The sequence below is a fragment of the Lampris incognitus genome, chromosome 6, assembly GCF_029633865.1.
Source record: "Lampris incognitus isolate fLamInc1 chromosome 6, fLamInc1.hap2, whole genome shotgun sequence".
NCBI lineage: Eukaryota > Metazoa > Chordata > Actinopteri > Lampriformes > Lampridae > Lampris > Lampris incognitus.
In genome coordinates this window covers 21,700,482-21,954,534 of record NC_079216.1, presented here as the reverse complement: position 1 = coordinate 21,954,534, position 254,053 = coordinate 21,700,482, and the positions used below count along the sequence as shown (strand labels likewise).

Sequence of the window (254,053 nt, the reverse complement as noted above, 5' to 3'; positions counted from 1 at the left end):
TCCTCTAGGTGGCCAGGGCGTAAACGTGTGCGAACAGGTCGCGGGCTGGGCAGGCCGAGGTGGGGAGGGAGAAGGCAGGGGAAGCTGAGGCCCAGGAATGTCTGGGGCCCGTGTAGGAGCTGCATGAAGCCCCGGGGCGTCTCGCCATGCCGAGGGAATGGCTAAGGTTGTGTCACCAGCTGTGTGTGGCGGAGCTGACACCTTCCGTAGACGACTGGAGTGCCACCGAGTGCCATCGCTGAGGAGGTAAGTGGCTGGGCCCAGCTGACGGGTGACTTGGAGAGGAGAGGACCAGTATGAAGCCATTTTATTGTCCCTGTGGGGCCTGCGGACCCTGACCCAGTCTGATACATTGATGTCTGGCACCCTGGTTCGTTTTGACTGGTCAAACCATTGCTTCATCCGCGTCTGCTGACGAGTGACTGAGGCTCTGACCCCAGAGGGAGGTGCCTGGGGTGTGGAGGGGCGGAGCCTGTCAAGGGGCATGCACAGTTCCCGGCCTAGCATGAGAGAGGCTGGGGAGACGCCTGTGGTCGAGTGCTGTGTGGCCCGATAGTGCAGCAGAGTGTGATGGATGGCCTGCGTGAAAGAACACCCTTGGGCCATGTGTGCTCTGAGGCCGTTCTTCAGTGACTGGTGAAAACGTTCAACGCCGCCATTGGCCTGGGGGTGGTAGTACGCAGTGCATATATGACGGATGCCCTTGCTTTCGAGATAAGCAGTGAACTCAGCAGAGACCAGCTGAGGGCCGTTGTCAGTGGTGATGGTCTTTGGGAGGCCCCAGCGAGAGAAAAGAGAGTCCAGGAAGTCGATGATGATCTGTGAGGTCACAGTGCTGGAAGTGGTGAGTTCAGGCCATTTTGAGTGTAGATCGTAGGCGACCACCATGAAGCGTTGGTGGTGGGGAACTCCATGGATCTCACCACAAATGTCCAACTGCAGGTGTTCCCAGGGCTGAGAGGGCCAGGCGAGAGGTTGCAGGGGTGGGGGAGCCTGGTGGCCAGTCTTGCCACTCACAAGGCAGGTAGAACAGTCCTTCACCAGAGCCTCAATATCTCTGTCTATCCCCGGCCACCACACCAGGTCTCGGCAGCGCTGTTTCAGTTTCACAATGCCCAGGTGGCCTTCATGCGCCATATTCAAAACACGTGCACGGAGAGCAGCTGGGACCACTGTGCAAAACCCACGTGCCACGCAGGTGTCGTTCCAGCAGGAGAGCTCCTGTCTGACTCGGGCGAACGCAGCCAGCTCCTCTGTGACCTTGTGAAGCCAGCCATTCTGGATGTAGGTGCGGAGCTGGGAGAGGACAGGGTCCTGTTCGGAGGCTGCCCTCAGCTTCTGCAGAGAGACAGTGGCCTGAAGGGGTGTGTGTAGCATTTGGACAATGTCCTTTTCCACACAGTCAGTGTCCGTCTGTGGAGCTGGGGTGGAGACAGAGCGAGAGAGCAGGTCGGCAACAACATTGTCTCTGCCTGGGGTCAACTGCAGGCTGAAGTTGTACTGGCGGAGGCGGTCAGACCAGCGGTGCAACCTCAGGGGTTTGTGGCCTGTCCCAGATGAGGACAGCAGCGCTGTCAGGGCCTGGTGATCTGTCCTGAGGGTGAAGGAGCGGCCATAGAGGTAGAGGTGCCACCTTTCACAAGCCCAGATACAGGCTAACGCCTCACGCTCACCCACGGAGTACCGCTGCTCGGTCAGGTTGAGGGCACGGGAGGCGAAGGCGATGGGCTTCTCCACACCTTTCTGGGTTTGAGACAGCACAGCCCCTATCGCTGTGGCTGATGCGTCACAGGTCACAAAGGTGGAGCTGGAGATGTCGAAGTGAGCCAACACTGGTGGTGAAGTCAGTTGAGTCTTGAGATCATGCACAGCGTAACTGCATGCCTTTGACCACACCCATGGCTCGTCCTTACGCAGCAGCTGGCGCAGGGGGGCTGTGGTCGCAGAGTACTGGGGAAGAAACCTCAGGTAGTAACTTGTCATACCCAGGAAGGAGGCAACCTGGGCGGCCGAGCTGGACTCAGGGATGGCCTGAATGGTGTCCACGTTGGATTGTAGTGGAGTTACACCGCTCGCTGACAGCCGGAACCCCACGAACTCGATGGCTGGCACAGAGAGGACACATTTCTCAGCATTGAGAGTTAGCTTGTGCTTGGACAGGGCTGCGAAGACCATGTTGAGGCGCTTGTCGTGGATTTCACTGGTGGGCCCGTGTACCACTATATCGTCCAGATAAATGGCCACGCCCAGTATGCCAGACAGCACAGAGACCATGATTTTCTGGAAGCAGCTAGGGGCGGAGCTGAGACCGAAAGGCATCCTGGTGTAGCGAAACACTCCTGCATGTGTCACAAAGGCTGTGAGGTTTCGGCTGCTGGGGTGGAGGGGCACCTGTAAGTACCCCTGTCTGAGGTCGAGCTTTGAGAACACCTCAGAGCCATAGAACTGAGCAGTGAGTTCTTCTGAGGTGGGCAGTGGATACTTATCAGGAACCACTGCCTTATTTACTGCACGTAGATCGACACAGACATGCAGGCCCCCCGACTTCTTCTTCGCCACCACGAGGTTTGAGACCCAAGGTGACGCGTCCACCGGTTCAATGATGCCAGCTTCCAGCAGTTGTTGCAGCTCGGCGGAGACCCCATCACGGAGAGCCAACGGGATGCGGCGCAGTGGTTGATGACAGATTTCACAGCAGGGTTGAGGAGAGGTTGATGGGCGAAGGCGGAGAGACAGCCCAGCCCCATAAACAGCGATGGCCACTTCTGCTGCCAAGGTGTGGCAACAGTCAGGATTGCTGCCCCCCTTGTGTCTAAGAGGGAGAACCCCAGAGTGGAGAACAGGTCCAGGCCCATCAGGTTGGCCCCACGGCGTGCCACATGAAAAACTGCATTGGGCACCAGCTTGGTTCCATAGCGGACAGTCACTTGGAGAGAGCCAACCAGATCGATTTTGGAGTCACCATACCCACAGAGGACAGCTGAGGGTGCGGACAGTGGCAGTGAACCGAAAAATTGACTGTAGGTATCAACATTCAGGAGAGACACACCTGCACCGGTGTCCAACAGCAGGGGGATGCACACATCATTAATGTTGACTGTGCATGATTTGAATGACACTGGCCCAGAGCTCACCTTGTGAATGACGGCGGTTGAAGACTGGGGGGTGTGGCCCTCTGACCCAGCCGGGTAAGATCGACAGACATTGGCAAAGTGATTTTGCTTACCGCAGCTACGGCATGTCTGGCCATGGGCAGGGCAGTTCTGAGCCCTTGAAACATGAGACCGAGACCCACAGTTACCACAGAACTGTTGAGGGCGGGGCCGAGAACGCCGTCGTTGCAGTTGCAAGACGTCCCCAGTGGAGTCGGCACCCGCCTCGCTCTGGCTGGGTTGCGTCCCGAGGGGCAGCCGTGAGTAGAGGGAGGAGTCGTTGGCAGCTTGACTGGAGGTGGCCACTTGCTGTGTATTTAGCACAGCAGCACACTCAGCTGCTCCCTCAACCTGTAGTGCGATGGTAATTGCTCTGGACAGCAGCAGATCGTCTTTTTCCAGCAGGAGAGTCTCACGCACCTTTGCGTTGTTGGTGTGTTCGATTAGTTGGTCGCGAACCATCTCGTCCCGAAGCGCGCCAAACTTGCATGAGCTAGCTAGCCCTCGCAAATTAGCTACATACTGCTGCACAGACTCACCAGGCAGTTGGTGTCGCTGACGGAATATAAATCGCCGAAGGAGGGCACTCTGTGGAGCAGCGAAATGGGTGCTCATAAGTCCCACAGCTTCGTCAAAGCTTGTGACGTTCCCCAGAGTCCCGAGCACACGATGACCCTCTGCTCCCAAGCAGTGTAGCAACAGAGCCGTCTTCCTAGTCTGGCTCACGTCGTCGAGCCCTGAGGCGATGATGTAATTTTCAAAACTATGTAGCCAGCGAGTCCATGGTACTGGAGGCTCGCCAGGTAATGCCAGGAAGGGGGCAGGTGGTGGGAGAGAGATATCAGCCATCCTCGTCGCCAATATTGTATTTAGAAATCACGTCAGGACACAGCGCTGTCGCTCGACACAACCGCTACGTTGCATTCTTTATTTAGACTGACACAGCATCACAGGCAGACCCGATCAAACAACCCAGAGTCCGCAGGCATCACCAATCGATCCCAGCACAATAGAACAGCACCAAATCAAATGCAGCACTGTCGATGTGTGCAGACATAACAGTCACGTCCTCTAACGGCAGCCCTGCGACAGCCGTCCTGAAAGCCTGTGCGTCTGGGTCGGCGGCCTGGTCAGCTGACATGCGGGCAAGACCCAAGTAGATGGCCCCCACAATGGCCCAGGAGAGGCAGTCAGCGACGAGGTTGGTTTTGCCAGCAACATGCTGTATGTCCGTGGTGAACTCCGAACTGTAGGAGTTATCGTTGCTGGCAGGTGGACCACGGCTCAACTACATTGGCCATGGCAAACGTCAGTGGTTTGTTGTCCACAAACACCATGAACTGGCGGGCCTCCAGCAGGGAACAGAAGTGTTGAACGGCGAGGTAGAGAGTGAGGAGCTCCCGATCAAAGGTGCTATACTTCCACTCGCTGGGGCATAACTGTTGGCTGAAGAAAGTGCGAGGCTGCCAAGCGCCGCTCACCCACTGCTCATGCACTGCCCTGACTGCGTAGTCTGAAGCGTCTGTAGTAATGGTGATCGGAGCCTTGGGTGACAGGTGCACCAGCATTGTTGCGTCAGCCAGGGCAGCCTTAGTGTCCACAAACACCTTGTCCCTCTCCACAGACCAGTCCACAGTGTGTTTGGTGGCCTTGCCTTTCAGGGACTCATACAAGGGTTGCATGAGTTGAGCAGCCCGAGGGATAAAGTGGTGGTAAAAGTTCACCATGCCGAGGAACACCTGTAAGGACTTGACTGTGAGCGGTCGCGGGAAGTTCACGACGGCGTCCACCTTTGACAGAAGGGGTACCGCCCCGTCTTTGGTGACTCGGTGTTCATGGAGGTCGATGGTGGTCAGCCCGAACTGGCACTTGGCTAGATTGACAATCAGCCCGTGCTGGCTGAGCCGCTCGAAAAGAGTCCGGAGGTGGGACAGGTGTTTTGGAGGTGCTGGCAAAAGATAGACGAAAACATAAGGCAGGTCCCGTAGCACTGAATCCACGAGGCGCTGGAATGTCTGCGCGGCGTTCTTGAGGCCGAACGGCATGCGCAGGAACTCAAACAGTCCAAATGGGGTGATCACCGCCGTTTTGGGGACATCCAGTGGGTGGACGGGCACCTGATGGTATCCACGGACAAGATCCACTTTGGAAAAGATGACTTTTCCAGCCAGATGGGTGGAAAAATCCTGGATGTGTGGGAATGGGTAGCGGTCCGGTTTCATTGTATTGTTGAGTCGGTGGTAATCACCGCACGGGCGCCACCCGCCGCCAGGCTTCGGGACGATGTGGAGGGGTGAAGCCACGGGCTGTTGGAGCGGTGAATGATGCCGAGACGCTTCACATTCTCGAATTCCTCCCTGGCGGCGGCGACCTTGGCCGGGTCGAGGCGCCGAGCCCGAGCATAGACTGGTGGGCCAGTGGTGGCGATGTGGTGCTCCACTCCGTGCTTGGTGTTGGAAGACGAGAAAGTGGGCTGCGTGAGGACTGGAAACTCAGCAAGAAGCCGAAGAAAATCGTGTGCGGCGGAGAGCATGCTAGACAGTCTGATGGAGTCCGCTTCGCTGAGAGTACACACATACGAGAAAAAAGTACAGCGTCGATCAAGCGGCGGTTTTTGACATCCACCAGCAGCCCATCGGCGCATAGGAAATCCGCGCCGATGAGGGCGAAGGCCACTTTCACCGCGACAAAGTCCCCACCGAACCGCTGTCCTCCAAAACACGTACCTAGTGCCCTAAGTGCGGATTGGGGACTGCCGTTAGCGGCTTCCATGGGCGGGGGCATATCCGCAGGACAAGATGTCTACTGTCGAGGGCAGGACGCTCCTCTGCGCGCCCGTGTCGCACAGGAACCGCCGTCCAGAAATGGAGTCTTTGATGAAAGGCAGCCTGCCAGTTCGGCCGACGCACATTGCCACTACTGAGTGCCGGCCCCGGTGTTTCCCGCCGCGCTTGGCCTTGAGTCCAAACTTTGCGTGGTAAAAACACCGGCTGTACTCCTGCCGCCGTTGAGGAGCTGCTGCTGCGGCGGCGGCGACTGTTGGTATTGTATTTAGAAATCACGTCAGGACACAGCGCTGTCGCTCGACACAACCTCTCCGTGGCATTCTTTATTTAGACTGACACAGCATCAAAGGCAGACCCGATCAAACAACCCAGAGCCCGCAGGCATCACCAATCGATCCCAGCACAATAGAACAGCACCAAATCAAATGCAGCACTGTCGATGTGTGCATACATAACATTTCCCCCCCCCCCCCCCGGGCAGGATTTCAAACATGAAAGGTTGACACAAAGTCCTCTAGGTGGCCAGGGCGTAAATGTGTGCGAACAGGTCGCGGGGCGGCCTGAGGCTGGGCAGGCCGAGGTGGGGAGGGAGATGGCAGGGGGAGCTGAGGCCCAGAAATGTCTGGGGCCCGTGTAGGAGCTGCATGAAGCCCCGGGGCGTCTCGCCATGCTGAGGGAATGGCTATGGTTGTGTCACCAGCTGTGTGTGGCGGAGCTGACACCTTCCGTAGACGACTGGAGTGCCACCGAGTGCCATCGCTGAGGAGGTAAGTGGCTGGGCCCAGCTGACGGGTGACTTGGAGAGGAGATGACCAGTATGAAGCCATTTTATTGTCCCTGTGGGGCCTGCGGACCCTGACCCAGTCTGACACATTGATGTCTGGCACCCTGGTTCGTTTTGACTGGTCAAACCGTTGCTTCATCCGCGTCTGCTGACGAGTGACTGAGGCTCTGACCCCAGAGGGAGGTGCCTGAGGTGTGGAGGGGCGGAGCCTGTCAAGGGGCATGCACAGTTCCCGGCCTAGCATGAGAGAGGCTGGGGAGACGCCTGTGGTCGAGTGCTGTGTGGCCCGATAGTGTAGCAGAGTGTGACGGATGGCCTGCGTGAAAGAGCACCCTTGGGCCATGTGTGCTCTGAGGCCGTTCTTCAGTGACTGGTGAAAACGTTCAACGCCGCCATTGGCCTGGGGGTGGTAGTACGCAGTGCGTATATGACGGATGCCCTTGCTTTCGAGATAAGCAGTGAACTCAGCAGAGACCATCTGAGGGCCGTTGTCAGTGGTGATGGCCTTTGGGAGGCCCCAGCGAGAGAAAAGAGAGTCCAGGAAGTCGATGATGATCTGTGAGGTCACAGTGCCGGAAGTGGTGAGTTCAGGCCATTTTGAGTGTAGATCGTAGGCGACCACCATGAAGCGTTGGTGGTGGGGAACTCCATGGATCTCACCACAAATGTCCAACTGCAGGTGTTCCCAGGGCTGAGAGGGCCAGGCAAGAGGTTGCAGGGGTGGGGGAGCCTGGTGGCCAGTCTTGCCACTCACAAGGCAGGCAGAACAGTCCTTCACCAGAGCCTCAATATCTCTGTCTATCCCCGGCCACCACACCAGGTCTCGGCAGCGCTGTTTCAGTTTCACAATGCCCAGGTGGCCTTCATGCGCCGTATTCAAAACACGTGCACGGAGAGCAGCTGGGACCACTGTGCAAAACCCACGTGCCACGCAGGTGTCGTTCCAGCAGGAGAGCTCCTGTCTGACTCGGGCGAACGCAGCCAGCTCCTCTGGGACCTTGTGAGGCCAGCCGTTCTGGATGTAGGTGCGGAGCTGGGAGAGGACAGGGTCCTGTTCGGAGGCTGCCCTCAGCTCCTGCAGAGAGACAGTGGCCTGGAGGGGTGTGTGTAGCATTTGGACAATGTCCTTTTCCACACAGTCAGTGTCCGTCTGTGGAGCTGGGGTGGAGACAGAGCGAGAGAGCAGGTCGGCGACAACATTGTCTCTGCCTGGGGTGAACTGCAGGCTGAAGTTGTACTGGCGGAGGCGGTCAGACCAGCGGTGCAGCCTCAGGGGTTTGTGGCCTGTCCCAGATGTGGACAGCAGCGCTGTCAGGGCCTGGTGATCTGTCCTGAGGGTGAAGGAGCGGCCATAGAGGTAGAGGTGCCACCTTTCACAAGCCCAGATACAGGCTAACGCCTCACGCTCACCCACGGAGTACCGCTGCTCGGTCAGGTTGAGGGCACGGGAGGCGAAGGCAATGGGCTTCTCCACACCGTTCTGGGTTTGAGACAGCACGGCCCCTATCGCTGTGGCTGATGCGTCACAGGTCACAAAGGTGGAGCTGGAGATGTTGAAGTGAGCCAACACTGGTGGTGAAGTCAGTTGAGTCTTGAGATCACGCACAGCGTCACTGCATGCCTTTGACCACACCCATGGCTCGTCCTTACGCAGCAGCTGGCGCAGGGGGGCTGTGGTCGCAGAGTACTGGGGAAGAAACCTCAGGTAGTAACTTGTCATACCCAGGAAGGAGGCGACCTGGGCGGCCAAGCTGGGCTCAGGGATGGCCTGAATGGCGTCCACGTTGGATTGTAGTGGAGTTGCACCGCTCGCTGACAGCCGGAACCCCACGAAGTCGATGGCTGGCACAGAGAGGACACATTTCTCAGCATTGAGAGTTAGCTTGTGCTTGGACAGGGCTGCGAAGACCATGTTAAGGCGCTTGTCGTGGATTTCACTGGTGGGCCCGTGTACCACTATATCGTCCAGATGAATGGCCACGCCCAGTATGCCAGCCAGCACGGAGACCATGATTTTCTGGAAGCAGCTAGGGGCGGAGCTGAGACCGAAAGGCATCCTGGTGTAGCGAAACACTCCTGCATGTGTCACAAAGGCTGTGAGGTTTCGGCTGCTGGGGTGGAGGGGCACCTGTAAGTACCCCTGTCTGAGGTCGAGCTTGGAGAACACCTCAGAGCCATAGAACTGAGCAGTGAGTTCTTCTGAGGTGGGCAGTGGATACTTATCAGGGACCACTGCCTTATTTACTGCACGTAGATCGACGCAGACATGCAGGCCCCCCGACTTCTTCTTAGCCACCACGAGGTTTGAGACCCAAGGTGACGCGTCCACCGGTTCAATGATGCCAGCTTCCAGCAGTTGTTGCAGCTCGGCGGAGACCCCATCACGGAGAGCCAACGGGATGCGGCGCAGTGGTTGGATGACAGATTTCACAGCAGGGTTGAGGAGAGGTTGATGGGTGAAGGCGGAGAGGCAGCCAAGCCCCATAAACAGCGATGGCCACTTCTGCTGCCAAGGTGTGGCGACAGTCAGGATTGCTGCCCCCCTTGTGTCTAAGAGGGAGAACCCCAGAGCGGAGAACAGGTCCAGGCCCATCAGGTTGGCCCCACGGCGTGCCACATGAAAAACTGCATTAGGCACCAGCTTGGTTCCATAGCGGACAGTCAGTTGGAGAGAGCCAACCAGATCGATTTTGGAGTCACCATACCCACAGAGGACAGCTGAGGGTGCGGACAGTGGCAGTGAACCGAAAAATTGACTGTAGGTATCAACATTCAGGAGAGACACACTTGCACCGGTGTCCAACAGCAGGGGAATGCACACATCATTAATGTTGACTGTGCATGATTTGAATGACACTGGCGCAGAGCTCACCTTGTGAATGACGGCGGTTGAAGACTGGGGGGTGTGGCCCTCTGACCCAGCCGGGGAAGATCGACAGACGTTGGCAAAGTGATTGTGCTTACCGCAGCTACGGCATGTCTGGCCACGGGCAGGGCAGTTCTGAGCCCTTGAAACATGAGACCGAGACCCACAGTTACCACAGGACTGTTGAGGGCGGGGCCGAGAACGCCGTCGTTGCAGTTGCAAGACGTCCCCAGTGGAGTCGGCGCCCGCCTCGCTCTGGCTGGGTTGCGTCCCGAGGGGCAGCCGTGAGTAGAGGGAGGAGTCGTTGGCAGCTTGACTGGAGGTGGCCACTTGCTGTGTATTTAGCATAGCAGCACACTCAGCTGCTCCCTCAACCTGTAGTGCGATGGTAATTGCTCTGGACAGCAGCAGATCATCTTTTTCCAGCAGGAGAGTCTCACGCACCTTTGCGTTGTTGGTGTGTTCGATTAGCTGGTCGCGAACCATCTCGTCCTGAAGCGGGCCAAACTTGCATGAGCTAGCTAGCCCTCGCAAATTAGCTACGTACTGCCGCACAGACTCACCAGGCAGTTGGTGTCGCTGACGGAATATAAATCGCCGAAGGAGGGCACTCTGTGGAGCAGTGAAATGGGTGCTCATAAGTCCCACAGCTTCGGCAAAGCTTGTGACGTTCCCCAGAGTCCCGAGCACACGATGACCCTCTGCTCCCAAGCAGTGAAGCAACAGAGCCGTCTTCCTAGCCTGGCTCACGTCGTCGAGCCCTGAGGCGATGATGTAATTTTCAAAACTATGTAGCCAGCGAGTCCATGGTACCGGAGGCTCGCCAGGTAATGCCAGGAAGGGGGCAGGTGGTGGGAGAGAGATATCAGCCATCCTCGTCGCCAATATTGTATTTAGAAATCACGTCAGGACACAGCGCTGTCGCTCGACACAACCTCTCCGTGGCATTCTTTATTTAGACTGACACAGCATCAAAGGCAGACCCGATCAAACAACCCAGAGCCCGCAGGCATCACCAATCGATCCCAGCACAATAGAACAGCACCAAATCAAATGCAGCACTGTCGATGTGTGCATACATAACAGTTGGGTCTCCAGGCAGTGGGGAAAATGTTTGGGCAGGAAAAAAAAACGCGGCCGCGCAGTGCTGTTGACCAGCCGGGAGACATTTATCAGCCTCTTCGGCCAGAGCACGACAGTCAATGATGGCGGTGTTGCCTAAAGCAGCCCGTACCTAAAAAGGCAGCTGTCGTAGAAACAGTTGGATGAAGAGGAAGTCGGGCTTGTGCTCTCCCAGGAGATCCAGCATCCTGTCCATAAGTTCAGACGGCTTACTGTCACCAAGGCCTTGCAGAGAGAAAAGCCGGCTGGCCCGCTCAGTGTCAGAAAGTTCAAAAGTTTTCAACAGGTGAGACTTGAGTGTCTCGTATTTATCCTGCTGCGGAGGATTTTTGAGGAGGCTCACCACTCTGGTTGCTGTTGAACTGCCGAGAGCCGACACCACATAACAGTATTTTGTGGCGTCCGCGGTGATTTCCCGCAACGCGAACTGCTATTCTGTCTGGGCGAACCAAGCCGAGGTTGATGACTCCCCGAACTCCGGCAGCTTGAGAGAAACCGCATTAGTCGTCATGTTCATAAAGATTTGTCTCTGGAAACGCCCCGCAGACAAACGTCGGGGTCACCGGTGTGGAAATTGCAGGAAAGTAGAGACCGACAATTTCTCTGACTACACGCGTGTATCAATTATTCATCCGTACGAAGTCACCATCCTCAGCAACATGGCGCTACCCCAACCCCCACTCCTCGCTCCGCCCTCTATAAATGAAGAAACTTGGGTTCAACAATTACGACTATTTATTAAAGTACTGTGAGCACTCAGCTAACATGTACATCAAGTATCGTGTGGCGTCTTCTTCTGCCGGAATCCTACAGACTACTAAGTTTGTGGCTACTGCCCTCAGGTGGTAAGTATTGGTATAAATATTAGTATTAACTCCTATCGCCATATCCCCTTTCCTTTAGATGTAGCTATACACAAACTATTCATCTAGCCCTAGTAGCAACTTCAAACTGTAATAAAAACATTGTCACCCACAAGCATGAACAACCTTTTTTTTCAACAGCATAAACAAACATATATCTATTTTTTTTCAACAGCTTAAACATATATATCTATTTTTCCCCCCAGCATAACCAGGTTCCTTTTACTAAGTGTTCATGTTTGATTTCAGTCTTTCTTTCAAGACAACGCACAAGGATAAAGCTCAGTTTTTTTTTTACATTACAGATTCAACCGGTCAGGTGCTTTGACCGTGCGTGTGGATCTTCTCAACACAGGTGAGTGTTCAGGTGAGTGCGCAGGTGATGTGTGTCTCTGCTCAGCTGGTGGTTCAGCGGATGCAGAGCAGGTTGGATCTTCTTCATTTGTTTGTTCTTGCAGTGTCTCTTGTGTTTTCAGCAAGCTCCGTCGATTCCTCCTCAGGATTTGACCATCCTCTGTTCTGACTGTGTAGGATCTTGGACTTACTTCCTCGAGAATAATGGCTTTCTTATTCCAGCTGTTGGAATCTTCGAGTCTCACTGTGTCACGTTTTGCCAGTGGCACTAAGCTTCTTGATGACTTGTCATAGTTTGCTTTTTGTCTCTTTTGCAGATGCTTTTGTTTCTGTTTCACGTTTGTGCATTAGCACCAGGGTGCTAGCCTACAGGGCAGTGAAAGGAACAGCTCCTTCCTATCTCCAGGCCATGGTCAAGCCCTACACCCCTGCCCGACCACTTCGCTCTGCTGCCTTGGGACGCCTGGTTGCGCCGTTGCTCAGAGGCCCTTGCTGCCAATCGACCCGGTCACGGCTCTTTTCTGTCCTGGCCCCACAGTGGTGGAATGAACTCCCCACTGATGTCAGGACAGCGGAGTCGCTGCCCATCTTTTAGCGCAGGTTGAAAACTCACCTTTTTAAGAACTACTACCCTGTTACTTGTTCTTAGCACTTATTGGATTCACTAATTTAAAAAAAAATCTCTTTCTTGCACTTTTAGTGTAGCATTGGTTTGCTCTTAGATGCTTGTTTAGAGAGAAGATGCACTTATGACCTCTGATGACTAGTAGTTCTCCTGATTTCCTACATTAAATGATGCACTTATTGTAAGTCGCTTTGGATAAAAGTGTCGGCTAAATGACTGTAATGTAATGTGCTTCTTTTGCTCTTCAGTGCAGGGAAGCATGGTACGTAGCCTACGTCCCATCACAATCTCAGCAGGAGACGTGCCATGTTCAAGCGGCGAAGCTCGGTAACTCAACAGAGCTAGATATGGATCTGAGCGGCTGTCTTGTGCTTTCTTGAGCAGCTGTTTGACTATGTGAACTCCTTTTTCTGCTTTACCATTTGACTGGGCATACAGGGGGCTTGAGGTCACATGTCGAAAGTCATACTCTTTGGCAAAGTCCTGTAACTCGCTGCTGCTATAGCATGGTCCATTGTCACTGTAGACGATCTGTGGGATTCCATGTCTTGCAAATATTGACTTCATGTGTCTAACCACACAAGTAGCAGATATGCAGGGAAGCAACACCATCTCTGGATAATTTGACAGGTAGTCAATCACCAGCAGGTAATTCTTTCCATCCAGGTGAAACAGGTCAGTCCCAACTTTCTGCCACGGCTCATCTGGTAGGTCTGTGATTGCCATTGGCTCTTTTGGCTGTTTTGGGTGATACTTCAGACAGGTCTCACAGTTTGAGACCAGCCTATTGATGTCTGCATTGATTCCTGGCCAACAAACGGCTGTTCTGGCTCTTCGCTTGCATGTTGCTTGGTGCCCCTCGTGCAGCCTTTTCAGCATCTCTGGTCTCAGTGACTGAGGAATGACAATTCAGTTTTTTCTGAGTAGAAGCCCATTGACGATGCTCAGCTCAGCTCTGATGTTGTAATACCGTTGACATTCACCTCTAGGCCAACCCTCATTCAGATTCTTGATGACTTTCTGTAGGCCTGTGTCCTTTTATGTTTCAGCTGCAATCTGCTCGGATTTCATGTCAGACATGGGTAGTGATTCAGTAATCAGGTTCACGTGGAGAGTCACATCCATCTCTGTGGAGCTCCCACTGTGTGCTTCATGCTGTGTCGTCGCCCTGGACAGAGCATCAATGAGCACAATTTGCTTACCCGGTGTGTAGCTCAGGTCGAAATCATAGTGTTGTAGCTTCATCATCAGTCTTGGAATTCATGGTGACACCTCGCTGAGGTTTTTCTTGATGATGGCTATTAACGGCTTGTGGTCTGTCTCTGCCACTAACGTTGGTAAGCTATAGACATAACTGTGGAATTTTCAAAGCCATATACCAGTCCCAAACACTCCTTTTCAATTTGTGCATAGCGACATTCAGCCATGGACATTGTTCTTGACGTGTAGGCGACTGGCCTCCATTGTTCTCCATCAGCCTGTAGTAACACCGCTCCAATCCCATTTTTCGATGCATCAGTGGATATCTTTATCTTTTGGGACAGGTCGAAGAACGTCAGCACTGGTTCTGTTGCTAGAGTGGTTTTCAGTCATGTCCATTCCTTTTCATGATCCTCAGTCTGCTTGAACTCAGTTCTGTCGTGCAACAACTCTCTCAGGTGCACAGTTTCTCAGGACAGATTTGGTATGACTTTGCTGATGAAATTGAACATTCCCAGCACCCCCAACACATCTTTTTATCATCGGGCCTGGACATCTCCTGTATTGCTGTCACCTTGCTCTTGCCTGGCTCCACACCTGTATCTGACAGCTTGTCTCCCAGAAAGGTTATTTCGTTCACACCAAACTGACATTTTGCTCTGTTCAGCTTTAATCCATACTTCTGGATGCCTTGGAGCACTTTGATGAGCCTCTCATTGTGCTGCTCCAGTGTGGATCCCCATAGCACGATGTCATCCACATCCACACGTACCCCGTCAATACATTCTATGATGTGCTCCATGGTCCTGTGGGACTCTTCGGGAGCAGAGGAAATTCCAAAAGGCAGCCTTTGGAAAGAGTAGCAGCCAAACGGTATATTGAATGTACAGTACTTTGTGCCAAAAGCCCTGGGATGCATCCAGCTTGCTGAAGAACTTTGCACCAGCCATCTCACTTGTTATTTCCTCTCTGGTTGGAATTTGGTAATGTTCCCTCTTTATGTTGGCATTCAGGTCTTTCGGATCCATGCACACACGTAGGTCGCCGTTCTGTTTCTTGACACACATCATTGAATTCACCCACTCTGTGGGCTCCTCCACTTTTTTATGACTCCCAGTGATGCCATTTGGTCGAGTTCTTGTTTCAGCTTGTCTCGTAGAGGCGCTGGAACCCACCTGGGAGCATGGACGACTGGCTGTGCATCATCTTTTACCTGTATCTTGTAGGTGAATGGTAAGACACCAAACCCTTTGAAGTTGTCTGGATACTGATCCACTATTGACTCTACGCTGTTCTGTGCAGACATTGATGCGGTACACCCTCTTGTCTAAGCCTAGATTTTCACATGCCTGGTCACCTAGCAGTGAGTCATGTCCCTCTGGAACTACTACGAACATGAGGTTGTATTTTTTTACCTTTAACGCTCACCTTGAGTCTGCATGTGCCTTTGGTGTTGATGAGCTGTCCATTGTAGGCTTTGAGTGGAATAGAATTTGGACGAATGTATGGCTTTACCTTCATGGCTTTGATGTCGAGCTCATTCATCAAGTTAGCCTTTGGTCCTGTGTCCAGCTTGAGAGGAATGACAGCTCCGTTTATATACCATGGAACAGTCCACTTGCCCTGCTCAACTCTGTTCACACTTGACTGTTCAGTCCCTTTAGGCGTGACATCGTCCTGCGCTCCCATTCCTACGAAGAATGAATCACAGAGACAAGTTTATTCCACTGCATGCACATGTTCACCTCGGCTTTGTTTCCTCTTAGAAAAGCATTGTTTCGCACAGTGATTCTGTCCTTTACATTCATTACAGACTTTGCAATAAGCTGGGCATTGTGTTGGTCCATGTCGAGTGCCACATCTTTTACAATTAAAAGTCTCTAAACCCTTTTGCTGTTTCGACTGCCACAATGTTCTCTGTTTCTGTGCCCGTGCAGGCACAGTGGCTATCGCTGCGACGTCTTTTTCACTTTCCTTCGCGCCACCACCGAACGTTCTAGCATGTTGCAGGGCTACCTCACTAGCATGGCATATCCTCACAGCTCCAGCTAAGGTAAGGTCCGTTTCTCATAGTAATCTCTCGCTCACTTTCTTGTCATTAATGCCAAACACTAATTGATCCCGGATCACTGAATCATGAGGCTCTCCAAAATTGCAGTCTTAGCTTTCAATTTCAAGTCCGTCAAAAAAAAAAAGTCAACGCTCTCACCATTTTGTTGCGTGCGCATGCGAAACACGCACCGTTCGAATGTCTCGTTTTTCTTTGGCGAACAATGTTCATCAATCTTCTTGACAACTTCGGCGAACGTGTCCTTATCAGCTGCGTCGCTGTAAACAAACGTATTGTATACCTCCTATGCTTGAGGTCCCGCGACAGTAAGTAGCAGTGCAATCTTCCGTGCGTCCGGTTTGTCCTCCAGTCCGAGGGCTTGCAGGTACAGCATGGATCGCTGTTTGAACGTCCGCCACTCGTAGTCCACATTTCCAGTTCAATTCACAGCGTCAGGCAGCTTCAAACTTTCCATGACTGCTGTCTCCTGGTACCATGTAATATTTCTTATTATAAATGAAGAAGCTTGGGTTCAACAATTACAACTATTTATTAAAGTACTGTGACAACTCAGCTAACATGTGCATCAAGCAGCGTGTGGCGTCTTCTTCTGCCGGAATCCTACAGACTACTAAATTTGTGGCTACTGCCCTCAGGTGGTAAGTATTGGTTTAAATATTAGTATTAACTCCTATCACCACACTCTCAACCCGGAAACCCCTTCTTATAGGGTCCATGTCTACCAGTTATGGTGAATTGTGCCCATATAGTCCGCTACAATACTCAAAATACATTATTTAATATCTAATTTTATTCTCAAACAAGATAATTTTATCCATAGGTTTAAACTCTGTAAAAAATATAACAATGGACTATATGCACACACTCTTCCGCATTCCGACTCGGCCAGCTGGATCATTTCTGGTTAGCGCCGGAAGTGATACGGACAACCGACAACAACAGCGAAGCAATGGCGTTTTTCACACGGTGTCTTCAGGATCTACCCAAACTCACGGTTAACGACGTTAGTCGCGTTATCCAAGAAGTATGTCATACGTCAGTTGCCAAAAAGGAGAAGGCGCTTCCAACTTTACGTTTCAAGCTACATCCACAATTACGAAGATCCGGACGTGTAATGTTAGCACCTAGCATGTTTTTTTTTTACTAGCCAGTGCTACCGTAGTTATAAGTTACCGCTAACGTTATGTTTCTGCAATAATATTGTCGCGTTTACATCAATGCCGATCGGAGGTGGAGCCGCTAAATACCCGTGACTACTGCAGGAGTCATTTGACCCGGGAGTGAATGCCGATTGTACAAGTTTACATTGATCACCAAAGGCGGATGTTAGCGGGTTACAATTTTCCTAACGTCATTGTCAATCTCAGCTTCAAACAAAGATTCAACAGAAGTATTAATTAGGACTGAGTGCTATAGCTCTATGAGGAAATGCCAAAAGCCTCATAGTTTGAGCGTAAGATAAAGTTTTCTTTAAGACTGACTCACATAATTTTTCAGAAAGAAAGTGTGAGTGCCGGTATCTTAATTTTTAATCATCGGTTGGCTCTTATGTCTCGTGTTGGACTTCAGCTCACTCTACCAACTCATCATCTATGTGAGAGCGTAGTCCTGCGTGTTTGTTGATAAAGCAATAGGAGAAGATGTTCGGTCTCAAAACCATCCGTTTTATTTAGCAGTAAATGGATAAAGCATACAGAGCTCTGGGTCTAGATCTTCCTATCCCTGACAAACAACAGATTGTGTCAGTTCACGAAGTCTGACTCCCTCTCCTTTCCCTGACCCAGTCTTTATACTATACAAAGTGTTGACTGAATATGGATGTGTGGTCTTCTTTCTGATTGGTCCGTTCATCTGACTCCGTTTCCGCCTCACTGATATCTGGACTCCAGGTAATCTTCTTCTCCATCTGTGTTGCAGCTGCCGTCGTAAAATCCTGTTCCTATCTCTGAAAGCACAAATCACAGCACATCTCGTCTCCACTCCCCCCTGACCACAACACTTCCAGTGTCCCCCTTCCCATTCAGAGTCGCCAACCCTATGCAAGGTCAGGGACCCTCACACCTTCCATGGAAACAGACATCTTGTCTCTACACCCCCTTTACCACAACATCCTTATTGCTCCCTTTGTTATTCAAAGTCGCTAACCTTATTTAGGGTCAGTGACCCTCACACCTAATTTACTCTGCGACCCTCTGTCTGCTAACATACTCAGTACTTTTCCACTGCCACTATAGACCCTCCTGTCCTTGTAACAAGCCCTGTTCCTCATGCATGTTTTCCCAATGATTAATATATCCTTATATCCCTTATTCCAATTAATACGTTGTAATCATCATTATTAAACATCACACCATTACATTTATCTACACTCGCACTGTGCGGCAGATGAATAATCTCTCCAGGGTTGTTGCCACTGCCACGGGTCATGTCATGGCTCAAGCCACTGTTGGAGTCTGGCATATTTCACTTAACATGACCACCCCACAGACGTGAGAGAGAGGTCCTCTAAGGATTCCCCCTTTCTTTTGACGCCCTCTACGATGCCTCCCTCGCAGATGCCACCCAGAGGTTCCTGAGAATGGAGGAAGAGTGGGCACAGCACATGTCTCCATCACCCCCTCGTGATGAAGCCCCTGCCATGCCGGCGGCCTCCAGTTCCCAGACGGCGCAGGCCTGGACCCAAGCCATCTCCTGTGTGGAGGAGTCCAAAATTATTTTGTTCAAAACAAGTTTTTTTTGGTGGCGCAGTGGTTAGCGTGGTCATCTCACAGCAAGAAGGTCCTGGGTTCGAGCCCTGGGGTAGTCCAACCTTGGGGATTGTCGCAGGTTGTCCTCTGTGTGGCGTTTGCATGTTCCCCCCGTGTCTGCGTGGATTTCCTCCGGATGCTCCGGTTTCCTCCCACAGTCCGGACATGTAGGCCTTCTTCGTCACTCCCAATGAAAATCTGACCATCTTCAACTCTGCCACCTCCAGCTCCACCTCGTCTTTTCATCAGTGCCACTGTCTCCAAACCATATAACATAGCTGGTCTCACTACCATCTTGTAAACCTTCCCTTTAACTCTTGCTGGTACCCTTTTGTCACAAATCACTCCTGACACTCTTCTCCACCCACTCCACCCAGCCTGCACTCTCTTCTTCACCTCTCTTCTGCACTCCCCGTTACTTTGGACAGTTGACATGTGATAATGTTTGAGTGTAAGCTGTAAATTCTTACTGCATCATTATTTTCCAATGTATCGTTTTATTAAGGAAAACTCATTTACACTATAAACACTTTACAGCATAAAAAAAACAAAACACACACACACTTGACAGTTAACAGTTTAACATCAACCCATAACTTTAACTTTAATATTAGTCCATTCATAAAGGAAATAAATACTCCAGTGATTGTTGAATTTTTACTGCTGGCAATCAGAATTATAGCTATGATTTTGTTTCCTTGGTATTCAAGTTTAGGTATATTCACATCAGGACCCATGTGAGGTAAGCTAGTATCTCCATTTCACTCTACGGCCATCATTTAAGAAAAGTAGTTAAAAGTAAATCACAGTTTAGCCACACAAAAAAAAAGTCACATTTGATTTCCACGACAGCAGGTTATGTTCTGCAGAATGACCAAAGCGGTGTATCACAGTTACAGACTGGCAGCAGTGCGCCACTTCACTGAGACTGTGTGTATGTGGAAGTGTGAGGACAGCAGCTAAAGCTCCTCCACGAAGTGAACAAGTCAGTAGTACATTATGTACAAGCCGTCATGCACACGTACACATTTACAAGGTGACGACCAGTACAGCTCTCAAGTCTGTTAACTGGTCTTGGTGAAACAAATCCAGATCCATTATTTACTGTACAAACAGCAAACCATTTGGCGACGTGTTCAGTGTCATCTGAGTGGGACTAACAAAGTGTTACGAGGATTATTGACTCGACTTTCACTGGAAAGCCAAAAGAGCTGTTGGTCATGAAATCTGCTTTATTTATGTGCAAATATTTACAAAGAACTGATAGTCCGTCATATTATTATGCATTATTCAGTGTGTTAACATCAAACTCCACATCGACTCTCATTTTGGTCTGCTGGGGGGGTTACAACAAAAAGGATCACAGCAGCCAAAAATATATTATGATCAGAACTGTCACTGAGGTGTCCTGTAACCCGCGGGACCATAAAGGAAGTCATTACCTATAAATCAAGGCCGAGCTCCCCTCCGATCCCAGATCCACTTCTGCACCTAATCCTTCAGCCAAGCAAAACCAGCTGTAATCCTATAATGGTTTTTTTCTACACTCTTGATGACCACAAAAAAAACATTTTCATCTGTGCCATATTTTCAAGTTTAAGAAGTTGGGAGTGCTCTTGAAATCAAAATTTGCCCAAACTCCTCTTTTTGAATGGTACAACTGAGCGAAAACACACCCAAAAACAACTTTCCCCAATCCTGCCTACCACTCTTGCTGTTCCTCATTAGTGTGCCAATAATCCCCCCAACCACCCCCCCACACACACACACACACACACACACGCAATCCCATTCTAGCTTTCGGAGCCCCAGTCATGCCCGCGGGTCCAGTGGAACTCGTAGCCCCTGGACAGCACCAGGCTCTCCAGGTCCTTGTCCTCCGCTCGCTCCTGCAGCCGCTGCTCCTCTAGCAAGGAGACCAGCATGTCTCGTCTCTCCACCGTCCTCATGATCTCCGCCAGAACCTCCTGCTCTTCCTGAAGCTCTGACGCACTCTTCTTTGAGTCTGTCAATGTTAAAATGGGGGGAAAAAAGTGACGGGAAAGAAAATGGCAGAAAGTGATTTTCTGTGCTTGCCTTACCTGGATTATTGATCATGGGTAAAGTAAAGACACATGACGAAAGAAACAGAATTAGAATGGGGGGGGATGGACGGGTGCAGAGAGTGCCGTGTTTTACAGGACAGAAGAGAAGAAGGCACAAAATAACAATGAGATGGCATGATAAACTGGCAAAAAGCATAAGAAGAAGCATCAGTTGTAAAAGATAAAGGTTACGCCACATATTGTGTAACAGTGTATGTGAAAAGGCATGCCGATATTACAGTAAAATCTGCACACGACAAGTCTGGGATGTGTTGATCACATGCTGAGATGACTACGGAGTGTATGGATGAACAGTCTTGAGGTAACTAAAGGTAATCACCAAATATGTGCCAGGTAGAGACTACGCCAACAATCTGGGGTAAAATTACAGAATATATATAAATAAAAACAGCTGTAGTGTAGTAAACTACCCTCCTCAAAGTACTGTAACACACAAAGTTCAATGCAAAGCACATGTTTCTTGTAGAAATGTACCCGGTAGGACCACCTTTGGCCTGAATAACTGAGCTATCACAAAGCCTTCACACCCATTTTTTTTTTTTTGCCCCCCCCCCCCTTTCTCTCCCCAATTGTACTTGGCCAATTACCCCACTCTTCAGAGCCGTCCTGGTCTCTGCTCCACCCCCTCTGCCGATCCGGGGAGGGCTGCAGACTACCACATGCCTCCTCCAATACATGTGGAGTTGCCAGCCGCTTCTTTTCACCTGACAGTGAGGAGTTTCACCAGGGGGACGTAGCACGTGGGAGGATCACGCTACCCCCCCAGCTTCCCGTCCTCCCCAAACAGGTTCCCAAACTGACCAGAGGAGGCGCTAGTGCAGCGACCAGGACACATACCCACATCCAGCTTCCCACCCGCAGACACGGCCAATTGTGTCTGTAGGGACGCTCAACCAAGCCGGAGGTAACACGGGGATTTGAACCAGCGAGCCCCCTGTTAGTGGGTCAACTCCCATTTCTAATAAAATGCAAGTGGTACAGCCATCCATTTCTCCTTTACAATAGCCATGTTGATTGACGATAACAGTTTTGTTGCTCCCAATAATCTCCTGGATGTGGAGCTGGGTTCAGACCTGACATTTACAGCGGCCAACCAATTGTCCTGACGATGTGGACAACAACCTGTCCAGATGTTGTTGCCCACAAACCATGTACAGTGTGTCATTTGTGACACGGGACATAATGGCGTTACAACATGAAGGTGTTTGTTCCACACTGGACTATCTGCTGGTGTATGTTTGGGTGTATCCTGAGTTGTGTACATGAGCTTTGTCTTCGGCCAACATCTCCCAGATGTCCCTGAGATAACATCTGCATAATCCAACTGGCAGTGACACAATATCTACACCTCATTATAAAAAGACCCGTTTCATCTACGTCCAGAAAAAAACACTTTCATTGAACTGAAATTCTAATTCTCAGTGAGAATCACGTCAGCACTTTAAAACACTAAACAGTTTTGTGATTAATTTAGTCAGTATTAATCATTCTGCATCTCCTTATTAGTGCGCTAACCTTGATGTGAAATCACATAAATCAGTATGTTGTGTGTATGTCTCTGTGTGTGTGTTACCGTCTATAGCCATTCTGGGTCGTAGGTCGTGCTGCAGCTGACTCTGTGTGTCCTCCAGTTGGAGCTCCTGGGTACTAAAAAGACGAAACAGGACTCCTCTAAGGTGCTATAGCTGAATACATTCTTAAGCTTGTTTCAAGGTTTTCTGTTGTTTTTAGTAGCAATTGTGTGTTATAATACTATATTTCCATCCATCCATTATCCAAGCCGCTTATGCGAATTTGGGTCGCAGGATGCTGGAGCCTATCCAGGCAGTCACTGGGCAGCAGGCGGGGAGACACCCTGGACAGGCTGCCAGGCCATCACAGGGCCGACACACATTCACAACTAGGGACAGTTAAGTACGGCCGATTCACCTGACCTACATGTCTTTGGACTGTGGGAAACCGGAGCACCCGGAGGAAACACACGCAGACACGAGGAGAACATGCAAACTCCACACAGAGGATGACCCAGGAAGACCCCGAACGTTGGCAAACCCCAGGGCTCGAACCCAGGACTTTCTTGCTGTGAGGTGACGGCACTAACCACTGCGCCACCGTGCCGCAACAATTATTATTATTGTTGTTGTTATTGTTATGATGAATTCCCACCCAGTGGCTGATATCTGTGTGGAATCAGACAGAGTAACTTACAAGATCATGAGTTCAGACTCATAGCGAGCCAGTCTGTTTTTCTCCAGGACCAGTTTAAACCAAGACTGATAGAGCTGAGCCTCCTCACCGCCATCTGACTGGGACTCATCTGGGAGATGGAAGGCAGGGAGGAAGTGGGAGAGTGAAGGAAGAGAAGGGGGGGTGGTCGGGTGAGTTGGGGGTGAGAGGAGAGATGGATAGAAGGAAAGAGCTCTGTTAGAAGCGGAAGCAAACAAGGTCGAAGTAAAAAAAATCCATATTTGTATACTGCATAGGCTTTGCTTCAAGCCTTTTAAACAACACTATTCATCATGCCACAACCAAGGCTATAGATTGTACAATACAAGACAATGTTCAAGTCTCGCTCTCCCAACTGTAAGGACAAACATTAAGGAGGGGCTAGTTTAAGGCCTCTGCAAAGACTGAACACACAGCGTTGCATTTGCTCAAACAGACTGGCGAGAAAGTCTCTGCAGTCACCCAAAGGAGTTGAATCAAGTGCAACTGGACTTGGTATATATTTCACGGATATACGTATACCAAGTCCAGTTGCACTTGATTCAACTCCTTTGGATAACCATGACCTGGATGAATAAGAACATTCACAGACAAAGTCTCTGCAGCTGACAACAAAAGAGTAAGGCTTTTATAAGCTGTAATGGACAATGTACTGGTGCGACCCAAAGGTTCAGGGTTCATGGAGACCTGCCCCTGCTGCCCCTGCCACCTTCTGTCCATGTTCAGTCTGGTTCTGTTCATTTTTAACTAACTTTCTGGAGACACTGTATGCACAGGGGTGTGTGTGTGTATGTGAGGTAGAGAGTGTGTGTGTGTGTGTGCGCGCGCGCATTTGTTCCAGTACCAGTTTCTCCTCTGAGCATCCTCTCTATAGCAACTCCTCTCTCCTCCACGTCTCTCTGTTTCTCTCCTACCTCCTCCAGCTGTCTCTGGATTGCCTGGAAATCAGGGACACGTTCAACAAAATGAACTCAAATATGAAGCACACATACTCATGAACCACACAATGACGGTGGTTTGTGGGAACGCATTGCCAAGGTTAATAGATCATCAAGTTGAAGGAACAACAAACAAATACACACACACACACACACACACACACACACACACACACACACACACACACACACACACACACACACACACACACACACACAAAATAACATTCAAGTTCTCAAGGCAACAGCACGGAGGATTTTTCTGCCCCACCACCAGGGTGCTCTGGCCAAAAACGCTGCTCCCAAACATCCTTTACTTGTGCAATTTGTGACTGAACCCTGACTTAACACTTTTAGACTCTGTCCATATACCAACACAAAATATTTCAGGAGGAAAACGGTCCAAACGCCACCCCCTCTGGTGAATGTGAATAAGTTGCACATTGGTAATACCACGTAAAACATTCACTGCAGCTAAACCCAGTGTAAAGTGGACTGCACCAAGCCAAACATACAGACCTTATCTTTCTAGTCTCTGAAAAAACCCCGTGAATTACACCACTAAGATGATCGATGAGGGCACAGAAAAGGTTACATGTATGAAACGGTATGCAGCTAGATGCATTATAACGTTTTACAGAGTCTATCTGATCAAACCAAACTGTATGGCACCAGCCTGGAATACCATGCACAGATGGTGATGAAGATGTGGAGCAGAAGCCTGGGACTCCACAGCTGGGACTCCACAGCTGGGACTCAACTCAACAGCTGGGACGCCACAGCTGGGACTCAACTCAACAGCTGGGACTCCACGGCTGGGACTCAACTCAACAGCTGGGACTCCACGGCTGGGACTCAACTCAACAGCTGGGATGCCACAGCTGGGACTCAACTCAACCGCTGGGTTTAACAGCTAGGACTCCCAGGGACTCCACGGCTGGGACTCAACTCCACAGCTGGGACTCAACAGCTGGTTTTAACAGCTGGGACTCAACTCAACCGCTGGGTTTAACAGCTGGGACTCCACAGCTGGGACTCCACAGCTGGGACTCAACTCAACAGCTGGGTTTAACAGCTGGGTTTAACAGCTGGGACTCAACTCAACCGCTGGGTTTAACAGCTGGGACTCCACAGCTGGGACTCCACAGCTGGGACTCAACTCAACAGCTGGGACTCAACAGCTGGGTTTAACAAATGGGACCCAACAGCTGGGTTTAACAGGACAGTCCTGCACGACATTTTCCATAATTTAATGATGGCCTTTAAAAATAATAATAATAAAAAAGTACCTGAGCTCTATGGAGCCTCTTCATCTGCTCTCTTTTGGCCTGCTGGGCAACCATATTCTCCTGCTTTCTCCTCTGTCTCTCCAAACACACCTGGGTCAGCATATTATACACATACACACACACACTGTGATTAACTTTACATAAAGTTCATTATATTGATTTTAGTATGTGTTGAATATTGTATCTGGAGTTATTTTCCATCCTGACCTTCTGATTTGCTGATACATTTTCATTCTCCTCTTCACTGGATAGGGGATCTTCTAGCTTCTGCTGACTGGAGGCTGGAAAGCATGGTTAACAACAAATAATACAAATATACAGTGAGCCTTTGGCATCTAAAAGCAATCACACGAGACATTGTATCACAGCTCTTTAAAGGATCATTCCGTTTTTTATAACCTGGGTCTAATTTTTGCTTTTTTTGGGGGGCCAGTGTGCATATCAGTTATGATATAATTTTACTCAAAGGCTTCATTTTGGAGATATTGGACACTGGATGATAACTACACACAGCTTTAGAACAGCATCATCAGACACGTTTCAAGTCCAATTCAACTCAATTCAAAACAAGTACTTGGAAGGGAAAATGACAGTGAACTTTAAAAGCTATTAACCCAATGTCCAATACTGTCAATGGTCCATTGCTTTGCTGATCTACATCCTGGTTCAACTTGTAGGAATAAGCAACCTACACTTACTGTAGGTAGTAGTAACCATCAATAAACTACTTGTCATGCACAATAGAGAAGTCATAGATAATGCCAAATCATGTATATTGTCTAACCAGTTTTAGGTTGGTTTTTTTGTTGTTGTTTTGTTTAAAGGACAGGCTTAATGTTTATGTTGCGTTGTCCCATAAGACACCACTGTAAAACTATATGTCCTCTGGTGGTCCTGTGACCAAAATCTTCCAAATGAAGCAGATGATTGAAAAAAAACCCAACCAGAATTACCCTTTAAGTGGGCTCTTTTCATGGCAACCTTCTGCCAGTCCCCTGATTTGAGTGAATATCAGGTCATTCTACAAGATCCACCGTCCTGACTCACACTCCTAACCTTTGTTTCTGAATTTGGTGAGAATAGTCCTGATGTACTCCTGACCCTCCTTGTCGCCACAGTCGCTCTCCGACACCTTGCTCCGCCTCAGTCGCAGGGAGGAGAAGAAGTTAACCCTCTTGCAGGGCAGTGAGGCCATGTCGTCAGAGAACACCCCTCCAGAGCCTCTGCGGCTGCCCAGGGACACCTGCTGCAGCAGAGAGGGCAGGTCCTGCCCAGACCTCCACGAGTCTGTGCCCACAGAGGACCACAGAGGGTGGAGATGAGGCTTCCTGGGCTTTTCCTCCTTTTCCCATGACTCTGGAGGCACGCTGCCAAACATGGAGTTAAAGCTGAATTCCCCCTCTGACTTGGGCCTCAGCTTGCATGGGCCATCAGGTTTGGTTCTCCTAGCCAAGAGCGAAAGCAAGAACTTCAACAGCCATATATTACATGACAGAGATGGGATTTGTATCTACTACGTATTGATTTGAAGTGGATTTGTAATTATGGAACTGAAGAGTTGATTGGCTGCACACTTTTTAAAAGCATTTTATCTTTGGGCATGGAGAAGGTATCAAGTTTCAAGTCAAAAGGCTAAAAACCAAGTGAAGTCATAAGTCATTGGTGTTTAAGTCAAAACTGAGTCAAAAGTCTTTTTCAATTTTCATCAAGTCTGAAGTCATCAAATTTGTGAACTGAGTCTGACTCGAATCCAATTAATGTGACCCCGAGTCCAAACCTCTATTACACGATGCACAAAACCTAGAAATGTATGGCTTGATATTCAAGTTTTGCTTTACTTGTATATGCCCTCAACGCCAGAAAGTTGAATTAGTCATCCGGACACAACGTTTAGAGGGAGAAACGTGTCATCACTCATCTAAGTGACTTTGTCAGGCTCAGCTGACTGCAGGCATCCCAACAACTTTACTGTATAAACAGCACAGTTGCATAATGACCGAAACCAGCGATTGGTTTGATACTGGCCCTGAAGATGCCCAAACAGTGCACCGGCTGATTGAAGAGAGGAGAAGGACAACAGCTGTCTAAGTGTAAACCAGTGGTGATTCCCTATGTGGCAGGAGTGTCTGAACAGTTGAGATGTATACTTTCCAAACACTGTGTCTCAGTTGCTTTCAACCCCCAAAACACACTGTACCAGAAGTTGGTCCACCCCAAGGATCGGGTCCCCCAGCACAAACAGAGCAATATAGTGTACGTTGCTAAGTGCCAGGAGGATTGCCCTGACTTGTACATTGGGGAAACCAAACAGGTGCTGGCCAAGAGGATGGCACAACACAGGAGAGCTAACACGTCAGACCAGGACTCCACAGTCTACACCATCTACAGGCCAGTGGCCACTCTTTCAAGGATGAGGATGTGTACATCCTTGGTAGGGAGGAACGCTGGTTTGAACAGGGAGTCAAAGAGGCCATCTATGATAACAGGGAACGACCATCCCTGAACTACGGGGGGGGGGGGGTAAGAGTACATCTGTTGCCATCTTACAATACTGTGATTACAACTATTCCCCAATCCTCTGTGAATAGTTCACATGGTCATTGTAACTCTAGTTAATGGTCACAGCAATTTTTATATGAAACCGATCGCTGGTTTCGATTGTGATGCAACTGTTTCAGTCGTTATGCAACTGTATTGTTTATACGGGTGGGGATACCTGCAGTCACCTAGATGAGTGATGAAACGTTTCTCTCAATAAACGTGTCCAGATGAACTGATTAAACTATCTGGGATTTCCTTACCTGGATTAGTGAGCATGCATCAAGACAATATATGCCCTCAATGTTGGAGTGTTCTAAAACACAGCACCGAGTGGTACAGTGTGACTAATATGTTACAGAAAAATTACTGATATGCATCTTCAACACACATGGTGACTGCTGTAGTGGAGTTAGAGGAAGGGCTGGCTCCACCAAAGGACCTCCTGAAGGCGTTGGCTATAAGTTGGAAGGCTGAGGGGGATGAGGTGGAGGTTTGGCTCTGGGTCGGCTCTGCATTCTTGCCAGAGCCTGTTTGGGTTTTATCTGCTTGTGTCTCTGCTTGCCCCTGATAAAACAGCATAAGATGGAAAAACAAAATATTAACAGTCCAATTTCTGTTTTTATCTTCATCCCAAGTTCTCCTAAAATTATGATGAAACAACAATAAATAAAAAGGGAGGGTAGAGAGCCAAACTGGCTCTTGGGCTGCAGAACAGTATATCTGTTCTCTCCCGTCATGCTCATAATATTGTGTGTCTGATATAGTATACATGGACGCTACAGGAAAAGCACATTTTTAATTTGTTGCATTGACTGTTAAGGTCCTGACCTGGTCTTTGGGTTGTTGTGTAGACTTGGTTTCAACATTATTCTGTCCTGGTATTTCCTCTGATGAGGCAGAAAGGTCCCAATCCAGAAGCCTGTCTTTCTCAGACTGGGACAACAGCAGGCGTTTCTTGGGGCTGGATGAGTCACACCTCGCCTCTATGTTGGCTGACTGCACCTTGTGCTTTTCACTTTTTGAAGGATTCTTGATCTCTCCAGATGATTTGGCATTGTCATGGGAGACCTGAAAGAAATAATATCATTAGTCCAAAAAAAAAAAAATCTGTGATTTATTCATTTATGCAAAATGTAAAACCTCAGAAAGACCAGATGCATAAAAGCCCACTAAACAGCCACTTGGTTCTATCCGGCATTAAGATCTAACAGCTCATGATGTAAAACTTTAATTCTGGAGAGAACTAATTTTCCTTAATACAACTCTATCATTACATTTTTATTTCAAAATTACATCTGCATAATTTACATGCAAGTCTTTGAATGGTAAACTGTAATGAAATGTGATCAATAAAATGTTACCTATTTAAAAAGAGTTAATGCTTCTTAATCATCATAAATGTGGACGTAATGAACTCTTGGAATGTGCTTTCACACACAAACTCAATTCTTCCTTCTTCTATTATGCACGTAGGACCGTCGGCTCACAAACATCGCATTTTTGAACAAGTGATTATCAGCTGCACTTTGCAGAGCTGTGCTTTGCCTTAATGCCGTCGCGGCCGTGCATCTGAGAGCATATGTCCTCTCCAGAGTGCATAAAGAGGAGAGCATACTGATACTATGACAGTTTCTTCTGCTCTCACCTTCATGCAGTTATCTCATTTTGGTACTGAATAAAGATATGCCAGTTATGCAATTACTACACCCGCAACATTTATCCAGCCGTCGAAGTGATCCTCATCACATCACTGCACCTTCAGTATGCAAATAATGATATGTACGGCACGACTTGTAGTCAAAGCTGTGCTGAGCTGATGTGTGGAATGCAGTGACCATTAAGGTCTGGAATAGCATGCCATGCTGCGGACCAGAGCTAAATGCTACATTGTGAGGTATGTTTTGAGAACACTGCAAAAATGGCCTGTATTTGCATGCTAATTTTTTTTTTCCTCATCTAAAAACACAAGCCTTTAAAGCTCAAATATTATTAAAAAAAAGGTCATGGAAGGAGGAGTCAGTGGAAAAGTCCCATTTGAAAATGCCTAAAGCTAATTACAAACGTTTAGCATCACAAGGAAGAAGAGCTGGGATAAAGCCTCGCTAGCTTGGATTTTCTGCTGGCCACTGAGTTTGTATTAGTTTCTTCATGACACAGACAGCTGCTTCAATATCACATGTAAACTCTGGGCTTTAACTGCCCCCATACTGGTTTATCCTTTGCTGAAAACCCCTCAGAGTCAGAGTCCACTTCGTGGACGGTCTCTGGTTTCTCTCGGTCCTCCGGCCGCCTTCTCTGGAAGTGCTTCACAAAGATCAGAGGGAAGGCTGGATGAAGAGAAGATGGCACACCAAGCAGAGAGAGGTTAAAATGTGACATATCCACTTTGATGGCAATTGATAGTGCCGGAGTTTATCAACCAGGGAAGAGTTCAATCAATCAAGTTGCATTTTATTGATTATGAAAATGTCCATATTTGTAAAATTCCCAAGGAATTTGGATGATTATTAAAATCGACATTTCTATTGAACTTTGCTTCCATTTGCTCGGCCATTTCCCAGGAGAGTTGACTTTTTTAAGGGAATTTCTCTTTTGGAAATAAAAACTCGTGCTAGCGTAAGAATGAATGATAATAACACTATTGTAGCCGTGTATCATAGTTTTGTACAAAGCATCAGATTCCTGCTACAATACATTTAACATCTTCAAGACTTGAAGGTGGTCTCTAAGCTGTTCTGCTCCTTCATGGAATTCCACGAGAGCTGAGCGGGCTCTCATCTTTACCGAGGACACCACTGACTTCTAGTGTTGCACATGCTGCACTGCAGCAGTGCTGCACATGAACCTCAGTTACTTCACCATTCTACTTTCACTTGCCTGTGTGCATTTTGTAACACCATTAGCTTAAGACACTTTTGACATCATGTGACTGGGCACTAGATCAATATGGTCACCACCACCACCGTCTACTTTAAGGCCATTGTCCTTGATAATGCCATTATCTGTTCCATGTGGCTCACCAACACACAAGGGCTTTAGAATCCAACTGGCACTCATCAGACCGCTGCTGAGGAAGTTGATGGATGTGCAAGAACATGGATACATGAACACACAAGTTCAAGGTCTGCATCGCGATATCTGAATAAAATGCCTCCAACACTCCACGACTTCAACATTGGGCATAAAGTAGTACAATTATCAGAGCTACAACATGACAACTGACAAAGTGCAGCATACAGGAAATCCTCTTCCCGCCCACCGCTACATAGCAGATTGCACCCTCCGTCATTTTGACAAGAGCCTTTACAGTAGCACTGACGTTAATTAACGACATTATTAACAGTGACATTTCTGTTGTCAGTGGAAACAGACTAGCCATTGTTTTCAGCTCTGGACGTAACATCTGGAAGAAACATCTGGATGTAACATCTGGGCATAACAGGCATGAGGACGTAGCTGAGCCAGGTTAGTCAGATCTGAAGCAAAATCAGAGTTGCTGTACTCACTTGAGCGGATCTTCCTCTTCCATCGGCTGTTCTTATCCGGAAGCGAAGGCTTCACGTCCTCTACAGGTGGCAACAGCGGAAAGAAAGAAATATGTAATAACATCCAAAGCCAGACAGCAGGAGGCTCTGTGCAATAACTGAATAAATGAGCACAGCAATATGTATGTGTGTGTATGCATGTGTGTAGACAGCTTTTCATGCTGATCAACTTTGGAGCCGAGATGTCAACACAAATATTTAGCTGCATTTGGGAGAAGCACCACATCGGCCCTACCCTGACCTCTCTGACATTACAATTTCAGGAGGAGGAGGGTAGTTGTTTTGAATTCAATAATTTCAATAATTAGTGTGAAACTTATTTGCACATCAAATTTTCTGCTTAGATGGTTTTGATGAGTACGGAGTCAGGAGTCAGGAATATTTATTTGTCATTTCATTCCATGCACCTGCACACATGAAATAAAACGAAATATAATTTCCTCCAGCCCACAGCAGAGCAACACAAAGACAACAACACATATCCAGGCTACAAGAACACACATATCCAAACTACAAAAGAAAACTACAAAACACATATATCCAACATATAAAAAAAAAATAAAAAATTCACTGTCCTCCAAGAGAGTGAACGCCAGGATGACTGTCGGAACTGCCGGCCTGCATGGGCTAGCAATTAGCTTAGCCTGCCCCGCTTCTGCGTCCTGTCAGACCTTCTTCAGTGTTTCCTCCTCAGGCACAGCTTCAGGCAGGGCCACTATCCCTGGGCCCACAGGACGTAGCAGACCAAGCTCTCCCAGCCAATCCAACACCAGCTCTCCCACCCAAACACCCCCGACACACCTCCCCGCACTCCACACCAAAAACACAGTCAATGCTAGGTGAGGCCACTGCCAGACTGCCCTTGGTGTTTTCGGAACTGCTGGTCTGCATGGGCTAGCAGTTGGCTTAGCCTGCCCCACTCCTGCGTCCTGTCAGACTGCCCTCGGTGTTTCCTCTTTGGGCACAACTCCAGGCAGAGCTGTGGTCCCTGGGTCCATAGGACAGCAGACCAAGCTCCCCCAGCCAATCCAGCGTCAGCTATCCCAGCCATCAAACGAAGAGACAAACTTCGATGCAGACATGGACAAAGACACTGCATGGACGGTACTGGGTGAGGCCGCCGCAAACGTTAAGTTTGTGCCGTCATCTTCCCACACCGGTACTGGGAGAGGCCGCTGCAAACGTGAATTCACGCCGCCATCTTCCCACACCGGAAACCAGTGTTTCCGGTGTGGGAGATGGTGATCTTGGAAGATGACTTGGAAGATCGCTACCAATGTAGCGAACTCAAGGGGCAGCTGGGAACCACCACAGCTGGGACGCGAACCCGGATCTCCCGCAGCACAGGCGACTATGTTAACCAGTCAACTAAAGGGTCCGACCCATTAGCCAACCGGCTGTCAAGTCTACTCATTCATGATCGTTGCACTACCCCCTTCTTTGGGAAGCGTGTCCCCGCGCTTCACCATATCTGCTCCCTCACAACTCTGGACGCACGTGCTTTCAATGGCCTCGCGGTCTCACCGTCTCACTTCTGACACCAATGTAGCGAATTCAGGGGGCAGCCAGGATGCGAACCTGGGTCGCCCGCGCCACAGGCGACTGTGCTAACCAGTCAATTAAAGGGTCCGACCCTTTAGTATGATCACCAACAGAGCGTGAGTTTAAAGCTCATCTGAGGGTATGGAGGTGCATATCTGTAAACCTGGCTGATCTGTACATGCAGGGCACTCACCACAGGAAGCAGCAGTACATGAGGACTTCAGAGCCACACATCGTAGGACTGACACTCACCTGTCGTACCATCATCCTCTTGGTCTTGGGTCATTGTCATGTCCACTGCTGCAGTCTTTGATTTACAAGATGGTTCAAGAGGTTTATCAGCAATCTGTTTTTTCTTGCTTAATCTGACGTGCCCTGTCACACCTGAGAACAGAATCGTTATTTACATTTGATGATAAAGATGGAATGAGAAATGCCTTTAAGCTCATTTAGTGTTCACAATCTACCATTCTCACCAGACTTATAATCACAGTTCACATGCTTACTCCTCTATTCAAAATACAGCATCAGTATTAGACACTGCAGCACAGTTGCAAGGTGCCTAATCACATATACTGTAAATACAACTGCATGCCATTCCTACTATATTGCTATCACAATCAAGATATGTAGATTCAACATGGTAATAAAACACTCTCTTTCTTGGTCTATATTGAACTACTTCAAATACTACAGTGAATAAAAAAGTGGAAGTGAGACTCCACTTCACTTTTCTGAGCAGAAAGCAGAATACTGATCTCTCTATATCATCATGTGACAGGCAGCAGTGGGATGAATGAGAGCTGTGCCACTGGGATCACTGCTATGTGTGAACACAGAGCGAATGACTGCCACATGAACATCATAAACTATAGAAATCATATATTCATAACATGGTACTCACATATTGAAGTCAACATTGTAAGGAATATTTCGAAAGAGGATCCCACTCGGTCAAGTACACGTGATCATGGCAAAGAAATGAAAGAAAGGACAATATGTCTGTATATGGACTTTGTGTACACGCGTGGGGCTATGTGCACCCATCAGCCTTTGGATGAATAAAGCTTTGGTAAAGCCATCCTGCACTCGTGCCTCTGTGTGTCCACTTTTTTGTTTTACCCCCCTTTTTCTCCCCAACTGTATCTGGCCAATTACCCCACTTTTCTGAGCCATCCCAGTCACTGCTCCACCCCCTCTGCTGATCCGGGGAGGGCTGCAGACTACCACATGCCTCCTCCGATACATGTGGAGTTGCCAGCCGCTTCTTTTCACCTGACAGTGAGGAGTTTCGCCAGGGGGACATAGCACGTGGGAGAATCACGCTATTCCCCCCAGTTCCCCTTCCCCCCCCGAACAGTCGCCCCACCCCGACCGACCAGAGGAGGCGCTAGTGCAGCGATCAGGACACATACTCGCATCCGGCTTCCTACCTGCAGACACGGCCAACCGTGTCTGTAGGGACGCCCGACCAAGCCGGAGGTAACACGGGGATTTGAACCAGCAATCCCTGTGTTGATAGGCAACAGAATAGACCACCATGCTACCTGGATGCCCTGTGTGTCCAGTTTAACTGAATGCTTGCTAGGAGAGACACTACTAGGCTGCTGCTAAATAGCTGCAGTCGCATTACAGCATCTCTTCGGTGTTTACTACATTTACTACGTGTGCAAAAGAAAGATGATCCTCAGTAGGAAGGAAAGAGAGACCCACAGCCACGGCCATCAGATTGTCGGCAGAAGAAACGTGTGATTCACTTCAAATTTGTTCAATTTCAGTGAGGTCTGTTCATTTTCATTCGATCAATTTAAATCCAATTCATTTCATTTATCAGACAACGTCATTCTATATGAGCTTTTGCATTGGGCGTGATGTCTAGTGTGAGCGTTTTGGCTTTTAGTCAAGTGAGGACAACTGGTTTCACAGTAACATCTGAGACTGACAGGGTAAGCGATGAGCCTTGTAGTGACTATAAAGGCCTGGAGGATGTTCAGCTGTGTGCCGTGTGAATCAGTAGGAAACTCGGTACTGGAAACTGCCATCGTGAACGTTAATGGCATGGGAAATGTTAGGGCACGCAGGTGGAGAAGGGATTTTGCTTTGGGGAAGCCTTTTTGTGAAGAGCTGTTAGACGTGTAGTTTACAGTTATTCAAATGTGTTTTATGGCAGCAAACAAACAGTTTTCAAACTGCCATGAGCAGCTAAAAGGACTCAAAAATTCAGCTAAGGTGTAACAAATGAGGACGCAAGCAAATTATGTAATCAAAATCGGTTTATTTTTGTCGACTTACATCTTTTTAAATGTCTAACATTAAGCAATTTGACAGTTTATTTCACTGTGGAAAAAAACAATGTAAGCAGGTGACTTAGAGACTTCCTTTTTATAATAAACACAACTAAAAAAATGTACAGTACAGCCAAATAGAAATGCTCTTGGCGGTGTGCAAAAAAAGCAACAGCGAAAAGGAGGAGTGACGATGTCCTGAGCAAAGTCTAAGAAGAAGTGCATGACAGGGATGTGCAGAGGGGCTCTGGGGGGGGCAGGCCTCCTTCTGAAACACATGGAACCACAGACGGACCACAGACAGACCACAGACATGTGGACACATATGGAATGGTCAGATGGGCCTGAGAACAACAGGGGGACGACTATGGTTGATGATTTTGTCTGAGCGCTCTACGGTTGCTCTATGTTGTTAGGTAGGTTAGGGATGGCACACCCGGCATAGCTGTTAATGGGAGGGGGTGGGGGGCATAGAAGATACTGAGACATCACCAGACCACTCCACTTTGGGAGACAAGTCAAGTAAAGTTGACTGTTTAAGAAAACAAAAACGTGCCAGATGCGGGACACATGCCAGATGTGTGGCCGGCTAGTCCGGAGTTAGACGGAGGCTCGTGGATCTGTGAGGCAGCCAATGCAAAAGCAACATGACCAGCTCCTACTGAGCAAAGCCCACTGTCACCTTCCTGCAGGCCTGGCCAGCCAGTCAGACGGTGCAGCGCTGGAAACTTGAAAACAGACTGAACGTAAATGAAGTGAATGGATAAAAGGAACAAATGGAAAAGAGAGAGAATGAAGGAAAAAATGAAGGGAAAACACAAAACATGTACATTGCTTAGAATGACAAGGGAAAAGGAGTTGTAGGCTACACTAAGAGTACATCACAAGGAATCAACAAATATCAAAAATGTGTTTTGCTTTTGTACTCCGACCTTTGCCTCTACCTCTTTTGTGCGTGATGGTCTTTTTAAGGCCACCACCCCCCTTCTTTTTTTCCTGTTTATCTCTGCCCTGGGGACAGGAGGGAGGGGATGCATATGTGTGATTGTTTGTTTGTGGCATGTTAAAAAAAATTTGCAAAACCCAATAAACAAATTAAAAAAAAATATGTGGTGAAACTCAAAGTTTCAAAATAAAGGAAAGTAAGTGACACTGGCAGTGAACGTAAGATGTTATCGTCCCCTAATATCGTAATAGCTCCTAATATGTCCTAATTAGACCAAAGTCATCGGCCGTGACTTCACACCTGACTTACGCATTATCACTACAGAAGGCAAGAATATTGGCACATCTTCAAGTTTTGATAAAGACTGAAATTAATCGTAATATTTGGACAAAAATAATATAGGCATATGTTTTCACTTTCATTTTGGACTTATTTTGAGCATTTCAGCCAAAATGCCAATGACGAAGAAGCAAAAAATAAAATAATTTGGCCATAGCAGCAGTGATTTATGTCTATCCATTAACATTCAAACACTGAAACACACTGGCAAATAAACCCTACCATTTACTGTACAAAAAAACAAAGCAAAAAATAACAAAAGACCCATTCTGATAACAGAAAAATATTGCTTGATTTAAATCAGGAGAGAAATACCGTTTTGGCATTTCCACCGCACAGGTGTCTGGTGCATCACATACAGGCCGTTGGGAAAGTAAAGGTGCAGTTTGAGCATCCCACTTTGACTCAGCAAGCATTGTGGACTTTGCAAGATCCTTTTTCAGGTCTCGAAAAAGGTAATGGACAAAATCCAGAGGGCTTTTAAGGTTAGAGACAGTGGGCATTCTCCGGTCTGCTTGTGTTGCAATCAAGCACCTTAGCAGATTACTAAAACAAACTTTACCTTACTTAATTCAAAGCCTGTTAGGTTTTCAAATGGGGGAAGGGTTTGCACTGGATCACAAAGTAAATTGGCCTTTATAGATTTTAGAATTGTAGCCATAGTTATTTCGACCCCATCTGCACTTCTCGAAAACCTGAATGCATTCATATGACGAAGGTATTATCAATACCACATGACAGTATTGTGAGATGTGAGTCTTATATGCTGCTGCATCTAGATAGCAAGACTTATATGCTGCTACATCTAGATGGCAAGTCTTATTTGCTACTACATCTAGATGGCAAGTCTTATATGCTGCTGCATCTAGATGACAAGTCTTATATGCTGCTGCATCTAGATGACAAGTCTGATATGCGGCTGCATCTAGATGGTAAGTTTTATATGCTGCTGCATCTAGATGGCAAGTCTGATATGCTGCTGCATCTAGATGACAAGTCTTATATGCTGCTGCATCTAGATGACAAGTCTTATATGCTGCTGCATCTAGATGGCAAGTCTTATTTGCTGCTGCATCTAGATGACAAGTCTGATATGCTGCTGCATCTAGATGACAAGTCTTATATGCTGCTGCATCTAGATGGCAAGTCTGATATGCTGTAGATGACAAGTCTTACATGCTGCTGCATGTAGATGGCAAGACTTAAACACTGCTGCATCTAGATGACAAGTCTTATATGCTGCTGCATCTAGATGACAAGTCTTATATGCTGCTGCATCTAGATGGCAAGTCTTATATGCTGCTGCATCTAGATGACAAGTCTTATATGCTGCTGCATCTAGATGGCAAGTCTTATATGTGGCTGCATGTGGATGGCTGCAATGGAAGCAGTCCGGAGGAGGCCCAATTAGGTTATTCATCAGGGTACAATGCGATGAGAACCAGCAAACAGTAAGTAGGTTGCTTGTTGAAATTAATAGTTCCTTGTATGCCAGAAAATTGCTTTCATACTTTTTTTTAAAGATTTAATCTAAATACTGTACTATTTAAGGGCTATTATTTTTAATATCCACACTGGTTCTCAAACCCTACAACCCAAAGTCCCATTTTGTGTGCCTATCAGCAAGAAGAAACAGCTCTCCTGTGTTGTCAGGCTATGCACTGTGTTGTCCGTTTCTTGGACTACGTCAGGCAGTACTTTCACTCCAGGCACTGACCAAAAATGAATCCAGTGCAGTAATACAGCTTTATGGTTACTTTCATCATAATTTAAATGTAATACTAAAGTAGCCATGGGCACTTCCTTTGTTTACAACCAACAGGTCTGCTTCAAATAAAAACAAATAAGAGAAGTCATATATCAAGCCATAGATTCTAAGCTTGCATGTAATAAAGTGATAAGCCGATATGATCCCATATATGAGGAATTAACAAAAATTAAAAAAGAAAAAAAAAGCACATGCTTGTTTTAAGCTCACTAAATAAGGTAGCAGGGATTTAAGACATATAAGCTTTGATTTGGTCAACCCACTACATATTATGCAAAATTATGGCTAACAGTTTGGTGCAATCTGAAATTTGTTTAAATTTCTGCTTAGCCAACTGACCCAGACAGCCCCAAAGGCCCAGATTTACTTTTCCATTCCTAACCTACTTATTCATCAGCAGGTATGTTAGCTGTTCCATGGGGTTCCCTGTCTATGTGAGCCTGAGGCTGAGGGGCTGCTGCTGCTGGGCCACCTGGGCCTCGTGGTACATCTGTCCCAGCAGGTCATGCATCGTGCAGAGCAGAGGAAGCCCCAGGCTCAGAAGCTCATACAGGAACATATAGTCATCTGAGCGGCTCCTCAGGTGTGCGCCTACACCTGCGACAGACTCACACACACAACCCAACAGCTGGCGCGGCCACATACACACAGCCCGGCCGGCACGCCTTGGCCAGCTCAAGCCTTGCCTAAGCAAGGAAACCAGGGTACCTGCGGGTTGGATCTGGAGGCTGCCCGGTACCGTGTAACCACCGTTATCCAGTGGCAATGATGTAATTCGCCTTTGGTCACCCTAAATGAGTCAAAAGGAATTTAGTTTTAAAATGAGAAAACTCATAACCCCCCCTCCCCCCATCTCTGAACAACAGAAGTGATCTTTGCCGTTTTACCTACCGTTCTCCTGCCAAACTTGCCCAGATGAGTGCTGGATTGGAGCTGAGCATAATGCGCTTTACAGTAAAACTTCCCTGTAATGAAAGCAAAGGTAAATATGAAAGAAAAAAAAAAACTCAGGGTAGAGTTCAATGCACAATACAACATCTGTCAACTTGACTAAGCAAAAAAGGCACAATCCCCACCAAATTTTCAAGGATCGCATACTTCAACAAAACCTGTGAAAAATTATGTCAGATATTCTTCAACATTACATACATTTGTGTTAAACAGCACAGTCCTGATTAGGCTAGACCAGGTTTAATATCTCAAGGGATAGGACTGGCATTAATCAAACCATCTCAAGTACATAAAGGAGTCACAGAAACTAGAGTTGGAGTATATATATACAACTTAACGGGCACAACAAGGTCGGTGAGTATAAATTACCACAGGACAGTTAAAAATGGAGCTAGAGCAAGTTAAAGGTACCCTGGTGTGAGTCAAAGGTGTGTCCTCCCAAACGCAGCGTGCAGCCACAAACGTTGCAGCGGAAACACTCTCGGTGGAAGAAGAAGCCCTCGGCGCTGAGTCTCTCCATCACATAGACACGCTTGGAGCAGAAGTGACAAGTGTCACTACCGCCCAGTCCAGCAGGAAAGTCCTTACGCACCACACACTGAAAGTAAGGGACCAGAGGACGTTAACTTGAATAGGAGGATAAGAGATAGAACGCTGTACTTGGCTAAGACGAATACAGACTAGAATATGGTAGAACATTTCCCAAATCTAGGCAACGTCATCACTTGAGCTACTTTTGCAATGAAAACACAACAAAACAAAATGGTTTATTGGTCTAGAATGAAAAACTGCATTATCCACATGATTCACAATGTTTCTTGGGTCAAAATTGATAAACTGCCATTGTGTTCGATATATCATTACCACCAGAAAACCAGTTACAAATGTTATGAACAAGTCCCATATGATGAAATAAACGTTTTTGTTTTTTTTCTTTTCCGATTTCCCCCCCTTTTTCTCCCCAATTGCACTTGTCCAATTACCCCACTCTTCTGCGCCGTCCTGGTCGCTGCTCCACCCCCTCTGCCGATCCGGGAAGGGCTGCAGACTACCACATGCGTCCTCCGATACATGTGGAGTTGCCAGCTGCTTCTTTTCACCCGACAGTGAGGAGTTTCACCAGGGGAACACAGCACGTGGGAGGATCACGCTATTCGCCCCTTTTCCCCCTCCCCCCTGAACAGGGACCCCGACCGACCAGAGGAGGCGCTCGTGCAGTGACCAGGACACATACTGGCTTCCCACCCGCAGACACGGCCAATTGTGTCTGTAGGGATGCCCGATCAAGCCGGAGGTAACATGGAGACTCAAACCAGCGATCCCTGTGTTGGTAGACAACGGAATAAACCGCTACACTACCCGGACACCCCCAAAATAAACTTTGTTAACTGGTTATTACACTTTAAGATGGGCTCATCTAAATTTGACCTGTGTTAATGAAAAATAAGTTCCAGTTTTATGGGACGTTACATCAGAACAATCCATGCAAGTCTGTGTTTGGCGGATAACAAATGGCAGCACTTTGCATACGGTGTTTCAGTCACTTGCTAAGTGATCACACTCTCATAACGCTGTCACAAGATCAATCACAGTAGCATGTATGAGCATTTTAGGCCAAGCATTAATGTCACATTTTTGGTCAAGCATCATGAGCCAACAAAAGCTACAAATAAAAATGAATAAACTAAAAAGAGAACATCAACCTCAGAATGAGCAACAAACAATAGATAAAATCTGAAATACACAACTCAGTGCTTAGGCCTGTTGACCTCAATCATGGAGACAGGAAAAGTAGAGTACATTTACACTTTTTTTTTGTGTGTGGATACCCCCCCCCCTTTTTCTCCCCAATCATACTTGGCCAATTACCCCACTCTTCTGAGCCATCCCGGTCGCTGCTTCACCCCCTCTGCCAATCTGGGGAGGGCTGCAGACTACCACATGCCTCCTTCGATACGTGTGGCATTGCCAGCCGCTTCTTTTCACCTGACAGTGAGGAGTTTCGCCAGGGGGCCATAGTACGTGAGAGGATCATGCTATTCCCCCCAGTTCCCCTTCAGCTCCATACAGGTGCCCCAACCGACCAGAGGAGGTGGTAGTGCAGTTATCAGGACACATACCCATATCCGGCTTTCCACCTGCAGACACAGCCAATTGTGTCTGTAGGGACACCTGACCAAGCCGGAGGTAATACGGGGATTCGAGCCAAGATCCCCGTGTTAACAGGCAATGGAACAGACTGCTACGCAACCCGGATGCCCTACATCTACACTTTTAGCCCTTGGACCCCTTACTAGTCCAGTCAAAAAAGTGGTTGATTCTCATTTCGCCTAAAATATTTATACTCAATCCCAACCTTCTCACTTGAACCTCCATCCCAACACTGATAGCCCAGCAAGCACCCAGTCTTCCTTTGCTACAGTCTTGTTCTTCTATGACTGTTCCCTACCTCCCTTTTCTTCTGATCCCATCTGTCCTCTGCTAACAAAGCCCTGACATAAGATTCAGGGCTTGTTATACATATCAAGATGCCAAAGTCCATGTGGTATATGTGCAGCATATTCATGCAATACATACTAAAGGTACCAAAGTTCCTGTGGCACTCTTGCCAGCCAGTTTGTGATGTTTACATGCTCATAAAACAAGACATATGCAGAACTTGTTTTAGGCACACATAGATGATGTTCAACCGCTCCTTCAAGGGTTTCTGAATAGCAGAGGTGGAAAGTAACGAAATACATTTACTCAAGTTACTGTATTGAATACTTTTTTTGTGTATTTTGTATTTTTTAAGTACAATTTAAAATCGGTATTTTGTATTTTACTTGAGTACGTTTTGACTCAAGTATTGTACTTAGTTACTTTATAAATCCTATCCGTTACTGAGTAAAAATAACAATTCAACCTACAGGGGAAAAATACGCGCCAGCACCATAGACAGTAAACCAATGGCCAGAACCAACAGTGACAAATGATGATGTGATTAGCACTGGCGCGTGAACATAGAGGGCACGTGTGGACAAGCTAGGTTAGTGGGCACGAAGTTTTTAGTGCTAGAATGGAGGTCGACAAAGCAGGCACGGCCAGCGGCCAGCGGTCCAGAAGACCCGGACCTAGAAATAATAGATGAAGCTCAAGCTGAAACATCGAAGTCTGTAGAACTAGATGCAGAAAAAAATCCTTGGCCACATTTGGAAGATTTCTTTTTGTTCAAGCGTAGGAAAGGTAACAGCATCATCATGCAGTGCAAGATGTGCCTCCCAGCAGTGAAGTACCTGTCTGCTTTCAACAACTCCACTTCAAATCTGCAGAAGCATGTTTTGGTAAGTATTTCTGCTGTCTCATTAGTAGTTTTATTTAATATAGCCAACCCAGGCTCACCCCATTTCGTGGGCATTTTTATGCTAGCACCTGCAACCATTGACAGTAGAAGAAACCCACAGCTAGCCAGCACATTCTAATTAGCTGCTATGCTAACATAATCAAACGTGACACATCATTAAGTACCAAATGAACTCGCTCCAGCCGACAATCCGCATGTTTATCGTACTTCAAACAGATACAAAACGCGTAATGTATATTTGCAGTCTGTTTAAGTCTTTAGAACATTGGCTAAATTTGCATAACAGCTAGCCCCTGGTACTTGAGTGTGTAAAGGCTAGCTGTTAGTTGCTAGTAGTCTTGAGTGGACTCGGGGAAATTAGCCTTGGTTAAGAGGGTCCCACACCTTTGATGTCCTTGCAGGGGCACTTGACGACATACACTGTCAGTATAGAATTAGGGGCAAAGTGGTGAGAACCACAACAGATAGTGGCTCAAACTTCGTTAAAGCTTTTAGTGTCTTCGGAGAACATAGCCAGTCTGAGGATGCAGAATCAGATGCTGAGTCGGACAGAGATTCAATTGATGATGAGCCCACAGCCAACTACCTGGACACATTCAGCATCCTGGAGCAAGATAATGGCCTGGAGTACCAACTTCCTACACACCAAAGGTGTGCATGCCATCTTCTCAACTTAGTTGCCATAACAGATGCTGAGATAGCAGAAAAGAAGATGGACACATACAAGAGACTATCACGTGCAGCCTTTGGGAAATGTCAAGCCATGTGGAACAATACAGGTCGTTCATACATGGCAGCAGAAGTTGTGGAAGATCATTGCCGACTCCAGCTCATCCGACCAAATCAAACGCGGTGGAATTCAACATTCATGGCTGTGGAGAGAATCATACGGATCATACAAGAGAAAGGGGAGGAGGCAATCAGGAATATTTGTGAAGAATTCAAATTGAAAACGTAAGTTTTAATTTGCACTTCAACAGTATGAAAGTGTGAATGTGTGTTTACATACTTGAAACTTAACTTTTCCTGCTTGATTTCCTAACAATTGTTTGTATTCTATTTATGCCAGGCTGACTCAAGCAGAAATTGCTTTCCTGACTGATAACTGCTCGGTGATGAAACCTCTGGTAAAGGCCTTGAACATACTTCAGTCAGAGACCAACACACACTTAGGGTGGCTTCTTCCAGTGATATGTCAGCTACAAGCAAAACTCAAAAGGCAGGAGACCTCATCCAAGATGTGTCTACCACTCATCAAAGCCATTCAGGATGGTGTCCAAAAGCGTTTTGGTGAGATGATGATGGACCCAGAACTGATTGCGGCAGCAATACTTCTACCGAAGTTCAAGACCACCTGGACAGAGAGGCCTGATGTCATAGAAACAGGTATGATTGCATCTTATAATAAACTGCTTTTCAACAGTTTATTGGAGATCTACTTTGTTTTATACTCAATACAATGCGGTCAGTGCTATAAGGCATTATGCATTATGGTGCACTCTTGGTAAATTAATCAAGTCTTAATTGTCAGAAATGTGTTGTTTGTCACTCGACAGGTCTGGCTTATGTCAGACAACACCTTGACCAGATGGCAGAGGTAGAAGTGGAGCAAGTTGGACAACATTCCTCAGATGAAGATGATTTCTTCTCCTCAATAAAGTCCAGAAGGTCAGAAGGTACAGGGGAGTTGGAAGGGTACCTAGCCTGTATCCCAAACGATATGGATCTGCTAAACTCCTTTCCAAATTTAAAAAAACTCTCTCTGAAACTCAACACCGGCCTGCCTGCTTCAGCTGCCTGCGAGCGGCTTTTCAGTTGTGCTGGATTACTGTTCACTGCAAAGCGAGCAAGGATGAGCTCAACTAACTTTGAAAATCAGCTGCTGCTTAAACTGAACAAGAAGTTTGTAGACTAGGTTATAGGTGATTTAGGGTGTCACAAAACTAGTGGCCTTGATTTGCAATATTCCTCTCTGGAATATTGCTGCTCTTTTATGTTAGTTCCTTTAATTTTGTAACACTTGTGAGCGTCATCATGTGGACATTACTTTGTAGTTTGTACCTCTCTGAGAGAGAGAGACAGAGAGAGAAAGTAGGCGTGCACAAGCCTGTTTAATGTTTTTACCACTAAATGGATGAGCTCAATTAACTTTGAAAATCAGCAGCTGCTTAAACTGAACAAGAAGTTTGTAGACTAGGTTACAGGTGATTCAGGGTGTCACAAAACTAGCGGCCTTGATTTGCAGTATAACAGCTGTTGCTGTTGGTGTTGACATGTATGTTGTTGTAATTACACTTACATTTGTGTAGGTATTCTTTGTTGTTATCGCACTTACACACACATGCCCTCTATAGCGCTCTTGCAGCTGTGGAGATGGCATTAACACATTCTCATTCTTTGACGGTTAACAAACACACACACACACACACACACACACACACACACACACACACACACACACACACACACACACACACAAGCATGTCTCCTCTGGAATATTGCTGCTCCTTTACGTCAGTTTGACTTTGTAGCAACACTTATGAGCGTCATCATGTGGGCATTACTTTGTACTTTTTACCTGTGTGTGAGAGAGAGAGAGAGGGTGAGAGGGAGAGAGAGGGAGAGTGTGTGCATGTGAGAGAGAGCGTGAGAGAGAGAAAACGTGAGAGTAAGCATGTTTAATGTTGTACCACTAAATGGATGAGCTCAACTAACTTGAAGATGCTACTTAAACTGAACAAGAAGTTCAGTTGTTGTGAAGTTATTGTTATTGCGCTTACATTTGTTACACTTGTTCTTTAATTTAAAACAAAATAGTTATGGATTTCTGACCCCTTGTCCTATTTTTACTACCCTCACACCCCACACAAAGAAAGTAACTAAGTAACTTTTACTTAAAGTACATTTCAAATGAACTACTTTTTACTTTTACTTGAGTACATTTTCAGATGAGTACTTTTACTTCTACTTGAGTAATATTTCATCAAAGTATTGGTACTTTTACTTGAGTACAATATTTTTGTACTTTTTCCACCTCTGCTGAATAGTCAATTGCTCAGTGAGGGTGCGTGGTAGAAATATTTGCTGTACTTAAAGAACTTTACAAACTGAACAGGGAAACATAGGAGCCATGGATATTATTCAGTTCCAAATATGGTTTTCCTTCTTAGGCAAGGCAACAAAAAAGAAGAGAAAGCAAAAAGTCAGTGCCCAGCATTAGTTACATCTTTGCACCATCCACATGCAGCTTACCAGTGTTGCATTGGGCCTATGGTCTGTTTCGTAGAGGATAGCCAGGGTTTGAGCTTTAGCATCTATGGCTGATGATACTTTCCCAACTGTACGCTAACGTTGCCACCAGTAAAAAAGGAGTGATACATGGAGGCAAAGGCACAAAGGGATGGAGGGTAAAACAGAGAAAGATGAAAATCACAGAGTAAAGAAAAGGGAATATGAAACATACTGTGTGAATTGGCATTCAGACGGAGGCATTGACTACTACCTCTTTACTGTACTTAGCGGCTCCAGATGGACAACTCTTTGATTGAACAGCTGGCTTTCCAGTGATTCTCCTCAAGTTCTCTACAGCACTGCTCCCACTGCACTACAAATGAACAGCACAATGAACGTCCCTTGATGAAGATCACCCGTGACATCCAGAGGATTTATGGCTACTGGACGCAATCACTTCTAGAACATTTTCAGTCAAGTATGGTTAACTCATTGACAAGATGTTCAAGTGCTTTAACATACAGGAAGGCATAGCTAGTATATTAACTGGCTGGTAGGTTAGTTTCCAAGTGCCTGAAATTGTGCTCATATGGTTTGTTCATATCCTTTTGTTTTTTTTTAATCTTCTCATGACCATGTTCAGTAATCTGCAGCCAGTAACTTTGTAGTGTCATGGAACTTCTCCTGTATACTCGAGACTGACCTGAATGTTCTCTTGTGCACTGCCATCTGTCATTTGACAACTGTCTTTGTGCAGTTGAGAGGCTGGAGGGGAAGAGGAGCTTTCGTCTCCATTTTCACAGTTCACAGCCGAGAGGGGCAAAGAGATTTTGCAAGAGGAAGTTTGGTTGTTGCACAGAGGAGAAGCGAGGTGAAGGGAGGAGATTTTCTCTGTCTTTTCACTGTCAGAGTCAGAGATGGAGGGAGACGGGACTCTCTGACTCTTGTCTGTATTTGCAAGAGTGTGAGAGGAGAAACAGGCCTGGGCGGCAGGCTCGGGGAGAGGGTGGATCACCGGGTGCACGGCAGAGCTCTTAGATAAAGGAGGAGGGGGAGAGAGGGAGGGAGAGAGACGTGAAGACAGTTCTGCCTATGAAAGAAAAGAAACGCAAGATTGCATAAAATACAGAGCAGGACGCCTCTTCTTAATCTTATTCATGCAGTTGATATGAGGCAGAGGGGTTGGTGAGTTGAGAGCAAGCTATGAGTCAGCGGGTACTGCTTCAATGGCAAACGAAAAGTCAAAACACATGAGAATCAGTTCTATTCAGAAGCAGGCTCTTGTACGCAACATGCAAACGAAAGGACACTATCATGTCTAGTGGTTGCAGCAACAACACAATGCAACAACGTGACAAGCAGCCAAGGATGAACACTCCTATTAGCAAATAAAAAGTAACAGGATAACAAACAGTTAATAAATGGTTGACACACATTTCATAATGTAGAATCAAAAGTTGTGTAGATTTTGGATGACAATTCTTCTGCCATCTGCATGACCACTGTAATACAAAACACCATTCCTCAAGGCCAACTGAACTGCCACTTTATAAAGCCAACAGTGGTCAGAATAGCCATAGTGCTCTAAACAGAGTTAATATGGGATGAACAGCAACGCACCAGAAGCCTGTAGATGTGCAGCTGCTTATGAGCACACATACAATTCAAGACGTCCAAGACAATAACTACATAGGGAAATGTTAATGCCAACATGCTGTGGTCCGAAATAAGAGAAGAACATTCTGACAGATGTCAAGAGGCAGGCGGACAGACAGATGAGCAGATGGACAGCATGGGGACAGATGTGGCAGTGGTTGGGGTGGTAAACCACCTGGGACTGGAGAGGAGTGACAGCAGCAGGGACAGACACTTTGTTGGAGCTGGAAAACATGGAGGCGATGGTGACGGCTCTGTCCTTTATAGTCATCCTTTTAAATTCCTCGGTGGGCACTTTTTGGCTTTCATCCCGAAAAGACAGCAAGCCACCATGAGAATGAGTCTGAGCAGGGGTTAAAAAAAAATCTTAAAATTAAGTTTCCTTTATTAATCCCCTTGGGAGAATTCAGTTACTGCAAATGAACCCATCCTAGCTGTGATCTGTGTAGCTAGGAGCAGTGGGCTGCTGCTTTCATGCTGCGCCCGGGGACCAACTCCAGCTCTTTTCCCATTGCCTCGGTCAGGGGCACAGACAGGAGTATAATGCCTAACATGCGCGTTTCTTTTGATGGTGGGGGAAACCGGAGCACCCGGAGAAAACCCACCGCAGACACAGGGGAGAACATGCAAACTCCACACAGAGAACGACCTGGGATGACCCCCAAGGTTAGACAACCCCAGGGGTTCGAACCCAGGACTTTCTTACTGTGAGGTGACAGTGCTAACCACTGCGCCACTGTGGCACCCACAATGAATAGAGATGAGAGATTTATTATATTAGAGATGAAGCTAGGCTACCTTTCAGAATAAAATCCAATTAGCATAGTAGGCTATGATATTCAGAAATATGAACGAGAGCATTGCCTACTTGCCTAACAATCATTTCAGGATGAACTGTATGAATTTATAAGAAATATAGTATGTAAGTAAAGTTCAAAATGGATAGAGTAAAACACATGCACTGATCAGCCAAAACATTAAAACCATTGACAGGTAATCGAATAACATTGATTATCTTGTCACCATGGCACCTGTCGAGGAGTGGATATATTAGACAGCAAGTGAACAGTCAGTTCTTGAAGTTGATGTGTTGGAAGCAGGAAAACTTGGCAAGCGTAAGGATCTTTTTTTTTAATTTTTCACAAGTGTAAGGCTCTGAGTCACATCTGAGTGACTTTAACGAAGGCCAAATTGTGATGGCTAGATGATTGGGTCAGAGCATCTCTAAAACGGCAGGTCTTATGGGATGTTCCCGGTATGCAGTGGTCAGTACCTACCAAAAGTGGTCCAAGAAAGGACAACCAGTGAACTGGCAAAAGGGTCATGGCCTGCCCAAGGCTCATTTATGGGCGTTGGGAGTGAAGACTAGCCTGTCTGGTCCGATCCCACAGAAGAGCTACTGTAACTCAAATTGCTGAAAAAGTTAATGCTGGCTATGATAAACAGGTGTCAGAACACACAGTGCATCACAGCTTGCTGTGTATGGGGATGCGTGGCCACAAACCAGTGAGAGTGTCCATGATGACCCCAGTCCATCACCGAAAGCATCTATACTGGGTTATGTGAGCATCAGAACTGGACCATGGAGCAATAGAAGAAGGTGGCCTGGTCTGATGAATCACGTTTTCTTTTACATCATGTGGATGGTCAGGTGTGTGTATGTCATTTACGTGGGGAAGACATGGCACCAGGCTGCACTATGGTAAGAAGGCAAGCCGGCGGAGGCAGTGTGATGCTCTGGGCAATGTTCTGCTGGGAAGCCTTGGGTCCTGGTATTCATGTGGTTGTTACTTTGACATGTACCACCTACCTAAACATTGTTGCAGACCAGGATCCTTCATGGTAACGGTATTCCCTGATGGCAGTGGCCTCAGGTGATTTCATTGTTTTGGCTGATTGGTGTAGTTTTTCAATCATCTCTAATGGAGTAGAAGACCAGGAATATATTTGACCATTAGTCTGCTTTCATGATGTTGTGCCTTGTGATGATTGTGCTGTGGGGTAATTAGATACCTTTATTTCCTGTATAAAGACAACATAAAACTAACTTGACAGAATGACTTTTAAATAACTGAGGAATGACCTATATGTCCTTTACTTTGTCTATGTCACACCATGAAATGTAGTCAAACAGAGGCTACATTTCTATTTCAGCTCATCATTTGAATTTAATAGCTTCTAGTATTTGGTGATTTAAACTACAGTTCCTTTAATTCTTACCTTCTTTTTTTTTTTTAGGGAGTTGTTCCTTATCCGATGTGAGGGCCCAAGGACAGGATGTCGTGTTGCTGTAATGCCACTTGAGGCAAATTTGTGATATTGGGCTAAACAAATAAAACTGACTTGACTTCTGGCAAATTAACTGCATTTGAACAGGCAACATAAGGGGTTTGGTGTATGTTGTGACAAGCATAGGCACCAGATAGATTTGTGGGTGTTGAGGAATTTGAGGACCCTGATATTTTTGTATCCATCTCCCCAAATAATAAAATCCAAGCTGCTTATATATGTACATATCTGTTAAGAACTGGAATGAGATTGGTTGTGTTACCAACCATCAAATGAAATAAAACAAACACACGACGTGTGATTCATCCCAGTTTCACCTTCAAGTCCGATACCTGGTAGACTCCAGCTTTCAACAGTAACGTGTTCAGTGAAAATCAAAAACTTTCAAAACAACAATACTTTTTTTTTTCTTCATAAGGAGGTATTAACAAAAACAGCGGACAAGTTGGTCCAGAGTTTTTGGTGTGTGTAGGGTCATCTATAACAGTAGTTCAGCTTTTTTCTTTCTTTTTTTTTTCAGGGAGAAATGTGGAGAAACCCCAGACAGACAGCAGCAGCAGATGAACAGACAAATAGACAAACACAGAGTCCACCAGTTTACCTGGTTTATGGTTTCTGCCTGTTTCTCAGAGAAAGGACTGGTGGGGGGTTGAGGCGAGGGGCATCCTGAGCCATGATCAGCCACATTAGGACTTGGAGAGCGGCTCGGGCTCCTCAGGCTCATGGAGCGTGATGGGGAGGGAGGATGGGACTGACTGAAACTGTTTAGAGGGGAGGGGCTCTGAGAAGAATACAGGGGGCTTATAGGCTGAGCCACAGAAGCAGGATTCTCTAGCAGGCGAAGGTAGACTGACGGCTGAGAATACGGAGAGAGAAGAAAAACAGGGATGGATGGAGGAGTGACCAAGGAGGAAAAGACAAGACAAGAAGAATAGGGTAGAAGAAGACAGAAAAGGAAAAGACAGAAAAACAGTGCAGGTCAGTCAGGAAAAAGGAGAAAATAAGGAAAACATAGACACATTACAGTATTTCATCTATCTGGCCAATGACACCTTGATAAAAATGAGGACTGGAACAACAGTAGTTGTATAACTGATCCAACAGGATTTAAAGCTGAGGTAGGCAACTTTCTTTCAGTGTTATTTGTGTAAAATATCATATCTTACAGTTATGAATAATTCACATGGTGTGTCAGAAAATTGAGCCTGCAGATCTCACCGGAGCACCCCTGATTGGTTGAAGTGTCACCCCTCCCGGTAGCCCTCAACCAACCAGGGCAGCTCTCACAGGGTGGTCCTACAATCTGTCAATCATTTGTGTACACAGCCTCTGTTGGTTTCCTTGTAATCACTATGGACCTTGTAGAAGTGGATAGACTGAATAGCATTCATCTCAATAAATAGTTCACCTTTAACTAAGTACAAAAGTGCTTCACAACAGTGGCGAAAATGCCAAATATGCAGGTAATGCTGCTAAATTGGGGCCCACAACAGTGTAGGGCCTGCGCGCACAGACCCCTCTTTATCTCGCCACTATCATTATCAAAGTTCTAAAGCACAGAGTCTATGGTATACTGTATGCTCAAAAATGTGCAAAGTTTGCCCGTGCGTAATTATGGACATGCGTACTATGCAGTAGAATCACAGAAAGTTTAATCAGTTCATCTGGACATATTGTTTATTGAGAGACGTTTATTCATCTCTCAATAGTTCTCCTGGATCACCACCTTGTCGCGGTAGAGAAGCTTGCATGCACCAATGATCCCAAGAACTACCCCGTCTGGAGCTTGGCTCCTGGTAGGGTCACCCAAGGCAGATAGGTCAAGGGGGAGGTTCCAGACACAGCGCGATCCAACAAAGTCCTCAATAGTGGAACTGGTGGAAGGTGTCTCCAGGTCACAACAGCAGTGAAGGCAGATGAAGGCTGCAACAGAGGGTGGTCCCCAATCGTCTTGGTTCTCCGTGCCATTGGACTCTGGCCACCCCCTGCCAAGGACGGTGTGGTGGCTGCAGGCACATCAGCCTCTCCACGTAAAAAGCTGTCACGTGCAGGTGTCCTCCCATTATGCGGTTCCAGGATCAGTCTCTACACCCGCCTGAGGACCCAGAGGGAGGACGGTCATACTTGACCCCGAGTGACCACTGATGATCTCTCAATAAACGTTGTCCCCAGATGAACTCATTCAACTTTCTGTAATTTCCTTACCTGGATTATTGAGCATGCATAAAGACATACGCAGTACAATAGACGACTTCACACAGCAAAAAGACCGAAGAGTGTGCCTATGATGTAAGTACAACTTATTTATTTGACTAATAATCAACTACACGCTTGAGTTTTGTGTTTATAAGGCTTACGTGCAGACATGAATAATAATGTCAATGTGCAGGTGCGCCGTCACCAATTGTGTTTTCATCTGTTACGGTGCTCCGACACCAGATGTTGTTAAGTAGGCTATGACTATCTTGGCCTTGCTGTCATGACTCCTCTTCTGCAGCATGTTGGTCTCCTAGGAATCATTTCATTCAGGAGTCAACTGCACAGTGCATTCTGCTGTTGTTGGTCATTTTAAAGCTGTATGCTTTCACTTCTTTCATTTGCTACTGACATGATGTGTTGTGTCTGATTGTGATGGGCAGGCCGGGGCCCGCTTTTGACTATTTTGAATTGGGGCCCAGTGCTGACTTGTTACGCTGCTGCTTTATGACATCAATCTTGCAGTAACTAAGAGATTCACTGAAAAAAAAGTTTTACATGCAAAGATTAACACCTGATACACATTTTACAATTTATTGCATATGGATAGAGGTTGTCACACACACCACGCTGGTGCTTTGGAAATAGTGACCTTTATAAATACTTCACCTTTAAGTAAAACAGTGTTTCAACAAGACGTATAAAGTGTAACTATGAAATTCAATGAAAATATTTTTTTACATGCATTGATTATCAGCAACAATATGAATTTTGCCAGTCACAATGGGCAAACTCATGCACACACATGACCCTGGTTTGGGGGGAGGGGTTACAAGAGGGAAGAAGGAAGCAGAGGGAGGGTGTAGTGGATTTGTTTGGGGTGCTGTTCTGTCAAATTTGCTCACCTCTGCAAAGTTGCCTACCGCAGCTTCAACATGAACAACATGGCCATTTGTCCCGTTTACTTTGACTATATCCTCTGATAATGCAGATGAATGGTATGAAGCTTAGCGTCACATGGGAGGAGCATACCTGCCACTTGGGGCGAGGCGGAGGTGGAGGAGGTGGGAGCACTTTAGGCTTAGCAAAGCGTGGGTTCTCTCTCTCCTCCTCTTCTTCCTCCTCCTCCTCCCCCTCTGGGAAGGGGGAAGGAGGAGGGGTGAGGTCAGGAGATGGTGGAGAAAAACGGGATGGATCTGAAGGGTCCCCATAAGACTGATACAAGGAGGAAAGGAGAGGAATGGAATTGTTGAAAATGACAGAAAAATGTAGACAGAGCAAACTGGAGCCAGAATAGTAAGAATAGCCTGCTGTTAAAGCTTCAATTGTACCAGCAGCAGTAAAGAAGGGAAAAACAGTAAAAGCAAAAACAGCCAGTAGTAGGATACAGAAGGTCAGCAGTAAGTTCAGCAGTCACAGAAGTAGCAGTAAAGGACAACCAACCGACTGGCAAAGAGAAAGACGACGAACAGGGTTGGGACAGTGGGTGGAGAGTCTGCTCATTTGTGCGTGTCATCCATGCCTATCATTTCTATGTTCACGATTACAGACATCTGATTTACTAAGAACATCTACACGCTCCGAGAAACTAGAACCAAGTCCAATATTACCAGCAACCACAACTGTTATGAAAGAATTTCAGAGGAAACAACCTAATCTAATTTCTGCCGTAATGTGATTGAACACCATGCCTTGAATGCACACGTGTAGCCTAGTCACTACAGGACTGTTTTATCCAATTACCATCTGTAACAGGATGTAATCAACGGACAGCAGTCCATGTGCTCATCAATAACCCATCATTCAGTCCTGGCTGATGTGAAAACAAACACTATTTGAACGATTCTTTGCTTCGACTGAGCAGGATATGCATCACTTGTTGTGGATAAAAAATACCAGATATTTATTTAGATATCTAAGTTGAATTCTGAGTAGTGAATAAAAATTTAAATTCTTTCCTAAACACCAGAATGACGAAGGAGGTCATTTTGACTCTTGGATTTTCAAAGTTTAACAACTTTGCTAAAATATAAGATACCGCCCTACCGCTCCCTGAATGCTTCTAAAATACCACATATTTGCAATTAGTTTTAGATCAATTGCACAAAAAAATGTTATGATAAGATCTACTTAAAACCACCATGAGTGGTCAAAATGACCGCTCGTTATTTGCACGTCACGTCACTATTTATGATGTGTGTTGTACGGGTCATTTCCTTCACAACATTCAGTTCTTTTTTACATTTCACGTTTTATAGGCCTTGTTACGTTTGTTAGATTAGCAATATGTGTTTTCCGTTTTGGTTTTCAGGTATTGTTGCCAACATGTCTGGGTACAGCCGCCGTTACAGACGCACCATGACTATCACCGAGGCGTTGCAGTATTTACAGGTGTTGGACAGCAGCCATTTCAAATTGTTTGAAAAATAGAATTAAAGTTGTTAAAATGTTAATTTTGGTGTCAGTCGTTTCTTAACAGACATACTAACATATGCAATGCATTAATATCTCAATTGCGCATTTATCTTGACAGAATATAGAGTTTAACAACCGGCCGTAATTTTGACCGCCCATGGTCGTTTTAGGTAGGAGTGAAATCTCGGTCATTCTGGTGTAAAGGATGTTTAGATTCATTTATGTAGATGTAAAGTGAAGGGAACATAGCCTCCGACATGAGTACTCTAACACACGCACACACACAACTGATGCATAATTAAAAGATTAAACCGGCCGCTGGGTAGACTCTTAAATACACAGAGGATATGAAAGGAGACAGCTGGCTGTTCTTCGCATTAAAATGAATTGCAGCATAAATTTAAACTCATCCACTAGTCAGGTAAAATTTCCTGACCTACGTACATACACTACCGTTCAAAAGTTTGGGGTCACCCAAACAATTTTGTGTTTTCCATGAAAAGTCACACTTATTCACCACCATATGTTGTGAAATGAATAGAAAATAGAGTCAAGACATTGACAAGGTTAGAAATAATTATTTGTATTTGAAATAAGATTTTTTTTACATCAAACTTTGCTTTCATCAAAGAATCCTCCATTTGCAGCAATTACAGCATTGCAGACCTTTGGCATTCTAGCTGTTAATTTGTTGAGGTAATCTGGAGAAATTGCACCCCACGCTTCCAGAAGCAGCTCCCACAAGTTGGATTGGTTGGATGGGCACTTCTTGCGTACCATACGGTCAAGCTGCTCCCACAACAGCTCAATGGGGTTCAGATCTGGTGACTGCGCTGGCCACTCCATTACCGATAGAATACCAGCTGCCTGCTTCTGCTCTAAATAGTTCTTGCACAATTTGGAGGTGTGTTTAGGGTCATTGTCCTGTTGTAGGATGAAATTGGCTCCAATCAAGCGCTGTCCACTGGGTATGGCATGGCGTTGCAAAATGGAGTGATAGCCTTCCTTATTCAGAATCCCTTTTACCCTGTACAAATCTCCCACCTTACCAGCACCAAAGCAACCCCAGACCATCACATTACCTCCACCATGCTTAACAGATGGCGTCAGGCATTCTTCCAGCATCTTTTCATTTGTTCTGCGTCTCACAAACGTTCTTCTTTGTGAGCCAAACACCTCAAACTTGGATTCATCCGTCCACAACACTTTTTTCCAGTCTTCCTCTGTCCAATGTCTGTGTTCTTTTGCCCATCTTAATCTTTTTCTTTTATTGGTCAGTCTCAGATATGGCTTTTTCTTTGCCACTCTGCCCTGAAGCCCAGAATCCCGCAGCCGCCTCTTCACTGTAGATGTTGACACTGGTGTTTTGCGGGTACTATTTAATGAAGATGCCAGTTGGGGACCTGTGAGGCGTCTGTTTCTCAAACTAGAGACTCTAATGTACTTATCTTCTTGCTCAGTTGTGCAACGCGGCCTCCCACTTCTTTTTCTACTCTAGTTAGAGCCTGTTTGTGCTGTCCTCTGAAGGGAGTAGTACACACCGGTGTAGGAAATCTTCAATTTCTTAGCAATTTCTCGCATGGAATAGCCTTCATTTCTAAGAACAAGAATAGACTGTCGAGTTTCAGATGAAAGTTCTCTTTTTCTGGCCATTTTGAGCGTTTAATTGACCCCACAAATGTGATGCTCCAGAAACTCAATCTGCTCAAAGGAAGGTCAGTTTTGTAGCTTCTGTAACGAGCTAAACTGTTTTCAGATGTGTGAACATGATTGCACAAGGGTTTTCTAATCATCAATTAGCCTTCTGAGCCAATGAGCAAACACATTGTACCATTAGAACACTGGAGTGATAGTTGCTTGAAATGGGCCTCTATACACCTATGTAGATATTGCACCAAAAACCAGACATTTGCAGCTAGAATAGTCATTTACCACATTAGCAATGTATAGAGTGTATTTCTTTAAAGTTAAGACTAGTTTAAAGTTATCTTCATTGAAAAGTACAGTGCTTTTCCTTCAAAAATATGGACATTTCAATGTGACCCCAAACTTTTGAACGGTAGTGTACATATTTCACAGCATGTGAAATCTCAACATAGCACATGCTCAAACATATCCACGCTGTTTTGGTGTATCCCCCAATTTGTCAACTTGATCACTTTTTATTCTGACAGGATACCACCTGCCTATCTCTCACCTTGTTGTGCATCACTGCTGTTGAGGAATTTTCCTCAAATTTGGCCAACAGCTGAGTTGCCATAGAGCGGACCTTGTTCTCCCGTAGCTCTCCTGCCTCGCCTGTAGGGGGCACACTCCGACAGGACAACTGCTGCCATGGCCGGTACATAGAGGGAGGAAGAGGAGCAGACAGGGTCAAGCATAAGAGTGTGTGTGCGTGCATCTAAAATTGTAACAGATCTGGTCCCTTTGGTTCTTTGAGACATTTGGAGAATTGGTTTGGATTGAAATCAACATAAGAACTGGGAAGCAACTTCTTCTGCAGCTTCCAGCTCTACACCATGATTCATGACAGCTTCTACATCACAGTCCAACCTCTGCGAGGTAGTGAGCGCTCTTCCGCCGTCTCTTGTTGGCTGAATCGATGTCTTCCAGCTTTTTGTCATCCTGTGCCAAAGATGACAATAGGACTTGTATAAATATGTGTATTTACATCTAACCTCACAGGGCTGATCTGAACCAGATAATTTACTCAGACCTTTGAAAAGCCAAAAAGATCCACCCAGAAGACTAACTTGGTGGAGATACAGAGATAGTCATACAATACAGTGTTCAAATGGCCAGAAACTTAATAACTAATTTAATTCACCTCCTTAACTGTTGGATATGGTTAATGATTAGATAACATGTTTAGCACAAAGAGGCGTCTTCATCACTCCATTAGCTTTGGCTTATCTAATCAAGACTTCTGAGTCTGTAGATAATGTGCCAGCGTCAGTGTCAGGCCTTGGACAGCTAAGCAAATATCTTTTTTTTTTCTCTTGGGAAAACAGCCAGGATAACAGGCCGAAGAGGAAAAATACTAAGAGAATAAGCAAATGTAAGTGATTAAAGATGTGTTTGGTTTTATTTGGGTATACCTTGGGTATCCTCTTTCTGGGCTGGGTCAGCAGGTTGGGGTTTGATTTAGATGAATATACCTCACTGTTCTCATCCGGTTCTCTTGAACCTGCAACACAACACAGCAGTAGTTAACAAGAAGCCTAACTATTCATTAACTAATCTACTCTTTCCTCAAAAGATATAATCTAGAACAGTCAAGATCCACATCCATTTGTTCCTGGACTTGTGCTCTTTGTCAGCAATTCACCTGAGACTTGTGAGGAACAAAAAGAGAACAAACCTCACTGTTTACTGGCTGGTTGGCGTCATTGACATAGAGCCTTACATACATTTCACAGAGATTAAAGCAATATTCTTAACTATAGTTTTCCCACGTTAAAAATACAATTACTTATATGCTATGAGCACCTAGAGCAAAATGTCAACAACATTTGAACCTACGACAGAATAATTTCACAGCACAGTCACTAACTGAGATAACGATACACCAATCAGCCAAAACATTAAAACCACTGACAGGTAAGTGAATGACGTTGACTATCTCATTACAATGGCACCTGTCAAGGGGTGGGGTATATTAGGCAGCAAGTGAACAGTCAGTTATTGAAGTTGATGTGTTGGAAGCAGAAAAAATGGGCAAGCGTAAGGATCTGAGAGACTTTGACAAGGGCCAAATTGTGATGGCTAGACGACTGGGTCAGAGCATCCCCAAAATGGCAGGTCTTGTGGGGTGTTCCCGGTATGCAGTGGTCAGTACCTACCAAAAGTGGTCCAAGGAAGGACAATCAGTGAACCAGCGACAGGGTAATGGGCACCCAAGGATCATTGATGGGTGTGGGGAGTGAAGGCCCATCTGGTCCAATCCCACATTAGAGCTACTGCAGCTCAAATTGCTGAAAAAGTTAATGCTGGCTATGATAGACAGGTGTCAGAACACACAGTGCATCACAGCTTGCTGTGTATGGGGCTTTGTGGCCACAGACCAGTCAGAGTGTCAATGATGTCCACCTGTCCACCACCGAAAGTGTCTATAATGGGTATGTGAGCATCAGAACTGCACCATGGAGCAATGGAAGAAGGTGACTTGGTCTGATGAATCACATTTTTTCCTACATCATGTGGACAGCCAAGTGTGTGTGCATCATTTACGTGGGGAAGAGATGGCACCAGGATGCACTATGGTAAGAGGGTAAGCCGGCGGAGGCAGTGTGATGCTCTGGGCAATGTTCTGCTGGGAAACCTTGGGTCCTGGCATTCATGTGTATGTTACTTTGACACATACCACCTGCCTAAACATCGTTGCAGACCAAGTACACCCCTTCGTGGCAACAGTATTCCCTGATGGCAGTGGCCTTTTTCAGTAGGATAATGCGCCCTGCCACACTGCAAAAATTGTTCAGGAATGGTTTGAGGATCATGACAAAGAGTTCAAGTTCTTGGTCTCCAAACTCCCCAGATCTCAATCCAATCAAGCATCTGTGGGATGTTCTGGAAAAACCAGTCTGATCCATGGAGGCCCCACCTCGCAACTTACGGGACTTAAAGGATCTGTTGCTAACGTCTTGGTGCCAGATACCAGAGGACACCTTCAGAGGTCTTGTGGAGTCCAAGCCTTGACAGGTCCGAGCTGTTTTGGTGGCACGAGCGGGACCTACAGGCAGGTGGTTTTAATGTTTTGGCTGACTGGTGCTATTTTAGCTATTATAAATATCCATGATGAACTGTACTCACACTATCCAGCTATATGCAGGATAGTGTGAGTACAGTTCATCACTGGAGACAAAATAGGAAATTAAATATTACCCAGTATAAACAATACCTAATGTGCATTGATAAGAATTCCAAACACATAATCCAAGATTGTTACAATGAATTGGCAGGAACATGTAAGCATCATTTAACACTAAGATGCAGCAGCACTTTGCAATTATAAGGAAAAAGCAAAGACTTACCAAACAATGAACCTAAAAAGCAGGTAAAACCTGTATGGCATTTGTGAGTCTGCAACCATGTAAAGGTGAAAAAGTGTAATATATAATATATTAAGCCTATAATAAGTGCTGGACTGATTTGGGACCAAGTGATGTAAGCACAGGATGAACAGAGCTGCAGATAACATTAGTGATGGATCCATTTGATTTAGCAAGCATTGATAAAACCTATCGTTGTCAAACGCTTGCTCAATGGCACAGCTAAATCTAACGGACCCATCATTAATGTCATTAGCTGTGTTTATCCTGTTCTTTAAGCACTAAAACCCCATATACTTCAATGATCCATCTTAGCAAAAAGGTACATTTAGAGTAACTGCAAATATAGATTACTGTAATTACATCATAATCCAGTCTATTTAAATATACACATTGGCCTCTAGCAACAACCATATGGTTAAGATATATGACACATTATCAAGTTCTGTAACTGTACTTGGGGCTTACAGTGGTGATGTGGCAGGAGCTGGGGGCCTCTGGAGTCATCTGGTGTGACTGGATATGGGCTCCTCACACATAGCACACATACCACTCATGACTCTGGCAGGGACTAACCTCACCACTGGGAAGGCTTGACTAACGTGCAATTCTACCCCGCAGAATAGTTGCTGTGCTTCCGTAATCTAAAATACACCTGGCCTTACATTTTAGGCACTTGCAAAATCAGCACATCAATAATAATTTCTCCAGAGCTATAAAAGTAAACTGCTGTTCTTTTCTTGTTTTCATATTTTATAATCCAGTAGGTATTTACGACCTTGGCGTTAGAGCTGCATACCTAAATGAACTTCTGCTTGGAATGAGGTTTTTAAATCAGATTAAAGTTTAAATCAGGAACACACTACAGACTTGTGAGGTTCTAACTGACTGGGAACAGACTCTGCATTGCACCATTTAACAGCTGACTTTTGCAGATTACGGTCATAGATGAGCACAGCGGTTATCACTGCAGTCAATGGCACACACACTTGCTGACAAGCCCAGACGGAAATGTACATTGAGCCCCTGCCAACTGGACGACTGTCCACTCTCTGTACAGTGTGCAGATACAAAGAGTGGCTATGGGCCTGTCTCAAGGCTCCTGTCATATCAGTGCATACTGTGGATGATTGGTGCATATTACCAAAACAATTTGTATTTAATCAAATTATCACAAACCAATTGACACATGGCAAACCTGGAGCCTCTGGGGCCCCTGGAGGTCCGGGGCAGTTGCCCATTTTGCCCAGTCAGTAATCCAGCCTTGTAATTAATCAATTAAGTAATTAAGTACTTGTAATTAAGTAATCCAGACTCTCCGCCATCTTGAAAATCAGTCCTCATGGCCTAATCAGGATTATAATCAACTTTAAATCATATGGTGTGTTCCCGAGTGCAGTACTTTAAGATAATCACTGAAATATGCTAAAACTGAATTGGAAAACATAACATCAAAGATGGCCGAAAATGAAGAGCCGTAGCAAATGTCTCTAGCGCTGCAGTTAGTCAATCATGCATCGCTGTTATTATTCTAATGAGTCTATCGAGAGCTGTTGGAGCTCAGAAAGGACCAACAGCCTGTTCAGAGCTTATCATGTCCAAGGTTTATGTTCAGGCTCTGCCTTACTAAGGCCGGGTTAACCTTTTTAAAGTTGAGGAAGTAATCCTATGCTTGAATCAAGGAAGTGAGAGGGGCAACAGGGAACCTGCCTTTAGTTTTGACACCTGGTGAGTTCCTGAAGGCCTCGTAGAATTTGGAGAGGTACAGGACCATCAGCAGCTTGTCCGGCTCAGGCTGCATGGCCACCTCCTTTCCCGTGGTCACTGGCTGGATGCCAAACTCCCGCTCGGCCACGTCAAATGCCAGCTGATTATTCCCCGCCACATCCCCCTCATTCAGGGAGTCATAGTCACTTAGAGAGGGCGGAAGAGAGATAGAATGAGGAGGATGAATGAAGAGGAGGAAGAGGACACAACATGGAAACAGCATGGGTTTGGTGACTTTTAGAAACAGCTTCCACATTCTGAGAATCAGTAGGACCAAGGAGAGGTGGGGATGAAGGAGAGACCACATGGTGAAGCGAGCAGGAAGAGCAGAAAGAAAACTCACTAAATCCACTTCATATCATCTACTTTCTCCTTCCCTGTCTTTCATTTACAGATGGTGCATGCTGTGATAATCATCATCGTCACGATCGCCATAACTCATCATCAACTTTCAATGTTTATCTTTGGCTAAACATCGATAATTCTCCTTCATTGAGAAGGTAATCTGGATAAATACAGTTTATAGTCATCTACTTCCTATCATCTTCTAGTGTTGGCACTGCATCAATGTTTCTCCAGACACTAAGAAGTGATAAACTGCCCTATCTGACAGCTGAGATCAGGAACTTTGGAAACTCACCATAGAAACCAAGTAAACACACGACCGTATCTGTATGAAGATGTGAACCATGTGTGTTGAATCACGTCTACCTGCCATGGAGAGGCCTGGCTCTCCGACAACATTCACATTTATTTTCCCAGATGGCTGTAAAGAGACGCCACCGTCAGAGTGACGAATTAAACAAATAAAGCATTATTAGATCACTGGTGTCAGTGTGGAAAGACATCAACACTGTGGCCAACGAGGTTAAACTGCGACTCAAACACTGCTGTGTCTTATTAAGAGCCTGATGGTGAAGACCTTCAACCAGTGGCTCAATTCTTTCAGTGATAAGACTTCTGAGTTTGAGACAAGGAGAGAATTAACCCAAAAGAAAGCCTTTAGTACAGAATAAAGGACACAATCTACACCTACAAACAGCTAAATAGAAACAAATATAAATTCACTTCTTCCAAGGATGTGGAGAACATTAAATATGACTGACAGGCGGGGAGCTATGGCCAAAATAACCCAACATCCAACAAGGTCTGCAGACTAATATCCAGATGCTAGATCCAGTAGTGTGTGTGTGTGTGTGTGTGTGTGTGTGAGTGTGTGTGTGCATGTATGTGTGTGGTCAAAGTCAAGCAGGTCTCTCCTCCACTGTGGTGGAATGTTTCTCCACTTCCTTTTTTTTTAATATAGCAAACCACAAAGAGCACAAAGGACAAATGCGTTCATTTAAACCCGACATTATCTCAAACAACTTCCTAGTATAGTGTTACAGTCAACGCTGCGGTTTACCATTACTTTGAGCTGACAGAATATGGACCTAAAAGAAAAGTGTGAGAAAAACAATGGTACTGCGCTTCGCCATCGTGTTTTAGGTGCCATAATAAAGAGTAGGGGTCTAGAGAAGAAGTAATGCCTGATCTGTTGGAAAAGAAGAAACCATTTGATATGGAGTCTGTGAATGTTCTCATTCATCCAGGTCATAGTTATCCAAAGAAATTGAATAATATATATATATATATATATATATATATATATATATATATATATATATATACACTACCGTTCAAAAGTTTGGGATCACCCAAACAATTTCGTGTTTTCCATGAAAAGTCACACTTATTCACCACCATATGTTGTGAAATGAATAGAAAATAGAGTCAAGACATTGACAAGGTTAGAAATAATGAATTGTATTTGAAATAAGATTTTTTTTACATCAAACTTTGCTTTCGTCAAAGAATCCTCCATTTGCAGCAATTACAGCATTGCAGACCTTTGGCATTCTAGCTGTTAATTTGTTGAGGTAATCTGGAGAAATTGCACCCCACGCTTCCAGAAGCAGCTCCCACAAGTTGGATTGGTTGGATGGGCACTTCTTTGAGCAGATTGAGTTTCTGGAGCATCACATTTGTGGGGTCAATTAAACGCTCAAAATGGCCAGAAAAAGAGAACTTTCATCTGAAACTCGACAGTCTATTCTTGTTCTTAGAAATGAAGGCTATTCCATGCGAGAAATTGCTAAGAAATTGAAGATTTCCTACACCGGTGTGTACTACTCCCTTCTGAGGACAGCACAAACAGGCTCTAACAGGTACTATTTAATGAAGATGCCAGTTGGGGACCTGTGAGGCGTCTGTTTCTCAAACTAGAGACTCTAATGTACTTATCTTCTTGCTCAGTTGTGCAACGCGGCCTCCCACTTCTTTTTCTACTCTGGTTAGAGCCTGTTTGTGCTGTCCTCTGAAGGGAGTAGTACACACCGGTGTAGGAAATTTTCAATTTCTTAGCAATTTCTCGCATGGAATAGCCTTCATTTCTAAGAACAAGAATAGACTGTCGAGTTTCAGATGAAAGTTCTCTTTTTCTGGCCATTTTGAGCGTTTAATTGACCCCACAAATGTGATGCTCCAGAAACTCAATCTGCTCAAAGAAGTGCCCATCCAACCAATCCAACTTGTGGGAGCTGCTTCTGGAAGTGTGGGGTGCAATTTCTCCAGATTACCTCAACAAATTAACAGCTAGAATGCCAAAGGTCTGCAATGCTGTAATTGCTGCAAATGGAGGATTCTTTGACGAAAGCAAAGTTTGATGTAAAAAAAATCTTATTTCAAATACAAATCATTATTTCTAACCTTGTCAATGTCTTGACTCTATTTTCTATTCATTTCACAACATATGGTGGTGAATAAGTGTGACTTTTCATGGAAAACACAAAATTGTTTGGGTGATCCCAAACTTTTGAACGGTAGTGTATATATATATATATATATATATATATATATATATATATATATATATATATATATATATATATATAACCATGTCTAGTTGCACTTGATTCAATTCCTTTGGATACATTTGATATGAAGCATGCAAAGCCTCATTTGAGGAAGAAGGGGGGAAAAAAAAGACAAAAAAAAAACAGCAAAAACTTTCAGGTCTCCCATTTTGAATTCACTTGTTCGCATGCATCATGTGTGTGTGGTAATTCTGTTACTTTGGGGAGACACAAAGAACAACAAAGGGCACCGTGCCTTAAGGATTCACAGCAACCTAATGGTCAGGGCATCAGCATCTATTTGCAGGTTAATGTAATGTACTTACATCAGCTCAGGCCTCTGGCGGTGTATGAGAGCGCAGAGGGCCAGTCCGTTCCTCCAGGACGAGGTGAGGTCGATGACCTCCACCCCCCGGTAGCCCTGCGTCTGCTTCTGACACCAGGTGAGCAGTCGACTTGGACGTACGTCGGACTCTGCAGGCGACAAATGGCAGAAGATGACTGCAACGTACAGCTGCTGTAAGGTTAACTTCTTTCTTCTTTTTTTTTAATTTCCCCCCTTTTCTCCGCAGTTGTACTTGGCTAATCAGCCTACTCTTCCGAGCCGTCCTGGTCACTGCTCCACCCCCTCTGCCGATCCGAGGAGGGCTGCAGACTACCACATATATCTCCAATACATGTGGAGTCGCCAGCCGCTTCTTTTCACCTGACAGTGCAGAGTTTCACCAGGGGCACAGCGCGTGGGAGGCTCACGCTATTCCCCCCAGTTCCCCCTCCCCCCCCCGAACAGGCTCCCCAACTGACCAGAGGAGGCATTAGTGCAGCGACCAGGACACACACCCACACCCAGCTTCCCACCCGCAGACATGGCCAATTGTGTCTGTAGGGATGCCCAACCAAGCTGGAGGTAACATGGGGATTCGAACCAGCGGTCCCCATGTTGGTAAGCAACGAAACAGACCGCCACGCCACCCGGACGCCCGTAAGGTTAACTTGTGACAATGACCCCCGAGTCCCATTTACAATTGTCCCATAATTGATTCAGGAGTTTAAATGCGTATGTGGCATATATTCAAGAGGTAAGATGAAACATCACAGCATAGGCGCCGATCCCGTGGGTGCTGCAGTGCTCAAGCACCCATGGGGAAGGCCAATCAAAAAATAAATGAATAAATAAACAAAAACTGCATCTATTTATTCTATTATTACGCCTACTAGCATTGGTGAATGTTTTAACTATGAATCACATCATCTAACGACCAAGACGGTCATTATGGTCGTTTTGGAATTTCCAAGTTTAATAACTTTGTGAAAAGAAAGACACAGACCTGCCGCTCCCTAAATTCTCCTAAAATTGCACATATTTGCATTAAAATGAGTTTTAGATCAATCGCACAAAAAAAGTTACGATGAGACCTAGCTAAAACGACCACGGACGGTCAACATGAACGTCTCGTAATTTGCGCATGATCGTGCGCGTCATGTCACTATTAATGACGTGTTGGTCACATCGTTTCCTTCGTGAAGTTCATTGCTCTGTCCTATAAAAAAATAAAACTGGTGTCCTCCAGTGCAGAGAAATAGTCTAAACTTGATTTTTGATTATTTCCAACATGTCTGGTTACAGACGCCGTGACAGACGCACCATGACTACCACCGAGGCATTGCAATATTTACAGGGGTTGACAGCGGCCATTTTAAATTGTTTTAAAAATAGTATTAAAGTTGTTAAAATGTTAATTTTGGTGTCAGTTAGTTTCATTACAGACATACTAACATATGTAATGCATTAATATCTCACCTGGGTATTTATCTTGACAGATATAGAGTTTAAAAACCGCGGCAGTCAAAATGACCGCCCACGATCGTTCTAGTACTTTTTTAAGTTCCAGTCGTTTGGAATTGTTTTAATATCTATTTTAGTTTCTTTATATATATATACATATATATACATACACACACACACACACACACACACACATATATATATATATATATATATATATATATATATATCACGTTTTATAGGTCTTGTTATGTTTGTTAGATTAGCAATATGTGTTTTCCGTAACATTTTCACTTTTTCAGTTTTTCTATTTAAGGTCGACCATGTCTCTGAAGTAGTATATAGTTGTCAAAATTACTATTTTGGTGTCAGTTTCTTTCCATACATACTAACATATGTAATGCATTAATATCTCACTGGGTATTTATCTTGACAGAATATAGAGTTTAAAAAAAAAACCTGGTGGTCATTTTGACCGCCCATGGCCATTTTAGGTAGGAGTGAAGTCCCAGTCGTTCTAGTGTTAAGTGTTACAGCTCTGTGCATGTGTACGTTGAGAGGTGTAGTCATGTAACTAACTGCCGGTGTACCGCCACAGTCGGCTAAACAACCGACTTCCCAGCAGGGTCGCATTTCGTTGCGGTTTGTGTCTACATCTGACAGACGACTGCAGCCTAGTAAGCCTACATCACCTTAACTGCTAAAGCAAGTGCAATAAAAGTGATTTTGTGACAGTCATCACCTTGGTGGTATTCACTTAACTTGGGCACCCACAGGCACAAACATAAATCGGCGCCTATGATTCACAGTAAGATCTTTTTAACACAAGGGTTAAAATGGAACAAAAGTAATGGAGGACAAGATCGATGAAAGCCTAGTTGGTGTGATTCATAACCCATCCACAAACACGGGCTTACAGAGATAGGAAGAGCAAAACACAACCATTCTTCTGACAAACTTGACTGTACAGTTCACAGGGCAGGTCCCACCGTGTGTGTGTGTGTGTGTGTGATGTGACCTTGATGTGCTGCAATGTAATCCTGCTCTGTTGTGTGTGGCGAGGCGTGGCAGCCTGCTGGCAGCAGTAGGGCTCATGTTTCCCTCAGGTGGGGTTGGTGGTGAATTCCCTGTTAGAGATGCTAACATCCCCCCCTAAAATACAACACGTTCAAAGGAGTGTTTACTTAAGGAGTGTGTGGATATGTGAAATGCATGTGAATGTAGAAAATAACAGCTCTGAACTCTCAGCTCTGAAGTTATAAATGCACGAACTAATAAGCCCTAATTCAACGTTAATGAGAATGTGGGGACACCGATCACAATGGTGAGTCATGGGCTGATCAGATAACCATCACAACATGGCGTGGCAACCGGACTACTGTGCCACCTGAGTGGGTGACAGCAATTCTTAACATCACTACTGTGTCTGAACCTATTTTATGTAGATGAAACTGTACTTTTTTATAATAAAACTAAATATTCCATGGTAATGTAGATAAAAACAACAACAACAAGGAAACCCTTACGGCAGCATAGACTCCGGCAGATTTTTTTTATTAGAGTTTGGACTTGACCATAGTGAACACCTGTTCAGTAAAATAATAATTCTTTACTTGGACATGGATGGATGATGGATGGATCTACAGACCACAAATGAAGGACTATGGTTTCAGAAATATGGGACCAAAGGTTAGAGAGATGATTTCTAATTTGGGTTCCCAGGGCTGAAAATGCATAGAGTCGCTGCCTTTGAAATGATTGGTTCATAGGTTGGGTACGTTGTCGCAGACTGGTAGTTTATTGTGTGATTGTTTAAGAGCAGCTGGTAATCTTGGCTGGCACCTTTCCAGTGGGACCTGCTCTGTGTTATTGCGTTTACATGGCTTTCAATAGATGAATGAATGCTATTGTTTTTTTGAGCAGACATGAATGATAAAAGATGACAATTATGAAATCTGTATGGATGAGTAGTTTCGGTTAATCCTCAATGAAAGGACCCTGTGTGAGCCAGGGTCTCATAATTTGGTGTCTCATAACTGTAAGATCTTATAGTCTCATAAATTATGAGACTGTACAACACAACTGTTGCAACACACCGAAAGTTTACAAGCATGAGAAAATCCCAGACACTATGAAGTTACAGTGTAAGTTGGGCTAAAAACCCTTGGCTATTATCCATGCAATAAGAATTTCATGCACGGGAGGGGGCACTACTAATACTGTAAAGCCTGCACGGCAGCATTGTTTAAGCCTTTTGTTTTTTGGATTCCCCCTCTTTTTCTCTCCAATTGTATCCGGCCAATTACCCCACTTTTCTGAACTGTCCCAGTCGCTGCCTCACCCCCTCTGCCGATCCAGGGAGGGCTGCAGACTACCACATGACTCCTCCAAAACATGTGAAGTAGTCAGCTGCTTCTTTTCACCTGACAGTGAGGCGTTTCGCCAGGGGGAAGTAGCCCATGGGAGGATCACGCTATTCCTCCCCGTTCCTCCTCCCCCCCGAACAGGCGCCCCGACTGACTATAGGAGGCGCTAGTGCAGCGACCAGGACACATACCCACAATTGTGTCTGTTGGGACACCCGACCAAGCAGGAGGTAACACGGGGATTTGAACCAGCGATCCCCATGTTGGTAGGCAACAGAATAGACCGCTACGCTACCCGGATGCCCCCACCTTTTGTTTTTTATGTCTTTTTCAGTCCCGGTCATCATAGCACCCAGATTCAACTAATACTTGCACCATTAGTGCCTTGCACGCAGGTACAACAACACACAACCAGTGGCTATCCAGCTGATTTTGTGGTAAGATAAGGATTGATAGGCCTCATTAGATTCTGCATTTCTGTTAGATTGGAGTTCGGAGACGACTATATCCCTTCATTCATTTCAGCCCCAAAGAGATATTGGTAGAAACATTCTACTCACCACTGTGAGAAAGGGGCAGATCATTGTCATGAAGGCTTTATATTCCTTCTCAACTATCGAGTCTTATTTGTTTATACAGAAAAAAGACCACTGATGCAGTTATTTGCAGATTATTTATTTGTTTCTAGTATATACCATAATTCATATTAAATCAAAAGAGTAAATATAGTTGACTTTGTAAATTTGGAATATGAATTCTCAAGAATGCTAATATCTAGACAAAGTGATTTGGGTTTAATATTGCGGGTGATGCAAGGCCCAAAACCTTAAATATTATATAAACAACAGCTTTTGCAACATTTTGGAGCTTTCCTAAAAGATGGTGATAAGAATCCGAATTGCCAATTAAGAAGCACCAGATTCGATAAGATCAAAATAGCACCAAATCCATTTCTATTGGTACATTTGAACAAATCACTCAGAGAAAATGCTAGTTTGTCCAAGTATGCGAGAGTAGGAGCACAATTGTAAGTGGGTAAAGGGTAATTTAAGATTTAGTCAGCCATCTCACCTCTCCTGGAAAGATTGACTGATCTACGTGTGGGTCCTCCTCTTTCTAAGGAACTTGAGTCCTGCTGGCCATCGATGAACAGGTGACGCACCTGTGAGAGAAAGTGAGAAATGAGGGGAGGGGTGAGCGACAGAGCAAAGGCAAAATGACCAAATGTGGAGGTAATGCAGCTGCATTTGGGCCCACAACAGTTTAGGGTCTGCATGAACGGACCCCTCTTTATCTCGCCACTATTGAATCAAAAGTCTTGAGCACTGTGTCTACAGTACATGGTATGTTCAAAAATGTGCAAACGTTTTCATCTGTGTCATACCAGCCATACCAACATGTACCCTGGCTCTGCCGATTGACAGAAGCTAAGCAGGTGTGAGTTTGGCTAGTACTTGGATGGGAGACCTCTCGGGGAAAACCTGAGTTGCTGCTGGAAGTGGTGATGGTGGGCCAGTAGGGGACAGTCTTCCCTCCGGTCTTAATAAAAAAACAACAAATAATCCCAATGCCCCGGCGCAGTGACGGGAACACTGTGCTGTAGGAGATGCCGTCCTTCAGATGAGACGTTAACCCAAGGTACTGACTCACTGTGGTCATTAAATATCCCAGTGGCACTTATCGCAAAGAAGTAGGGGGTTCCACGGTGCCCTGACAAAATTCCAAACCTGGCTCTCTCCATCTGGACACCTAATCATCCTCCCTGTAATTGGCTCAATGATTCCTCCCTCTCCACCTCAAGCTGATGTGTGGCGAGTGTTCCGGCACAATATGGCTGTTGTGCATCGCCAAGGTGGTGCTACACATTGGTGGTGTTTAAGATCAGTTTCCCCCTGTCACTGTGAAGTGATTTGGGTGTCTAGATAAAGGGCTATATAAATGTAATCCATATTATTATTAAGGTGCGCTGTCACTGATTATCTTTCATCTATTATGGTGCTCCGACACCAGATTTGGTAAGTAGGCTAATCTATCACTATCTTGGCCTTACTATCATGACATCTTCTGCAGCACAGCAGTTGGTTTTCCTAGCCCTTGTGTTATCCACACATTCTGTATACTGCCCTTGTCTTAAGGGCCATTTATGACCCCCCCTTCATTAAACCTCTAAATTAAAGCAACTTAATTTAATTTTAAACCCTAAATCTATTTTGCAGGAAGAAACAACCTGTCATTCATCACAAACCTTGTGACTATCTGGGTTTTTCCTCTTCACAGTGCAGAAAGACTGCATTTAATCAGTGGACACCACTCATTTATATAGGTTCAAACGTCACCCTAAGACAATCTTAGTACCCTAGTGGTGTACAGCTTTCATGGAAATATGAAGAAAAACAATGTTTCACTTTTTCTAATGTTGGGGTGACTCTAGGAAAAGTCATAAAATTTCAGGTTGAAAAAAGATCATTTAGAGTCTTTTCTCTGCTGTTAAACACTATTATGGGCCTTTTGACCCATAAGACAACAGACAGGCTAGTAATCATTTCATTTGGGCGTCAACTGTGCAGTGCATTTTGCTGTTGCTCGTCATTTAAAGCTGCATGCTTTCACTTCTTTCATTTGCTACTGACTTAAAAAAAAGAAAACAAAGGGAAAACAAAGAGAGAGAAAGATGAGGCTAACAAATGAGATCAGCCAAGAGACTAATACACTACTACTACTACTACTACTAATACTACTACTACTATTTTTGGCTGCTCCCGTTAGGGGTCAGCACAGCAGATCATCCGTTTCCATCTCTTCCTGTCCTCTGCATCTTCCTCTGTCACACCAGCCACCTGCATGTCCTCCCTCACCACATCCATAAACCTCCTCTTTGGCCTTCCTCTTTTCCTCTTCCCTAGCAGCTCCAGATTCAGCATCCTTCCCCCAATATACCCAGTATCTCTCTTCTACACATGTCCAAGCCATCTCAATCTTGCCTCTCTTGCTTTGTCTCCAAACTGTCCAACCTGAGCTGTCCCTCTAATATAATCATTCCTAATCATGTCCAGCTTCATCACTCCCAATGAAAATCTTAACATCTTCAACCTGTCTTTTCATCTGTGCCTGGTCAGACCTCATCTTAGCACAGAAGCAAGTATTGTGTGGTACTTTCCAACCTTTAGATGAAGGTGCACTAAGCATAGACTTATCCAAAATCATACATGGCACTTTTATGTATGTTATGTTGGCCCATTTCATGAATAATTTAGCTAATGACTACTGTCCTGAACATTTTTAATCACAATAAAAAATAAAAAATCTACACGTATCATCTTCCAACATAAATCAGTCAGTGTGAGTCATTACACATGGAAAACATGGTGACGGGGATTTCAATATTTCAATTAACCTCAGTCAACCTAAAAGAACGAACTGATTGCCCAGGCTAATTGATCCATGATCACAACTATTTAAGCTCTCCTGTTGCGTTCATAGAATGAGCAGGAAAGAGACCAAGATACTGGTGAGAATCTGGGCCAGATTATCCAAAGGGAACTCTGGGCATGGGCCCAGAGGTCCACATGCTATATGTGTGTGTGTGTGTGTGTGTGTGTGTGTGTGTGTGTGTGTGTGTGTGTGTGTGTGTGTGTGTGTGTGTGTGTATGTATGTATGTATGTATGTATATATATGTATATATATATATAAAGAAACTAAAATAGATATTAAAACAATTCCAAATGACTGGAACTTAAAAAAGTGCTAGAACGATCGTGGGCGGTCATTTTGACTGCCGCGGTTTTTAAACTCTATATCTGTCAAGATAAATACCCAGGTGAGATATTAATGCATTACATATGTTAGTATGTCTGTAATGAAACTAAACTACAATTTTTTTACAATTTCAGATCATGATACCATATATAACCAGTCAAAAACACACGCATATTTTTTTTACCTAATCAGAATGTTATAATTGGTCAACAGTTTGTGTTACATTACATTTGACCCCAGTCCCCATCTGAAGAAGCACGAAGCATTTTCAGACGAATCTAAAGAGCACGAAGTAAAGCTGAAAGTCCGGGAGTGATACCAGGTAGAAACTCTTAAGTCATTATTGACAAGTTAGTCAGCTGTTTAGACCATAGAATGAATGCATACCGGATCATTAATGATAAAATTGGGATTCAGAATCTGAGGATTTGTCCACTGTTCAGGAACAGGCTGATGCCCTCTGCATTTAGATCAGAACGTCACACATGAAATTATCCAGCGCTGATGCTTCGTACAGAGTGAGCAGGATTATAAGTCTTCTCAAAAACTGCTGTAAATGCTCTTGACACACGGTCTGCAGTCAACCATCCCCAACATGTTTGTAGCACTACGTATTTTTTGACTTCTGATGATAAACCTGCAAAGGACAAAGGTAATTTTCCCAGATGGCAAGAATTAAAAATTAACTCAGAACAATGCAAACGCAACAGCGCCTCAGTGCGTGGTCACTGATGACCAATGAATCTGAATTTGTCAGGACTGTGACGTCGTGTCTATGACCAAGAATAGTACTAGTCTGACTTCAAAAACTGCATTGTGGTTATGAGGCAGATGGCCAGATGGTGATGATGTTTCCACGTCCAATAACAGTCCAGTCAGACCCCTTCTTACAAACCAGGGAATAGTGATCATATCATTACCATGAAAAAAAGCAAATGCATGTGTCCGTTTTTTGTTTTTTTGAATACAATGACATTTGGAGAGAGAAGCGGAGAGGAGGATATTGTCAGACACAGACAGACAAGACACAGAGACAGCCCCTGAAAAGCAGAGAACAGCGGAGAGACAGTCAGCCAGGAGCAAAGAGACAGCAACAGGTGTGTGTGTGTGTGTGTGTGTGTGTGTGTGTGTGTGTGTGTGTGTGTGTGTGTGTGTGTGTGTGTGTGTGAGGACAACCTATGAAGCCCTGATATCCCCTTAGGCTACTATAGTCACATGGTAATTATTTACAATGTCTTTAATATTTAGCTATAGTAGTCCAGATGGTAACCTACCCTAAAGCAATATTTGAACACAATGCATGAACGTCATGCAGTTGGGTAATCATACAGTAAAAGTAGGAACCTTCTAAAAATATAAGTGAAAGGCTCTGATATGACCCTAGGGTGTGCATGGGCACTTTTGTGTGTATATATATATATATACAGTGCATCCGGAAAGTATTCACACCCCTTCACTTTCCCCACATTTTGTTATGTTACAGCCTTATTCCAAAGTGGATTAAATTCCTTTTTTTCTCATCAATCTACACACAATACCTCATAATGACAAAGTGAAAAAGGTTTTGTAGAAATTTTTGCAAATTTATTAAAAATAAAAAACTGAAATATTGCATGTACATAAGTATTCACACCCTTTGCTATGACACTCAAAATTGAGCTCAGGTTCATCTTGTTTCCACTGATCATCGTTGAGATGTTTCTACATCTTGATTGGAGTCCACCTGTAGTAAATCCAATTGATTGGACATGATTTGGAAAGGCACACACCTGTCTATATAAGGTCACACTGTTGACAGTGCATGTCAGAGCAGAAACCAAGCCATGAAGTCAAAGGAATTGTCTGTGGACCTCCGAGACAGGATTGTATCGAGGCACAGATCTGGGGAAGGGTACAAAAAAATTTCTACAGCTTTGAAGGTCCCGAAGAACACAGTGGTCTCCATCATTCGTAAATGGAAGTTTGGATCCACCAGGACTCTTCCTAGAGCTGGCCGCCCAGCCAAACTGAGCAATCGGGGGAGAAGGGCCTTGGTCAGGGAGGTGACCAAGAACCTGATGGTCACTCTGACAGAGTTCCAGCGTTCCTCTGTGGAGATGGGAGAACCTTCCAGAAGGACAACCATCTCTGCAGCACTCCACCAATCAGGTCTTTATGGTAGAGTGGCCAGACGGAAGCCTCTGCTCAGTAAAAGGCACATGACAGCCCACTTGGAGTTTGCCAGAAAGCACCTAAAGGACTCTCAGACCATGAGAAACAAGATTCTCTGGTCTGATGAAACCAAGATTGAACTCTTTGGCCTGAATGCCAAACGTCATGTCTGGAGGAAACCAGGCACCTCTCATCACCTTGCTAATACCATCCCTACAGTGAAGCATGGTGGTGGCAGCATCATGCTGTGGGGAAGTTATTCAGCGGCAGGAACTGGGAGACTAGTCAGGATCGAGGGAAAGATGAATGGAGCAAAGTACAGAGAGATCCTTGATGAAAACCTGTTCCAGAGCGCTCAGGACCTCAGACTGGGGCGAAGGTTTACCTTTCAACACGACAACGACCCTAAGCACACAGCCGAGACAACGAAGGAGTGGCTTCGGGACAAGTCTGTGAATGTCCTTGAGTGGCCCAGCCAGAGCCCAGACTTGAACCCTATTGAACATCTCTGGAAAGACCTGAAAATAGCTGTGCAGCGACACTCCCCATCTAACCTTACAGAGCTCGAGAAGATCTGCAGAGAAGAATGGGAGAAATACCCCAAATATAGGTGTGCCAAGCTTATAGCTTCATACCAAAGAAGACTTGAGGCTGTAATCGCTGCCAAGGGTGCCTCAACCAAGTACTGAGTAAAGGGTGTGAATACTTATGTACATGCATTATTTCAGTTTTTTATTTTTGATAAATTTGCAAAAATTTCTACAAAACCTTTTTCGCTTTGTCATTATGGGGTATTGTATGTAGATTGATGAGGAAAAAAAGGAATTTAATCCATTTTGGAATAAGGCTGTAACATAACAAAATGTGGGGAAAGTGAAGGGGTGTGAATACTTTCCGGATGGACTGTATATACACTACCGTTCAAAAGTTTGGGATCACATTGAAATGTCCATATTTTTGAAGGAAAAGCACTGTACTTTTCAATGAAGATAACTTTAAACTAGTCTTAACTTTCAAGAAATACACTCTATACATTGCTAATGTGGTAAATGACTATTCTAGCTGCAAATGTCTGGTTTTTGGTGCAATATCTACATAGGTGTATAGAGGCCCATTTCAAGCAACTATCACTCCAGTGTTCTAATGGTACAATGTGTTTGCTCATTGGCTCAGAAGGCTAATTGATGATTAGAAAACCCTTGTGCAATCATGTTCACACATCTGAAAACAGTTTAGCTTGTTACAGAAGCTACAAAACTGACCTTCCTTTGAGCAGATTGAGTTTCTGGAGCATCACATTTGTGGGGTCAATTAAACGCTCAAAATGGCCAGAAAAAGAGAACTTTCATCTGAAACTCGACAGTCTATTCTTGTTCTTAGAAATGAAGGCTATTCCATGCGAGAAATTGCTAAGAAATTGAAGATTTCCTACACCGGTGTGTACTACTCCCTTCAGAGGACAGCACAAACAGGCTCTAACCAGAGTAGAAAAAGAAGTGGGAGGCCGCGTTGCACAACTGAGCAAGAAGATAAGTACATTAGAGTCTCTAGTTTGAGAAACAGACGCCTCACAGGTCCCCAACTGGCATCTTCATTAAATAGTACCCGCAAAACACCAGTGTCAACATCTACAGTGAAGAGGCGGCTGCGGGATTCTGGGCTTCAGGGCAGAGTGGCAAAGAAAAAGCCATATCTGAGACTGACCAATAAAAGAAAAAGATTAAGATGGGCAAAAGAACACAGACATTGGACAGAGGAAGACTGGAAAAAAGTGTTGTGGATGGATGAATCACAGTTTGAGGTGTTTGGATCACAAAGAAGAATGTTTGTGAGACGCAGAACAAATGAAAAGATGCTGGAAGAATGCCTGACGCCATCTGTTAAGCATGGTGGAGGTAATGTGATGGTCTGGGGTTGCTTTGGTGCTGGTAAGGTGGGAGATTTGTACAGGGTAAAAGGGATTCTGAATAAGGAAGGCTATCACTCCATTTTGCAACGCCATGCCATACCCAGTGGACAGCGCTTGATTGGAGCCAATTTCATCCTACAACAGGACAATGACCCTAAACACACCTCCAAATTGTGCAAGAACTATTTAGAGCAGCAGCAGGCAGCTGGTATTCTATCGGTAATGGAGTGGCCAGCGCAGTCACCAGATCTGAACCCCATTGAGCTGTTGTGGGAGCAGCTTGACCGTATGGTACGCAAGAAGTGCCCATCCAACCAATCCAACTTGTGGGAGCTGCTTCTGGAAGCGTGGGGTGCAATTTCTCCAGATTACCTCAACAAATTAACAGCTAGAATGCCAAAGGTCTGCAATGCTGTAATTGCTGCAAATGGAGGATTCTTTGACGAAAGCAAAGTTTGATGTAAAAAAAATCTTATTTCAAATACAAATCATTATTTCTAACCTTGTCAATGTCTTGACTCTATTTTCTATTCATTTCACAACATATGGTGGTGAATAAGTGTGACTTTTCATGGAAAACACAAAATTGTTTGGGTGATCCCAAACTTTTGAACGGTAGTGTATATATATATATATATATATATATATATATATATATATATATATATATATATATATATATATATATATAAATTTACTTGAGTCACTGGATTATTTTGCTCCTTATTTGTTGAGCACTTTCCCGACCATTGAGTGTTTCTTTTAACAAAGTTTGATTTATATATATATATTTTTTTCTTTTTTTGGGGGATTTTGATTCATCTATTCAAGTATTACAATTGTGCTGTAATTATAATATCAGTGTTACCTGTGGTGAGTCAACCAAATGCTTGTGTAATGTGCAGTGGGTCTCTGATTAGTGGTATCAGCAATCATTCAATATCAGTGAATTGCCGGTCCGCGGTGGTGTAGCGGTCTGAGCATCGGCTTTGTGTCAATGCAGTTGCCCACTGGGGACCGGGGTTCGCGCCCCGGTCTCGTCAGATCCGACTATGGCCGGCCGGACTCGATGAAGCAGCAATAATTGGCAAGACTGTCTTCGGGAAGGGGGCGGAGTCGGCTTGTGTTCGTCACGTGAATGCGTCTCTGTGTGTGTCGGAAAAAACAGTGGTTCGGCCTGGAGTCGCCTTGTCACGAAAGTGGGGAGGCATCTCCTTCGAGACTGCCGGCCGGAGAGATGCAGTTGGCGAAGGTATGCAGTACGAGGGGGGCTGTTTGAATTAAAATAGAGATCGATTGGCCTCTAAATTGGGAGAAAAAAGGGAAAAATCAGAAATACATTTATTTATTAATATCAGTGAATTGCCATTGGTTTGGGGAAGGGGCTGATTAAAAAAGAAGAGGAAAGGGCAGGGGAGAGAAGGAGGACACCCAAGTACAATATAAGCTGAGGAAAAGGTTATTTCAAAGTTTCAAGATTTAGTTTATTATCATTTCCATTATGTACCCGAGTACAGAAAAATGAAATGCCGTTTCTCCCAGCCCACAGCAGTGGAACAGAAAAGATAATAATATCTTATCTCATCTCATCAACAGCCACTTCTCCGGGGTCGGGTCGCGGTGGCAGCAAGCCAAGTAGGGCACTTCAGATGTCCCTCTCCTCCAGCAACGCCCTCCATCTCCTCTTAGGGGATCCCAATGCGTTCCCAGACCAGATTTGACATGTAATCCCTCCAGCAAGTTCTGGGTCTACCCCGGGGTCTCCTCCCAGTTGGTCATGCCCGGAAAACCTCCAAAGGAAAGCGCCCAAGAGGCATTCTTATCAGATGCCCGAACCACCTCAAATGGCTCCTTTCGACATGATGGAACAGCGGCTCTCCTCCGGATGTCTAAGCTCCTCACCCTATCTCTAAGGCTGAGCCCAGACACCCTATGGAGGAAACTCATTTCAGCCGCTTGTAGCTGCAATCTCACCCTTTCGGTCACTACCCAAAGCTCAGGATGATAGGTGAGGGTTGGAACGAAGACTGACTAGTAAATTGAGAGCTTTGCCTTCACCACACCTCTTCATCACAACAGTGCAGTGCCACATTCGCATTATTGCAGATGCTGCACTAATCCGCTTGTCAATCTCCCGCGCCATCCTACCCTCACTTGTGAACTAGACCCCGAGATACTTGAACTCCTTCACTTGAGGGAACAACTCATCCCCAACCTGGAGGGAGTAATCCACTATTTTCCGGTAGAGAATCATGGCCTCAGACTTGGAAGTGTTGACTCTCATCCCGGCCATTTCACACTCAGCTGCAAACCATCCCAGTGCACGCTGGGGTTCGCGTTCTGATGAGGCCAACAAAACCACATCATCAGCGAAGAGCAGAGATGCAATTCTGAGGTACCCAAAATGGACACACTACTCACCTTGGCTGCGCCTTGAGATCCTGTCCATGAATATCACAAACAGAATCGGAGATAAGGGACAACCTTGGCGGAGTCCGACACCTACCGAAAACGTGTTTGACTTTATGCTGAGAATGTGGACACAGCTCTCCCTTTGGTTATACAAGGACTTGCAGCAACTGCCCTGGTACCCCATACTCCTGCAGTACCCCCCACAGAGAGCCCCAGAGTACACGATCATAAGCCTTCCTTAAGTCCACAAAACACACGTCAACTGGCCAGTCAAACTCCCATGCCTCTCTCAGCACTTCCGCAACAGTAAAGAGTTGGTCCGTTGTTCCACGGCCAGGACGGAATCCGCATTGTTCCTCTTGGAGCTGAGGTTCGACAATCGGTCGGAGCCTCCTTTCCAGCACGCTAGAGTAGACTTTCCCAGGGAGGCTGAGCAGTGCGATGCCCAGATAATTGGAGCAACAATTATATATATATATATCCAATTATATAAAAAAAAAATATATATATATAGCTTTTTTCCTGAAACTGTCAATGGTGTTGAGTGCTCAACTAATGAGAAGCGGAATATCAACATCTATATATATATACACACATTTCCTAAAAGAGATAGCACTAAAAATATATAAAGACAAAGAACAAAACAAAAAAAAGCACAAACAGTTAACAACACAGTCCATTCAAGTGTAATTTCAGTTCAATGTTGACAGCTGGTGTCTGTCAACGAGTGACCAGCACACTGATGGGGGGGCACAGTTTGTTAATGATCCTGAATGCTCGTAAGCAAAGTTTCATTTGTATAGCACTTTTGAAAACACAGTTACAAAGTGCTTTACACTCAATCCAGAAAAATACAGGCAAATACATAAAATAAATTGACTGAATATAAAACATGACATAGGGAGTAAGACCAAGCTAAAAACAAACCAAAACAGAAGGCAAGGATGGGCATATATAAAAAGGCTTGTCTGAAAAGATGGGTTTTTAGAAGCTGAAACATCACATCTGATCCTCTTCCCATCATTTCATGGCTTGCCAGCCACATTTGTGCCTCACAAGCACCATATGCCTCTATTAGATCCTTCATAGTATAGTTAGAGCTAACTATAGTGAAATAAAAGGACAATAGGGGAATACTGGCAAAGATAAGTGGGTACCTTTAACTTAAGTTGTTTTCTTATAGAAATTTGTTTGGCTTGATGGACTTATCTATCTGGTAATATCAAGCACACAATTTTGGAAGCCTTTCTGGGACATTCTAAGTGGTCTGTGGACCAAGCCAGTCAGTAAAATTACAGCACATACAAAACCTTTAGTAGACATTTAAATCTGCAAAGATAAACCAAGATTCACCCCTATAAAATCAAGGTTTCGCAGGTTTATGGCTCTTTGGGTGTTGGTAAACATCGGGACACAAAGAGCCATGGACATCTATAGCTCCGATAACGACTTCAAAGAGGATAAATCCTGAGTCTCATCACCAGCCAGTCAGACTAGCTTGGTCTAGTCAGGAAGGCACGAACTGAGGAAGCCTCTTGGATGAGAGGCGAAACGTTTTCACGGATATATACCAAGTCCAGTTGCACTTGATTCAACTCCTTTGGATAACACTTTTGATGTTTAAACTTGTGGACACACGAATAAGGCTTCTGAGTAAGCTCAACACATTTTGACCGTTTTACTGGAGGCAAACAGAGCAATCATTCAACTCAATGCGCGTCACAGTATGCATAAACGTATACATGCGCCAGTAACACAAAGTAGTGCCATACAATCATTCAGTACGTAACAGCGTGACCTTGTGTCTTTTGTGTTAAAGCAGAAAGCATAAAGAATTTAATTGTATTCCAATACACACGATAATAAAATTGAACTTGAACAGTTTTGCATCTCTGCTGACACGAGTTTCCACTTGTACGTATTTTAGATTGTGTATTCATAGAAAAGTTTTGAACCAAGTTTGTTTTGAAATAAAAATATGCAAGACTTCAACATCCTTTTTTTTTTTATGGGGATTTGCCTTTCCATTTACACAATTACAAATCTAATTTTCCGTGTTTCAACACTGAGTTTCGACACTAGAAAACTTTTTTTCCCCACATGCAGATTGTGGTGTGGGATTAGCTCCATAGATATGATGTTCTGTTCATTTAAATGTAGACCTGTATGACTGACCTGGTGTGGGCGCACACAGCTGGAGTTGAGGTTGGGGTACCGGGTCGTAGGATCAATGGAGTACTGTTCAAAGTTTTTACTGATGTTCTCTGTGGTGGTTTGAGGCAGGAGCCGGTAGATACTCTCCCTATGGAAAGACAGCCCGCATGGAGAGAATCAAAATATATATACTTTATAATGACCCCAAGAACTACGCACTTTGCACCCATGGGTTCTATGTGAAGAAACATCAACTGAAGCGAGTTCAAGAAATATTTACTTTTAAAGCTACATTTAATCTTAAAGCTCAACAGAACAGTCCAGTTTGGATAGACCACGGCCTCATGTGAGACTTAAGATGCCAGAATCTGGGGAGCATGTTGGGATAGGCTGCGGGTATCAAACCACGGCCTGCAGTTTGTTTTTACTTTTGGGAAAAGCTCAGTCTGCTCTGGAAAACGCTCCAAACAGAAACCATGGAGGGAAAAGACACCGCTAATACTATAAATTATAAAACTATTCAGAAAACTCTAGAAAATCAACTAAAAACTATGTAAAATACTATCAAATTAGAATTACTTACTATTACTGAAGAATACAAAAACATGTAACATTGGTCTGTCTCTCGATAGCTGTATCCCCTCTCTCTCTCTCTCTCTCTCTCTCTCTCTCTCTCTCTCTCTCATTCCATCTGTCGCTCAAATACCCCTCAGCAGAAGAATATGAATGGTTTCAATTGATAGTAGAAGGTGGAAGGGTGTCGCGGGGGGGGGTGGGGTGACTCATATCACATCACATAGCCAAGCCGATGACAATCCATGGTTGTAATAATGCAGTTATAACCCCAGAAGCACTAATTGGCTGAAATTCCCAGCTTTGCATATAGATTATATACACTCACTGGCCACTTTATTAGGTACACCTTGCTAGTACCGGGTTGGACCCCCTTTTGCCTTCAGAACTGCCTTAATCCTTCGTGGCATAGATTCAACAAGGTACTCGAAACATTCCTCAGAGAGTTTGGTCCATATTGACATGATAGCATCACGAAGTTGCTGCAGATTTGTCGGCTGCACATCCATGATGCAAATCTCCCGGTCCACCACATCCCAAAGGTGCTCTATTGGATTGAGATCTGGTGACTGTGGAGGCCATTTGAGTACAGTGAACTCATTGTCATGTTCAAGAAACCAGTCTGAGATGATTCGAGCTTTATGACATGGCGCGTTATCCTGCTGGAAGTAGCCATCAGAAGATGGGAACACTGTGGTCATAAAGGGATGGACATGGTCAGCAACAATACTCAGGTAGGCTGTGGCGTTGACACGATGCTCAATTGGTACTAAGGGGCCCAAAGTGTGCCAAGAAAATATCCACCACACCATTACACCATCACCACCAGCCTGAACCGTTGACACAAGGCAGGATGGATCCATGCTTTCATGTTGTTGACGCCAAATTCTGACCCTACCATCCGAATGTCGCAGCAGAAATCGAGACTCATCAGACCAGGCAACGTTTTTCCAATCTTCTATTGTCCAATTTTGGTGAGCCTGTGCGAATTGTAGCCTCAGTTTCCTGTTCTTAGCTGACAGGAGTGGCACCCGGTGTGGTCTTCTGCTGCTGTAGCCCATCTGCCTCAAGATTCGACGTGTTGTGCGTTCAGAGATGCTCTTCTGCATACCTCGGTTGTAATGAGTGGTTATTTGAGTTACTGTTGCCTTTCTATCAGCTCGAACCAGTCTGGCCATTCTCCTCTGACCTCTGGCATCAACAAGGCATTTTCGCCCACAGAACTGCCGCTCACTGGATATTTTCTCTTTTTCGGACCATTCTCTGTAAACCCTAGAGATGGTTGTGCGTGAAAATCCCAGTAGATCAGCAGTTTCTGAAATACTCAGACCAGCCTGTCTTGCACCAATAACCATGCCACATTCAAAGTCACTTAAATCACCTTTCTTCCCCATTCTGATGCTCGGTTTTAACTGCAGCAGATGGTCTTGACCATGTCTACATGCCTAAATGCATTGAGTTGCTGCCATGTGATTGGCTGATTAGAAATTTGCGTTAACGAGCAGTTGGACAGGTGTGCCTAATAAAGTGGCCGGTGAGTGTAGATTGTGCTAAAATGTCAAGATAAGCTGCAGGGTTGATGTCTCTGACTTTGATGTGTCCCAGTACATCAGTATTCAGTGGAAATAAGTTGTAGTGTTGTGTAGATCTTTAAAATCAAAAACTATCAAACCCTGTTTCACAATTATTCCTGAGAAATGGCCAGAATGTGTTCCAGTGCTTGCCATACTACATACAGATGTGTCCCAACTTCATCAGTTCAACTTTTATCTCCAGTGGATTTTTGCACTCAGAGTTCAGCCCTTTAATATACCTCCTCACGCCTTCTCTTTTTCCCTCTCTTACATCTCTCTATTCCACCACCTATCTTCTTTCCCTCCCCTTATTCCTCGCCTATTACCATGTGAAGTACTGAGCCTCAGTCCAGTGGTCCTTCACCGTCCCTCATATCATATTTCAACACAGAACACGCAACACTTTCACTTTCCGGCTTGCACATCTTCATTTGTGTTAATGTAGCGGGTGGGAAAATAGCCTCTATTGAAAGTTAAATAAAAACTGACATCCCCCTTATTTTTTTTTGTAAATCTAAAACATGTAAATCGCCAGCTCCTTTATAAATAGTCTTCTTTCTATACGTCAATTCATTTAAATGTTGTTATCTTCTGGTGACAGCAGGTGTCACTGTAATACCAGGTACAGTAGGGAAACACCCAACTCAAGCCATGTTGGTTACATCAGGGGTGGAATAAATATGGCGCTTGAGTTGATAGCATACTAAACCCGTGTCTGTTCCTTACTGCTCCATAGCCATTTCAGGACTGTGCAGCAACTTTAGCTACTGGCTCAGGCACCCCTAGACCTGAGGCCGGTAACATTTGGGGCTCGTCCGGGATACGACCAGCTGTTTGAGGGTGCCAGAACTGCAACTGTGACCTGTTTCCAGAGCTTCAGGGAAGACTGCCCTCCAAAGTGTCATCCATAGAGCTACGGCTTCAGGGATCCCAGTCACAATGTCTCGTCCTCAGCTGCTGATCTGGAAACTGCAGAAGAAACTACCAGAGTTGAGTTGCAGTCAACTACAGACCGTGGCACGTGAAATTGGTAATGTAGTAAAAGAAGCAACTGTATATCCATCCAAATTGACGGAACCCGAACTGTATGATGCGATTGTCAACTTCATAAGGAGTGAGAAGCTCAAGAACATGGAAAATAGAGGCGTGTCTTGCCTGGCGTTTCTTCTTGATATGGTCGAGGAACTGGTGATCCCTACTGATCCCCCCGTGTCGGAAGGCAAAGATGCTGATGACCAGGATGAGTTATTCTCACCCGCATCTATCAAGACAAAGATCAACAGCGGAGAGGTTGACGAGGCACAGTCAACTCCAGAAGCAGTCATCCCAGCTAAGTCTATTGTTACAGTTAGAGACTCTGTGAAGGGTTTGAGAGTCCGCACATCTTCATGTGCTTCTGATCAGGTAGTAAGGCTGATTGACATCGCAAGTTTGTTACCTCATAGAGAGTTTAAGATCCATGGTGGTCAACTATCTGATTCTGGGTCTGAAATTCCTTACAACAGTATATGCAAACAATTAGATGAGGGTCTTACAGAGGGGTTCAGTGAGTCTGAGATTATCAGAACTGTGATAAAGGTAACCAAACCAGGTAACTTAAGAGAAATGCTAACCAATAAAGATGACCTCACAGTAGATGAGTTAAAGCGGTTTCTCAGGTCTCACATCAGAGATAAAAGTAGCACAGAACTCTTTCACGAGTTGAGTAATACTAAACAGCAGGATAAAGAGACACCACAGCAATTTTTATGTAGGATAATGGGTCTCAAACAGCATGTTCTATCAGCCTCACAACAAATTGATACTGAATTCAGCTATGACAAAAGACTGGTACAGGGTGCATTCCTCCAAACGCTTTACCAAGGTTTAACTGAGAGAAATAGTCACATAAGGAGTGATCTTAAACCTTACCTCAGAAACTTATGGGTGACTGATGATTTATTGTTGGTGCAAATCACTAAGTCAGCTAGTGAGGAGGCAGACAGACTTAAACGCCTTGGTGCTGTGACTAAATCCAAATCAGCGACTGTTAGCTCAGCTCAGCTCAGCAGGGTGACAACCGACCAGTTGACCAGGTAAAGCTGACTGATGTTAACCATGACATACAAGCAAATCAGACTGCTATCATGGAACTGGCTGCGCAGGTGTCCACCTTGACAAAACACTTGACTAAACTGATCACAAAAGTAGACAGTGAGACTGCCTGAGATGCTCGGCAGCCACAGATAAGCACCCAGACAGGAAGGACTGACACCAGAGGCCGTTGTTCTCAGTGTGCAACAGGGAAATGGATAATGCTCTCACTGCTTCCACTGTGGCCAGGCTGGACATCGTGCTGTGGGCTGTCTAAAAGAGACAATGGTCTGGAAACGGAGTGCAGTCACTGGAGAGGGGAAGCCAGTGACTGAGGTAAAGGCAATGTCCCTGGTGACAGTCAACTCAATTCAAGGCAAGAAGCCTGTGTCAGTGACGGCTTAGTCTAAAACAAGAAAAAACGTATTGCACAACTCATTGGCAAAAGATGCATCATTATCTGTGCCATCAACAGGGTTCCAGTACAGATGCTCTTAGACTCAGGAGCTAAGTTAACCATAGTTGGGAGAGAGTGGATACAAAATTAGTTACCTAATGTCAAGATCCAACCCCTTGAGATTTTGCTTGCTGACCAACCCCTAGAGGTCGCTGCAGCTAACGGAACTGACGTGTCATGGGCTGCCGCATTGGTCCTCACCTCAACAGCTGAGGACTCACCACCTAGTACTGTACCTGTATTTACCCCAGAGGACATCCGAACTGCACAAAGAAATGACTCTTCAATCAGTGAAGTCATAACCCTGAAAAAGAGAGGATGGATCCCAAATGACAAGGAAAAAAAACAAATGTCACGTGAGACAAGGAGACTAGTACATGAATGGACCAAACTAAAATTAGACAAGAGAATTCTGTATAGACATGCTAGTCAGAGGAAACAGTTGGTTCTCCCTACTGAACTTAAACAAATGGTGCTTAAAAGCTTGCACAATGATATGGGGCATGTTGGTGCTGACAAAATAATTTGCCTGGCAAGAGGTTTTTTGGCCGTTTATGCAGAAGGAGATTGAGGATTACGTGATCAGAAGGTGTACTTGCATTAAACAGAAGCGGCCTTGTGGTCCAAACAAAGCACCCATGGGCTCCATAACGTCCAGTGCCCCGTTCGAGTTTGTCTCAGTCAATTACCTCCACCTTGAGCAAAGCAAGGGAGGCTATGAATACATACTCATTCTAGTTGATCACTTTACCCGCTTCGCCCAAACATAGCCCACTAAAAATAAGTCAGGGAAGATGGCGGCAGAGAAAATATTCCAGGATTTCGTCCCTAGGTTTGGGTACCCTGAAAAATTGCACTACAATCAGGGGCGGGAATTTGAGAATGCACTGTTTCAGAGACTCCAACAGTTGGCCGGCAAATCTCATTCTCGAACCACTCCCTACCATCTGCAGGAGAACCCTGTTGAGAGACTGAACAGAACACTGCTCCAGATGCTTCAAACCCTGCAGGAGGAGAAAAAGTCTGATTGGAAAGAGCATCTGCCTCATATTGTGCACGCATACAATTGCACTACCCACGAACCCACGAAGCTACGGGATACTCACCATTCTTTCTCTTATATGGAAGAGCCCCACGCTTGCCAATCGACTTACTCTTTGACCTGAAACCCAAGCAAGAGACCCCAGACAGACAAATGTTTGCATAAAAATGGGCAAACAGGATGCGGGAGGCATACAAAATTGCTTCAGAAAATAGTAAAAAATCCTCAGCAAAAGGAAAAAGGCAATCTGACAAGGGTGTGAAAGTTGCCACCCTCCAACCAGGTGACAGAGTGCTTGTGTGGAACCTCTCTGAAAGAGGCGGCCCAAGCAAACTCTGTGCATACTGGGAGGAGAGGGTCCACCGTGTGATCGAGAGAGTGGGTGAAGGGCCTGTGTACAAAGTACAAGCTGAGAGTGGAGGCAAAGTCCTCCGGGGGCTCCATTGAAATCACTTGCTGCCAGTGAATGCCTTACCTTTAGAAGAGACTGGAACTGGATCTGTAAAAAGGGAACAAATGAAACGGAGAACTAACAACAATGGGATGTCAGAGCAGGACTCTTATGAGACGGACAAAGAAGAGGATTCATATAGCCCCCGTCTCATACCGGTGTATAGGATGACTCCTATTAGACCTCGTGCTACTCACTCAGAGCCACAGAGGCCGCTAGATACCTCCGTTCATGAGTTCCAACCAGTGAGAAATGTATCAGCTGACAAAGAACCAGTTACAGGACCAAAACCAGCTCACAGGCCAGAGCAGCAACAAGTACCAACAATCTCACAAAGTGCAGATGATGGAGAAACATATGAGAAAGTAAATGGTGTCCAAGAGGAACACGGTGAAGTAGAAGAGGAGCCTGAACCAGAGTCACCAGGTGAACAAACTGTAACGAGATCCTCACGTGCACCACGACCCAGGGGAATGTTCACTTATAACAGTTTAGGCCAACCTTCATATCAAATTTTGATGCCTGGAGTCAACTCTGTGTTCCAATGTGTACCCTACCTCATGTCAAGTACTGAAATGCCAAGCCTAGTCTTCCCGGACACTAACAACGTGCCAAGGCCAGTAGTCTGGTTTTACTAGACTGAAGACTAGAACTTGATCCATGATGGACAAGACACTTAACTTCTTTAGGCAGCAATGACTTCTTCTGAGGTGAACTCTTGACTGTGTGATGACTTATTATTGTAGCTGTAGATGTCAGGAGACATCTTTAAAAAGTAGGGGAGAGTGTAGCGGGTGGGAAAATAGCCTCTATTGAAAGTTAAATAAAAACTGACACCCCCCTTATTTTTTTTGTAAATCTAAAACATGTAAATCACCAGCTCCTTTATAAATAGTCTTCTTTTTATACGTCAATTTATTTAAATGTTATCTTCTGGTGACAGCAGGTGTCACTGTAATACCAGGCACAGTAGGGAAACACCCAATTCAAGACGTGTTGGTTACGTCAGGGGCGGAATAAATATGGCGCTTGTGTTGATAGCATACTAAACCCGTGTCTGTTCCTTACTGCTCCACAGCCATTTCAGGACTGTGCAGCAACTTTAGCTACTGGCTCAGGCACCCCTAGACCTGAGGCCAGTAACATTAAGGAGATCCACTTTTCTTCATTTCAAATACAAACAGATCCAATTTGCTTTGTCTTAGGTCCAGAAATGTAAAAATCAAAGAAATAAGGTACAGATCATGGGACTTCTGGACCAGCCAGTTCTGGTAACTGTATATATGTGAACTCCTTTATGAGCTATATGAAAAGTGAAAAAGCTGCATCAAAGTAACATAGCACTCGACATTTGAGTTTTTGACACCATGCTCAGCTCCTAAATGTATGTCTTGATGCATGCTCAATTATCCAGATGAGGAAATCCCAGAAATTTGAATCAGTTCATCTGGATACATTTATTGAGAGAAATGTTTCATCACTCTTCTAAGTGACCTCTTTAGTCTCAACTGACAGCTGGTGTCCCCACCCTTCATAAACAATACAGTGGCATAACGACCCAAAGCAACAACCAGTTTCATATGCAAATTGCCATGACCATTAACTAGAGTTACAATGGCCATGTGTAATATTCACAGAGGATTGCGAATGGTTGCAATCACGGCATTTTAAGATGGTGACAGATGTACTCTTAGGTGCCCCTTGGTTCAGGGATGGTCGTTCCCTCTTCACATAGATGGCCTCTTTGATTCCCCATGCAAACCTGTGTTCCTCCCTATCAGGATGTGTACATCCTCATCCTTGAAAGAGTGGTCACTGGCCTGTAGATGAGTGTAGACTGTGGAGTCCTGGCCTGACGGGTTAGCTCTTCTGTGTTGTGCTATCCTCTTCGTGTCATCTTCTTTGTCTCCAGTCTCACCTGTAGTGGCCAACTTGTACATGGAGGAAGTGGAAAAGAGGGCTCTGATGTCCAATAAAGGGACATCACTTAGCCATTGGTTCAGATTTGTGGACGACACCTGGATTAAAATTAAATCTCAGGATGTACCACATTTCACCGACCACATTAACTTAGTGGACAACTACATCAAGTTCACCAGGGAGGATATGAAAAATTATGGTTTATCCTTCCTTGACAGTGAAATTACAGTTGGTGATGGCGGACACTTGATTGTTGATGTTTACTGTAAACCAACACATACTGATCAGTACTTAAGGTTTGACTCTCATCATCCACTGGAGCACAAACTAGGAGTCATCAGAACACTGTAACACCAAGCTGACAATGTCCTCACTGACACAGCGGCTGGGAAAGGGGAGAAATCCAACATTAAACAGGCCCTGGTTAAGTGTGGTTATCCTAACTGGCTGTTTGTCAAAGCCAGGAAGATGCCCAAATAGTGCACCAGCCGATCGAAGAGGGAACGACAACAGCTGCTTAAGAGTAAACAAGTGGTGATTCTGTATGTGGCGGGAGTGTCGGAACAGTTGAGATGAGTATTTTCCAAACACCACATCTCAGTTGCTTTCAAACTCCGAAACACGCTGTGCCAGAAGTTGGTCCACCCCAAGGATTGGGTCCCCCAGCACAAACAGAGCAATATAGTGTACGCTGTTAAGTGCCAAGAGGATTGCCGTGACTTGTACATTGGGGAAACCAAACAGACACTGGCCAAGAGGATGACACAACACAGTAGAGCTAACATGTCAGGCCAGGACTCCACAGTCTACACCATCTACAGGCCAGTGGCCAGTCTTGCAAGGATGAGGATGTGCATGTGACACACACAAATGTATGGTCACATTTTGTGTTTAAAATTAGTGATGTGTTTTTGTTTGTGTGCACCGGATTCACTGTACAACTGTGAAACTATTGTTCCTACGTCCGTCACAAGGGGAAGCTCTGAGTAAACGGGAGCGGTAGTTCGTAAAGTTGGGCCAGCTAGGCTTGTTCTTCAGACAGAAACAGCCTGATTGATGCATGCACTAATGTCTAAAGTCTCTCTACTTTTATCTGTTTAAAACAGGTTAGTAGTGTATATTACTCTCATCCAGTGCACTAAATGTAGATTTAACATGTTTAACTGTATTAATCTCGAATTTGATGTCATATTGAGTTGAAAAAAATACATGTTTACTGATGTAGCAAACATATCGATGTTTCCCTCCGTCCAATATGGATGTAAGCTAGCCTGAAAGACAGTAGGCCAGCGAGAAAATGGCGTTCGCGCCGTCTGTACTTCCTTTTGTTATTTTTATGGCTCCTTGACAACTTTTATTTTGAGAAAACAGTGGAAAATAAGTTATGTTACATACACCTGGAAAACGTAATGTATAAATGTTAAAAAAAGGAGGTGTTTGAATGTTAATTAGCTTAGACGTCATCAGATTAAGTTCAGTAACCTTTATTTACACTTGACTGATTCACAATAGCCACGTTCAGAAGGGTGATTTGTGGTGGTACTATGTCTGAACTGAGATGTGAATTTAAAGTATTTGCCTGTGGTTACGTAACAGCAATTCTTCTATTATTGTGTGTTGATGTTGTTTTAAAACAGCAAACTGGTTCCATTATAACTATAAATGGTTGTTTATATTTATTAAACACATTTTTTTAATTAAGACAGAGAACAGCCTGATTGATGCAAACACTAATGTCTCCTGTCTCTCTACTTTTATCTGTTTAAAACAAGAGATTATATTCTGTCTTCACGGGTACAAGCCGGTACCTTTCACACACATACTTGATAGGGAGGAACACTGGTTTGAATGGGGACTCAAAGAGGCCATCTATGTGAAGAGGGAACGACCATCCCTGAACTGGGGGGGGGGGGGGGGGGGGGCTAAGACTACATCTGTCACCATTTTACAATGTTGTGATTGCAACTATTCCCCAATCCTCTGTGAATAGTACACATGGCCATTGTAACTCTAGTTAATGGTCATGTCAATTTGCATATGAAACTGATCATTGTTTTCGGTCATTATGCAACTGTGTTGTTTATAAGGGTGGGATACCTGCAGTCAGTTGAGACTGACAAAGTCAGATGAGTGATGAAACATTTCTCCAACTAAACCTTGTGTCCAGATGAACTGATTCAACTTTCTGGGACTCCTAAATTAACCCTTTCCCCCTCCACTCGTCCTTCATTTCTCCTCTCTTCTTTCCATCGTGCCCTCTCTCATCTTTCACATACTATCCTCACCTAGTATTGAAACCTAAAAAGAACAAACTAGCACGCATGCAAGAACATCATACACACCCACACACAAACAATACAAATAAACAAACCTCTCAGCCAGTATCTCCTGAGGGCTCTTGCCTTGTGCCCAGCCCCTCACCATCCAGGCGGTGTCAAAGGCTGCCAGGAACCCGCGGGCACACCCTGTGCCCATAGGCCAGAAAGGCTGCAAGTAGAAATTATATGTCAGTGTTAAGCCACACACACACACACACACACACACACACACACACACACACACACACACACACACACACACACATGTACACGCCACACACTATAAACCAAAAATGCTGTGGAGAGAATATACACAAACATGCAGCCTATAACCATGAGTTAAAGAGACTCTTCTTCTTCTTCCGGCTTGTTCCCCATTTCTCAGGGGTCACCACAGCAGATTTTATAGTTTCCATCGGTACCCTGTGAGGGCACAGCACCAACGGCTGCCATTGTTAACCCGGACCTCAACCAATCCTGTATGGTCTTGTCAATCCGCATACTGATTTAGCAAAATTTTACGTCAGATGCCCTTACTGACACAACCACTAACCTTATGGACAGGGGCACAGGTAAAGCGCTGGATGCCATCCCAGTATTCATGGACTTGTGCTCATGCCTGTCGCCATACCATGGGTTAAAGAGACTATGGTTGAAAAACACAATCAACTCACACTTCCTACCTCTAGTAAACTGTCTCCCACCAATGTAACCAGCAGCTGATGTCCATGTTTCTGTCTGATCAAGGCAGCGTTCTCAGAGGCATACATGCTGGTGAAGTCAAACATCGCCACGTCAGGCTGGCCATAGTGGTTGATGGCATAGTCTAGCGACGGGAGCTGGTAGTTGGTGCCAAAGTCGGCCGCTTCACGTGCATAGGAGAGCAACGCTTCCTGATTTACATTGTCACTGCTTAGCAGACGCTCCGTTTCAATAAAGTCCTGCAATGGAGCCAGAAATGGAAGGGGGTTTAACAATGGTGAGGTGCCTAATTGGTTAATTGATAAGCTCAACGACTGACCAATTAACATGTCCCAGTATTAAATAGAAAACCAGACAATGTGACAGAAAAATATCAGTTCAGCCAAGGTACAGACTGAGCTGAGTTAGTCATTTTGTGGAATCAGGGAGCTATTATCAGAGAAGCCTAGCACTCTAATAATATAATCTATGCACAGTCACATGCACACAGAGTTCAGGCATATCACTTCACTAAAGAGAAATGTGAGATGAGAATGAGTCTGCTGAGGGCATCCCAACGCATGGCTCCGACACGTGTGCATCAGTGAAAGAGGAGGGGGCCTGTGTGTATGTATGCATGGGTTTGTGGACCCATTTGCAAGTCTGTTTGACTGCATTTCATAAGAAAATTACCATGCAAATGTCACAGCCCCTCACCCTTGACACCTGCTACGCCAGCTGACACCTGCTACGCCAGCTGACACCTGCTGACCCCCCCTTCACCCCGGCAATCGCCCTCACCCTTAAAAGGCCTCCACTATGGACCAGTCTTCGCTGGAACGTCGCCATTCACGGACTTCTGCCTGCCTGCCTACCTGCCAGAGAGCCACCTCCTGCTCTGCCCCTGAGATCGGTCACTTCAATAAAGACTGGATTCTTCCCTTACCTGGTTGTCCCGTCTGCTTTTGGGTTCCTTCCCGATACGTGACAGTACGTTCCAGCCACTATGGACCCAGCAGACCATTCCACCACAGACCTGGCCACGGTCAGCCAGGCTGTAGCCAACCAGGAATCGGTCCTCGGCCAGCACAGCAAGGTGCTACAGGGGATGGCTGACGCCCTCCGTGGGCTCAGCTCAAAGATCTCCGGAATCCAGACCCAACTTAGTGCCTCCGCTAGCCCGGGATCCGCCCCTCCAGCTCCGCCACCCCCAGCACCATCAACTTCGGCTAAGGAACCATGGGTTGCCCCGCCCGATAAGTATGATGGAGATTTTGGACTTTGTCGCCCTTTTTTGATGCAGTGTGAGATTGTGTTTAACCAGCAGCCCCAGTCATATTCCACGGATGGAGCCAAAGTCACTTACATCATGGGTCTTCTCCGGGGAAGCGCCCTGGATTGGGCTACAGCAGTGTGGGAGATGCGGGCCTCAGCTTCCTCATCCTACGCTGAGTTCACCACTGCTTTACGCCAGGTTTTTGATCATCCCGTGCGGGGAAAGGATGCGTCAAAAAGACTGATCTCTCTCCGCCAGGATTACCGCAGCGTCGCTGACTACTCAGTTGAGTTCCGTACACTATCAGCGGAGAGCGGATGGAACAACGAGTCCCTCCAGGCCGGCTTTTCCAACAGGCTAAGCGAATCCATAAAGGACGAATTGGTTTCCTACCCCGAGCCTGGAGGGTTGGAGGAATTGGTTACCCTGGCCATTCGTGTGGACAACCGTCTCCGGGTGAGGAGGCGAGAGAGGACGCGCCGCTTTCCTGGTCACAACAACTTACCACGGGCCACACCTCCAAACTCTGGGGGCCAAGCTCGTTCGACTGAGGTTGCCGTCCTCCGAGAAAGCCCGAGGCGTGACTCTTCCCCAGCTTCGGAGCCGATGCAACTCGGCCGCTTCTGGCTCAACCCGGAGGAGCGTCAACGCCGCATCACCGAGAACAGCTGCTTGTATTGTGGTCAGCCTGGTCACTTTCTCGCCTCCTGCCCTCAACGTTCCGTCAAACTAGCAGGCTCACGAGGGAGGAGGAGGATCCTCGTGAGCCCAACTGTCTGCCCTCTGTCTCCTCGTCCACGTACCCACTTGCAAGCTACCATCGGTTTTAAAGGTCAATCCACTAAACTTTTGGCTTTAATTGACTCTGGAGCCGATGAAAGCTTTTTGGATGCAAGTGTTGTGAAGCAGCTAGGTCTTGCCACTGTGAGTCTGGACCAGCCTCTTGAAGCTAATGCCCTGGATGGACGTCTCCTGGCCCGGATAACCTCTAAGACCGAGACTGTGCGCCTCCTGTTGTCGGGAAACCATCAAGAGGAGTTAAGTTTTTTCGTTATCAATTCTCCCTTTGTTCCCATTATACTTGGTCATCCCTGGCTGGTTAAGCATAGTCCCCATATTGATTGGTCATCGGCCAGAATTTCAAGTTGGAGTCCCGTCTGTCATGCCATATGCCTCCAGTCTGCTCTGCCTCAATCTGTCCCCTGTCAGGTGTCAAGCTCTGAGACCTCTGACCTGTCACTGGTGCCTCCAGAGTACCATGACCTCCAAGCCGTGTTCAACAAGCAGCAAGCTCTCTCCCTGCCTCCTCATCGCCCCTATGATTGCGCTATTGACCTGCTGCTGGGCGCTCCCCTCCCCAGCAGCCACCTATATAGCCTCTCCAAGCCTGAGCGGGAGTCCATGGAGAGGTACATCAAGGACTCTTTGGCTGCTGGTCTTATTCGCCCGTCATCATCACCCCTTGGTGCGGGGTTCTTTTTTGTGGCCAAGAAGGACAAGACCCTCCGGCCATGTATTGACTATAGAGGCCTCAATAACATCACAGTCAAGAATAAGTACCCTCTGCCCCTCATGACTTCCGCTTTTGATTCTCTCCAGGGAGCCACAGTGTTCACTAAACTAGACCTCCGCAATGCTTACCACCTGGTCCGGGTTCGAGATGGAGATGAATGGAAGATTGCCTTCAACACCCCCCTTGGGCATTTTGAATATCTGGTGATGCCGTTTGGTCTCACTAATGCCCCAGCTGTCTTCCAGAGTCTGGTCAATGACGTCCTACGTGACATGTTGGATTGTTTCGTTTTCGTTTACGTGGATGATATCCTGATTTTTTCCAGAGACCTGTCAGAGCATGTCATGCACGTCCGCCAAGTCCTTCAACGGCTTCTGGAGAACGGCCTTTTCGTAAAAGCAGAGAAGTGCGAATTCCATGCCCCTTCAGTCACCTTCCTGGGCTACATCGTGGCCGATGGGCAGGTGAGAATGGACCCCGCCAAGGTCAGACCGGTTCTTGAGTGGCCAAGCCCGACCAGCCGTAAGCAGCTTCAGAGATTCCTCGGGTTTGCCAACTTCTACAGACGGTTCATCCGCAACTACAGCCACGTTGCGGCCCCACTAGCTGCTCTTACCTCCACCTCCAGACCGTTCCTGTGGACCCCTGTAGCAGAGGCAGCTTTCCAAGCCCTCAAGCACCGCTTCACCACAGCTCCTATCCTCATCCAGCCAGACCCAACCAAGCAGTTCGTTGTAGAAGTGGATGCCTCTGAGATTGGGGTGGGGGCGGTCCTTTCTCAGCGCTCCAGTGAGGATGGCAAGACACACCCCTGTGCCTTCCTGTCTCGCCATCTCTCCCCAGCTGAAAGGAACTATGATGTGGGGAATCGTGAGCTCCTGGCGGTAAAATTGGCACTGGAGGAATGGCGACATTTTCTGGAGGGGTCTGAGCTTCCTTTTATAGTGTGGACTGACCATAAGAACCTGGAATACATCCAGTCAGCAAAGCGACTCACCGCGCGCCAAGCTAGGTGGGCGCTCTTTTTTGGTTGTTTTAATTTTTCTTTGACATACAGACCTGGCTCCAGGAATGCCAAGCCCGATGCTCTGTCTTGTGTGCATGGGGAGGAGTCTGAGCCCAAGCTCCAACCTGACACCATCGTTCCCTCTACCTGTGTGGTTGCGGCTGTGGCTGTCACCTGGAACATTGAAACGGAGGTCATGGCAGCGCAACAGACTCAGCCTGACCCAGGTAGAGGTCCCCCCGGGCGCTAGTTTGTTCCAGACGCTGTTAGATCTAGCGTGTTGCAGTGGGCTCACTCTTCCAAACTTACCTGCCATCCTGGAGTAACCCGTACCCTAGCCTTCCTCCGCAGGCGGTTCTGGTGGCCTTCCATGACAGAGGATACTGGGTCTTTTGTTTCTGCCTGTCCTGTTTGTGCCCAGAATAAGCCCTCCACTCAGGCCAGTGCCAGTCTGCTGTGCCCTCTGCCTGTTCCACACCGTCCCTGGTCGCATCTGTCCTTGGATTTCATCCCTGGTCTGCCCGCCTCCGACGGTAACACCATTGTACTGACTGTCGTTGATCGCTTCAGTAAATTTGCTCACTTTTTGCCCCTGTCTAAACTGCCTTCGGCCCGAGAGACTGCGGATCTGCTGGTCAGGGAGGTTTTCCGGGTCCACAGTCTTCCCCGTGATATAGTGTCTGACCGTGGCCCCCAGTTCACTTCTGCTGTCTGGAAGGCTTTCTGCTCTGCCATCGGTGCCACCGTCAGCCTGTCATCGGGGTTCCATCCTCAGACCAACGGCCAGGCCGAGAGGGCCAACCAGGCATTGGAGACTTTCCTCCACTGTCTGGTGTCTGCCAACCCATCCCTCTTGGTCCTCACAACTTCCCTGGGTAGAATATGCCCATAACACCTTGCCATCGTTTGCTACTGGGTTGTCCCCTTTTCAATGCCTTTACGGCTATCAGCCCCCCCCCTTTTTCCTTCTCAAGAGGTAGACATTCCGGTTCCGTCTGTCCAGGCCCATGTCCGCCGGTGCCGTCGGACCTGGCGGCGAGCCCGTGCTGCACTGCTCAGGGCCTCCGGCCGTTACCAGCGCTTGGCGGATCGTCATCGCACCCCTGCTCCGGACTACTCCCCCGGTGACCAGGTATGGCTCTCTACCAAGGATCTACCCTTGAGATTGGACGCTAAAAAACTGTCCCCCAGGTATAGTGGTCCCTTTCCCATTGTCAAAGTCATTAACCCCTCTGTGGTCCGTCTGAAGCTGCCCTGCACTCTCCGGGTTCACCCTTCCTTCCATGTGTCCTGCCTCAAACCTGTCTCTACCAGCCCTCTAGTTCCTCCGGCCCCCCCGCCCCCACCTCCTCGTATGATCAACGATCATCCGGCTTACACCGTTCGTCGTCTCCTGGACTCTTATCGCCGCGGTCGCGGCCTGCAGTATCTCGTGGACTGGGAGGGATATGGCCCGGAGGAGAGGTGTTGGGTCCCTCGTCGCCTTGTCCTGGACGCGAACCTCATCCGGGACTTCCACAGGACGCACCCTGACGGGCCTGGTAGGTCGCCCGGTGGCGCCCCTCGGAGGGGGGGTACTGTCACAGCCTCTCGTCCTTGACATCAAAGCGATCGCCCTTGACACCTGCTACACCAGCTGACACCTGCTATGCCAGCTGACACCTGCTACGCCAGCTGTCACCTGCTACACCAGCTGACACCTGCTGACCCCTCCTTCACCCCGGCAATCGCCCTCACCCTTAAAAGGCCTCCACTATGGACCAGTCTTCGCTGGAACGTCGCCATTCATGGACTTCTGCCTGCCTGCCTACCTGCCACAGAGCCACCTCCTGCTCTACCCCCGAGATCGGTCACTTCAATAAAGACTGGATTCTTCCCTTACCTGGTTGTCCCGTCTGCTTTTGGGTTCCTTCCCGATACGTGACAGCAAAGGTCTGGGTGTGAGGGTTAACAGCATTCTTCTTAATATGATCCAATAAGTGTCTTGATAGCATAATAATAACAACACCATTTATCCCATCTAATCTCTTTAGAGGACATGGACCACTAGTGAGAGGCAACATTACAATTTAAAATTTCATTTAGCAGATGCTTTTATCCAAAGCAACGTACCTCAGAGTTAATACAACACAAGCAAGGATCTAGTCAGGAGACAAAAACACAAATAAGTGCCAAAAAACTAGGTTCAAGTCCGATAGGACATAGGTTTCAACAGGCAGTGCACAAAGGCAATGCACAGGGTGCATAGAAGTGAATTTTATATTTTTTTAATATTAATACCATCAGGTGCGGAGGTGTTTGAGAAAGAGCTGTGTCTTTAACTTCTTCTTAAAGATGGAGAGGGACTCAGTGGATGGGGTTTGGTAACTCGTTCCACCAACGGGGAACTACAGAAGAGAAGAATCTGGCTAGTGACTTAGGGCCCCGTTGTGGCAGAAGTGTCAGGCGCCTTTCACTGGCAGAGCGTAGTGAGCGGAACTGAGTGTAGATCTGAATGAGGAAGTTCAGGTAGGTGGGAGCTGTTTTAGTTGCTGTTTTGTAAGCGAGCATCAAGGTTTTGAATTTGATGTGGGCAGCAACTGGGAGCCAGTGGAGGAATATGAACAGTGAAGTGACATGTGCTGTTCTGGGTTGGTTGAAGACCAGATGCACTGCCGCATTCTGGATCATTTGCAGAGGTGTGAAAGTGCATGCAGGGAGACCTGCCAATAAGGAGTTGCAGTAGTCAATGCGTGATATTACAAGAGCCTGTACCAGGAGTTGTGCTGCATGCTCAGACAGATAGGGTCTAATTTTCCTTATTTGTACAGGTCAAATCAGCACAACTGAGCAATCGAGGCCATGTGAACCTTAAAGGTTAGTTGGTCATCAATCACAAAACCTAGGTTTCGGGCAGACTTTGTGGGTATGAGTTTGGTTGATACGAGCTAGATATTGATCTGTTGTTGTATGGATGGACTGGCTGGGATGACAAGGAGCTCAGTCTTAGATAGGTTAAGCTGAAGGTGGCATTCTTTAATCCATGTAGAGCTATCAGCGAGGCATGACAATATCCGTGCCGAGACTGTGAGGTCATCTGGTGGGAATGATAGGGAGAGCTGAGTACTGTCAGCATAGCAATGGCATAAGAAACCATGGGAGAGGATGACTGCACCAACTGAGGTGGTGTATATTGAGAAGAGAAGGGGACCGAGCACTGACCCTTGAGGTACCCCTGTGGATAAGCCATGCAGTTTGGACACTTCTCCCCCCCTCCAAGATGCTCTAAAAGCTCTCCTCGAGAGGTAGGACATGAACCAGCGGAGGGCAGATCCTGAGATACCAAGCTCACTGAGTGTGGAGAGGAAGATTTGGTGGTTAACCGTATCAAAGGCAGCTGACAGATCTAGCAGCAATAAAGCAGAGGACTGACCAGCAGCTCTAGCCAAACACAGTGATTCCATTACCGGCAGGAGTGCAGTCTCATTTAAGTGCATCTGACTCATGATGGAAGTGCGTGCATGTGTGTGTGTGTGTGTGTGTGTGTGTGTGTGTGTGTGTGTGTGTGTGTGTGTGTGTGTGTGTGTGTGTGTGTGTGTACTCTGAATAATGTTGTGGGTGAGTGTATTGTAGGCACAGTAAGAATGAATCCAGTGAACATCAACAGGGATGGAAGAAACAAAACCTACGTTAATGATGACGCCTTTTTCCAGAAGACTCTGCTTCTTAGCCGTCATGACAAAGTAATGGGTGTTGTCTTTGTAGTAAACAATGTTCTCCAAGTCAATCCCTGAAAACAGGAGTGGTGAACATCAAACTTGCATTTAGTGTATCAGGAATAGTAGGGTGGGGAAGCAACCAGAACATTGTCTGTTGTACAACTCTAACAGAGCAGATCCATGAAAAAAAGACAAACTCCAGAACATCACGTTGACTGCAGCCTTAAAACGGTTGGTAAGATCTAAGATAGGCTGAAAGAATATGAACAGAATATGGTTTTACCTGCCACCTCCATCAGATGGAATTCAAACTCGTCTTCTTAAACTCAACTCTAATCCACACCCATGTTGTGTTTCAACTCACCCGTTTCCTCTTTCAGTTCGAGGAAGAACTTCTGGTTGAAGATGAAGGCCACGCCGCTTATCTCCTCCACTTTAGCTTCTGCTGTTGTGTTCCTGTTGACAAAGTTGGCTGTAATGGCGATGGCCAACTTCCCTCGAAACTCTTTCCGAGAGAAGCCTGCACAGAAGGGATGAGGCAAAACATTACCTCGACATGCAAATCCAGAGAAGGAAATTAACCTTTAACAGTACCGTATATTAATATGTACAAAATTTGACTGTCAGTTAAACCTAGAAGGAAAGAAAATCACATCTTGTGTCATATCAACATTTAAGGAGGTAACTGAATTTAATTGAAATCTGAAGAATGGCGACCAAGACAACACTGTCCAAAAGACTTACTTCCTCTCCTTAACACAAAAAATACATGTACGCCAATACAGATGTGGTCAAAGACTGATGTTTCATTTTGAACTTTTGTACAACAGAAAGACGTCAAGAAAACTATGAAGGGCAGCTACTAGGTAGATAAGAGACAGCAGTAGGTGTTGACATGAAGCTTATTGACTCTGCAGGGCTGTCTGTAGTGCAGTCACTTCTTTCACAAGTCAGCAAACACACACACACACACACACACACACACACACACACACACACACACACACACACACACATCATCTGAAATAGCATAATGTTTCCGTTTTCTCCCATAGTTTAAGGCTAGTATGCATCATCCCAATAAAAACCAAGAACAAGCGTCCGGGTAGCATAGCGGTCTATTCCGTTGCCTACCAACACGGGGATAACCGGTTCAAATCCCTGTGCTACCTCCAGCTTGGTCGGGTGTCCCTACAGACACAATTGGCTGTGTCTGCAGGTGGGAAGCTTGATGTGGGTATGTGTCCTGGTCGCTGCACTAGCGCCTCCTCTGGTTGGTCGGGGTGCCTGTTCAGGAGGAAGGGGGAACTGGAGGGAATAGTGTGATCCTCCTATATGCTACGTCCTCCTGGCGAAACTCCTCACTGTCAGGTGAAAAGAAGCGGCTGGCGACTCCACATGTATCGGAGGAGGCATGTGGTAGTCTGCAGCCCTTCCTGGAATGGCAGAGGGGGTGGAGCAGCGACCGGGATGGCTCGGAGAGTGGGTTAATTGACCAAATGCAATTGGGGAGAAAAAGGGGGGGGGGGCAAAAAACCAAAAACAAAACTTGAACAACACTTTACTGAGAACTGACTTGACTTTCAGTCTCAGAATATGGGCCGTTCAAAAGCCATACACTGATGCTGATGTGTACATTCTGGAAACAGCGATTCACACGTTGCTATAAGCATTAAATCAGAAAATATTGTGGATTCATTAACAACCTCGCCACGACATTCAAAAAGTGTTTGAACATAGCCACATCATCCTTCACCACTACATCATCCTTCAACTCTACATCATTCTTCACCACTATATCATCCTTCACCACTACATCATCCTTAACCACTACGTCATTCTTCACCACTATGTCATCCTTCACCACTACGTCATTCTTCACCACTACTTCATTCTTCACCACTACGTCATTCTTCAACATTACATCATCCTTCACCACTACATCGTCCTTCACCACTATGTCATCCTTCACCACTATGTCATCCTTCACCACTACATCATTCTTCACCACTACGACATCCTTCACCACTACGTCATCCTTCACATTACATAATCTTTCACCACTACATCATCCTTCACCACTACGTCCTTCACCATTACATCATCCTTCACCACTACGTCATCCTTCACCATTACATCATCCTTCACCACTATATCACCCTTCACCACTATGTCATCCTTCACCACTGTCATCCTTCACCACTACTTCTACCTTCACCATTACATCATCCTTCACCACTACGTCATCCTTCACCACTATGTCACCCCTCACCATTACATCATCCTTCACCACTACGTCATCCTTCACCATTACGTCATCCTTCACCACTACGTCATCCTTCACCACTACGTTGTCCTTCACCATTACATCATCCTTCACTAACTCATCCTTCACCACTACATCATCCTTGACCACTACGTCATCCTTCACATTACATCATCCTTCACCATTACATCATCCTTCACCAATACATCATCCTTCACCACTACATCATCCTTCACATTACATAATCTTTCACCACTACATCATCCTTCACCACTACGTCCTTCACCACTACATCATTCTTCACCACCACGTCATCCTTCACCACTACGTCATCCTTCACATTACATAATCTTTCACCACTACATCATTCTTCACCACTACGTCATCCTTCACATTACATCATCCTTCACCATTATATCATCCTTCACATTACATAATCTTTCACCACTACATCATCCTTCACCACTACGTCCTTCACCACTACATCATTCTTCACCACCACGTCATCCTTCACCACTACGTCATCCTTCACATTACATAATCTTTCACCACTACATCATTCTTCACCACTACGTCATCCTTCACCACTACGTCATCCTTCACCACTACGTCATCCTTCACCATTACGTCATCCTTCACCACTACATCATCCTTCACCACTACGTCATCCTTCACATTACATCATCCTTCACCATTATATCATCCTTCACCAATACATCATCCTTCACCACTACATCATCCTTCAAATTACATAATCTTTCACCACTACATCATCCTTCACCACTACGTCCTTCACCACTACATCATTCTTCACCACTACATCATTCTTCACCACTACGTCATCCTTCACCATTACGTCATCCTTCACCACTACGTCATCCTTCACCATTACATCATCCTTCACCACTACGTCATCCTTCACCATTACGTCATCCTTCACCACTACATCATCCTTCACCACTACGTCATCCTTCACATTACATCATCCTTCACCATTATATCATCCTTCACCAATACATCATCCTTCACCACTACATCATCCTTCACATTACATAATCTTTCACCACTACATCATCCTTCACCACTACGTCCTTCACCACTACATCATTCTTCACCACTACATCATTCTTCACCACTACGTCATCCTTCACCATTACGTCATCCTTCACCACTACGTCATCCTTCACCATTACATCATCCTTCACCACTATGTCATCCTTCACCACTATGTCACCCCTCACCATTACATCATCCTTCACCACTACGTCATCCTTCACCACTACGTCATCCTACACCATTACGTCATCCTTCACCACTACGTCACCCTTCACCACTACGTCATCCTTCACCACTATGTCATCCTTCACCACTACGTCATCCTTCACCATTACATCATCCTTCACCACTATGTCATCCTTTACCACTATGTCACCCCTCACCATTACATCATCCTTCACCACTACGTCATCCTTCACCACTACATTCAGAAAGCGTCATGTCATGTTTGCATGTTGCAGTGCGTCGGTTCTCCCACCATCTAACGTGCTCCTGCGTCCATCGGCTCCAATGATCACGTCAAAGTCAAAGTCAGAAACAGGATGTTTGGAGGGTCGCACGGCGGCTCGCCACCCTGGGCCTAAAGGGAACAACACAAAACGTACTGTTTACATTGCTGGACACCAAACAGCTAAACAATTAGTTAATTCATAAAAACCTTTCTGGGAGAGACGAGCTCATGTTTGTAGTGTTACAAATACCTAGCTGCATTGGACGGCAAATAATGTGCATCGGTATGAAAACATGGAGGAAATCAACACTGATGCTATTTGCACACACCTTTAACATGTTGTTTAACTCTATTGTATATTAGCTGTGTGTATGTCTGCTTTTTATATATATTATTTTCTATAGTATCTTTATTAAATCTTTCTACATTATCTTTATATTCTGTATATATTTTCTATTTGTTTGCTCTTGTTTTTGTATTGTATATTAACTATTTTCTATGTTTATTTATTTTTGTACTACATTATCCAAGGATGCCTAAGAACATCAGGCAAAGGGACTGCCGATGGAAGCTAGCCTATTCGCTAACTCGGGTACATTTACATTTGTTTCCAATGTTGATTGATGTACATTGTCCCTTCCCAGAATAAATGTTTAAACTAAACTAAACGAAGTGGGAGGCCATGTGACAGGGTTCAAAATGCTGAACATAATGTGTATGTGTGGTCCTGCAGAAGCTGTGAGCTCCACAAAGCTAATGCTGCATGGACCTCTGCCCTGCAAGTAGTAACAACGATAACAACATCATTAACTATAATATCCCACCCACCCGCGTGCTATTACATCCTTAAATATTCTTCATCACCATCATCATCATCATCATTATTTTATCCACTAGAAGTCTACTTGATACCCACTTCATCTTGTATGGTCTTACCCTTATTTTGTGTTAGGATCACTGTGTTTCATCTATTTTCATATTCACTTTGTGTTGTATTTTTTCTACTGAACTTGTGGACAGAAGTTTATCAGAAGCTACTTCTACTGCGCTGTACTCTTACTGCACATGTTACAAAAGAAAAGAAAAATCTTTGATCTGAAGTGTAAGTGACATGACTAGCTCAATGATCGGACAAGAACATGGACCCCGGATTACTGCATATATTGCTACAAATGTCTATGCGGATTAAGGAAGTTATTCCTGAGTGGATCGTTCTGTCTTCAGTCGGTGACTGTACAGGAGCAGACCGCCAGGAGCGATAAAGTGGGAAAGTTCCCACATGGCACATTTAGGACCCGGGGCCCATCACAGTTTACTGGTAGTTGTATTCTAGTTTTATTGTGTTTGCTGCTCTATCAATAGCTATGCATGGTATACCACCAAGACGCTTTCTAAATAACATTACCACGATGCTATGCTACTTTGTGGGGAACTGAAGCATATTTTGTGCACAGCCCCACTCCAGCTGCATCCTGCACATGTATGGTTCTGAATGCTAGCCTGTCTGTGCATGCTAATGACCCAACTGCTTGATGAGCCAATTTCTGTCAGTCGGTATGTATACACACACACACATGCAAAAGTACAGACAGACGTACCGACTGACTGATGACTCATTCAGTCACACACACACACACACACACACACACACACACACACACACACACACACACACACACACACACACACACACACACACACATACTTACCGTCATCACTCCGCTCCTCCGGTGGCTCCAGAAGACCGAGAAACTCTACATTGACGTGAACTGTCACTCCAACAATCAGACAAACCTTCAGTAGCATCAACTGGAGCTGACGGATACCTACAGCAGACACACACACACACAGGTTGAATTTGTTATTATATATATAACAAACTGTTTAAAGAAACACTCAATGGTAGGGAAAGTGCTCAACTAATAGGGAGCAAAATAATCCAGTTAGTCCAGTAAATTCTCTATGAGACAGTACAAATCTGTTTCATGCTATAGGAAATTATACAGGCTTGTACTGAAACGCACTTGTACTGTCTGTCTCATAGAGAATTTACTTAACTAACTGGATCATATATATAGTATATATATATATATACATTAACTGCCTGTCCTTCCAACTGTGCCCCAACACCACCACACTATATGATTTACATAAATTACCTTGTTATATTGTAAATGTAGGCTATTTCAACAGTGCCCTGGTCCTTTAAATGCTTTTTCAAAACAAGCCCCAGTCCCTTACCCTATTGGTTGTAATGTTTTCTACCCCACCATTGGTTGCTGTGAATCATAACTATCTACCCCATTGGTTGTTATAGTTTAAATGTTTTCTCCTCTGATGAGTTGCTGTCCAACCGAAATTAGGGAGGTGACGCTGGGCAACGTAAACTGTATGTCTTTCTTTGTTGAATCACATTAACAGCTGATGAGTGTGCAACACACAAAACAGGCCTGTACTGCTATGTATTAAAACTTTTTTTTCCCTGTTTCTGCATTGATATTCCGCTCCTCATTAGTTGAGCACTTCTATCAACACCATTGACAGTTTTGGGGGGGGAAATGCTATGTGTGTGTGTGTGTATATATATATATATATATATATATATATATATATATATATATATAGTAGCGACCGGAGGAGACAGTTGCTGGACTGATGATGGTTATGCACTGGGGAAGCACAAGGGATTATGGGACCGTTAGGATCATGTTCAGATCATTGTTTTGTTAATATTGTGTTGTTTTGATTATTGTTTGTTTGGGGGTTGACTCAGACTGGGTAGAAGACTGTTACTGACCGACTGACTGACTGACTGACTGACTGACTATATGACCATGACCAAGATTAATGTGTTCAAGAGTGACCTTGTTAGGGGAAGCCATTCTTCGGCAACAATTAAGGGGGAGCAGAATAAAGGAGCACTCCTGGGGTCATGCGGTGTATTGGACAGAGGAGCTGCCAGTCTAACTGAAACCTTGTCTCTTGCCTCTCCTTTCCAGTCAGTTCCATTCGGTTCTGGTTGTGTGTTCAAATTACACAGCACTCTTACAGTCATGTGGTGTATGGGACACGAGAATTGCAGTAAAGAGATCTCTATTGTCTCTCATACTTTGACTCCGGTTCATCACATTGGTGTCAGATGTGGGCTTTAGCGAAAGAGTGGAGAGGGAGATCCAGAGACTGAGTGGGACAACGAGCAACAAACCCTTTGGCACTTCGGAAACCTGGTGTGGCAAATTTTGGAGCCCAACAGAGATGTAAGTTTTCCAGCCCAACCTGATGGCTCCAGTGCACCATGGCTTCACCGTCCCTTGGAGGACCAGAGTACCAGCACCTAGGTGTGAATGCTTCCTGCTACCATTTATCATCCCCTAGAGGCCAGTGCCAGGGAGTGAACATTTCCCGCCTCTGTCGCTCGCCCCCTGGAGGCCAGGAGGAACAGCACCAGAGAGCAGCTTCCTGCCACTATCGATCGCCCCCTGGAGGACCAGCGCCAGAGTGCAAATGCCACCTGATGTTGGTTGGTGGCTATTATCGCTAATTCGGTCACGCCGGCTCGCCACAACAATAAATTAATTAATTAATTAATTGTGTGTGTGTGTGTGTGTGTGTGGTGTGGGTTCTGCTGAATATCTAAGTTGTATACCAAGTGCACCATGAACATTTTTAAGCAGTACACTTCCTCATAGCCAGACTAGATCATATCAGACAGATTCCAAACTCTTAACTGGTTGGATGCCTTTTCATCCCTAAATATATATCGTTTCATATGGACTGTTACATTATACGTGGTATGATAAAGTATTAAAACACACAAGGGCAGACAAATAAAACACTCACTCACTTTCATTTCTTTTTGTGTATGCAAGTACATGAAAGACAGGACAATAAATTGTTCCTGATCCTGATTAAAACGTCAATAGATACAAAGTGCAGTCAATATATGGTGAAATATATTATATATTATATCCATAGGTCCCCAGCTGGAGTATGTTTGGTTGATTTCCACCATTAGCTGTGGGCCGTGGCTGGACTGGTAGCTGAGGTACAGTCAGCAGTATTTGTCATTGACAGGGGATATTAATACATGACACAGTTGCTAAAGCTGGAGAGGAGAGGGGCCAGTGGAAATATCCCAGTAAGGAGTCATATGCACAAGAAACAAACAAAGCAAATCAGGCCGCTGGAAAAAAAACACTCGGGTTGCAGAGACACACAGCCATAAAATGCTATGTGAAACGCTATCCCTGTTGTGCCATGGTCATTTACATAGACAGGAAAAGAGGGAGATGCTTATTATGAGAGCAGCTCTGGGTTTTTGTCCTCAGTCACATTTACGCCAACAGCAGTGGCTGGGATGCATGGCAGGAGGATTTACATACATCTACACTGGTCCAGAGTAGTTTGCATGTTATCTGCTCCACAGTCACACAAAGATTCAGCACTACTTGACCTTTTTTACTCAACAGGTGTTATTGCACAAATCTGCAGGAACGACCTCCCACACATGGCTGCTACAGAGGAGAATAGGAAGAGGGAGAAGTTCAGTTTCAGTCAGTTTCCCCTTCCTGTTCTCACACCGGCCGAGGCTGAAATGTCACTCCTCATGCGCGGTGAAAATAATACCTCACTTCTTTATGTCAGAACACACTATTCTGATGTACTGCCATCCTAGGAGAGGATTTACCTTTCAGGTTTGCAAATGTCAATTCTACCATTATTGCTTTCCATGGGGCTCAAAGATGATATGGGCTGGTCATGAGCTGCTTAGCTGACCATCCACATGAACTTTATACTCATTTTACAAAAGATATCCAGTGCGAGTGTGAGAGTACACTGCATAAAAAGCAGGTAAAAAAAGGTTTAGCTTTTGTCAAACTATGCTGTTTTCTTCATTAAAATACAGCAGGGTCCATTTGAAGAAACCATTAGATGATGAATGTCCTTAATGTTCACATACTTCTTCTGTTCCTCAGAGCATGCCCTTCTCAATGTTAATGCATCCATATTTCAGATTAGTGTGGGTTTTCTTATACTTCAGTGTTCTGTCTCTGACCACCAATGCATCCTGGTAACAGGTAAGGGATAAGCCAATCGGAGGAGGTCTTCTATTCAAAATTAATGACTGATGTGAGGCGAGGAACCTTGCAGCAGCGAAGGTCATTATGTTTCCCCCTTTTTCTCCCCAATTGTACCCGTCCAATTACCCCACTCTACAGAGCCGTCCCAGTCACTGCTCCACCCCCTATGACAATCTGAGGAGGACTCCAGATCCCACGTCTCCTCCGATACATGTGGAGTCGCCAGTCGCTTCTTTTCACCTGACAGTGAGGAGTTTCGCCAGGGGGATGTAGCGCATGGGAGGAGCACGCTATTCCCCCCAGTACCCCCTCCCCCCTGAACAAGTGCCCCGACTGACCAGAGGAGGCGCTAGTGCAGCGACCAGGACACATACCCACATCCAGCTTCCCACCTGCAGACACGGCCAATTGTGTCTGTAGGGACACCCGACCAAGCCAGTGGTAACATGGGGATTCGAACCGCCGATCCTCGTGTTGGTAGGAAACGGAATAGACTGCTATGCTACCTGGACACCCAGAAAATGATAATTTAAAATTATTTTATTGGCCAACGATCTTCCAGACTTCTTTATGAATATTTAACTTGCTATCATTAGCTTACAAAAGCTTCATGCGTCACATTAATTTAAGATGGAATCAGTGATGACCGCAGAATGCTTTAACTGACCAGTCAGAATTCAGTATTCAACGTAGCCTTGTAATGATGGAGGTTAATACTCACTGATGTGGTCGATGGAGCCAGCGCAGAATTTACCATAGAACTTCTTGGCCCCGAGCCCTTTGAGGTCATGGATGGTGTAGGGCCAGAGGTGGAGCACGTTATTCCTAGAGAAGGTATCTCTCTTCTCTATCACCAGCACCTGACAGCCCAGCAGGGCCAGCTCAATGGCTGTCCGCAGACCACACGGACCCCCGCCAATTATAAGACACTGCACAAGGTTTTGAGAGAGAGAAAGAGGAGGACAAGCTAAGAAATCGGAGTGGAGATGGACAACAGGGTGGAGAGAGATATTAGACATCATTACCTTTATTACCTTTCCTGAATGATAATAGATTATTAATATTACCTTTATTAATGGAAAAGAATCGCACATGATATAAAAATTCTATAATTTTCACGAGAGCGACTGGGTCAAAGAAACACTTTAGTTGGTACAACACAAACAGTGCTCCCCCTCTCTCCCCATTTTTCTCCCCAATTTTACCCGGCTTATTACCCCACTCTTCCAAGCTGTCCCAGTCACTGCTCCACCCCCTCTGCTGTTCCAGGGAGGGTTGCAGACTACCACATGTCTCCTCCAATACATGTGGAGACACCAGCCGCTTCTTTTCACCTGACAGTGAGGAGTTTCACCAGGGGGATGTAGCGCGTGGGAGGATCATGCTACCCCCCCCCCCCCGAGCAAGGTTCCCCCGAACGACCAGAGGAGGAGCTAGTGCAGCGACCAGGACACATACCCACATCCGGCTTCCCACCCGCATACATGGCCAACTGTGTTTGTAGGGATATCCGACCAAGCCGGAGGTAACACGGGGATTCGAACCGATGATCCCCGTGTTGGTACACAATGGAATAGACTGCCACGCTACCCGGACACCCAAAGCAGTGCTTTTTAAGAGGGGGAGAGACTTTTAATATCCTTAATGTTTGGTGTCCAACATCCAAGAATATATTTCATGTCTCCTATTCATTATGACACCAGAGAAAATGTGCCTGCAGTGATGCTGAACAGTCATGTACCATCACCACAATGACGCCAAACACATCCCACTGAGAATGATATACTTATCTCACTACCATTATACCCCAACAGGACACTTGCCCCGTGTATCACGCTTCACAACTTAACATGTATCACACTTCACAACTTAACATGTACCACACTTCACAAGCATGTATTAATACATGTTACAGCAACCATGTTAATTAGAAATAAGGGAAATGCGATACTCTTACTCTCATTACTATGATATGTACTTTCCTTTATTCCCATGCCATTATGTTGCAGTTCCTGTCAGAGTTTACATTTCATTTACAGAAATAATACTGGCCCCTCCACCGAGCCGCGAATGCAGCTCGAAATTTTTAGGTTACTGTGTCAGTCCATACAGAAAGGTTTGTTTTTGTGTTTGTGTTACTGCATGTGTAACAGTACACCATGGGAATCACTATCTCTCTCACTCACTGTGTGTGTGTGTGTGTGTGTGTGTGTGTGTGTGTGTGTGTGTGTGTGTGTGTGTGTGTGTGTGTGTGTGTGTGTGTGTGTGTGTGTATGTAGGTCTGTATCATTCGATGAATGTGCTGGCACAGATTTTGTTGGTCTGCGTTGTCCAGCTGCATCCATGACCTCCATCAAGCATGAATTCTGAGGATTTCTCTCAAGAACAGAAACTGACCTGGGCTCCACTAATGAAAGAGTCACAGGAACAGGCCAATCACAGTGAAAAGAGAAAAGTCAGAAGTATAGGAGACTAGATGTTGTGTTGATGCTGTGTCCCGACAATTGTCCTGAGAACGGAGACCCACACTGTGTTGTCCAGTCTGCGCAGCTCGACCATCACACTGGTCACCCACCAGAACATAACTTCCACCACACCACTGACCCTTATTATAAAATTATATAATTATAGTTGTAAAATTAATATTTGCTTTTTTTCCCTTCTCTTTGGATTTTCCCCCCTTTTTCTCCCCAATTGTACCCGTCCAATTACCCCACTCTTCAGAGCCGTCCCAGTCACTGCTCCACCCCCTCTGACAACCTGAGGAGGACTCCAGACTACCACATGCCTCCTCCAATACATGTGGAGTCGCCCGCTGCTTCTTTTCACCTGACAGTGATGAGTTTCACCAGGGGGGCGTAGCACATGGGAGGATCACGCTATTCCCCCCAGTTCCCCTTCCCCCCCGAACACGCACCCCAGCTGACCAGAGGAGGCACTAGCACAGCGACCAAGACACATACCCACATCCGGCTTCTCCCCCGCAGACACGGCCAATTGTGTCTGTAGGGACGCCCGACCAAGCCAGAGGTAACACGAATATTTGCTTTTTTGTCTCCACAAGTGTTTTTCAATTTACGTAAGGGGCTCCAGGTCATTTCCTGATGCATTTTCGAGCAGGACAGCCAGGAAGAGGAACAACTGCAGATCTCTGAGGGAAGTTGTAGGGTAAAGAGGCCCAGTGACACGTTACATTATTGTTATGGCAAATCTGCTACATGCTTGTGTAACCCACATGATTACATGTACCCTGTGACATATGTAAGTTCCACGAGTAGCCTCTAGGAGGCACACGAGCTACAGAGTTTAAACCATACAAACAACCGTCAACAATAGAGAAGAGAAATACGGATATTTAGAAATACGGACAACTTTGACTATGGATACTTGAATTATTGATATTTGAGCTACAGGACATTTGAACTACGACAAAAAAGATCCCTCCCACGAAGCTTCCTTGGTGAGCCGCTAGCCAAAGCTAAAAAGTAAACAGCTTTCTGTGTTCCATGTAATCATAGCCATTTACGTAGGATATCTTGATTTTATCGAAAGACAGATGATCTCCTGTTGAAGGAAGAAGGAAGACTCTTTTCTCTTGTGTTTTGTACGCTGCTGGAATCCTGGTGAGATAAGAGTTTAAAATCTTGAAATCTAAAGACTGACAATTTTCCATTGGTTGCTAAGCTAAGCTAACTCAGCTAAAACGTATATCTATGATCCTTAGCAGTTCCCATATGATTCAGAGCTTTAAAACCAGTCAGGACACCCGGTCCATGGGGTTTATTTGATGTAGGAATGTTAGACATTTTAATATAATAATATGCTTGTTGTTAAAAAAAACTGTAAGCTCCAGTTGCCACTAGCCACCGAGCCAACTCGGGCTACATGGCATCCATGGAACCCATAGCAGCCAGCTAGACGTGAATTCACATTGATAGTGCCGCAGCCTGGCTGCGATGACATTGTTTTTAACTGTTCTTACAGCAATAGGCTGTTGTCATTCAGCCGCATATTAGTTATATGTAGGAAATGATTTAATTCTGAGAATTGACTCTAGATTTGGGTATTTTTATTTTGTTTGTAATTGTTTGATAGAGATTGCAATTAATAAGGAATCTGTACAATTTTGTGCAGACTGTTTTTTTTAGTACCCCGAACAACCCCCCTTGCTACACCTTTTGGAACCCTTGGATACCCCCTTTGGATTGCCCCCATCATCGCCCTGGATTTGGATTCATCATCATTGCCTCTACATTAACTTGCCCCTGTGATTGTGGTAGGATCTGGACATTGCACCTTGCACAGATTGGAAGACTGAATCATTCCCCCTTTTCTTTTCTTTATTATTTTCTTTGAGTGCACTCATACTTTATTTTGGATTATTTTCTTTAATCTGTTAGTGTAGAATATGGCTGCATAAGTAATATATTAGAAGGGTATAAAATAGAATATAGAATATAGATAGATATAGACAATAAATAGAATATTAGGAAGAACTTTTAAAAAGTATAATAGAGTAAAATATATATACATATATAACACATCTAATTTAGTATTGATATTGAAGTAACTTTACTTTGAACTGTTGAAATAAATTGGTTTTTTTATTGTAAACTATACCCACGAGTGTGTGTGTTGTCTTTGGGGTCAGTACTAGAATCTGGTCTAGAAAAAAACCTACACCAATCTCCACTGAACTTAGACATTAGACTGTAAACTGTCCCTGCGCAAGCATAGGCCCATTCCCCTGTCGTGCAGGTTACACTTGCAAAATTATATATGCTACCAAATGTTTCATAAGTCTGCTGTGCCCTAAAGTGTGGACACCCCTTCATCTTACCAACAAGAAAATCAAAACAACAGAAAGGGATGATAGGTAGTAAGACCTCAGAAAGGGGTCTGGGGGAGATCAGTAGTGAAAACTGACTCATAGGATACATTTATAATAACAAGCAATAGAATCTGAAAAGGTCACACCGTTACATGTGACTTAAAGCAAATTTGGGTTGTGTGACTGACTGTACCTTTCCGATCATTGTGTAACAAATTCAACTAAACATGTTACATATATAACCAAACAGTACAATATTAAGAACACGCATTAATAAATAAGCCCAGTCTAAGTTCCTGTGACATGTGAAACTATCCCTCAGGCTACAATGAGCTGGCAAGTTGTATTAACCACCTCTGAGTTGCAGGACACATGAGACACACACGAAGACGGAACAAAACACAAAACAGAAAGAGGATACAATAAATAGGTAAAGGAAACAAACGCCATCAGTATATGGAAATGGGAAGAGAGAGCAGTCAGCTTTATCGCATCATATCTTCAAATCGCCACTTGGTGTGCCATTTGTCTAAATCTAAAAGGGAAACCTATTCAGACACACTATTGCAATGAGCATTTTGATTAGACTCACATCAATGTTATAAAAATACATATTTTTTTAAAATGTATTTATTAATGAAATGAGATAATCAGTAGTGACATTTTGGCCAAAGCTTTTCTCGGTCTTTCTTTGCAGGCATCTAGTGTGTTTTGGCTTTCAACTTTACACAAATAGGGATGCACTGATATCACATTTTCACTGCTGATACCGATTCCAAGTTCCGAGCGCCAATCTGATCCATTACTTTTGTTGAATAGTACAGTTGTAGACCATAAATTTGACAAAATAATTGTGATAGAATCTTTTTTGTCTGCACCATTAAAGAAATACCAGTAAATGCAGTAAATCAAGCCATTTTGCTTTCATTTATGACACGTTACTCATGGCTTTTGGCGGATTTGAAAAGTCTCCAATACAGATGTTCCATTTTATCCTGTATCGACCCCATACCCAATACCTGTATATGTGTGTGTGTGTGTGTGTGTGTGTGTGTGTGTGTGTGTGTGTGTGTGTGTGTGTGTGTGTGTGTGTGTGTGTGTGTGTGTGTGTGTGTGTGTGTGTGTGTGTGTGTAAAGAGGACTCCCTTACCCGGGTACCCTGGCAGGCTTCACCATGGTTGTACACCTTATTCCCTGCTCTCTTGTCCAGTTTGGTCCACAGGGCCTTGACCTTCCAAGAACTAATGGCACTCTTCAAGGAACTGTAGAAGTTTCTGTAATCCAGAGGATCCAGGTCCATCTGCCTGCAGAGGATACTGAATGCTTGGAGGGTTCCTTTACAGGTGGACGCCTGGACAAAGTTCTCAAACAGCTGACTAGCCTGTGCCGTCGACTCATCCTCCGTCTCACCCATAGTCTCCAATATTACAGTCTTGAACTACTTTGTTCTTCTCCTTCCTTTTCCGATGTCTGGGTCCTCCCTCTCTACCTCTAGTGGTCCAATGTTAATGGTCAGTCTATGATATGGCTTGAGTTGCCATGCTCAGTTGGCTCTGAAAGAGAGAAGAGGCAAAACTTTAAGACAATGATAAAAAAAAAACAGAACTTCAAGTGATCATGCATTTGGTCATTCTGTTACACATGTGAGTCACTCTACATCAAATAACTGTCCAAGTGAAAAAAAAAAACAATCCATTGTCTCAGCTGAGTAGATGGGCAGTGGTATGTTGTCTTTCACTAAGCTGGACCAATTTAGCACGTGTGCACTATCAAATGAAGGACACGTTCCCAAATGAAAGGAATGTCTGTAGCTTGCACTGAAAATAAACTGCAGAGGACAACTTGTCACCCCACACAGCATAAGGGTCACATGTCTTACATTCTATATGTAGTCCCCAGGGAGACAAATAATGGTTTCCCTATTGGTTGCACTGCACATATTGTTTGGCCATCCATCTTGACATAACAAATAACTTTGCTGAGCTCAAAGGGACCTCAGTTAAGAGTACACAATTTATTTTTCCACTGGAAAAAGTATTTTCTCCTTCCAGCTAGCGGAATGCCAGATAGTATTATGATGATGTGTGAACATGCATAGGTTCAACTGAGAGGTCACAGGGAAAACAAGACTCACATACTGTAGTTGCAGAAACACAGAAAGAAAGAAAGTGCTAACAGATGCATTCATACAATAATAAGTTTATACATGCATTAAAAAGACATGCATAAGCAGCTGTCTGGTGAGCCATGGGGATGCAGAAACACTGCTCTTGAGACCAGCCGATTTACAGTGTTACTGAAGAAACAGCTTAATCTCTGACCTCATTGATCAGTGCACATGAGAAAGGTCTCATGAGAAAGGGATAACCAGTAACAATAGAAGACAGCTTCCCTGTTGTTTCTATCACCTACAATCCCAATCTCTGCCAGGTTTCCTTATTCCTTCTGCCATCTAACTGATTTAGCACAAGAGCAAAAACAAGCAAAGATATGAAAGATTCAAATTCATCATTCTTTCATCCTGAACATTGACTGCATAATATGAGCTACACCTCAAAGTAGACCATCAGAACATTGTCAGATTTTGTGGCCTGCTGCCATCAGTCGGAGTGGTGCCAGTTCAATGAAGGTGTGGATGCCGCCTTTGAAACAACAGACAAGGGTGATGCAGACCAGAGGCTCCAGATAATGAGAACTGTAATAATGAGCATCGTTTCGGAAAGGTTTGGGATCAAGGAACAGCGGGCCGCCAAGACTACTGTAATGCCAAACCAACAGGAAGTTAAGACTGCCCAACTTAGACAAGAGCGGAGGACACTCAAGAGCCAGTACAGGTAGGCAAGTGAGGAAAAGGAGGCAGCCTTGTCAGAACTTCGAGGCATGGTAAGGGAAAGGCTAATCCCCCTTCGATGCGCTGATTGGCACAGGAAGAGGAGCAAGGAAAAGGCCCACAAGTGCACTGCCTTAATTGCAAATAAATCTGGATTTACGAAAAAGCTGCTGGGGCAGAAATGCAATGATCACCTGTCATGCCCTAAGGAAGAGATCAACTGCCACATTAGCAACACGTACAGTGACAGCATGAGAGAGTAAGACCTTTGCCACTGCGCATCCCTTATATCCCCACCCGAACCCAGCACCCTGTTCAATATCAATGAACCCACACTGAAAGAGATCAAGGAGGTCATCAAGTCGGCCAGAACTTCTTCAGCCCTAGGCTCGAGTGATGTGCTGTACAAGGTCTTCAAAAGGTGCCCCAGGTTTCTGGAATACCTTTGGAAGATCTACAGGGTGATCTGGGGGGGGGGGGTGCCGCAGCAATGGCGATATGCAGAAGGCGTGTGGATTCCTAAGGAGGAGAACGCAAGCAACATCAAGCAATTTAGGGATGATTTCACCCCTCAGTGTGGAATGTAAGATCTTCTTCAAGACTGTTGCAAATTGCCTCAAGGGATTTCTCCAGAAGAACTCCTATATAGACACCTTGGTGCAGAAGGAAGGAGTCCCTGGTGTTCCAGGATGCTGCAAAGGCTAAGCAGCATTGCCCTTTACAGGCATAACACCAAGCTCCAGCTTCCTCTCAGCAGTCTGGCTGAGAAGTTAAAGGTCACCCAAGCCAGAGAAGTCCTGCTCTACTGAGATTTCCCTGACACCAAGGTTTCCTCTGTGGGTATTGAGGTCAGAACAGGAGGGAAGTAGCACGTGCAGGAGGCAGTTGAGCAGGCTGAGGCAAGGTTGTGGCACATTATCCTGATGGACAACGTGGCGACTGGTTGGGCTGGGCTCGGGAGCAACCTAAGACCTTGCTACAATAATTGCGAACATCTTGAAAGCTGCTGAAAAGGCTTCCCATTGGCTCTGGGTGAAGAGGAGTGATGTAAGGCAAAATGTGCTATCTGGACACAAGTCGGGGCTTGATCATCCCCGGCTGGGTCACTTGGGCGAGGGCGTCTGATGTTACGACCCAAAACACCTGATGACTCAGGGTTCATTACTGACGTGTTCAGGTTGCACCACTGGTGAGTCAAAGAACTGTGAACAATTAACAACTTAAGGTAAAATACTAGAGAACAAAGGCTCATCTGTCATGTTATTCTGAGAGACTGTCTTTGTGGGCTAATGAAATTTCGTTTGTGCTTTAGCATCCAAGTCAACTTTGTTTCTGGTAGTGCCAACAGTCACAATAAAACAGGAAATTAATTTGGATGTGTGTCCACAAACCCACTCACCGTCAGTAGAGAAGATTGAGATTTTTTTTCCCCTCTGCTTGGTATTACCAACAGAGTATTATTTTAGGGGAGAATTCGTCATACTTTAAAATCTATACGGATTAGTCCACAATCTGAGAAATGACCATTTTTGATGTCAAATGGATTTACAGGCTGAGTGTCATACAGTGCTTACTCTGCCTTTGCAGTACTTGGCCAAATCATGACCAGGATATCAGAAGATTCCATGAGTATTTCATGTATATCAAGCCTGTTGATACTGTGTTACACTGGGTGGACTGTGTTGTTGGCTGTGTTTTTTTTCTTCTTTTTTTTTTTTTGCTTTATGCTCCATTTTTGGAGGTTTTTGGTGGTGTTGTTTTTGGAGGTTTTTGGATATGTGTTTTTTTCCTTTGTGTTGCACTGCTGTGGGCTGGGGGAAACAATATTTTGTATCTTTTGTGTACGTAGTACATAAGACGAAATGACAAACAAATTGTTCCTGGTTCCTGGTGGCAAGCTTAGCATATCATAAATATGCTAAGCTTGAAATGCTTAAGATAACATATCTCTATGTTACATTTTGCAGACTATGTTACATTTTGCAGTATCAAGCCCACCCCTCTTTAAGCCCTTCAGTGTTATTCTCACTGCCACAAGCATATCCTCAAAGACCTGAGTAGGTATACCTTCTCTCACACAAACAATAAGGTACTGCATGCACATGCACACACACAAATATATATAACACACATCCGGTTTCCACTAGGCTTGAAACAGAGTCTTGATCAATGAACCACCAGAACAGCTGGATATGTGTGTATTTGTCTTCATAATAGATGACCAAGGCCCTCTGTGAACACAACGCACACCCATACATACATGTTTCCTAGGTGTGTGGAAATGCACTTTTACATTCAGCCTAAACAAGAGTGAGATCTGACTGGTCCTGCTCCAGCCAGGGGACTCATCCCCACTCCCAAGGTCAGTTTTTCCCCGTCGGCATTTGAGTGGCCCAGAGGGGGTCTCAGATCTCAGATACCTGCTACATAAGAGTTTGGCAGCAAACAGTTACCTCTCTCAATTACTACTCTCAATACACACACACACACACACACACACACACACACACACACACACACACACACACACACACACACACACACACACACACACACACACACACAGTCTTGATACAAAGTTTCCAAACCCTTGTTTGTTGTCTCCTAGGTATACGGAATAGTGTTCTAAAATGGTACTTGACCTCTCCCGGTCAAATTCCATGTAGACCATTTGATTGCTATGTATACATGTGTGGTTAATATTTTGTATATTTTGTGATGTGTTCAAGAAAGCTTTACTCTGACATGCCCCAAAAATCTTCTTTTTTTCCCCTCAGCATAAAGGCTTGAGAATATTTGTCCTAGATTATTCCTTCATTTGATCCATGTCCTTATTTTAAAAACATTTGGAACTAGGGGCTAGGGAGCTAAAATGAGCAAGGAACAAGGAGCTTAGCCTTTGGAGTCATTTGATTCTAGAGAAGATCCACATACCAGCTCAGATACTAGTGTGATACATCTGTCCTGATAACCCATGTCTCTGACCACCAATTTGACCTTAAACACTAACCCACAAAGTGGAGAGAGAAGGAACATGACTGGTGAATCCCACACATACACAATGCAATCATGCCAAGGAAAAGCCTTTATGCATGCTCAATAATCCAGGTAAGAAAATCACAGAAAGTTGAATCATTTCATCTGGATACACCGTTTATCGGGAGAAACGTTCCATTAGTGACTTCTTCAGTCTCAACTGACTGCAGATATCCCCACCCTTATAAACAATACAGGGGCATAATGACCCAAACCGACAATCAGTTTCATATGCAATTTACCATGACCATAGGCCATGTGTACTATTATTCACATAGGACTGGGGAATTGTTGCAATCACAACATTGTAAAATGGCAACAGATGTACTCTGAGATTAATTATCTTGTTTTAAAAGTTATTTACTAGTTTCTATCTTTGAATTCATGGTATATTCTTAAATGGATCATGAATATGTCTTTTATGCCTCAATTAGTCAGGGAATCTTACAATTGAGTAATTTATTGTTAAAACAAGCTACATTAGCTAGAGTAGAAATTTGTACCATTCTTTTTCACAAAAATAACTTGTTTCAAGATTCAGTGACACTGTGGCAGGATGAGGAAAAAACACAGGAGACGAAGGCGAGTTTGCTGTTTGTTCCTCAGCTCCAAAACCAAACTACAGCAGGAACAACCCTGCACCAGCAAGCCCGGGAATGTAAACCATGCCCCCAGCTCACAGTCCTGCTGGGTGAGAGGCATAGCCCCTAGTGTCCGCCACACAGCGCCCCCCCCCCGAACACCCAGAAGGGACTCCTGGAAAGAAAATTAGTGTCTCACTGGAGGCTTAAGCAGCCTGCCATAACGGCTGTGCCGTCCCTCAGCCGAAACAGTAGGTTGAAACACTGTCCAAAGTCGGCTGAGAAGCAGAACGCTGAACCCGTGAAGACGCTGCTGGGGTCCTGGAAGGAGGACGACCCCGACGGGGAACCTGGGCCGGAAACACAACTTCGCCTGCCACCCTGTGCGCCGGTTTAAGCCTATCAAGCGTGACACGCTCCCTACGCCCACCCATAACCAGCACAAAACCCTTAGGAACCGTCTCAAGAACCCGAAATGGGCCATCGTATGGGGGTTGGAGGGGCGAGCGGTGAGCATCATGCCGTACAAAAACAAAACGAGTCGACATGAGCTCCGCAGGCACGAACGACCGCAGAAAACAATGGTTAACGGGGCCTGGAACTCGAGTGCTGTCGGACAAAAAAGGATAAACGGCCGGACGGGGTCGAGGAGCGGAACTCCCAGGCAAAAATTCCCCTGGGACGCGGAGCGGCTGACCGAGCACCAGCTCAGCGGGCGAAGCGTCGAGGTCCTCCTTAGGAGCCGAACGCAACCCGAGCATAACCCAAGGTAAACGATCCACCCAGTTACCATCTGAGAGCGCAGCGCACAGCGCTGCCTTGAGCAACCGGTGAAAACGTTCACACAAGCCATTAGCCTGAGGGTGGTACACGGTAGTGCGGTGTACCTGCACGCCCAAGGATCACGCAAGTGCCGACCAGAGCTCTGACACGAACTGGGGGCCCCTGTCTGAGGTGATATCTGACGGAGCGCCGAAACGGGCAACCCAGGAGGAAAGAAAAGCGCGTGCAACATCCGAGGATGTTGTGGAGGACAGAGGGACAGCCTCTGGCCACCTGGTGGTCCGATCCACCATTGTGAGCAGGTGCGTAAAACCCTGTGAAGAAGGTAGAGGGTCCACCAGGTCCACATGCACGTGGTCGAAACGTCTGGCCGGGATCGGAAACGGTTCAAGGGGCGACTTAGTGTGCTGGTGGACCTTAGCGCGCTGGCACGCTACACATGCAGCGGCCCACCGCTTTATGTCCTTGCGGAGGCCAGGCCAAACGAACTTGGAACCGACCAACTTCACTGACGCCCGAACTCCAGGGTGTGAGAGGGAGTGAATCGAATCGAAAACTCGACGGCGCCAGGCCACTGGAACAACGGGGCGGGGACGGTCGGTGGAGACATCGCAGAGGAGGGCAGGACTGCCTTCCTGCATCACAGCGTCCTCCAGCTTGAGGCCGGTACGCGTTGACCTAAGGGCAAGGACGTCCGGGTCGCTGGGCTGGTCGGCAGCCATAGCGGAGAAATCCACACCGAGGTGCACAGGACACACAAGCACACGCGACAGACAATCAGCAACAGGGTTGGACTTCCTGGCCACATGCTGAATGTCCGTTGTGAACTCGGAGATTGCCGCTAGGTGGCGCCGCTGACGAGCAGACCACGGCTCAGTCACCTTGGACATGGCAAAAGTCAGCGGTTTATGATCCACATAAGCCGTGAATGGGCGACCCTCCAGCAGGAAGCGGAAATGCCGGGTTGCAAGGTGCAGTGCCAGCAACTCCCGGTCAAAAATGCTGTACTTGCGCTCACTATCTCGCAGTTTGCAGCTAAAAAATGCGAGTGGCTGCCACACATTCGCCACACGCTGTTCAACCGCAGCCCCCACGGCTATGTCAGACGCATCGGTTGTTAAAGCTATGGACGCCGTGGGTGTGGGATGGGCGAGGAGGGCAGCATTAGCCAGGGTGCACTTAGCTCCGTCAAAGGCCTGGACCCGTTCGGGAGTCCAGTTGACAGGGTCGTTAGCCTTCTTAAGCTGCAGGGCTTTGTAAAGTGGCTGAAGGAGGTGGGCAGCGTGAGGGAGGAAACGGTTATAGAAATTCACCATGCCCAAGAATTCCTGCAATGCCTTAACAGAGACCGGGCGGGGAAATTCCGCCACCGCTTGCACCTTAGAAGGCAACGGGACCGCGCCTTGCGGCGAAATGCAGTGACCCAAGAAGTCAATCACCGGCAGTCCAAACTGACACTTGGCCGGGTTGACTATCAGGCCGTGTTCGTCCAAACGACGGAAACCCTGTTTCAGGTGCGCCAGGTGCTCTTCAGCTGAGGGACTGGCCACTAATATGTCGTCGAGATAAACGAACACGAAATCAAGGTCACGCAACACCGAGTCCATCAGCCTCTGAAAGGTTTGCGCAGCCCCCTTCAAGCCAAAAGGCATGCGCATGAACTCAAAAAGCCCAAATGGGGTGATCACTGCTGTCTTGGGCACGTCCTCTGCGCGCACGGGAACCTGATGATAGCCGCGCACCAGGTCCACCTTAGAGAAAATAGTGGTACCCGCCAGGCGTATGGAAAAGTCCTGTATGTGTGGGATGGGATAGCGGTCATTGGCGGTGACGTTGTTCAGGCGGCGAAAGTCGCCGCAAGGCCGCCACGACTCATCCGCCTTGGGCACCATGTGAAGCGGCGAGGCCCACGGGCTGTTGGAACGCCTCACTATACCCAGACGCTCCATGATGGCGATCTCCTCCTTGGCTGTAGCCAGTTTTACCGCGTCGAGGCGCCGCGCGCACGCAAAAACTGGCGGTCCCAGAGTGGGAATGAAATGTTCTATCCCGTGTTTAGTAACCGCTGTGGAAAAGGCAGGTGTAGTCACTGATGGAAAATCCGCCAGCAAATGCTAAAAAACATCCCCTGATGCTAAAAAGTTAGCGTGTGTTAACGGCCCGGCTCCCCCTGTCTGGCACGGAACAGTGGCGAAAGACACAGCATCAATTAAACGGCGGTTTGCAACATCAATCAGCAGACCATTAGCACACAGAAAATCCGCGCCGACAATAGGAACAGTAATGGCGGCCACTACAAAGTTCCACTCATAATGGCGCCCGTGGAAACAAACAGTCACCAACTTTGTGCCACACGTCGCAATGGACGAACCGTTAGCTGCACTTAACCGTGGGCCGCCGCCTTCGGTCGACCTGTCTGTCTTAGCAGGAGGGAGTAGGCTCTTTTGCGAGCCTGAGTCCACCAGAAACCGTCTTCCTGACATCGTGTCCTTAATGAAGAGCAGCTCACTACGTCCACCAGCGCCCACAGCTGCTACTGAGCGCTGGCCCGGGAGTTTCCCGGCGCCTCAAATGTGCACGGAGGGACGCAGCGCCTCGCCTTGCCGCCGAACCGCTGGTGGAAGAAACAGAGGCCTCTCCCGCGCCGTCTCCGGACAGCCACCACTGCCGGGTCCGCGTCCTCCGACGCTGGCTGCAGAGGCTCAGATGCCACACTCCGCACAGAGAACCGTCTGGTAGCCAGCAGCACCCGATCGGCCTCTCAGCCAAACCTCGGCAGTCACCAGCGGCCAGACACGGGGAGTTAGCCAAAGCCGCGCGCACAGGAGACGGAAGCTGGCGCAGGAAAACGTGCGGGAAAAGGAATCCACCTTCGTCCGAGCCTAGCAGCGACAGCATATTGTCTATGAGCTCCACAGCCGTCCCGTCGCCCAAACCGGATAGGGAAAGGATTCTATCTGCCCTCTCTGCGGCAGATAGGCTGTACCTCCGGAGCAGAAGATGTTGAGGGCGACGTATTTATCGTGTTGCGGAGGGGCGCGCAACAGCTGCATGGCCCGGTGTGTGGACTGCTGGTCCAGCACAGCGATGACCAAATAATATCTGGAGTCGTCCGCGGAGATTCCACGCAGGTGGAACAGCGCCTCGACATGCTGGAACCACGAAGCCGGGTCGCTCTGCCAGAACTCTGGGAGTTTCACAGCCGCGGCGAGAACGGCCGCGGCCAATGTGGCAGGATGAGGAAAAAACACAGGAGACGAAGGCGAGTTTGCAGTTTATTCCTCAGCTCCAAAACCAAACTACAGCAGGAACAACCCTGCACCAGCGAGCCCGGGAACATAAACCATGCCCCCAGCTCACAGTCCTGCTGGGTGAGAGGCATAGCCCCTAGTGTCCGCCACAACACAAACTAAAGTTCAATTGCTTGATTTAAGAATGACGCAAGGCTCTTTTTTTGACATTGCATGGGGGTAAGAGTAGACTGTAGGTTGCCCACAGTCTAATGCAGGCCTTTTAATAGCCTGGGTTTTTTCCCCCCGGCAGTTTTCACAAAGACCGTTCAAAACAGATTTGTCAATAAATGTTGACAGAAATTTTACTTGTCCTGGTTGTGATTTCAGTAAAATCAAGTTTCCTGTTCTAAGATGTATGCTCTGGGATTAAGGACTAGTTTTAAGTTTGGGCCTACATATTTGAAGTTGAGCCAACTTGTTTCAAGTAACGGAATAATCATACTCCATTAGTATTAAGTAGTTTCCACTTAAATTAGTGATTTGATTTCTTGTTCCTTTTTCAGTGTGCTAAAATTAAGAATAAAAAAAATTGAGTTAAGAATTATTTGCTAATATTCAGTGTATTTCACTTATTACTGTGCTGCAGCAAGTCTGGTCTTAAGTAATTTGATCTAAAAACCAGCATTTTCTTCTTATTTCAAGCCTTTGAACACTCATCCAAGCCTACTTATTTCTAGACTGGAACCAACTTATTTTAAGATTTCTTGTCAAGTTAAATTATCTTGCTGCACGGACAGATAATTTCCCTAGTATTAAGTACTTTCTCCCTCAAATTCAGTGTTTATTTCTTGTATTTAAGCTCACGTTTTTTGCAGTGTGGGAAAAGAGGACTCTGATGTCCTATCTGTGGTGTCCAACTTGTACATGGAGGAAGTGGAAAAGAGGGCTCTGATGTCCTATCCAGGGGCACCACCTAGCCATTGGTTCAGATTTGTGAATGACACCTGAGTTAAAATTAAATCTTAGGCTGTACCACATTTCACCGACCACATTAACTCTGTGGACAACTACATCAAGTTCACCAGGGAGGATGTGAAAAATGACAGGTTAGTTTTCTTAGACTGTGAATTTGCAGTTGGTGATGGGGGACATTTGATTGTTGATGTTTACAGTAAACCAACACATACTGATCAGTACTTAAGGTTTGACTCTCATCATCCACTGGAGCACAAACGAGGCGTCATCAGGACGCTGTACCACCAAGCTGACAACGTCCCCACCGACACAGCAGCCTGGGAAGGGGAGAAATCCCACATCAAACACACCCTGGTTAAGTGTAGTTATCCTAACTGGGCGTTTGTCAAAGCCAGCAAGATGCCCAAACAGTGCACCAGCCAATTGAAGAGAGGAGAAGGACAACGGCTGTCTAAGCATAAACCAGTAGTCATTCCGTATGTGGCGGGAGTGTCGGAACAGTTGAGACGTGTATTTTCCAAACATCAGTACCTTTACATGATAGAAAAAGTCGATTTATTGTGTTAGTCCTGCTAAAACTAGGCTTTTAAAATACATGTAAATGTTTTAGTCCGACTGAAATCGTACTAAATCGAATTTCTCAAAGTCGGACTAACACACCTAGATAATGCAGTTGGGGATCAATTTACTCTGGCATGTATACGCTTCAATCAGCCCAGAACTGGCCTAGGTGTTCTGCACATGATCCTTAGTTCCCGCGGCTGTCTTTCACACAGAAGTCGAACAGCGTAGTATCAACAGTATCAACATGGCGAGTGCTAGAGCGAGAACCCCGCATCTCTGGACAGACGAGGAGACAAACGTTATGTTGTGTCAGCTAAAGGAGTTGAATATCCTAAAGTAAGTGGATGGAAGGAGAACATGGAATGGCAAACTATTTAAGAAAGTAACGGTCAACCGGAAGAAGGTCCAATAGCCACCAGCTGAAAAGGGGCATATCGCCACCTACCGTACTGGGGTCAGACATACTTCCGTCAATAAATTGATTATCCCTCAGTTCTTGTATACTGGGACAACGACAGTAGTCCAATTACATGGCCTAATCGAGCTATAACCGTAGCTCGATTTAACTGTGCATGTAAACGCATTGTGTGTCTCAGTTGCTTTCAAATCCCAAAACACACTGCACCAGAAGATGGGCCACCCCAAGGATCGGGTCCCCTGACACACAGAGCAATATAGTGTACACTATTAAGTGCCAGGAGGATTGCCATGACTTGTACATCGGGGAAACCAAACAGACGCTGGCAAAGGAGATGGCACAACACCGAAGAGCTAACACGTCAGGCCAGGACTCTACAGTCTACACCCATCTACAGGCCAGTGGCCACTCTTTCAGGGATGAGGATATGCACATCCTTGATAGGGAGGAACGCTGGTTTGAATGGGGAGAGAGGCTTCTATTCTTCCTATGTGAAGAGGGAACGACCATCCCTAAACCAAGGGGAGCCCAGACACACCAAACCGTCTAGCATTGCCTCACGTTGCCTGCCATCTGGGCCAAAAAGTAGCACTTGAACACACCTTAAACACTACTAAATGGCCCTGATTCGCTAGTTTATAGCACTGATTCGCTAAGCTGAACAGCCAATCAGAGTGATCTCTCTCACTGACGGGCTCTGCCGAATTGGCCAAAAAGCTGCCGTCAAGGGTCCGACTAGTTTGCGGACATACCGCAAAAACTAGGGTCACAGACGCTCACCGATGGCCCAACATTGGCAGATAGCCGACCTTGTATGTCAGGTCCGTTAGAGTACATCTGTCACCATCTTATAATGCTGTGATTACAACTTTTCCGCGTTTTCAAAGTGGTGTATCCTGAGGCGTTCATGCAAACAGCCGCCATTGACTAACTCCAGGGGATGCACCAGTATCTCACAGTGACATCCTCTTATAAACGCTACTTAACCACACCTCTAATAATTTCTCAATGAAAACCAGTCCAAGTATGTAAGAAAAGGAAGAGGGTAAAAAGCAAATATAACCCCTATCACTTCTAACACTCTGTCACACCAGCCACCTGCATGTCATCCCTCACCGAACACTATGACGGTGTGACTCCGGTTAGAGAATCACGGAGGCGGAGCTTCAGTTTGAGGATATTTATTCGAAGAAGAATGTGGTTGTCTGCAGGGAAATACAATACAACATCTATATTAATGAACAATAATAACACATGAGCGATCGTAATCTATATGCACACACATAAATATAACACAACACTTGTGTCGGCGTAAGGCAAGACGGCGGACGGAATATAGCTAACACTCTACTAAGCTAACCAGCAGGGCATAGCTAACAGTGTCTCACTAGCAGAGAGAAACAACAGCGACAGTAAACGGATTTACATAAACATGTTTCCAAAGTACGTTGCAGTGAATGAAACAGGCACAAATGAAGACATATAATTAATCTACTTACATCTGTCATTGACACACAATTTCCTCGAAATGGGAAAGGCAAACTGTCCCTCACAAACGGACTGAGAAAACTGGTTAAAACCAGTTGGAAACCCCCGGTCACAACCAGAAAGTCGCAACAGCTCTTAAAGGGCCAGTAACCTTACCACTAAACTCAAGTGAGTGTACAATATTAGCAATACTAGCGGGAGCCAAATTAAACTCCTCTTAACAAGGGCTTTCCTAAACAGCCGCCCCCAAAAGTCTACTTAGACCTTTTGAACGAAACAGGAAAGGCCCTCAGGGGTGCTCTGTATCCAGCAGACTCGGGAGCTGCACCAACCGGGACACAGGGCGCAGGTGAGTTATGTCCTTCAACTGCACTGCCGTGGTGCGGACGCGCCCGTCAGCTCCAGGGTACATCTGCGTAACCCTCCCAATAGGCCAGAGTGCGCCAGGAAGCTGCGGGTCAACGATGAGGGCCACCTGGCCAACTGACAGTTCCTTGCCATTCTTCCTCCACTTCTGCCTCTCTTGCAGACTCGGTAAGTAGTCAGCTGCTTCGCAAAGCTGATCTATGGTCTGGGCGTCAGCCGCCCCGTGAAGGGACCTGACTGTTGCTTGGACAAGCTCTTCCCATGAAGAGAAGTCTTCGACGGCAGGGAGCTGAAGACCGGGAGAGATGGTTACATTACAGATTATGGCGGACTTCTTCAGTTTGCTGTCGTTAAACTCAGTATGAGCAGAGAGCATAGTAAGCCACTGATCTTCAGGTAAGTAGAGGAACTCTGGGCCTTGGAGCCATCGATGTGGTTGGGCTAATTCCTCCAGGGTTAGACCCCAAGTGATGTCATCTGCTGGGTTTGTGACAGAGTTCACATATCTCCAGCTATCAGGCTCAGTCAGGTTCTGGATTTCCGCGACTTGTGTGCCCACAAAGACTTTGTATCTATAGGACTCTGACTTGACCCAGTGAAAAACTGCGGTGGAGTCTGACCACAAGACAGTCCACTGGATGAGCACAGTGAGTTCATCTTGGAGTACGTCGGCGAGCTGAACACCTGTGAAGGCAGCACTCAACTCAAGTCGGGGCATCGACAGCTGCTTCCTGGGAGCCACCCGAGACCTAGCAAGCATGAAGGAAACGTGGACTTGCTGTTGGTCATCCATACTCTGCATGTAGGCAACAGAGCCCTATGCGCGCTCAGATGCATCGCAGAAGATCTGGAGGTCCCTTGTTGCTGTAGCGGTATCCGCGTATGGTGGAGCGTAGACTCGGGGGAACTCCAGGTGGATGAGGTGAGGAATCTCTTGCTCCCAGGTGCGCCATCTGTCGAGCAGACTTTGAGGTCGGATCAGTTCATCCCAACCAACCTCCTCCTTCCAAAGGTCTTGTATGAGAACCTTAGCCCTCGTGGTGAATGATATGATGTACCCAAGGGTGTCGTACTGGCAGGCAAGTACTCGGTAGAGGTTCCTCATCGTGGGTGCTGAGGTCTCCACAGGGCGATGCTTATAACCCAGGGAGTCGCTGAGGCAGTTCCAGCGTAGACCCAGGGTAGGCTCCTGAGGGTCGCTACTGTTCTTGGAGAGCCACAGTTCACTGCTTTCAGAGCAGGCCTCAGGTGGGAGGTGCTCGATGACCATGGGCACGTTGCTTGCCCACTGGCATCCCTCAAACCATCTGGTCTGTAGGTGCTGGCAGAGATCGTTGACGAGGCGCTTGGCCTCTTTAGCAAATTTTGTGCTATGCAAACAGTTGTCAACATAGAAGGACTACTCAACTGTCTCTGTCAAGATGGGATTGCCCTCTGTGTGGTTTTGGATGTGTTGCTGGAGGGCATAAATGGCGCAGTAGGGACTACATGTCATCCCGAAGGGGAATACCTGCCACTCATAAATGGTGTCACCACTGACTGCCAGGGCATGTTGGTGGAACCTGATGAAGACACCAAGCAGGGTAGGCCCGAGTGCAGGTCCAGGGAGCAGAAGATCGTTTAGGGACAGGCCTTGGTACTGAAATGAAGAGTTAAAGACACTACTGTCCTTACTGTTGTGGGTCACCATATGGTGCTGAATGTACCAGGATTCTGCAGACAGGTCAGCTTCTTCGGTGGTTATCCTTGCCACATAACCAGCCTTCTCCAGTTTCTGTATCTCATTACAGCAGACCTCTGCTCGCCCAGGGTCCCTGGCAGGTCTTCTCTCTATGCTGCAGAGGCACGGCAGCACAGCTTCCTTTGGAGCATGAAGCAGAGTAGCGTTTGCTTGCCAAAGCAGGGGGGTAGCATAGCGCTGGACTCCATCGGCCTCGATCCTGATGGTGGATTCTTGGAGCATGGCCATGGCTTGCTGGTCCTGCTTGGAGCGGGTGGCTTCCTTCTTGCTGGCGTAAGGAAGAGTATCTACTTGCCAGAGGTGCTCAAAATTCCTGAAGAGCTCGGTGGCAGGGAAGACAGTGGAGATGTGGAGGCACTGTGAAGAAAACGTAGTCTGAGCAAGGCTCGTTGGACCCTGGAGTGACCAACCTAGTCAGGTGCAGATGCCGACAGGACCACCTCACGGGCCTGCACGTACGGGCTGTACTGGGATCAGGAGGTGCGGCATATCTGAACCAATCAGAGGCAGCTGCTGGGCGTGGTTGACTAGCGGTAAGGGCAGGCCGTGGAAGTGCTTGTAGCATTTATGTAGTGCAGCCACAGGATAGGAGTGTTCGGCCAGGCTGAGGCCTTCAGTAGTGAAGGCCTGGTGGGTCCGGTACTGCTGGAAAGACATGCACAGAGGAGAAATATCAAAGGAGACAGAGCTGCCTTGGAGCTGTTCAACATTCTGCTGGACTGTCTGTAGATGGAGAGTCTCTGGCTGTTTGGGAAGGTTCAGGCACTGCACGGCTTGAGGGAGAATGGCACGGCTTGAGGGAGAACGACACTTCGTTCGGAGCCATCGTCCAACACGGTGTAGGTCTCCAAGGCTTAGTCCCCGTTCCTCAAGATGATCTTGACAACCTTTAACATCACCTGTTGCAGATGGTTGGGCCAATCGAGATAGACCTAGATGGGTGGTGTAGTGACCATGTGGACTTTGGTTTCACCCTGCTGGATGGAGTCATGCAGAATGGTAAGGTGCTCTTTGCAGGTCTTACATGGGCACTTCAGAGTACATGCTTCAGTGGAGTGGTTCATGGCCACACTTCCAGCACTGCTTCCCCTCTTGGATCTACTTCACAACCTGGCTGATAGATAACTTCTTGAAGTCATCACAGGCATTCAAGAAGTGCTCCTTGTTGTCACAAAAGGGACCATACGGCTGGGACTTGAAGGCGGTCTTGGAGCGAGCAGGCTCTGGATTCCTAGAGACTTCCCCAGCATTGAGAAGGATGGTCGTGGTCTTCTCCTTATAATGAGTCACACGATTCTTCTTGGCTGGCTTGGGTGCATCACACTGGTAGAGTGCTGAAGCTTGGCTTGAGAGGCGTTTAGCTTATGACTTCATCTGGAGCCAGGCTGCCAGGTCAGGCAGAGTGTATGTCATGTCTGACCCTGCCCGGAGAATGCTGCGGCTCAGACAATATTCGACAAATCCATCTCTGCATGACGGAGGCATCTTCCTTAGGAGCTGGTCGACGTGGGATCCACAGCTCAACTCGTACCCGTTAGGCCCTTCAAGTGTCCCAAGCATGCCCACCAGAGACTGGATGGACAGGGTGAAGAAGTCAAAGGCGTCAGTGTCACCACACTTGAATTTAGGGGAGTTGAGGATGGCACCTAGCTCTGACTGGATGAGCTGTCGGGGCGGACCGTATTTGTCTTGCAAGGCTTGCAATGCAGCAGTATAAGGCCGAGGGTCATACATGTAAGCCTTTGCTAGGTGGAGGGCACTGGGGAGCTTCAAGTGGCTGAGAAGCACTCGTTACTTATACCGTTGAGTCAGGTGCCCGTGGCCCATCAAGTTACACATGGCCATTGTAATGCTAGTTAATGGTCAAGCCTATTTGCATATGAAACTGGTCATTGGTTTGGGTCATTATGCCACTGTATTGTTTATATGTATTGTTTATAAGGGTGGGGATACCTGCAGTCAGTTGAGACTGAAGAGGTCACTTAGATGAGTGATGAAACGTTTCTCCCAATAAACGTTGTGTCCAGTTGAACTGACTCAACTTTCTGTGATGCTAAGGGAAAGTTAACAGCCTTTCTAGGTTATATATAACTTCATCTAGCAGCATGCATTCTGAGAGGGCTGGTACAGGAAGTGGTTGACAGTATCTATATCGCCACATATGTTTTGTGTGTGTGTGTGTGTGTGTGTGTGTGTGTGTGTGTCACGTTATTTAGGGGAATTTGCTTCAGCTCCTGCCAAACTTGAAAAAGGCCTTAGCCAACAACAGGGAGTTTATGTCACAACTCGAACAGCAATCTTCTTTAGTCTTGTTGTAATTGAATTATTTCAACTTTCAAGCTTTTTGATGATTGTGTTGTTAGGCTGAAAATCTTTACAATACAAAAAGAGAAAAAATAAATAAATAATGCTGCCATTACTGCTAATTTTATTCCACAAGTACAGAAAAATAAACCTCATTTTTTACTTAATCTTTCTTTTTAAGGGTATGAACAAAATTAATCTCACTCATATTCTACATCCCTTACCAAATTAAATCGATATATAACCATACACATTGCACTTAATTGCACAGAACATGGCTAACCTCAAGCCAACTGAATTACACGTGAGATAAACTACACAGCAAGGCAATATGAGTGATTAGCTAACCGTTTTAACATTAGCCTAATACCAGAATGCTAACTAGCAATGAATTATAAACGCTAACCACCAATGAATTCTAATGACAAAAAAGGATTAATTAGCCCACCAGTGGCATCCCTGTAGACGGCCAGCAAGATGAAGCTCTCCCCACTCCAATTTTGGTTTAACTGTGACTAGTTGGCTCTCAGATAGCACGCATCTGCAGCTCATGCCACACTCTCCGTCTCTTCCGTCGTGAGCTCCCCTTATCTTTCTTCTTCTTCGTGATTTTTTTCTTCTTCTTCGTGGCCTATGCATGACAACCACCAAACTCAACTTCCTTCCCTGTCAAAATAAAAGCCGCCGTTCATTTAGGATCCGGCAGCACACCTCCCACTTGAGCTCCTGGTTACTGAACCCAAGGAGCTCACATCACTATTTCCCTGAGACTGCCGAGTCTACTCTTTGTTGCTCCTCAACTGGAAGCAGGACAACCGGACGCCTGACAGCTCTGTGAAGAATTGTGGCAGGAATCTTGCTGATGGGCTTCTTCCCACTTCTTGCACTCCTACTCATGGCTCTCTCATGAGCCGGTTTCTTAATCATAACTCGGTAGCTGGGAAATGTCCGGACATTGGCGTCTCTCACAATGCCTTTCTTGTCAGCATTTACACTGATCACCCTCGCCAACTTCAACTGACCTCTCAAGGAATTCTGATCTGCTAGCCACATAACATCCCCTACAGCAAGATTCCTCTCTCTCGTGCGCCACTTGCTCCTGACAAACAGGTTCGGACCTGCCAACTGACACCACTTCCTCCAGAACTTGTTTACCTCTGATTGGATGGCTCTCAACCTCTTGTAGGGGTAACCATCGAATTAGAAGTCTTCTGGGTCCCCTCTCGATGATGTAAACCCTTGGTAGGTAAGCAGAAATCCCTCTGCTGACAGGTCACCAACAATATCAGCGTTCATGGCCCTGGATGCAATGCAGCTGAATACAACTCCCCAGACTTGTAGCTTTATTCGCTTCCTCACCTCATCTTTTACTTGATAGGGCCCAAACAGGTCCATGGTGGTGAACTCAACTGGAGCTGCTGGTCCTGCCCGCTCTGGTGGGAGGTCACTCATTATCGATTGACAACAATTTGCTTTCGCTTTCCTACATGTCACACATCCATCTACCACCTTTTTGTCTATTCTTCGACCTTTAACTACCCAGGCTTTTCTTCTCATCCTCAAGAGTTTTCCTGCTACTACCTCATGATTCGCACTGTGGGCTTCTCTAGCTAGAAATTTAGATAGCCATGCTTCATGTGGGAGAATGGGGATTGCAGTGTTTTCTTCGCTGAAGGACTGGATCCTGGCTCTGCAGATAAGAAGTCCAGAATCTTTGTCTTTAAACACCACTAACTTGTTGAGTGTCGTGTCAGAGAATGTCACACCTTCCTGAGCTGCTAAACAGAGGTCTCTAAAGGCATACTCATGGTCTTTGACATTAAGCACAAGCACTCTGGGTTTTTCATTTGAGGGTAGTGCCTTCCATTTTGCCTGCTTTGTGACCTGGCTCTTCAGGCCCAACCACTTGTTAGCGGCTCGCCACACCCAAGCAAGGACTCCGACCAACCTAGACAAACTGCTGAACTTCTTCACATCAAGAAGGTTTTTGACAACTGAGCCGGCACATATTATTCTCGGTAAAGGCCCATCCAACCTCATTCCTACATCAGGTTCAGATGTGTCTGAGCAGAGAACGGGTTGAGTCAGGTTAGCAACGTTTCTTATCTACGATTCTTTAACCTTGGGGTTCTCCTGAGGGATGGCCCCTGGGCCTCTCTTTACCTGAGCTCTTGTTACCATTGCTGAAAATGCCTTCCTCTGCAGCTTGTTGACGCTGTCCCTTGCGTTAGCCACAACATCTCCAGCAGACTTTACTGGCCATTTTTCCGATGGCAATCTCAAGAACTTCGGTCCACTCTGCCAAGCAGTATCATCTCGTTGAAGGGCTCCCAATACTGTGTGGCTGTCAACCATGGCATTTTGCAGGTGAACTGCCTTTGTTTTGAAGGGGACTTCACCAGTGACCTCCTCATACTTGACAGCAGCTGTTCTCACGGAACGAGCAAAGTGTGTCTTCGACTTATGTGCGATCACATTTATTTCCTCAAACAGGTCAGGGTGCTTCGCCCACAGTCTTTCCAAGATGGCTATCCCTCAAAACAAGGTCTCCCACAACTTCAACCCTTTGCGGGGTGAGTCTCGCTTCTCTGTGACTGATAAGCCACTCAATCTTCTCAGGTTTTTTTAGCTCTTCGAGCTCAATTTCTGGGAAGAACCTCTTAAGCTGTTCAGGCCTGACTAACTTGCTAATTTTGGCAATTTCATTCAGGTCGTAGCAGACAAGTTCGTGAGCTTTCTCAGTTCCCTTAGAGGTTTTGACTCGGACCCTGAGCAGATATCTTTTTTGTGGCTACTTTATTGGTCATTCCACTGACTCCATGCACAACTAGTGTAATCTTTTCACTCCTCAGATTCAACCTGTTGGCAGCTTCATGGGTGATGTAGTTGGTGTCTGAAGCCAGGTCTACCAAGGTCCCAATCTTCTGCCCTGCATTAGCAGTTATGTCTATCAGCAAAATGATAACAGGGAGCTCCCACAGCCCATTTTCTTTCAAAATTCCCAACTGGGACTTAGCAGCAGAGTTTACCTTTGCAGACTTGTTGGTGAATGCCTTCCTGCACCTTTCTGCTAACTCTGGGGAAAGTTCACTCATGAACTTCTCCTGTTCCTCTATTAGGCCCCTTTTGTTTCTGCTGTCTTTCTGAATTTCCTGCCAGTCACCTCTCTTGGCTTCTCCTCTTGGGCAGAGAAAGAAGTGATGGTCGTCAGATCATCACTTCTTTCTTCTCTCTTTCTGCAGTCCTTGTTTCTGCACAGATAATAATCTTTACAGCCGTCATCATTCTTATGGCACCCTAAGCACTCCCTGCATGCACCAATCATTTTAACTACAGTTTCCTTTTCTGACAGCTTCAAACCTTTAAATTTTTTGCAGAAGAAGATTTTGTCTTTGTGCTTCTCATCTTCACAGACAATATACCCATCTTCAGTGTCACCTTTCTTGGTGGCTTTAGTTGAGGCATATTCTTTGTTAAATTTCGTTTCTGTTTTATCTGATTTGTCTATTATTTTAAGGTGCTCCTGTCTCTCAAAGATCTCCTCCTGCCTTTTCAGGAATGTGAGAAGCATGTCAAAATGATTGTCTTGTGTGACACCATTATTGGGATCAACCATGAAGACAATCCATTCTTTCTTCACAAATTCAGGAAGCTTGCTCTCTATGGACCTTACCACCAACGGGTTTTTGATGGAACCAGTACTCCCAAGATCAGTGAAATCTGAAAGGGCTTTTTCTACTGTCTGGATTAGGTCTATCACTTTCCTTGGCTGGTTTCCTTTCATAGGTGGGATTTCCTCCTGCTCTTCAATAATTACTAAAGCGATGGTGGACTTATCACCATGCCTGTTTGCCAGCACTCTGAATATGTCCTCAGCTGTGTTGTAAGTCGACAGCCTAAGGTCTCTAGCAATCTTCTCATCCATGCTGTCAAGAAGCTGGACCTTTGTGACCTCAGCTGAACCGGTAGGCTAACCCTGCTTTTGCAGGCTATCCCAGTCCTTCTTCCAGCGATAGAAATCTCTCTTGCAGCCACTGAATTTAGGTAGCTTAGTTGGCTTAATTGTTACCGTTGTCATTATCTGTCTGTTGGTTCTGTTCTCACACCTATAGCTGCTGAAGCCTGCTCTTCCTAAGCAACCATCCGTGCTCTGGCAAACTCGGCCTTTCTTACCTCAAGCTCATTGTTGGCTACTTTCAGGCCCCTGATTCTTTTTTGAAAGTCACCTCCCTCCATTGTGGGGATCCATGGCTCCCATATTGACAGAACTTTAGATGCTTCCTTGATCAATTTTTCCAATACAGTTAGATGAACTTCATAGCCTTCACGGTTAACCCTTTCTACAACTATTTTGTAAGCATGTTCACAGACCTTTTCAGCTTCTCCAAATGCCGCTGCCAGCTCATCTAGCCCATACCTAGTCCAGAGGTTAGCTTGAACAATCTGCTTTACCTCATTCCACAAGTACAGAAAAATAAACCAAATTTTTTACTTAATCTTTCTTTTTAAGGGTATGAACCAAATTAATCTCACTCATATTCTACAGCCCTTACCAAATTAAATCGATATATAACCATACACATTGCACTTAATTGCACAGAACATGGCTAACCTCAAGCCAACTGAATTACACGTGAGATAAACTACACAGCAAGGCAATATGAGTGATTAGCTAACCGTTTTAACATTAGCCTAATACCAGAATGCTAACTAGCAATGAATTATAAACGCTAACCACCAATGAATTCTAATGACAAAAAAGGATTAATTAGCCCACCAGTGGCATCCCTGTAGACGGCCAGCAAGATGAAGCTCTCCCCACTCCAATTTTGGTTTAACTGTGACTAGTTGGCTCTCAGATGGCACGCATCTGCAGCTCATGCCACACTCTCCGTCTCTTCCGTCGTGAGCTCCCCTTATCTTTCTTCTTCTTCGTGATTTTTTTTCTTCTTCTTCGTGGCCTATGCATGACAACCACCAAACTCAACTTCCTTCCCTGTCAAAATAAAAGCCGCCGTTCATTTAGGATCCGGCAGCACACCTCCCACTTGAGCTCCTGGTTACTGAACCCAAGGAGCTCACATCACTATTTCCCTGAGACTGCCGAGTCTACTCTTTGTTGCTCCTCAACTGGAAGCAGGACAACCGGACGCCTGACAGCTCTGTGAAGAATTGTGGCAGGAATCTTGCTGATGGGCTTCTTCCCACTTCTTGCACTCCTACTCATGGCTCTCTCATGAGCCGGTTTCTTAATCATAACTCGGTAGCTGGGAAATGTCCGGACATTGGCGTCTCTCACAATGCCTTTCTTGTCAGCATTTACACTGATCACCCTCGCCAACTTCAACTGACCTCTCAAGGAATTCTGATCTGCTAGCCACATAACATCCCCTACAGCAAGATTCCTCTCTCTCGTGCGCCACTTGCTCCTGACAAACAGGTTCGGACCTGCCAACTGACACCACTTCCTCCAGAACTTGTTTACCTCTGATTGGATGGCTCTCAACCTCTTGTAGGGGTAACCATCGAATTAGAAGTCTTCTGGGTCCCCTCTCGATGATGTAAACCCTTGGTAGGTAAGCAGAAATCCCTCTGCTGACAGGTCACCAACAATATCAGCGTTCATGGCCCTGGATGCAATGCAGCTGAATACAACTCCCCAGACTTGTAGCTTTATTCGCTTCCTCACCTCATCTTTTACTTGATAGGGCCCAAACAGGTCCATGGTGGTGAACTCAACTGGAGCTGCTGGTCCTGCCCGCTCTGGTGGGAGGTCACTCATTATCGATTGACAACAATTTGCTTTCGCTTTCCTACATGTCACACATCCATCTACCACCTTTTTGTCTATTCTTCGACCTTTAACTACCCAGGCTTTTCTTCTCATCCTCAAGAGTTTTCCTGCTACTACCTCATGATTCGCACTGTGGGCTTCTCTAGCTAGAAATTTAGATAGCCATGCTTCATGTGGGAGAATGGGGATTGCAGTGTTTTCTTCGCTGAAGGACTGGATCCTGGCTCTGCAGATAAGAAGTCCAGAATCTTTGTCTTTAAACACCACTAACTTGTTGAGTGTCGTGTCAGAGAATGTCACACCTTCCTGAGCTGCTAAACAGAGGTCTCTAAAGGCATACTCATGGTCTTTGACATTAAGCACAAGCACTCTGGGTTTTTCATTTGAGGGTAGTGCCTTCCATTTTGCCTGCTTTGTGACCTGGCTCTTCAGGCCCAACCACTTGTTAGCGGCTCGCCACACCCAAGCAAGGACTCCGACCAACCTAGACAAACTGCTGAACTTCTTCACATCAAGAAGGTTTTTGACAACTGAGCCGGCACATATTATTCTCGGTAAAGGCCCATCCAACCTCATTCCTACATCAGGTTCAGATGTGTCTGAGCAGAGAACGGGTTGAGTCAGGTTAGCAACGTTTCTTATCTACGATTCTTTAACCTTGGGGTTCTCCTGAGGGATGGCCCCTGGGCCTCTCTTTACCTGAGCTCTTGTTACCATTGCTGAAAATGCCTTCCTCTGCAGCTTGTTGACGCTGTCCCTTGCGTTAGCCACAACATCTCCAGCAGACTTTACTGGCCATTTTTCCGATGGCAATCTCAAGAACTTCGGTCCACTCTGCCAAGCAGTATCATCTCGTTGAAGGGCTCCCAATACTGTGTGGCTGTCAACCATGGCATTTTGCAGGTGAACTGCCTTTGTTTTGAAGGGGACTTCACCAGTGACCTCCTCATACTTGACAGCAGCTGTTCTCACGGAACGAGCAAAGTGTGTCTTCGACTTATGTGCGATCACATTTATTTCCTCAAACAGGTCAGGGTGCTTCGCCCACAGTCTTTCCAAGATGGCTATCCCTCAAAACAAGGTCTCCCACAACTTCAACCCTTTGCGGGGTGAGTCTCGCTTCTCTGTGACTGATAAGCCACTCAATCTTCTCAGGTTTTTTTAGCTCTTCGAGCTCAATTTCTGGGAAGAACCTCTTAAGCTGTTCAGGCCTGACTAACTTGCTAATTTTGGCAATTTCATTCAGGTCGTAGCAGACAAGTTCGTGAGCTTTCTCAGTTCCCTTAGAGGTTTTGACTCGGACCCTGAGCAGATATCTTTTTTGTGGCTACTTTATTGGTCATTCCACTGACTCCATGCACAACTAGTGTAATCTTTTCACTCCTCAGATTCAACCTGTTGGCAGCTTCATGGGTGATGTAGTTGGTGTCTGAAGCCAGGTCTACCAAGGTCCCAATCTTCTGCCCTGCATTAGCAGTTATGTCTATCAGCAAAATGATAACAGGGAGCTCCCACAGCCCATTTTCTTTCAAAATTCCCAACTGGGACTTAGCAGCAGAGTTTACCTTTGCAGACTTGTTGGTGAATGCCTTCCTGCACCTTTCTGCTAACTCTGGGGAAAGTTCACTCATGAACTTCTCCTGTTCCTCTATTAGGCCCCTTTTGTTTCTGCTGTCTTTCTGAATTTCCTGCCAGTCACCTCTCTTGGCTTCTCCTCTTGGGCAGAGAAAGAAGTGATGGTCGTCAGATCATCACTTCTTTCTTCTCTCTTTCTGCAGTCCTTGTTTCTGCACAGATAATAATCTTTACAGCCGTCATCATTCTTATGGCACCCTAAGCACTCCCTGCATGCACCAATCATTTTAACTACAGTTTCCTTTTCTGACAGCTTCAAACCTTTAAATTTTTTGCAGAAGAAGATTTTGTCTTTGTGCTTCTCATCTTCACAGACAATATACCCATCTTCAGTGTCACCTTTCTTGGTGGCTTTAGTTGAGGCATATTCTTTGTTAAATTTCGTTTCTGTTTTATCTGATTTGTCTATTATTTTAAGGTGCTCCTGTCTCTCAAAGATCTCCTCCTGCCTTTTCAGGAATGTGAGAAGCATGTCAAAATGATTGTCTTGTGTGACACCATTATTGGGATCAACCATGAAGACAATCCATTCTTTCTTCACAAATTCAGGAAGCTTGCTCTCTATGGACCTTACCACCAACGGGTTTTTGATGGAACCAGTACTCCCAAGATCAGTGAAATCTGAAAGGGCTTTTTCTACTGTCTGGATTAGGTCTATCACTTTCCTTGGCTGGTTTCCTTTCATAGGTGGGATTTCCTCCTGCTCTTCAATAATTACTAAAGCGATGGTGGACTTATCACCATGCCTGTTTGCCAGCACTCTGAATATGTCCTCAGCTGTGTTGTAAGTCGACAGCCTAAGGTCTCTAGCAATCTTCTCATCCATGCTGTCAAGAAGCTGGACCTTTGTGACCTCAGCTGAACCGGTCGGCTAACCCTGCTTTTGCAGGCTATCCCAGTCCTTCTTCCAGCGATAGAAATCTCTCTTGCAGCCACTGAATTTAGGTAGCTTAGTTGGCTTAATTGTTACCGTTGTCATTATCTGTCTGTTGGTTCTGTTCTCACACCTATAGCTGCTGAAGCCTGCTCTTCCTAAGCAACCATCCGTGCTCTGGCAAACTCGGCCTTTCTTACCTCAAGCTCATTGTTGGCTACTTTCAGGCCCCTGATTCTTTTTTGAAAGTCACCTCCCTCCATTGTGGGGATCCATGGCTCCCATATTGACAGAACTTTAGATGCTTCCTTGATCAATTTTTCCAATACAGTTAGATGAACTTCATAGCCTTCACGGTTAACCCTTTCTACAACTATTTTGTAAGCATGTTCACAGACCTTTTCAGCTTCTCCAAATGCCGCTGCCAGCTCATCTAGCCCATACCTAGTCCAGAGGTTAGCTTGAACAATCTGCTTTACCTCATTCCACAAGTACAGAAAAATAAACCAAATTTTTTACTTAATCTTTCTTTTTAAGGGTATGAACCAAATTAATCTCACTCATATTCTACAGCCCTTACCAAATTAAATCGATATATAACCATACACATTGCACTTAATTGCACAGAACATGGCTAACCTCAAGCCAACTGAATTACACGTGAGATAAACTACACAGCAAGGCAGTATGAGTGATTAGCTAACAGTTTTAACATTAGCCTAATACCAGAATGCTAACTAGCAATGAATTATAACAGTAACGCTAACCAACAATGAATTCTAATGACAAAAAAGGATTAATTAGCCCACCAGTGGCATCCCTGTAGACGGCCAGCAAGATGAAGCTCTCCCCGCTCCAATTTTGGTTTAACTGTGACTAGTTGGCTCTCAGATAGCACGCATCTGCAGCTCACGCCACACTCTCTGTCTCTCCCGTCGTGTGCTCCCCTTATCTTTCTTCTTCTTCGTGATTTTTTTTTCTTCTTCTTCGTGGCCTATGCACGACAACCGCCAAACTCAACTTCCTTCCATGTCAAAATAAAAGCCACCGTTCATTTAGGATCCGGCGGCACAGTGTGTGACTTGGCTGGCTTATTAGCCGAGTTCAGATCTGTCTGCCATTTACAGACATGCCTCAGCTGAACAGGAAACAAAACACAAACACATTCATGTTCAGGCTGTTTCAGTGTTATTAGTTTCCAAAGGCTATGAACTTGATAGTAGACCAAAATTTGAAAATATTACCATTACAAAAATTCCCAATTAAGGAGCATATAGTCTTACTGATCTGATCTATCTTCTCACTTGATATACCTGATATAGTTGACAGATAGCCACCAATATAGCTTTCATGCCGGTTATCTACAAAGCCATTGGTATTATATCGATATTATCCAGCACCAATACCTAGTATCACTGCAGTTCTTTGTACTTCATGTTCTACCAGCCGTGTAACTGTATTTCAACCTCATACATTAGGACACAGTCTCACATCGGTGCTTCTAATCAGGCTCTACATCTTACATGCATTTTGTACAGAAGAGACTCACTGTTCCCTATATATCTAAGCAACAGTATTGCCTGAAATACAGTTTAATGTTCTAATTACTACTACTACTACTACCTATTTCATAGCCATGACTCTGAATGACCTTATGGTGGAATATGCACAGTGGCCTGTCACTGCCACTCATATAAACCTGTCAACACTGAGCACTCATATACTGTACGGCTATTCTGAACACTGGGTGCATGACTTGCTAAGCTGCAGAGCCATTTCAAGAAGTTCAGTATCATTTCTGGTGATGTAATATGCAACGCAAGAACATGGTAATGGCATTCCAGGATGCATTTCTTCTAACAGTGTTCAGATCGTCTTGACCGCCTACCCTAGCAATATCGTTTAAGAAGAGAAAGATGACTATTTCATTATTATTAGATGATCCCTGGGCACTTCCTGATCTAAAGTCAGTTTGCCGACATTACTGCATTCTCTTTTTCCTCACAGATGGAATCTTTCCCTTGTTTCTCTGCCCCCTTTCATTTATAGTATTGAAAAAAATAATTTGAGGCCACTTGAGGTTAATAAATAGTCTAAATAATCATTTGAGGAGGGTCAGTGTAGAGAAAGGTTGATATTCTGCAGAGCTCAAGAGAATAGTGTAAACTCCTCACTAAATGTTGTGTTCTGTAAATTGTATAAACAAAACATCCATTGCATATTGTCTGTCTTGGGAGAGAGATCCCTCCTCTCCCTGAGATTTCTTCCTATTTTTTCTCCCTGTTAACGGTTTTTTTAGGGAGTTTTTCCTTATCCGATGTGAGGGTCTAAGGACAGGACGCTCTGTTGCTGTAAAGCCCCCTTAGGCAAATTTGTTATTTGTAATATTGAGCTATACAAATACAATTGTCTTGACTTAAATAAAACATCACTCATCATCCACAGAGCCAAACTTTTACAAAACACAAAACACATTCTGGTCTGCAGGGGAAGTGAGTATCATCATTCCTAACAGCTCGCCACATCAGCCGTGGTCAGGCAGATGGACACTGGCCAACATTCCAGAAGCCAAAGAACCTCCCCACCCTAGAAGTACAGCTATGTGAGTTTCACCTCACCCACTTCTCTGAAACTCTCTCCCTCTCATGCAAGGCCCAGATGACTTGACCAAGCAATTAACATGAGCTCCACATGAAACTTGTCCCTTTGCTGTTGGAAAACAAGTGTCAGATAAGAATCAGGATCAGGGATCAGGAAGATTTATTTGTCATTTCATTCCATGCACCTGCGCACATGAAATGAAACAAAATATAGTTTCCCCCAGCCCACAGCAGTGCAACACAAAGACAAAAACACATCCAAACTACAAAAAAAAAACTATGAAAAGGCATACATCCAATATATCCACAAAATAAATAAATAAATAAATCACTGTCCAAGACAGTAAATGCCTGGATGACTGTCAGAACTGCCGGTCTGCATGGGCTAGCAGTTAGCTTAGCCTTCAGCGTCCTGTCAGACCACCCTTGATGCTTCCTCCTCGGGCACAGCTCCGGTCAGGGCCGTGGTCCCTGGGCCCACCGGACGCAGCAGACCAGGCTCCCCTAGCCGATCCAATGCCAGCTCTCCCAGCCAGACACCTTCGACACACCTCCCTGCACTCCACACAACAACACCAAAAACACAGACAACGCTAGGCGAGGTCATCACCAGACCGCCCTCGGTGTTATGGGAACTGCCGGTCTGCATGGGCTAGCAGTTAGTTTAGCCTGCCCCACTTCTGCGTCCTGTCAGACCGTCCTCAGTGTTTCCTCCTCGGGCACAGCTCCAGGCAGGGTGGTGGTCCCTGGGCCAACAGGATGCAGCAGACCATGCTCTCCCAGCCAATCCAGCACCAGCTCTCCCAGCCATCAAATATAAACTTAGACGAGGACATGGACAAAGACACTGCATGGACAGTACCGGGTGAGGCCACCACAAACGTATATTTAATTATATATAATGATATTCACAACATGGCATGAGGTTAGCAGTGGCCTGAGGAAAGGGAGCTGGAGTGTGTTGGTAACATGTAAAGCAGAAGTAACGTGACACTGGGTCACACAACACAAACAGAGGCATCTCCTTTACATGGCAAGCCCAAACCTCCTGAGTTTCATCACATGTGCAGCAGCACAGTATGGACAGCAGATGTTATCAGAATCAGAATACTTTATTTATCCCAAAGAGGAAATTGGGCCTAAAAATGTTAGAACATAATGCCTTGTCCTAACAGCATGTGTCACAAGCAAGCATTTAAAGAGAAAAACATTTCGCTCATTGTAACCAATGAGACTGTCCAAACCAGCTGCAAGCGTCAACATGGGGGATGAGCACCTCTTTTTCCAGGCAGGTTGACGGACACCTTGTCTCCATTTTAAACACTCACCTCGCCATACTGCTATGGAAAAGGCAGTGATCTGAGAGGATCAGATAGAGGCAACCGGATTGCTCTGTGGTTTATTTATTTACATTGCAACTTTCCGTGCTGCCTCGACAGTTCTAGTACTGACGGCGTAGGTGTGCTGCAACTTTAAGTATCAGTTTTGAAGTTTCTGGTTTTATTCATTTTTTGGTATACATTTCCAAGGAGTCATTTCCAAACTGCTAACTATAGTTTGTCACGGCACGACACTGGAGCACAGAGCATTTTGTTCCACCTATCTTCTCTGCTGCACCAACCACTGCTGGACGACCCATCCTTACCACCCACGTGGGTTTTTTGGCTCCCCATGACAACATTAAATCCAACCGCTATCCAAATGGGCAGGTCAAGTGTCAAGTGTGGACACACGTGCAGACACAGTTGAGTTCCAATCTGGCACGTCCTTTCAAAAAGCCAGACCCCCCCCCCCCCCCGTGAAAAGGGAACGACCATCCCTGAACGGGGGGGGGGGCACTAAGAGTAAATCTGTCACCATTTTACAATGGTGTGATTGCAACTATTCCCCAGTCCTCTGTGAATAGTACACATGGCCATTGTAACTCTAGTTAATGGTCACACCCATATTTGCATATAAACTGGTCGTTGGTTTGGGTTGTTATGCAACTGTATTGTTTATAAGGGTGGGGATACCTGCAGTCAGTTGAGACTGAAGAGGTCACTTACATGAGGGATGAAACATTTCTCCCAAAAAATGTTGTGTCCAGATGAACTGATTCAGCTTTCTGGGATCCTTACCTGCATTACTGAGCATGCATCAAGACACTGTATCTACATAGTTCACCACATACTGCTTTTATATATCAAGTAAGTTTCAAAGGGAATGCAAAGTGACTGAAAAGAAACCAGTTTGATGATGTCATATGCCTTACTTTGAACAAATGAAACATCTGGGTTGATACAGTGAGGGCCTGGTTAAAGGTAAGAATACTTCATCAAATTAAAGGCTTTATTTGACCAGTGGTCATGCTAAATTGATGTGTGTACACATAAGATCAAAGCTGAATAACCAGGTTGAGAGAGAGAGTGAGAGACAGACAGATAGAGTGAGACAGACAGAGAGAAACAGACAGACAGAGAAAGCAAGAGACAGACAGACAGAGACAGACAGACAGACAGCTAGAGAGACAGAGAGCGATGGAGACAGAGGAGACAGACAGACAGACAGACAGACAGACAGACAGACAGACAGACAGACAGACAGACAGACAGAGAGAGAGAGAGAGAGAGAGAGAGAGAGAGAAAGAGAGAAATACATGACAGCTGTACTTGTCTCCTCCCAACTCATACTCTAGTTTTGATTTACTTCTCTTTATTGTTAATGTTGTTTTATTGTTTCTTTATTGATCAGTGTGGTGTGGCGGTGTGTTGATGTACATTATTAGTGTCATTGTGTACGGTCCAATTATTTGGACAAGTTGCACTTTGATGCTTCGGCAACATTGTTTTTAAAAATTTCATGCCAATAAAGCCCTTTGGATTTGAATGACAGAGAGAGAGAGTTTTAATCTTGTGCAAACTGCTTTAGCAACAACATATTTTCTGTTCATGCCAATAAAGCTATTTGAATTTGAATTTGAGAGAGGGAGAGGTAGAGAGAGAGAGAGACAGTACAGTGTGTGGGTGGAAGGTTTCTGTACTTCAGATCTGGCCAGATTGAATTCTCACGTTCCTTCTAAATGTGAGTCTGATTAGTCCCAAAACCAACGGTTTCCTCTCACACAGGCAATATTAACAGCTGGAATGCCAGAGGGTGAACTATGTACCTGCTTCCTCCGCCACAGAAACAGGGGCAGGGCAATGCAGCACCGAAGGACCAAACTAATACTGCTCACAATGCAGTCAGTCTTTCACAAGTAGGACGTGAGAGGCTTGCTCATCAGCAGCAGTGACAACGGGCGAGGATAATCACATCATCACCTGATGACACAGCTCAGAAGCATCAGAACCAGCAAGGGCAGCAAACATGGAGGAGAGAAACATAATTTCTCTCTTTACATGTGTTGTCTACTTACTGCAAGACAACATGTACATCTTAATTTCCAATGGAAGTGTTTCTTCTATTGATAGTTGCCTATAAATCTGAGAATACAGTGCATAGTGACATCAGTTTGATGGATTCACTGTGTTGCATAACGGTCACTCCTCCATTTAACTTCCATAGGTAAATTCTACTACATATTCTACTAGATGGTTCCACGACCAGAGGCAAAACCTGAATAGAATAAAAGAATATTCCAGAAAGCCTCTCACAACCTAGTTGTATTTCATTTCACTGAGGGCTATAATCAGATAGATGAGATAGAGACAGATATTTTATTAGCCACAGGACCAAGGTCGGTGGAATTTGTTTTCGGTAAAAGTTAAACTCTGCAGCACAATACATACAAGGACAACAACAGACAATCCAAATATTATCACGAACAATACAGTCACACAATAGCAGAAATAAACATATCACGCATAACAATTGGGTCAATGGTAGTATGCATGCCAGTGGTGTGAGGAGGGGACTATATGGAGGAGTTCAGAGTCCTGTTAGCTAGAGGCAAAAACTTTGTGAAGCATTTAGTCTTAGTGAACAGTGACCTGTAGCACCTCCCTGAGGGAAGGAGCTGGAAGAGGTGATGAGCAGGATGTGAGGGGTCGGAGATGATCTTCTTTGCTCACTCTACAGTCCGGTTAGTATGAAGAGAGTCAGCTGAGGGGAGGGGGTTGCCTATGATTTTGGATGCCTTGTCGACAATCCGCTGCAGTTGTTTCCGTGTTTGACTATCTGTGCCGCCATACCATACTGTAATAGAAGATGTTATGATGGACTCGATAATGGCTGAGTAAATCAGAACGAGTAGTTGATGTTTGATCCGGTATTTTCTAAGCTGCCTAAGAAAGAAAAGTCGTTGTTGAGCTTTTGTAATGATGTGTTCTGTGTTAATTTTCCATGTCAGGTGATTGCTGATGTACTATGTTCCAAGGAATTTAAGAGTCAGTGCTGTCGATGGGAGTCTCCGTTCCTTTGTATGGATGTTTTGGGATTCGGCACGCATTAGAAGTCACAGTAATGAGTTCCTGGGTTTTGGCTGTATTAAGCAGAAGGTTGTTGTTTGCGCACCAAGTGACAGCTTGGTCTACTTCAGTGCGATACTGGGTTTCATCATTGTCGGAGATGAGGCCTACAATGGTTGTGTCGTCTGCATATTTTATCATTTTCACAGAACTGTCCGTGGATGTAAAGTGGATGTGTAAAGGGAGAAGGGCCAGGGGAGAGATGAGTAATTTAAAAAAAGGAACAATTATTGTAACTATAACAGCATATTCCATCCTATCTAAACTGATGTAGGCAAAGCATCCATTTGGGAAATTGCTGAGGGATTAAAGCATTAACAGAATGTCAAAACCGAATGAGGTCAAGTTCAGCACTTTCCTGAATCAACCCTGAACTCAACTCAACTGAAGAAAAAAAACCGTTAAGGATAATCTCTCAAAGAACAACAGCTTCTCCTGCTTCCTCCCACGAACCATTCCAAACTTCCTGTTTTTACTGGAAACATTCATACATCAGTCCAGTGCTGCCATGTCATGAAAGTAGGTCACACCCCGAAACGTCTTTATCAGTCGAGTCTGGGGGGGAATCGGATGGAGTCCCATGAGCCATCTGGGTGGAAAACCCACGGTTAGAGAAATGCTTCTCGAGGAAAACATTTTCTGATAGACGGCAACGTTCAAAATGCTTCTCGTTTAAAGACGGTTCTGGGGATAAAACCGTCATGTATAAAGCCACGCACCCTTTACTTTCATGACGTTGTTGCCCACAGCCTCACTAACAGGTCCCACAGTAGCATCAGGGGTGTTATCTTCTACAGCCCATTCACAACATTCCCGTCGCCACATTTCTTACTGATAGTCTATCTTAAAAATGCTTTCACAAACCACACCCACCGCAAGATGGAGTGTGAGCGTGGTGTGACATCCAAATTAATATCAAACATTAAAAAAACTACAAAAAAATAAATGAAGCTAAATGATGCTAAAGATGCTAGATGCTTTTCTAGAGGCCTCTCTAATGAGGAGATATCTATATACTCCATCAGACTGGTCAAACTCTGAGGACGCACACACCCACGGTTAACGGCAGATAACGGCTAGTTGGAAGGACTGAGCTATTTATGAGCTACATATCTGTTATTCCCCCGACACCGCCGCAGTGAACTGGACACCACACATCCAACCGTATCGTTTAGGACAGAATATGTGTGTGTGTGTGTGTGTGTGTGTGTGTGTGTGTGGAAGTGATTAACTGGCTAGACCGAGCACGTGCATCAAGTCTCGAGACAGAAAAAAATGCAGGGCGTTTTGATCCGAGAGGAATGTTTCACAGACCAACAAGGATGAGAGTAATGAGGCCAGCAAGCTGTAAATCACTGCCACATAACCCAATTTATTAAAGATGGAACTTTTCAGTCCCTAGGTCGGCAGTCCCTATCGACAACCCAGCGGAGAGCAGGGAAAGACAGCAGACTAGGAGATGACACCCGGCTGTCATACTGCACATTAACTCCCACAGCCAGTGCGAGACATCTGCAGGCAAACACGCCACACTGGAAAAGGGCGGGTGGTGGTATGTGGTAACTTAGCAGATACCACCACCCGCCCTTTCTGAGCGCAGCAGGCAGACTGCATAGGATTCCACTAGTCCACCATCTGCAGCCTTGGGGAAACAGCTGAGACTTACGACTCCCGTCAAGTCTCTCAGCAGAACAAACGCATTAGATGTTGCCTCAAGGGCTTCAGCCGTCTGCTGGGGTACACGTAACATGTCTACGCGAGCATTGTCAGGTTAAATAATGAATAACCACTGACTGTTCTGATGTCTAGTACAGTTTCAATGTATGTCAATGAGTGAGGTTAGAACCCACCATTGCTCAGAGGAACTTAAAGCAATACCAAACACCATCAGCAGCTGGAATGAACTGTTTTTAAGCAACCCTTCAACTATGAAGGAGAGTGTCTGCACTTTCTGGTTATTGATTCTTAAACTCTATAACGCCGCATTATATGAGCCACATGCAACATCGTACTCTGTGCCAAAAACTGACCATTAGTTTGCCTTATACGTAAATTTGTCCTTTTGCAGTTTGCATTTTAAAAATAAAGGATATAACCCAGCCACTGAGGATGCACAGGCCAGTACATTCTTAGTGCCAGTAGTAGTAGTAGTAGTAGTAGTAGTAGTAGTAGTAGATATTAAAAATAAAGGCCACAAAGCACAACATATGATTGGGGGTTATGGGTTGCTCCAAGTCACACATGCAATTTAATAGATAAAAGTGCATAATGTATCTTGCTGGATAAAATCACACACATATGGGTGCCAGCAGTTGTCCATCAGAGGAGGCGGTGTGATAAATGGATGACTTGAGTGTTTCGTAAGACTACACTAAGGGGCAAAAAGTCCTCATGACTCAGACGAGCTGTCTAAAAAAGTAAGATGAATGACTGAAACGGCATTGAATTTTGACTCAAAGTGAAGACTGAGTATTAGGACAATGCGTTTGATGCTCAGTCTTGGGCCAAATTGTAGGTAGATCCTACGTTCAGTGCCTCACAGACCATGCTTCAACCGGTCCATCTGGCACTGAGGGATGAGCAAAGTTGCATGACTTGGACTTGTCTTGTGAAAGTGGCTATCAGACTCTCGTATCATTTCAGGTGTGAACTGGAGTACAACCTACAAACCCCAATTCCAATGAAGTTGGGACGTTGTGTAAAACGTAAATAAAAACAGAATACAATGATTGGCAAATCCTTTTCGACCTATATTTAATTGCATACACTACAAAGACAAGATATGTAATGTTCAAACTGATAAACTTCATTGTTTTTTGCAAATATTCACTCATTTTGAATTTGATGCCTGCAACACATTCCAAAAAAGCTGGGACAGGGCATGTTCACCACTGTGTTACATCACCTTTCCTTTTAACAACACTCAATAAGCGTTTGGGAACTGAGGACACTAATTGTTGAAGCTTTGTAGGTGGAATTCTTTCCCATTCTTGCTTGATTTACAACTTCAGTTGCTCAACAGTGCGGGGTCTCCGTTGTCGTATTTTGCGCTTCATAATGCGCCACACATTTTCAATGGGAGACAGGTCTGGACTGCAGGCAGGCCAGTCTAGTACCCACACTTTTACTACGAAGCCACGCTGTTGTAACACGTGCAGAATGTGGCTTGGCATTGTCTTGCTGAAATAAGCAGGGACGTCTCTGAAAAAGATGTCGCTTGGATGGCAGCATATGTTGCCCCAAAACCTGTATGTACCTTTCAGCATTAATGGTGCCTTCACAGATGTGCAAGTTACCCATGATGCCATGGGCACTAACACCCCCCATACCATCACAGATACTGACTTTTGAACTTTGCGCTGATAACAATCTGGATGGTCCTTTTCCTCTTTAGCCCGGAGGACACGACATCCATGATTTCCAAAAACAATTTGAAATGTGGACTCGTCAGACCACAGCACACTTTTCCACTTTGCGTCAGTGCATCTCAGATGAGCTCGGGCCCAGAGAAGCCGGCGGCATTTCTGGGTGTTGTTGATATATGGCTTTTGCTTTGCATAGTAGAGTTTTAACTTGCACTTGTAGATGTAGCGACAAACTGTGTTAAATGACGATGGTTTTCCGAAGTGCTCCTGAGCCCACGTGGTAATATCCTTTACAGAATGATGTCAGTTTTTAATGCAGTGCCGCCTGAGGGATCGAAGGTCACGGGCATTCAATGTTGGTTTTTGGCCTTGCCGCTTACGTGCAGAGATTTCTCCAGATTCTCTGAATCTTTTGATGATATTATGGACTGTAGATGATGAAATCCCTAAATTCCTTGCAATTGTATGTTGAGAAAAGTTGTTCTTAAACTGTTGGACTATTTGCTCACGCAGTTGTTCACAAAGTGGTGAACCTCGCCCCGTCCTTGCTTGTGAACGACTGAGCCTTTCAGGGATGACCGTTTTATACCCAATCATGACACTCATTGGGCAGCAGATGGGGAGACACCCTGGACAGGCCACCAGGCCATCACAGGGCCCACACACACACAGTCACAACTAGGGACAATTTAGTATGGCCGGTTCACCTGACCTACATATCTTTGGACTGTGGGAGGAAATCAGTGCACCCATAGGAAACCCACACAGACACGGGGAGAACATGCAAACTCCACACAGAGGATGACCTGGGACGACACCAAGGTTGGACTACCTCGGGGCTCGAACCCAGGACCTTCTTGCTGTGAGGTGACCGTGCTAACCACTGTTTCGCTGTTTCATTTTATATGGTCTTTAAAGTGGGAAAGGTCCATTCACTTTTCTACAGAGATCACACAAATTATGTTATCAAGGTCCCTCTATGTTGATTTCAGATCCGCAGGTTACGCGGCATGATCACACAGTAAATGGAATGGACTATGTGAGGTCTAATAGCTGAAACAGCAGGTAAGATCACTCCTTCTCTATGTATGTAAAAGCCCATTGTAAAAAAAACTGATAAAAATGGATAAAACCCAGACTCCACCAACTTAAGGCCATCCTACAGAACTGAGCAACCAGAGAACAGGGGTCAGAGAAGTGACCAGGAGACACAAAGATGCAGAGCTCATTGGCTGGATGAAAGAAACTGTCCAGAGACCAACAAGCTCTTCGGCACGTCACAGATTTGGAAGAGTGGCTAAAACAAACACAACCCACACCACCCTTACCGTATACTATCCATCATACTATAAGGTATGATGGGAAAGCCACTCCCAGCATCATGCTACCGGGTGGCTTTCAAACAGAAGGGAGTGGAAAGCTTGTTGCTATCAAAGGAAAGATGAATGCAGATATAAACACATAACTCCTCAGAGAGAATCCATTTCAGTCAGTAAGAGAACTGTGTTGGGGCAAAGGTTTGTTTTCCAGCAGGACAATCATTGAAAGCACACTGCAAGAATGTTCAAGGAATAGCTTAAACACCATCATGAATTTTGACCACATGTTATACTGAGAGTAAACTGGTTTAGTCTTGTTCCCTACATTTAAAACCAATGCAAAAACCAGAATAGTTCAATCAAAGCCAAAGCTTTAGAATGGGTCATTCATATCTTCAGCTCATATGTGGCACAGATTGGATATGCGTAATGGCAGTGTAAAGAGGGGAAAAAAGCACATGGTTTTGACCACATTCATATGTGGAAATAAATCGGATAGGAATCTGATATCTGCCAATACAACACTCCTGTAACCTCACAGATTGGGTTTTGAGAATCGCATTATGATTCAAAATGCGACACCATGAAACACTCATGTCATCTCAACATCGCAGACGTCAAAAAAAAAAATTTTTTAAATCGCCCGACATCATAGTTTGCTTTCACTTCGCTACGCTCCACTCTTAAAACCCCGACAAAACAGGAGGAAGAAGGTGAAGGACGACGGAAATGACGTCGGAGACCGAAACTGGAAATGGAATTGAGGACTTGAGAGGGTGAGAAAATAAAAAGAAAAGGAAGAATACATCAAATTGCTAAAGTGATTCTAGTCAGTCATTGAAAACAGAGGAAACGAATCTTGTTGGGATGATAGCTGTGACAAGATAAGACAGGGTTTTTCCAAGGACCGATATGCGGTCGGAAGGTTTGTAGGGAGAAAACTTGGGAGATGTATGATCGATCAGGATAACTAGAAGTGGGATGATTATCATTGATTGTATAGTAAAGCGTCAGGAAGATAGTAGAGCCCTTAAGGTTTGACTTGCTTCCTACTCAAAAGCAAGGATGAAGGGAGTGACCCCCCCACCCCCATTTTCTCCCAATTGTATACGGCCAATTACCCCACTCTTCCGGGCTGTCCCCGTCACTGCCTCACCCCCTCTGCTGAGCTGGGGAGGGCTGCAGACTACCACATGCCTCCTCCGATGCATGTGCCGTCACCAGCCGCTTCTTTTCACCTGACAGTGAGGAGTTTTGCCAGGGGGACGTAGCGCATGGGAGGATCACGCTATTCTCCCCAGTTCCCCCTCCCCTTGAACAGGCGCCCTGACCGACCAGAAGAGGCGCTAGTGCAGCGACCAGGACACATACCCACATCCGGCTTCCCACCCGCAGGAACGCCCGACTAAACCGGAGGTAACACGGGGACTCGAACCGGCGATCCCCGCATTGGTAGGCAACGGAATAAGCCGCCACGCCACCCGGATGCCCATGAAGGGAGTGATAAGTGGCATGCCACTGTCAGTGGAGGCTGAGTCATTTCGGGATGTTGCAGGTGTGTGTGAGGCAAGAAGAATGACTACAAAGGCGAAAGGAGGACAGTAATTCTGTGTGTTTGATTTTTGAATGGGAATACCTGGAAAGAGTGTACTATTAGTATGTGTGTCACCGGGTGAGGCCAAGTGAGGGAGCTCCTCTTAGATGTTTTTGTTAAGAATATGGACATGTTTCTGCAGTATGTGGGGGAGGCAAAAGATGTGGGAAGGACAACTGCAAAGTATAGGAGTGTAAAGTTGAGAAGGAGCAAACAGTGCCTGCACTGAAAGGGACATCATGATAGGGGTCAGCACAGTGTCTAAAAAGAACTAAAGAAAAGAAAGTGAATGTGAGCAGAAATGGGCTTGTTGTATGCTGAAGCTGCTAAGAGAATAGGGAGAAATGATGAGACGGTGGAAGTACCAAAAGAACCAGAGCAGAGAAGGAATGGAGCTGACCAGAATATCTGCATGGACAAGAAAAGATGTTTGACATTCATTGCCATGGTCATAAATCACACTGCTGAAATAAAGGGGAAGTAGGAAAGAATCAAGATGGTGCCAGACACTGCCAGGAGATACTTGAATGCTGTGGACATACACTACCGTTCAAAAGTTTGGGATCACCCAAACAATTTCGTGTTTTCCATGAAAAGTCACACTTATTCACCACCATATGTTGTGAAATGAATAGAAAATAGAGTCAAGACATTGACAAGGTTAGAAATAATGATTTTTATTTGAAATAAGATTTTTTTTACATCAAACTTTGCTTTCGTTAAAGAATCCTCCATTTGCAGCAATTACAGCATTGCAGACCTTTGGCATTCTAGCTGTTAATTTGTTGAGGTAATCTGGAGAAATTGCACCCCACGCTTCCAGAAGCAGCTCCCACAAGTTGGATTGGTTGGATGGGCACTTCTTTGAGCAGATTGAGTTTCTGGAGCATCACATTTGTGGGGTCAATTAAACGCTCAAAATGGCCAGAAAAAGAGAACTTTCATCTGAAACTCGACAGTCTATTCTTGTTCTTAGAAATGAAGGCTATTCCATGCGAGAAATTGCTAAGAAATTGAAGATTTCCTACACCGGTGTGTACTACTCCCTTCAGAGGACAGCACAAACAGGCTCTAACAGGTACTATTTAATGAAGATGCCAGTTGGGGACCTGTGAGGCGTCTGTTTCTCAAACTAGAGACTCTAATGTACTTATCTTCTTGCTCAGTTGTGCAACGCGGCCTCCCACTTCTTTTTCTACTCTGGTTAGAGCCTGTTTGTGCTGTCCTCTGAAGGGAGTAGTACACACCGGTGTAGGAAATCTTCAATTTCTTAGCAATTTCTCGCATGGAATAGCCTTCATTTCTAAGAACAAGAATAGACTGTCGAGTTTCAGATGAAAGTTCTCTTTTTCTGGCCATTTTGAGCGTTTAATTGACCCCACAAATGTGATGCTCCAGAAACTCAATCTGCTCAAAGAAGTGCCCATCCAACCAATCCAACTTGTGGGAGCTGCTTCTGGAAGCGTGGGGTGCAATTTCTCCAGATTACCTCAACAAATTAACAGCTAGAATGCCAAAGGTCTGCAATGCTGTAATTGCTGCAAATGGAGGATTCTTTGACGAAAGCAAAGTTTGATGTAAAAAAAATCTTATTTCAAATACAAATAATTATTTCTAACCTTGTCAATGTCTTGACTCTATTTTCTATTCATTTCACAACATATGGTGGTGAATAAGTGTGACTTTTCATGGAAAACACAAAATTGTTTGGGTGATCCCAAACTTTTGAACGGTAGTGTATCTGGAGGAGATCTAGATGTTACACTACATCAACTCAGACTGGGTCTGGATTATAGAACTGATAGTCATGAATGGGACCACTTTGGGTGTACAGTGTAAAATAATTCATATTCAGTAGGTGGCAGGAATACAACATTTTGGATACCAGTCGCCAATAAAAACAAAGAAGAAGAAGAAGAAGAAGAAGAAGAAGAAGAAGAATGCTGAAGCTGGAGCTGTCAGGCAAGAGGAAAAGAGGAAGGTCAACGAGGAGGTTGACTTAAAAAGACATTAGGTTCAGGCGAATACGTTGGTCTCTCTGGATTGGGTAGGGAAAATCGAATCCCCCTCTCCCACGGAAATCTGTTAAGAGTGGAGGCCATCTGAAGACGGAAACGGGAGTGTGACGAGTAGACAATTCTGTCTGATATCAGGGAACTTTACTTCTGCATCGTAGACCAAACTCTGGTATAGGCCCACGCATACCAGCTGATTCAAATGTAAACCAAAGAGTTATAGTTTGAGTCCAGCCGGATATAGGCAACTTTTTAAAAGTAGATGTAAACGGGCGGTAAGCAATAAATCACAATTGGGCATCTCGACTTGCGGCATAAATGTAAACCGTGATCCTCAACTCGAGATCTTCTTGCCATCCCTTGTTCAACACTTAAAACCCAAAGGGACCCTGTCTTGCTATTTTGGCCCTCACTTTGGAGCCCGCCTCATTCAACTGATCAGATTAGCATGCATCCTTTTCTTATTTTATACAATGCTCGTACATCCCCCTATATATGTAGAACTGCATTTATTTTGTGCTTTTTTGTGAAGCACTTCATATAACATTTGACTTTTGAAATGTTACAACGTTTTACCGACTTATTTACTTATGGACTGTTTCAGTCAAGTTTACAACAGAGAAGGTGGCCAGAACTCATCAACCATCAGTATTTAGTAGCTCACACGGTGCCAACAATGAAAACTCAGCTCAGGTGTTGACGGCCAAATATTCATTGATGGTTGTTGGATTTTGACTTTGATTTCTCTTTCTAAGCAAACAAAACAAGTCATTTGGAGAAAAGAAAGGAAAGCGGAAAAGGAATTAAAGATTTGAATCTTCTGCCTTAGATCTTTAGGGCGAATGTCAAGACAGTGGGGCAAACCATCCATCCATTATCCAAGCTGCTTATCCTGCTCTCAGGGTCGCGGGGATGCTGGAGCTTATCCCAGCAGTCACTGGGCAGCAGGCGGGGAAACACCCTGGACAGGCCACCAGTCCATCATAGGGCCCACACACACACACACACACACACACACACACACACACACACACACACACTTAGGGACAACTTAGTATGGCCAATTCACCTGACCTACATGTCTTTAGACTGTGGGAGGAAACCGGAGCACCCGGAGGAAACCCATGCAGACACGGGGCAAACTAAAACACACAAAATTAGAATTCACGGAAAACACACAGGGTTCAGAAATAGAGGCCGATCAGTTAGTTCGAATCTAATCTATGGCCGGCAATAAGCAAAACACAATTCTAACATCTTTCATTTTTATCACCTGTATCAATAATTTGACATTCAGTTCAAACCTAATTTGTAATCTAACATCACTGGCAACCTGTAGTTGAATCAAAAGCACAGCTCCCAACAAGAATTACATATGGACAAACGGGAAATTACCCAATATCCCCTCAGGGATGAATAAAGTATTCTGATTCTGATTCATACAACAGAAAAAAAAATGTTATACTGAGAGTAGAAATATGGACAACAAAATGCTGAAGCAGTTATACACACATGTGATATTCACAATGTTTCAATGGGGTTTTGTATTTACCACAGCCAGGGGCAACAGCAGGGTCCAACAAAGAGAGCAGTTCTTATCAGAACTCAAAAAACAGTACACTCCTATGATTATGGGCGTCACGGTGGCCCAGTGGTTACATTGTTGCCGCACATCAAGAAGGTCCTGGGTTCGAACCCCGGGCCCTTTCTGTGTGGAATTTGCATGTTCTCCCCGTGTCTGCATGGATTTCCTCCCACCATCAAAAAGACATGCGTGTTAGGGTTAATACTCCTGCCTGTGCCCCTGAGCAAGGCGATGGAAAGAGGAACTGGAGTTGGTCCCCGGCACTGCAGAAGCCCACTGCTCCTATACAATAGGATGGGTTCAGCGCAGAGAGTGAATTGTGTTGTATGTATGTACAATGACAGATCAAGTGTATTCTATTCTACCCTACCATCGAGGGAAAAAGGACACGCCCCTTCCCAAAGCGCTCATCAACTGACCGCCGATTATGAAACCAAACGAAACCTTGCGACCAGAAATAAGCATGGCTCACATGACAAGATGCAGTGAGGATGACTGTGAAGAAGAGCTCATGCATTATGAAAGACAGACTTGTTTATTTTGTAACTCAGTGATTTCGATCAAATATTCATGATAATCGAGTATCGGAGCACTCCAAAATGCCGTTGAACTAGATATCGTGAAACGCCACGAGAAACTCTAGTGCACACATTTAGGTGATGATTCACTGATATTGTTCATATGTCCCTGACATTTAGGCTCTGACCAATACTGTTTTTCCTGCGCCTCCCCTGAAACTCAGTATGTCCCGGGGACCTGAGAGAAAAACATACCAACAATGCTGTCATGTGCGGGTACCAAGTCGAAACAGGCCCGGCCACCCACTCGAGCTCCTGACTTCTGACACTGAGCTGAAAAATATGCACACCATGAGATCCACTGACGAAAAGCAGAGTCCCCCTAAGTTGTAAATGTTTGTGACGCCACTTGGTCCATAAGAAACCGGAGATATGCCTGTACCAAACAGCCAGCCGTGAGTGTGAGTTGTGACTAAAGAATCCTGGTATGGATTTAACATAATCACTGCTTACTGACCTGTCTGTTGGACTGCTCTTTACTATAAGGGCTTACAAGAGATTAGATTCCCCATTTGAAAAGCAAAGGTTGTCCGAGTGTGCACTTGTCCTACAGCAACCAATAAAAGCAATACGACTGTAAAAGGGGCCCTGTGATGGCCTGGCGGCCCGTCCAGGGTGTCTTCCCGCCTGCCGCCCAATGACTGCTGGGATAGGCTCCAGCATCCCCACGATCCGAATTCGGATAGGCGGCTTGAAAAATGGATGGATAGACTGTAAAAGGAAAGGTGTCTCATGCAGCCACTAGACATCAACACATGGGCACCAGTGAGATCAGTAACATCCCTCGGCATTTTGCAATATTCAACTAATGATAAGAGCTTGGAAATATGAAGGGGTTCTTCCACTAATCAATAATAATAATAATAATAAATTAAACTTATATAGCCCTTTTCTAACCCTCAAAGTCGCTTGCTGAATACCAAATGGGTCATCTCAGACATTTCAAAGTGGACACAAAACCTTCAATTAGTCCTTCCCTTCAAGAAATCTGACCCGATTCCAACTGTGTTCTGGTGAGTCTTTATATGTAGTCCTCATTTCGATAAATATCTGGTATGCGTTCATCAGGTCTGAATGGTTTAAAGAAAGGAAAAAAGGGGACTTTTATGCCACTTTCTGTAGCACAGATGACCACTGCTGTAACTTAGTATAGGAGTGTTTCATGTATCACAGGCTTAATCACACCATTCATCTGTCCATCTGGACAGATAAATCCCCAAGAATATATATGGCCTATATCAATCAATCAATCAATCAATCAATCAATCAATCAATCAACCAAGCTGCATTTTATATAGTGCTTTTCTAGCTGCAACAGCTACTCAAAGCGCTTCACAATTAACACACACACACGCACACGCACACGCACACGCACACGCACACGCACACGCACACGCACGAGGATTCATCTTTGAGGGGTGCAGTCAAAACATTTCAAAAATAATGTGTGTGTGTATATATATATAATATTAATATGTTAAATTTGGAGCATAAATTCAAGGTTTTCACAGCTTTTCTATTATATGCAGTAGATAATGTTCTAATGTAGGACTCTGCTTCCTTTTTAAAGGTACAAAAAGAGGGTTTAATTTTAACACCTTGCTTTTATGGATATAAAACTTGGCCAGCAATATGATGAGGTTACACAGAAAATATGTCTCAAGTCTCACGTCTCGGTGTCTGTGATGGTTTTATACAAACTACATCACAACACTTTACCCATCAAGAACATTCATAGTAGTATTTACACAAACTAATGTCCGATGACAACATCGTCGACTCTCGCTTGTTACGAATACTACAAAGAATGCTGTCGTCGGCCGATTTTGTTGTACCGCCAAAAACAAAACCGGGTATAGATTAAAATGACAAAGGCCCATTGCACCGGCTAAAGGGTAGAAAGACCAAGGGTAGTGATTAATATGTCGTCTTTGAGGTAGTTTTTTTTTTAATACTGACATTGGCACTGAGAATAAAAATCTTGCAGCAATTTGCATCAAGCACGCCCCCTTGTACAAGCATGTGTGCTGCAATAGGCTGTTTAAACTGTTTGTTTTGACTGAATGTAAGAATTTCAGTATAATAGGGTGGGAGTCAGACCCATTTTTCCTCAAGTTGTAAAGAATTTTGCAGCTTTACAAGCAGTCGACTGTGTACGCCATCGTACAGCACGTTAGCCCTGTCAATGTACGATCTGGTCTGGGGACAGGGATTTCTCCAGCCGCCTGCTCAGTGTGGGCCAGGAATGCACAGTCCCCTTCAAATATCTATTCTTCAGCTGTTGTTGACCTGATATAGCTGGGATAGATGTCCAAACTTGTTATATCCACTTTACAACTGGCCCACTGTGAACTGAGATGGAAACCCGGACAATCGCAGCGTCTGGTGTTTAAATGTGCTCGTTGGTTGAACTACGCTTTCTAAAGACAACCATCTGATGTGCTCAGCTTCATCTTCTGAAGACTTCAATGTAAGATGTGTCACTAGTCCTTCAATATGGTCGGCCTATTCTGCCCTCAGCATTTTAATGACTGGGGTGGGGGAAGGTGCTGATACCACAGTACTGGTGGTACTGGTGGTAGAAGGAGCTCTTGTGATTAGTGCAGTCAAACTTTCACCTGTTGACAAAACTTTCAGAAGCGCAGGCCCATTTTAATCTGCTCATAAGAACATTTGGGGGTCTCAAACCAGCCTATGAAAATGTTAGAAGAGGGGTTTGACGTGGCCTCTCACCTGATAGTGGCCCGTCTGGGTGGGAGTGACACTCAACTCCCTGGTGTATTTTTGTCTCGCTCGCCCTCCCTCCAGGCTGTTATGCAGGCCACAGCCCCTTATAAGTCAACCACTTTTTTCCAGGAAGTTACAACTTGTGTAAAGTTTTTTGTTTTGCCACAGTAATCATTGGGCCGGCCATTATGAAAAGCTACAATGAAAGGGCCGAGATTAACATCTCAAAGGTCGGATGTAACCATAAGACAACAAAGATCAAAGTCTTGAAAGGAAGCGGGGCGGCACGAAACAGATCTGTCATACTTCACTCTTTGATTTTCTGCCCGGCCCTGATAGGCCAAGAAAATCTGGATGACATCTTCCAAAGATCAATTCTATTGCTGCTCCAAATGACTTTCTATTCTTTTCTATTAAAAGATCTACAAACCTGAAGACAGTAGTTTTTGTTTAACTTGCTGGTCACTTCGGTGATACTGGCAACTGCATTGGTGTTTGAGCGATCAAAATCCTAGAGCTCCGTTTAAAATGAAATGGCGAGGTTGCATCAGCGGCTTCCCATCACCACACACAAGAAGCACGACTGAAGCGGAGTTTTCCCTCCTGAGGTGGGACTATCTGTCGGTAAAGGTATTTTACAGGCTTGGTCTGCCACATCCGTTTATAGCCGCAGTAATTTTGGTTCTTTGTACTGGCCACTGCCTGCCTTATCTTTCCACATTCGGCTGTTATGCTGAAGACATAAAACACTGCAACACACTAGTATGTCGTTTCTGCAGGGAGAGTCCTGCCAAAATGGCCAAGCATTCATGACTTGGATTTTGTGGATTAGCTACTGTCATAAACATGCCATCAACAGAAATCATCAGAAAACATTTGTCTGAATGTACATTTTCGCATTTGTAGCTTTACATAACACAATGAACCTTAATTAGGTATCAAAGGCCCGACTATCATCTGAAGTCCACAGAATCCACATCAGTAGGATTTCTGCATTAGGTCTGGCCAGCTTGAGATGTGACATGCCATTCCACCCAACGATGCAAAGAGCCGTGAAGAATCCCACACAGTGATTCTGGACAAATCCTGAACTTTCCCCTCTCTTTTCCCTTACCTTGTTGATCTTTTGCTTTGTCTGTACTCATATGCATGCACAGAGACACCAGGAGAAGTGTAGATCTTCCCTAAAACGCTATCTCTGAACAGAGCCGAGCAGAACCAGAAATGAAGACCGTTTCACAAGTGAAAATACTCAAAAAGACAAATTGTCCAAACAAATTGCTCATCGAGTCAAACTGGAGTCACTACGTGGGACCCGGCGACAGGCAGGAGCCCAGCCTGTTCTGTGATAATCCCAGCTCCTACTGTTTCACGTCATTTGAGAGGGATTTGTCCACCACCAGGACCTTTGATCCGTCAACACTTTATGCTGACCAAGCTTCTCACCTACGCAGACTTTGCCTTTAAACTGCTCGCAACAACTGGGCTTCCTAAGGTTTATTTACCATGAAGAACTTGCTCCGTTTGTGTGAAGTTCTTCAAAAACACACTTTGCATTCCCAACACTTTCTCATCACATACCACCACGCTGTCTGCTCACGACCGTGGGCACTGCCTCTGGCTGCTCACCCATTTATGCAGGAAAAGACAAGTTTTGAACTGATTTTTGATGTAAAACCTGTATGGCAACGTTTATCAGGTAGCAATGATTTACTAGAAAGTTCGCTTTTAAATATAGTAAGACTTCATCCCCCTGTTGAAACACTGAAGACCAAGTTTCAGCGGTGAAACGTGTCCTCTTTGCCCTGACTGGAGTTTAGCTTTAAGAATCTTGTGGACCGACCAGCAGAACACAAGATTTACTCTTAAACTGTAGAAGAGTGAACACTTGCATTGAAAGTTAGTGCATCACAGGGAGGGCACGGGTATCTGGCAACTGTGGTTTTCATATGATAGCCTAACGCTCGTGATATTTATTGGCAAATCAAGGATGTACTCGTGCACTTTCAATAATGTCAGTATTATCTATCTTGCAAGATACAACGGGTAAAATCCCAAACCTGGCATTTATACGGGTGTAGGGCACAACTTCAACGCTGACAGAGGCGCAGCAGCAGCAGAAGTTGGCTGATTGCAGCCTGTCCATCAGCTGATGCGGACCATTCAATACTCGACAGCATCTCCACGGTTACAACCGAAGATGAATAATTCAGCAGTACACCAACACACAACAATGTGGGCCTATCTATAAACAAACCGAGCCGTCGGGGAAAACATCTGCACTCAGAGTTAGCGGACGGGGCCGTGTTAGATATGAACCGTTTCGGAGTTGGACTCCTGTTCAGCGCGCGGACAGAGGAAGACGGACAGAAGCGGCCACTTACGTTTCACTGCCCGTCTGAAGGAGAACGCCGAACGGCAACTGCCGCCCCAGACTCTGCCTTGCTGTATCCGGTTGACCGCTGGTTTCCAGTTAGACGACGTACCCTCGAGTGTATGTAGATTCGGGGGGCTGAGATCCTCCGCCTGCGCTCCTCCGCTGGTTCCGCTGGTGTAGAGGGCAGCGCGCCACTGACGCTAATCAGCGGGAGCTCCGCTGGAGAGGCGGCGCTCCGGTGACGTGCGCCGGCAGCCGGAGCATCACGCGCGAGGCAGTCAGTCAGCAGCTCTGGGGAGAAACCAGAGCTGCCAAATGTGACGTTTTCAACTTTTCGCAACGCTACATGCACTGGGACGATGTCGAGCGCAACAAATCGAGAACGGGAGCGATTATGTGCCGCTTAGAAGTGGTGTCAAACACGCCAAAATACACGCCAACCTTATTAACAGCACCACAACCGAGACCGGCGATGAAACACAAGTTCCCTGTTACACTGGGAGAACCATGTGTACTGTGTGTGTGTGTGTGTGTGTGTGTATGTTGATAGAGAGAGAGAGAGCGCGCGAGCGAGAGAGAGAGACAGAGAGAGGTGACCTTTGACCTTTAACCAATCCTTTAATGGTCACATTTTTCATTAGAATTTACACAGATACTCCTGTACATATTGTACAACCCCCCCCATACACAGTATAAACAATAAAGGTACAGACCTTCCTCTTTTCAGAAATTAAGAAGTAATTGGTTTTCAACAGAGCACAGAACATCTCCATGTCCCCAAACAGAAACAAATTCTTTCGGGTTTGAAATAATTTTGAAATACGTGAACTCAGTTTTCAGCCAAGCAGCCACCAGACCCCTGAATATGAGTGTAGGATCTGTGGACCCCGTGCCTTTCATTTTGTTTATTCTGCTACACCAAATATTCATCTTTGCCTGACCTATTAGAAAATTAACCAAGTGACACGTCTGTACTGGGCTGTTGTGTACCTAAGACCAAAGACAAACAGGCGAAAACCTCTCCTGAACCTCTGAGCCACCGGAGAAAAGAGGGCTCAATCTGGGACATCTGAGCCATAAGTGCTGTAGAGTTTCTTCATCATTACAGAAAGAGCAGTGACTCCCTGCTTGAGGATCCATACATACCACATGTCTGTTGGTGGCCACAGCCCCATTTACCACCCTCCACTGCAGATCCGCAGAGCATTTCTCTATGGGGGGTTTGTACAGCTGCCTTTGGGAGATGAACCTGGTGTCAACACACTCAACCATCTCGACTCCTGTACACCAGCTAGTGATGTTCTGTTGAGAACCTTTACAGTGACTGCATACAAGGCCTTCTTTGGTGTTCTTGACAAGTCCTGTATTTCTGGTGTTTTGAAAGACAGAATGGCCCCCTTCACTTCATCATGCTCCTCCACTGCAGCATGGATGGACAAAGATGGAACAACAGGCCGCATAACTGGCTGATCCTCTCCACACTCTTCTCCTAGTGCCTCTCTGAAGAAACCAGGAAGTGCACTGATCACTCCCTTCAACAACCTCTCCATTAGACGAAGAGATTTAAAACCAGTCTCTTGGCTCAAAATGTCAGCTGTTTTCCACTGTCCTCCTGATCTGAGACACGCTAACTTAGTAAATCCAGCTCTTGTGAGGGATCTCCGTATACATACAGAGCTGAGCATCCTGCAGTGTATCAGCTGGTTATAGAACAGTGGTTCCTCCCCTACACTGCCATAGATCTGGGAGCAATCTCTCTTGGTGTTTAAGACTGTTCCCCTAGCTCTGAGGACAGCCTGATAGAAAGATGTCATACTGAACTCCATGCCGGTTAGATAGGAAGGAACAAGTGCTTGTCATAATTCAGGTTCATAATCCAACAAAGCAACACAGATGCTGTTTCACTCCAAAGCTGTTGTTTATGATATAATAGTCACTGCACAATTTGAAGGCAAAAAGCTGTGATATGACTGCAGAGGTCAATCAGGCCCTGGCCTCCTTGTAACACTGGTAGGAACAATACAGCAGATTTGGCCCAGTGAAAGCCTCCCCAGAAGAAGTTCACCAGCCTCTTCTGTACTTCTGTTATGAGCATGTCTGGAATTTCTACAACTGTAAACTGGTGCCAGAACATCGAGGCAATCAAGTTATTAACAATCAAGACTCTCCCCCTATAAGACAACTGAGGCTGAATCCAAGTCCATCTAGACAATAGGGCACTGATCTTCTCAACTAAACCCTCCCAGTTTTTGCTCAGAAAGTGGTCACTGCCCAGACAGACACCTAAGCATTTCATCCCTTCTGCGTTCCACTTCAGCCCAGCTGGTAATGTTGGTGATGAGCGGGTTTGTTTTATTTAACCGCGGGATTCTAGTTTATTCATTCTAGATTATTCCAGAAATAGTTTCCTTGTGTTTAACACACTCACCCGGAGAGATGACTTGATCAGTACTGTGCTGATTATCTTTCAGACAGACACTGATCAGTGGGCTTCTTTCACAAGCGCTTGTCGAGTGGATGCTGGTGAGTGAAGCTTGATAAAACAGCGCTATCTGCTGGTATGGATTTGCTTGTGCAGTTCCGTGTGAAATGGTGTTTATCGCAGACGGAAGGTGTTTGCCAAGAACATTTTTAAGAATTTCTTCTTAGAAAATATCCATTGTTTTCTTAGACTGTTTTAATATTTCCCACGCGAAAGTCAGGTCGTAAATTCTTACTGAACTAAGAGTTCAGTTTGGTATTGAACTTTGATTATATTTTTTGCTTTAATCACAAACTTCCAACATGAATCATCGCCAAACTGGCAGCGCGCGGGGCCTGATCTGCGTCATATTTTAGCACTAAACCGTAGTCAGTCCGACATTCATTTCACAAATTGCAATTTGAACCCTGTAACTCTACCACCAGAGCCGATTGGTCTCGGTGTAAAGCCTCGCTTCTCCGTCCCCACCCTCCTCCTCCTCTTCCTCAGATTTTCCAAATAAAAGCGAGCCCTGCGTGCGTCACGCGCTCCATCTATTGGGTTCGCTCCTGTCTGCCGTTCATTTCCTGGAAGGATGTTGGCTGCCACCGCCGCGGGGACGCTGCTGTCGGTGATGTCACTGGTGTCGCTGGTGTCCGTGGTGTCTGTGAGTCTGGGATTACTGGTGACCAGTGGCCCTGTGAGCGGATATGTGTTCGGGGACGCGCTGGACCGAGGCTCAGTAAGTCTCAATGAAATGTTTCGAGAGGTGGAAATGCTGATGGAGGACACGCAGCACATCCTGGAGGAGGCGGTGGACCAGGTCTGCTGTCTTATCTGTCTTCTTTTAGGACTTCTTATTGAGGATGTTTTACGTCGTTTCCACTGCATGAGACCGCTTCTGAAGTGAGACTGTGAACCACAACTCAAAAACACAACATACACCAGAAGTGCCACTCCTGGAACTGTATTTACATTTTTTTTTATTATGAAAGATCTGACTTTATGCTTTCTGAAACAAACAGTGACTATATGCATGAATATGAAGACAGCTATTCACCGTGTCAGGCTATCCTATTCTATTTTATTGTATTCTATTCTATTTTAAAATTTCAGGTAATATGGGCCACATTTCAGCCTTTTCACTTTTGACACACATTTGATTTCAACAGATAGCTACTGAGAATGTCAAGTCCTCCTTGACGTCACTGGACCTACATCTGAACTACAACAACGAAACTACGAGGACGGGGAAGGACGGACATATTAAGGTCCTGGACAGGACTATTGAGGTAGGTGTGATCCTGATTCCTGACCTCGTCTTTGGACAGGACTTTCTCAGGAGGTTTTCCTCGTCCGGATCGCGGGTCGGGGGATAGGGGGCGTTTTATGCTGTACTTACTATAACTGTGGCTGTAAAGTCCTTTTTGACAACGTTGTGATTTGTGCTAGAGTTGTGACATTTAAAAAGCACACCATGGGCACCGTGAAGCATCCACAGTTAAAGCACCGTGTGCTTTGACAGGATAGCTAAGACTAGTTTGAGTCCACGTGAACTATAAAACCCATGGAAGTCTGTTTGTTTGGATCTTGCCATTTTTAATGGCTGTATGTCATATTGATGTCTTCTCCCCTCATAGGAGACTAATAATAGAACAGGAGAGACTCATGTATCACATATCCACATGGAGATGCCTGCGCAGTGGAACAGCGTGGACCATGTGAGTGTTACACCAGACTTATTCAGCCTAGGTTGCATGAGCAATAGATGGAAGTAGATGATGACAGCAATAATGCATGCTTGGTATTTACAACGCCGTGTTGTCATTTCAGCACGCCTCACCTTCCCCTGGCCAGGTTGCCTGTTCATTCACCTAGGCGTTTTTCCCAAGGACAATGAACGACTAATGGAACCACATTGTGTGGCAGACCTTCTGGTTCCTAAACAAGCCAGTCACTTTAAAACACCATCGCAAATGTGTCTCTGCGGGACTCAAAAGCCCTTGCTGGGTTGTGACCTGTAATGTGGACCCCCCTGGCCTACAGATGTTCTCCCAGAGACAAAGTAGTTCGGTGTAGTCCGACTCTAACGTCTATTTGAGATAATATATGGCTGATAATGGATGCCGTTACATCAGCCCGTACTGATCTAGCCCGTGACCGACTGACACAAGAGATCTCGAGCCAGTCTGTTGATTTTAGAGGCAAAACACTGTATTTGACTGCCCTCGTCTCAAACCAAATATCTCTACTCTGCAGCTTTTGGTATTTATGATGCCGACTCCAGGGCCAGGCTGCCCCCAAACACGGAGAAAAGCTTATCCTCTCCGACCACATCCCACCGAAGAGGAGTCACGTGTCTTTTTCAATTTGAAATATAATAATCACATTCTTTGCATAACTGCTCCCACAAAACATAAACTTAGTACTTTAGCCCAGGACATAGAGACTTCTTTTTCCAATCAATACTCACTCACCACTCACATGCACTCATTAGAATAACACAAATCTCTGGAAGATGAGAACATGGAGTGCAGCATGAAGTCTCCCACTGTGGCTGCCTCCTCTCGGCAGTTTGAAACAGAATGAGCTCATCCTCAGCAAACAGCCCTACCATGTACTTTTCATAGTTTTAAGCAGCCAGCTAGCCTGGACTGGGCTCAGTACCCCTTTTGGCTGCCTCCTTTGTCATTATGGAGTTTATAACAGCTTTTGATCTCCTGCTTTCCTGGCACACTTGCAGACTGTGGTCACATTAATAGAGCGTGTTGCTGGAAAGTCAACAGGACAGGAAGGCGAGTTCAGCAGGAAAACCCTGCGGGGAAAAGTCTGCCGCACTCACAGCACTCAATATACACATTTTATAGCATGATGACAGCACACTAAAAAAAATACAAAACATTATCTAAAAAAAATAACGGTGTAAATTTAATTAGCCTCGTTTCCCACAATGCTGAGTTTTTTTTTCAGGTTCCAGAGGTGTGTGGGGGGGGATAAGTTTTTGGAAAATATTTTGAACAGATTTACAAGTGAAGTCGGCTGGGCTTATTTGGCTGTGAAGAGCTGAAGTCATCTGGGGTTTAATTAGATGCATTTTAATATAGTGTGCTTTTGCGGACACAGCGGAGCACAGCGTGTTCCTCCAACCTTCAAGTATCTGCCCCAGTCATCCTATATGTGGCCACATACTGAACAAGAAGAAGAAAGAACCATCTGCCCTCCATCCATCTCTGCTCCTTTCCATTTCAGTGTATAACATATTTAGAATGATGAGATCCATTTGGTACATTCAAAACATCATGTACACACAACACTGTCAGACTTTTATTGTGTGAGGCGTCTCAGTTGGAAGAGAAAGTTTCAGGTCCAGAAGAAGAAAGTGTTAACAGGAACAGGGAGGTGGCTGGGCTGGAAGAGAGCCGAGGGAAAGAGACGTTTTACAGGGAACGACTGTCAGACAGAGGTGTCCATGAGAGAGAGAGAGAGAGAGAGGGGGGGGGGGGGAGAGACAGACAGACAGAGAGACAGAGAGGGGGGGAGAGAGGGAGAGAGAGACAGACAGAGAGAGAGTGACAGCGAGACAGAGAGATAGAGAGACAAAGAGAGAGGGACTGAGAGACAGAGAGGGGAGAGGGAGAGAGAGAGAGAGAGAGAGAGAGAGAGAGAGAGAGAGAGAGAGAGAGAGAGAGAGAGAGAGAGAGTGACAACGAGAGAGAGAGTGACAACGAGAGAGAGAGAGAGAGAGAGAGAGAGAGAGAGAGAGAGAGAGAGAGAGAGAGAGAGAGAGAGAGAGAGAGAGAGAGAGAGAGAGAGAGAAGAAGAAGAAGAAGAGCTGAAAGGAAAGAAACTCGGCCCTCATCTGTTAAATGAATAATCTGGCATGTCAAATATTGGTGTGTGTGTGTGTGTGTGTGTGTGTGTGTGTGTGTGTGTGTGTAGTCTTTGTGTCACCCGATATGTCCTTCTTGTGCGTTAACATGGAAGTGGAAACAAAAACATGACGTACTGAGCATGCTCACATGTCCCCGCCTGGTTGGCCGGCGAGCTAATTAGGTCATCAGTGCTGCAGCTCAGCAGCAGGAGAGGTTAGGAGATGAAGTAGATATGGTTCTGTGTCATGGGGGAGCCTGATTAAGACCTGAACAAGTTGCCTCTTGGGCTTTTGATGTGGTTCCTGACTCGAACAGCATCCTGTCGGCCTCTCTGATGTGGTGCCTGGTGTTCGGGGACTTGGCTTAGTTTGCATGCTGACTCCCCAGACAGCATCGCTCCAAAAGATGAAAAGCACCAAATAACCGAGTTTCCCGGCCTCCTGTGTCCAGACGCTGTTCCCTGTGACCAGACAGGAGTCTGCAGACTGAACGTTAGGGATCACACACTGCTTGGCTTGGTTTTGCTGCCACCTATTAACGTGTTGAGTGACTGGGAAACACAAGTGTGTGTGTGTTTGGGTGTGTGTACATTTCATGCAAACATTCCAACTACGTTGTGGAGTGTTTGGATTGGCAATCTGTCATTTTCAGCAAAATGTATGAAGGGGAAGAAGTAAGAATATATTTTGTCTGCTGCACAGTTATAATTTATAATAACTTATCATCTTAAAGTTGCAGTTAGATGTCAAAGATGAAAAAAGATTGTGGTAAAAAAGAGAAAGCGATAACAATACTATCTGGCACAACATTTTACCATCAATCTCTAGTTGATCAATCATTGTGGGTCTCCATGAAGTAGCTCTGTGCATGAAGAGATGCAGGAAAGCAGCAGACCATGACCCTTAACTCCACACTCCTCTCTGCACGTCTGCTGCTTTCATCTCTTCCCTAGGAGTGCATGGTGGATGAGGACTGTGGTGACCTGAAGTACTGCCTGTATGAAATTGAAAACTCAAAGTGCCTTCCATGCATACCAACTGATATGGTGGGTATATCATATCAATATTTTCACTTTTTCTAACTTGCAAGAATAACTGTAAAGAGATATTTTGTTAAAATCCACCGAGCCACCACGGTGGTTACAAAACAGACTTCAGCAAATGACAGCTGATTGAGTGCAAAAATACTTTGTTAATTAATATAATTTGTGAGTGTGTGTGTGTGTGTGTGGGGGGGTTTATGGTGTTTGGTTGTGTGTGTTCTTACACAGCCGTGCACTAAGGATGAGGAGTGCTGCTCAGATGAGCTGTGTGTTTGGGGTCAGTGTACAGTGAACGTCACCAGAGGAGCAGAGGGAACCATCTGTCAGTCCCAGAGTGACTGCAGGTCCACCCTGTGCTGTGCCTTCCAGAGAGGTGAGTCTCACTCAACCTGAGTAGCAGGCCCATTAAGGGGTAAATACCCCATACTTGCCTAGTCTGACCAAAGTTGACATCAAACTGATGCTGCTCAGAAGGCTTAACAAAACCTCGCTCCCCATAAATGTGATGTTGGACTAATCTCATGTATGAGACGAGGTCTACCAAGTCTTGCTTGAATAGAGGTGAGGTAAAATAAGTCTAGGTACTATTGATGTGAAACAAAATAAGTTCCCATAATGCCAAGGTAAAACACATAGAGACTACCAAGCATGGAGGTAAGTAGAACTGGATACCGGATCTAAAAATGGCGCCTGTTCATTCCTATGAGAATTGCTCATCTGGTGCATACGCCGAAAAAGTTTCTGGCTTCCGGGTTACTTCCGGGTACATGGAGCCCACTGAATATGCGCAGTAGTGTTACTCAAATCATGCCTCTAGGCTATGAAAACGACTCGTAAGATTTTTCTGGGCTTTTTCTGGGCTTTGGAAATGTTTAAAAAAAGATTAAAATCCCGTGGCTTAAAAATATACAATACGAAAAGTAATAATTGACCATGATTATAGCTGCAGGTGTCCTGTCAATAGTTTTACAGGCGTCTCTTTTAGAATGGTGGTCTATGGGGAAAATGCTTTTTGGGCCGAGGAGATTTTTCGCTGCAATACCGCGAGTGACCACATGAAAAAATCAGCGGCAAGGCTGAGCGGCGGCGCCGTATCCAGTTCTGCTGTAATACATCCATACTACCAAGCAGTCAGCATTCGGGGCTTTACGTGGAGATGGACGCTGATGTTTTCTTCTCTCACATTGGTGAGCTGTCACAATCTTACACATAGCATTGGTCCTCCTATAGCTGTTTGTGACAATATTGTAGTATCCTTCTTCTGGAGTCAGGCAACAATCCTGTATAGATTCTGTCTTAATTTCCCTGAGGAAATTCTCATTTAGCAGTTATAATCAGAATCAGAAATACTCTATTAACCCCCGAGTGGAAAATGGGTAACCCCCCATTTAGCCCAATTTTAATAAATTAATTTAATAACTCCCATTTTTTCTCCTTACCCCCCCCCCCAAAAAAAACCCCTCTCTTGCTCTGTGTTCCTCCCTCCAGAGCTTTTATTTCCTGTGTGCAACCCCAGACCAGAGAGGGGGGAGTCCTGTCTGAGCCACCCCAACCTGCTGATGGACATGTTGGCTTGGGATCCAGAGAGTCCTCAGGACCACTGCCCCTGTGCCCCCGGCCTGCAGTGCCAACCTCATGGGTGAGAGACAGATGGTATTACGAGGAATGAAACCAATGTTCCTAGCTCTGGGCCAACAGTAGATTGACATCTGTGATCGCTGAATGAATAGAATAGAATAGAGTAGAATACAATAGAATTGAAAAGGTCTACCTGTGCAAGTCCACTGAGCAAGGACACTGACTGGTAATTCCCTTTTCTCTTGTTGCCTGTCTCACCCACCATGTGCTCCAAGACATCCCTGTCATTCACGGTTATCGAAAAAAATCACATCTGTCGCAGACAATGCAACCCTAAGAATCTCTATTCACTCAGGAAAGCCTCCTCTACTAACTCCTCATTCACTTTTGGCTTATGAAATTGCCAGTCGCCTTTAAATAAAACAGAATTTATCCAACCACTTGCTAATATGTCAGACATTCAGGTACTAGCCCTGACCGAAACCTGGATACATCCAGAAAACACTGCCACACTGGCCACACTCTCTGTTGACTCTGCTTTTTCCACACACACCCTGTTCTGTTGGGTGTGGAGGCAGTACGGGTGTCCTCATTTCCAAAGACTGGAAATTCACTAAGCTTTCTCTGCTAAGCAACAATGCCTCCTTTTGAATAGCACGCAATCATGGTTACTGCTCCTATTAACCTATTTGTAGTTGTCATATACCACCCACCAGGGTGTCAACTGGGGAACTTTGTAGTCGAACTAGACATGTTACTCTCAGCCATTCCTGACAATGACACGCCACTGATTATCATGGGAGACATGAATATCCTTATTGACAAAACCCAAGCAACTGACTTCCTGTCTCTTCTGTCCTCTTTTGACCTCAAACAGGTCCCCACCCCTCCCACACACAAAGTGGGCATTACTCTTGATCTGATTTTGACTCGGAACTGCTGTCTCGGAACTGTCACCCCCCTACATCTGTCAGACCACTTCTTTATTCAATTCACCGCCTCCTTACTGAAACATCCTCACATTCCTCCACAAATTGTCTCCTTCCGCCAAAACTTCTGTTCTCTTACACTGGCCCAGCTTTCCAATGAGGTCTTGGCTTCCATGCCTCCTCATAATGAATTCTCCTCACTCCCTGTCAATGAGGCTACAGACACACACTGTTCCTCGCTAGCCGCCTCGCTTAACAATCGCTGCCCTCTAGCATCCAAACCTGCTCGTAATGCTCTCCCTAGTCCATGGCTCACTGGGGTCATCAGAGAGCCAAGGGCGGGGCTCAGAGCGGCAGAGAGAAAATGGTGTAAAGCCAGAGAGTCCACTGACGTCAGTGACTATCAGTGTCTCCTCGCATCATTCTCCCCCAGCTTAAAAACAGCTAATACCACTTACTATCAGAACAAGATCTGTGACATCACTAATGATCAAAAAATGTTTTTAGCTTTTAGCTCACTCCTCAATCCACCCCCTCTTCTGACCTCCACTCTGCTCACTCCTGTCTGCCACTGCAACTCTGTCTGCCACTGCCAGCTAAAAGTGTCTCACTCGCCTTATTCTTGCCCCCCCATGACTGAGGAGAAAATCTCCAAGCTTCTGCTAGACTCTCATCCCACTACCTGTCCGCTGGACCCAATACCTAACAACCACCTACAGACCATTTCCCCCGCACTTAACCCCGCAGTCACACACATCATCAACTCCTCGCTTACAACAGCTGTGTTCCCCGCCGCATTTAAGCACTCTCAGGTCACCCCACTGCTCAAAAAACCTACACTCAACCCAGCCCAGGTTGAAAACTACAGACCTGTTACCCTTTCTATCAAAAAGACTTGAGCGCATGGTCTTTAACCAAGTCTCTGAATTCCTTTCTGAGAACAATCTGTATGATCCAAATCAGTCTGGCTTTTAGCGGGGTCACTCTACCGAGACTGCACTCCTGTCGGTAATGGAATCACTGCGTTTGGCTAGAGCTGCTGGTCAGTCCTCAGCTTTATTGCTTCTAGATCTGTCAGCTGCCTTTGACACGGTTAACCACCAAATCCTCCTCTCCACACTCACTGAGCTTGGTATCTTAGGATCGGCCCTCCATTGGTTCATGTCCTACTTCTCAGGGAAATCTTTTAGACTATCTTGGAGGGGAGAAGTGTCCAAACCGCACAGCTTATCCACAGGGGTGTCTCAAGGGTCATTGCTCATTCCCCTTCTTTTCTCAATATACACCACCTCACTTGGTGCAATCATTCTCTCCCATGGTTTCTCATACCATTGCTATGCTGACAATACCCAGCTCTTCCTATCATTCCCGCCAGATGACCTCACAGTCTCGACACGGATATCATCATGCCTTGCTGACAGCTCTACATGCATGAAAGAACGCCACCTTCAGCTTAACCTATCAAAGACGAAGCCCCTTGTCATCCCAGCCAGTCCATCCATACAACAACAGATCAATATCCAGCTTAGATCAACCCAGCTCATGCCCACAAAGTCTGCCCGAAACCTGGGTGTCATGATTGATGACCAACTAACCTTTAAGGTTCACGTGGCCTCGATTGCTAGGTCGTGCCAATTTGTCCTGCACAACATCAGGAAAATTAGACCCTACCTGTCTGAGCATGCAGCACAACTCCTGGTACAGGCTCTTGTTATATCACGCACTGACTACTGCAACTCCTTACTGGCAGGTCTCCCTGCATGCACTTTCAAACCTCTGCAAATGATCCAGAACGCGGCAGCGCGTCTGCTCTTCAACCAACCCAAAACAGCACAAGTCACTCTGCTGTTCATATCCCTCCACTGGCTCCCAGTTGCTGCCCGCATCAAATTCAAAACCTTGATGCTCGCTTACAAAACAGCAACTGAAACAGCTCCCGCCTGCCTGAACTCCCTCGTTCAGGTCCAGTCCTGCTCACTATGCTCTGCCAATGAAAGGTGCCTGACACTTCCGCCACAACGGGGCCCTAAGTCACTTGCCAGACTCGTCTCTTCTGTAGTTCCCCGGTGTTGGAACGAGGTACCAAACTCAATTCGATCTACTGAGGCCCTCTCCATCTTTAAGAAGAAGCTAAAAACCCAGCTCTTTCACGAACACCTCCACACCTGATGGTATTAATATAAAAAAAAATCGCTTATATGCAGCCTATGTATTGCCTTTGTCCACTGCCTGTTGACACCTATGTCATATCGCACTTGAACCTAATTTTTTGACACTTACTTGTGTTGTTGTCTCCTGACTAGATCCTTCCTTGTGTTGTATTAACTCTCATATGTACGTCGCTTTGGATAAAAGTATCTGCTAAATGAAATTATAACATTGTAATATTGTAAAAGGTCTTTGCATCTTTTTCAGCAAGTGAGAGTAGAACAGTGTGCTCAGGGTGACCTTTCCAAATGCACAGCCACCTGTCCATTCCCTTTTTCAATAAAATTCAATAGACAAATGTTCTCTTTTTACAAAAATTATGTGTGTGTGTGTGTGTGTGTGTGTGTGTGTGTGTGTGTGTGTGTGTCTGGAGAACAATACTTTGTCTGATAGCAAGGTTGGTATTGTATATTAGTTGTTTTCCTAACTTTTGGTGTCCTCATTTTATTTGCAGGCGTGGATCTCTTTGTGGAGAGTAGATCAACACCCAGACAACATTGAAGGAAGATGTATATAAAAGAAAGACCAAAAACAGTGTCATTATACATAATCTACAAAAAGGACCCATATAATCCTGTCCAGAAGTTATACTTAGTACAATGCAAGACATGTAAAAGAAGTTCAAAAGTTCAGTAAATAATGTGTTATATCTGGACCGACTTTCTGATTGCACTGATTTGGGGGTCACTAAAAAGGCGTTACACAACCAATACCTATTTTATAGTGTGATGGAAATAAAGCACTTTCCATCCATCCATTGTCCAAACCGCTTATCCTGCTCTGTGTCGCAGGGATGCTGGAACCTATCCCAGCAGTCATAGGGCGGCAGGCGGGGAAACACCCTGGACAGGCCGCCAGACTAAAGTACTTTTTTGTTTGTTTATTTGTTTGTATTTGTCTTGACTGATAAACGAGGAAAAATCTGTTGTGGTGTTTTCTGAATAAACTTGGAGACAAATTGTTTTTTTATGTCCTTGTATGTCATGGAGTATTTCTACTGCTGCTGCAAGGGCATAGCTGAACACTAGAGGGCAAGATGTGTCGCTCTTCTGCTTTTGTATCACTGAAAACGACCCTTCCGCATCCTCACACCCAGATACTACACAGAATGTATTCATTAGGATGCAGGAAGAAGAGCATTAGGATCTTGCCTGATACTCACATGCACATGTTTATGTCATTTACTGTATTGCCCACACACGCACATTCACACGGACGCTCTCCCTCTCTCTCTTCCTCCCCCTCCCCTCCCTCACACACACACACACACACACACACAAAGCACGGATGTGGCAGACTGGCAGATCACAGAATGTGACATTTGGATATATGTGGCTGATTTAAATCTATGAGAATAGTCAGTATGGACATAACTTATGGATATAAACTTCCAGCGTTTCCACAGACAGAGAGACTAGATTCCTGGCCAACCCCCGAAGTTCCCTTTCAAGACCTGAATTGTCGCTTCAGTTAGCAGCGCGCCTCTGTGCTTTCATTGTGAAGATTTTGTTGGGGAGGGTTAAACAAAGTCGCTTTTTTGTCACGTTTACGTGGATATGTTGCGCGTTTGCGTTCGTCGGAACTTTCACGCGTCGTTGAAATTAATGAGAATTCCCAGCGTGGAAACGCGGTGTGGTGACGTCACGCTCGCTACATGATGTGGCCAGTTAACGTTTCCTGTTTTCGTGTCGACTCGTTTCTCCTCCGCCACAGCGAGCAGCACCCGCGGCTCCCGGTCACAAGTTTGGAGCCAGGGACAGCGGTCTTTCTTTCTCTATCAGGTACCGTGTGTCCTTCACAGCACCTAACGTGTTGTGTTTTTTTCGGCAGGTTGTGTTTCATCTCAAGGGTGCAACATAGCCGTGAACGAAGCAACTAGAAATGTCGTTCGAGCTTTCCAACATGCGCCAGCGTGCATCGGTAGCCGCGGAAGAGATGTGAGTGAGGATGGAGGGGTGGCTAATGTTATTTGGGAGGAGCTCCCTTTTCGGCTCGGTAGATCAATTCTAAACAAACGTTTTAGTAACTCGCAGTTGTGCCTTGTAATGCGTGACCGGACGAGATTTACGGGTGGGGGAGACGCGTCGCTTTCGCCGAGGCGACAGCGGTTGTGTGGGTTTACTTGGTTCGGCGTCATGCAGCGCTCCCACGCTGATGGTCCTGCCTCTCTCCACTAGCACAGCACAGCACACGAGCGCTTCTGCTGGAAACCCACGCAGTCGTCTTCTTCTTCGCGCACTGCGTGTTTCCCGTCCGTCCTGTATATCAGCTTTTCATATCCAGCGTTTTTGGAAGCATCGTCTGAGCCTCGTCCGTTTACCAAACATGGATGGACGGTGGCAGCAATGGTTGTGGTTGTAGTGATATGAATCAGCTGTGTGTAATCAGAATCACGAGCTCCGTTCCCACTGCCCCGCGGTATCGCTTGAGTTTGGAGCCAGTCTACAAAGGCTGTGAAATGTTTTCTCTCTTATGGTGTACAGGTCTGACCTGGCTATTCAGAGCCCGTCTTTCATAAAACGCCATACACTGGCAGATGTTAAGGAAATGGTGATGGGGGAAGGAAACATTGCTTTTATACCACGGTAAGATATTGGCAGATTTGTCAAAGTGCCAATAAATCAAGACTATACTGGAAAGCTCCTATGTAGTCACTCACTACTGCTAAAATTCCCTAAAAGCATTTTGAGTTGGTGAGTTCAGGTCAGATAGGCCTATACATTTGCCTTTACGTTGACAGTCGTATAATCTGAACAATAACCTACATTAACACTTCAAAGCTTCCTGTCATTTTAGCAAGTAATGCAGCCCGAACCTATTCTGTTTGTGATCTTGTGACTGGACAGATGCAGTCAGCTAGTCAAATTAATGTGACGCCTTCCTGTTGCTACTCAGAAGCAGTCATTCATGACATTTCACATATCATTGCTGAACTCGAGTTGGTTAATTGGCCAGAAATAAAAGTAGGCACATGTCATGTCTAAAGATGGTGTGACTTAACAGTTCTGCCTTTGTCTGGATCAGGACTATTGTGCAGAATATAAACAGGTAGACTACAATAAATGTGCTGGACAAAATTAAGTTGGCCATTGGCACATGCCTTGTCTCGCTCCCTAGTCCACACTTCGATTGAGCGCTGTGCCAGCGCTGGAGAAAGGTCTGGTTGAACCCACTATTATTCTGGCTTAGGGAAAAACGCCCCGTCTTATTTGTATTTCTTTAAACCAATCACAATCGTCTCGAGCGACGCTAAACCCAGGATGCAGCAACGTAACCCAGTCCATCCGTCCATCCATTATCCAAACCGCTTATCCTGCTCTCAGGGTCACGGGATGCTCGCCAGGATAAAATGTTGGCATTTTACATTTTTACAAGCTGTTGATATGTTAAAATCTTGACGTTTCTGAACCAAAAAAAATTTTTTTTTTCATATTAACATTTCAACTTGTAGCCAATGTTTGTGGAGCCTGTGTCATGCTGTGACTGTCAAGTTTCTGTCTGCGAAAAGAAACAAAATGGCTGACATTCCTTTTATTCTCAGTGAAAAATGCAATATTTTAAGAGTTTCGGCATTTTGAAATGGGTTTTGATAACATTTCCAGCAAGAAATGTGCATTTTACTTTCATAATTTTCATTCAGTGAATGTATATGAGCTGTAGTTTGTTAGTTATTATGAAGATTATTTTACATCTTGCCAGAAAATTCTTCGAATGCAACATTTCCAACATTGGAACACAACTCGAAAACGCGTTTTTCAGTACTTGCTACAATATCCTAAATAAATCAACATCTGTGTGCTTTGTTCCAAATAAGCCGCCTAATAAACCATGTGGGGGGCGACACAGTGGCCCTGCATTGAAGACAAGGCTGTTGATATGAACGTGAGCCCAGGATCTTACTATCCATGGATGGCTAACCCTGACCCCAACCCTAATCCTAATTTCATAATCTTGCCGAATATTTTCATCGTAATATGAAGTGAAAAACAAATGGGCACTACTTCATTCACGTCTATCAATTTTGGGAAGCCATATAAAATGCCTTATGCAATCTTCTACTACTACTACTTTCGGCTGCTCTGGGGGTTGCCACAGCGGCTCATCCGTTTCCATCTCTTCCTGTCCTCTGCATCGTCCCCCGTCACACCAGCCACCTGAACTGGGTGGTATGGTGGCCCAGTGGTTAGCACTGTTGCTGCACAGCAAGAAGGTCCTGGGTTCGAACCCCAGGCCATCCCAGGTCCTTTCTGTGTGGAGTTTGCGTGTCCTCCCCATGTCTGCGTGGGTTTTCCTCCAGGTGTTCCGGTTTCCTCCCACCATCAAAAAGATATGCATGTTGGGGTTAATACTCGTGCCTGTGCCCCCGAGCAAGGCGGTGGAAAGAAGAACTGGAGTTGGTCCCTGGGCGCTGCCGCTGCCACTGTTCTTATACAATAGGATGGGTTAAATGTAGAAGAACAATTCACTGTAAGAATACAATTCGTTGTAAGAATACAATGACAAATTAAAGTAGCTTTCCTTCTTCTAAATGCAGTGTGCAGTAAATGTAGATGTATTTAAAAAAAACAATTTTGCAAACCGGAAGAACTACAACCATGGTGCTGATTTGTATCAAGCTGCATTGTGCTGCTCAAGGGAGTTGTAGTTTTTTTTAAAATTAGTGTATCTCCTAGAATTGGACGTTGTAAATACTAAATTGAGAGTACACTTAGGGGTTTAATGGGATGGGAAATAAATTTGTGTGATTAGATTTTAAATATCTAATTGTTAAGTGGGTGAAAATTAATTGACCATATCAAGTTAATAAGATATTTTCGTAAGGGTGGGATTGGAGTCGGAGATGGAGAGCGAAATTGGAAATGAGAATGAGGACACATGAAAGGATTTGAAAATAAGAAGGAATACATCAAATTGCTCCAGTGATTCTAGTCAGTCATTGGGAATGGACAAGTATCTTGTTGGGATGATAGCCGTGTCAAAAGAAGACGGGATTTTCAAGGACTCACATGAGGTTGGAAAGTTTATAGGGAGAACACTTGGAGATTCACAATTGATCAGGAGAACTACAAGTGGGATGGTTATCACTGATTGTATCTCAAAGTGTCAGAGGGATAGAGCCCTTAAGATTGAGATATTTAGAAGTCTGTGTGACTTGCTTCCCGCTTGGATTAAGAGCAAAGAACAAGGGAGTGATAAGTGGTGGGCCATTGTTAGTAGAGGCTGAGTCATTTCGGGATGTTGCAGTTTTGTTTGAGGCAAGAATGACTAAATTCAGAGGAGAGAAGGTTAATAATTCTTTGTGTTTGACCTTTGAAGGGGAATTGCCAAAAAGAGTGTACCTTGATTACTTGAGTTACAGGGTGAGGCCATATGAGCGAGCTCCTCTCAGATGTTTTTGTTGTCAAGAATGTGGACATGTTGCTGCAGTATATAATGGAGTCAGGAGATTTGGGAGATGTAGGGAGGACAATAGCAACATGGAAAATTGTGAAGTGGTGAAAGTGCAAGTGAAGTGCATGTACTGCAAGGGAAATCCTGATACAGGGTCAGCACAGTGTCCAAAAAGAATTAAGGAAGAGAAAGTGAATAAGATGAGCAGAAAAGGGATTGTTGGAAATTGAAACTGCGAAAAGAATGGAGAGAAACAATGAGAATGATGTGAGACAAGACGCTAAGGAGAACAAGTTAGTCAAAAAGCGCACTGAGTTTTGCTTTTGTAAGGGCCAGATCAAGTTTTTGGGCTTTTGGCAATGGTAATTAATTGTACTGCTGGAGGAAAAAGAAAATCGGAGCGAATTGACATAATTGTAGATGCACCAAGGACATTTCTGGGCATTGTAGGAGTTTCTGGAGAATGTGTGCAGCAGCTGCTTAGAGAGGCTTTTAGTCCCTCTCAGAAACCTTTGAAATAACTAGTTTGAGAAGACGTGTTTTGTTGTTGTTTTTTTTTAAGTAGACATTTTGATCCACTCTCCATTCCGTTTATTGGGGGTAATGCACCAAATTGATGTTTGCCAACTGCTAATAAACCTAAAAAAAAGAACAATCTCCAGACTGACATAATGTTACTCGAGACCTTTCCAACAATGTATTTGGTTTAGTCATACAACAAAGTTTTAATTTCAGCATTTCATGCCTTGGTCCAGGCTTACTTTCAGAGAGTCCTTTGGAGACCCAATATGTGAAATGAAAGATCTTTAGACCTTTTGTCTGTTTTTGTGGAAACGGTGAAAAGCATAATTTAAGGTAGTGATTTTTGAATAATTTACAGCCAGCTAGTAATTTTAGCCTACTTAGAAGCTTATTTTCCTGATGAAATGCAAGATCTTTCTTTTCAGATCTAACCCTAACCCAAGCAATTCAGGCCCCATACCTGTAGTAATGCCCTGGATGGTCAGCAGGACTGCATTATGTAAAGGGGTCTAATTTTAAAAACGAACACAATAACGTGTCTGTGAATGTTCTCATTCATCCAGGTTATGGTTATCCAGAGGAGTTGAATCAAGTGCAACTGGACTTGGTATATATCCGTGAAGACGTTTCACCTCTCATCCAAGAGGCTTCCTCAGTTCGTGCCTTTCTGACTAGATCAAGCTAGTCTGACTGGCTGGTGATGAGACTCAGAATGTGCCCAGCAGCACTCAGGCCCAACGAGAAGAACACAAACACCTGAGGGGAGCTTTAAAAACATGCGGCTACCCCAGTTGGACCTTTGTGAAAACTGCAACACGTTCCAAAAAGACCAACCAGGTGAGCGACGAGGAGAAAAGGAACAGAAGGAAGAGCCCAGTCATCCCATATGTTTCTGGGGTCTCCGAGAAACTCAGGAGAATTTTCAACAAACACCGCGTCCCTGTATACTTCAAACCCAGCAACACACGCCGACAAGGACTGGTTCATCCCAAAGACCGTGTACCACACACCCGAAAAAGCAATCTGGTGTATGCTGTACAATGCAATGAGGATTGCACCGACCTATCCATAGGAGAAACCAAACAACCACTACACAAACGGATAGCCCAACACAGAAGTCCAAACTCCTCAGGACAAGACTCGGCAGTCTGTCTACACCTAAAGGAGAAGACACACTCCTTCGAGGACAGCAACGTACACATTTTGGACAGAGAAGATAGATGGTTTGAAAGAGGGGTGAAGGAAGCCATCTATGTGAAACTGGAAAAACCATCCCTCAACAGAGGAGGAGGTCTGCGACATCACCTGTCTCCCACTTACAATGCCGTCCTTTCATCTCTACCCAGGAGACTCAAGAAGCCTAGCCTCCAAGAACAACAGTCGGTCACTAACGGCTCCAACGACTCTCATGACCACTGAATAATGAAGTCGAAACTAACACCCCCAACGACCGTCGCTGCTAAACAAATGCAAATCAATAACTCCGATGGCGACGGGCACAGCTTGACATCGGAGCACAGGAGAGCCACGCATATCAATAGCTCCGATAACGACGGGCGCAGCCAACATCGGTACACAAAAGAGCCACTCATATCTATGGCTCTGTTGGCGACGGGCGTTGGTAAACATCGGGACACAAAGAGCCATGGACATCTATAGCTCTGACAACGACTCCAAGAGGGTAAATTTCTGAGTCTTATCACTAGCCAGTCAGACTAGCTTGGTCTAGTCAGAAAGGCATGAACTGAGGGACCCTCTTGGATGAGAGGCGAAACTTCATCACGGATATATACCAAGTCCAGTTGCACTTGATTCAACTCCTTTGGAGTTCACCATAACTTTCATTCCCTGTGTTGGGCCCCCAAAGGGCTCTCTGAAACTAGGCCTGTGCCAAGGCTAAGCCCTTTGGGGGCATAAAATGAAAGTTATATTGTTCGTTTTTTTAGTCACCTTTTATATATGGCAACCCTGCTGACTATGTAACTGTAATAACTGTTTCATGTTTAAAGACTCCTGCAAAACACGGCATTTCTCCATGTTTGCATTGTTAAAATATCCTGTTCAGTGCACCTTGTGGCCTTCCATATACATCATTCCATAAAGCTTATCAAGTTGACTATGCTGCTTACATGTGTTAACAAATTGATCAAGTATCGAGGTACAATAATCGTGTTATGCTTACCCTGATTTCAACTTTATCCTGATAACGACAACATGAAGTAGGAGTAATGTATTTTATTGGTTTCTGATCAGATTATTTATTTACACGTAAAACATGCTCATAGGCCATTTGTGAGAAGGGAAATGATTTGGGTCATAGATTTTGGGACGGCTGAATGAAATTCATTCTGGATGAAATTCAGATCTCATCATGTCATGACACACAATTTCGTCATCAGAATTAATGATAAGAATTTAAGCTAATGCCCAAAATTATACACTAAATGACTTGAGAAATATTTGGGGGATTATTATTTGAAAGCTAGTTTTGGTTTGATTTTATATTTTACATTACCAAACGGTTCAATGTGAAGAACCCCAGTTAGATCCTTAAATGTGTTATTTTTGCATATTTGAGTAGATATCATGATATATATTCATCATGCAACATTCCTTATGATGGAGGGAGCTCGGGGTAGAGCCGCTGCTCCTTCGTGTCGAAAGGAGCCAGTTGAGGTGGTTCAGGCATCTGATTAGGATGCCTCCTGGGTGCCTTCCTTTGGAGGTTTTCTGGGCACGACCAACTGGGAGGAGACCCTGGGGTAGACCCAGAACTCGCTGGACTTTTTAATGTCAAGCCTTTACAAGCCTTCATCCATCTTGATGACAAAAGCTTTTAACTCAGTCCCAGGAACCTAAGTGCCCACTATAAGTATTATAATTTATGTTGTGCAGGTGTCGATCAATTATTCAGAGTGACGATGTAGCATCAGGGATCAGCTTGCTGCCTGCCAGTCTGACTGTAGAGTACAGTAGCCACTTCACTGATACTCGATCAAGGCCCATAGCAGATCTTCATCAGTTTTGTGCCTAGATTAGTGCAGTCAAGCTCAATTTGTTAGAATGTGAATTGGACAAGCCCCCCCCCCCTTCTTGACTGATCATCAGCTTTCAAGGGCAGCAGCATGGGTTGATGCCAGGTGCTTTCTTCAGGGAGCACTCCACATTGTTCATTCAGAGGTGCAGACAAAAGCACTGACCTACATAGTCTCTTGTCTTGAGACTCATGGGCACATGATCGAACATTGTTGTTCTTGTGTTGCAAGGACCCATCAGCATTGGGATGATAGTTCTGATCCATAGTCTCTGAAACAATGGTCTAACATCAGCGTGTTTCAGCTGGTGTACTGCGGCACACTAGTGTGCTGTTAGAGCTGAATGTGTGCCTTGAAAAAGTGTTTAATTTAGTTTTAAAACTATCTGTTGGTATTTTTTTAAGTGCATATTTATGTTCATGGAAAGAAGCTCTTGTGTCACAACTTCAAAATTGTATACGGACTGTGTGATGAGCTCTACTCAAACTGAATTAGTTTCCCTCTGGGAGATTCAGTATTTTAAGGACTTTCCAGCAGGATGCGTGACTTCAATCCAGTATGATCCTGACATGGCTGTAGTCTTTACAAGTTGTAAAAGTGAAAAACTCTGGAGGAAATTATATTTTATAATTTGCCAAACATGGCGGCCCTTCAGTAAAAGAAATCCAGTTTGAATTGTAGACCAGTGTAATGTAATAGCCTATGACAGATTTTTTGCATGAGGTCTGCTCCTGATCTCGAGTTTGATGCATTTTCATTTCACGCATTTGATTCTTTCTTGGCACTTGCCCCAGTTGTTGAACACCTTTTGTCAAAAGACGCCTGCTGCACAGTTCTTAGAAAACACTCTCCATACGCTATGATTACCATTAGAGAATAATTAGGGTTTTATATACACACACACACACACACACACACAACTGGTCTTATTTTTGTAGTTTTTGCCATTGTACATATCAGTTAATTTATTCACCAGTGTCATTTTGGAGATCTCGGACATGGGACCACCACTAGACACAGCTTTACAACGGTGTCTTACTGAGTTCATGGAATACCACCATTGGACATGTTTTAATAAGTCCAATTTAACCCACGTTTATCAACATTTTGGAAGTGTAACAAAAATGAAAGTTTAAAGTTATTACCTGGAATGTCCAATATCATCAGAAACGGTTGACTGCATTGCTAAGCTACGTCCTGGTTCAACTTGCAGGAAGGACCATTCTCCATACCATGTAGGCAGCAGTACTGATCGACTAGCCACTGCAGCTGAGAAGTCCTACATGATAGGAAATCATGTGCAAAGTCTGACTGAGGAACTTTTTTTTTTTTTTTTGAAAGGATGGGTTCAATGATGGTATTCCACGCCGTTTTAAAGCTGTTTGTAGATGGGCCCATCCCAAGATTTCAACAATGAAGCCGGTGAATAAAATAACTGATGTTCACGATGGCAAAAACGACAGAAGTAAGAACCAGGTCATAAACACCAGAATTATTCTAGAACAACCAAGACGGTCATTATGGCCGTTTTGGATTTTCAAACTTTTGGGGGGGGGGGGGTACAGACCTGCCGCTCCCTGAATTCTCCTAAAATTGCACATGTTTGAATTAAACAATTTTTAGACCAATTGCACCAACAACAAAAAAAAAGTTACGATAAGATCTACCTAAACGACCATGACCGGTCAAAAAGACGGCTCGTAATTTGCGCGTGATCATGCGCGTCATGTCACTATTTATGACGTGTGTTGGTCGCATCATTTCCTTCGTGAAGTTCATTGCTCTGTCCTAGAAACACTCTAGCGTACTCAGTGCAGAATAATAGCCTAAACTTGATTTGATCATTGCCAAACATGTCTGGTTACAGACGCTGTTACAAACGCACCATGACTACCACCAAGGCATTGCAGTATTTACAGACGTTGGACTGCGGCCATTTTAAATTGTTTGAAAAATAGTATTAAAAGTTGTTAAAATGTTAATTTTGCTGTCGGTTAGTTTCTTAACAGGCATACTAACATATTTAATGCATTAATAGCTCAATTGGGTATTTATCTTGACAGAATATAGAGTTTTAAAAACCGCGGCTGTCAAAATGACCGCCCACAGTCGTTCTAGTTGTTTTTAAGTTCCGGTCGTTGTTTGGGAATGTTTTAATATTTGTTTTCAAGTTCTGTTTTTTTTTTTTACATTTCATGTTTTATAGGCCTTGTTACGTTTATAGCGACAGGCATGGGCGCAAGTCCATGAATACTGGGATGGCATCCAGCGCTTTACCTGTGCCCCCGTCCATAGGGTTAGTGGTTGTGTCAGGAAGGGCATCCGACGTAAAATTTTGCCAAATCAATATGCAGATTGACAAGACCATACCAGATCGAACAACGGTCATTGGCACTGTGCCCTCACAGGCTCCTGGTGGAAACTGTAAAATCTGCTGTGGCGACCCCTGAAAAACAGGGAAAAAGCTGAAAGAAGGAATAGGCCTTGTTACGTTTGTTAGATTAGCAATATGTGTTTTCCGTTTTGATTTTCAGGTAATATTTTCACTTTTTCAATTTTGCTGTTCAAGTTCGACCATGTCTCCATAAAGTTAAAATTTTTAAAAAATAGTATAGTTTTTAAAATGTTAATTTTGGTGTCAGTTAGTTTCCTAACAGACATACTAACGTATGCAATGCATTAATATCTCAATTGGGTATTTGTCTTGGCAGACTATAGAGTTTAAAAACCGGCCGTCATTTTGACTGCCCGTGGTCGTTTAAAGTAGGAGTGAAATCTCGGCTGTTCTGGTGTTAGAACACACTGTCCTCAGAAACCAGCGTCGCCTCACGCTGAAATAAGATGTTAAGTTTCCTGCTCAGCCAGTAACACATTTCAAACCTCTTTTTGGCAGCTACGGTTGACGCCTCTGTGTTATTTATTTAATTACAACAAAGAATGTAGTGTACATTGTTAACAATAGAAAAACAGGATGCAACCATGACAGTTCTAACAAACAGCTCTACACTGTTTATTGGTGTTGATAATATTGTATGTTATCTGTGTTGATTTGGAAAACCCTGGTCTACATGCTGCAAGTTAAACCCAAACCGGATAATTTTTTAAAATCATTTCAGTGGTCTTGAATGTGAGCGCCGCAGAAGGAAGAATTGGCCTTTTGTTGTCATTCCAAGAATCATGTCATAGAAATGAGCACAGTCCCAGTAGGTCTTAAGTTCTCCCAGACTTGATGTTTAACGAGTTAATGTTGCCACAAATACAACCGCAGTAATTATACTAAGCAGAGATCTAGTCTGCAAAACAAGAGAACTTGCTCAAGGCAGTAAAATCCGAATTCATGCAGTATATTTTCTTGGCTCCCGTCTTCACTTTTTACAGATATGGCTTAAGCAAAGACACGAGCACACTTACAAATTTGACTTGAAATGATGAAATGGAGCAGAAGGTGTGTGTGTGGTGAAAGTCGAAGGCTTTGCAGTAAAGTAACAGATTTCTTCAGGCCTTTGTCTTTCAGGTTTCAGCTGCTCAGTCTCTGCCCCATCCAGGCCAGTTGTTGTTTTTTTTTCTTAATACCCAGAAATTACATTTTATATCACTGACGACACAATCCAAACTTGCAGCCTAACAGTGGGGTGTAATATGACAGTGACTGGTTGCACAATGTGCGTGATCTTTATCACCTCAGTTGTATTGTATAGTCTTGGTTTTTAAGGGTGCCTAGTAAAGTTTTGCATGAGTAAAATCAGTGCTATTGAATACTATTGAAAAGCTTCCCTGTAGGAATCTTTATGTTTAAACTTTAAAAATGGGCCTTTTCTACGCTGGAGAATGGATGTGTGGGTTTCTTTGTTGCACACGAGTGTGTTTTCCCTGGCTGGACTGGTACACAGGCTCCCTTCAGGCCAAGGCTGGCTGTGCTGGTGGGATGCCTGACAGGCATGCAGCTGGAGCTGGGGACTTGGCACAGGGGCCGATGCAGCAAATGGTAGAGTACATCTGCAGCATTGGCCACAGACTAAGCAGGCGTCCAGGGAGAGCTAGTACAGCGGTGGGGGGGTGGGGGGGATTATAACTTTCATTTTTTATTTTTCACCCAGTCTACAGGATGGGTAAATAAACAAACAGGTCAAAGCCAGACAAGCAAATGAAATTGGCTCATCTTCAAAACCATTTTATCTTTTTATTGTCGTATGAGAACCAAAGGTCCACACTTGTTTTTTTTAGTGGCTGATGTGTAGGCTGAGGTGTGGATTGAAAATAAAAAATGGAGTGGACCAGTGGGCTAAACTAAAGCCAGAATTCATGTTTACTTGTGTTTAATATGATGTATGTTAGCAGACTTCTCTAAAGGGAAGCACTTTTTTCCCTTTTCGGACTTGTGGCTTTATGCAAGACCTACATTTCTAAATTTCCCCATTAGCTAATTTCCTTTGAGAAGCTCTACAACAAATAAATGAAAGATGGAAATACCAAATCGTTTTCTCCACCCAGAAGGTATTTCTCAAGTGAGATCCCAGCTACAGTTGGCTGCCTGTCACCAGCTTTTGAAAAGAAATGCATTCAAGTCAGTTCACTCGTGTGAGTTTACTCACTGGTCTGTACGCATGCGAAGCTGCATAACTGGTTTAACGATTAACACCTTGGCAGCAGCAAGACCGCCGTGACCCAGGGGGCTCTGCAGGCTCAGCCTTGAGACTACCATGGTGCAATTACAGCAGGATCCCACTGCATTGTTGTGGCATCCGACTCCGCAGATCTGTTTTGCTCTGTGTCGGGTGTGGGGGGTGGGTGGGGTTGGGGTAGGGGATGTTGTTAAATTTGTTTTGAATGTTGACGTAGCTGTAATGTTGAACCTATGAGAGCCTCACCTTATTCCACATATTGTACTGATTGTACAGCCCTGCAGGACTACCCTGTGAATTTGGGTTGTGCAAATAAACTTGACTTAATCTTTTGTTGTGCTAATCTAACCAGTATTGTTTAGCAGTACTTTGAATATTTGTTTTTCCCTGTGCCATGTAATCTTAATTGAACTTTAGCTGTTAGTTGAACTGTTTTCTTAAATGACTTTAAAACCTGTTTCAATTCATGCCGTGCACACATCTTTACTGAATTGCAAGCTTGGCTTCATTATATGTCGTACGCCATTTTCCAATTCCCCTTGGTTCAAGTGAGCTTTACTGTTGTTCATCGGGAATTCGGTCTTGCAATCTTAAATCCAGGCTAAAAGTTAATCCCGCAATTTTAAACATTGTCGTCTTTGTTGCCTGCAGGTGGGGTGGTGTCGAGGACGATTTAAGCCCATTTTGTTGATGTTGGTGCTGCCAAGATGAACATCCCAGAATACTACGCGGGGAAGAATGTACTGATCACCGGGGCAACAGGGTTCATGGGCAAGGTAAAACGATGGTCAAAACGGTTCATGTTATGTGGACGTCTACAAAACTGGTCAAGAAACACAAGGAATAAATGTTACTGAAATCTTAACATTTTCTGAGATTTGTGGGAGTTGTGAAGACATTTGTTTAAATATTTCATTATTTTGAGCAGGTATGAGAGTTACATTTTTCAATGTTTTTTGATGAACATCAGTAGGGGAGTTGGATAATCTTGAGTGAGAGTAAAAGTAGTGTTAACTTGTTGTCTTGTGGCTTGCCAAGTGTGCATATTTATATAGTGTGCATTTCAGAGGGCACATGAAAGGAGGAACATGTTCTAACAACTCTTCTCAAGGAACGCTGGCAAACAATGTGTTTTTATTAGGATGTGATGAGGGCCTATTCAACTGGCATGGACTCAACTCCGTTTGTTCATTGTTTAAGAATCAGAATCAGAAACACTTTGTCATTTTGTCAGTGCAACACAAAGACAAAAACACATATCCAAAAACTACAAGAACTACAAGAACACATATATCCAAACTAACACATATCGAAACTACAAAAAAAAAATCACTGTCCAGGGGAACAAACGCCAAGCAGGATGACTGTCGGAACTGCTGGTCTGCATGGGCTAGCAGTTAGCTTAGCTTTCCCCACTTCCGTGTCCTGTGTTTCCTCTTTGGGCACAGCTCCGGTCAGGGCCGTGGTCCGTGGACCCACAGGACGCACCAGACCAAGCTCCCTCAGCCGATCCAACGCCAGCTCTCCCAGCCAGACACCTTCGACACACCTCCCCGCACTCCACCTGACAACACTAAAAACATAGTCAAGGCTAGGCGATGCTGCCACCAGTCCGCTCTCAGTGTTATCGGAACTGCCGGTCTGCGTGGGCTAGCAGTTAGCTTAGCCTGCCCTGTTTCCTCGTCCTGTCAGACCGCCCTTGGTGTATCCTCTTTGGGCACAGCTCTGGTCAGGGCCGTGGTCCTTGGGCCCACAGGACGCAGCAGACCAAACTCCCTCAGCCATCAAATGAAGACAGACGTGGACAAATACACTGCATGGACGGTACTGGGTGAGGCCGCCGCAAACATGAATTCGCGCCGCCATCTTCCCACACCGGTACTGGGTGAGGCTGCTGCAAACGTGAATTTGCGCCTCCATCTTCCCGCACTGGAAGCAGAAGAAGTATATAGGATTCACTTCAGAGGGTTAGCTTGAAGTCTCCACAAACATAGACCCGTCTACCCAACAATGCAATGTTTACAATATGTTCACTATAAGGTGTAATAAGAGTTTAGGCATTTAGTGTTTGCATGTTCACGTGAACAAGCACATTATTAGGTATTGGCTAAATAAGCAGATACAAATCTATCTTGTGCATGCAAGCTTGATAAAAATGTGAGAGGTTCTAGAATGGCTGGGTTTTTGCATGAAAATATACAAGCCAAACAGAATGGTAAACTATTGTCCTTATTCCAGCAAATTTTAGTTTCCACTGTGTGAACTGGACACTTTAGGGAAAAAAATTGCCATTGTTCTTTTGGATGTTCTGCCAATCTTGAATGTTGCCTGAACTTACAAGCAAAAAAAGAAGTTGAACCCAATATTGGCTGCCATTGCCAGCTCACAGTAAAATTCCTAATAGAATCAGGTGGACAACACATTATCGTTTGAAGCTCACATCAATAATGTTACTCGGTGTGCATACTTCTACCTATGCAATGTTAATCTTCTTCGCCCGTCACTTAAGCACAGCCATACTCACTCACACCCTGGTTACATCCTGTATTGACTACTGTAATTCTATCCTCTTTGGTCCTCCCCTCAAGTGTCTTCATAAACTTCAGTTGGTCCAAAATTCAGCTGCCCCTATCATTACCAGAACTCCTTCCATAGATCATATCACTCCTGTTCTTCAGCAACTCCACTGGCTCCCTGTTAAATACCGTACTGACTTCAAGATCATGCTCCTCACCTTTAAGGCCCTTGATAACCTAGCTCCTTCGTATCGTTCTGAACACCTTCATATCCACACACCCTCCCACACTCTCAGATCCTCTTCTGCTCTCCAACTCACTACACCATCGGCCCGTTTGACTACCATGGGGACTAGAGCCTTCAGTCATTCTGCCCCCTGCCTATGGAACTCTCTCCCACAAGAAATTCACAACACTGACTCTCTTTCAACCTTCAAATCCCATCTGAAAACGCACCTTTTCAAACTGGCATACTCAGTCTGATACGCGCTTCACTGAGTTTTGTGCATATGATGATTTATACTTATCTGTTGTATTAACTTTTTATTGTCTACCCTGCTTTGTTTTGATCTTATGCTGTTTGATACAGTGCTGCTTGTTTTTTTTAACCGTGTTCTGTAAGACGTCCTTGAGTGCTGTAAAAGGTGCCCATAAATAAAATGTATTATTATTATCATTACTTGTGTGTTGTTACAATATCAAATGTTTGTTGTTTTGCTTTTGTTTTTCTTTTTTGTGTGTGAGTGATGTCTGCAGGTGCTAGAAGCTGCTGTGTACCGGAGTCAAATTCCTCATGTGCATAGACACACTTGGCCAAAAAAGTTGATTCTGATTCTGACAATATTTCATTACTAACTAATCACATTTTATTATTGATATTTACCACGAGGCAAGGTCAAGGTCAAGTCACCAAGACTATAAAACTTAATATAAGGACATGTATTACCACATATCTGTAGCTCATCTTATGCTGTAGCTTACTTGACTGTCATCCGCAGTCATGGACCGGTTGGCCAATGTTGTCTTCTCCAGTTCACTTTGAGAGAAAAAAGTCTCTGGCTTCTTGGATTACACCCGCCTTTTTTTCCAATGATATGACAAATGTATTTTATTCATGAGTCCTGTTATATAAAACAAAGGTTTGCTTACAAAGGACTGGGAATCTAACCTTGTATGCGTCACAGGTTTAATTCTGAGAAATTGCCTTTATAGTCATCTGGGCCTTCTGTTTCAAAAGTCAGTCTAAATGCCAAGGAATGGAGCTTCCATGTAGCTCAACCATCTAACACTTGGGCTCTAGACTATAACATTTTGGGGTATAATCCATCCCAACACTTTAGCATGTCATTCTCTGTCTCTTAACCAGGTCATAGCATTCTTTACTGTCTTACCTAAGTAAAACAAATCTAAAGGGGAAAGAAAGATCTCAAATGGTTAAAGATATAAGGTGACAACACTTAATATCAAGTTACTAGGACGCTTCCATGCTCTTCTAAAGGGTTCCATTGACTTTTTGATCTGATGGCCAAAACTAACCATACACACTACTAATACTATTTTGGCTGCTCCCGTTAGGGGTCGCCACAGCAGATCATCCGTTTCTATCTCTTCCTGTCCTCTGCATCTTCCTCTGTCATGCCAGCCAACTACATGTCCTCCCTCACCACATCCATAAACCTCTTCTTTGGCCTTCCTCTTTTCCTCTTCCCTGGAAGCTCCATATTCAGCATCCTTCTCCCAATATACCCAGCATCTCTCCTCCACACATGTCCAAACCATCTCAGTCTCGCCTCTCTTTCTTTGTCTCCAAACCGTCCAACCTGAGCTGTTCTCTAATATACTCATCCCTAATCCTGTCCTTCTTCGTCACTCACAACAAAAATCTTAGCATCTTCAACTCTGCCAGTTCTGCCTCCTGTCTTTTGGTCAGTGCCACTGTCTCCAAACCATAAAATGTAGCTGGTCTCCCTACCGTCTTGTAAACCTTCACTTTTAATGCTTGCTTTCGTCGCATTTCACTCCTGACACTCTTCTCCACCCACTCCACCTTGCCTGTACTCTTCTTCACCTCTCTTCCAGAACCCCCATTACTAAGTATTTAAACTCCTCCCCCTTCGCCACCTCTACTCCTTGCATCCTCACCATTCCGCTGTCCTCCCTCTCATTCATGCATAGGTATTCCGTCTTGCTCCTACTGAGTTTCATTCCTTTTCTCTCCAGTGCATACCTCCACCTCCCCAGGGTCTCCTCAACCTACTCCCTACTCTCGCTACAGATCACAATGCCATCCGTGAACATCATAGTCCACAGTCTCCGGTCTGATTTCGTCCGTCAACCTGTCCATCACCATTGCAAACAAGAAAGGGCTCAGAGCCGATCCTTGATATAATCCCACCTCCACCTTGAACCCATCTGTCATTCCAACCACACACCTCACCACTGTCACACTTCACCTCATACATAACCTGTACCACCATTCTTACATAATTCTCTGCCACTCCCGACTTGCTGTTATAATACCAAACCTCCTCTCAACACCCTGTCATATGCATTCTCTAAAGACACACTGTAACTCCTTCTGGCCTTCTTTATACTTTTCCAACATTCTCAAAGCAAACATCACATATGTGGTGCTCTGCTAATCATCAGCACTCCTCTTGCCCTAGCGTCCACTGCTCTTGCTCATATCTTCATGCTTTGGCGGATCAATTTTATACCTCTGTAGTTGCTACAGTTCTGCACATCACCCTTATTCTTGAAAATTGGTACCAGTATGCTTCTTCTCCACTCCTCAGGCATCCTCTCACTTTCCAAGATTGTGTTAAACAATCTAGTTAAAAACTCCATTGCCATCTCTCCTAAACATCTCCACACCTCCACAGGCATGTCATCTGGACCAACCGCCTTTTCACTCTTCATCTTCTTCATAGGTGCCCCCACTTCTTCCTTGCTAAGCCACTGCACTTCCTTGTTCACTATCCCTACATCATCCAACCTGCTCTTTCATTTTCTTCATTCATCAGCCCCTCAGAGTACTCCTTCCACCTTCTCAACACACTCTCCTCACTTGTCAACCCATTTCCATCTCTATCCTTCATCACCTTAACCTGCTGCACATTCTTCCCAACTCGTTCCCTCTGTCTAGCCAATCGGTACAAGTCCTTTTCTCTTTCCACCTACCTCATACAACTCACCATATGCCTTTTCCTTTGTCTTCGCCACCTCTTTCTTCGCTTTACGTCACATCTCCTTGTACTCCTGTCGACTTTCTTCATCTCTGTGACCAGTCCACTTTTTTTGCCAAGCCTTTTCTCTGCATACTTTGCTGTACTTCCTCATTCCACCACCAAGTCAACTTGTCTTCCTTCCTCCATCCAGACGACACACCAAGTACCTTCCTAGCTGTCTCCCTGCAGTGGTTACCCAGCCATCAGGCAACTGTTCACTACCACCCGGTGCCTGTCTTAACTCCTAACAACAGCCTTCCTTCTTCAACTTCCACCATTTGATCCTTGGCTCTGCCTTCACTCTCTTCCTCTTCTTGATCTCCAAAGTCATCCTACAGACCACCATCCGATGCTTCCTAGCTTCGTTCTCTCCTATCTCCACCTTGCAGTCTCCAATGCCTTTCAGATCACGCCTCCTGCGTAAGATATAGTTCACCTCGTGTTACCTCCGGCTTGGTCGGGGGTCCTTACAGGCACAGTTGGCGGTGTCTGTGGGTGGGAAGCTGGATGTGGGTATGTGTCCTGGTCGCTGCACTAGTGCTTCCTCTGGTCAGTCAGGGCGCCTGTTCGGGGGGGGGGGTAACTGGGGGGAATAGCATGATCCTCCCATGTGCTATGCCCCCCTGGTGAAACTCCTCACTGTCAGGTGAAAAGAAGTGGCTAGTGACTCCACATGTATCAGAGGAGGCATGTCGTAGTCTGCAGCCCTCCCTAGATCCACAGAGGTGGCAGAGCAGAGATCAGCATGGCTTGGAAGACTAGGGTAATTGGACGGGTACAATTGGGGAGAAAAAGGGGGAACCCCCCCCACCAAAAAAAATTGTCCACCTGTGTGCACTTTCCTCCACTATTACACGTCACCCTGCTCTTCCCTCTTCTTGAAATATATATTCATCAGGCATCTGGGGAGCATAGCAGTCTATTCTGTTGCCTACCAACATGAAGATCACCGGATCAAATCCCCGTGTTACCTCTGGCTTGGTCGGGCGTCCTACAGACACAATTGGCCGTGTTTGTGGGTGGGAAGCTGGATGTCCGGATGTGTGTGTCCTAGTCACTGCACTAGTGCTTCCTCTGGTCGTTTGGGGCGCCTGTTCGGGGAGTTAGTTTGGGGGGCTGTGGCCCACATAGGTGTTGAGGAGAGAGAAGTAGGAACTCTATGCGAATGTCAATCTACGAAAAAATACAGCTGAGCTGCTGCTGGCCGTCAGCTGAGGGTTGATTGAGGAGGATGAGCCATGTGAGGGAGACCGGCGCAACAAGTCACAATGCGGTACACTCGTGTACAAAACACTTTGTGTTTTGTCATGTTAGTAGTGCGTTATCTCTTGCATGAAATAAGTTTGGCGCAGGTGTTGCACTGTGCCGACCCGTCATTTTTTCCGAAGAAAATGGAAGTCATGCTTTTGAGTGCTGCAGTCCATGATGGCACATGGCTCTACCCAGACTTGTGTGCTTGCTACTCTTGTTGATCTTCCTACAAAACGGAACTAAAACAAGATGTATCACTTTATGCTGCATCGTCCAGTCCAGAAAGAGCCACCAGTGTGTAGTCTGGCAGATGGCAAGACATGCATGCATGCAACTTGCATAACTATGGGCACAGCCATGCAGACTGATAGCCAGGTCCTGGTACTGAAACTGGAACCAGCACAAAATTCGATTAGGAACCGAAACAGAATCAAAATGAAATTTTCTTCTTTGCTCCATTGGAATCGGAATTTTAGAACCGGTTCTAACTTGGAACCGGTTCTCGATGCCCAACCCTTTTGTCATTTCAAGTGAATTTCATGCATATTCTTTACCCATCTACTCAGGTACTGTTGGAGAAGCTACTGAGATCCTGCCCTGAAGTCAAAGCTATCTATGTGATGGTCAGACCAAAAGCCGGCCAGAGCCCTCTAGCCCGCATTGCTGACATGCTCAATTGCAAGGTGAGGAGGGGAAGGAAGGACGAATTGGATAGGAAAATGGGTTTTGGGGACATGGATGGTTGAGAGGATGGTTGGGAAAGATTGGCAGACAGTAAGCAGAACAGAAGCCTGTAAGTTGGCACTGCTAAAACCAGTCTCTTGATGAGCAGGAGATTAAATGGGAATATCTGGGGAAAGCAAATCAGTGGACATGATGGTTGCAGGAGAGTGTAAAATGGAAGATAAAGGCCATTCACTACTCAAGCATGCATTTATGGGAGGAAAAAGGAGATATTCAAGTTTATAGGCTGTAGGAAGGGCCAAGGGATGGGCAACATGATCCAGAAAGGGCCAGTGTGGGTGTGGGTCTTTGTTCCAACCAAGCAGTTACACACCTGAGTCTACAAATCAAGATCCTTAGCAAAGACTATTGGTTGACTAATAGAATCCCACACTACACCGGCTCTTTCTGGCTCATGCTGCCCATCCCTTGATGATTAGATAGATGGCAATACAGAAAATGGGATGTGCCGTGGGTAATAAGGAAGAAGTAGATTTCAGGGTGGAGAGGCAAGGATCTTTGGAAGAAAGGCAGAAAATGGGATAGAAGTGAACATAAAGGATGCGGGATAGGGAGTGGTTTTATTTTTATCTACGTTTTGAAAATCAGGGTTTTTACCCTGACTGTACACACTTGTTTGTGTTTCTAAATATTACTGTGTGTATGCAGGTTTGCGCAAATTCCCGTGAGATGGTAAATGGTAGAGACATGAGATTTTGCCCATTGATCGGAAGTTGTGTGCAAGTGCTGCCCAAGAAATGACCCGATGGGGTCAATCGACCTGATGGGGGCGCTATAATTAAAGGTCAAATTTTTTTGAAAAGTCATAACTCCTGCACGGTGGCACAGTGGTTAGCGCGGTCGCCTCACAGCAAGAAGGTTCTGGGTTCAAGCCCCGGGGTAGTCCAACCTCGGGGGTTGTCCTCTGTGTGGAGTTTGCATGTTCTCCCTGTGTCTGCGTGGGTTTCCTCCGGGTGCTCTGGTTTCCTCCCACAGTCCAAAGACATGTAGGTCAGGTGAATTGGCCATACTAAATTGTCCCTAGGTGTGAATGTGTGTGTGTGTGTGTATGTTTGTGTGTGTGTGTGTGTGTGTGTGTGTGTGTGTGTATGTATGTATGTATGTATGTATGTATATATATATATATATATATATATATATATATATATATATCGGCCCTGTGTGATGGCCTGGCAGCCTGTTCAGGGTGTCTCTCCGCCTGCCGCCCAATGACTGCTGGGATAGGCTCCAGCATCCCCGCGACCCTGAGAGCAGGATAAGCGGTTGGGATAATGGATGGATGGATAATTCCTGCACTATAAGTCCGATTTACACGAAACTTGATGCAGACGTCCATCTGTCCTCACGCTACAGATTTGCCCCAAGAAACGCTGAAGTCCACCTGACTAGATTTTCTGTCATTTTGAATTTTTTGAAAAACACATTTTTGACGACATCTAAACCGTAGGTCCGATTGTTACAAAATGTTCCGCAGGCCATTATTGGACAAAGCTTATAAAAAGTTGTGTTGTATTGTATAAAACTTGTTTATCTTATTTAGTTTTCAAGATATTAGGAATTGAACTTGAAAAGGGTGTGGATCCGCACATAAATAGACCAAAGTAAACAACCGTTGGGACAATTGACACACAACTTGCAGGATATTTCCACACAAATACCTGAAACATACCCTGAAAGTTTCCCTCAAATCAAGTTGTAATTTGTGATAATGGCCTCTACAAATACAATGGACTTGACTACTGCAAAAAATGGGCCTGGCATAACACAAATCAGACAATAAATCAAAGATTGTCCAATCATTATAAAACTCGCAGGATATGTTTCATAACAATGTTGAACCACGTTTTGAAATCGCTCAATAGGGGGCGCTACCAGTTCCAAACGTGCATGGGCCTAGTGCAAATTTGGCCATAAATCAATGGGTTTTTTCCAAATGTCACCAAAGTTGGTGGATATTTTTAACTAAGCTGTTGAAGCTCTCAACTTCTCACAGTCTTTGTTTGCTTGAACCCCAGAATTCTGTATTTCTTATTTTCATTGAGATAAATCTGTTATTCTGATCAGTTGTTTGACAGATTGCAAGATGAGCAGCCAAAATTTGCAAAGAAGATCATCGCGGTGAACAGTGACCTCACACAGCCGGAGCTGAATCTGAGTGAAGTGGACCAGGATACACTGGTTGAACACATCAACATCGTCTTCCACTGTGCTGCCACCATCCGTTTTAATGAACCACTCAAGTGAGTTACCCACTGTCGTCTCTTAGTTGTCTTGTGTATCTGCCTGATTTTTTTGAATGCCAAGCCTGGAAATAAATTGAAGATACTGCACATGCACACTCGAACATATCTACTCCTACTCTATGCTGATTCAGATCCCCCCCCCCCCCAATGTCATTTTGTCAGATGTCCCAATGTTACTGCTGTTTTACTTTATTTTTGCACTTTGTAAATCATACACACCTACAAAGGTAGTGCAGGTTGTCCAGCAACCGGAGAGTTGCTGGTTCAAACTTCGGCTCCTCCCGGCACAAGTGTTGATGTCCCTGAGCACAACACTTAACCCCTAAACTGCTCCTGATGAGCTGGTTGACGCCGACATCGATATATGAGTGTGTAAAATGTGAGCCGTAAATTGTAAAGTGGTTTGGGAAAAAAACTGCTATATACACCAATCAGCCAAAACATTAAAACCACTGACAGGTAAGTGAATAACATTATCGCGTTACAGTGGCACCTGTTGAGGGGTGGGATATATTAGGCAGCAAGTGAACAGTCAGTTCTTGAAGTTGATGTGTTGGAAGCAGGAAAAATGGGCAAGCGTAAGGATCTGAGAGACTTTGTCCAAATTGTGATGGCTACACAACTGGGTCAGAGCATCTCCGAAATGACAGGTCTTGTGGGGTGTTCCCAGTATGCAGTGGTCAGTACCTACCAAAAGTGGTCCAAGGAAGGATAAACGGTTAACCGGCGACAGGGTCATGGACGCCCAAGGATCACTGATCTGCTTGGGGAGTGAAGGCTAGCCCGTCTGGTCCAATCCCACAGAAGAGCTACTGTGGCTCAAATTGCTGAAAAAATGAATGCTGGCTATGATAGACAGGTGTCAGAACACACAGTGCATCACAGCTTTCTGTGTATGGGGCTGCATAGACGCAGACCGGTCAGAGTACCCATGATGACCCCTGTCCACCACTGAAAGCACCTACAATGGGCACATTAGCATCAGAACTGGACCATGGGGCAATGGAAGGAGGTGGCCTGGTCTGTTGAATCACATTTTCTTTTACATCACGTTGGACGGCTGAGTGTGTGTGCGTCATTTACCTGGGGGAGAGATGGCACCAGGATGCACTATTGGCAGAAGGCCAGCCGGTGGAGGCAGTGTGATGCTCTGGGCAATGTTCTGCAGGGAACCCCCGGGTCCTGGCATTCATGTGGATGTTACTTTGACACGTACCACCTACCTAAACATTGTTGCAGACCAGGTTCACCCCTTTGTGGCAACAGTATTCCCTGATGGCAGTGGCCTCTTTCAGCAGGATAATGCACCCTGCCACACTGCACACCTTGTTCAGGAATATTTTAAGGAACCTGACAGAGTTCGAGGTGTTGCCATGGCCCCCAATTTCCCCAGATCTCAAACCGATCGAGGATTTGTGGAAAAACAATTCTGATCCATGGAGGCTCCACCTCGCAATTTACAGGAGTTAGAGGATCTGCTGCTAACGTCTTGGTGCCAGATACCAGAGGACACCTTCACAGGTCTTGTGGAGTCCATGCCTTGTCAAGTCAGAGCTGTTTTGGTGGCACGAGGAGGACCTACACAATATTAGGCAGGTGGTTTTTAATGTTTTGGGTGTTCGGTGATCAAATGCCTGTAGCACACCTACCAACCTCGTCCCATTTTAGTTACCATTCTGCATCTTAGTGTTGGGTGATATGGAAATCGCTTCCATATGCAAAAATACCATGTTTAAAATGCCATCCAACTGAGGGGCATCACAAAATGTTTGGTAATGTAAAGTATAATATCAAAAGTTCAAAACAAAACCAGTTTTCAAATAATACCTCCGCAAATATCAGACCTTATTTTGTCAGACATTTTCGGTAATAGATTCTCATTATCATTAATTTAGAAAATAGAATTGTGTATCACAATATGAAAATATCCAAATGTCATCATTCAACTGAAAGATGACAAACAATAATATTGAATTATTGCCCAGCCCTACTGCGTCTCTCTGCAAGGATTTAGTTTGAAATAATTTGGACATGCAAAATGCTTAAATAGTAATGCCCCTATCATATTACTCTTTCTGTTCTCCCCATCCCTAGAGATGCCATGCAGCTGAACGTCTTGGCCACCCAGAAGATGGTGGCCCTGGCCCACAGGATGAAACACCTCGAGATCTTCATTCACATCTCCACAGCCTATGCAAACTGTGACAGGGAGCTTATTGAAGAAGTTATCTATCCTCCCCCCGTAGACTACCGAAAATTAATTGACACTCTAGAGTGAGTTTGTCGGTGTTTCATAGGGATTGAAAGTAATGTGGTTCAGCTGAGCTTGACTTTAATGACTTTGTTTTACATGGATGTTTTGTTTTTTTCTTGGTAGAGGGAGGCAGTCTCGGATGTCTAGGATCATTGGAGTACTGAAACTGTGATATGAGCTCTTTGTATACTTAGCACAGAAAGTAAGGAAATTTGTGTTTGGTAGATTATTTCTTTGTTGTAACAATGCTTCTCGGGCAATAAATAGTATACTGTTGGAAAGCGTGTTTATTTCCCTTTTAGATGGTGCCACATTTGTAAGGAACATGCATTTGTGGGATGAGCAGCAGAGCTGAGAATGTGGGTTGCGCCCATGAAAAATTTGACAAGTCTTCTCTGCCAATGCCAAACAGTTTATTTTGCTGTTGCTATTGACTCTTGTTTTGGGCTTCTGGTACCCCAGGTGCTGACAATCAGGTGCCTGATATAAGATTTATTGCCAAGAAGCATTGTTACAACAAATAAATAATCTACCAAACACAAATTTCCTTACTTTTTGTGCTAAGTTTATATTGCTGTGTGGGCTAAATCGAAGTTGTTAGGAATTATGCTGATGAATATCACTTGAACAATATGTCCAACATCTAAGTCATGGCAGGATGGTAAATGACTGTAAACGTTGGCTACATTGCTGGCCTCACCCATTAAGATAGATTAGGAAAGTATTTAGAGGCCAGTGGATTGAGTTTAGCGGTGACAGCTGAAATGAGGATGCCATGTATAGTCAGTATCCACCTCTTTAGGGAAGTTATACTATATTGCAGTTCAGACGGAACATGTAAAATCTTTTTTTTTTTGCTGAAGTTGTTGGCAGTAGTGGGCATTCCAACCCTGAAAGCGGTCTTTAACAGGTGACATGCACCATTTTACTACAGTTAGTGTATAAATTCTCTTTTGGAAACTGCTGACACAGACCTAGTTCATGCTAATCTTGATAGTTGTCTTCGTCGAAGAATTGATGATAAAATAAAATGACATTAGGACATACTAGACTAAAACCTAGATTCTTAGCTGCAGTTGCATTTTCCATCTCAAAGTATTCATGAGTAACAGCCATTAATTAAACTGAACACAACTCCTGCATCATTGGGTACAGTAAGTCAAATGCCAGTGATCTCTACCTTTTAAAGTGGCTCAAGTAATTCTCTTTGCATGAATAACTCAAGTTGGATAATGTATAACTCTTCTGACTATTGTTGACATTGCCAACCTCTACATTAAACCTAGCTCTTCATTTATGCAAAAATGTTTTCCGTTTAGTGTGGCGGCATGCATTCATGTGTAAAATAATCAAACCTGTGAGACCACTTGGAGTAGTTTGTCTCTGGACTCATTTCTTCAAACTCCATTGAAATGAAGATAAACAAATATCAAGCAATTGTTTTGTTTTTCACCAGATGGATGGATGAAAAGCTGGTGTCTGCACTCACTCCCAATTTAATCGGGGAGCGTCCCAACACCTACACCTATACTAAGGCCCTGGCTGAGTATCTGGTGCAGCAGGAGGCTGGGAACCTCAATGTGGCCATCGTCAGACCATCCATAGTTGGAGCCAGTTGGAAGGAACCTTTCCCTGTCAGTGGTGTACACCTTTACTGTTGTTTGCCAATTCATATTTTTGTCATGTAGACATGGGACAAGTTCAGGGAGGTGATCTTTCTGTGGTTGGTACAAATTATTTAACATGTCCCTCTTGTTTACTTTGAGGTTACAGATGTAAGGTGTCATTTTAAGCACTTTGGGTGTCTAGAAAAGTGCTATATAAATGTAATGATGATTATTATTGTTGTTGTTATTTTATCTACACCCCCATTATATTAAGTATAAAGCAAAGTACCCTCTGAAACAAGGTCTAGTCCTAATAAGATACATACTTAGAGGTGCATTTGGTGATGGATGGTTTCAAGGCCAAGAGATATCAAATTTCACATTTCAAAATGTACTTCTGTGCCAAAACTTAAGTGGCAATTTTGAATGCTTTTTAAATAATGCTTTATTATTTTCCATGTCCTTCCAGGGTTGGATTGATAACTTTAACGGACCTAGTGGAATATTTATTGCTGTAAGTATCATGAAAAAGGCCTGTTGACTTTATAAGGATCTGATTTTTATTTTATTTTTTTTGCATTGAAGTGAAGAGAGGAGCAGAATTGTGAACTGATCGCCACATGGTGTTGAGTCGGATCAGATGGTGTGGAAGGCTGCCACACAGACCTGACAAACCTAAACATGTAGTGAGGGTGAACTGAGAACATCTGGTGGAGGCCTCTGTCTATGAGGTCTTCAACTCCCACCTCCGGAAGAAGTTCTCATGTATCCCAAGGGAGGCTGGGGACATGGAGTCTGAGAGGACCATATTCAAAGCCTCTAGTGCAGATGCGGTAGGTAGGAGCTGTGGTCATAAGGTCATCAGTGCCTGTCAAGATGGCAACCTAAGAACCTGCTGGTGGACACCAGCGGTGAGGGAAGAAGTCAGGCTGAAGAAGAAGGCCTTCGGGCTTGGTTGGCCCAGGGGTCTCCTGAAGCAACAGATGGGTACCGGAAGGCCAGAAGGGCTGTGGCTTTGGTGGCCACAGAAGCAAAAATTTGGATGTCGGAGGAGTTCGGTGAAGCTGTGGAGTATGACTTTTGGTTGGCTTCAAGGAAGTTCTGGCAAACCATCTGGTGACTGAGGAAGGAGAAGCAGGGCTTGACTCAGGCTGTGTTCAGCCAGGGGAGGGGAACTGTTGACCCGTGCTGGGGATATTGTTGGGCAGTGGAAAGAACACTTTGAGGAGCTCCTGAACCCTGCGAACATGTCCTCAGTAGAGGAGGTGGAGTCTGAAGACTTGGGGGAAGCCCCACCCGTATCCCTGGCCAGATGCCTCTGAGGTAGTTAAGAAGCTCCTTGGTGGTAAGGCACCAGGTATGTATGAGATTCACCCTGAGATGCGGAAGGCTCTGGACATTGTTGGGATGTCTTGGCTGACATGCCTCTTCAGTGTCACATGGAGATCGGGGACAGTACCTGTGGAGTGGCAGACTGGGGTGGTGGTTCCTCTGTTTAAAAAAGGGAATGAAGGGAGTGCTCCAATTATTGGGGCATCACACACTACTCAGCCTCCCTGGGAAAGTCTACTCAAGGGTGCTGGAAAGGAGGCTCCAACCAATTTGTCAAACCTTGGATCCAGGAGGAATAATGTGGGTTCTGTCCTGGCCGTGGAACAACGGACCAATTCTTTACCCTTGCAGAAGTGCTGAAGGGAGGCATGGGAGTTTGACCAGCCAATCTACATGTGTTTTGTGGACTTGGAGAAGGCTTACGACCGTGTACCCCAGGGCAGTCTGTGTGGGGTACTCCGGGAGTATGGGGTACCGAGGCAGTTGCTACAAACCATCCGGTCCTTGTATAACCAAAGTGAAAGCTGTGTCCATATTCTTGGCGTAAAGTCAAACATGTTTTCGGTGGGTGTCCCTTGTCTCTGATTCTGTTTGTGATATTCATGGACATGATTTCGAGGTGTAGCCAAGGTGAGGAGTGTGTCCGTTTTGGGACCTCAGAATTGCAGATTTGCTCTTTGCAGATAATGTGGTCTTGTTGGCTTCATCAGAACTTGACCTCCAGCATGCACTGGGGTGGTTTGCAGCTGAGTGTGAAATGGCTGGGATGAGAGTCAGCACCTCCAAGTCTGAGGCCATGGTTCTCTCCTGTAAAATGGTGGATTGCTCCCTCCGGGTTGGGGATGAGTCGTTGCCTCAAGTGAAGGAGTTCAAGTATCTCACGGTCTTGTTCACGAGTGAGGGTAGGATGGAGCGGGAGATCGACAGGCAGATTGGTGCAGCATCCGCAGTAATGCGGATGTTGCACCGGACCGTTGGGGTGAAGAGGGAGCTGAGCTGGAAGGCAAAGCTCTTAATTTACCAGTCAATCTTTGTTCCAACCCTCATCCTCATGAGCTTTGGGTAGTGACCAAAAGGATGGGATCACGGCTACAAGCAGCTGAAATGAGTTTCCTCCATAGGGTGTCTGGGCTCAGCCTTAGACATAGGGTGAAGAGCTCGGACATCCGGAGGGAGCTCGAAGTAGAGCTGCTGCTCCTTTGTGTTGAAAGGAGCCAGTTTAGGTGGTTCGGGCATCTGATTAGGATGCCTCTTTTGGAGGTTTTCTGGGGACATTCAACTGGGAGGAAACCCCGAGGTAGACCCATACCTCACTCAAGGTACTATATGTCCAATCTGGCCTGGGAACATGTTGGGATCCCTCAGCAGGAGCTGGAGGACGTTGCTGGGGAGAGGGACGTTTGGAGTGCCCTACTTAGCTTGCTTGCCACTGCGACTCCACCCCGGAGAAGCGGCTGATGATGAGATGAGATTATTGCTGTTGATCATTGACACAGGAAATAATTCTGGGATCAGCAACACTTTATTTGTCATTTTATTTCATGTACTTGCATAAATGAAATGAAATGAAATATCGTTTACCCCAGCCCACAGCAGTGCAACACAAAGACAAAAACACATATCCAAAAACTACCGGACCACATATATCCAAACTAAACAAAAAAAAAATCATTGTCCAAGAAAATGAAAGCCAGCCAGGATGACTGTCGGAACTGTCGGTCTCCATGGGCTAGCAGTTAGTGTACCCTGCTCCGCTTTCGCGTCCTGTCAGACGACCCTTGGTGTTTTCTCTTTGGGTGCAGCTCTGCGCAGGGCTGTGGTCCTTGTGCCCACCGGATGCAGCAGACCAGGCTTCCTCAGCCGATCCAACACCAGCTCTCCCTGCCAGACACCTTGAACACACCTCCCCGCACTCTACACGACGACACAAAAACACAGTCAATGCTAGGCAAGGCTGCCGCCAGACTGCCTTCAGTGTTATTGGAACTGCCGGTCTGCATGGGCTAGCAGTTATCTTAGCCTGCTTCGCTTTCGCGTCCTTTCAGACCACCCTGGGTGTTACCTCTTCTGGTGCAGCTCCAGGCAGGGCCATGGTCCCTGGGCCCACAGGATGCAGCAGACCAGGCTCCATTAGCCAATCCAGCGCCAGCTCTCCCAGCCATCAAACAAAGACACAAGCTTAGATGCAGACGTGGACAAAGACACTGCATGAATGGTACTGGGTGAGGCCGCTGCAAATGTGACTTCGCACCGCCATCTTCTCACACCAGTACTGGGTGAGGCCGCTGCAAACGTGAACCTGCGCCACCATCTATTTAATATACTTTTTAATTGATTTATAGAAATAATTTCATATGAATTACAGTAGGGGCTCTTTGCTCAGTATCTGTTTAAGAAATTTAGTCTACTCCTGGGATCTAGTCAACTGAAACTACTACTTTCGGCTGCTCCTGTATGGGGTCGCCACAGCAACTCATCTCTTTCCATCTCTTCCTGTCCTCCGCATCTTCCTCTGTCACGTCAGCCACCTGCATGTCCTCCCTCACCACATCCATAAACCACCTCTTTGGCCTTCCTCTTTTCCTCTTCCCTGGCAGCTCCATATTCAGCATCCTTCTCCCAATATACCCAGCATCTCTCCTCCACACATGTCCAAACCATCTCAATCTTGCCTCTCTTGCTTTATCTCCAAACCGTCCAACCTGAGCTGTCCCTCTAATATACTCGTTCCTAATCCTGTCCTTCTTTGTCACTCCCAATGAAAATCTTAGCATCTTCAACTCTGCCAGCTCCAGTTCTGCCTCCTGTCTTTTTGTCAGTGCCACGGTCTCCAAACTAACATAACATCCAAGCCTGGATAAATGGGGAGGGTTGTGTCAGAAAGGGCATTCGGCGTAAAATCTTTGCCAAATCAAATACAGTGCATCCGGAAAGTATTCACACCCCTTCACTTTCCCCTCATTTTGTTTTGTTACAGCCTTATTCCAAAATGGATTAAATTCCTTTTTTCCCTCATCAATCTACATACAATACCCCATAATGACAAAGCGGAAAAAGGTTTTGTAGAAATTTTTGCAAATTTATTAAAAATAAAAAAACTGAAATATTGCATGTACATAAGTATTCACACCCTTTACTCAGTACTTGGTTGAGGCACCCTTAGCAGCGATTACAGCCTCAAGTCTTCTTGGGTATGAAGCTACAAGCTTGGCACACCTATATTTGGGGTATTTCTCCCATTTATCTCTGCAGATCCTCTCGAGCTCTGTAAGGTTAGATGGGGAGCGTCGCTGCACAGCTATTTTCAGATCTTTCCAGAGATGTGCAATGGGGTTCAAGTCTGGGCTCTGGCTGGGCCACTCAAGAACATTCACAGACTTGTCCCGAAGCCACTCCTTCGTTGTCTTGGCTGTGTGGTTAGGGTCGTTGTCGTGTTGAAAGGTAAACCTTCGCCCCGGTCTGAGGTCCTGAGCGCTCTGGAGCAGGTTTTCATCAAGGATCTCTCTGTACTTTGCTCCATTCACCTTTCGCTCGATCCTGACTAGTCTCCCAGTTCCTGCTGCTGAAAAACATCCCCACAGCATGATGCTGCCACCACCATGCTTCACTGTAGGGATGGTATTAGCAAGGTGATGAGAGGTGCCTGGTTTCCTCCAGACGTGACGTTTGGCATTCAGGCCAGAGAGTTCAATCTTGGTTTCATCAGACCAGAGAATCTTGTTTCTCATGGTCTGAGAGTCCTTTAGGTGCTTTCTGGCAAACTCCAAGCGGGCTGTCATGTGCCTTTTACTGAGCAGAGGCTTCCGTCTGGCCACTCTACCATAAAGGCCTGATTGGTGGAGTGCTGCAGAGATGGTTGTCTTTCTGGAAGGTTCTCCGATTTCCACAGAGGAACGCTGGAGCTCTTTCAGAGTGACCATCGGGTTCTTGGTCACCTCCCTGACCAAGGCCCTTCTCCCCCGATTGCTCAGTTTGGCTGGGCGGCCAGCTCTAGGAAGAGTCCTGGTGGATCCAAACTTCTTCCATTTACGAATGATGGAGACCACTGTGCTCTTCGGGACCTTCAAAGCTGTAGAAATTTTTGTGTACCCTTCTCCAGACCTGTGCCTCGATACAATCCTGTCTCGGAGGTCCACAGACAATTCCTTTGACTTCATGGCTTGGTTTCTGCTCTGACATGCACTGTCAACAGTGCGACCTTATATAGACAGGTGTGTGCCTTTCCAAATCATGTCCAATCAATTGAATTTACTACGGGTGGACTCCAATCAAGATGTAGAAACATCTCAAGGATGATCAGTGGAAACAGGACGAACCTGAGCTCAATTTTGAATGTCATAGCAAAGGGTGTGAATACTTATGTACATGCAATATTTCAGTTTTTTATTTTTAATAAATTTGCAGTAATTTCTACAAAACCTTTTTCGCTTTCTCATTATGGGGTATTGTGTGTAGATTGATGAGAAAAAAAAGGAATTTAATCCATTTTGGAATAAGGCTGTAACATAACAAAATGTGGGGAAAGTGAAGGGGTGTGAATACTTTCCGGATGCACTGTATATGGATCATAAATCAGATTTCCAGTCAACTGAAACCCAGCCGATAATCTTTTCATACTGGGGATGCACCCTTTGCATATCTGCATCAACCCTATGTGTAGTTTTTTTTTAGGCTTTTTACACTGCCTTTCCAAGGCAGGAATGCTTCGCCATTAATCCACCTTGCTGTTCTGTGGAAAAGGCATGAAGACAGAATGGGGGAGTCAGTTTTGTTCCAGCGTTAAGCCGGCAGCAGAGGTAGTCACAAAGACGAATCAACATCATTGCAAAAGGGACAGCTGGCAGGACGGGACAGCCGACACTCTTGTCCTACACATCATAATGCCTCTACTTCTGGAACGCCGGCAGGCCCTGTAAAATCACACACTTGGGTGCCTTTATGCCGCCTTTGTTTGGTTCAGTGTAAAAAAACAAGTGGTGGAAACACAGGTCTTCATTACGGCAGTATCATGGGATCTCTGTGTGAAAATGCCGTATGAATTGGTAGTTGTGGAATTATTTATGAAATGATTCGGCATGAATTTTCAAAGAATGTTTTTCTGTCCACCGCAGGCCGGTAAGGGGATCTTGCGAACGATGAGGGCATCTAACAATGCTGTGGCTGACCTGGTGCCTGTAGACGTGGTCATCAACGCCACGTTAGCTGCTGCTTGGTACTCTGGATCACAGAAACACAACAGGTTGGCAATAAAGCCACATATTTTAGTCTGGGCATGCGTTCTTTAACAATAAGGTGTTTTTTTTTTAATTGAAATTTTGATTTTAGGTTATTTTTAAGCAGATGTTGAATACTGACTCTTCTTTCAATAGGCCCAAGAGCATCCTGGTTTACAACTGTACAACTGGTGGGATCAATCCATTTCACTGGGGTGAAGTCGGTAGGAAATTATTCTTACCTTTGCTACATTTTTGTTTTTGTCTTGAAGAGCCCCTAACAATGAAATCTTGGTTGTCTCAGCTTTGCGTCTAATGATGTACCCCAGTTGTCAACTGAGCCAGTGTTGGCAGGTCTGGTCTACCACACCTTGCTGTCTCTTTGTTCCCCTCCCCCATGTAGGTCCTGAATGGTGTCATTGTTTGTTACTGACTTCTCTTAAAGGGAGACCTTGCAGTGAATCCCACATATTTGCTTGGTCTTGGACAGTTGAGACAACGGAAAGTTTCCCCCGAAGCAAGGAATCAGTAATCTGACCTGCCAGTTGACTAGCCCCAATAATGTTGCTTGTATATCTGACAAAGAATTGGGGGTTATTTGCGAGTCTTGTAACAAGTGCAAAGGGGCTTTCTCTGAGGCTGTGGGTATGTTTCCTGGTGCTGGAAGCACCACTGTAATATAATGCTCACGTTGATGTAGAATATGTCAAACGATGACGGAGTCCAGATTTTGCTTGGCGTTATGAATGGCTTAAATGTCGACTGAAGTGTGCACAATTGTGTTTTAGGATCAGTTTTGTCAGATTCCTTAGCTAACTTTAATTTGTTGTAGAGAAGGAGAGATAAAACATATTTCTTTTAAAGAGAATTTCTTTACGAGAAGAAAGTAACTTTCCCATCCTGATTGTGTTGCTGTGTGCGTTGTTGTTCATCAACTCCTCACAACTTTACCTCCACAGTGTCACCAGGAAACACCGCAACATACTTCTTCCTCTTATGGGCTCAGCAGCAGCACTACCCTGAAATCTCCAGAATTGAAATTAAAATTAAATGATCATGCCATGTCAGTTCAAACTGTCTTCGAATGTTTGACCATCATGTAATTAAGCCCCGCAGAACGCTGCTGGCACATGAATGACTCGGACAAATACGGGTCTCAATATGCTCTGTGTGTTTATTGATCTGTAAATGGTATATTTCTTTCATAGTGACAGTTTATTTAGGTCTTATTTCAGCTGAACAGCTGACATAATTATACAGTTGCTGTGATGAATTCCAGGACTCGTGACCATCCACAGTTGCTGCGTAGTGTTGGAATAAATACGGAATTGGCAAGAAAGCGAGACTGTCAAAAAGTCATGTTAATTTTTTTTATGACCTATACTATCCAGCATTTTTGATTTACATTTAACATGATTTAAGAAAGAAATCCAAGATTTAGCTGTTAGTTAACGCTACAACGACCAAGCCAGTCATTTTGACCATTTTGAATTTTCAAAGTTTAATAACTGTGGGGGGGACACAGACCTGCCGCTCCCTGAATGCTCCTAAAATTGCATATATTTACATTAAAATGAGATTTAGATAAATTGCACCAAAAACAGTTCTAAGTTCTACCTAAAACGACCATGACCGGTCAAAATGACCGTCTCGTAATTTGCGCATAATCGTGCGCATCATGTCACTATTTATGACGTGTTTTGGTCGCATCATTTCCTTTGTGAAGTTCATTGCGCTGTCCCAGAAATTTTTTTTTAGCATTCTCCAGTGCAGAGAAATAGTCTAAACTTGATTTTTGATTATTGCCAACATGCCTGGTTACAGACGCCGTTACAGACGCATCATGACTACCACCAACACGTTGCAGTATTTACAGGCTGTAACATACAAAAGACTCACTGTCGAGCGGTTAGCGATCTCGCCTTGTGGTGCAGTACACCTCAGGTCGAATCCCGCAGCGGGTGGAAATATGCTCGGCAATATTGGTGGCAGCAGTGGGATCCGAAAGTGTCCGGAAGCGTGTAGATCCTCAGAAGTCTCTTCGGAGCGCGGGAATAACGAAGCTTGAGGGTGCGCTTCCGGGAGAAGGTGACTACTGTAACCTTCAAAAAGACTCACTGGCCGATCGCCAGGGGTCGGCCTCCTTTGGTCGAGTGGTTAGCGATGAAAAGAAAGAAGAAAAAAAGTAAAAAGGAGAAAATATCTCGGTTACTCAGGCGTTCGACAGCGACCATTTTAAATTGTTTAAAAATAGTATTATAGTTGTTAAAATGTAAATATTGGTGTCAGTCGTTTCTCAACAAACATACTAACATATGCAATACATTAATATCTCCACTGGGTATTTACCTTGACAGAATATAGAGTTTAAAAACCGGTGGTTATTTTGACCGCCCATGGTCGTTTTAGGTATGAGTGAAATCCCGTTCGTTATAGTGTTAAGAGCCTTCATAACTGAAGGTGTATGCTGTTGGTACATGAAGCAGGCACTGATGAATTGTATTGGATTTCCTCATGATAGTAGTTATTCTGCATGGGACATGGGGACCTGGAATATAGATGGAAAGTTATAAATAAAGCTTACAGACATAATAATAACTTTAAATAAAGTTATTATATCTGGTTACTGTTACTAAAAAAAACTTCCTTGAAGTTGAACACATTTTGAATTTATTAGTGGCTCCATTGTTGGTTGTTTCAAATGTTAAAAGGGCAGAAATGCTTAAATAACAGATCTAATGAGAAATAACTATTGCTGCCCTCAGTGGAAATGGGGTGGCTAGCATGCTGTTTGAATGCATGTGTTGCAGTATAATATTTTTTGTATAAACCTTATCGCCAGAGAAGTTAAATTACCGACGCCGCTACCCTCATAACCCATAGTACCTTAATAAAGCAGACATGGATGATTAATAAGAACTAAGTAGTCTAAATTTAGTTGAACCCATTAATGTAGCAAATTGGCTTTTACTGACTACTGCAAATGCTATTGAATAATTCATGTCTATTTTCATGGCTTTTCTATCTGAAATGCGCTTACCTGTAATTGAACTTCCTGAGCATGTTGGAATAGGTAACAGGGTTGACGAGAATTTAAATGTCAGCACCTAGTCACTCTTTAGAGTCACAAGGGCTGTGGAGAATGTCCTAAAGGCGAATTGTCTGGGGCTTCCAACTGATTCAATTACAAACATTTCAGGGAAGGTTTGGTCTGTGCTCCTACGTATATTTTAGGAGCTTCCATGCAACTTGGAGCCTTGCCAACTTGATTTCATATAGAATAATCAAAACATAACAAAATGTTTTGACGTCATACTGGTGTCATTAACTATCAAGTTGAAGTTTGTGAGTTCATGAAGGCATGCATACCAATGTTGTACATTAATTTGCTCTGATTCTGTGATGAGTTGCATGTCGTAAATGGTCAATTTTGGAGAAGTGCTTTGAGCTGGGGTCAAACGTTTCTTTGAGTCAGGGATTGGTTTCAAACTCTTAACTGAATTCTTAAGACTGATATTGATGAGTCATGTTGAACACCTTTTGTCTCTTAGAATACCATGTAATATCCACATTCAAGAGGAACCCCCTCGAGCAGGCCTTCCGTCGGCCCAATGTTAATCTCACAACCAATCATCTAATCAATCAATACTGGATTGCTGTGAGCCACAAGGCTCCGGCCTTCCTCTATGATCTGTACCTCAGGCTGACTGGACGAGAGCCCAGGTAACATCATCACCGACTCGAACGCACCGTATCTCTTCTAATGCGACGCACCCACACACTCCTACTGCTTTACCTCTGTGGCGCTTCGTGTCGGTGCAGTAGCCTAACATCCTAGCTGTGACGCTTATGTGACGTACTGTGACGCTTGTGTGCCGTTGTTTTGGGAGCTTAAGAATGTATAACCCAACTGTCTTTCTGCACACGCAAACTAATGGGTTCTGCAATTTTAAGTCTTCCTATCGCAGTATCAGTGTTCTGGGTTGGATATCCAAAATAAAAGCACGTGGATTATCTTGTTTCATTGTGAATACTGGACAAAGATGGACCTTGTGCTTTTGGGAACTCAGCCCTGTTGGCCCTTATGAGAAAACAGTCACTGCTAGTCGCTGAGATTCACTATCAGCTATAGGAACAAAGGAGTTTTGGACATTCTCCTTTCGCTGTGATGAGGTAATGTGAAGCAGCAGACGTTGCATACAATCCAGATTCTTTCAGATTTAAAATCCTTAACTCTTATCATGTGTTGCCACGAACTGCAGGCTAGCAGTGGCAATGTCATTTAAGGGCCAGCATCTTTGCTATTAACAAAAAGGGGGGGGGGGGAAACCATTCTCTTCCATCTCGTTCTGTGTCCTCCTTGTCCTGTGATGTCTGTATTTTTCTCCTGCAGAGTACTGCATAAATATGACCTTCAAGACCAATCCCTTAGAGCGGGCCTTCAGAAGGCCAAATGTCAATCTGCGCTCCAACCCCTTTACCAATCAGTACTGGACAACTGTCAGTCACACGCTGCCCGCCGTGCTCTATGACGGTTATCTGAGGCTGACGGGCCGCAAGCCCCGGTAAGGTTGTAACTGCCCTTACCCCCTCCCCCTTTCAATCAGCCCCCACTTATTCCACGCCCCCCCCCCCCAAACCCATTCTGCACTACCGTCCCCTTTAAGGAGTGCTTTATTTTTTCTTTTTTTTCTTTTTTTGTCAACTGTTGTGTGTCATGTAGAGGCTATAAATGGTAAGGAGCAGAAAAAAACAACAACGGTTTGCTATTTTTGCTCCACATTATGGCACTGGCTGGCATTGGACTCTTTAGTGTCGGTTTCTATACAGGCATGATTTGAGCTTGTCTATAGTTTTTGGCATTGCAAAAGATTTTATAAATTGGTACTTGTGAAAGTTTAATGCTTATGTCAGTTTTTTTTTCTTGAATTCAAAAATATTCGCACAAGCCATGTCATAAACCTAATACCCATTATCATCCTCATGCAATCACTGAAACTCCAAAGGCACCATGGGGGCTTAAAATATTTCACCAACTCCAGCGGTTCTGTTCAGCAGGACTTCACTGAGACCATTGAGCTGCAGGACATAGCCACACCTAAACTGGCTCAACCGTTATGTCCCACTGAACATAACCATGTGCTTGAAAAAGTGATCGGAATCGAAGTGTTGAACTGTTTCACCACAAGTTGTTTCCAAGCCAGAGACCTTTCAAACGGTGGCAATATTTAACAGCAAAATGCTTCACTGTATAACATTATAAATAAGCCAAATTTTCCAACGCCACTTTGCTGTTTGAAATGAATTTGGTTCAGCTGTTAATTCACGTTCTTCACGGTGTGATTCCAACCTACATTTTTTTTTTTTTGGCTATGTGACCTACTGTAAGTATTATCTCTGCTTTAATCAACTATGCATGTTTGTCTTCTCTTCTGAATCACTGGCGCTCTAAGAGGGGATCTGAGTCATCACAATCTGTCTTTTTTTTTACTATAGATGGCCACCCTGCCAGTATTTCATGCAAACGATCAGAACTGCAGGCCTATTATGAAATACGGTCTGTTGAAAATTGCTGAAATCACACATTTCAAGTTCTTCTTGAAAACCCTACTTTTAATGTTACTCAAATGCAACTGAGAAGAATTGCATATTATGTTTACTCAGACTCTTCTTCATCTGTACTGTGGAACACTGCAGCTTGTGTCTGTACTGTGGAACACTGCAGCTTGTGTCTGTACTGTGGAACACTGCAGCTTGTCTGTAATGTGGAACACTGCAGCTTGTGTCTGTACTGTGGAACACTGCAGCTTGTCTGTGCTGTGGAACAGTGCAGCTTGTCTGTAGAGCAGCGGTTCCCACTGCAGTTTGGACTCCCCAGCAAAATGAAGATCAGTTTAATTTGAACATAGATTTAATTCACCTGAAATTACCCCCCCACACACACACACAAACATATATATGAATTAAAATGAAAGAGTTTATGTATTTTACTGTCTGTGTGCAGTACAGACAGCTGTACATTTAAAATACTAAATCATTTTTGAAACAAATATTCCCTGTGGGAGTCTTTTTGGCCAAAAAAGTCTATCAGATAGTGCAGTGAGTTGTGTGATTAGTCTGTATTTGGGAGTCCATGAGCTAGAAAAGTGTGAGAACCTCTGTTCTACTCTGTCACATCAACATCAGCTCCTAACATGTTGGCTGTTGTTTAGTTGGTATTAAGTTACACTCGGGGCTAAACTAACATAACATTTTTGCTAAGGTTTATTAAAGGGCATTAACTGGATTTACTTGTGTTAAGTTAAAAGGAGGTCAGTTTTATCAACACACACAATTTGGTGTGAGTCTGTCTTTGGCGCCATCTTGGCTGTAAAGCAGCTGTAATTTATTTTGTCTTAAATGGTAATCGTAATAATCTAAATCCAAAAAAATTTTTTTTTTACACCAAAACAAAATGGTCTGTCTAAATTTAGTCCATAATTGCTGATATGTATTATTTGATTATTGTCCTCCTGGCCTGTACACAGGCTAAATCCACTTAGCTTTCGGCGGATGAGTGTTTGTTGATGTTGGGGGTGAGATGGGCTTGTCCACTTACAACTCTGTCCATATCATGCAAACATCTGCACATGCACTCAGTGGTGACTCCATTAGGCACATCTCTTGGTTGACACGGGCAGACGTACAGCTTTCAGACACAGGTTCAGGTACTGTTCCTGAACCACAGCTGTGAGAGGGCACGCTAACTTCCATTCCTGTTACCTGAACACAGCTATACTATAGTGGCTGCATGTTCCATAAACCTGGACAATTGAAGAATGCAAAAATCTGATGAATACTGGTTTTTGTTGAGACATGCTGGAAAGGTCAGAATTGAGCACAAGCAGCATGAATTGTATACCTAGCTCGGCTAGTCAGTGACAGGCTGCTGTATTTTGGGTGTTGATAATGTTTTCTTGCCACTCTTTAGGCTCCAGCTACCAATAGAAAATAATTTGAATGCCATTTCATACCATCACACTAGGCTGGATGCTTCCCTTCATGGCCATACAAACTAGATGCTACCAGCAGATTAATCTGCCATGCCATAAAGCAGGGATAGGCAACATGGTCCAGAAAGGTCCGGTGTGGGTGCAGGTCTTTGTTCCAACTAAGCAGTTACACACCTGAATCTATAGATCAACCAATAGTCTTGTTCCAACCAAGCAGTTACACACCTGATTCTATTACTCAACCAATAGTCTTTGCTAAGGACCTTGATTGGTAGACTCGGGTGTGTAACTCCTTGGTTGGAACAAAGACCTGCACCCACACCGGACCTTTCTGGACCATGTTGCCTATCCCTGCCATAAAGCAAGTACTGTCACAAGGTGGCTCCAGTAAAACGATGTGGAGCTTCTTTTACCGCAGTGTCCTGTGCATTCCCCAGATAACACGGCACGCTTTGAATCAGGTGGACCATGATGCTCGCGTGCTATTGTACCACTGAAAAATCTGCAGGAGCTAGGTCCATGCTGACTCAATAGTGAATCAGTTGTTTTTAAATCCATGCTAGAAAGAATTCAGGCTGAGCCCACACAGACAAGTTGGAACCTGCAGCGCCTAGTGTTTACCTAATGAAGTTGCCACTGAATGTAGTTCTTTAAGGACCATTGTTGGAGATTTGATGTTCAAGTCATGCACATGTGAGAAGAAGATTTCATGGGGTGTAAGATGAAGTAAAATTTCTCGAGGCAATGGCAGGTGTAATTTGTGTAGTTGTCATTATGCTCGTCAACAAGTGTAGGTATTTGTTTAATACTGGCTGAATATAAGATGAGGAACCTTGGGATATGATTGTTAGAAGATATACTAGTAATCCTAGCTATGAAGGCACTTGTACATTGCCCCAAAACATCCGTTACCTGAGTCATGATCTCTGTTGGGTTAGGCTTCACACCTGCTAACCTCTTTCCCCCGCTCTCTTCTGCTGACCCATTCACACATTTCCTCTTCATACTGTTTACTACACGCTCTGCACCCCTCAATTCACACCCGTCCACACCCACCCTCCTCAACTTGTCCTTTTCCCTCACTCTATCTTGCAACCTCATCACTTTCTCCTCCTTTATAATCCTTCTCATCAACCTTTTAATATAAACTTGTTACTCTATAAGCCTTCCCTCTTTCCTGTTATTTCTTCTACCCCCCCCCCCCCCACACACACATGATTTTCCCTGCTATAACCACTACTCTTCATCCCACTTTTCTTTCTCTACCCACTTATGTGGCCCTTTGTCATGTCTTTCTGCTCTCCAAACTTGTAGGATGATGAAGACAATCACTCGTCTCCACAAGGCCATGATGGTTCTTGAGTATTTCACAAGCCATTCCTGGGTGTGGAACACGGACAACATCGCTATGCTGATGACACACATGAGCCCTGAGGACAAGAAGGTAGGGAGGCACACGGCGTCACGCTGTGAGTGTCTTGGCCGCCTTCCCATCGTGTCTGCTGTTATTTCTGTTTGTCCCTTTCCCCTCTTCTGTCCCTACTGAGTCTCAGGCCCAACCTTCACCTCTTGACCCCCAGGCACCACGATAGAGACAGAGGAAACACATTATTCTCCATCAAGAGCATTAGTCCTGTGTGTGTCGGGGGGCACAACACACAACATAAACATGCTGTTGAGATGGCAGACACAGATTTCCTATGGACTTAGTAAGCTATGTCCGCAATTGTTTGCTGGTAACAAAAGAGGGATTCATCTTGTTGACTTTGCCCGTAGTAAATGGAAACGTTGTACTGGATGAAAACGTGTCTGGATTCGAGAGTTGTAGAATGACTAAGAGAAGGACAGACATACACTAATATCTTGCACGTTACTTGTTCTTGTGATAGAACGTACTACTATTTTCTAATTTTGCTGACATAGTCAAGTAGGACCTAATAAAGTGGTCCAATGACAGGGCAACTTTTGCAGCTGGTTCTCAGCCTTGTAGCTGAACAAACGGATAATAATTTGTTCTTTTCTACAGGAATCAATGGATTCTGGCGATGTAAACTAGCCTATTAGCTAATGCTGATTAATGTACATTGTCCCTTCCCAAATAAACGTTTTATTCTGTCTGTAATCCATTGGCGCTAAGTAAGCAGAGCCCAGTATGAGCATGTTTATTGCTTGGCTATTAAATTAAATAAATCAATGATCACTTGCCCAAAAAAATTCACTCTGTTTTAAGTTGTGATTTTGTCTTAATATTTCCAACTCATGAAGTTTTATTGATAAACTGTGACCATGTGACAAACTAATATTTTTTTGTATTGTATTATGAACTAAAAAATTAATTGGTTCGAAGTTAATTCCCTAAATAGTTAAGTTTTGAGGTTTCCATCAAATATTGACAGTATATCTTTGTGTGTGTGTTTTTTTTAGGTGTTCAATTTTGATGTGCGTCAACTGCACTGGGCAGAGTACATGGAGAACTACTGCATGGGCACCAAGAAGTACGTCCTCAACGAAGAGCTGTCAGGCCTGCCTGCTGCACGGAAACACCTCAACAAGTGAGACTACGCCACCCACACCAGCCTGCTGCACACACACACACACACACACACACACACACACACACACACACACACACACACACACACACACACACACATACAGATGGGTGATGGGCTCTAACAACTATCTGTGTTGTAAGCTCACTCACCACAACCAACACTGTTGTAACACTTAGATATCATCTGCAGTTCTAGAAATAATCCAGCATCGTTTAACCCACCATTAACCACTGTTAACTTGACATCAGGGATTTTAGTGTGCGCATCTTTGCTCTCAAACTGTAATCATCAGATTATCATTCCTAGTAGATGATAGTTACGGTAGCATTAATCCTCTGAGCTTCACCACGGCTCATGCGAACAAGCTCACTGCATTGAAACCATGGTGCTCGAGTGCAATGTGTGCGACCACTATAGATGGATTAATTTTAAAAGTGTGAGTTAAAGGGAGATGTAGTATATCTATCTAACTCCATTAGCAGCCATGATAAGTGTTCTCTGCATCTCTGCAACACCTCCGGCATATGGTGGCATTCACTAAAATAGCTGAAGCACTGTTACATGCATTTTCTTAGAAGGGTCGTAGTTTTCACATCCACATACTTGCTGCTAGTGGTGTTACTGGCCAACACTTCCATACAATTTTGGCGGTGTTTCAGAGATGCACAGAAGACTGCCCAGTATTATGACTGTTATCCCTACAACATGTGTAGACAGATAATGAAAAACAGGATTTATTTCCTTTTGAAAAAAGGGCATCTGTACAAAAACTCGCACTCAAGCAAGAATTTCATTGTGTGTTTTTGGTAGTTGCATTTTTTTTTCTCTCTCATAGTTCATCATTTTTTGCCATACTTTTAAAATGCTGTCTATTTTCTCCAGGCTGAGGAACATCCGCTACACCTTCAACACCATCCTGGTAGTGCTCATCTGGCGCGTCTTCATTGCCCGCTCCCAAATGGCCAGAAACATCTGGTATTTTGTAGTCAGCCTCTGTTTCAAGTTCCTGTCCTATTTCAGAGCATCCTCCACCATGAGATACTAGCCTGGGATGTATGGGTGGGTGGATGGATGAATGAATGGATGGATGGGAAAAAAATCAAAGGACATGTAAAGGTTGTGAGAGAGGATGGGTTAGCAGCCTTTAATACCGGTGTATCTCGGCAGCATTAAAACCAGCCACGCATCTTGACCACAGAATAGCACTTGTACTGTTGGCTTCAGGTACACAGCTACCTTACTGTTGTGTATCTCACTCATTTTTTTCTTACCTGACCCAGATGCATTTTATAAATTACACTAGCACACTGGCTCATCCCAGATGCAGCAACTCCAGTTCCAAAGCCCCCACCCTGCAACTATAGACTATCAGCACTTGGATTCATCTGCTCCCAGCTGATATTTAAGAAACAGGAAGTGTTGTTGTTACAGCACCTCTCTTAACCTGATCCAAATTCCGACTACTAGCTTTACTCCTGTGTAACCCTGAGCTCCAGACAGTCTAGTTTGCTCAGCCGAAGACACTCTAAACCTGCTCCGACCCATTAGTCTGCCTGCCCTGCTGCCTCCAAAAATGCTATACACTGGATGATGCTCTGCACAAATCCTCAGTTGGTTTTGAGTTAGTCCAGGTTTTGTGGCACCCTAGTTAGTCATTTATGTCCGTCTTGTATGTAAAATTCCTAATTGGTATGTCCTTTGTAGCTGCAGTGGGTTTTCTAAGTAATGCTATAAAGGCCGCATTTCCCTGCTGTCACTTGAAAACAGTTAAGCTTTTTTTTTTTTTTTTTTTTTTTGCGGAGTTGAATATTGTGGGCCAACTGTAATATCTAAAACATAATTAAAAAACATATTTCAATTACCATTTGGCCACACAGTGTGGCCCAAATCTCCTATCAGAGCTTTTCGTCTCTGTTCTTTTTATATTGCTGTAAAACATAAATGAGATCTGGCTCTTTGGGCTTGGCAGTCTGCTTGGTACAGATAGTTTTAAGCGGTTGGGAAAGTATTGTTTCTCTCCATCTCTTCCTCTGCTTTACTAACAAAGCCTTTCCTAGGGGTTGTAATTGGCCTGCTTTGGTGACTTGTTTACATATTTCCTGCTTTAGCCAAGGCAGAGGCGGATGTCAAAATAATTACTATTATGTTTGAAGTAGACCGCTGTGGCTTGCTCCCTATTGCTACAACCAAGCAAGGGGTTATAATAGGATGGCTTTTTATACAGTGCCTAAAAAAACCCCTGATAATGCTTGCATCATCAGATCCTGCAGATGGAGCTTGTAAAGATTTCTGTTGTTTTCTCATTAAGCCATCTGTGACAGCCATCTTTCAAAGTATTTTTGCCAAAATACCTCTTAGCTAGCTGACTTGTAGCTCGCAACAGATCCCTGCTTGGAGGACAGGACTGGTTTAGATGAGAGGGAAGTGCTGTCGAACTTGGAAGAGGAAGTATCCAGAACCTTTGCAACACTTGAGGAGGTCTGTTGTAGCTCAATGTGAACAGCGGGTTTTCATTTGGAGAGGCTCCTTTTGCCTCACATGCTTAACTGGCTAAATTAATCACCCAGGTTCATTCCAAACATGAGTCGTGCTCGAGACTGGAGCGATGCTTGGGGATTTGGCTTTCTGTTTTAATGAACCACTCTTCGGTTCGGTCTAATTGTTGAACGCCACTTTTGTTTTGTAACGTTAATGTTGTCTTTCTGTCAGTCATTTTAATGGTCTGTCATATCAGCTGATTTGACCATCCTAGCAGGTTGTCTATCCACAGGAAACCCTTTCTTGTTTGCCGTTTTGCCCATGCTGTTCATAAACCTCCAGTTACCCTCCCCCTGGCCGTTGCAATGCTTTTACCATCCCGTTTTTGCCACGAAGGAGCCAGAATCTGTAGTATAGCTGACACGAGTCCAGGTGAACTCAGACAGGAGGGTTTGGACTGAGGACTGGACATGCAGCGTGGAATTCCGAGGCAGGAAACTTCAGCTGACCTTCAAATGGGTGCAGAAGATGAGTGCATTTTTTTGCGCCTCTCCGTCTTTGTGAAGATGTCGCCCTTAAACGTCACGTTATAGATCCTGTCATTACTAAATGCTAAGGTTGTCTTATACCCCCATGGTTTTTCTGGGTAGGTTTCCATATCCTTTTACCCCCACAGCTTTGGGTGTTGTACTCAGCAGTGTCTACACATGTAGGATGTTGGCATGTGATCTCTGGTTCTTGCGTTGGGAATGTTCTGCAGCGGCTTGAACACCTACATGGATGTTCTGTGAACGCCTCTGTATGATTAACTACTTGTTTTGGTCTCGGCACATTTGTGGCATGAGCCGTTTTGAATAGGATCATGTGACTAGGAAAAAAAAACCTCCTTTTAGGAAAATGTGTGCAAGTATGAATTGTGCCTGAACTTTGTCAAAATAATAACAATGTGAAAACACCAATCAGATCTATGTTTTCTAATCATTTGTGTACAACTCTATTTAGGTAGACTTCATAACGTAACAAAAGATATTTTTATGCTGATATTGTGTGGCTATTTACTATGCTTGGGATCACAGATGTTACTGAAGCAACTTTACCTGCTGTAAATTATTGTACGTAACACAAAAAAAGATGTATACTTAACCACAAAATTTACAAAACCAAATTTAACTGTCAAGTTGCTTGTCAGTTAAGTGTATATGTACATGTTCCCTCTTTCTCTTTGAATGTAATCGAATAATACAGCCTGACTTCTTTGCACAGCTGAAAGCTTCCTCTGATTCCTGAATCCCGAGTCTAACAAAATGTAGTTGCCTGTATTTTCAATATTCATCAGCAAGGTAGATTCCTTTGTCTTTTTCGGGGGGGGGGGGTGAGAGAAGAACCATGTATTTAGAACTGTGTCAGCTAAATATCCTCAACTGTCATTTAGAAGTTTATTTATGTGTGATCATTTTTTGTGTAACACTTAACACTGAGTCATTTTGTGGGGTGTTTTTTTTTACATTTTTTATTTTTTTTTAATCGTGCACAATGTCTCCATCATCTGGCATAGAGTTTCACTTGTGACGGAGAAGCACTGGAGCAGTGAAGTCAGGGTTGGAAGACGAGCTTCTCCCGGCTCGTCCGCTGGACGTCAGAGGGGCTGGCCCTCTGAGCTCAGATTTTAATGTCAGGGACTCGGACTACTGCATCAGAACCATTAGGTTTTCTAATCAAACAGGGCATTGCACACCTCAACATCAGCATTGGCTCAGCTTGTGGAACAAATTCTAGTTTGATTCTGTGTAGTCCACGTTGGTTCATCATTGTATCAACAAACTAGATGAAAGAAGATGTTGTTTAGTGGCTCATGGAACTCTCATTTGGATTTGGAACTACTTTTTTTTTATCAAGGCTTTTGTAGGCCTAAATGAGATTATACTGATGTAATTAACATTGAAAGTCCCTTGTGCCTGCTATAACTATATATTTTTTGACTTTTTTTTGTACATTGTTTACACATCGTAGGCATGTGTCATGTTAACAAATAGCCGTCTACCATCTTGACCTGAGTGTTGGGGGGGGGGGGGGGGCTGTGTATTTGGGAGAACCCGAGTAAGAGTGTTGATCCGAGTCTGACCTGTCCAGCCTTGTTTCCCTTTCAAGCATCTGAGATAACCTGACACGCAACACAGGAGGGATTCAGATGTGTTGATGCTTTTAGGTAAATTCTGCATGGATTTCGGCATTATGCATAAAGGATAACTGGAGTATTTCTGTGGTAGTTCGGATTTAATTTGCACTTGTTCCAAAATCAGTTTTGATAACTCGTGTTTTTAACAGCTGACATTGTGTAGTGACTCCACATCTTCACTTTTACTTTGGGGAGCTTGATACATGAAGGCCGGTGTCAGTCTCTTCTCTTTCCAAAACACAATGCTGTTCTCGACAGTCATTCTCAATGTGAAGCTCAAATCAATGGGTGCCTTTTTGTTTGTAAACCAAAAAGAAGAAATAAATGGATAAATTCTTCTGATTCCAAGACTGGCTTTTATAAGAATAAATCAATCGGTCTTTCGGTCATGATGTCACAATGCCTCTGATCCTTGGAAGATGGTGCCCGGCGTCGTGTTGCCCTTGGAAACGGCCCAAGTCCGAAAGACCGATTTATTGAACATGTTAAAGAAAACAATGGCGTCCGGGTAGCGTAGCGGTCTATTCCATTGCCTACCAACACGGGGATGCTGGTTCGAATCCCCGTATTGCCTCCGGCTTGGTCGGGCGTCCCTACAGACACAATTGGCCGTGGCTGTGGGTGGGGAAGCCGGATCTGGGTAAGTGTCCTGGTCGCTGCACTAGCGCCTTCTTTGGTCGGTCGGGCCGCCTATTGTGTGTGTGTGTGTGTGTGTGTGTGTGGGGGGGGGGGGAATAACGTGAAACTCCTTACCGTCAGGTAAAAAGAAGCGGCTGGTGACGCCACATGCATCGGAGGTAGTCTGCAGCCCTCTCCGGATCAGCAGAGGGGGTGGAGCAGCGACTGGGACAGCTCGGGAGAGTGGGGTAATTGGCCAAGTACAACTGGGCAAAAAAAAAAAAAAACAGCTGCTGGTGGGGTTAAGTTCCACAGTCACACCAGCAAACGCATTTCCATCGCAGTTTATCCCATTAACAAAAAAAAAAGAAAAAAAAAAAGACAAAATCGTCGGCAACATTTAAGTGACAAATGAGCAACTCAAAAAGGGGTGAGTTGAGAACTTTTCTCGTCCTACCCCGCTAACACTGTTAATGATTACGCGATGCACTGATAATAAAAAATAAAAGTTCAATTTACAGCCGTCACTGTCTGTGATGTCTGAAACGATGAACGCAAAGCAAGTAAGGACTTGTTGAATTTGTGTTCAGTGTTTTCAGGCCAGCTGTTCACTGGAGCCCTGGTTTAAAGAATAAGTAAGCACCTGTTTTTACCTTGTCACCACCCTCTGACATTTAGAAAAGGATATAAAGGGGTGTAGATGTACAGGATAGTGATGGTGGTGTCCATGTATAAATAATATAAATGGGTGTAGATATAGAGGGCAGCGAGGAGTGGAGACGCATACTGGTACAGATTTTCAAAAACACGGGTGATGTGCAGAACTGTATCAGCTACAGAGGTGTAAAGTTGATCAGCCACAGCATGAAGATATGGGAACGAGTAGTGGACGCCAGGTTAAGAGGAGAGGTGATGATTAGCGAGCAGCAGTATGGTTTCATGCCATGAAAGAGCACCACAGATGTGATGTTTGCTTTGAGAATGTTGATGGAAAAGTATAGAAAAGGCCAGAAGGAGTTACACTGTGTCTTTGCGGGTTTAGAGAAAATATGTGACACGGTGCCGAAAGAGGAGGTGTGGTATTGTATGAAGAAGTCGGGAGTTGCCGAGAAGTATGTAGGAGTGGTGCAGGATATGTATGAGGGAAGTGTGACAGTGGTGAGGTGTGTGGTTGGAATGACAGATGGGTCCAAGGTGGCGGTCGGATTACATCAAGGATCGGCTCTGAGCCCTTTCTTGTTTGCAATGGTGATGGACAGGTTGACGGACGAGATCAGGCAGGAGTCTCCGTGGACTATGATGTTTGCGGATGACATTGTGATCTGTAGCAAGAGTAGGGTGCAGGTTGAGGAGAGCCTGGAGAGGTGGAGGTATGCACTGGAGACAAGAGGAATGAAAGTCAGTAGGAGCAAGACGGAATACCTATGCGTGAATGATGAGGAGGACAGTGGAATGGTCAGGATGCAAGGAGTGGAGGTGACGAAGGTGTTTGAGCTTAAATACTTGGGGTCGACTGTCCAAAGTAACAGGGAGTGTGGAAGAAAGGTCAAGAAGAGAGTGCAGGCAGGGTGGAGTGGGTGGGGAAGAGCGTCAGGGGTAATTTGCGACAGAAGGGTATCAGCAAGAGTTAAAGGGAAGGTTTACAAGATGGTAGTGAGACCAGCTATGTTATATGGTTTGGAGACAGTGGCACTGACAAAAAGACAGGAGGTGGAGCTGGAGGTGGCAGAGTTGAAGATGCTAAGATTTTCATTGGGAGTGACGAAGAAGGACGGGATTAGGGACGAATATATGACAGCTCAGGTTGGACGGTTTGGAGACAAAGCAAGAGAGGCAAGATTGAGATGGTTTGGACATGTGTGGAGGAGAGATGCTGGGTATATTGGGAGAAGGATGCTGAATATGGAGCTGCCAGGGAAGAGGAAAAGACGACGGCCAAAGAAGAGGTTTATGGATGTGGTAAGAAAGGACATGCATGTGGCTGGTGTGACAGAGAAAGATGCAGAGGACAGGAAGAGATGGAAACGCATGATCCGCTGTAGCGACCCCTAACGGCAGCAGCCGAAAGTAGTTGTAGTAGTAGTATTAGTAGTAGTAGATGGCAGCGATGGTGGTGTCCACGCATAAAGGATATAAAGGGGTTTAGATGTAGAGGATAGTGATAGTGGTGTCCATGTATAAAGGATATAAAGGGGAGTAGATGTAGAGGATAGTGATAGTGGTGTCCATGTATAAAGGATATAAAGGGGAGTAGATCAGAAGAGGTTTCTATAAAACACAAACAAACAAAAACATAACACACATATCACATAAAGCGTCTTTTCTGAGATGCCAACATTTCATTAGAATGACTATTTCCTCTGTGAATCAAACAAAAAAGAGTCACTATTAATAAAGATGTGTCGTGGGTATTGTGCAACACAGCACCCTCTTCAGGTGACACAGGGGACTGTTCTGCTTCACTAACCCAATGTAAGTGAATTTAAGTTGACGTAGTACCTTACACGTCGTTGATCGTACAGTTATGGTTTATGACGTGTTTTAATGCCCACCCAGTGAAGCAGTGCTTCACCTGGTCTTTCCTCGACCTGAAAATGATTGACATCCGTCTAACCAATCAGAGAAGACCAGTTCAGCCTTTTCGATCCTGACCGTACCTTTTGGTATTCGAAGCGCGGTGAAAGATAAGATAAGAAAGCTAAGAAAAAGAGATTAGCCCTAAGATAAATTAGTGATTACTATAGTAGTGTTTGGTGGTTCTTGTATATATACTGTAAATATTATAAGAAACAATCTGTTCAGATCTTTATTGTTCAACTTTATTGTTCATCTTTATATTTGCATGTTCGATCTTGACCTCGTGTAGTAGCCCTGTAATGTAGGCTAGCGTTAGTTGTTCTAACTAGCTTAGCTAGCTAGCTGCTAGTTTAACTAGCTCCTGTCCTGTCTTTCGCAATTTTTGCAAAGAAGAATTATGACGGATGCAAATATCGTGGACCGGATCCTACAGGAATCTTTTCACACTTTCTCCTATGAGGAAAAACTAGGAGTGAAAGCACGGGAGACCAAAGCCTCCCATCAAGCTGGTGCAGAGTGGGCTCGGTAAGTCGGAGTTTTAAGTGTTCTAGGTATGACAAGGTGGAGTGGCTAACGGGCAGTGTGCTAACAAACCGCTTGTATTGCTGGCCTTGCGTAACGTTTAAGTGTGCTGCTGCAGGAGATGGGTGTTCTTCAAAGTTTGCAAGAGATGGATTTGAGGATCTCCGAAATGGTGAATCAAAGGAGCAGGTAGGTCAGTGCAGCAGAGGGCGCAATTAAGTCTGTTGGGAAATGTGAGGCTTGATACTCTGATTGATGAAGGCAAGCGAAGAGACAGTGATGGTGGTGTCCATGCATAAATGATTTTAAGGGGTGTAGATGTGGAGGACAGCGATGGTGGTGTCCATGCAGAAAGGCTATAAAGGGGTGTATATGTAGAGGACAGCGATGGTGGTGTCCATGTTTTGTTATTCGTCCTTCGCAGCGACGGGGACCATCTAGTCATCCTGTGATGGATGACTGATGACTTGCGCAATGATTAAAGTGAGGAAGAGTTGCGCATCATCAACCCCACTCTCTCGTCCGAGACCACCTACTACCTGTGGCAAGACAAGACGACTGGCATTGGAGACGGATGCAGATTTTTCCTCAGGGTTTCTTTCCGAAGCCTTTCCCGTAGACGAATATACCCGCAAGACAGCGAAGGTTTTAAATCAGAGTTTGCCTTATCGTACTGCCTGACCATGGATATAAAGTGGTGTCTATGCAGAGGACAGCGATAGTGGTGTCCATGTATAAAGGATGTAAAGGGGTGTAGATGTAGTGGATGGCGATGGTGGTTTCCATGCATAAAGGATATGAAGGGGTGTAGATGTAGAGGACAGTGATGGTGGTTTCCATTTATAAAGGATATAAAGGAGTATAGAGGTAGAGGACAGTGATGGTGTCCATGTATAAAGGATATAAAGGGGTGTAGATGTAGAGGACGGTAATGTTGGTGTCCATATAAAGGATATAAAGAGGTGTAGGTACAGAGACCAGCGATGGTGGTGTCCGTGTATAAAGGATATAAAGGGGTGTAGATGTAGAGGAATGTGATGGAGGTGTCCATGTATAAAGGATATAAAGGGGTGTAGATGTAGAGGACAGCGATGGTGGTGTCCATGCATAAAGGATATAAAGGGGTGTAGATGTAGAGGACAGCGATGGTGGTGTACATGCATAAAGGATATAAAGGGGTGTAGATGTAGAGGACGGTGATGGTGGTGTCTATATATAAAAGGGTGTAGATGTAGAGGACAGTGATGGTGGTGTCCATGCGTAAAGGATATAAAGAGGTGTTGATCCAGAGGCCAGCGATGGTGGTGTCCATGTATAAAGGATATAAAGGGGTGTAAATGTAGCAATGGTGGTGTCCATGCATAAAGAACATAAAGGGGTGTAGATGCAGAGGACAGTGATGGTGGTGTCCGTGTATAAAGGTTATAAAGGGGTGTAGATGCAGAGGACAGCGATGGTGGTGTCCATGTATAAAGGATATAAAGGGGTGTAGATGCAGAGGACAGTGATGATGGTGTGCGTTAAACTGAAGGCGTTGGTGTTGTATTAGAACATCTCGTCCCAGCTTCACTTGAGTCTGCCCAAAGACGTTAGTTGTCTAACGCTGACGGCACATTACTGCAGCCGAATCTACCATATGGGCAATCTGGGCACGTGTCCAGGGGCCCCTGAGTGTAAAAGGGCCCTCCACGATGGGAGAATTTTTTTTTAATGTTGGGCTCCTCAGAAATATGACACAAAGCTTGACCCATTCTTTGTGTTGTACTGCTGTGGGCTGGGGGAAGCGGAATTTCATTTCATTTCATTTCATGTACACAAATGCATGAAGGGCAATGACAAATAAAGTGCTCCTGGTTCCATTCTCTTGATCTTGATAATTATCCAATCAGAATGAAATAAAAGTTTTTTTCATGAAAATTAACTCACATGATTGATTGTTTTATTGGTGAGATGGCTGGCAGGTGGTGACTGGTGAGCAAGCGGCAATGCACTGTATAGGTTGGCTAATGGTCAAGGTGGGTGGGCATAGAGAGCAAGTGGCTTACACTGCACAGATTCAAGATCAGTTTTTCTTAAGCCAAGTCAAGGTTAAAAACAGTTGAATTGTTTTTTAAACTGGCCCACTATCAGTTAGGTTGTATCAGTGAGAAGTGCGCGGGAAAACTTGCCAAGCAGCAGAAAATGGGCGGGGAGCTAATCACGTAAATGGGGCGCACGTGAGCAGGGCAGGGCAGTAACAGAAATGGCAATTAGGGAATGGGGAACAGGTGAGCAAAGCAGGGGCAGCAACAGAAATGGCAAGCCAATCAGGGAATGGGGAACAGGTGAGTAACACAGGGGCAATCAGGTAAATTGGGCGCAGGTGAGGAGAAATGCCAATCAGGGAATAGGGAACAGGTGAGCCTTGATGACTCAGACCACACAACCATGACATGGAGTTGGTTTGTTAAGTTCATTATATTTTAGCTTTTGCAGTTCTGTATGAAGTTGCCTAGCTCACTTAGTGAGCCTTATTGTGAAACCTGCATTCAGCTGTGCTGTGATTACCTTAGGATGGCATTGTTGAAAATCTAGTCCTAGTCAGTCACATTATTATGTATCAATAATAACTAGTGTGCTGTCTGCTTGGGTGGTTTTCAGTGAACACAAATATTGTTATAATGTGGTCATACACTGCCTCGGGATGATTTAATCCATTGTTTCCTTGTCTTGTGATATGTGAGTGAAATGGCAATACTTGGTCTATTGAACTGTATAGGATTACCTGTTCAGCTGCACTGGTTATTCAGCCTTTTACCAATAGGTGTGATTATGGTCTGGTGGATTTGACATGGCAGCTTGACTGGAAGCTAAAAAAATCAAGATGTGGTTTAATGGCTGGGGTGGGTGGCGTGGGCGTGGTGAGTGTGTGGGAGGCGGGGGTGGGGGGCTCTGAGCTTCAGTGCCCAGGGATCCCTAGGGATACTAAACCAACCTTGCTCATTGCCTTTCTCCTTGACTCATATGTTAATATGGGTCTTGCTGCCTCTAATGCCCCTGTATGACATAGGCAATTTGGAGGGCGTTGTTTGAGCTAGCGGTGTGTAAAAACGAGGCATACTCCAAGTTAACAGTTAATGGGCTTTAGTGTCGAAATGTATGTATCAACAATACAGAGGTGAACTGATGCACGCAGGAGACTGCGTGCCTTACGTAATATTAACTACAGTTAACATCCACTGGGTGGTGATATAATACCACCCGTAACATCTCCCTTTCCTTTACGTAAATAAAACACTTCTTGAAATACCAGCTTGTGAACTTCACCCAAGCCATGGTTATATCTAGATCTCAAAAACAATTCAACAGCCTGTCTAAACACTGAACATTAGAACCAGTCCATGTGAGCTTATAGGTTCAGTCTGTTGGGAGGCCGTATCTGACGGCCATATCAAGAGAGAGCAGGGGAATGGGGTGACGATGGGACAGCAGAGGTGTCCAAAGTCTGTGGTGGGCCCGGAGCCCGTGGACTGCTGTTGTTGAGCCTGCTGGGAGAGGGTCGAGGAGAGAACGTGCATGCCCTCTCACCCTCCATCATTTCACTCTGTGGCTGAGACCCACTGCATTCAGATGAAGGTCCCTCTGCACCAGCCCTGGGGTTTTGTGATGGCCTTAGCTCTGCCATACGTAGATTGACTCGATTGCGACGATACAAGGAGCCCTCGACCGCTACCAGATATGACCGTGGGGCAGACACACTCCCCGTTGCCAGATGCCAGTCCTGTCCCCTGGTAGTGGCTTCATCCGAACTGCTTCTCCCACTGCGAGCTCAGGTAAGTGCTTAGCAGTCCTGTTGTAGATGAGTTTCGAGATTTGTCTCCTGTGCCGCAGTTTATCTACAACATCCGTAATGACGCGTGGCTCAAGAAGTGCATCAACCACTGGCAGAGCTGACTTCAAACGCCGTGATATCAGTCGTTGGGCAGGACTGCTGTCCATACCCTCCGTTGGGGTGTTTCTCCATTGTAAGATTGCCTTCCAGGCATCCTCGCCATCCCGTAGTGCTTTCTTGCATAGGTTCTTTGCGATTTTGACCGCTGCTTCCGGCTTCCCGTTGGCCTTGGGATGCCTTGGTGAGGAGGTGATATGGTCAAACCCTCACTCCACAGCGAATTGGCGGAACTGAGTACGGGCGAACTGGGGCCCATTGTCGGAAATGACCCTGTCAGGTTGCCCATAATGAGCAAATTGAGCCTTGCATGGTTTTATTGTTGTCTCCGCGCTAAGGTCTGGCAGAACATCAATCTCCCAGAAATCTGAGTAGTGATCAACTACCATCAGAAAGTCTTTCCCACTGTGTTGGAAAAGATCCAGACTTATGATTTGCCAGGGGCGTGTGGGCAGTTCATGGCTCAGCATTGTCTCCTTTTGCTGCTCAATCGCATACTCATTGCATGTAGAGCATTTACTGACATAATCCTTGATTTCGCTCTGCATTCCAGGCCAGTATATGGTCTCCTGTGCTTGTCTGTAGCAGGCCTCGCCACCGATGTGACTGCCGTGTACTCTGGCAAGCATCTCAGGATGCAATGATTTTGGGATCACCACTCTTTGCCCCCTAAACAAGACTCCCTTCTGGACACTTAGCTGCTCTTCGATAGGCCAGACCTCTCTGACTGCCTGCTCTGTTTCATCCTTATCAGTGGGCCAACCCTTCAGCATAGTAGACTTCATGATTTGCAGCTGTCTGTCGTTGTCCGTGTGTTGCTGTATCTGCAGCAGCCTTTTGTCTGTGACATTCCGATAGTCCGCCATATTTATGTGCTCAATTGCCAGCTGCTCGTCCATCATACTGCAGACTGTGTGCTCTGCATGCATAGAGCCAGGGTGTGTTTTGGAAGTGACAGCCCTGCTTAATGTGTCACTCACAAACATGTCCGGTCCTGGTTTGTAGATGACTCTCAGGTTATAATTCTGAAGAGCCAGTAGCATGCTCTGCAAGCGCTTGGGAGCATTGAGGAGAGGCTTGCTGAAGATTGCTATGAGGGGCTTGTGATCTGTCTCCGCTGTGATATTGTCTCTACCATACAGATAATGATGGAAATGCTGGCAGGCAAATACTATGCTAAGGCATTCCTTCTCTATCTGCGCATAGTTTTGCTCTGTAGGTGTGAGTGCCCTTGACGCGAAAGCAATGGGCTGTCCCTCCTGCATCAGACAGCAGCCCATGCCATGCTGGCTGGAGTCACTCTGTACTGTGACGGGCTTTGACACATCATAGTATCGCAGCAAAGGTGTCTGTGTCACAAGCTGTTTTATCTCCCTGACCGCTGCATCGTGCTTCGGACGCCAGTGCCAGACTGTGTCCTTGTCTGTGAGTCTCCTCAAAGGCTCGCATACTTCTGAGAGCCGCAGGAGAAACTTAGCCAAGTATGTGACAAATCCGATGAGTCTCTGCACACCCTTGACGTCGGATGGGGCTGGCATGTCCAAAACTGCTCGGACTTTCTCCGGGTCAGCTTTTAGACCTGCAGCCGACAGGATGTGGCCATGGAACTGCACCTCAGACACTCTAAACTGAAGCTTCTTGACACTGAGCCGCAGCTTAACTTGTCGACAGCGGTCCAGAAGGGCTACCAGCTTGTCATCATTGTCCTTGTTTGCCTCTTCCTCGCTGTTGCCACAACCAACGATGAGGATGTCGTCAGCTATAGGCTCCACTCCCTCAAGCCCTTCCAACAGCTCATGCTGTTTCCTCTGGTAGACCTCTGGGGCTACTGACACACCAAACGGAAGTTTCAACCATCGCTTCCGGCCCCAGGGGGTCCAAAATGTGGTCATGAGGTTGCTAGCCTCATCCAGTTTACACTGAAGAAAAGCATCTCTTGCATCGACCAGTGTGAAGACCTTGGCTTTAGGCAGCTTTTAGAGCACATCCTCCAGTGTGGGCATGAGGTAGTGTGAGTGTCTTAGTGCCTGGTTGAGATGGTGCAGCTGTAGACATATACGCAGCTTTTCTGGTCTTTTGACTATGACCATATTGCTGATCCAATCCGTGGGCTCACTGACTGATATGATATGACCCTCTCTTTCATATCGGTCAAGCTGAGCCTTCACAGCTTCCTTCATAGCCACCGGAACATTGCATGGTGCACTCTGCACCGGCTGAACCGCTGGATCCAAGTCAAAATGAACCTCTCCGGGGAGTGCCTCCACAGGACCAGTGAAGACATCCTGATATGCTCTGATGACTGTACTTCTGGTGAGAGGCATGGTGAGGCTGTCATCCACTGCATTGAGCCCTTCTACTCTGAGCTCCTCTGGGATGGTAAAGTGTATGAGCCCCGTCTCCTCTGACGTGAACCCTGACAGCATGGCAACTGTCGTGTATTTACAACCTCAAAATCCAGCTTGTATTTGCTGCCCCGTACAACACACTCAGTGGTAAGGACCCCAAATGATGGCAGACCTTGGTCTGAGTACATTTTCAGTGTGGTGCTACTATGCTTTAGTTTCTCTCTGGGAGCTAGCCTCTTCTTGTCCCTGAGACTCATGACATTGCACGTAGCTCCTGAGTCAAGCTGGCATCTCTGTAGTTTGCCATTCAGGCAGAGATTGACAAACCATTTCTTGCCTTTTGTTCCCACTACACCAATGCTTTCTGTTGCATACACATCATTTGTGTCCATGACTGTGTTGTCTTTATCCATGTCCAGTCCCTCAACTGCGTGGAGTTTACCATCCTTTTTCTTATTTTTATTGCAAACTCTCGCAAAGTGATTGGCTGTGCCACAAGCATTGCAGGTCTTGCCATATGCTGGGCAGTGTTCTCTTCCCCACTCATGTGCTACTACTACTTTCGGCTGCTCCCGTTAGGGGTCGCCACAGCGGATCATCCGTTTCCATTTCTTCCTGTCTTCTGCGTCTTCCTCTGTCACACCAGCCACCTGCATGTCTTCCCTCACCACATCCATAAACCTCCTCTTTGGCCTTCCTCTTCTCCTCTTCCCTGGCAGCTCCATATTCAGCATCCTTCTCCCAATATACTCAGCATCTCTCCTCCACACATGTCCAAGCCATCTCAATCTTGCCTCTCTTGCTTTGTCTCCAAACCGTCCAACCTGAGCGGTCCCTCTAATATAATCGTTCCTAATCCTGTCCTTCTTCGTTACTCCCATCGAAAATCTTAGCATCTTCAACTCTGCCACCTCCAGCTCCGCCTCCTGTCTTTTCGTCAGTGCCACTGTCTCCAAACCATATAACATAGCTGGTCTCACAACCATCTTGTAAACTTTCCCTTTAACTCTTGCTGGTACCCTTCTGTCGCAAATCACTCCTGACACACTTCTCCACCCACTCCAACCTGCCTGCACTCTCTTTTTCACCTCTCTACTGCACTCCCCGTTACTTTGGACAGTTGACCCCAAGTATTTAAACTCAGATGTCTTTGTCACCTCCACTCCTTGCATCCTGACCATTCCACTGTCCTCTCTCTCATTCACGCATAGGTATTCCGTCTTGCTCCTACTGACTTTCATTCCTCTTCTCTCTAGTGCATACCTCCACCTCTCCAGGCTCTCCTCAACCTGCACCCTACTCTCACTACAGATCACAATGTCATCCGCGAACATCATCGTCCATGGAGACTCCTGCCTGATCTTGTCCGTCAACCTGTCCATCACCATTGCAAACAAGAAAGGGCTAAGAGCCGATCCTTGATGTAATCCCACCTCCACCTTGAACCCATCCGTCATTCCAACCGCACACCTCACCATTGTCACACTTCCCTCATACGTATCCTGCACCACTCCTACATACTTCTCTGCAACTCCTGACTTCCTCATACAATACCACACCTCCTCTCTCGGTACTCTGTCATAAGCTTTCTCTAAATCTACAAAGACACAATGCAACTCTTTCTGGCCTTCTCTATACTTCTCAATCAACATTCTCAAAGCAAACATCGCATCTGTGGTGCTCTTTCGTGGCATGAAACCATACTGCTGCTCGCTGATCGTCACCTCTCCTCTTAACCTAGCTTCTATTACTCTTTCCCAAATCTTCATGCTGTGGCTGATCAACTTTATACCTCTGTAGTTGTTACAGTTCTGCACATCGCCCTTGTTCTTGAAAATCGGTACCAGTATGCTTCTTCTCCACTCCTCAGGCATCCTCTCACTTTCCAGGATTGTGTTAAACAATCTAGTTAGAAACTCCACTGCCATCTCTCCTAAACATCTCCATGCCTCCACAGGTATGTCATCAGGACCAACTGCCTTTCCATTCTTCATCCTCTTCATAGCTGCCCTCACTTCCTCCTTGCTAATCCACTGAACTTCCTGATTCACTATCCCTACATCATCCAACCTTCTCTCTCTCTCATTTTCTTCATTCATCAGCCCCTCAAAGTATTCCTTCCACCTTCTTAGCACACTCTCCTCGCTTGTCAGCACATTTCCATCTCTATCCTTGATCGCCCTAACTTGCTGCACATCCTTTGCAGCTTGGTCCCTCTGTCTAGCCAATCGGTACAAGTCCTTTTCTCCTTCCTTAGTGTCTAATCTGTCATACAACTCACCATACGCCTTTTCCTTTGCCTTTGCCACCTCTCTCTTTGCTTTACGCTGCATCTCCTTGTACTCCTGTCTACTTTCTTCATCTCTCTGACTATCCCACTTCTTCTTTGCCAACCTTTTCCTCTGTATAATTTGCTGTACTTCCTCATTCCACCACCAAGTCTCCTTGTCTTCCTTCCTCTGTCCTGATGACACACCAAGTACCTTCCTAGCTGTCTCCCTCACTATTTCCGCAGTGGTTGTCCAGCCATCTGGCAACTCTTCATTACCACCCAGTGCCTGTCTTAACTCCTGCCTGAACTCCACACAACAGTCTTCCTTCTTCAACTTCCACCATTTGATCTTCGGCTGTGTCTTCACTCGCTTCCTCTTCTTGGTCTCCAAAGTCATCCTACAGACCACCATCCGATGCTGCCTGGCTACGCTCTCCCCTGTCACCACCTTGCAGTCTCCAATCCCTTTTAGATGGTGCCTTCTACATGTGCTGTGCCACAGTATTTGCATGTGGAGAGGCCCCCACCTTGTGATCTGGGGTTCCCACTCATTTTCTCTGCAGTACTGGCTGATCTTTTGAATATTTGTTTCCCTACAACATTGACATTGTCCATAAGTGATCTCTCCTGCTCCATGGATCTCAACTGCAAATCACTCAGTTCTGCTGCTCTGCATGCTTCAATAGCACTGGCTAGAGTCAAGTCCTTTTCCCTTAACAACCGTCTGCGTGTGCCCTCTTTAGCAATGCCGATGACTATTCTGTTTCTGATTAAGTCATCTCTTAGGGCTCCATATTCGCATGTGGAAGCTTTCTCTCTGAGCCGTGTCACAAAACAGTCTACTGTTCACCTTCCTATTGTTTACAACAGCCTAAAACGTCGCACTCGTAAATCACATTTTTAGCGGGTTTGAAATACCTCTCCAATGAGTCCAGTATCACGGTCGCGTCTTCTTGCTTTGCGTCGGTCAGATTTAAGTTGTGTTTGTTGACATGTTGACATTCAGCTCCCATGACACTCCTCAGAGTCACCGCCTGGACCTTCTTGTCCACCAGCCCTGTGGCTAAAGCATAATCTTCATATTCTGCTCGGAAGATTTCGCACTCAGGTTGCCACTGAGCTTCATCGGAGCAGGCGGGGGTGTGGTCGCGGCCATGGCTATTCCCTGCTGTTACTGCGGTACGGCTAGCTAGCATTGGCAAACCAAAAAACTTGCAAAACTCGCTTGACGGCTCAATATCCCTTCAGCCACCAAATCGCCGAATCAAAGGTCCACTTCTGACACCATGTTTGAGCTAGCGGTGTGTAAAAACGAGGCATACTCCCAGTTAACAGTTAATGGGCTTTAATGTCGAACTGTATGTGTCAACAATACAGAGGTGAACTGAGCCTTACGTAACATTAACTACAGTTAACATCCACTGGGTGGCGATATAATACCACCCGTAACAGGCGTTTCCTTGTAAGGGTAAGAAAAAGCATAAATCTTCTCCCTCAAAGGGGCTCTTGTTTGTTTGTTTTTATTTATCAAGAGGACACTCACTTCTACCATCTAAGTCCCATACCAAAATGTTTTCGACTCAAAATTTAAAAAAAAGCTCTCGGTTATTTTTGTATTGTTTTCTGCAGAAATCTCAGAAAGTTGAATCAGTTCATCTGGACACAACGTTTAGTGGGAGAAACGTTTCATAACTCATCTAAGTGACTTAGTCAGGCTCCACTGACTGCAGGTATCCCCACCCTTATAAACAGCACGGTTGCATAACGACCAAAACCAACGATCGGCTCATATGCAAATTGCCGTGACAATTAATTAGAGTTACAATGGCCATGTGTACTATTCACAGAGGATTGGGGGGATAGTTGCAATCGCAGCAGTCACATAGATAGCCTCTTTGACTCCCCATTCAAACCAGCGTTCTTCCATATCAAGGATGTCCACATCCTCATCCTTGAAAGAATGGGCACTGGCCTGACAAGGTAGCTCCCCGGTGTTATGCCATCCTCTTCGCCAGTGTCTGTTTGCCAACTGACAAATCAACATAAGACAGAGCCAAGTCAGAAACAACATCAACAATGATAGCTGTACCAATGGTAACCCAGTTAAAACATGTGGTTATAAGGGGTGATGCTATAGTATAAATAGTGTTAAAACATTTAAATAAGGTTTAGTTTAAAAGGGTTTAAGAAGGTTAAAATAATTTTAAAAATTGTGATGTGTTTTGTTTATTAAAGAGTATAATGTTGTCCTGGAAACTGTCTAAACCAGCATTTACGGGGGTTAATGACACGCTGCAGGAGCCCAGGTCGGGGAGGTGTTTCGGCACGGACGAGAGAGGGGAGGGACGGTGGACGACGGAGCCGGAAGGGAGCGGCGAGTTAGCGCGATACAGATAACTTCTGTGTTGTATGTTAAGTTTAGAGTGCACAAACCATTGTGTCATTTATATTTTAGGATTGTTTACACAACAGTCGGGGTGAGAGTATAAATTATTTATTGTCGGAACGTGAGGAATTTCTACCCGAAATTCAAAGAGCGTTTAGTTGTGTGCTACTGCTAAAGCTAAGCGCTCGACGTGTAGCATAGAGTCTGTTCATTACCCGTGAACGGACATTTGCTAGCTTAAGTTTAACTAGCTCAGTTGAACTGTTGGAGGGGTGAGCTGCTGCTTCCAACCACCAGAGGGCAGAGCAGAGACCTGGGACGAAGTTTGGAGCAACCCGGGCTTCACTCAGCGTGTTTGTGGCGACGCAGGAGAGAGGATAGACATCAGACGGTGACTGTGCGAGATGCCAACCTGCTGCTAAACCTGCAACCGGGACGGTTGAAGAAAGACAAACTGGGAACATCGTCTCAGGTACCACACTTGTTCTTTTGCTCACGGAGGAGCGAAGGGGCCATTAAGTTTTGGGCCACAACGGTCACAAGCGCCGAACCAGGCCTGCAACTTTATATATTTTTTTAACATAATTTTGGTTTTGCCGGCTTTAGGGGACAGTGTCCAGGTGTGTGTGTGTGTGTGGGGGGGGGGGCACGAATTATATTGGTTGAATTTAAGTGACACAGATTGGTTAATTGTGATTGTTGCAGCTGCCATCAGGACTGTGTAGGTAACACATAGCTAGCAGAAAGCACTATTAACGGGGACAAACTGATACACGGTAGCCATCGGATCTCTGGTCTCACCGGAATGCCAAACAAGGGCAACCGGCCGTTTATTTATTGAAAAGCATAATTAGCAGCACCTGTAGAGTAATCACCCGCCCCCCTCTGCACAGTGACGTCAGCATAAGGGCATTCAAGACAGACAGTGTTCATCGGTGTTCAACACCCCCACTTGCTCTTAGGCTGATTACAGTATGCAGTTGTCAGGTACATCTAGCAAAGAAAATAAAAACATCTCACATACCAAAAACAAAAGAATCAAACTTGTCAAGCAGAGCTTTAGTTACAGGTTTAGTCAAAATATCTGCAACCATGTCTGATGTGGGCCAATACTCAATAGTTATCCTTCCATCACTAAGTGCAGACCGAACAAAATGATATTTGATGTCAACATGTTTACACCTTTGACGACATACAGGATTCTTGGACAGAGCAATGGCACCCTGGTTATCCTCATGGATAGTCACTGGTGTATAATCACACCCCATATCCATCCCATTCAACAGTTGAACAAGATACATACTCTCCTGTGTAGTAGCCGCCAAAGCCATGTACTCGGCTTCACATGTGGATAAAGCAACAGTGGGTTGTTTCTTAGACTTCCAAGAGATAACAGGACCCATTTCAGAGAGGCAAAAACAATAACCAGTTATGCTTCTGTCATTCTGGTCTGCGGCCCAGTCAGCTTCACTGGATGCAATAAGGTTAAGGTTCACATCACTTCTCTTGTAGCACAATTCATGGTTAACAGTTCCCTTCAAATATTTGAGCACATGCTTTGCAGCTACCCAATGCTGCTCTCTTGGGTCAGACAGGTGTTGTGACAGTTTACTTACAATGAAGCTAAGGTCTGGTCTAGTACTTGTCATTACATAGATCAAACTGCCAACCATTTCTCGGTACCTCCTCGAATCAACAGGGTTACCTTCATCATCAAATTTCAGTTTGTTCTCACATGGGGTCGATCTTGGTCTGCAGTGAGTCATGTCAAACCTCTCCAGGATTTTTGTGATGTACCTCTTTTGGTTCATCTTTATTTCACCATCTCCCTGTGTAAAGTCAATACCAACGAAATGTTTTAGTTTACCAAGATCTTTCATCTTGAATTCGTCTCCCAATAGCTCTTTCACATTCCCGAGGGTTTGACTGTCACTCGCTGCAATAAGAAGATCATCGATCCAGATAATCAAAATGATTCTCTCACTCCCAGTTTGTTTGCTGTAAACACAGTGGTCAGCTGGGTTCTGAACAAAACCATTTTGGCAAAGGAAATCATGCAGCATTTTATTCCAGTTTCGTCCTGACTGTTTCAGGTCATAGAGTTACTTGTTGAGCCTACAGACTAGTCTTTCACCAGTTTGAGACTTAACCTCAAAACCTTCTGGCTGTTCCATGTATAGCTCACAGTCAATGGGAGCATGTAAATATGCAGTTTTTACATCCATTTGGTGCAGCTCCAAACCATATTGTGCAGCAACCTGCATTAAACTGCGTACAGAGGTCATATCAGCGGTTGGGGAAAAGGTCTCACTATAGTCTATCCCTTCAATTTGACTATAGCCTTAAGCTACATATCTTGCTTTATATGTGGTTTCAACTGGGGTTTCCTTAACGCTGAAAACCCATCTGCCCCCCACTGCATGTTTACCTTCTGGCAATGTTGTTAGGGTAAAAGTGTCATTTTCCCTCAGGGAACTCATCTCATCCTGCATAGCTTTAGCCCATAGTGAAGACTCTGGTGAGCCTAGGGCTTGTTTCAGGGTTTGGGGTACATCACAAATAACCCTGTAACAGTAGTCAATGCTGGTTAAAACCTGGTCATCACGCTCATAATCATCTAGATACAGGGGAGGTCTCCGGTCTCTCCTTGGACGACTACCTTCCCCACTCATGTTGATGTCTGACTCACATTGCTCTACATCTTGTGTACTCTGACTCGTCATCTCGATTTGTGGTTGGGTCTTAGCGCCCTCTCTAGGCAGAACACATTCACTGGTTTCCTGGTCTGCCTGAGTCTGACATTCAGTAGCGCTCTTTGTAATGAACTTCACCAACCTGTTCTTAAACACTTTCCCTGTGTCTGGATAGTATACCAAGTATGTGCAGGACTGTTCTTGTCATAACCAACAAAAATACCCTTTTCACATCGGGGATCAAGCTTTTTCTTATTTTGTTTGTATGCATAGCACGCAGAGCCAAAAATATACATTTTGGAAAGATCAGGCTTCTTCCCAGTCAACATGTAGTATGGAGTCTGCCCTACACGCCCATTATAACATCTGTTACGGATAACCGTAGCAGTCTGAACTGCATATGTCCACAGTTCTTTCGGTAGGCCACTCTCAAGCAACATGCATCTAGACATTTCAAGCAATGTTCTCCAGCTTCTCTCGGATGTCCCATTTTGATGAGGCGATTAAGGGGCTGAGGTCTCGTGTCTAATGACATTTTTGCTAAGCAGTGACGGAAAATCTCTCGACATAAATTCTGTACCATTATCCGATCTGATACATTTGACTTTGCCATAAGGTGCAACGTCAGCAAAGAACTTTTCTGTGCCCTTCACTGTGTCGCTCTTGGATTTCAAAAAATAAGTAAACATTGCTCCTGAATAATCATCAGTGAATCCCAAAATGTACTTGAATCCATCTCTGGCTGTTGGCTCTATAGGGCCGGCTAAATCTGTGTGCACCAGTTCAAGTCCGACTTTAGCTTTTACATCTGCCTCTCTATTTCTGCTTTGGGCAAATTTACCTTGAATGCATATTTCACATGGCACCAAGTTACACTCAGCTTTGCCTTTAACACTCATTCCCTTAGTGACACTTTCCAATTTTAACACATCATCATAATTGCAGTGACCAAGGATTTCGTGCCAAGTCTGTACATCATAGCATGCATGACATTCATCATTTTCATCATTCTCGAGTTCATGCTCACCATTGTCGTAGGTGTTCAGGTAGTAGAGCCTGTTGCGCTCGCTGATGTCGAACCTGGTACCGTCCTTATGGACGAGCTGGTCTCTGCCTTGTTGAAAGGTCACTGAGGCACCGTTTGCAGTCGCTGTCTTCACGGAGAAGATGTCCTGTGGGTAGGAGGGAATGTGCAGCGCTCCCCTCAACGTCGCTTTCACCCGTCAGCCGTTGGTGTCCTCCAGAATCACCTCCGCGTCTCCTCTTCTCGTGGCAACACCTGTTGTCCTGGTCCCGTCAACCAGCTCCAGGGTGTGTTTCGCTGGCTGGAACGTTGAGTCGAAGCTCTTAAACTTGCGTTGGTCGGTGATGATGTGGGATGTCGCTCCTGTGTCCACCATTGAAGTAATACTTGGGTTAGTATTGGTCGAGGATCAATGACCACACCGGGTTATAGAACTCAGGTTTAATCGTGGCTCAGTAGGCAGACGTAATAACCATACATGGTAGTGGTGTAACCATAATAACAGTCCGGATAGTACATAACACCTAGTGTAGTTCCAGTGTATATACATGGCGTTATATCACTACATCCCCCCTGTTTAGTTTTCAATTTTTACAGTATCAAAATACAAACATGTTCAGAGCCCTCCTTTTGTGTGTGATTGTCTCTACTCATAGTCCTTGTAGTGAGCTGTTTTGGAAACAGCTCTTCCATATCTTGTGCGTACTGTCTTGTGTGTTTCACAGGTTTGGCTGGAAGAAGTTCCAGCTGCATGAGTGTCCCGTTGAGGTTCTGTGAAGCGGGTTCTTGCACTCCTCAGTGCATGGGGGTGGTGAATTTCCCGCAGGTGGCTCCTGCCACGTCTGAGTTTGTTCCCATTTGATGTTTGCACAATGTAGCTCCTTGGCTCATCGCACTTTTGTACGACAGTGGCTGGATACCAAGTCCCTTTTTCCTTGTTTAGGACAGATACGTGCTGTCCGGGACCGAGTGGAGGTAGTGCTCTGCCGCTGCTGCGGTCATGATGTTCCTTCATGTTTGCTGTTCTCTGCTCTAGGTGGAGTCGGTTTTCCTCCTTGCCTGGGTCCCCTCGACTCGGCAGCAGGGTGGTGACCGGCCTTCCGAAGATCAGTTCTGCTGGTGATGGTAGTTTACTGTCGATGGGTGTTGCTCTGACCTGTAGTAAGGCAACTTGTATGTTACCTCCTTGTCTCATGGTTTTCTTCACAATGGATTTGATGTGTCGCACATGCCTCTCAATGAATCCATTGCTTTTTGGATAGTGGGGTGAGCTTGTCACGTGCCTGATTCCCCAGTCAGCCGTGAATTTCTGGAACGCGTGCCCTGTGTACTGGGGTCCATTATCTGTAAGTATCTCGTCAGGCCTTCCAAAACGAGACATGTACATTTCCATTTTTTGTGCAACTGCCCGGCTGGACACAGGCATTTCATCCACTAGAGGGAACTTAGAATATCTGTCCACAATCAGTAAATACTGATGACCATCGATCTCGAATAGATCAGAAGCTAGGGATTGCCATGGTTTTGACGGTGTGTTGTGTGGGTTGAGAGGTTGCTTTGGATTTGCATCCTGATGTTCCACGCATACGCTACATGACCTGCAGACTCTTTCGATGTCATCGTTCATTCTGATCCAGTAGACACTTTCTCTCGCCAGTCGCCGTGTCTTTTCGATGCCCTGGTGTCCTACGTGCAGCTGTTCGAGTATAGAATCAGCCATGGAGTCTGGGATGAGCACCTGTCTGCCTTTGAATATGACTCCTGCTTCAACTGCGAGCTCATCTCTGAATGACCAGTACTCACTTAGTTGTCTTGGTAGAGCTTTGATGTTGTCTGGCCATCCCTGGTGGATCAGTTCTTTCAGTGCATTGAGTCTGGGGTCGCTGGTGGTTTCCGTGCGGAGTGCGTCCTGTTTCTCGGGAGAGAAGTTTATCATTGCAACAGTGAGCATCTCTGGATCCTCGACTTCTGCCTCTATTCCGTCAATGCGCTCGTCCAGCTCGATGTTGCTGTTGTTCTCAGGGTTGGGTAGTCGGCTGAGTGTGTCTGCCTGGACCATCTGGTTTCCTGGTCGATACGTGACCTCGTAGCTGTATCCTTGTGTTTTTATCAGCATTCGCTGAAGCCGTGGCGGGGCGGCATGCAGTGGCTTTGTGCATATGGTAACGAGGGGTTTGTGGTCTGTAACTACAATGAATGACTTCCCATACAGGTAGGTATGGTATCGCTGCATTCCATAGACTATGGCCAGCATTTCTCGCTCTATGTTGCTGTACCTGGATTGGCAGTCGTCCAGTGTCTTTGAGCCAAAAGCTATGGGTCTTTTGTTCTGCACTAATGCCACGCCCAGTCCTTTCTGTGATGCATCGACCTCAAGTGTCAGAGGTGTGCTTGGATCATAGTACTTCAGGCAGTCATGTTCGTTGATAACTGATTTCAGGTCCTCAAAGCTCTTTTGGTGGTCAGTGTCCCATGTCCAAGGCACGTCACTTTTCAGCAGCACCCTCAGTGTGTGTGCTTTGTCTGCGAACTTTGGGATGTAGGGTGACAGGTAGGTCAGCATCCCCAAGAATCTGCTCGGTTCATCTTTGTTCTGGGGTGTCGGCATTTTCTGGATGTCCCTGATTTTGGCTGGGTCAGGTTTGATACCTTTGTCTGTGTACAAGTTGCCAAAGAATGAGATGCTTGTCTGTTTGATTGTGCACTTGTCACTGTTGAACACAATACCTGTCTTGGCTGCTCTCTCCATCAGGTTGGTCAGGTTCCTGTCATGCTCCTCTTCGCTTGCTCCGTAGACTGCGATATCATCGGCTATGCTGACGACACCGTCGAGCCCCTCCAGGATTTGGTCCATCTTTGCCTGGAAGAGATCTTGAGAGACACTGAGACCAAATGGCAAACGTTTCCAGCAGTATCTACCAAATGGAGTTCGGAATGTGGTTAGCAGTTGTGACTCTTCCTCTAGGTGTATTGACCAATATCCAGCTTTTGCGTCAAGTTTGCTGAATATTTTTGCATTTGCAAACTTCGGGTTCAGTTCCTCCACAGTGGGAATCTTGTGTGGGCATCTCCTAAGGCTGGCATTAAGCTTTTGGGGGTCTAAGCATATGCGAAGGGAACCGTCTTTCTTTGTGCTGTATGCCAGACTCGAGCACCAGTCTGTGTGCTGTTCTACTTTTCTTAACACATCTTGTTCGACTAGGTTATTCAGTTCATCTTTCAGTTTGTCTTTGATGTGAATGCTGCACTTACGTGGTGGGTCTATGAATGGTTCAGCATCCTTTTTCAGGAAGAGCTTGGCCTTTCCACTGAAGTTGCCAATTTTGTCAAACTGGTCTGGGTATGCTCTCTTTAGGTCTGCACTGTTAGATATGGTCATTTTGGGTTTTGTCTGTCTTGTGTTGACTTTTTTCTGGTTTGCATGTCCTTTCTCGGTCACTGCATCTACATTGACAGTCACTAGGTTTAACAGTTCACATGTTGGCAGCCCAACTATGGCTGGCCCTGGTACGTCTACAACATAGAACTTTGCATTGATCCATTTGGATTCTTTGTACTGGCATGGAATGTCAATGGTGCCTAGGCAGGGGATGGCGTGAGCACTGTATGCAGATAGCCTCCTGTTGGTTTTTTTCAGTCGTTTCTGGGTGCATGCATTTTCACCGTACATCTGCTTGAAGGTACGCAATGGGAGTGTGTTGCCTGACGCACCTGTGTCTATCTTCAGACGTAGTGTGTATCCACGACCAGGTAGGTCAGGTGGTGTCACCTTTAGGACTGTGTACGCCTCCTCTCTGGCCGGCTTGCTGTCTATGCTATGCATGCACTTTTCACTGATAGTTATGGAGTGGAACTGTTTCTGGTAAGTACTTTCGTTCTCACTGTCTGTTTCACTGCTACTCTCTACAGCATGTATGCGAGTCCTGCTCTGTTGCTTTTTGTCTATATAGGTTTTGCGCTTGTGCTGTTTGTCTTGTGGTGTGTGGGACTTCCCCCGCTCCTGCTCTGGCTGGAGTGTTCCTGGCACTCTCGTTTGGCCTTCCTGCAGCACCGCTCCCAGTGACCTTTTGCACCACACGCATTGCATTCATCATCATATGCAGGACATCGACGTGGTTTGTGGCTTCTCCCACAGTTAAGACATATGCGGTCCCTGTCCACAGCGTGGATTCTCTCATTGTGTGACAGGCTAAGTTTGTCTAACTGTTCATTGCCTGCTGTCAGGGCTTCATATTTTCGTCCCTCGGCCAGAACCTCTGCTAAGGAATATCCTTTTGGTTTGCTGTATAGATCATTCCTCAGGGCATCATGGGGAGTGCTTGCAATAATAAGCTCAATCATACGCTCGTTAAGCTCTTCGTCTGAAAACTGACATTTCTGTGCTAGTGTTCTGGCTCTGGTCACAAAATCATCAATATTCTCATCTGGTTTCTGTCTGTGTTGCATCAGTTGCAGTCTATGGATTCTGAAATTTACGTTCAACTTCAGCTGTTTTTCAAAGAAGTCCCATAGTTTGGCAGGCTTTTTCTTTTCATCATCGGTGAGACCACTGGCGTTCAGTCTTTTTAATCCTTCATCTCCGATTCCACGACATATTTTCCTAGCGTGTTTAGCTGCGCCATTTATTTCTTCATCTTCTAAATACAGAGTCATTTTCTGTTTATACGGTGAAATTGCCTCACCCAGGTCCGGGTCTGACCAATTCATCGTCGGTAGATGCGATGCCATGACGTCTCCTGTTGCTAGCTAGCTAGTTAGCTTTGCGGCTAGCTCAGCTCCGGCGCACTCTTGCTTGAATGATGACAGAAATTATCCACGGACAATTTTATCAGTCTATCTTCATTCTTCATAGAGAGTACTTTACCGCTGCCACCATGAAGTAATACTTGTGTTAGTATTGGTCGAGGATCAATGACCACACCGGGTTATAGAACTCAGGTTTAATCGTGGCTCAGTAGGCAGACGTAATAACCATACATGGTAGTGGTGTAACCATAATAACAGTCCGGGTAGTACATAACACCTAGTGTAGTTCCAGTGTATATACATGGCTTTATATCACTACAACCATCAGGCCACCTTCGGAGCCCTCCCGCTGTCCGTCGCTGACCCGGAATGCGAACTCGTGCTCCTCTTCGTCGGCGGTACGTATGGTGGCGCGCTTCACGTCATCCCTCCTCCTGCGTCTGCATGCGGCGTCGCTGTGTGTTGTGCTCCTGCAGAGAGTGCACCACTGCCTGGGCCGCTGGCCCCCCTGGTCGTTTTGCTGACAGGCCCGGGCAATGTGACCCCTCTCCCCGCAGGAAAAACAGGTAACGTTCGCTCTCCCGCCCGCCCCGGGAATAGCAGTCACCTTCATCACTCCGTCATCAGGTTGCGTGTTCAGCTTCTCAGTGTTCTCAAAGCTTCTCAACTTAGCTCGGAACAAGTCATGTTGTCATCAGCTTGGGTGGTGATATGAACAGCAAATGGCTTAAACGACTTGGGAGGTCATTTCAATAGCATAGCGATTAGCAGCCTGTCGCTCAGAATTTCGCCTGCGTTTCTAAGTGCTGTTATCGCCGTTTCGGCTCTGATGACATAGTCAGTAACAGTCTCGTTTGCTGCCTTCTGCAGCGTGGTTAATTCGACGTACAAGCTTATCACACGAGGCTTTCCTTTACCTGCGTAGTGTTCTCGGAGCAATTTTAATGCCTTTCGGCCATCATCTGGCGCTTCCGTCATGATCAGAGAGAGACTAGTGTCATCCAAAAATTGGATCAATTCAGCGAACGCTTCCTAATTTCTGCTCTGCTCGCTCTCCTCGTCATAATCCGCGTGAGTTGTGTCGGGCTCATAAAGGATGCAGTCCTTCAAGCCTTGAAGGCGCAAATGTCCCAGAAACTTCGTTTCCCACAACTCATATTTCTTTTCGTCCCCGTCAAAAAACAATCTGCTCCAACGCGTTCCCACGTCCCTCCTGGGCCCATAACCTGTTGCAGCTGCCATCAGGACTGCGTAGGTAACATATAGCTAGCAGAAAGCACTATTAACGGGGACAAACTGATACACGGTAGCCATCGGATCTCTGGTCTCACCGGAATGCCAAACAAGGGCAACCGGCCGTTTATTTATTGAAAAGCATAATTAGCAGCACCTGTAGAGTAATCACCCGCCCCCCTCTGCACAGTGACATCAGCGTAAGGGCATTCAAGACAGACAGTGTTCATCGGTGGTCAACAGCGATTTTCTAGGAGAATCCATTTTGGTGTTAAAGTGTAGTGTTTTGTTTTGCACTTACAGCGTTGAAAAACCTGAAGAGGGTTTTCCTGAAGAAAGGGAAATTTCAGTTTGAAGAACAGTCCTATTATCATTTTATTTTTTAATTTTAAATCAAAACTCATTCTTTAGTTAAGTAAATAATTGAGACTTATTTTTCTATAAAACCTGAGTTGTGTGATTTTATTATACTTACCTGCTTAGAGCGAATGATTTCATATTGAAGGAGACATACAGACACATTTGGTTAGAAATCTTTATTAAAACCATAACTTTAAAGGTAGCTTTAAAGGTAAGTTCATAATAGGTAGGTTTAAAAAAAACTGCAGGTGTGTACTGTAAAAAGGGATCCAGGACAATAATTAAAACTGAGTTAATCAGGATAAAAATGTATTAAAAGAACCCAAAAGCCCTGCCCTTATTAATATAACTGTTGAGGGGAGCACTACACAATAATCATTTTAGCAAGAGGAAACAAATCCACAATGCTTTTGATAGAATTGGTGAACTCATGCGAGATTAGTTGAGGTAGAACTGAGAATCGAACGCTACCCTATAAGCACAAGGCACTGTGGCTGTGTCAAAGAAAGTCACTGCTGTTGCTTTAAGCCTAACAGCAAACTAGAAACGATGATGTAATTGAATGTTAGTAGGTCGTGGCTGTGCATACTGCTGTTATTTTACTTTCAATTCCAACAGCACAGTACTTCCGAGCTGAGGATATCTAATCACAGTATTACATTTTATTATTCTTTCTTTTTTCATTTAAATAAATAATAACAGTTCTCATCAGGCTAGCCAGACGGAAGCCCTCCTCACGTGGATGCACATGATGTGACAGAACCATACCTGCCAAAATTACCTCAATGCCGATTGGTAAATAAATGGTACCAAACAGTGAAATAACACTTATGGTGGCATGTACTCAAGAGTTTAATTACAGGCTTGTTAGTTGGAAAAATTTATAATTTTTAGCAAAAACAGAAGGTATTGTGGGCCATCAGAAGCCGTTAACACAGCAAGTCAAGTCAAATTTATTTGTAAAGCACATTTAAAAACACCCACGTTGACCAAAGTACTGTACAGACCAGAGCAGGTATAAAACACAAATACAAGAAACACCAACATAGACAACAAGGCACATAGCTCATAAGCATGAGTAAACAACACATGGGCATAGGCATAAGCCAGAGAGGAGGATCAGGAGGATTCAAACGCTAGTGAATAAAAGTGAGTTTTGAACCAGGACTTAAGAGCCGATGGAGGGGGCAGATCTTACAAGGAGGGGTATGCTGTTCCACAGTCAAGGGCAGGGGTGGGCAATTTTATCTAGAAAAGGCCAGTGTGGGTGAAGGTTTTTGTTCCAACCAAGCAATTACACACCAGTATCTCCTAATCAAGTTCCTCAGCAAAGACTACTGGTTGATTAGTGGGATCAGGTGTGTAATTGCTTGGGTTGGAACAAAAATCTTCACCCACACTGACCCTTTCTGGATAAGATTGCCCACCCCTGGTCTAGGGGATGCAACGGCAAAGGCACGGTGATCCCTGAGCTTACGTTTGATTATGGGACAGCCGTGAGGCCCAAACCAGCCGACCTGAGTGACCTGAAGGTGGAATAGAGCGTTAATAAGTCTGCAATATAGGAGGGGGTGTGAGGGCAATTCATGTATGAATGTTTGGTTACTTTTAATCTTTGACCATGTATCAGTTATACTATGTTTACATTGCTTGAATGGATGCCTGGGGCTCATGTGTGCCAGGTCAAATGTGGTTTTGAAAGTGCCTCTTCCGTGTAAACTGGTAAGGGCCTGATAACAGAGGAATGTGTGTGAAGCCCACTTGAGTGTCACAAGAAACGGTCCTGGAGAGTCCTGGCAGAAGATAAGGGCGAGGGGACACCTGACCTATAACCTCTTTGAACAATATGAAAGTTCTGTTACCGATTAGGATGACAGTGCATCAAGATAAGCTATCACCTACAAGATGAGAGAGTCTGGGTACACACCATTGTGGTCGAAGATACTTCCTCATTATGAGGGAGGAACTTTGGGCACACATCATTATGATTGAAACAGTGGGCATGGTTTCTGCTTCATGGTATAAAGATAGTGTGCTCCAGGCACACATTAAAGCATCTGGGCTTGTGCATCATGTTCATTGAACATTAAAATCATGTGACAATACTGTAAGAGATTTTTTCTCACTCCTCATTTAATGGCAGAGTGAAATTAAATAATTGCCACGACAGGGGGCCACCCGTTTAGGGCTGTTTTAACAAATAGGAGAACCTTAAAATCATCCAAAGGAGTTGAATCAAGTGCAACTGGACTTGGTATATATCCGTGAAGACGTTTCGCCTCTCATCCAAGAGGCTTCCTCAGTTCTTGCCTTTCTAACTAGACCAAGCTAGTCTGACTGGCTGGCGATGTGTCACAGCCTCTCGCCCTTGACATCAAAGCGATCGCCCTTGACACCTGCTACACCAGCTGACACCTGCTACGCCAGCTGACACCTGCTACACCAGCTGACACCTGCTTCCCCCTTGCAATCGCCCTCACCCTTAAAAGGCCTCCACTATGGACCAGTCTTCGCTGGAACGTCGCCATTCATGGACTTCTGCCTGCCTGCCTGCCTGCCACAGAGCCACCTCCTGCTCTGCCCCCGAGATCGGTCACTTCAATAAAGACTGGATTCTTCCCTTACCTGGTTGTCCCGTCTGCTTTTGGGTTCTTTCCCGATACGTGACATGATGAGACTCAGAATTTATCCTCTTGGAGTCGTTGTCGGAGCTATAGATGTCTATGGCTCTTTGTGTCCCGATGTTTACCAACGCCTGTTGCTAACAGAGCCATAGATGCGAGTGGCTCTTTTGTGTACCGATGTTTGGCCGCGCCCGTCATTATCGGAGCTATTGATATGCGTGGCTCTCCTGTGCTCCGATGTCCAGCCGCGCCCGTCGCCATCGGAATTATTGATCTGCATTTGTTTAGCAGCGACGGTCGTTGGGGGTGTTAGTGTCAACTTCATTATTCAGTGGTCACGAGAGTCGTTGGAGCCGTTAGTGGCCGACTGTTGTTCTTGTAGGCTAGGCTTCTTGAGTCCCCTGGGTAGAGATGAAAGGACGGCATTGTAAGTGGGAGATAGGTGGTGTCGCAGACCTCCTCCTCTGTTGAGGGATGGTTTTTCCAGTTTCGCATAGGTGGCTTCCTTCACCCCTCTTTCAAACCATCTATCTTCTCTGTCCAAAGTGTGTACGTTGCTGTCCTCGAAGGAGTGTGTCTTCTCATTTAGGTGTAGATAGACTGCTGAGTCTTGTCCTGAGGAGTTTGGCCTTCTGTGTTGGGCCATCCGTTTGTGTAGTGGTTGTTTGGTTTCTCATATGTATAGGTCAGTGCAATCCTCATTGCATTGTACAGCATACACCAGATTGCTTTTTTGGGTGTGTGGTACATGGTCTTTGGGATGAACCAGTCTTTGTCGGAGTGTGTTGCTGGGTTTGAAGTATACTGAGATGCGGTGTTTGTTGAAAATTCTCCTGAGTTTCTCGGAGACCCCAGAAACATACGGGATGACTGTGCTATTCCTTCTGTTCCTTTTCTCCTCGTCGCTCACCTGGTTGGTCTTTTTGGAACGTGTTGCAGTTTTCGCAAAGGTCCAACTGGGGTAGCTGCATGTTTTTAAAGCTCCCCTCAGGTGTTTGTGTTCTTCTCGTTGGGCCTGAGTGCTGCTGGGCACATTGTCAGCTCTGTGTTGCAAAGTTCTGATGACGCTCAGTTTGTGTTCCAGAGGGTGGTGTGAGTCGAAAAGTAGATATTGGTCTGTGTGTGTAGGTTTCCTGTAAACCCCAATGTGGAGGCTCCTGTCTTCCCCAATGTGGATGTCACAGTCCAAGAAGGGCAAACTGTTGTTCTTTACGTCTTCCCTTGTGAACTTAATGTTCTTGTCCACTGAGTTGATGTGTTAGGTAAACGCTTGCACCTATTGTGTTTGGATTTTGACCCATGTGTCGTCCACATATGTGAACCAGTGGCTCGGAGGTGTTCCTCTGAAGGAGTTCAGGGCCCTGTGTTCTACCTCTTCCATATATAAGTTGGCCACAATGGGCGATACTGGTGAGCCCATTGCACAGCCGTGTTTCTGTCTGTAAAACTGGTCCCTGAATTGGAAATATGTAGTGTTTCAGGCAAAGGTCCAGTAGTTGGCAAATCTGGTCTGGGCTGAGGTTGGTCCTATTGTGGAGGGTGTCGTCCCGTAGCAAACGTTGCCTCACAGTTTCCAAAGCCTCAGGTGAACAATGAGGTCACGTCGTAGGATACCATGGTTTCATCCGGTTCCAGTTTTACGCCTTGGACCTTGTCCACGAAGTCAATGGAGTTTTGGATATGGTGAGGTGTTTTGCCAACATCTTGACCCCTGTCAAGATGTTGGCTATATGTTTGGCAATGTTGTACGTGACCGAGTTTATTCTGCTGACGATGGGCCTGAGGGGGGTTCCATCTTTATGGATCTTAGGGAGTCCATATATGCATGGAATGTTATCTTGTGGGTAGAGATGGTGGTATTGTATCCGATCAATGGTTCCTCCTTTCTGTAGTTTCTGTAGGTACTCTATTATTGTCCTCTTGTAACCACTAGTAGGATCGCGTCTCAGAGGTTCATAGGTGTCGGTGTCGCTGAGTAATGACGTGATCTTGGCGTGGTAGTCTGTTGTGTTGAGGATAACCGTGCATCTCCCCTTATCTGCTGGAAGGATAGTGATGTTTTCATCCTTGCTCAGGGCTGTCACGGCTTTCCTTTCCTCTTATGGTTAGGTTGGAAGGAGGGAGTTTCGCATTGGACAGAGCTGCTGATACCTTTAACCTAAGCTGATCCGCCTCGGTTTCAGTTAGATTGTTTTTCTTTATGGCTGATTCTGTGGATGTGATGAGGTCAACTATAGGTAGTTGTTTGGGTGTCATGGCGAAGTTCAGTCCTTTGGCTAAGACCTCCTTCTCTGATTGGGAAAGTACCTTGTCCGACAGATTCTTGATCCATCTGTTCTGCATTCCGTTTTGTGTGGGATGCTCTGTCTTTTGTCTCCAGGTAAGTATATCTGCTTGGCTAGTGTTGTTGGTTCATCGCTGTAAGTTTTGAAACTTCCTTGTCTGCCTTTCTTCGGTTTTGTGGTGTTGAGATAGTTGGACTTTCTTGGTGAAATCAGTGATCCTCTCCAAGACTGCACCAGGAAAGTGGGATGATATTTGCTGGAGTAGTTGGTCAGATTTCTCCTTCAGCCCTTCAATAGTGAAATGGACCTGTCTCACTCTTTCCTTCAGGAGTTGATTCTGTGCCTTCTCTATGATTCTGTCTGCTCTATGTCCTTTCATTGTGGTACACAGGCGCATGCTAGTGGGTATAAGCCTGTGTTGTCTGCATCTCAGATTGAATCGCAAGTGGTTTCTGTAGTCGGTTTCTGTAGTGTTGGATGAGAGGCGAAACGCCTTCACGGATATATACCAAGTCCAGTTGCACTTGATTCAACTCCTTTGGATAACCATGACCTGGATGAATGAGAACATTCACAGACAACCTTAAAATCAATTTTGAACCGCACAGACAGCCAATGAAGAGAGGCCAGTATGGGGGTAATATATTGGTCTCTCTTCCGGGTACCTGCCAGTAGCCTGACTGCAGTGTTCTGGACTGCAGAACACTTAGTGAGAGAAGGATATGTCATGATATAACATGATAACAAAATTATATGGATTTATACGATATATGAAAAGAAAATGTGATGAGGGGGATGACAAGTAGTGTCCAGGAGGCAACCACCATCACCATGGAGACCTGGGAGGAGGACAGATTGTACATGCACACAAGGGAGACTCACATCACACCATTAAGACACAGAAAAAGAGAAAGGAAAAGACATCATTCAGAGAGAGAGAAAAGACATGTGAGAGAACAGTTTGCAGTAGTCAATAATCTATATGCTATAATCTCGTCCGCAGAACATCCATCCATCCATCCATTATCCAAGCCGCTTATCTGAAGTCGGGATGCTGGAGCCTATCCCAGCACTCATTGGGCAGCAGGTGGGGAGACACCCTGGACAGGCCGCCAGTCCATCACAGGGCCGACACATTCACACCTTGGGACAATTTAGTGTGGCCGATTCACCTGAACTACATGTCTTTGGACAGTGCTTGGTAAGTTCATTGAGACAGGAACCAACCCACCATGCAGTACAGGTTGAGAAGCACTCAACGTAAAGGCAACTAATTGTAGGCTAAGGCAAAAAGATGAGTTTTAAGTTTGAATTTAAAGGACTCAACAAACTCCGATTGTCTGATGGCAGCTGGCAGGTTATTCCACAAGAATGGGGCCCGATAGTAAAGGGCCCTGCCACCAACTGACTTCTTTTTAACTTTGGGTACAAACAAGAGCCCTGTATTTTGAGAGCGAAACACTCGAGATGGAATGTATGGTTTAAGGAGATCAGACAAGGAAGATGGGGCAAGCCCATTTAGGATTTTATTAGTCAGCAGAACCACCTTGAAGTCTGATCTAACATGGATAAGGAGTCATTGAAGGGAGGCAAGAATTGGTGTAATATGGTCAAATTTCCTAGATTTACTTAGGATTCTAGCTGAAGCATTTTGAACCATCTAAATACTTTTAGTAATAGGATGTGGCAGACTTGAAAAAAGAAAGTTACAGTAATCAAGTCTGGATGAAACAAATGCATGTATTAGTCTGCATCAGCCATGGACAGGAAATACCGAATTTTAACTATGTTACGTAAGTGGGAAAAAGGGCAGTTTTGGTGATTTCTTTAATGTGCGTGTCAAAGGAAAGGCTGGGATCAAATGTAATACCAGATTTTTGGCTGCCACACTTTGTAAAATCACAGCGTTGTTGATTGTTGTCGTTACTTGATTAAATAGGTGTCTGTGTCTAACAGGCCCAATGACCAGCATCTCAGTTTTATCCAAATTTAAAAGCAGAAATTTTAACAACATCCAATTTTTCACAGCAGCCAAGCAGGCCTCTAAATTAGTCATTTGAGTATGATCATCAGCCCCTATAGGCACATACAGCTGATTATCATCAGCATAGCAATGGAAATTTATTCCATGACTGTATAATTTGGCCAAGAGGTGAAATATAAAGAGAGAAAACTAGAGGGCCAAGAACTGAGCCCTGAGGTACACCATATTTAACATCAGATAATTTTGATGTAATATTACTATAGCAATGTGTTCTTCCAGATAAGTA

The 254,053-nt window shown here is 45.2% G+C and overlaps 3 protein-coding genes across 5 annotated transcripts; 2 read left to right on the top strand and 1 right to left on the bottom strand.

Moving 5' to 3' along the window:
• Positions 1-20,363: 20,363 nt before the first annotated feature.
• On the bottom strand, positions 20,364-162,095 carry mical2b (microtubule associated monooxygenase, calponin and LIM domain containing 2b). The gene is made up of 38 exons (XM_056282368.1): positions 161,927-162,095; positions 113,840-114,242; positions 108,580-108,787; positions 104,487-104,603; positions 102,805-102,906; positions 99,369-99,524; positions 98,975-99,075; positions 91,514-91,771; positions 90,884-90,999; positions 80,444-80,570; positions 69,111-69,201; positions 64,214-64,361; positions 60,950-61,139; positions 60,748-60,757; positions 57,274-57,362; positions 56,729-56,800; positions 56,365-56,501; positions 52,793-52,940; positions 50,166-50,420; positions 47,451-47,618; positions 46,323-46,652; positions 45,891-45,992; positions 45,641-45,733; positions 39,457-39,643; positions 38,986-39,059; positions 38,803-38,884; positions 33,009-33,140; positions 31,176-31,235; positions 29,878-29,996; positions 28,498-28,737; positions 28,058-28,233; positions 26,185-26,573; positions 25,336-25,409; positions 25,129-25,218; positions 23,746-23,839; positions 22,884-22,992; positions 22,249-22,322; positions 20,364-20,575 (listed from the first exon to the last, which is right to left on the bottom strand). Exons 2-38 carry the CDS (start codon positions 114,101-114,103, stop codon positions 20,364-20,366), a joined length of 5,394 nt encoding a protein of 1,797 aa, XP_056138343.1. The 5' UTR covers positions 114,104-114,242; positions 161,927-162,095.
• Positions 162,096-164,898: 2,803 nt separating this feature from the next.
• dkk3b (dickkopf WNT signaling pathway inhibitor 3b) lies at positions 164,899-174,962 on the top strand. Of its 3 annotated transcripts, none has more exons than XR_008810386.1 (7): positions 164,899-165,203; positions 165,553-165,672; positions 166,021-166,101; positions 169,205-169,297; positions 169,523-169,667; positions 170,259-170,481; positions 170,783-170,916. XR_008810386.1 is itself a non-coding variant. In XM_056282100.1 (7 exons), the coding sequence occupies exons 1-7, from the start codon at positions 164,976-164,978 to the stop codon at positions 174,486-174,488; spliced, it is 762 nt and encodes a 253-aa protein (XP_056138075.1). In that variant the 5' UTR covers positions 164,900-164,975; the 3' UTR covers positions 174,489-174,962. The 3 variants fall into 3 exon arrangements, 2 of the variants coding, with proteins under 2 accessions (XP_056138075.1, XP_056138074.1); XM_056282100.1 differs by lacking the exon at positions 170,259-170,481 and adding an exon at positions 174,464-174,962 and having other exon boundaries at positions 164,900-165,122; positions 170,783-170,933; XM_056282099.1 differs by lacking the exon at positions 170,259-170,481 and adding an exon at positions 174,464-174,962 and having other exon boundaries at positions 164,904-165,203; positions 170,783-170,933.
• A 739-nt stretch (positions 174,963-175,701) lies between these two features.
• Positions 175,702-222,520, top strand: far1 (fatty acyl CoA reductase 1). The gene is made up of 13 exons (XM_056281953.1): positions 175,702-175,790; positions 188,231-188,355; positions 195,140-195,256; positions 197,382-197,557; positions 199,655-199,834; positions 201,271-201,448; positions 201,891-201,935; positions 207,865-207,992; positions 208,123-208,190; positions 211,518-211,689; positions 216,273-216,402; positions 217,383-217,510; positions 218,396-222,520. The coding sequence occupies exons 2-13, from the start codon at positions 188,287-188,289 to the stop codon at positions 218,556-218,558; spliced, it is 1,554 nt and encodes a 517-aa protein (XP_056137928.1). The 5' UTR covers positions 175,702-175,790; positions 188,231-188,286; the 3' UTR covers positions 218,559-222,520.
• The last annotated feature ends 31,533 nt before the right edge of the window (positions 222,521-254,053 follow it).

What these genes read in the sequence shown, in the direction of transcription:
- far1 (XM_056281953.1), top strand. Translation starts at nt 188,287, where the DNA reads ATGAACATCCCAGAATACTACGCGGGGAAGAATGTACTGATCACCGGG. An exon ending in AAATTAATTGACACTCTAGA is followed by an intron (nt 199,835 to 201,270) that starts GTGAGTTTGTCG and finishes GTTTTTCACCAG; the next exon opens with ATGGATGGATGAAAAGCTGG. An exon ending in GGATCACAGAAACACAACAG is followed by an intron (nt 207,993 to 208,122) that starts GTTGGCAATAAA and finishes TTCTTTCAATAG; the next exon opens with GCCCAAGAGCATCCTGGTTT.
- dkk3b (XM_056282099.1), top strand. Translation starts at nt 164,976, where the DNA reads ATGTTGGCTGCCACCGCCGCGGGGACGCTGCTGTCGGTGATGTCACTG. An exon ending in TGGAGGAGGCGGTGGACCAG is followed by an intron (nt 165,204 to 165,552) that starts GTCTGCTGTCTT and finishes TGATTTCAACAG; the next exon opens with ATAGCTACTGAGAATGTCAA. An exon ending in CATGCATACCAACTGATATG is followed by an intron (nt 169,298 to 169,522) that starts GTGGGTATATCA and finishes GTTCTTACACAG; the next exon opens with CCGTGCACTAAGGATGAGGA.
- mical2b (XM_056282368.1), bottom strand. Translation starts at nt 114,103, where the DNA reads ATGGGTGAGACGGAGGATGAGTCGACGGCACAGGCTAGTCAGCTGTTT. An exon ending in TGGGAGACAGTTTACTAGAG is followed by an intron (nt 91,000 to 91,513) that starts GTAGGAAGTGTG and finishes TTCTACTTGCAG; the next exon opens with CCTTTCTGGCCTATGGGCAC. An exon ending in CCGCTAAGTACAGTAAAGAG is followed by an intron (nt 45,734 to 45,890) that starts GTAGTAGTCAAT and finishes TGGCAACGTTAG; the next exon opens with CGTACAGTTGGGAAAGTATC.